Raw genomic sequence first — 278,435 nt, 5'->3', positions numbered from 1 at the left:
TGGGCCCTATATGATAGTAAATAATAACTAACATACCGGTTGGATCTTTCCTCACCATTCTCAAGTAGTTAAATTATACCATTGTCTCTTTAATTCCTAAGGTCCCTGAGCCGACAAACATGACCCAACTATGCCCTATCGCTTTGCAATGTTCTCTACAAGAGGCCAAAGTCATTGTGAATTGCCTAAAGGGTCTGATGGATGCTATTATTTCGACTCAACAAGGGACTTTTGTTCCAGGCAGATTGATTTCTAACAATTCCCTTGTAGCCTCTGAATTATAGGTCACTATCTTCATAATCTTCGACAAGGTAAACGGGGGTATTTAGCCTTGAAGCTTGATATGAGTAAGGTGTACGATCGTGTGGAGTGGAGCTTTTTCAAGAGAATTATGTTGCAACTTACCTTTGACCCTCACTGGACTGAGTTAATTATGAGCTGTTTTAGTTCGGTCACTTACTCTTTTTTGGTTAATGGTGAAGTTACAGGTTATATGTGATATCCCACATCGCCCAGGGGTGTGATCCTTATATGTATATTCCCATCTCTACCTAGCACAAGGCCTTTTGGGAGCTCACTAGCTTCGGGTTTCGTAGGAACTCCGAAGTTAAGCGAGAAGGGGGCTAGAGCAATCCCATGATGGGTGACCCACTGGGAAGTTGCTCGTGAGTTCCTATAAATAAAACCGTGAGGGAATGGTAAGCCCAAAGCGAACAATATCGTGCTATGGTGGTGGAGCGGGCCCGGGAAGTGATCCGCCCTGGGCTAGGATATGACATTATATAGCTCCCATTTGTGGTATTAGGCAGGGGGATCCCATTCGCCCTTATTTATTCATCCTTTGTGCGGAAAGCCTTACAAGTTTGTTTGCTCGTTACGAACGGCTTGGCTGTATTCATGGGGTTTTTATCTGTCGTGGGGCGCCTAGCATTTCTCATCTTCTATTTGCCGACGGCAACTTCCTGTTTATGAAAGCCTATTTTAAAGCGTGTTGGTTCTTGAAGCAAATTTTGCGTCTCTATGAGTAGGCTTCAGGACAGTGTATAAACTTTCAAAAGTGTGCAGTGTCGTTTTCGCCCAATATTAGGCGGCAAATCCAAGATCAATTAGCTGCGTATATTGGGGTTATGCGTGTGGATATGCATGATCGTTATCTTGGTTTGCCTATTGTGCTTGGGATAAATCGCTTTGAACGGTTTTCTTATATTAAGGATCGTCTTTGGAAAAAGTTGAAAAGATGGAAAGAGAAATTACTAAGCGCTGCAGGCAAGGACATTTTTATTAAGATTGTAGGGCAATCTTTGCCTATTTACTTGATGAACTGCTTTCTCCTTCCGAAGACATTCTGTGAGGATCTCCAACGCATACTTAGCCAGTTCTGGTGGAAGGGATGGTGAAGACTCTTATTGCATCCATTGGATATCATGGGAGAATATGTGCCGGCCCAAGGAGGAGGGTGGTCTTAGCTTCCGTTCGTTATATGATTTCAACCTTCCTCTCCTTGCTAAACAAGGGTGAAAGTTGATTCAAAACCCAGATTCTTTGGCGTCTCGGTTATTAAAGGCTAGGTACTTCCCTCATAACTCTTTCTGGCAGTCATCTCTTAGGTCATCTCGTTCTATGTGTTGGCGGGGCATCTTCAAAACTAGATCGATCCTTGAAAGATGGATTGGGAGTGGCACCTCGGTTCGAATTTGGCATGATCGATGGTTAGATCGTCCCCATTGGTTTATACCTATCATGCCTTCCTCACCAGTTCCTGGAGTAGAGTTCACTGCAAATATAATTGTCACGAAATCGACATCTTGGAACTATGATTTGGTGAATAAGTTATTTCTTCCATCAGATGCAGCTTTGATTCTTGCTACTCCACTAAGTTGGAGTTTGCCCCCGGATAAGCTAATATGGCATTACGATGCGAAATGTGTGTTTTCAGTAAAGAGCGCTTACAAGATTGCTTTTACTTGTCGTTTTGAGGCCTCTTCTTCGCATTCAGTTTCGAGGGGAGTTCTAGTTTGGAAAGCTTTGTGGAAGGCTACTGTCCCGGGCAAAGTTCAAATGTGCGTTTGGAGGGCGTGCAGAGACATTTTGCCCACTCATGCTAATCTGGTAACCAATGGAGTTGTGGTGGATAATTTATGTCTTTTTTTTTAGTTCTTCTTCGGAGTTGGCGCTACACGTTTTCACTGTTTGTCCATTTGCTTATGCGGTGTATGATGCCTCTCAACTAAATCTGGGTTTGAGACTTCCCACGAATGCTTCTTTGTGTGATTGGTAGTCATTATGTGTGGATCAGGTTTCTTCAAGTCAGTTTGCGCTACTGCTTATGATTATACATGGCATTTGGCGTGCTAAAAATGCCTTGCTTTGGGAAAATAAAGTGGCGAACCCGGCCTTAGTCTCTTATCTTTCCAAGTTGCAGCTGTCGGAGTTTATTAAAGCTAGGCCTGGTCCTATTTCACGTCCTCTGCAGGTGCTGACGCGTTGGAGTCCCCTTCTAGCTGGATGGGTGAAAGTCAATGTTGATGGTTCTTTCCTTTCTGGGTCAAATGTGGGCGGTGTATGAGGGGTATTTCATGACGAAGCCAGTAGCTATGTTGGAGGTTTTGTTCTCCAAATACCTTATGCATCGTGCTCCACTATGGTAAAGTTTCTGGCAGTCTGTAAGGGAATTCGCTGGGCAGTGGAAAGGAATTTGGATCATATTATTGTGGACTGTGACTCGTTGCAGGTGGTTCAAGCTGTTGGCAGCCAATTCCAAAGGTCTTCTCCTATGGATCTTCTAGTGGATGACATTCGTGCTAGTTTGCGAACCTTTGTGGATTCTCAGGTTTGTTATGTGCGCCGTTCAGCAAATGCTGCGGCACATGGTATGGCCAAATTGGCTATGTCTTTTCCTATTGAGTTTTGTTGGTTTGAGGAGCCTCCGAATCCGATTGTGGAGGCCCTCGTTGATGTTTTTTGAATTATGTTGATTCAATAAAAGCTATCGTCTCTCTTCAAAAAAAAAAAAAAAAAAAAAAACCCGGTTGGAATATAAAGAAATTTAACATCATGCTTCAAAATGCCACATCAGTCATTAATTAAGAATTTGATAGAAAAATTTGACATATCCATTGAAGATGCTCTTAATCAGGTATTTGGTGCAGCCCTACCATTTAACCTCATAGTTTACGCTTAGCGTTAATTACTATACCATATTACAATGATGGTAAGTTATCATGATAAACATGTATTTATATAGTAATTATGAGATAAAATCTGCTAAAAGTGGTTGACAAGCCATCTTCTCCTAAACAATTGTCTGGATAACTTCCTATGCGCTATGAAAAGGACTAAATGATTAGGACAATTTGCACTGAAAACCATTAATTTTGCAAATTAATTAACTACATATCTCATCGAACTAACAAGAGATCCAAGAAAAGGCACCAGGTGGACCATGTTAACTATATCATCGAGATATACATAATTATATATGTTATATCAATTTCTCCCTCACTTCGCAGGTCTTTGTCTTGTCTGTGGAACTCTCTTTCTCCTCACGGATTGGTCTCCCTTCCCCATATTCTTCTAGTCTCCTTACGGATTGGTCTCCTTACTGCAAATGTATGGCTCTTATCCTACATATTCTTCTAGTCTCAAAATTAAATGGTTCCCATAGAGCCATCATGCTCTTCTTCTTTTTCCTTTCTTTTTCAAAGAATAATAAATCCCAATTGGTTGATGGGTACAAAGTATAAACTTGGAGTGAAATTTCATTTCTATATTAATAGTTTCATAGTTTTATTTGATCGAAGAATATTTATGGCATGGATACAATGTCATGTGTAAATATCTCTATAACATTGTGTCGTTAACATGAACTGTCATGATGTAGGAAGCTGCTATCTCAATCCAAATTAATTTGGTGCATGTCTAGCTACCTATAGGTGGCTTGCATATAGCTTAGGCATTTCATTTCGATCATTATTTGCGAACATTTCTATTGTTTTCCTCTTTATACATATCAGTTATCAATTATCGACAGTGTCTTCATGGTGTTTTCATGCATGTGGATCAAAGAAAGTGCATGACAGTTGCTCCTAACTAATTGGGACCCTCTATAAATTCCCAAGATTATACTAGAAACAAGGACCGTGGTAGCAAAAGAGCTAAAAACCAAAAGAGTAGCTTCATTGCTAGAGCCAAAATAGAGGAAATTAGGAAACGCACGGCGTAAAGCTAATACCAAGACCCTTTCAGCTGACCTCTTTCTCTTACTCATATATTCTCGAGTTCCCACCATCATCGTCTTTACAAATCAGACAAAAATGAGAGAGAGGGGAGATTCAAACTATGATCTTCGGTGCGAAGGTAACGCTGGTCTATCATATTAAAGCTTTATTGCCCATATTGTACTATTTAAATTTATAAAATTATTGCTCTCGATCACTTAAAGTTATAAGTTTGGTTCACGGATCAGAATTGATTATTTAAGTTATTCTCCCTTAGTTATATATTTCACCTCATGGTCTCATATATACCTCTACTTTAGTCTTATAAGGCTCTCTCTCTCTCTCTCTCTCTCTCTCTCTCCCTCCCTCTCTCTTGCTCTTTTTGGTGGGTATCTGTTGTGGATGGAACAAGTTCAGTGCTGGGGGTGGCTAAACAGCAGGAAAGAGAAGATCTTCAACTCACCATCATCATCATCAATGAACTCTTCAGCACTCATGAGTGGTAGCTCATCAACATGGGAAGAGAAGGCTTTTGCTGAAGATACGGCAGGGCATGGTCCTCTTGGTGGTTGCATATGGCCTCCAAGATCTTACTCCTGCAGTTTTTGTATGAGAGAGTTCAGGTCAGCTCAAGCCCTAGGCGGTCACATGAATGTCCACAGGAGAGACAGAGCTCGACTTAAGCAATGCCTTAACCATAATACTATTGCCACTACACATGATCCTCATAATGTCCCACACCATCATCATATCCATGATGCACATGATCGTCATCATGTTCCACATCAACATCATATCCCTGATGCACATGACCATCATCATCATCAACATCATCAGCCAATAGCCTCCACAGTTCACAATCTTGGCCCTAATAACATCTCATCAATATCATATCCTTTTTCTTCACCTTCTTCTTCTAGGGTTCCCTCGTCTGCAGCTAATTTACTAGCTATTCAAAAGGAGAATTCAGGTACTGAAGAACCAGCTTTTTTTCTCTCTCGTCCTTTTTCATCTACTGCTGCTGCTACTGTAGCTCCATCTTGGTCATCAGATAATTCAAAACCCGATGACCAATTGGAAAAGGAGAATATGATCTGGGAAGATGACTCCGTATCACTTCTAGGTGATTATGATCATGGTGATCACTATAATGTCGAAACCGATTTGTCGATGGGCTTGAATATCTCGGTTGTTAGCAGAAGTAGATCACAAGGAGGGTCTTGTGGGGAAGAAGCAAGCATAAGTTGTAAGAGGCCTAAGACTACTACTAATACAGCTATTTCTTCATCATTTCCATTTTGTCTCCAATCAGAAATAGAGGTAACTGAAGCACTTATTGTGGCTAGCTCCATGGAAGATTTGGATCTCGAGCTCAGGCTTGGTGACCCTCCCAAGGTGAAATGAAAGTACAGTTGGCCTGGCCAATCGGCATGCAGTTGTATTATTGGCTAGCTAATCATCTTGATCATATTAATTAATTGTTGCAATGCTTTTTATTAATTTTTAGGAGAGAATTAGAAGAAACTAATCACTTTCAATTTCTTTTTTTCCCTTCATCTTTTTCCATCTGTTTCTTGGAACCCGTAATTGAAGATTCAAAGGGTAAGAAAACATGCCAGATTGAGGTTTTATGTGCACATATTGAATTCAAGATTAATTGATTGCACTTTATTTTCTTAATTATCTGCCTTGTCAATCAAATAGTCATTTTCCAGTTCTGATCCATGGAGGGTTTTCAGCATATTAGTTACTATATATTGCTATATATTGATGTGACGATAACATGTTATGCTTGAAACTGGAAGTTAAATGGCAGAGAGCATACTGAAAAAGCTACGGTAGAAGTTAAAATTTTATCTTTTGATGTGGCTGGGAAGATATGATGATTAAGTAGTGTTGCATTAGGGTTTATGAGAGGTGGGATATATATTCCATTCCACCTGATAGATAGCTATATAGATGGAGGTCCAAGGACATATAAAACTCCCATCAATTTTTTCAGATCTACTAGGTACCTGTTCAGGTTGTAAGCAGAAATTCAAACAAATACACAGTAGTTACCATTAGTTGAATGCCAGTTCTCAGACTAATTGAATCATGAGAGAGAGAGAGGAGGTTTCTTTGTGCTTGTTTTTATGTTTATTCATTTGTTTCTTACCTTTCTGCCAAAGAGAGGTAGAAACTAGGGAACTTAACTGTATCTGTGAAGTTGTAAATTGTTGAAAGGACTGACTAGTAACTGACATCAAAAGTCATTTCAGCTACAATATCCCAAAGTACTGAAAGAATTAAGATTAATTAATAATAATTATAGTATATAATCAACGTGAAATCAAATCAAATCCCTTCTTAAATTCTAAGATTTAAGAAGCACTTCTATGGAATATGGATCTGTTGATCTCTTATGTAATTCTATGCTACGTCATTCTCTCTAATCCTCCAAATAGTCCACCAACCGAGGGGAATCAAATTCGATTAAATAATGTAATCCACAAATTAAGAGCAACCATTAATTAATCCGGGCACAGAGAGAAACAAATAATCCTTTGTTTTTACTTTTGGAACCATTCTAGCTACATGTTGAAACCCTCAACGACCGATCACCAAACCAAGATAGAAAGGGAAAAAAAAAAAAAAAAAAAAAAAAAAACCTAAGAATGGAGAGCAACTTTCATGACACGGTTACACTACTATAAAAAAAAAAACCTTATACATGACCAGTGGTGGATCCATGATTTGAACATTGAGGGATCCCGTGTTAAATACAAGTTTTTTAGATAGGAACAGAGCGCGAAATGTGCAAAACAAAAATCAGTTTATCACTTGATGGGCTTGTTGTGCACATGTCAACAGATATCGGCATATGCTGAAACAATCTGATGAATGATGTAGGGAGAATTTGTTGAGTATTGTCGATGCAATACATTACATCAAACATTTAATAGGCACAAAAGGAGCTCGTACCAACCATTCGGAGGGTTTCGAAAGACTTCACATGTATATTTTCCGGACTCGCTCGTCCTGGGACCACCATGGTCTCTATTTCCATCTGCTCCTTACATGACACTGTATATCATTAGCACAAAACGTTACAATGGCAGTGTAATTGTGCCATAAAAGTCTTCTCCTAATAAGTTCTCAAAATTAATGTCAAAATTTCAAAACCCTATATAGACGAGACCCCTATCTGGTTATAGTAGTGCAGCAACCCTAGAATATATATATATATACAATGGTCTCTTCCTGCAGAATACACGGAGATTCCTTCTAAGGTTTAATGTGTGTTTTTTCCAACGTTTTCTTTATAAGGTAAAACGATGATGAAACATCGCTTTTGACTTAATGCACTTTCAGATGATCTCTTCTCTCTGGAGGGAATTTATGTTACCCCAACAATTCTTTTTACCACTTTTGGGTGATGGACGTGTGAAAAATGAGAAAGACTTTTTACTTTTACATATATGTGCATGCTTTCATCACACACACATGAACATTTACATGAGCAGGAATTTGGAGGTGGGTAAAAAGGGTAAATAGATATGGAGTTTTCCTTTGGTTTGGATGAGGAACCTGTTTCTGTGTAAGGAGGGAGTATGGAGGATGGAGGGAGGGAAGGAGGGTTTGAAAAGGTAACGCTATTATTTGGGGCAGTGTCTGGTCCGGCAGTTCAAGTAGTTTCGTTGGTCTGGTTCTACTTTTTACCAGTTATCGAGGTCTGCAAATGCTATTGAGAGTGAGGTTAATTTAAGGTGCAGTTGTAGAGCCAGAAAAGCACATGGATATGAACTGTCTCTCTCTCTCTCTCTCTGTTTGTTTCTTTCACTGAAGAGGAAATTTTTACAAGGGAATGAGGAGATATTGTAGTACTCCTCAGCTTTAAGTGAGCTTTTGACGAATTGGATGGTTATCTTCATAAATGGCTTGTTGCTTTTGGTGGGTTACTTGGTTTTGGGAGTATGCGATGCGTATCCGTATTTGAATGATTAAACTGAGACTGTTCAAACCCTAATCATGCAATACCTATCCGTCCAATAAATTGGTGAAGCTTATGCACCAAAGTATTGTAGTATTTTCGCTTATGCATTTAAAAAAAAAAAAGCGTGTAAAATGAGCTTCTTTATTGGAATGCATTAGTGTTTGGACAGTTAATTTTTATTTTTTTTTATTTTTTTTAACAAACAATATTATCTACTTTAAGGATGATGGGGTGAGCTTAGTCTCACAATGATTAAACTGAGACTGTTCAACCCTAATCATGCAATACCCATCCGTCCAATATATTGGTGCAGCTTATGCACCAAAGTATTGTAGTATTTTCGCTTTTGCATTTAAAAAAAAAAGCGTTTAAAATGAGCTTCTTTATTGGAATGCATTAGTGTTTGGATGGTTAATTTTTATTTATTTATTTATTTTTAAACAAACAAACAATATTATCTACTTTAAGGTGGATGAGGTGGGTTTACCCTCACAATGAGCTAGCAATAATGTAATTCAAATTCGTCTTTGGCGAGAATCAAACATAAATCATCTAACTTACAAGTAAAAAATGATACCATTAGACCACAAAGCTTTGTAGCATTTTAGCTTTTGCACGTAAATTAACAAGCATGCAAAAAGGGCCTCTGTATGAAGGCATCTGAACCAACGGCAGTTAGTGAAGGAAAATTTTGTTTGGGCCAACTTGAATTGTGTACTGGGCTGGCCAGAATAGTACAAAGATTGGAAGATAGGGAAATCGAACACCCGCACTTCGTGTATGGGAAATGTTTATAACTACTTAAAAAGAAAAAGTGGCACAAAATAGAACATTTAAATAGGGGTGGGTGCGGTTTTATTCGGTTTGGTTTTTATTTTTTGCTGAAAACCAAACTCAATTTACTGTTTGGTTCGACTTTTTTGGTTTCTTTTTTCTTTTTCTTTTTTCAATTTTTTCTTTTTAACTTATAAATTGGAGAGAAAATGAAGAGAAAAATAAAATCTAGGGTAAAGCTTTCTACATATTTGGGCCCACAGTTAAATTTATCTTTGGATTGAAATTAGACTAATAGTTGATTTGAAATTGAGCTTGAAAAACAAATACTTAACATAAATAAATAAATAAATAAAATATTAATTTATATGTCATTCAATTCGATTCGGTTCAATTTGATTTTTGAACCAACAAAATTGAAACCGAACCGATAGTTTCAATTGGATTTGATTTTATTAGCATTAATTCCCTTTTCAACTGGTTCGGTATTCGGTTTTCTGAGCCCATCCCTAAATTTAAATGCTAAATTTATTAACAGTAAATTTTCTCGAAAAAAAAAAAAAAAAGAGGCCAATAGAAACGTTAGTTTGGTACGTCTCTTCTGTATATTGGAGGAGTTGCTTGGCCTCTTTGGCAACTTGCGATCAGTTTACAGTTCACTGAAGTTTGCTTGCAAACCGCGAAAATGGCCAAGGCAGAGAGCAATTACCCAAACGCCAGATGGTCTCTCCACGGCGGGGCTGCCCTCGTCACCGGCGGAACTCGTGGAATTGGGTCTCTCTCTCTTTCACGCACACTTTATCTTACAAAGTTCTTCAATTGGTCTCATGGGTTTCTTAATATCTCAAAGAACATTAATAAAAACTGAATTTTTCGTTGAAATTAATTGTTTGGGATTTTATTTTTCGGTCCTGTTTGAATTCAGGTACGCCGTGGTGGAGGAGCTAGCTGGGTTCGGCGCGGCGGTGCACACCTGTTCTCGAAACGAAGCAGAACTCTCCAAGTGCTTGGAGCAATGGAAGGCTAAGGGCTTTTCAGTCACTGGGTCAGTCTGCGACACTTCTTCTACAACCGAGAGAGAAAAGCTCATGGACCAAGTCGCTTCCACTTTCAATGGCAAGCTCAACATACTTGTAAGCTTCCCTTTCACCCTGTGTCTGTGTGTTTTGCTCTCTAGCTGTTTGTATAAATGCCCCAAAGAAGAAATTAAAACTTTTTGATGTTTCATAGGATGAGTAGAAATGGGTTGTGGTTGTGACTTCGATTCCAGTCTCGAATTAAATAGGCGTCTTTTTGTAGAATTTCTTTGAATTTTGTTATCGGATTTAGGTAAACAATGTTGGGACTAACATCAGGAAGCCAACCACTGAGTACGCTTCTGAAGAATATTCATTACTCATGGCTACCAACTTAGAATCTACGTACCATCTTTCCCAACTGGCACATCCTCTTTTGAAATCATCTGGGCGAGGAAGCATTGTGTTTATATCCTCTGTTGCCGGGGTGGCCAGTATAGCTTCCGGGTCCATTTATGGAGCAAGTAAAGGTGAGTCATTGCTCTGTTTTGGTGTCTTTCTTTGCCGCATATTATGGATTATATTCGATTGGGAGCGAAGGAGAAAGCTAAGTCTTGTTGGTTTGTCACCAATTTTCTATTTTCAGCTGCAATCAATCAGCTTACGAAAAATCTGGCTTGTGAGTGGGCGAAAGACAATATCAGGAGCAATGCTGTCTGCCCTTGGTACACTAGAACCTCACTTGTGGAACATGTAATTCTCTTTCCTTGCTATGGCCATTTAGGTGCTAGACATATAATCCAATATTTATTTATTACAACTTTTCGTGTATGCGCTTTAAAGAAGTATTACCATTTTCATACCATGTCTGTTCACCTTGAAATGCACTGGGAATCCTTAGACTTATTTTTTCACCCTATAATGCAAATTACATTGATTGAGAGTAAGTTAGTTCTATTTTCTCGGGTTATTATGTATTAGGATAGGGAGTTGTATGAGTTCCATGGTTACAAATGTTCATATATAATGGATAATGTCCAAATGTTTTCTGAAAATATAGATACAAGAGATATCGACGTGCATGTACGTGATGTTCAACTTAGAATAGTGGCAAGTGATTATCAGATAGAATGTATGAGGTTTCAATTCAACGTATAAGACTTTGAACAATATCTCAGGATGTATAAAGGAATGATTTTGTAGACCCTTCTGTGGGGCTTCAACCCATATCCCACTCACCCCTCTCTTTCAAAACCTACCATGCTTTTCTAGCAAATGATATTTGATAAGTACTAAATTTAGTGGGACAAGTTTCTGAGGGATTTATGCAGGCATGTGCCAAAGGTTTTAAACTTCTGATGAATCGAGTCTTTTTGGTCTGACTGATGAATTTGTAGTTAATCACGGATACGCCAGGTCCCCTGGATACTACTAATTCAGAAATACTAGTCTGCATTATACGCGTGATTACGAAGTAAACAAATCTTTAGGGTATGAATGCAAAAACCTTTGTTCGTAACCATGTAACGCCTTTAAGCAGTCATTGATGTTGATTGATATTATAGTATTTCTTTCGACAGCATCTTTTAATCTTCCTGTATGCTCAACTTGTTTGAGAATAGTTTTTACGGCATATCCTTAAAACTGACTCGCAATTTCCTTGTCTCACGGAGAATAACGCTTTTCCTTTTCATACGTATGCGTTTACTTTGCAAGGGAATGAGTATTTTTAACACCATGGATTCTCCTCTCAATGGTTGTGTTGCATTCCTGGTGGTCTTTTATCATCATACTGAAGCATCGTCATCTTGTTTGCCTTTACCTTTTACACCTCATATTCGCAGGAATCAAGTACTGAAACCTTAATTAGTTTTGTGTCCCACCATACAAGTGAAAACGAATGATCATTTCACTGGATCAAGCTAAGGTTTTTATTCTCAAGTTTAGTACACATCCAACATTACGAATCTCTTACTGTGATATATTAGATATTGCACGATAAGAACGGGTCGGGCGAATGAGTTAGGATTAGGACACGTCCAAGATTCGATTTTCTGGAATGTAACTGAAGAAAGAGAACTTTAGTCATTGCATTGAGGTTGACTGAGTACATTTTATGCTTATGTAAAAGATTGGATCTGCTGTGCAATTGGAATGTATCATGAGTTGGCTTTTGTTTTAAGTTTTCAAATTTAGGGTTTAACAAAGTTTCGTGGTTTCAGTTGCTGGATAACAAGGAGTTTTTGGAAGAGATAACGTCGCGAACTCCGCTTGAGCGCGTTGCAGAGCCGGAGGAGGTGTCATCTCTGGTGGCGTTCCTTTGCCTGCCGGCCGCATCATACATCACCGGGCAGGTTATTTCTGTTGATGGAGGAATGACTGTAAACAGTTTCAACCCTACTAGGCGGCCATTTTGATCCGCTTGTCTCTCACATTCTTACCATGCTTCCTTTGGTTTTGCACATTTTTTAGATGAACGGATTTGTACCGCTCACTCGTACTGTTGTAGTGACATCCCTGGGAAAAACAATTTATAATTATGGACAAACATTGGAATAAAATTGGTGCAATTTTGAGGATACACTTTAAAATAAAGGAAAATTAATGAAAATGGCTTGAAAACTTTGAGTTTTATCGATATGATAAAATAAACGGTAAAGTGAATAGTACAATGATTGATTTTTTAGTGTAAAAATGTGGTTTTTCATTAAAGTGAACAATACTGGAAGTTTTTCGTTAAAATTTGTTTAAAATAAGCATCATGCACTTCTTCTTTTTTTTTTCTTTTCTAATTTCATTATTAACAAGGAGTGCATAATGATTATGATGAAATGTAAATAACAACACTCTGCTAGTATATTTGTGATTAGCAAAACCTAGACCTTCTAAAATGACAAGATATTAACACTTTCAAAGCTGTCCATTTGTTTCTTTCTACGCTGACAAAATTTAAATATGACCCTTCTTGCATTTGGTTTAAAACGAATCTAGCGAGTTATATAATCCTTCAAATGCTCTAGTGAAATGCGAACGTCCTTCAATTTGAGTTATCTGTTGTGTCACGTTTTTCTTGCACCCTTTGTCTGGCGCTTTCTTGCGTTCGATCTACAAGTTAAAGTAGCTTATAATTTCTTCGGACCTTAGTGTTTGTACGATACTCATCAATTTCGAAACCACCGAGTACTCCAACTTCATACCTTCAGCAACTATTGCGGCGTTCACTCTAAGCCACCCTGCTGAAGTCCTTGAGTTCCCCTCTAATCAAGAAATTAATCACCACATAATATAGGTTAACACCAGAATAAAGTCCCGCATTATCAAGAGACCAATCAACAAATGACAAATGTTAATAAAGCACTTAGAGGTCCCACATCCATCATGTACACAAGCTGGAAAATCTCCTCATCTATAAAACAGATTATACAATTAATCTCTAAGGGCATTATTGTACGTAAGTCATTATTAGAATTCTATTATGCTTAAATCTATGTATCATGTACACTCTGTTTTATTAATGAAAATTTCTCTATCGTCGTGAACGTGAATGAGAATCCTTTTTTGTGAGGATTTCGTTCATTGTCCATTGTGTGGTCAGTTTTCGTTAAATATTGTTTGTGTTCAATTTTAAATAATTTATGACTACACGATGTACGACAAACAAACATGATTAAATAATCCTCAAGATCCTCACAAAGAGAATCCTATTAGCTTGAACATGACCTAACTTAAAACGAACTATCCATCTCGTGTTTACCTTCCTATCTATGAACACTCTAGCATTGAAATTGGCCCCTATGATCTGTTTGTTTGGTGAGAAAATGTTGAGAAAATAAAGGGTAGTAATAATGGCACCACATGGAAAACGAAAATATCTTAGGGTCTGCACAGACAACTGTAGAGAAAGATGACGACGTCGCGAGATATTTTCTGGTGAAAGGAAACCTACCTTACCAGGAAAGCAGCGCATCTTTTCCATGTTCCCCATCTGAATTTCAAACCAGAAGCAGTGACGTGGGGGGCTGGATCTGCGGGTTTGTACGTGTCAACCGAGATCAACGGTTCAACGTTGAAGCTGCAACGCAAGCCTCCACGTCTCAGAAACCATCGAAGCTTTTCGATGCCTTCTGTTCTCTTCCTTCCACCTTCTGCAATGTCGTGTGTGTGTTGGGAATTACCAATTTCCAATACGTGTTGCCTTCTGGATGCATGTTGGGTTTTCTGTGGGGATATATATATATATTTTGCTCTTTGTCCGATTGCTGAATAAAGAGTTATTAGTAAAGATATTTTTTTAGTCAAAATTGAATTAGCATGACTCTTTACTTTGATGTATAAGATTTAAAATTTTATATAAGTAGTTTTTAATTTTAGATTTGGATTCTATTCAGATTCAAATTGTAGAGATTTTAGGGATCCTTACATCTTAGTCATTTATCGTACATCATGTGATCAGAAATCATTTATTTTTTATATTTAAAACTAAACACAAATAGCATCTGACGAAAACTGATCGCATGATATCAGATGAACGGCTAGGATGTGAGGATCCCTAGGATCTCCACAAAGTGGATCCAGAGAGGATCCTCTTCCCTTAACTTTGTCCACATCAATCATTTTAGTAATTTCCCAAAAAAGTATTTACGAAGTAAATATCAGTTTTATCGATTTCAAATAGTTATACTTATCTCGAACACCATTTTAGCTTAAAATATTGCACGAACCATTCCAACCTAACTATCTTTCATGGAGCAGTAGGCTAAGTATTACAATGAACAAGAAATAATGTGATTCAGAATTGCCTATGACAAGAATCAAACATAAAATTTTACACTTACACGTTACAAGTAAAAAGAAATACTCCTAAATTGATGTAGTATTAAGTAACAACGTTAATTTCTTTTTATTCTATTTTGAATGATTAATAAATGTTTTTCCGTATTTTTATGATTATTTTTGTTTTAAAAATATTTATTATAACAATCAAAAGATAAATAATAGTTCAAACGAGACATGCTGAATAAAAGAATTTAAAATAAAAATTAAAGCAAAATATAAGCCTTCAAATTTAAATTTAAATTTATTGAACTCTCAAAAAGAATGGTCTTATATGTTCAAAACTTATCCCTCGCCGACTGATTAGTTGATTGAAGATATTCAAGTTAGTTTGAGAGGCTTTGATTCTTCCAAGGTCTGCCACATCCGTTGATCCGTCAATGTTGCGGCACACCGAATAATCAATCTATCTTTAGCTTCAGATTTTAATTTTTGTTAGTTTGAAACTCTTTCGGATTTAATTTAGGTTGTCCTTGCTGAGAATTGTACGTTTGATTGAATTATTGAAAAATCACTATCGTGTTTCTTAAAAAAATAATAATAATTAAAAAAATAAGGATTTAAGAGGAAGCAGCGACCAAGATGGGTGAAGTGAACCGTGGTCAGAGGAGGACGTTGAGGTTGAGTCGAGTCTGCGTCAGTTAGGGACAGCGACTGACCTTTTATGAGCATTGACGTGGCACTTCATACCACTGGTAGGTCACCACATGTGGGGACCGGGGACTTGTTGCTTGACAGCCCATACCCTTTACGTGGCGGGTGTTCACCGGTTGTTCCACTTTCCATGAATGCCAATGCTATCATGCTATCCTTGCCTTTTTTATACGGGCACTTCCATTTTTTTATTCTCTCTATAAACGCATGTAAATGAAATTCCCAAAAAGCTGTTTGGTCTTTCGTTCGTAGGGCTGGTTTAATAATGTTGTGTTTTAAAAAAAAAATTGTTTCTGCTATACTGTAAAAATAAGCTCATTTTTGCTGCTTCACGTTTTTAACTTTTTTTTCACAAAAAACTGTGAAAATAAGTTATTTTTAAGTGTTTATCAAATACTTTTTTAAGTTCAGCATTTTTAAGTGTTTATCAAACCAGTACGTAAACTCATGAAAATACAAGCAAATAAGATATCAAATTCTAAAACATGTAATTTAAATTTGACAGGAAACGAAGTAAAACAAATAAAAATATTTATGCATTGCATTCATAACGAAAGGAAATGAAAAAGGAATGCTTTAAAATAACAAAACATTTAATAGTTAATTAAAAATTATTTGAAGCTAATGAAATTATCTTTGCTACCATTCCACATCATGATACATATTAGTATTTCGGTTGGAAAACATTAATGTTGTTTTTTTTTTTTTTTACTATTACAGTTGATGTGTTTTGACATCTCCTTTGGAGAAGCTCCAAAAAGCCTCCCTCAAAGTGAATTTTTTTATGAACTCTCTAACACCTAACAATTTAACGTTAATTTTCATCAAATATTATAAAATATTATGCCAAAACATGAGGTGTCACCACTTTAACACTCTCAAACATAGACGGTAAATGTATATATCATAGAATAATACTACATTTCAATTCTTTTTATAGACTCTTTTCACAAAAATTGCGTAGACATCCCATTATTGGGAAGGTTAATCTTGATAAGGGTTTTCACAAATAAACTTCTAGCATGAAATAGAAAACAGAACATAAAGTGTATGATTTATGCAACGTGATTACAACAAGTTCGATCAATTATCGTTTGTGTTTTTTTGTGATTTGTCGTAAAATTATCATTTGTAACGAAGGCAGAAATTATAGAGATTGTAGCTTCCCTATGATTTCGCTGTTTGGTGTTTTATGTGTCCCGAGTAAAGTTGATTTTGGGCTCTTTTGTGTTTTATAGTCAATTTTCTTGTTGTGCTTATTTGGTATTGTACCTTAATGTAATGCTTGTTTTATTTTTGTTGGTAATATATTCACCTTTGTAAAAAAAAAAAAAAATAATAAATAAATTATATTTTTATAAATTAATAAATAGAAAAATCTTTTAACCAAAGCTTAGCTGTTGGTGTTACTCGCGTGTGGGATAGAAAACCAAACACGCGAATGTCGTATTCTCCCAAGGCCGCCACGTGGTGGCATATAGAAGCAGCCATTAAAATAAAGAATTTTCTCTTTTCCAACTGTAGACTGTAATGCTATTGTACAAAAAGAACATACTTTTTTATGTTTTTTATTTTTTGAAACAAACAAGTACTAAATGGCAACTAAAGAACATATATTTTTATTTTTTTTCATTTTTGTTAAAACAAACAATATTTAAATTTTTTCAGCAATTCACAATGAATTAATAATAATTTGATTTAATTTTTTTTTCTAAAATTAAATTTAAAACATTTTACTTACAAATAACGAAAAATACAATCAGATTATAATACTAAACGATAAGAAACAAATATTTAAATTAAAAAAAAAAAAAAAAAAAAAAAAGGGGTCGGTCGTCCAAGGACCACATGCGTGTCAAAAAAAAAGGACACCGCTTATACCTACCGTGTCACCACAAAAGTAGGCCACGTATAATATGGAAAAGGCCAGAGCACGTGTCCAAATCGAGGGATGGTGGAGATGAGATGGACGGTAGATGGGCTCTCTAGTGTTCAGTAGTTCGACGTCATTCCAACTGGACAGTGTCCGAACCTGCCCGAGATAGTGATGGGCAAGCTGCCCGTGATTAGGCGTGGTGGCCCCTAGGTGAAATTGTTGCGGGTTGATGAGGTGGCGCCCTCCTCTCTCGTTTAGAAAAAGCTCCCCTCCGAACTCATTTTATTGAAATCCATTCTCTCTCAAACCATCAACTCTGAACTCTTCTCTCTCCATTTACGTTTGGAGAACTCCAAGCATCCTCTGAGGCGTTGTTCTGGATCGATTTTGGTTTTGTTCGGCTTGATTTTGATTCGCGATGGCTGGAATTTGCTGCGGTGTTGTTGGAGAAAGCGAGGCGTCGACGACGACGACCATGGACGCGAGACCGAGGAGTTCGCGGCGAAGGAGATTGGACATGTTGCCGCTTAAGTACATAGCGGAAATGGCCGTGCAACCGACGGCGGATAACGGGCGGAAGCGGCAGAAGGTCGATCTGTACCGGTCATTATCGTCTGTACCACAGAAAGCTGCCGAAGTCTCCAAAGACGGACTCGAAGAGTCGCAGCCTAACGCAACGGTGCGTTTTATGGAAGGTCATGTTGGTGCAAAGACTACACGCGGAGATGTGTCTAAGTCTGTCCATTTGGAAAACGCAGCGGTTCAGATGCCGGTTCACGACAGTCCCCGGTTCGGTATGACTTCGGTGTGTGGGAGAAGACGAGATATGGAAGACGCCGTTTCGATTCACCCTTGTTTTTTGCAAAAGGAGAATCCGGAATCTAACGGAACTCACTTCTACGGGGTTTTCGACGGCCATGGCTGCTCTCATGTAAATCCACCAATCCTACTCAATTATCCTAATTAATTTTCGTTGTTTACTTAACCGATTCGCTTTGGATTTAATTATTCGGAGTATAATCTTAATTTATTTTCTTCCCTATAGGTGGCCTTGAAGTGTAAGGATCAATTGCACGAGATCGTAAAGCAAGAGCTCGAAACCGAAGGAGAATCGGTACAGTGGAAGGACGCCTTGGAGCGAAGCTTCTTGAAGATGAACGAGGAGGTCCAGCAAGGGAATCACGAGGCGGAGAGGCCGAACTGCCGGTGCGAGCTCCAGACTCCGCAGTGCGATGCCGTTGGATCTACGGCCGTCGTGGCCGTTGTCACCCAGGAGAAGATCGTTGTCTCCAATTGCGGTGATTCCCGCGCTGTGCTTTGCCGAAGCGGCGCTGCGGTCCCTCTTTCCTCCGATCATAAGGTGAGCCTTCAGCTTCTCGCTTTTTCCCGAGAAATAAACATAAACCGCGGAAGAAAATTAAAATTTATGGAGATCTAAATCTCATACAAATTCAATGAACAGAATTAATTTTTTTTGGCGCGTGAAGTAATTTGAAACGTTCAATGATTGCGCGTAGAAACACGTTAGCTAACGTGCGATTATTTTAATTGTATTTTGCAGCCAGATCGACCCGACGAGCTCGTTCGGATCGAAGCAGCGGGCGGGCGCGTGATCTACTGGGATGGCGCGAGGGTCCTCGGAGTTCTCGCCATGTCGAGGGCCATCGGCGACAACTACCTGAAGCCGTACGTGACATCGGAGCCGGAGGTGACGGTCACGGATCGTACGGCGGAGGACGAGTGTCTTATCCTTGCCAGCGACGGCCTCTGGGACGTGGTATCGAACGAAACCGCCTGCCGCGTCGCCAGCATGTGCTTGCTCGCGCAGAAGGCGGCGGCTTCACGGTCGGCGTCGTCCTGCTGTGACGCGGCGACGAGGTCAGACAAGGCGTGCTCGGACGCATCCATTTTGTTGACGAAATTGGCCTTGGCTAGGCACAGCGGCGACAATATCAGCGTCGTTGTCGTGGATTTGAGAAGACCGGGGAGGTCCTAAATCCTAAATCCTAAATCCTAAATACGAGGTGGTTTCATTTCGGTCTGACGATATAATTACTAATGTAGCCACCGTATGAGTGGGAAATTACAAGACTAGCTTTCGTTTGTAGGGCTGCTCTTAATTTTCTTTTAATTAACTAGTTTAAGGAAAAGAAAATTTAAATTTTCTTTGTAGGTATGGTTTGGAGTTTTTTTTTTTATATTATTTTATTTAGAAGGTTTTGCAATATTCACATGACCGCAGAAGGTTGCGGAAGTGTGTTATTATACGAACTAAATAGAGAATGTAAATGTATAATATTTTCTTCTTTTACCTTTTAATGTTTTGTTGTTTCTCAAATGCTCAAATGCAATGAGTTTTGCTTATATGTGTTTTTATTGAACTTGGGTATGAATGGTTTCATTAAACAAGGAAACCAAGGCTTGTTAATTGAGATTCAGATGTTCGATGTTAAACGTCAAGATTATTCATTGTGACGATATTTTTCAGTGTATTGGGGATCATGATTTGGTATTTATGTACTTGAAGAAAAATTAATTAATTGCATTACGATACTAGATTGGAATTTCTCCCTCGTAACATAGGAAGGAAGTGTTGCGCTTGACATCGAACATTTGGCCCCTCCGTGCGTCGGAAAGATCTTAACATTTTCTCAATTTTCCCAATTATTGACATTGCATTTTTGTTTTCTTACCATAATTGAAGAACAAGTCTTAAGTATGTTGTATACAAACAGGGAAGCCATGTGTTGTTACCCCGCGTGGACCTGGCATACAAGTCTTTTACATGTATCATTTTCTTAACAAATTGAAACAAACGTAATCCGTTAAGCTAACGAAATTCTATAATTGTTTCCGAGGTGTTAAATCTCGAACGAGATTGGTCTTTCATTCGGATGTGCTAGTAAAATTGATGGAAGGAACATTTGAGTCCGCTGCAATGACGATAAGACTAATGAGTTGTTTCGGGACCCCATCTACGATTCTCTCTCTCCCCGCCGCCGTGTGCGGATAACAGTGAGCTCCCTTTCCGCCATCTGGGTGGCCGCGGCTGTATAAACGTAGGCCTCCCTTTCAGCCTTTGAGGTGGCCGAGTGCGCAGATCTTGGGGGCTCCACCACCCGATTTTTATTCCTCGACAACAAGTGAAAGCACTCTCGCACAAAAACACTCACATTGTCCTGCTCAATGGGACTCCGACACGTAGCGTTTGGCATGTGTTGCTGGCCTCGTGGCGTCAACATCTCGTAGCTGGCCTAGATTTGTTTAGATTTTGATGGCGACGGCCACGGACCCAAATGTTACCTGAAAATTAAGGAACAAGAAAAAGGGGAAGAAAGTGAAAGGGGTGTGAATTGTTAGGGCATCCTTTCTTAATTAAGAGAAATCGGAAGAAAATAAAAACGTTAAATCGTGGTCCGTTTTGATATACGTTGGGAGAAATTTGCACGCAATTGGAAATATATGTTTGTATCGTATTGATTGCGTGACAGTTTTGTGTTTGAAAACACGCACGTGAATATCTTTCTTACCGACCATCAACACATTCTCCTCGTATCATAATAAGTAATTATGGGTATGATATTTCTTGAGTTTCAAATGCATGCATTCTATGTCGATACACATCTGATCGTCAAATTTTAATCCCAACGATTTGAGTCACTTGAAAGGGTCGCAGATAAAGTCTAATGGTCGAAAATAATTGATGCAACTAATAAACGTTCTATCTCTATTTTTTTTTTGTAGAAAGTAATCGTAAATTCAAATTTTATGCATAATAATTATTGAATAATTGATCATGTGACCGAAAGCGTCAAACTAATAAAGTAAAAGTTGTGCGATGCTCGTATATATATTTGATCACTAATATTTGATAAGGTGACCAATCTTCTGGATTTGTATCATTTGCGATTCTAAATTCTGATAATATGATTCTAATTGGTTGGTGTTGCCAACTGCAAAATTATAAAATTCCACTTTCAATTGGTTGGTCTAATGAAAATTTAAATACTACTCAATTTTTATGAAACTATGTTCCTTCTTGCTTCCTTGCAATTGTTGGGTCCAATTTTCTAAGGGCTTGGATTTAGTTTTGTTCCCCTTCTCAATCTCTGACGTAATTGCATTCTTTTGAAGGGAGGGGTGAAAATTCGTTGGGTGAGTTCATTCTTTGGTTTCTATCTTTAACATATTTACCATCACATGGGGTTTCAATGTAGTAATGCATTGTCATGTATAAGTGTTTGTAGTTACATTACTAAAATAGAACATCAAATGACGAAAAACTCGTTATATATAAGTTGCCGTTTACAAACACACACAAACTTTTATGCTTTTTGATTAATCATGTTTTTCTCAAATCACTATGACAAACATCTTAGAGCTTATTTGGATGTGCTTTTAAAATGACTGAAAACGTTTTTGGTGAAAATGTTTTTAGAACTAATCCTTAGTAAAAATACAAGTAAATCTTCTAAACATTTTAAATGCTTCATGAAAGAAGTACATAATTAGTGCTTTTTGCAAAAAACAATTCAAGTGTTTTTGGAATCCAAAAACATTTTCTCTAAAAGCGCTTTCAGTCATTTAAAAAGCACATCCAAACAAACCCTTATTAGTTTGCCCAAAGTTCTAAAAGACAGTAGACGCTAATCGGACTATGGACCGGGGCCTAGCGCCTAAGCGGATAGGCATGGCCTAGGCGAACTAGACGAATTTAATTAAACTATTATATATCGTATAAATAAGTATTTGTTTATATTAAAAAAATACATAATTGTATTGTGATACTTAGATTGAAAAATCGAATGATAAACAGATTAGAAAATATTGACAACATGAAGAACCATAATACAATGAGTGTTCATCCATGTATTCAACAAGTCTCTTACAATTTATTAAAAAAAATTTAAATGCAACATGAAAGTTGTCTATTTTATTTCTAAGTGAGTCATGACCTAAGTGGGTGCTAATGTGGTTCTAGGTGTCAAGTCTCTTACAATTTATTAAAAAATAAATAAAATGCAACATGAAAGTTGTCTATTTTATTTCTAAGTGAGTTGTGACCTAAGTGGGTGCTTATGTGGTTCTAGGTGTGCTAGGCGAGCGCCTCAACAGACTAGGTGGGTGATTAAGCATGTCTAGATGTCCTATCTTAATTTTCAAACACCTAGAGATTAAAGAGGACGGTTTCAAATGCTTAAAAATTAATTAGGATGGTAATCAACCATCTAGATTCTAAGCGGGAATTTTAGAACAGTTTGCCAAACATATCATTGCATATTATGGAAGAGGATTTTCTACCCTCTTAATATCTTTACCCTTCCATACCTTTCTATTTAAACGATCATGGTTAAGTCACGTCAACATCTTATATTGATTTTTTTATAGAGATAATAAAATAAAAAGTAATATGTGAGAGGAAATAATGAAACGGGATGTGAATACGAGGGTAGATAATCCTCCACTGCATATTATACTATGAGGAGCAGCACCAATCAAATGATAAAAACGCATTAGGGATTTTGGCTCAAACCATATTAAATTAAACCAATAGTCTGATTACGGTAGAAGACCACATCACTGCTTGGGATGCAAAGTCAGAAGATCGATGATTCAGAGACTTGAAAACTTCCATTCAACCTGGTATTGCGAAACCATGGACGGATTATTATATGATTACTTTTATTATTATTAATTATTAATATTTTCTGTATAATATTTCAATGCGGATCGTGGGGATTGTTTTGTTATGCAAAATTGCAAAGGGGGATGTACATTTGTAGCCATCAACGCAGTGCAGAGGGGTCTTGACTCAAATGTCACATGCAATATTTCCTATAAGTCATTTTGGTTCAAAGTCGTGGATATGCGTTGGAGGCTGACGTTGGTTATGAGAGTGACCAATTTTCCTTAAACTTTTTAGTCATCAAAGAGTAAAGGAACCCAAAATAATGTATTTTTTTTGGGCAAAAAAGTATTCGGATTAGATTAGATCAAGAGTTCGATTCTTTTTGTTAAATCGAGAAGATGTGTTGTATTTTGCAAAGGTATAATTAAGCACATTCTCTGGTTTCTCTATGACGATTAAGAATTTGAGACAAAAAGAATTTAGGTTTGATTCCGAAATTATTAGACAAAGCATAATGTTCCATTTTATTAGAAACACAAGTCAGACAACTGCATGCTTTCAAGGGGAAGCTTTCTGATCTCCATTTTAATTGGAAATGGAATTTTAGCAGGAAAATATATTTGGAATAAGATGTTGACAAATGAATAGAGCCAATAACCACATAAACAACGGGCTCGATGGGAATGCGGCCCATTGAGCTCTGGCCAACTCATTTCGGCCCATATTGCGTATAAAATGATGACGCTCAACTAATCCACACTAGCGCCTTGAGAGTTGGCCTTTTTAGAATTGGGTGAAATCGAATTTGGGTTGCTATTATTGTAGCACTTTCAAGTAAGCCTAACAAACGGGTCATGTTTCTCATTTTCTTGTTATACTCTTTATTTAACGGGTCGTGTCGTGTGTAAACTCGTTAGGTAACATATTTTTATCAAGTGATTTGATAACGATCGATTTGTTCACACGTCGTTTAGTTTCGTGTTGAATTAACGGTTATGCAAAAACGTGACATGCTAATATCTAGATCTGGAAAACGGTATCTTACAGGGTCTTAACGGGAAAAGAAAAAAATTCACATAAAGAAAGTAACAAAATTCAAAAATGGGAAAATAAAAATCCAGCTTTCGACTCAAAAGGAAGAAATCAGGTCCGGTTTAATATGAGGCGAGCCTGATCATGCCAAATAGGGCTAGACCGAAATTGACCCATTGGGCCTGCAACTCTTAATAAGCAAGTGGTCCTCCTCAGCTATCAATATCATCGGTGGAAATAAATTACCCCCTTTTTTTAGCAGAAATTTTTGAAATGTAACATGAACTTTACGTTTTTTTAATTTGTCATATGAGCTTTTGATTTTTCAAGCAATTTTTCATATCAATTTTTCATCTCACTCGAACTAAGTCTTTTATTTAAAATAAGCAATATGCCTTGCGCAATTTATCTATGCAGTCTCGATAATTTTTGTCCACAGAATTTATTATTCTTGCTCAATATTTTCTATATACTTGGGTAAAAATTTATTTAATTTTGTAGTATACTACGGTGTTTGCCATTTTTATTATATAAGTGTATAATTAAATATGTCACTTAATATTATGATTTAGTAGTATTCATCTTCATTTGTAAGTGAGAGATTTTAGATTCAATTATCATCAAATATGAGTTTAAATCATTATTGCTAACCATTGTAAAATTTGGCCAACTTCCTTACTCTCGTAATATAGGTATTGTTAGTTAAGAAAAAACCTAATAATAAGGGAGTAGAGAAATTGAAAAGTGAAAAAGTAAGGCCTGTAACCACTATTTCAAAGAACCAATAGGATTGGAGAATGCCTAATCTCCATGTCTTGCTTTTTCCCTACCCATCTTCTCAGCAAAAACCAAACATTAAATGGGTTAATGAGAAAGGGCATCTCTCCTTGTATATAGACTATATAGTATATACCCCTTCAATCACAAACTAACTAAATAATAATATTAAGGAATTACAATATAAAAAACAAAAACTTTTATTTTTAGATTTTAGAAACTGTGCTTAATTTAATTTGAAACCAGTAATTTTAACTTTCGTTTGGACGAACTTCTTAAATTTGTGTCATGTTACTGAGTTAAATAGTACAACTATGCATCGCGTAGAAAAAACTAGATGACAATATTAAGTCAACTAACAATCCAAAAAAATGAAAAAGAAGAAAACGTATTACTTTTGTGTATTATAAATGGTACTTGTTTTAATTTGAAAATAGTAATTTTAACATTAGTTTAGACAATTTTTATGAGTTTGTGTTATGTCATATGAGTTAAATAATATAATAATGCATCATTTGAACAAACTAGATAATAGTATTAAGTCAAATAACATTCTAAAAAAGCCACTTAGTACTACGTCTAGTGGTATTCCTCTTCACTTATAAGTGAGAGGTCTTAGATTTGATTCTCATCTAAGGCGAATTTGAATCACATTATTGCTAGCCCATTGTGAGACTTAGCCTATTCCCTCCCCCTTAGTGTAGATAATATCGTTTGTTAAAAAAAAATTAACAGTCCAAAAGAAAAATCTTTGCATTAAATAATATAACCATGCATCATTTGGTCTAAAATACTACTAAAAACTTAGAGGAAATAATTTGATAGTAATTGTAGGTGGATTCGGGCGCGACTCTGAAACGAAATCAATTGAGATGGGATCAGATGCATGCTGCAGTGGGCAGTGAAACCCCGTTTTTGGGAGCTGCGGCAACGTTTAGTGGTGGAGTTGAGGTAGCGACTCGGACTCCCATTTGAATAATCTCTGAGACGGAGTAATTCAGTTTGCAAATGACTTATGAAGAACTAGATGCTCATTTTGTGGAAGAAAAAGGTATGAAGAAAAAACTTGGCTAACGTCTGTTAGAGGCAAGAGGGCAAGCATTAATATAACGTAAATGTTGCTCTTTTGTGATTAAAAGGTCACGAGTTCGAGTCATGAAAATAATTTATTTACAAAACAAGAGTAAGGTAGTGTACGATAGACATTTCCCTTTGACCCTCACAAAGCGAGAAGCCTTGTTGGCTTAGGATTGCCTTATAACGTGCACTAGGGGCAAGAGCTGGAAAAAAAAAATTGAGGGCTAGGTGTTAGGTAAAGTCTATAGAAATCATGTTCATTAAAGCTTTTTTTTAAATATATCCGAAAGTTAAAATTCAACGGGACAACAATACAAAAATTAATTTGTAGTAAATAACTATAAAATAATTGAAATATTTCAAAGTTTTATGATGAGAATAAGTTTGAAATATTTTTTGACAAAAAAAAAAAAAGTTTGAAACATTTTAGAAAATTTTGGATCAGAAATTTTAAAGTTTTTAAATCTTGATAGGCATTTTCAATATTCATCCAAATGTTTTCAAATATATTAGGATGGGAGCATTTTTGCTCACTACTATTTAGTGTGGTGTATGCTTACTATCCTATTTATCAGTATTAGATAGTTTTGAATTTTGAGATTCTTGTAGTGTATAAGTACAAATCTCAAAATTCAAATTCATCTAACGGTAATAAATAGAATGGTAAGCAAAAATGCAATTGTGATAAAAAAAAAATTAATGACGGAATGAAATTCTAATCCATCATGCACCCATAAATTCATGGTAAACCAATTTAATTAGGAATTCTGAAATCCAAAATTAATTCATGCGACTCTTGTTTGAGTTTGACCAAAAATTGATTTATCATGTCCCCGCATAGACAAACAAATAAACAAATGAGGATATTTTTGCTCACAATTTTTAAATGATGATGATATTTATTACTTTATTTATAAATTTATATTTAAAATCCATTTAGTAGATAAACACAATCAATTTAAATTCATTTAACGATAATATGTAAAATCCTTCTAACATGAAGAGCAAAAATGCACTCAAATAAAAATAGAAGGGAAAATCCTTGTCAATTTCCGGGGGCTTTGGTTTTGACTAGACATTTCATATTTTTTCACGGTCTACTAAACCTACTTTCTCGTTTTCCCACCACTCCCAAAACCGTCACCATTAATCAGAGGAAGAACCCACCACTCCACTCACCGGGTTCAAACCCAAAACCCATGACCCTGCATTGACCCCTTTTCTTTCCCGCCATCCAATCAGAAAAGCCGCATCACAAAAAGGTCAACAAAACCCTTGTCGCTAAGCAAAGCAGTACACTTCTACTGTTAATCGCTCTGCGTGTATATATGTGTGTATTATGTTTTGTTTGTACAAAGTTTTGTGCTTTCTGGAAGAACGGAAGGCAATGTAGGCGATCAGAGATCGGGAGTCTTCGAAACCCTAGATAACATTGCAGTCAATTGCTTCTGTTGATTTTGACTGCTGGGAAATCGGTATTTAAGGTAAATTATTTCAGTCTTTGATGTTTCCCATCAGTGAAAGTTTTGATCTTTGGATGTTTGTGCGTCTGGTAGAAGTGTTTTCAATTGTTTCCTCCTTTTTTTTTTTGTTGATACTGGGAGGAGGAGAATTGAATTCGGACCTCGGATGCTGGGTTGAATGCTCTTAACCAACTGGGTTACGATCCCCTTGCCAACTGTTTAACTTTTAAATTATTGATTTTTGGGGGTTTATTGCTTATTTTCCAATTGGGTTTATGCTTATTTATTATTTAGTGATTTGTATTGTATGTACTTTTAGTAGATTGCTTGGATACTCAGGGCTGTGTAGGTTTAGCAAATGTAGAGAGAAATTAGCAAACAATTCTTAAAATTCAGATTATGTTGGTTTCCAGAAGGGTATTTACGATTTGTTTGATTGATTGAATCTTGCCGGAAATTTAGTATTCGGACCTTGTACTCTGCTTATGTTACTAGTGCTGGAAGCCATTTTGCTCTACAGATTTGACATTCTCTTATGTGAAACAGTAGTGAATAATGAGTGCCCAAAGTGCGTTGGATAACACCCTCAGGGAAATACTACGTGTTGTCCAACCCTCGCCCAAGGATTGGACAACACGGTTGCAAATCATTCATCAGTTACGAGAAGCCATTGAATCCATGGAAAGTTTAAGAGGTGATTTGTGTAACAGTTTCATGGTTCTACATTTCTACTGTTAGTCGTTGATTCATTATAAGTGCTCATTCAGCCTACCTTTTTTTTTAACGAGCTGCAGTTTGTAATGAGGAAAAGATAACACAATTTTGGTTTTGACATAATTGGCATATTAACAGGTGCAACTGTGGAGCCATTTGGGTCATTTGTGTCTAATCTTTTCACAATATGGGGGGACCTGGATGTTTCAATTGAGTTTACCAATGGTTCATTTGTTTCATCTAACGGAAAAAAGCAGAAACAGCGTTTACTAGGAGATGTTATGAATGCTTTGAGACAGAAAGGTAGGATCATTGTTTTATCTTTATTAATTGTTTATATTTTTATTTTCAGGCCTCCTTACTTAAGCATATATCCTAATCATCTCTGGGAAACTTAATGCGTTAATTAAAAGAATATGTTGGCACAATTGATAAATATTTCTTGGTAATGGCAACAAATTATGCATAGGGGTTGGTCTTGGACTGTCATTTATGTATGGGTTTCCTGAGTATGAAAAAGAAACAAGGAGTGTGTGTATATGTCCGTATATCTGTATTTGGGGAGTTTTGTTTGTTTAATTACAGCCTCTCCAATTTAATTTCGAACGAATATTCATATTCAGGTGGATGGAGGAGGTACCAATTGATACCCAATGCAAGAGTTCCCATTTTAAAGGTTGAAAGTAATATCCAAAACGTCTCTTGTGATATTTCTATCGATAATCTGAAATGTCAAGTGAAGTCCAAACTCTTGCTCTGGATCAGTGAGATAGATACACGCTTCCGCGACATGGTTTTACTGGTATAGTGATACTACAGATTAGAGTTCGCTTTCTAAAGGAGAAGTGTATGTATCTGACATAATCTTCTAGCTTTTGTAGGTAAAGGAATGGGCAAAAGCACACAAAATAAATAATCCAAGAGCCGGGACTTTCAATTCATACTCTCTCACGTTGCTTGTGCTATTCCATTTTCAGGTAATCTTAAATCCTCATTTCTGCCTTCTGGTGTTGACTTGAAAGTAATTTAAATTGTGAGGGATTATTTAGACTGTTTTCACTGCACTTTAGTATATCTATGATTGCCTTCTGGTGTTGACTTGAAAGTAATTTAAATTGTGAGGGATTATTTAGACTGTTTTCACTGCACTTTAGTATATCTATGATGGTTGATATCAACCTAAATTGCTGGAAGTAGATTAGCAGCAAATTCTGTAATCTTTGAGATGGTTCAGTCTCTTGTTACTTCCATCATCTGTTATCAATATATATGATTAAGTTGTGTCTTGTGTGTAATATATGCTCCTAATTTTAGCTTATTATATTTCTCATTTGTAAATTTTCTTTTTCAGACATGTTCACCTGCAATTTTGCCACCTCTTAAAGATATATATCCTGGAAATATCATTGATAATCTTAGAGGTACTTTTCATCTCTCAACCGGTGACCTCATTTTCTATATTAATTGGCCGCTCGTTGTTGGTGAAATTTGAATAGAAGTTGATCTGTTAGACAGTTGTGTGTACAATATGAGAGTAGTCTTCTCCCTTTGATGTCGTCGTTGAAGAAGTACTGGTTTGTTAGTTGAATTATTGTAGTTTCAGATTGCTCTCCTATGCAGCAAACCAAAACAACCAAAAGAAGTTCTTAGTTGTAGACAAACCAAATCATAATTTCAATCTTTTAATTGCTCTGTTTCTTAAGTTGCACCGACATAGTCCTTCTACTCAGAGTAGGGACGATTTGGGTAAGAAGTAGAGCCAGTGTATGTTCTTTTATTAGTAAGTTTGCATATGCTTCAGATAATCCACTGCGGTGAGATTGTCGAGTTAACTCTTATCTACTTTTCTCTAGTGATCTCTAGTGTATACTGTTAGTTCATACATTTTTTACAATATTGTTCGAGACATATTATTGAGGGTCTTTTAACCACGTTGATTAAGTGTTTGGTAGTATTTTAATAAGAATTTGTTTGAGTATACATAATGGTACCTAAAATGCGTCGGACAGAGAATTTGTTGATCTGATTAGAACAAATATCTTATTACTTATGATATATGCAGGCTTGAGGGTTGATGCAGAGAGACACATCGCAGAAACATGTGTTGCAAATATAGAAAGGATAAAAAGAGCATACAGCATGAGACCAAAAAACAGGAGTTCTTTGTCTGAGCTTTTTGTCTCATTCCTTGGGAAGGTATTTTCTACATTCACAAATAACTTGAATCGTAGTTTGTCGTGTTTTTAATAGAGATTGGTATGCTCAAGAATTCCACTCCTCCCTTTCCTCTGGAACGTTTGGTTAGACATTTTTCAATTTGATGATGGTTATTTCATAAATTTGCAGTTTTCTGACATTAGTACGAGGGCTTCAGAGTTTGGAATTTGCACTTATACCGGACAATGGCACGCCATAGAAAGCAATACGAGATGGTTGCCGAAAACTTCTTATTCCCTATTTGTAAGTCCATCCCTCTTTCTCTTTATCTTTTTTAGGACTTTTGATGATGGCCTTTTTGTTAATGATATTCATTGCTGTAACCACTGCTGATTTTGCTACTGGAATTGGTGCATGGACAGATTGAAGATCCTTTTGAGCAGCCAGAAAACAGTGCCAGGGCTGTTAGGACCGGTGAACTGACAAGGATATCGGGAGCATTTGCGATGAGCCACCACAGACTTATCTCAACCGATCACAGTTCATTTTCTAACATGCCTGATCAGAGGTCTCTTCTTGCCACCCTAGTCCGACCGCAAACTTCACGTCTTATTGTTGGACCACCTGTTAGGAATCCGGTGTACAATCCTGAGCACCGCCAACCAACTCATCCTCAACGGTTCAGGGCTGAGAGCTCACGTGGGCGAACACCAACCAGCAATAATGGTGCTCGAAAACTAACTCATCCTCAGGTGAACCCACCGGTGCCCTCACCTTCACAAGTGCAACCTCTTCTGGTGCCCATGCTAGTGCACCCACGCTCACAAGTGCAACCTCCTCAGGCGCACAAGCTAGTGTACTCACCCTCACAAGGGCAACCTCCTCAGGTGCACAAGCTAGTGCACTCACCCTCACAAGTGCAACCTCAATTGCAGACGACGGAGCCAAAACGGTATGACAACAGGTCAACCACGGGGCCAAAACAGCTTCGCAACAGGTCAACCACCATAAAACCTCCTCCGCAAACACACCAAGACCGACCGCAGCAAATGTGGAGACCAAGATGTGATACAAGCTGAATGTGTGATGTGAGTTTTTCCATTCAAGCATGCATTGCCTGGCTTTTGATTGATAAGTAAGAAACATTTCAAGTATGCAAGTTGGATCGTCACAGCTGGTTCGATGCAACCTAGAATTCAAGTGAGAAACAAGTGATCGAGTCTTTGTTCTTTTGTTTTATCGACTGAAAGATTACGCTGGTCCGAAGATTCCCTCGGATTGGTTTAGGGTTCATCAGTCACTCTCCTGCACAAATGGAATGTGCATGATATGTGTGTATAAGAGAATATTGATGGTTGGTGTGCAGTATGACTTAAAGAAGCAAACGGGTTGCTTCTACCCAAGTTCTCTACCTACCATTTTCAAAGATGTCAATTTGGACCCAAGAAATGACTTTGCCGCACCTATTTCTGTCTTTCTGCACACCTTTATTCATACGTCTATTGATTTTCGTCTGACATAAACAAAAGCGCGTCTATTGAAATTCTTGAATAAATAAATCATAATCTAAACTCACGACTATGACGAATCTGTGTGTCATGTACCAACTCCAATCCTCATTATCCGCCCCGGACGGAGTTTCGACACTGATCTGAGGGTGCCCTACCCAATCTCTGCTACTCCAATCTACAACACAATGAAAAGAATTCTATCAATCTCTCTCATTACATTTGCACCGAGTCTGTCCGATCCATGGCATCGTCAAATGATGGTTTTAGACAATCTGGTTTGCTCGTTTTCCCCTCCAGAAAATTAGTAGGATACAATCTGGTATCATTTCCCAATGCTTCAACTATGCAAGAGGCGTTTTTCGCCAATAAAGAGTCTATAACTTGCATGAGGCCCCTCAGATGTGTCTCGCAAATTGACGCCCCAACCCATGGCATTTCCGATTGCTTGAAGTTCATACATGACAGAAATAGAGTCACGGATGTATGCATGACCACCAGGTCTTAGCATCCGGTCCATCTCAAGCATGATTGTGGAGATATCGCATCTGTTATAATGGTATGAATCAAATCAGGCTTTACAGAAAGAAACAAAAAAGGTGTAAAACCGCCACTTTTCACCCAATGCATCTTACTCCCACCCCAAGAACAAACATCAAATTAATGGAATGAAAACTTCAAATCAAACAATCAAGCATCATCATGGTGTTAAAACTCAACCTCAAGCCAATGGAACAAAAAGAAAGAATGTATGCAGGATGATCCTGACAAACCAAATGTAATTCTGCATTTCATTTCTTTTCCGGTCATGATTAACTATTACTGAACAAGAGAGAGCCTTTCCATTTTCCCAACCTTTATATTAACAACTTATCAGAAGTTAAATCCAACACTGTTCTAGAGTAGCTCTGTTTCAAATTAATCATACCTACTAATATTTTGAATATTAGTTCTCGGTAAAATGTAACTCGCCTAATTAAGCAAATATTCTTGTGCAGTACCATCTAAAGCACACAAGGACAAGATAGTGATGGGAAATATATAAAACTCATTAAATAATGAAAATTTTCAGATTGGAGGGTAAGAGAAAGAAGAGAAGGGGAGAGATCACCTTTTTTTCTCAATAGAGAAAAGGCCGGCTGCATGCAATAAATCGTATGTCCGTGGGTATGTATCAAATGGTTCACACCTGATACATATAATGCCAATGAGTAACTTTTAAACCAACTGAACTTATTATAAGCAGCAAATAAAGAAAAACAGTTGGTAATGTACCAGTCATGCATTACTCCAATGAGTCCACGGTCATATATAACAGGTAATGTGTTGGGGCCGCTAACAGGAACCACATTCATAACCCAGCAATTTAAATCATGTTCAATTAGTGCAGCTGCAAATCTGTCAACCAATTAAGAGACCAGAAGCAATAAGAAAAATTTAGCAAAAAAAATAGAAAAGGAAGACCAGTAGAGCACAAGATAAATACATTACCCTCCAAAGCCAGCTCTCATGTCCATTACGTTTCTTAATCTAAACTTCTTCCATTGTAAACCACGAACATAACCTCCAACTAACTCATGGAAATATCTGGACTCTGCTTTAAATAGCTCCTTTCTGGATATAAAGGCATCAATTTGTATGCTCTGAAGCCTATCAGGGGGAGTTTGCAAACGGTCCGGCCATGCTGTGACATTTGCTCCATAGCCATTTTCAGGAAGTCTTGTGATGCATGCCTTCAGATCAACATACCTGACTCATCATACAATAAATAACGTAACCTTATAGAACAAGAGGCAAGTCCTCTACATGCACATGAAAGCTCTTTTGAACTAAAACAATACAATTATCTGCAGAAATAAACTTAAACTATGAAACTAGACCTCAAAGAAATGGTCTTACATTCAGAACTAAAAACAAAATACAAAAGGGAGTCCAACATTTTCATAGAGTTCCTTACAGGTTTATTCCAAATTTATCTCCAATTACAAGTATGTATGGCTTTAATGCAAAGTAAGGTGGTAGGAGGGAAAACAGTTGTATGCATTTAATTAATATCTGAGTTTGATGAACAACCTATCTTACTTTAGAAAATTATCAAACATTGTTAAGAGAGGAATCACGGACATACCAAACTTTGTCTGGGTCATCACTTGGATCACATAATAGAGGTTTGGTTCCTTCATCCCGATTCAGATAGCAGCTGTTGTTAACCGGCTTTTTCCATATTGCAACATAGCCCTGCTTTGACACCAATTCCCAGCAAAGCCGCGTGGTGAGGTTAAGCATCTCTGGAAAAGGAAAAAAAGAAAAATAGATTTTTATTTTTCCCAGGCCCAGACATGATTACTAAACCAACATAGAGGATATATTCTTGTCAGGTCATGGACCAAAAATTAGGTTGCTTCTATTAAACCAGTGATGTTATCAAAAAAGAAGTTAGTACACAAGGTTTAATTGTTTCCCAGGCCCAGATATGATTACTAAACCCCTTCTCCCACTTCTCTTCTCGATCCTTCCACATTCTTGAAACTGGGGATAGAGTCATATATTATGCCTAAATGACAGCCAGACTGGAAATTTTTGTGTGCACCAAACAGCATTGTTTAACGAAGATGGTGCTTTGCTGCAGTGGCAGAAAGCAATTGTGTGCACCAAACAGCGTTGTTGTTACAGTCAAACAGAAATTATAGGTTATAGTTTTTTGTGGGATAGAGAATTGATTAAGTGGAGGCACAAAATGTTGTTTTGCTCTCGATTCATCTGGGTCAGGAAATGCTAATACAAAAACTGCACAACTTTCAAACACTAACCAGCAATCAATACACTACTAAAAAGTTTCACCAAACAAATCTTTCGCAGTAATACCTTGCCACTGCCCCTCTAGAACTTCTTTGTGCTTATAAACTGGCTGTGCTGCCCAAGCGAAGTATCCTCCTGCCCTGAGCATCCTATTAACCTCAAGCAACAATATGCCATCTACAAAACAAAGAAGTGAACGAGGTAAAGAAAACGCAATCAGAAGATATCCCCCTACCCAAGTGACCATCACGTAACTAAGGCAATTCACTGGAAAATAAAAGGTTAAATATAAGTTTTGCATACCGTCACGAGTCCAGCTAATCCTACATCGTGAACAATGTATCAGGTCAAATGCCTGACTTGGGTACAATAAACGGTGAGTTGCAAATGCTGCTACCATTGCAGGCACACCGCGCTCAAGAGCAAATTGAATCTGGTTCTCATGGACGTCTTTAGGTGCAACTGACATAGTAAGGACATCTCGCGACAGCAGATACGCACCAAAACTTGCAACACCACATCCGACATCCAAAACAACACGGACATGCTGACCGAAGGTGATGTCTGGGACCGCCTGCACGATTTATACTATGACCATCAGAAAAAACAAGATATAAAAGTAATCGAAAGCTCAAATTACACATTTCCCAATCACGTCGAATTTAAACAGTATTAACCTTAGAAATATCAGTCAAGTAACCATCTGCTCCATGTATAAACTGTGTACCACCTCCCGGAAACTTAAACTTGTTCTTCTGTCTGGTAATCCAATTCTGACCCCCTTTATCTTCCACTAATTTTGTATGAGGTACATTGAAGAACCAAACCTGCAAAGAAGTGAGATTTCATCAACAAAGTTCGAAAAGATTAATGCTTTAATCTTAAAAACAAACACACACATAAAAGAAACTTTAAAATCTCCGAAAATACCTCATCCCGGCTTTTAGGCCACGGAATTGGGGTCTTGTAGCTCTTGGGCGGCGGAACCAAGCAATTCAAACCCCGACCAGCCTCCGGGCAATGCCGCTCGAACCGCTCGCCTTTCGCCGTCGATTTCAGCCTCTTAATCACCTCCACATTATCCAAACAAGGTATGTACTCGCTCATACTCTTCGGGCAGAGCTCGAACCTCTTCACACTCACCCGACCCTCCCCGCTCCGCTCACTCTCCGCCACACTCCCGTTCTGGCTGCCCCAATTCTCCACCACCTTATCGGGATCGAAATCCCCGACCTCGAACTCGTCAGACATGGTGCCGTTCTCGTCGACGATCCCGAACCTCTGGACCACATCGGGCGGCGGCGGAGGCGGCGAAGACGGAAGCAACGGGGGTGGAGCTAGGGTTTCGTTTATGAGGGCGGAGAGATTGAAAGGCTTGTCTAGGTTGGGCGAGACGGAGACGGCGGAGGGTGCTCGGCTCGTGGTGGTGGTGAAGAAGAGTAGCTGCTGGGACCCATCGGACCAGTGCTTCCCGAAGTAGAAGAAGGTGACTGCCATCATCACAAATCCGCAAACTTTCAGGATCAACGGGATTCGCAGCCAATCGCCATTGCCCAAAATTGTCATGATTTAATCTTTGGGATAATTAGTTTAATTCAATTGGGCGGAATCGGAAACGAAGAACGCCGTCGAAGCGAAACGAGACGCTGCGTTTTGGTGGGTTGAGGAATCGGAATTGGGGTGGTCTGAGAGTGAGAGCAGCGAGGATCTGAAGGTTGAGTGTCGGTGCGGTGTGGCCGAGGAAGAAGACGGACACTGTTTGACGGCTTTGCTATTGTCACCGTCACCGACGGAGGTGTAAAATTATTTTGTGGAGGGAGTGTGAGATGGTGACACGTGTGCATTTGAGAGGAGGAAATTGCAGTTGTCAGGGATGAATGTTCCGCGTTAAAGGGCGGGTAAAAAAATCCAAACAAACTGTAAACACAGATTAGTTTGCACTGTTCATGTTTATTCATCTTACTAATGTTAAATTTAAATAAGCAAGATGATGAACGCCACCTTCACTTAAGGACGGTGAGAAAAATTTTCTCAAATAAATAAACAAATTTAAGATTTTGAGCAAATAAATAATCATCTAAAAATTCATCACGTTGAAGAAATGTTAAGGGGATTATCTCAAAGTGTGATTCTCGTTAGACTATCTACCACCTTATGCTTTGGGTACAATGTTATAAAATGTTGGCACGGAAATTAACGTTAAACTATGAAGTGGCAGAGAGTTCATAGAAAGTACCATTTTGAGAAAGTCCCCTTGGTATTCCTCTTGTTTCGAATGTTATGTACTTAATTTTTTATTTTGTGTGTGTTGTTCCAACTCTTGCCATCCAGTCCTTCGAAACTGATCCACTTCCGTTTCTACTTTACGTAAGTGGGTTCGAGCTTTTTCCAACTGGTTCAAGCCCCCCTCTGGCAGCCGTCAGATTTGACGACAATCTGCTATTTATATTGTGAATCTTTTAGATAAACCTCTTAAAGAATTAGAAGGCCTAGGATCTTGCGATGTGTGATTTGTTCGAGTCCAAATAACATGCATATGAAATGACATTTTGATTCATTATTCGTAAATCAAAACTCAAAAGATGGTTGCCCAGAAAGTATCTTTCTTTGAATTCATCTCTCTCGCGCCCAATCCTAAACTGGAACAGAAACGAATCTTACAATTGCACACATGTTGGTTCGTAGAATTATTTGTGTCCATGATAAACGTGATTAGTGAAGAGAATTGGGCCTAATTTCGTGTAATTAGGTTGCTAATTAACCAAATTAATACACTTTCAATCTATCTTCTTCAAGTCCATTCCGACACGTCAACAGAACCGAAAGATCTATAAATTCGAATCGAGCCCCAACCCATTTGGCCCCGTCAGATGGTAAAACGACCCCCCCAACCCCAGAAACGACGCCACCAACTTCCCCCTTAGTCTTCTCGAGTCTTCGTCTCTTCCGGCGACGCATCGTTTCTCCTCCCAATTCGCCCCCCAAAACCCAAAATTAGGGTTTTCCTTGCCGAATTCTTCCTCCCAATTCGCCCAATTTACATGCTATGCCGAGGCCGCGCCTTGTCCGATCGTACTTGTAGGGTTTCAGCTCGGACCGGGCTGTCCGATGCCGCCGATTCGCAAACATTCTAGAGGAGCGAAATCGGGTGAATCCATGGGGAATTCGAAGCCTGGGTCCGACCAAGAGTCGTGCTCGAGATCGATCAGCGAGACCGTGAACGGTTCGCACCGGTTCACGATAAAGGGGTATTCGTTGTCCAAAGGTATGGGCGCTGGGAAGTACCTGACGAGCGATACGTTCGCAGTGGGCGGATACGATTGGGCAATTTACTTTTACCCCGACGGTAAAAACCCCGAGGATAGCAACGCCTACGTCTCGGTTTTCATTGCTTTGGTTAGTGAGGGTACGGATGTGAGGGCTTTGTTCGAGCTGACGTTGGTGGACCAGACGGATAGTCGGAAGGACAAGGTGCACAGTCACTTTGATCGCGCGCTCGAGGGCGGACCGTACACGCTGAAGTACAGAGGCAGTATGTGGTATGTATTTTAATGGGTTAATTGGCGGGTTTTTTTGCTGTAAAGTTTTGATTTTTATGATAAAATTGAGTGCATTCCTGGTGAATTGTGGGTTAGGGATAGGTTTTAATGTGTTTTATGTGAACGAATGGTAATTTAGCAGCTTGGTGATCAATTGGGTAATTCAGATTTTAATGTGACCCGTATGGGTGTTGAATTGGGGAATGTAAAGATGAATATTGTGTTTTTTCAGTGGATCTGCATGTGATTACGCTAGATAAGCATGTTGTTATGTTGGGGGCTTTTCGCTTTAGTGGCAGTGAGCTCTGCAGCATAGGTGTCCAGTCCTTAGGCTTGCTTTGAATAAATGAGAGAGTTAAAAATTAAAATGCATAAAACTGTAGGAAAAAACTTCAATGGATACTAATTTTGTGAAGTATATCATTGTTTAGACTGATGTATGAATTTGTATGTTCATCCAAATCTTAAAATGAATCATTCTACTTCGGTTTTCTTTTCACATTGTTATTAGTAAAACTTTGAATTGTACATTTGTTTAATAAATCACTTGGAAAATCAGCACAGCTAAAGAACAAGGGCTGATTTAGATTGGTATTTTTTTCTCCGTATTAAATGTAAAACAGAACCAAAAGATTGAAGGTCTGATCGAGACCTGAGCGACACACCTCTTTAGAGATGTTATTTATAGATAAATTATTTTGTCCGATGATTGTTATTCATATTAAGATTATATTTTGGAAAAACCGAACATTTCATTTTCTGTGTCTACACTATTGTTTAACAGAAGGCTACCTGTCAACTGTTTTTGCAAGGTTCTAATTTGAGAAGTTCATCATTTATCGTTTATCAGACTGTTTATAGATTCCTTGTGGTTTCTGTAACCTCTTTTCCAATTTTGGTTAAGCTTACTGATTTGCGAATATTGGGAGTTTATGTTCAGGTAGGAACCTTCTGCATGTTTCCGTAATTAGATTTATTCTTGTAATTTCAGGGGTTACAAGAAATTCTTCAGAAGATCACTCCTAGAAACTTCTGAGTTCCTTAAGGATGATTGCCTTGTATTGAACTGCACTGTTGGAGTTGTAAGAACTCGCCTTGAGCAACCAAAGCAATTTACAATCACTGTTCCATCGTCAGACATGGGACGAGACCTGAAGAACTTTCTAGATTCTGAAGCTGGTTGTGACATAGTTTTTCAGGTTGGTGATGAACAGTTTAAAGCTCACAAGTTAATTCTTGCTGCTAGGTCTCGTGTATTCAGAGCACAGTTTTATGGACTTGTCGGGGATTGTAACGTAGATAAAGTAGTTGTGGAGGATGTTGAGCCCTTCATCTTTAAGGTAATGCTTCATGATCTTGTTGCTTCCACTTGTTACCATCTGAAACTAATAGAAAACAATTCTAGTGCATGATATGTGCGTTAACATTTGTGCACTTCTATGTCTCTCCATAATTGACATTCACCTTTTACACTGTTATTAGTAGTCAAAAGTTTCTTCTTGAATTCAGTTATCAAATGAACAAATAAGAAATCTTGGGATGATGAATAAGTGTGGCAGATGCTAGTTTTATTTTGTAGATTGGTAGCTATCAAGACCAAGTAATAATTATAATAATTACAAGTTCTCATATGATGTATAGAATTGTTAAATTCACGTAAATATAAACACTTATTTATAGGTTAAAAAGATCATCTGGGAAAGTGATCTATGTTTCTTTCATGTTCCCTTTAGCACTTAAACTACAGTGCTTGTTGGGGTCTGCTTGTTTGGCGGTATAATTATTACAAGAAGCCCCTAATATGAATTACAAAGAGTCATCTTAAGGTTTGAGTTTATTACTGTCGATGTTTGAGCGATTACAGATATAATTAAATGTGATAAATCAAAAGGAGCTGACGGCTTGTCTGGATTCAGATTCAATAAGTAATTAAGGGTACATGTGGGAGTTGATTCCTTAGAACTGAGCTCTAATAAGTGAATACCAGTTTGAGCTTGTTTCAGTAACATGTAACTGTGAATATTACACTGGTTCATCTGTCTTTGTTTCATTAGTTGAGATTTAGACTAGAAGTTCAGCTCCAATATTCACAGTGATTCCTGGCAGATGATGCTTTTTTACAGTAGTGGCGGAAAGCAATGATGCCTATGCACCTTGGTGCGGGTCTGATCCTACCGATCCCCCTCTCCCTACTAAAAATTTAACCCACTAATGCAATCGTTTGTAAAAAAAAAAAAAATGACCTTTCCTGACAAGTTTTATCCGTATGGTTTTATTTATGTATGCTCTTATTTTGAACATGTTTAATGAATTTAATAGAGATCTTGTCCTTTTTTTTTTCCAGGCAATGCTTCTCTTTATTTACACAGACAAACTTCCTGATATACATGAAGTTATGGGCTCATCACCTTTGTGCACATTCACTGTCATGGTGCAGCATCTGTTGGCAACTGCAGACCTGTATAATCTAGATCGACTGAAATTGTTGTGTGAATCAAAGTTGTGTAAAGAAATCACTACTGAAACAGTGGCGACTACACTTGCTCTTGCCGAACAGCATCAATGTCGACAGCTCAAGGATGTCTGTCTTAAATTTGCAGCAAATCCGTCAAACTTGGGAGGTGGGTGTTACCCATAGATTCTGATGCTGCAAGGTTTCAGGTTATATCAGTTTTGAATTTTCTGTTTCTTAGTAGTCTCAAGTATCCTTGATGCAGTACCATGCATGCCTGCCTCATCATACATGTTGCAGATGTCCTTATCAATCTCTATGGTTTCAGGATGTCAATAAGGATGTTCCCTTAAAATTTATGATAATTCCATTTGGGACGGTGGGACCTCTGGTCAGCCTATGGTGACAACTTGATATCTGGCTGATCGAGGGGCAGCATTCTGAGAATGGTATAGTAGGATTTCTATTTTGGCTGATTGTATATAGGTTCTTCCCCTATACGTTCTTTCTCCATTAAGTTAAAGAAAGGAAAGAAATACAAGGAATTTCACTGTTTCTCTCTCTAATGGTAGAAGAGTGATTCAAAGAGTTGGACCTGCACGAGATTGTCACAATTTACCATATTTTAGACCCTGGAAACCGGTTTTTAAGTTTAAACCAGAAGTGCTGTTAATCGGTCTTAACAAGGCACAGACCTTTCTCCCCACCCACCTTTTACCATATTCATTTATATAAATATCGAATACAGTTATTTTGTTCTTAGTTTTTAGGAATTAAGCGATGAATGCCATATCGGTTGGTTAATGATTGAATGACCATTTTGAATGGTCTGAAACATGAGTTCCCATAATGCCATTAGTGTACTGATTTAAGTTTAACCGTAGTTCCTTATCCTCACATGGTTGAATGGCATGGTGTTCTGCTGAAAATATTGATTGACATTATCTACCTGTGAACATATCCTAATTTTCACGCGTTCTTTCTCAAAGCTTGTATTTTCCACATCCGTCCGGCTGCAACAATTACTCTCATCCTTTCATAGAGGAACTACTTTTTATTTGCTTTGCATGTAACTGTTTTCATTTTGTAGTTTATGTTGTAAAACTGAATACTGGACTACATGAATCCTCGTGTGTTTTGCAGCCGTAATGCAATCAGATGGGTACAAGCATCTCGAAGAGAGCTGCCCATCAATGTTGGTAGAGCTGCTGGAGACATTTGCATCGGTGGATGACAATTCTAGTCTTCTGTCAAGCCGGAAGAGGAGTGGTAGCAGCATATACGGGCTAGATTTGCCAGCAGATGGGGGTGGGACCATAACAGAATCCGCAAATCCCAATGGTAGGCGCGTGAGGCGGCGGTATTAGTGTATGTAGTTTCCTTTAGGTGCCACAAGCCTGGAAGGAGTGGTAGTCATGAATGGCGATCGTGTATTTGTCACTTATCGTCTCTCATTGTGGTAGGCACTCCTTGTATAAAGGTTAATTGTAATTTCTTATCAGAATATCAGGTCCTGTGGCCGGCACTGTTGTTGGATGTGAAATTGAAATTTGTATGGTTACGTTGTGCGTTATGTAGGATTTGTAGGTAGACTCTCCTTTTCAATGGAATGTGAAATTTATTAGAGAAAAGCATAGTGTCTTGAGTGTCGAATTTTACTTATTCAGTTTTTGCCTATAATTTGTTGAAGTAATGAGCAACTCCGCGGTCCTTTGGTGATACGGAGATTGCTGCCCCGCGGTTGAAGATCTTCGCTTGTTTTTGAAGGAGAACATTTTTGAGATGAAAAGTTAAAATTCTGTGATGTTGTGCACGGTTTTGGTACCAACAATGATGTACGTGTATGAGCTCCTCTAAAGTTCATGTTAGACACTGACACGGTAATGACTTCAACAAATTGAGTTCATTTGGGTAGCTCATGCTGCTGTATCTCGGGTAGTGAAGAGGCATCTTGAAGTAGCTCATGCTGCTGCTTGTTTTTCCGCTTTCCATCTGATCTTTTCTCTCATATGAGCTAATTGCTATGCTCGAACAAGATTTTCTTTTGTGCTTTAGTTGGTGTTTATTAGCTTAGTTTGTAGAGTTTATGAGAGTTAATCCTCGAGGCAGGCTCCAGAGGCATGATTAGGGTTCACAAGAATTGGTTGGCATACCTTCTCACAGCATGGTATTTACGTGCATGTGTGCATCTGCATGTCGAGAGAGAGACTCTGAACGCTAACAGCATGACACTACCCCAATGAATTAGCTTGCTAGAAATTATAAGAAGGCTAAACCAAGCATTGGCGACAAGCTACACATACAACATGCCTCAACACACACTTTATGTTATTACGAGTCGGTTCTTTTTCCGATTATGCTGGATGGATTCAAACCTCGGATCTCTCCCAAATTTCATGAACTTTATAAATGAACAAGTCATATTAGTATTGTGTACGTTTATAAGGATTGATTATGCTTCGTAAGTTAGGAATGATTGGTCAAGATTCAACACAACACTACATTTTCTTCGTTTTTCGTTGATTTAGCCCTTGAGTTAATCGGGCATGTAGCACAATTGCTCGATGCGACCGTCTTGGCATGGCCCTTCGCTTCCCCTTTCTGTTTAAAATTGCGTTCATGGCCCTTCCTAATTGTAGTCACACTAAAATGGAACCAAGAAAACTAACCGCTCTGATGCATCATATAGCTTTTTTATCATCCTTCACTTCATCCTAGGACAACATATAGCTTTTTTATCAAAGAAGTGAACAGACAATGAAATCTTTGAAACTTGATTGTTTGTGTTGCAACTTCATAATTATTGGAACTTAGGATTGCTTTATTTTGACTACTGGTGTATGTGAAGATTATGGTAATGAAAAAACTTGCTTTTAAACTGACGGGGCTAATTGCCTAGCCTGGAGTTGCCAACTAATAGGTTTGCAAGCCACTTTCAAGAGCATACAAGTTACCTATAGAGGTCTGAGCTTGATACGTATGAACACAATTTTGCTCGATGCGACCGTCTTAGCATGGCCTGAGCTCTCGGAATTTTGACACGATTTGACTCACGAACGTCCTTCAACTGGAATTACTCCAAAATTCATCCATTTGATAACGTTTTGCTCAAGAGGAAGTCGAAAGTCCTATATTGAAAATACAATTCAATGTATCAAAATTCTTCCAAAATAATAACCAAAATATACTAAGAATAGGGTTAAATATATAATATAAAATCTACTCATCACTACTCTAACCAAAGTCCGAGCTCTCGGAATTTTGACACGATTTGACTTACGAATGTCCTTCAACTGGAATTACTCAAAAATTCATCCATTTGATAAAGTTTTGCTCCAGAGAAAATCGAAAGTCCTATATTGAAAATACAATTCAAAGTATCAAAATTCTTCCAAAATAATAACCAAAATATACTAAGAATAGAGTTAAATATATAATATAAAATCTACTCATCACTACTCTAACCAAAGTCCGAGCTCTGGGGATGTTTTTGTTGTTCATAAAACGAAAAGATGTTGGAGATCAATTTAGAAACAAAAATAGCAGAAATACAAAACTTAAAATACTTATACTTTGTTACTCAAAAATACTTGTAATATAGAATGAAATCACACAATAAATACAGAAATTAAAAATGATACTAACTTGAATAATTCAAAGGTAGAGGCTAGTGCAAAAACTATGTCATTCGAACAATATTTCCATCCCACTCTTGTACTTGTGGTTCTACAACGTCTGCTCGACCAAGATACAACTACCTAATTTTACAACATGCACTGGATTATAGAATTCTGGCGAATTACTTTGTGTGTTTACTCTCTGTAAGGTTTTGTATGGGAGAGATGGGAAAATAAAAGATGATGTATGATGGAACTGATACTCCGGTTATATAGGCTCTTTCATACCTCTTCAAATACCTTTTGGGTTTATCTTAAGCTACACCACTCTTTCCAAAGAGTTGTGTCTATTAATCAAAACGTTTTTAATTCAAAACTTAATTCAAAATTAAAATTAATGATCTGATTAATTTTAATTCTTAAGCCCCAAGACCCATCTTGTCTTGATTAATTAATATTAATATTAATATTATGATATAATCATCAAGTCTAATCCACACCGTTAATGACTCAAACCTTAATTTTCATTCCAAATAATCCAACATCTAATCACTAATAAAGATGAATAACTTAATATAACGACCTCAATTTCTCTTTGAGTTCCCGATGTGACTAAAGGGGCTCAAAACTCCAACAAAAGATTCACCAAAACAAAAACCCTGACAACCTGAGGAGGACATACCTACAGGGCCTAGCAACGGCATTTGGCCCCTACGATGCAGCTTCCCCAACACAATTTCAACTTCCAAGTGACCCCATAAAATAATTTCAATCCAAAACTAAATTAGAGGGTGTGAATCTGCAACCTGTACGTGTTGCCAAATGGTGCCCGTAAACCAAACAGTACGAGTCCGCACGACTATGTGTTTCGATAAGAGTCTCTAATTCTGTAGGGCCGCTGCAGGGGATCAGATGAACCTCCATCGTAGCCACACGATCAGGTATTGCATGATTAAGTGAGAGGCATATAATTGGAGGGCCCGGATTTGGTGCATTTGGGATAGCATGTCGTATGGTACATGAGGCTCAGACATGAAACATGTGCAATATCTGTATGCATGATCACTTGAAAAATAGTGGGAACTTTGGGACTCTTAGACTCAATCATCAAACTATATTCCTAGCCTCATGATTTGCTTCAACTAAATTGTGTCACTAAGTTAACCATACGATTCAGGGTGAGGTTCTACTCGTAATTACTAGGGACAGTGGTAGAGTCAGGATGAGAAAGTAAGAGGTTGGAGAGTAGATTAATGGAGAAAATTCGGACTAAATTGAGGTTGAAATAGGTAAATCAATGTACGAGCCTTTTCATTAGATAATGGAATTCGAGCTAGACTAGAGCTTAATCTAACCCTTCACGAAGATCTGCCTCTGTTTGGACATCGCTTACAACAAAATTATGTAAAAGTTTAAGCTTGTGTGTGGTGTAAAGTGCTCTTTCAATAAAGACATACTCAAATTAGTGAGGCAACAACTTTATAACTTATGATAAAGTCGAGCAAATCTTATCAGAAATTTCGAATCTTCGAATCTTGATGTGTAAGATCTCTCACTTCCAAGTGTAATGCTGAGTGACCCTGTGCCACTTGTACCAAGCAGAAATTGGTCAATGTCCGAGGGAAGGGACAGTACTAGGGCACACTTGTTCGGATTCCAAGTTAGGTTTTATGGTGGACTCTCTCTCTCTCTCTCTCTCTCTCTCTCTTGTGTGGATTGCATGATTCGGGAACACAATAATAGAAGGTTATCCATACACATTTATACCAATAGTACTATAGCATTATTTTTTTTGGGTAACAAAATATTTAGAGGGAGGGAAGGCTACCCATCGAGAGCTAAATATACTACAAACCTTTTTGAGGATTTACAGAGGGAATCTTACTTTAAAAATTAGGAGATTTGAGTTAAGATGCTGCTACGATGAGTATTCCATAGTAACAAAAAATTAAAAGTGAAGTGCAGAATAATAGTTCCTATAGTTGTCAAGCCAATGGCAAAATTCATACCGGGTGGGTGGTCCTTATAATAGCTTATGAAAAACTTGTCATTTTACTGAAAATTATTTGTAGCATGATGTGTAAGTACTAAGTAGCCATCTTTACCAAACAAATAAGGAAACATGACTTATATAGTTATATTCCAAAAGTGAATGTGTTAAAGTTTTGGACATATCATGCCAAGTTTTTAGGATATTTCTAAAAATAGAATAAAATAAACCTTAAATAACATATAGTTCTAATAAATTATTAAAAATAATCAAATTATTCTTATACGATTTAACGTAAATAGAATTATATCACAAAAATGTGGCTATTAACACGACATTTTAATCATTTTTTTTAAAAAAAATAGAACGTCTCAAATTTAAATTATTAATAATGAGTGCGATACGTATATATAACAAGTCAACTGGGACTTGTAGCAAGTCCTGCTACATTTTTTGGAATATAAATACCAAAAACGGAAATCCCTTTTTTCTTTTGAACAATACTAAGAGAGATGGAGGTGTGCTTAGTTTCATAATAAATTAATAATAATGTGATTCAAATTCACTTTTGGCAATAATCGAATTTAAAACTCTTCATTTACAAATAAAAAGAAATTTCACTGTATTATAGAAATAGATGGCACCAAAAACGAAAATCATGGAAAGAAGCATTTTCGAAAGGTCCCCTTTGAAGGATGCGGACGCGTGGCACCACATAATCATTAGTGATCGCATCAGATTCTACCACGTGGTGTGATAGCAAGGCGGCCACGCCAGCCCCGAACATGCTCTCTGGAGTTTAGGGAGCCGACCTTCGGAAGCTTCCGGGAACTACTGGCTCGCAGCTGCCGAGTCATCTAGGGGTCCAAAACGTGCCACGTGTTCAAAAAACCACGCGGCATCCGACGTGGCGTCCCCATTTTCTTGAATTTGATACGGCCCCATTTTTTCGCGCGACCCAGCAGGAACTAGGGCACTGTCGAAATCGTATATAAAAAGTCCATCGAAGCTCAAAAAACTTCAAGAAATTTCTGAAACTTCCGAAAACGAGAAACGAAAACTCGAATTTGGAAACGGTTTCCTGTTTTTCGGATATTTTCGAGCGATGAATGCGGAGGGGAATACGGAAGAGGAAGTGAAGATGGAAGAGGGGAAAGAGAATGTGGTGTTCATGTGGGGGTATCTGCCCGGAGCTCTGCCGCACAGGTCGCCGCTTCTGTCGCCGACGGTCGTGCGGGCGGCCGGAGCTGAGTACGCGTGGAAGGATGTGTGCGGTGGCGGCTGCGGCTTCGCCATGGCCATTTCAGGTGCTTTCTTCGAACTCTGCCTTGGTTTCCTACTCTTTCTGACTGCAATTTATATCTTGTTTGGTTGCCGAGAAAACGTGGGAAAGTAAACGGAAGTAAAGCTTGAAACTTTATTTTTTATGCTATTTTCTTGCTATATAAGAAAACACACAGCCTTAGTAAAGTTAGTGAATTTAGTTACAGGGTTGTTTTTTTAGTCGATATATATTCTTAACTGCTCTAATTTACTGCGAGGTGGAATTTCAAACTGGTTGCATCGGGGATGCAAGAACCAGCTTGCTCTGGGTTCGAGTGGCATTTCACCCCTAACCGCAACTCATTCGCTGATTGGGCACACTGTCTTGGCAAACCGGCTTTAACCCGCAATTGCTTTAATTTGTGGCAGTTGATACACTCTATTATTTTTCTCCCGAATGCTGTTTTACCATATCTGTTTGTGTACGTTTTCTCTTCAAATTGCATTTCTTTTTGCTCTTTTATGATTCTTTACTGTTGCATTTTGCCTCAGAACCTGGAAAGCTTATTACATGGGGATCAACAGATGATCTGGGCCAAAGCTATGTGACATCTGGGAAGCATGGGGTACGGTAGCGCTACGTGATACGTAGTTCATTTCATTGATTTTTTTTTTGTTTCTTGCTGGAAGTATTTGACATTGTTCTCAATTTCACATGTTTAAGGAAAATCCGGAACCTTTTCCTCTTCCAAATGATGCTTCTATAGTAAAGGCGGCTGCGGGTTGGGCCCATTGTGTTGCAGTCACAGGTAATGCTGATTTCCCAACTGCATTTTTCTCAAAAGAGTGGATTTTTCGCAATTAAGCGCATAAAACTAAAGCGACTGAAACAATTAGTTGGTAACTAATTGAATTGTGGAAAGAACTTCAGTTTCTGTGTTCCAACTTTATTAAGCTATTAAGAGTTGGAGCCAGTCAATAAATTTTGGGTTTAATGCAGATAATGGACGAGTTTACACATGGGGATGGAAAGAGTGTGTTCCATCTGGGAAGGTCTTTGGGGAGCAATCTATGGGGTCAGACGGTGAAAAGGATGCATTTGAAAGGCAGAATTCCTTTATGACCGAGCAAGGTAGTTTATGTTTGGCCTCTTTTTCATGACAATGGCAAAAGCTTGTTCTTCATTCACTGCTGACTTATTTATGTTTATGATATAGTTAGCCCTCGCTGTCATGGCTCACGATCCACTGCCGCGGCAGTTTCTGCTAGTGAAGAAAGTACAAAGCGAAGAAAATTATCTTCAGCAAAACAAGCGGCTGAATGTTCATCATCTGGTGATGAACCTCCGTCAGCATTGCCCTGTCTTGTGGCATTGAATCCGGGAGTTAGAATATCCAGTGTAGCTGCTGGAGGACGCCATACTCTGGCATTATCAGGTAATTTTACCCTGTTCTGATTTATATTTATATGCGATGCATAGTGTCTTTGCATTGGTGGTCATGAAATGAGGTGCGGAATGGAGTATCAAGTTAGAAACTAGAATATTTAATTAATTATTATTTAAAGGAAGACATGATGTATCCTGTTTTCCCAAAATTTCAGATAGAGGACAAGTGTGGGGATGGGGCTATGGAGGTGAAGGGCAGCTTGGTCTGGGCTCCCGCATACGTATGGTGTCCTCTCCTCATCCTGTACCTTGCATCGAGTCCTCTTATGGAAAAGATGGATCTGCAGGACTGTCTAGAGGAACCATGGGTTCAGACGGATATGGTCTTGGGGTTCCTGGGAATTATGTGAAGGGGATTGCCTGTGGAGGGCGACATAGTGTGGTAATCACAGGTACAAATTTTAAATTCTTTCTCCAATTATGTATAAGCATGGGCATCCAAGGTGGATAGTACTGTTACTGCCAAGGTTTTTAATTATTCTTAGATACTCAATTGCTACTTCTTGTCTTTAATATGTTATATGTAAGAAATATTCGACTAAATACTGAAGAATCAGTCACCACAGACATAGCACATTTGAATGATAGAAGCCGTTTTCAAAACTTCATATTGATTTGTCACAGGAATGTCATTCCTGTGGTTAGTGTAGCATGTGGTACAACTGAGATGTTAAACGATCGTATGCCTAAATTGTAGCATTTTAGCTTTTATGCTTTGTATGCAGTTTATCTTTACATGTCTGTTTTTTATTTTTTTCTCGCACTTCAGATGCTGGAGCTGTACTTGCTTTTGGTTGGGGGCTGTATGGACAGGTGAGTTTTCTGTATTGTACTCTTTGCCTCATGCTTTATCTTCTTGAAACCATATGCGCTGATATGCGTTAATTCTTTTTCATCCTTATGCACAACAGACTTCTTGGCTTGTTGATGGTAAAACTGCTATTAATCACAAATATAAAAAATCAGCAACTACAGTACCTTAACAAGATGGAACTGGTGTTCCAATCAAGCTGGAATGTCTAAAATTTTAATCCTTGTATCCATCCATGCACAAACAACTAGCGGGAGTTCCCCAAATTTAACCATTCTACTGTACAACATGTAGGTAATGTAGGAACGGCGGAGAAAAAATATTGTAGATGCTTAAGATGAGGTTCACTCAAAAGGGATTAATCTATTCTATTTCTTCTTAACATTACCTATAATGTACTGTTTCTGCACTATTTCTATTATTCAAATGGTGTAAAACTGATTTCCTTGTCATTTTTGTTTTGTTCAAGTGTGGGCAAGGAAGCACAAATGATGAATTAAGGCCGACTTGTGTATCTTCATTACTGGGTATCCGGATAGAGGGTGTTGCTGCAGGACTGTGGCACACTGTCTGCATTTCAGCTGATGGTGATGTTTATGCATTTGGCAGGAATCAGTTTGGACAGCTGGGTACCGGAGCTGATGAAGCGGAGGTAAGCCTTGAAGTTGACTGAAATTTATCCATTATTTCGCTAGAGCCATGGCATTCTCATCAACTGAGAAGTTATCTACTTACTAGAATGTTATATGATTTTTGTATTCATAAATTTTGTCGTTCAAGCAATGATAAAATGGGACGATAACCATAAATTTCGCCCTTACTTTGTCATATAATGTTGCTAGCATATTGGTAGGGTTACATAAATTAGTTAATCAAATCAATAACATTGTCGCTACTTTTGTAATATTTTCATATCATCATTGCCAATATAATTGATATCAGAGAAACTGTTGAACTGAATTTTCTTAAATTGTGAACCAGATTATACCAAGACTTTTGGATGCTCCAGTTCTGGAAAATGTGAATGCAAAGATTGTTTCCTGTGGGGCGCGTCATAGTACCATAATCACCGGTATGCTACTGTCCATTTTTACAAGCTTCCGTACTCTTTTATGACAAGCGACTTTATCTTCTTTACCCTAAAGAAGAAATGGTATCCAATCTTAATGTGGTTATGCAAATATGAATATCTCGATGCATTTGGTTGCTTGTGAGCATCTCCATTGGTCCAGGAAACAGGAAACGACAGATGGAGAAAGAAATACGGAAATTTGGTCAGCTCATAAGAGCCTTCACAAGTCCTTATAAAATTCCAGAGTCTGTGTATGGAATCTATGGATCGACTAGGTAAACAAAAAATAGTGAAAGTGTATGAATTTGTAGGTATTAAGGACAAAAATATCTATTCGGGTGGAAATATCAGTTGCTTGGGTTTACAGGAATATCAAGTGATATCATAATTTTAGTTTAGAACATGTTGAAGTTAAACTTATGAGAATTTTCACCTAAAGAGATTCTTAATTTTTTGTGTTTCATGTAGAGGATGGGAAAGTCTTCGCCTGGGGATGGAACAAGTATGGTCAGGTATTCAGCTGTCATCAACAGTTCATGTCGATGTCGCGTTATGAAATGTATTTTGCTCTGCAATGTTCCCGTTTCTCGTATTGCCTTGCAAGTCTAATACTGTGGTTTTCTGTTGCATTTTCCAGCTTGGCCTGGACGATGTGATCGACCGCAACATTCCGGCTCAAGTCACAATCGATGGATGTGTGCCGAAAAATGTGGTGTGCGGCTGGTGGCATACCTTACTGCTTGCTGAACCTACTTGAGTTCTCCCAGTCCAAGAGCAATGGTACAGTTTTGTTAGGTAGCCGTGTTCAATGTTCATTGAAGTCAGTAACTTATTGGTTCCATGTACACACAGTAGTTTGGAACTGTATATACATATGTATTTATGTATGTATATGCATGTACTCATTCTTTCACGGCGGACGTCCTCCACGATTGGTGTAATCTCGGGCACGGTTACGATATCGTAATACGTATCAGTGCCCAAATGTACAACCAAGGCTGTGTGAATTCTGTTTTATCCAATTGGAAGTGGCTGTGATGTAATCAAACGCCTTGAAATGTTATGTAATCGTTCTGTATTGTCTTAGGAAACTTGCAACTATGTGGGGAATGCTATGGAAATTTCCTCGATTCATTTTTTAGGAGAGAGACTTACATGCAACCATAACGCTGGTGATGATGTTTCAAACTTATTATGCACTGCTGTGTGTTTTACTCATATGACATTGATTGATTAGTTTGAAATACCACAACTTGACAGGTTGCGGCCTAGTCTGAATATTCTAATGGAAAAGCTGTTAGAAGTTGCGGATTTGCCATTAATCCAGGATAGAGAGACTTTGTTAGGTCTTCTAGATGAAACCTCAACCTCACCACGTTCTCATGTCTCTTTCCCTGCAATTTCCTCTTTTTCTTTGTGATTTCTATAAATTATAAGATTTCTTATCGTTGACTCACCGAAATTTACGTTGTGAGGATGTAACACAAAGTGGAAAAATGCCTAAGAGATAATATTGTTGACTTATATAATACAATGTTTCTAATTTTTTTATTCATGTGTTATAGTCCAACTTGATGTAAATTATTAGATTTTTTTTGAGATTCCTTATCTCAAAGAAAAATCTATTCTCCTGTCATTGTCCTTTTTTGTTTTTTTTTTTCTAAGACTTTGGATGTAGAGACCTCGAGCATTTGACTATAAGAATTCGACGGCCGAGATGAATGAGATGAATGACAAGTCGATTAGTTGAATTCAGATATAAAAGTGAACGTAAAACAACTGAACTATACTGAGGTCAACTTCAATTCTTGAGTTAAAACCTCAAATTTAAGTTCCCAAACTTTTAGATCTAAAATCAGTTTTGGATTAAAACTAGTTTTTGGAGCAAATTCCAGCCAAGATTTCAGCACGAGTTAAAAATTCTAGCCCTGTGTGTGTAGACGTGCCGAGAAATGGGACATCTTGCAGGATTGACGCACTAAAGGGAAGAAGAAGCATTGAGCAGAAGGCAAAGGGGACAACGCTGAGCAAAGAGTGGGGCCTAGCCTGATGGGGTTATCGGCCACTCATATGCAATTCCAACGGCTCTATTCAATCGGACATCATGGGTTATTAGAGAGTTAGTTGATCCAACGTTCCAAATAATTTTGGGCTAAAAGGTTAATCAAACATCATTGAAGTAGAAAACAATTTCTGATTAAAATATGAATTTTTTTGGGTTAAAATTTTTAAATTTTAACCTAAAGTTTGAAAATAATATGAAATAGCTTTTCGCAAATCTTTATTTTCCTTTTGCATGCCCGTATTTATCTGTTTTAATTCTTTTATAATTTATTCAATTCAAGTGAAATAAACTAAATAGAATTGTGTGAAATCACTTGCCAAACTAATTGACCCTTGATTTCTCTCATGGTAGTTTTCTTTTTATAAGAAGATATTCTACTATACGAGCAAGAGAGATTAAACTGGTCATTTAATAAGCTAATCATATATCGACATGAAATAAAATGACGAACATCACAGCGAAGGGTGATGAACAAAAATATTTTCTCGCACAGTGGTTAGAGAAGTAGGAAGTCAAAAAGCAAAAACGTGTCACAACCCAACTTGCATTTTGTCAAAATGTCAGAAAACGACAAAAATTTAACCCACCAAAAAATAATTCAAAACAAGGAATCTTTTCCATTTCCTACCAAAATCCACCCGCTCACCTTATTACAAAACCCCCATCACTTCCCCAACCGGATTTTCCATCGCAATCACTTCTCAAAAAATGGCCTCTCCGCCCACCCTCCTCCTCTCCGCCGTGCTCCTACTAACCTCCGCCTGGTGCGTACTATCCCTCCCGCGCTGCCCAGACTGCGGCAACACCACCGTCCCCTACCCCCTCAGCACATCCTCCACGTGCGGCGACCAGTCGTACAAGATCCGCTGTTCCGCGGGCTCCCTCCTCTTCGACACCCTCAACAACTCCTACCCAATCGAATCCGTCTCCCCTGCCTCCCAGCGACTGGTCCTCCGCCCCTCCGCCTTCCTCCCCAACACCTGCATCGCAACCGATATAATCCACGAGGGCCTCCAGCTCAGCAACTCCCTCCCCTTCAACGTCACCAGCAGCAACACCATCCTCTACCTCAACTGCACCGACACCCTCCTCCGATCGCCGCTCAACTGCACGGCGTCGAGCCTCTGCCACACGTACATCAACGGCACCGGATCGGTGGGCTCTTGCAAGGAATCGCTGTGCTGCACGTTTCGGGCGGGCGGGTCGTCGACGTCGTACATGATCCGGGTCAGAGACTCGGGTTGCAGCGCGTACACCAGTTTCGTGAACTTGGATCCGGGTTTGCCCGTTGACCGGTGGCCCGAACCGGGAGTGGAGCTACAGTGGGCATCGCCAAGGGAGCCCGAGTGTGGGACGCAGGCGGATTGTGAGGGGATGTCCACTTGTGGGTCCGACCCTGCTGTCGCTGGGGTCAGAAGGTGCTTTTGCTACTCTGGCTTTACGTGGGACCCGGTTCAAGGCTTATGCGTTGATGGTGAGTTGCGGTGCCGTTTTGATGTATTGCGTGGCTGCTCAGCCTTTGACTTTGAGGGTCACTCAGATTTTTGAGCTTTGACTTTTTTGTGTTGGCAGATAGCATTGGTTCAAAGGACCGCACCGGACTAATAGCAGGTAAAGAATACCGATCCTCCATAATCTAATTAGTCATTAAAACTGAAGTTTTGAATTTGAAAGGAATTATCTTTTATAATCTTATTTCGAATAGGACACGTTACACAACTTGAAATTATAAGACTTTATGTATGTGTTATAAGTTTTTATTTCTCTGACGCATAGTAATCAAAAGGACATCCGGTAGGCGGATCTTAGTGCTATTTTTATTTTATTTTTAAACGCTTGGAGATTAATCACGGTAGTGATTAACTACTTAGCGTTTAGACATGACCTTTTAGAACTCTGATAAAAACAAAACGAATTATAGTAAAAGCAAAGTTATTTTTCTTCTTTTGTTACAAACGATACTGGAGGAGAGAGAACTGAACTTAGGATCTGGGACACAAGTGTGAATATTTTTAACTAAGTGAGCTACAAGCCCTTGCGAAATCAAATTCATTATATGCAAGAGAAGTTGTGACAAACCATACCTGAGGTTTATTTTGGATCAGACATTAAAACCTACAGCACATTTTACAAACTCTATATTTGCATCACTAACAAGAAGGAAATCGAAACTTATGCAGGTTTAACTTGTGGGATTGGTGCAACACTAATCGCAGCCACCATAGCCTTTCTACTGTACAAGCGCCACAGGCGCATCAAAGAAGCACAAGCGCGCCTGACGAAAGAGCGCGAGGATATCCTAAATGCCAACGGAGGCAGAGCCGCTAAAGTCTTCACCGGGAATGAGATCAAAAGAGCAACAAACAGCTTCTCCAAAGATCGGCTCCTAGGCGCTGGTGGATATGGCGAAGTCTACCAAGGAACTCTTGTAGACGGCACTGTCGTGGCTGTCAAGATTGCTAAGATTGGAAACACCAAAGGCATTGACCAAGTTCTCAACGAGGTCCGAATTCTGTGCCAAGTTAACCACAAGAGCCTTGTCCACCTACTCGGCTGCTGCGTCGAGTTAGAGCAGCCTATTCTGGTCTACGAGTACATCGAGAATGGAACCCTTCTCGAACATCTGCAGGCTCGAAAACCTGGTGGCTGGAAACATCTTTCGTGGATGCAACGTCTCCAGATTGCGCTTGACACGGCCGAGGGTCTTGCTTATCTCCATTTCTCAGCTGTCCCTCCAATATATCACCGCGACGTGAAGTCTAGTAACATTCTACTTGATGAGAGGCTGAATGCCAAGGTTGCGGATTTCGGGTTATCGCGGTTGGCTCACACGGACTTAAGTCACATATCAACGTGTGCTCAGGGAACCCTCGGATATCTTGATCCCGAATATTATAGGAACTATCAATTGACAGACAAGAGTGATGTTTATAGCTTCGGTGTTGTGCTTTTGGAGCTGCTGACATCTCAGAAAGCTATAGACTTCAACAGGGAAGCGGATGACGTGAACCTGGCAGTTTATGCGCAGAGGATGATGTTGGAGGAGAGGTTGATGGACGTGATTGATCCGTTGCTGAAAGAGGGAGCGAATGCTTTGGAGCTGGACACGATGAAGGCGTTGGGGCTCCTGGCGTTGGGTTGCTTGGAGGAGCGTAGACAGAACCGGCCTTCGATGAAAGAAGTCACCGAGGAGATTGAGTACATTGCAAGCATTGCCACAGCTAAGGCTGTAGATACCTAGTTTTTGTTTACCAGAGTTCTGCTCTGTACAGCTTGAGGAGAAGGTTTTTTAACCCAAATAAAGAGGCAGTTTTGCTCGCTGAAATATGATGTTTTTTTTTTTTTTTATGATTTCAAGGTTTAGGGTTTAGTTACGTGTCTTAAAGAAAACTTTTGAAAGTTTTGAACATGCTAGTAGTGGGCATACCCAAAAAGAGGAGAAAGTATGGTATTCGTCTACATCACTCGTCATCTATGTATCAATAGTTTACAACACAGTCAGTTACATGATAAGTGTCGCTTGTTGAAATAAAGAGGAGGGTTTGCTTGTTGAAATATGAGTACATTTGTTTATGATTTCAAGGTTTAGGATTTAGGATTTAGGGACGTGTCTTAAAGAAAACTTTTGAAAGTACTGACATGCTAGTAGTGACTAGTGGGCATACCCAAAAAGAGGAGAAAGTATATTATTCATCTACAACACTCGTCATTCATGTATCATTAAATTATAAACAGTCAATCACGTGATGAATGTTGTAGACATAATAGAATAATAGAGCATATTCTCTCATAGGGTCAATCATATGGGGTGGCAGCATGGCAATTATGTAGCTGGGCTTTTTGGGTGGACTTATGCCCTTAAAGAAAGATTAGCACTAATAATGATGGGCCTTTATGGCCGAAGGATTTTTTTTTATTTTTAATTGTTTTGTTTTTATTCTGAAAGCTAGCATTGATCAATCATTGGTTTAGTTTCTAATGAGTGATTAGCTCGAGCAGTGCTGTTGTCAACTCTTTCAAATGATTTCTGTAATCAGTGGCAGTGAGGCCTAAAATAGGCTTTGAACTACCTTTTCCTCAATTTTGTCACTGTTTCACACTAGACTTACTATGAATTCGAGTCATATGGTTTCAGAAAAATCGTATGATTTTTCTAATCTAAATAAAATAGGTTTTACACGAAAAAGATTTGGTTCAACATGTTATATTCTATACGGTAGGGGAAGAGTCTGACTTAGTATCCTTAAAATAAATAGAAAAATTAGAACCAAGTCAAGAAGCTATGGTCAACTCCTTCTTGCGCAATGACAGAGCTAGGATTTTTTCACTAGGTGGGCTAGCTTAAAGATTTGAATTTTTATAAAAAAAGAAGGAAAGTGTTATTGGCACTCCAAAAATCTTATTCTACAATCCTCACAAGTGTAATTTTCTTTCCTAATGTAGAAAGTTTGGAGTGTATAATGAGATTTTTGGAGTGCTAATAACAATTCCCAAAAGTAAACTTGATATTACAATTTTTCACGGTATCAGCTCACTTAAGAAAATTTTCATAAGGTGAGCCAATAATTTTCATTATTAAACAAATATATGAAATTCAAACAAATCCAAACTTGTACATGTACTAGAAGCGATGAGAAAAATGATGTAAAAAAAAGAGATGTTTTGTAAACTATATTATATAATTTTATATAATTAAATCGAGAAAATTCAAATCAATGACTAAAAATATGGTGGGATACATTCGAAAATCAATAAAAATTACATGTAAAATTTATTTGCTACTGGGGATATAGCCCATGGTAGGCCCTTAACGTGACTCTGTCAGTGTTCTTGTGCCAAAGATCTTGGCGCGCAAACGGCCACCGAAAACACATTTAGACTGCTCATCCACACTTTGACTTGTGCCTGTAACTAATTCACTCATGTTATAGTATAAACATATGACAAATTTATATTTTAGCGTATGATATTAATATTCAATACACTCGTTGTTACGAGTGAGTTGGTCATGCTACGAGGCGGAGTTCGAAGACCACATTATAATTTCTCAATTATTTCTTGGCATTCTAAAACTAGTAGCTTAATTGTCCTACCTATAATTTTCATATACTCAACAAAGTTTGTGACGATATGAAGTAAAGCCTAAAGATCTTAGGGAACTTTAACGAAAAGCTCTCGGTACTGTTTATTTTAACGAAAAACCACAATTTTACACTAAAAAGTCAATCATGATACTATTCACTTTACCCTTTATTTTGTCCTTATCATTAAAACTCAAAGTTTTCAAATCATTTTTATTGATCTTGACCCATAAAAATAAGATCAAATTCACATGTGATTTATGCTTTCTTCCAGAAGACACGTGTTGGCCTGACTTGTCCTTTACTAATTTAACTAGCATTCCACTGAAAGGTTGCATGAAGTAAGAATGACACACCCTAAAAGGTTTCATTACTAACGTTATTAAAAGGGTAATCGAACATATGACTTCAAGTGTATAAATAAATCTTCTTAATTAACCGCTTTCGTTATAACTCCGTTGCAAATGCTGATGACTTGCCATTTGATCCAAGCCATATCTTTTTGAAAAGACACCAAAAAAGCCAAATTGTTACTTGAATTGGAGACTTCACATCACATTCACACGTTCATACCGCTTTGTTGGACAATGCGCACCAACAAAGATAGGGGTCTGTCGACTTGGGTGTAAACGCTCGTCTCCGAGAACTTAATCCACGCCACCTTTGGTTTGTTTGGTTTAATAACACTAAAAGGTTAAAGGTTCGAACCTGAGGCCGGCCACAGGCCACAAGGCCAATTACTTAGAAATGGAGCATAACCAACATATGCATGCATGACTTGCTATTTTGTCAAAGGGATCTAACACCAAAAGGTCAACGAATCTTTTAGGTCATTTGTGTGAAGAAGGCAAATTTAGAACATGCTTATGTTGACCAACGTAAGTAAGCCTTAGTTTTTGCACAAGACGACCGACTTTCTTAATTGTATGATTTGGGCGCATATATAAACGCTCATAACTGTTTGAGTTATAAATTTCTTGTTATGACGTATTCAATGTAAAATCTATATAAAACTTGCTTGTATTTTGTTAAAGTTTGAACTTTGCTTTGTGGTTGAATTTCTCATAGTTGTACGTAATAGTATTAGAAGAGAGATATTATTTGAACCATATTGACTAATTGGAGGAGGATTCGTGGCACCACTTTTTTATACAATTTTTGACACATTTTTTGTGGGACCCACTCTGTGATGTATTTTAATGATCAGTACCGTCTACCTTTTAGAACATCATTTATAGACCATATTTGCAAAAAATTAGACAAATTCAAAATCACTAAGACATTCATTTGTAGTGAAGAAAATGGACGAATACGATTTTGCAAAGAAAACCTAAACCATTAATCCAACAGTCATATGGTTTCAGATTTGTGTGATTTTCGGTAAACATATGATCTTGGGGGGAAGACCTAAAAGATAGACAGTGCGAATTGTTAAAATACATTACGGAGTGGGCCGCATAAAAATGTGTCAAAAGTTGTGTAAAAAAAATGGTGCCACGGATTCGTCACCTTACTAATTACCTTGTCAATAGCCTCTCAAATCTATGTGAGTCTCACATGCATAGATGAGTTCCACCTTTGTTATAAAACTGATAAGATAGACAGTAAATGTGGTACAAATAACATTATTCGTAATTAAGACAGACATTTGTTTTGGTGAATATCAATGACCCTTTTTTCAATAGCCAAGCAAAAGTTTAAGGCTGAAATTAACTGGACTTTGTACTTATATACTTTGGCTTTGATTTGTGGTTGATTTAAACCTTTATGTGGATCTTGCGTTAGAAGCAAGTAAAATGCATGTGGCTTGGCATAATGCATTGAGGGTGCATCTTTATCCGGAATATGCTTTTTTTGCTGCCTTTTTGGCAAATCTGGCCGCAATTTGCAAGTTGATTTAAATTAATAGGGATTGGTGGATCTCAAATTAAATACGTCAGACATCCTCTAGGACCTCTTCCGCAATCAAATCTTCTCCATTTAAAATAGATGTGAGTTTTTTGTGCTTCTAATTATTAACTGATATATATTAAGTTTTTAACAATAAAATTAAGAAAAGTTAAATTTATAATTATGTGTCAGTCAACGATTGAAGTCATAGAAATGCCACAACTATTTTAGATGCATAAAATTTGATTTGGCTCATCCCTAGTTTGAGAAAATAAATTATGCTTAGCATAAAATTTATGAATAATAAGTTAATTAGAATTTATTTATTTAATAACAAAAAAATAAATTTTCATCTACAAAACCCTATTTATGTAGAGAGAGAGTATTCTTTTCAATAAACGATTACTCTATATTAAAATTATTTAAATTACAATGAGAGAGATTTGAACTTGCGTGAAAAGGCGAGGTGACACACCCCAACCGAAATCAAGGCATGCTGGCCGTCACATGAAGGTGACATAGCCATGTGCACAATGCAAAAGCAATATTAATATAAGAAATGCGAATAATTAAAAACCAAACTAACTAGAACACTAGATATGTTAAGGTGCAAGACGAAATAAGTGTGAATTCATAACCAGAGCATAAGTAGCCTAAATGCAGTCCAGCAGGACAAATACTAATTATACAACACCCAAAGATGACCATACAATGGTGATAATCTGTTAGAGCCAACATGGATTCCTTGCAAGCCACCACAAAGCACTCATAATTAGAACTTGGAGAGGGTGCAAAACAGGAAGTGTGAGTGGGCAAAAACAAAGCTTTTCAAAACCATTTCAATTACCAAAGATAGTAACCCCTTGCTGTAAAACCTGTATAATTTCCCAAAAAATAGAATATATATATATATAGCTATACCACAACCATGCTCAGAATAACAGAATTCACAAATATGCCATGCCTATTGATTTGTTCTTAGACTATGAATTTGTATGATATGTGCATATTTTGATTTGACGCGGTAGACGCTCAGTTAAGTACTAGGTGAGTTGTAGATTGTTTATGTGAATTGATGATTATGTGAGATGTGTTGAGAGCTCATAAACCTGCACCCCAGTGTTAGTGCTCCTACCCGTGGTTAGGGCACAGTCCTTTACGTGATGTTCACCTCCCGCACCATACGCTCACCTTGCCCCGTCCGAAATCAAGGCATGCTATGGTGGAGTCGAGCCCGAGATGTGGTGGGAGCCCAGACGGGGATGTGACACGAAGAGTGTAGCACTCGGCTCTGACCTTGGCTAAGCCCAAAATTCGTAGAGAGTTAATCACATCCATTATTAACTCTTAAAAAAAAAAAAATGGTAGCTTCATCACGGCAGTTTATGCTTTAGGATGTCGGAAATACTTACAACAGTTCAATCTCCTTTTGACGATCATTGTGTGATTTCCCAACGCTAAGAATTGACCATAAAAGGTGCCGTGTGAAATGGTTTAGTACCAATTAGAAACTGATTACTAGTCATAAAAAATGAAATAAATCACCTTAAATTACGATTACTATAACTATTCACACCCAAATCCCCTTTTTATCCTTTCCCAATAGAACTCCCTCCCTTTCTAGAATCCATAATTTTCGCCAAAAACAAAGGAATCACACTTTCATACTTTACAGTACAAATTTAACCACAACATAAACAGACGAAAGTACGAAACTACCCCGAAAGTGCGCGTAAAAAAGCCTTTGCTTAGGGCCAGGAAGACTTGGGCCGGATCCATTTCCTCTAATCCACTTAATTTGGAATTCGAGCTGTTGAAATTTGATCAAACGGTTACAAATAGAAGGTCATTTAAAGGTGATAAAAACTGTAACTGTTGAAACAAATTTCAACAATCCTAATTCCGAATTAGGTGAATTAGATGAAAAGAGAGCCGAAGAGCATCCCTTTCCGAGGACGTGGTCCAAAATTTAATAGAAAAATAGAATTAATATTTTAATTTGAGATCAGCCAGAAATCCACGTTCGTTAATATCCCCCCTCCGCGCGTATAAATACAAATCCGACGCGGCTGGAAAAACAATACCACTAGAGCCAACTCGCTCTCGACGACCCGGTTCCCCACTCGTCCGAGTCCGTACTCGATTTGCCGTGGCGGACTCCGTTCGGGTTCTGATCTGCTGAGTTCCGAGGTAATTCAGTGTTCATTGGGCGTCGATTTTGATCGGACGTTTTTGGCAATGTGTTCGCAATTTTGGATTGAATTGTTCAAAAAGTTGATTAATTTGATTGCTTCGATTCCCAATTATGTGAATTTCTTAGGTATTTTGAGCTTTGAATTCGTCGTCGAAGTATTTTTTGGATTAATTTCATTTGTAATGTCAGATCTGGTGAAGTTTCTGTGATTAATTGCGGTGGTAATGTCAGCACATAGAGTTTCTATGATTTTTGTTGGAATTTTCCCGATTAAAGTTGCTCAAGCCATGCAAAAGTCGCGTATTATATTTGGTTAATGGGGAATTATTTAGCTAGAAAGTAGCTTCTTTGGTAGCTGAAATCTTGAGCTTTTCGGTTTTTCGGATGTCGGTGAACCGGGAATGTGAATTTTTGTGATGATTAATGTGTTTGAGAGGATAAAGAAATGACCTGAATGTTGAACTTAGAGTGTATTATTACCTGAGTTGAAGTTGCCTGTAAGATTTTCTGACTGTGTTAATATTACCAGGGAAGGCAGAGGGCATATCAAAATGAAGGCACTTATTCTTGTTGGAGGTTTCGGGACGCGTCTGCGGCCATTGACACTCAGTTTCCCCAAGCCACTTGTTGAGTTTGCTAACAAACCCATGATACTGCATCAGGTACAATTTCTCTAGCATTTGGGAAATGTTTTCTTTTTTCGTTTGATCGAGTGGATTTCCTTTTGTGGAATTATCAAAAACCTCAAAATATAGTGCTTACATCAAATCCCCACTCTTTGTGTTGTATGTATGCGTGCTTTTGTGATCGTATAAATCATGAAATTTTACAATTTTTTGTTTTTGTTTTTGTTTTTTTACTTTCAGATAGAGGCTCTTAAGGCAATTGGTGTGACCGAAGTGGTTCTGGCTATCAATTACCAACCAGAGGTAGGCGAGGTCACCATTTTGTGAAGAGATTCATGCTACCGAAGGTTTCTTTGAATGCTTATGCTCGGTATCATTTCTGCAGGTGATGATGACTTTCTTGAAGGAGTTTGAGGAAAAGGTTGGCATCAATATCACATGCTCACAAGAGACCGAGCCCCTTGGCACTGCTGGGCCTCTGGCTCTTGCTAGGGACAAACTGATTGATGATTCTGGCAAGCCCTTCTTTGTCCTTAACAGTGATGTTATCAGCGAGTACCCGTTTAAGCAAATGATTGAATTCCATAAAGGCCATGGAGGAGAAGCTTCCATAATGGTGACCAAGGTAACACTAAGTTGTAATTCTACCTGATACTTTGCACCCACCTTCCTTGGAGCCTTGGAGGCATTTTTGAGACCTTAAGACAAATGTCACTGAAAATAATTTCTTCTTTTCATATAGGTGGATGAGCCATCGAAATATGGTGTGGTTGTTATGGAAGAGTCTACAGGGAAAGTTCAGAAATTTGTGGAGAAACCAAAGCTGTTTGTTGGTAACAAGATCAATGCTGGAATTTACCTGTTGAACCCCTCCGTTCTTGATAAAATTGAACTCAGACCAACCTCAATTGAGAAAGAAGTATTCCCGAAAATCGCAGCAGAGAATAAGCTCTTTGCAATGGTCCTTCCAGGGTTTTGGATGGACATTGGGCAACCAAGGGATTATATTACCGGCCTGAGGCTATACTTGGATTCGTTGAGGAAGAACTCTTCATCCAAGTTGGCCGTAGGCGCTCACATTGTGGGAAACGTTCTGGTGGATGAGACTGCCAAAATTGGCGAGGGGTGCCTGATTGGACCAGATGTTGCAATTGGTCCAGGCTGCGTTATCGAGTCAGGAGTCAGGCTCTCTCGCTGCACGGTAATGCGTGGAGTCCGCATCAAGAACCACGCTTGCATTTCCAGCAGTATCATCGGATGGCACTCCACCGTTGGACAATGGGCTCGCGTAGAGAACATGACCATCCTTGGAGAAGATGTGCACGTGAGCGATGAGATTTACAGCAACGGAGGTGTGGTATTGCCACACAAAGAAATCAAGTCGAGCATTTTGAAGCCGGAAATTGTAATGTAGGGTCGGTGAGAGGTGGTACGCTACGTTGTTCGATATGTTTTTGTTATTTTTATCCTTCCTGTTTCCTTTTTATACAGCGCAAAGGCTCTGCTGCTCCTTCTTTGTGTTTTTTTTTTTTTTGAAGTTTTGGGGTCGTTGTTGTCCTCTGTGACTTGAATTGCTGTGAATTGTGTACGTTTTAGTGTATAAAGGAATAAATTTATGAGTGCCTCTCTGGCTGTGTAACTTATTAGTTTGCCTTTCTTTTTAATTATTAATATATGATTTTTTTTATTTTTTGCGCTATTAAATCAAGTGGGTACTTACTTTGTTTCCAGTGTTGAAATTTGATCCAACGGTTATAAAGAGGGGTTCACTTTAAAAGTTATAACTTTAACTGTTGAATCAAATTTCAACGGTTTAGATCCTCAGACTTGGTGGACTAGGAAGAAGGGATCGAGAAAGCCTTTCCCTGTGCTTTGATCCGGGAAGATTCCATGATCAAAGTGTCGGCGGCATATATTATGTGAATTATTTCATTGGTGGACCCAAAACTTGTTCTGTCAAACTCCTTCTTATATGGGGTTTATATCAGTTGATCAAAGCAATATGCCGTGCGGTTGTGCCTTCCTGCCCTAGTTTGAATCTCTTAACCGCTGATTAGAGTAGTTTTGTACGAAGCCTTGCTTGGTGTGTTTTCTTTCTCTTCTCATATAGATGATACAAGAAAAGAGGAGAGCTAAAGACAATTTCGTGTGCAAGGGTCAGTGCTCTTGGTCGCTCGATCCTCTGCGGATTTGGATATTCTTCTTTTTCTGGTCCAATCAAAGGAGAAAGAGATGTTATGGACCACTAGTCCTCCACTTCCTCATACACAAGGCAAATCCTATGACTCATTGACTTGGTCCAAAACTGCAATCATACCGAGTGAGACTGAGAGATGGGACATAAGTGGAAGTTTAGGCCTTTTTTAGAACCTAATGAAAAAGGGCGTTAGGTGTTGAAATTATTGTCTCACATTTATCTATGACGTGGATGAGCAGCTCACCCATCTTAATCTCCCATCTTAATCTCCCAGATTTTGACAGACAATGAAGCCCTTGATTATGTGTCACTAATTAAAAGAAAATGAACCAATCAGGGGCAAAATGGGAAATTAAAAATAGAAAAATACAATAGAAAGAGCAAGTGTGGTAAAAAACCATGTGAAATTCCACCACACTTTTCCAATCTTCAACCAAATAAAATAAAGCAAAGCAAGGATAAACAATAATACAACGATATGGTTACACTCATGAGACCTACTTCCATTACAAAAATTAACACACATGATCATTTTCAAGTCATGGACCCCACACCTGAAGACGGAGAAGAACTTCCATGCAACGGAAATGTCATGCAGTATCTCAAGGCTACATGCGCAGTTGACTCAAGATACTGCCCAGTGGCATCCCCTTTGTACTGGATTTCCCCCCATATAGAGACCATGGTTCTCAGATATATTTACAGGGGAAGATTGAAGAATATGTAGAGTTTTGTCAAAACTCATACTGCGCCTAACAACCGAAACATGACAATGGACGAAACAGCAAGAAGGAACCATGAGATGAAGGCGAAGGCAACGGCGATTTGGAACTTGCTGCACGGAAGATGCATTGGCCTGCAGTAATTCAAATCTTTTGAGTACAGAACTGTCACCCCCGCTGATGAGCATGCAGCTGCCAATGACAGAATAGACGTCACCTGCATTTTTCATTTTTGTTAAACATGAATTAATTGATACAGAAATCGCTTCGGTATTTGTACACTGAACCATAAACAGAATCAGAACTCAAAAGTAAACAATCTGTTTAGTAGTGGTAGTGCAATAGCTACAAGAAACGATTAAAGCATAATGAATCTTTATCAATGGCTCCGTACTTGCTGAATGGAAAATTTGACATTCATGCATCAGACCCCAAGTATTAGGATTTAGGAATTAAAATTATGCCCTCTTAATTTCCAAATATCAAGACATTTTACTGTGAAGGTGATACTTTTTCCCGAAAATGTCAGTAAATATTATGTATTGTAGTAGTTTAAGTGTACCAAAGGATCCCCAAAAGCTTTACTCATTTCTAAGTTAATCAGTATTCTGAAGATCGCACATCGGAAGTGAAGTTTTCAGCTGACCATGTTTTCCCAAACATTTTTAAGCTACTTAGTTGTCCCCAATGATCCAACATTTGTTCCACGTGATCAGGATAAGTTTCAGTTTATAAGTACATAAATTTTCTGAAAACTTCTCCAAATCATTGGTCCAACATCTCCAGTACATAAAAAAATAATGCATAACCCTTAAAATTAAGGATGCCACACATACTTGTTCCTGAAAACCAAATGCCAAAAATGAATGACTAAATAAGTGCAGAAACTTACCCAATCCCCGACAACAAATAGGCTCACTAAAATAGGATTCTGCAAGCTTCTCTTTGACCTCAAAGCATGTAAATCAAGGCAAGCAAGTCCAAAACTCCAAACAACTTGAAGCCCCATTGATGCAATCAAATAACTGCATCCAACAAATGCAGGTAAGAATTTTACAACTATTCATACATCGGTAAAAGAGAAGCTCGTAAACTTCAAACTGTTTATGGGAAAGGACAAAAAGAAGAATCTTATGCATTGCAGGGACAGCAACCAATAAATTAGCAGATTATAAGTCCTAACACAAGTATGCGCCAACGGCCACATAATGGATCGTATTCAAATAGGCAAAGATATTTGACTCTATGCACCTTAGAAGTTAGACTCACAAATAACACTCTCCAAGTTCAAGAACACAATTGATCAAGCAATTGAGTTGGGAAGAATCATATTACTTATCAGAGCACACAGAAAATAAGGTATTGCTTTATGAAGAGAAAATCAAGTGAACCACACATGTTAACAGATGAAAGCTAGAAGAAAATTTCCCCGGTTACAATATCTCAAGAAAACCTCTCTAGAAGCGTGAGAATTGAAATCATTTGTTCATAGGGGAAGAAAATCATTCACTGTCCAGAACGATAGGAATGACTTCATTGACTTGTTGTTAAGTGAGAGAGTGAGAGAGAGAGGTGTTATTGGGATGACTTTGAAGGAATGCTGCAAACATAATTATAACTTAAATTCGCCATTGTCACCGTACAAAGATGCCTAAGCATGTTCAGGTTTCTGCAAACAAAATAAGTGGAGCAGTGTACGATTTTAGACTCCTATGTGGAAGGCATAAGTTCAATAGGAGGAGATTGTCCGGAATCTCTTATCTTATCCTTAAAACTGTACAGATTTAAGCTCAGAGGTCAACAAACGAGGGTAGATGAATTAAACAAATGCCAAGATTAACCATAGAAGAACTCAAGAACCAAGCATACATTGGGAATATTTTTGCTCACCATCCTCAAGCGATGGTGATGCTCATCACCCTATTTATCACTGTCAGACGAATCTAAATTTCGAGATCTGTGTAATGGATAGACATAAATCTTAACATTTAAACTCATCCAACGGTGATAAATAGGATGGCGAGCATTTCCATTATTTGAGGGTGGTGAGCAAAAATGCACCCTTTATTCATCCCCATTAATTTCTATGTAGTTGGTAAAACTGAACAAGGGAATCCAACCCACACCAGTGCACCATTTTGCTTTCTAACTAAACCCTTTTTTTTTCCATCAATGGAGAATTCCAGCTTAGTGAAATTTTGCTACAAATTGAACCAATCCGAAATCGATCAATAAAAACATAAACTATTTCCACATACCCACCAGAGGAGAACAAATTCCATAAAATTTTTAATTAAAAATGTAAAACAGAAAGAAGGGGGCAAATAATATTTACCAAAATGCAGTGGCATTGAAGAAACCATGAGCAGAGAGCATCACCCCAATAGCAGCAGCAGCAAAACAGCACTGCCCAATTCTCAGTGCCAGCCCACTCACCTTCCCTGGGCTCCCAAACAGCTTCTTCATCCCTTCCCTACCCTTCCCCTCTCTCTCTAGATCTCTCTCTCTCTCTCCAAACTCAAAAGGACCCTTTTCTGAGTCCTACAAAGGAAACCTAACTTTCATATTACTCCACCATTGATGCAATAAGAGCTAAAGAACTCAACTTTTGGAGGGGAGGCTTAAAATGTGGGACCTTCAGAGATAAAGTTGAGATTTTTTTTTTTTTCTTTTGTCTTTTCGATCAGAGATGGAGTTGAGATTTTTAGCAGCAGAAGAAAAAGAAGTTTGACATGGGTCGGGAAGAATGGAATGCTGTCATCATCTATCTCAAGAGTCAAAGTTTGAGAGACTGCTCTCTCTCTCTCTCTCTCTCTCTCTCTCTCTCTCTCTCTATCAAATATAAAATATAGTTTTTGCTGGTTTTCTTTTTGATTTGGGCCCTCAATGTGAAGAAAAAAGAAGAAAAGAATTGTATTTTCAGAGGAGCCCATTAGGTAGATTGCATTTTGCATGAGCCCACACAAAATTTATCTTTTTGTCCCTTTACTTTGGTGGAGAAGAAGGAATAAAATTTGGGACATTCTTTTTCTTTTTTTCTTTTTTTAATCCAAATAATAAATTAATATAACCCAAAGATTAGGAGGATTACATGTGGATGGAATTCTGTTGGCTGGAAATGAAGAGGTTGTTGCTAATTTTACTCACATATAATATTTAGTAGGTTATAGTTTGAAGAATCTAAAGTTTGTCACAGTACCACACCCTTTCTTTTATCTTGAAATTTTATTTCTCTTTTCGTAGTTGATTAGATTGAAATATCACTTGAATTAAATAAAGGTATTTTAGCTAAAATGGTAACTGAGATTGATATAACTCTTCACTTTGGTCCATGAGATTTTGAAATCGATAGAAGTGGTCCCTGAATTTATTCGTCATCAGTCATTTTGGACCAAAATGACAAAAATACTCACAATTTAACAAACAGTGGGCCAAAATGATTTGACAAAAAAATTAAGGGTATGTTTTTCATTTTATCCTTAATTAATAAAGATTTTTTCACAGAATGACCAAAATGATGGTAGACAAACTCATGTACCACTTATATTGATTTAAAATCTCAAAATCAAAATGAAGAGTTATGACAATCTCAGAGATCATTAACTAAAAAGCTCTAAATAAATATATTTAAAATAATATTATAAATAGATCAACAACTATTTTGTTTTTAGTTTTCAACTTTCGTCAAAGTATTTTCTGTAACATTTCATTTTGTTGTGTTCCGACTCTCATTCCTTATCCTACTTTTCCCGTTCTTTCGCCATAAATTTGTATTATGCTAGAGAAAAGAACGTATAGGTATACTATAATTTTGTTTTAGGATGAAATCTTTAATGGCCATATTTATTTATGTTTTTTGGTTAAGGGCGATTAGTAAATGGTCGACTCTTGGTATGTAAGAAGTTATTTCTCTTAATCACAATCCGACATATATACAAAAGTAATTAATTTAATCATATAAAAAAAAGCAAGTGACCCTTTATTATGGTGATGGAAAGATGCCGAGTCATTGCTCGCGTAAGTTCAAACTCTATCGTTAATTAATCTAATATCTAATTTAACAAAATTTATCGTTTGACAAAAAAAAAAAAAAAATCAAATACCCCGCAATTTATCTACTAATAGAAACACCTTGCATGCCAAGTATTTTTCTTTAAAAAAGGTAATTATTGAAACAAAAACCCTGCTCAAATGCTGACATGTCCACAAAACATTGGTCGCAAAAGTCCATACAATAGATGACACCCCAGAGAACCATCACCCACCTCAGTATAAAACCGGCGGTCTTCAACCCTAAACCCCTAGAGAGAGAAAGCCCTGTTCCTAAAACCCTAGCTAAACCCTCACCTCTCTTCTCCTCCAAACCAAATGGCTTTCACTTCAATTCTCCGCCGTTCGGCCTCCTCCCTGGCCCCACTCGCCAGCCGCCTCGCTCGCGGCCAACGATCTTACCACGGCGCTGTTGCCATCGCCGCGAACCACTTCAGTTTCTCCCGCAAGCCCACTCAACCGACCCCTTTCGTTCCCACCCCTCGATACTACTCGAGCCACAGTTCGGACCAGTCTCTGATCAGGGTCATCGAGTCGGAGATCAAGTGCGCTGAAGAGACGGATGATCTCGATAAGGTGAGGTTTTTTTAGTTAATTTTCTCTTGCTTTGTAGACTCTTGAGAAATTTTGGGAAATGGGCAAGAAAATGAGGTTATGGTGGCTCTGTTGTGTTTAGTTTCGTGGATTATGAAAAAACCATCTCAATTAAATTGAATAATTGTGTTTGGGAACTGCTAATTTGAAGTGAATTGCAGAAATTGAAGGATTTCTTGAGTTAGATTTCAGATTTTCCTAATTGAGTTCAACTTTTAAATTAATTTTCCAATAAATCCCAGACAAATGATGATATGATTGTTCATAATTTTTATCATCTGTGGCACTATGTTATTTTACTTGGTTTTGATTTGCCTGTTGAGCTGTATATTTTTCGAAAAAATTGTTTCTTGTTAAAGAACTACATTATCATCAAATGCTAGTAATAGATGTTTGCGTGTATGATGTTGGAATTAGAAAAAAGAATATGAACAATGGATTATGTGACTGTTTTTCACTTGTGATTCGATTCCCGATAGATGTTTATGTGGTTCCTTTTCGAGCAGTCGGGAAGTAATTTATTACTTGTACTTGATCCATGTGGTTCCTTAATGATAAGGTATCACCATGATTACCGCTACTCAAATGCTGGTTTTGTAGGTTGAGGAGATTCCATCAGCCTTCCCTTTTAAAATTGAAGATACTCCCGGAATCCAAACAGTGACACTGAAAAGAACATATCAAGGGGAAGACATACAGGTTGAAGTTCACATGCCTGATCTAGTTACTGGTGAGGATGACGATGATGATAACCAAGATGATGACAACGATGAACACGCCAACAAATCCAGCATCCCATTGGTCGTAACTGTCTCCAAGACTAATGGACCAGTTCTCGAGTTTAGCGTCACTGCTTACCCTGATGAGTTTCAAATTGACGGCTTGGCTGTGAAAAATCCAGGGGATTCTGAGGATCAAATCGCCTACGAGGGGCCTGACTTCCAGTAAGCATCCATCAATTACTAATACTTTTGTAGCATTAATCAAAGATTATTGTTCCGTAATCTTCTGTAATTCACGCAAACGTCTGTTGTATTGCAGCGATTTGGATGAGAACCTTCAGAAGGCATTCCACAAGTACTTGGAGGTGAGAGGGATCAAGCCCAGCACAACCAATTTCTTGCATGAGTACATGCTCAACAAGGACAGCAAAGAATATGCAAATTGGTTGCAGCAACTTAAGAGCTTCGTCGAAGCGTAAAACTTTTACCCAAAGACATTATCTGGTAGAAGAGATCGGGAGCACGGTTTAGCCTGCCCTTTTGAAACTCCAATTGTTTTTAAGTTAACAGATCATATCAGTAGTTGTACGGTTATTACGTAGTTCATTGAAACTTTGAGGATGTGGTCTTTTGTTGGGAGGCTTTTGTGCAACACTAGTTGCTTTTCATATGAAAATTTCATGCTCGACATTTGGATTAAAAATATTTGTGACTTGATGGACGAAAAGACTGCTTTCAAATTGACATTTTTCAAGCTGCGTGATAACTAGAGAAATATATCGTCAAAAATTACTTCTTTGAAGTGCCGATAACAATTTTAGTAATCCGGAAAGATCGCCAAAACCTTGGAAAATAGCGTTAGGTGTATTCAAGACGAGACGAAGGAGCAAGCAAAGAAATTATTTTATTATTTTTCTAGAAGAAAAAAAAGAGAGATTTTATGAATTTGCGCTGATGTGAGTGGGGATAAAATACACATTATACCTAATACATGGTAATTTATTCTCTCCCCCCCCCCTTCTCTCACAAAAGTAGGAGATGCGAGATGGACGGTTGCGATTGATGGCAAATTTAGGGCTCAATTGGGAGGTCCTTGTGGGTGTAAGTAACCCCCTTATCACCGTCCACAATTTGTCCATTTCCTCTCAGAATCCTGCACGTCCAATAAAACACCAACATCAATATTTGTCTTAGGCAAAGAGTTCCTTCTTCAATGTGCTATGGTACTTCCAAGTGAAAATGTAGTGACAAAAACCGAGGTTTCTTACCATCGAGTTGTTAACAGTCCTTCGACTCCAACCGGACCCCGAGCATGAATTCGACTCGTGCTTATCCCGACCTGTAGAGCAAGGGAAGAGAATTAAGTACAAGACTCAAAGCCTTGACATATAGCTGTCTTTCACAGTCGCTGCAAGATCATGTTTTACCTCTGCACCAAGTCCAAATCGAGCCCCATCGCAGAATCTTGGGCTTGCATTGTGGAAAACAGCAGCACTGCCAACATATATAACAAGCAGCGTCACTTGCCAACGTTAAAGAATGAACAATTAGGACCATTTTTCTGTTCAACCATTTTAGTCGGCCTAAGTCTCTGTAATTTCCTTTGATTACAGAATATTCTGATTGACATGGAAAGCATGGAGCCTCCGGTGAAATGACGGGAATCATTCATACCTGTCAACTTTACCTAAAAACGCATCCACAACTTCTTGGTCTTCTGCAATGATGCAATCAGTGTGTGCACTGGAAAACGAGGAAAGAAAAGATAAATGACAGCTTCATACAAGTGATTGACATGTAATCCATCAAAGAAAGGAAATTTTTACGTGCCTTCCATGTTCATGTATATGATCAATTGCTGCATGCACATCGTCAACAAACTCAACAGTGCAAGCCATTGAACTGTACTCATGGTGGAACGAATGTGCCTCAGGAATCCTGAGCAAGACGCTTGCCCTTGGTCCACCATATAAAGTAACACCTGCAAATGATACCCGAGTTTAATGTCTTTAATCCTTCTGATGGCATGTTTCACTAAAACAATTTTTCTTGGTCTCTTTAAAACTGCTTCCCAAGCTTGAGTGGGGTGTAACAGAATATTGTTCTGTTGCATGCCCGTGATTGGAAATTTCAGTTATTCTAGTTCTCAACCCGCAAAAGGCAATATGAACAGTATCAAGTATCACCAGGAACTCTGATTGAAAAATTTAGTTACTCTCATCCACCTCAATGCCCATGTTTAAAAGAAAATAAGTTTTCTTCATGAAAATTTTACCTGCAGTGCGAAGCTCAACAACAAGATCATTAACTGCGGCTGTACTCTTCAAATCATTATGGACTAGAAGTGTTTCCTGAGAATAACACACACAACAACAAACTGTTACAAATGATAAACGTGCAACTACAAATGGAAGTGCATAACTGCAGTAGAAAGATTCTAAGATGCCATAAAAAGATATCATCCAGAAATTGTAAATTACAGACAAATTACCATTGCATTACACGCTGCTGGATAATCTATTTTTGCATCCAAAACAATTCTCTTTGCCATATCCATATTAGCAGACTTATCAATATACACATGGCATATTCCATCTGCATAGAAAACATGCAGTTGTCCATACACATGGCATATTCCATCACAAGTTTTCTCACAAAACAAGAATACAGGAAAAATCAGATTATATATAAATGAAGAATAAAATAAGTATATCTAACCAGCATGACCGAGAACTGGAATCTTGGTCGAATTCTTGACTTGAGAAACCAGTTTATTGCTGCCTCTTGGGATCACAAGATCAATCACGTCATCATGCTGGAAATTACTTTTTTAGTTAGTCCTAGTTATCATCTGAAATTGATCGAGGAATTGGTTATCAGTCTATGCTTTACTCACCTTAAGCAAGTCCGGAATCTCTTCTCTTGAAGTCACAAGTCCAATTAGTTTTCCACCAACACTCTCTGGGATGGCTTCGGTGATAATCTACATATTTTTTTTTATGAAAAAATACTTTCAGTATATTGATTCTTTCACTGACAATGAAAAAGGGAATGCAAACATTATTTGTCTATATATTTTGTACAAATCATTAAAGTGAAAGAAAACAGACCTTGTGCAAAATTGCATTTGATCTCTTAGCCTCCTTTCCCCCCTTCAAGAGAAGCCCATTCCCACTTCGGATTGCTAACGAAGCTATCTATTCAAATCATAAAAAAAAAATACAAAAACCCTTAGGTGTATGATGAGGAAGAAATGCAAGTCTTCCCCAGAACATAAAAGTAATGACAGAGACTCAATATGAACTTCGTGAAATATTTAATATAAAGAACCAATAAATTCTTTCTCAAGGTTCTCGTATAAGGTTCTTAGATGAGATCTGATTTCGAAGCTGTTAGATTACAGATGGTATTGAGCTGCATCTCTCCTGCGATGCATCTCAGTTGTCCACATTTATTTTACACTTTCCACAGAAGACAAACAAAATTCATATGACATAAGATAACATACAGTTTGATATTCCAAAGTTTCACTGTTTACCTGTACTAGCGCTTCGGGACGAGACTCAAATACAATCAGGAGAACACCCAGTGGGCTTGATGTTTTCTCCAAGACAAGACCATCTGCAAGCTGGAAGGCAAGTGTAACCAACAGAAACATCACTTACTCGTCAGCACAACAACAGCAGATTACGGTGCTCCATTTGACAAAAGATAAATGATTTCGGTTACAGATTCTAGACTATGTATTACAGATATGTCAATGATCACAAATATCTCTAAGTTAGAAATTGATTGTGGAGTTAATACTTTGAATTTATTCTCTGTCTCTCTGTCTCTCTATTGTTTTATTTGTTTGTTTTAGATCGTTGTCCACTCTTGAGCCCTGAGCAATGTTGTGTAAGAATATCATAAGCTAGACATAATGATCCTTATACCGCATTCCCTTACCTCAGTTTTTTTCAAAACACGACCAATTGGATCTTCCATGTTTGCAAGCACACGAATAGACTTTGCAAGGCTTGTAATCTACAGTACGAGCACATGACAGAAAAAAAGTTGAAGGGAACGCCAGTTTTGAGAAATAAATACAAAAATTCTAGTGAGCACATTGTACAGAAAGGTAGTGACCAGCGACAATAATAAAAAAACGAATGTAACTAAAAATTTATCTAAAATAGCAAAAGAACTCGGCTCTCTTGCCTTCCCAGGCTTCAGAGCCAGCCGAGATATCAATGATTTTTCATATCCTGCTTGTTGTGCCTCAGAAACATCAGCTTCATTTTCAATGTTGATCAATTTTACATTTGCTTCAAGGGCATCAGCTACATCCAGAAGAATTTTTTTCCTGTCTTCTGAAGTCATGGCCTGTAGAGAAAGCGTCACCAAGTTACTTGTTCTGCTGAACTTAGAGAATATCCATTGCTAAACAATTATGTGAATAAAGAGGGCCAACGACTGGAACAGTATTTATAAGCAGCAGTAAACATATTTAAACTTTGTAACGGAAGCAAACAAAACTACCTGAAGCCTTCTGGAACTCTCCCTGGCTGCAACTGCCATCCCTCTTGCATCAATTTCTTTAACTGGTGCCCATAAATGAGCATCTTGGTGAAAGAGGGTACCAATACGTTGCCCTTGAAGGACTTTAGAGATGTTTCCAGCAGCAAACCCACTTAACAGATGAAGAGATTAGTACACGGTCAGCGGCAACATATTGGATTCAGATTGCAACGACCATTAAAAACATAAATAAAAACTACAAGTCCAATTTGATTTAATTTGAAATTTGGAGTATGTGGGACTCTAACTTCTAAGAAAGATGTGGTTTCAACAACCCTCTCTAATCTCATTATCATAAAGTTAAAATAATGATTTTTCTTCTAAACTAACGGAATCTTAAAAATATAACATAAAATTATATAGTTAAACTGACACAACAGAATAACATAGTTTAGCAGTCCTGACACAACCAAGTATTAAAACACACCTTGTGATAACAACAGGGATGCCAGCATAAGCTGCATTAACAGCAGCTTTTACTTTAGCAGTCATACCCCCTCTTCCCACTCTAGATTTGTCTCCGAAAGTAATTTCAGTCTGATGCTTCTCCTTTACGTATGTATGGATAAGCTTCGAACGGGGGTCACTTGGAGGCCCGCTGTATAGACCATCAACGTCGCTCAAAAGAATAAGAAGATCAGCCTTTAGCTCCAAAGCCAGCAGAGCGGCCAAACTGTCATTATCCCAAAATATACCAGAAGAATCCTGCAATGAGTGGAACACATACCGTGCAAAAACATTTGAGTTCCTTGGTGTTTCGAAAAGGAAAATAAGTATGAGATAGTGTATGAAACATATTGTGTTCATAAGTAGTCCCAATATTTCTTTTCTTTCTTCGTAATCCATAGTGGCAAGGCTAAGATTGTGACAGTCCTGCCCATAGAATACCATTACCACAACCAAGTGATATTGCACACCAATCATAGAAGAGTATTATACCTCATATGGAGCTTTCCTCGTACTGACTGCGTCGTTTTCATTAAATATAGGAACAACCTTCAGAGATAACAACGATTTCATAGTTTCACCTAGTTGCTTTCTAAAATCTCTATCCCTAAAATCGTTATCTGTTACAAGAAGCTGAGCTGACGACACGTCCAACTGCAAGGGAGAACAAATGAGGGTTAGGAAAATGCAAAAGAAAAACTGAATTGAATGGGGAATTAATTAGAAAACTCATATATCTTAAGATCCAGCATTGCTTGTAAGAACTTAAATAACCAAACGTCAAGTCCAAATCAAGGGTTCGATAAAGCTTGAGAACAGATTTAAGAGAGGATCTTTGCATTCACCTGACTAAACAACGTATCATAGAGAGCCATCAGACAGTTCTGTCCAACAGCTGCACACGCCTTCCCATCAAGTTCAACTTGTGGTTTCTGGAGATCAGCAAAGCTGCAGCAATTGAATAACTATCAATTAGAATCGAAATTTTTTCGGACATAAGAGCCTCTAAAGAACATGTCTTTAAAGTTATCCAAACAAATGGCAGCAATGTCAGTAGCTAAGGACACGATAGGAACCTGCTGTTAACTAATTTCCGGTATCTGAGCCGCTGACGGCCGAGGCCCACAGCACCAGATGACACCAGTATAATCTCATATCCTTGAGAGTTCAACTCCTTAAGCTGCATTTCGTATCAATTTAACAAATTCCAACCCGCAAAACGCCCAATCGCATAAGCAATCAATAAAATGGTAAACAAAATAATAAAAAGGTAAATCAAAGTGCACTGCTGCTCGATTATCATACCTGCTCACAAAGCGCGCCTAATCTTCCAAGAGCTATTCTTCCGTCGTTTCGAGTCACAACAGCAGTCCCAACCTTCATTAATCCAACCAAAACATCAAGAAACATTTATCACATTACTAATCACATTACCAAAACTCTGAAGATATCAAATTTTCTGCTCCAAATGTTTGGGGGAACTAAAATTTCAATAAATATCTACCAAAAAGACTTCAAATTTGCCAAAAACAAGTTCATTTGAAGCTCCATTTTAGTTGAAATGGAAATAAAATTACCAATTTTTTGAAAAGGACAAAAAAAATTAATTCAGAAATGGAGGAGTTTAGAGAGAGAGAGAGAGAGAGATTAATGCGGGAAAATATGTACCTTGAGAACGAGGCGCTTAACGTCTTTGAGGAAACCTCGAGAGCTATCCACTTCCTCCATTTCTGACTCGTGAAGGTCGGCGGCGGCGAGTCAAAACTCAGTCCTGAGAACGAGGCGGCTCGGAAGCGCGCGGTTCCCCCTTTTTTTCGGTTATCTGAAAGAGTTATTTTGGGATGCAGACGTTGCCGGGAGGATATTTATAGAGGAAGGAAACTAATTAAAATGATTTGGAAATTTTAAGGTTTAATGATAAAAATAAAATAAAGGATAAAATGAATAGTATTGGATTAATTTTTAGTGTAAAAATCAAAGTTCTAAAAGACGTTAAGCGCTAGTTAAGCAGAGAGTTGGGGCCTAGAGCCTAGGCAGCTAGGCGGGGTCTATTATATTTCGTATAAATAAGTGCCTATTTATACTTAAAATATATATAATTTTATTATAAACTACAAAATATAATGACATATATATTATGAGCTATTAGAATATAATGAAAACATAAAAAACAAGCGTATAATGTGTGTTCATTTAAGTATTTTACAAGTCTCTTACAATTTATTTAAAAAAAATAAAATGCAAAATGAAAGTTGTTTATTTTCTGTCTAAGCGAATCACAATCTAGACGGGTCTTGGTGGGCTAGGCTAGTGACTCAGTAGGTCTAGGCGCCCTTTCTTAAGTTTCAAACGCTTAGACATTAATTGGGACGGTGACCAACTACCTAGCGTCTAGACAATGCTAAGTGGGGAACAGTGATAAAACTATAATTTTTTTGTTAAAATAAACAGTACTGTAAATTTATTTTTTTTTTGTTAAAATTCCTTCTACAGTGAGCAGGTAGAGTTGGGGAGGAAGTCAAATAGTCAACCCTCAGCCCCTAACAGCTTTCGCTGCCGCCAAAGAGACGACGTTGTGGGATGGTGGATGAAGGGTGGTATGGGAAGTTCGACTAGAACAGAGAGATGTGTCGGTTTCTGAGTGGTGAGGTGCAGGGTCTAGGGTTTGTGAGCGTAAAAAATTAAGCGGCGTATGGACGCATGGAGAGGCGGGCAGGAGGCGTGGACAAGACGACAAAAGATGACGAGTACGCCAAAGATGGCACTGTGATTAGATCCACATTTCGTGCGGTTCTCGGTGTTGCAGGCAAAAGTGTATTACTAAAGGTGATTAATATTGTTCTATTTCCAGAATGACGATGCTTTTTGAATTCTCTTTGTGAGAATTTTATAGATTCTTAAATCGTGTTCGTTTATTATATATCGTGTAATCAATTTTCGTTAAGTACTATTTATATTTAATTTTAAATAAAATATTTAAAAAGATTTCTATGATGAATTGACACAATTTGAGGATCCCAAAGATCCTCATTCCTATTTCAAAGCATTCCAGTTAATATTCTAATGTAATAATATTTCTCTTTATTTGTAAAAACTTTCAAGTTTGGTATGTCCCATATTAATTTATATGGAATGAGTTTACTGTTATGTGCTGTTTGATTTCAATAATTGTTACGTGGAGTAAGACTGTCTCTAAGATTTCAAGAATCTTGCAAAAATTATAAACTAGACTCTTTTGCTTCAACACACTAAATAGGTCGTTATTACTTAATTGCATAGAAGCGCACATTCATAAAGTTTCATTTCTTTTAAATCAAACACTACGTAGATGACGCTTTATTGCAGTAGCGAAAAAAATCATGTTTATGCATTTTAACGTCGTTTAATCTCCACCGATGCTTCTTTTCTCTAACAATTAACTATAACGATGAAAAATATCAAAATGATTAAGTTGACATGTGGCTGGTCAGATTGTCCTTCTAAAATTTCTCTCCTTATCCCGAACAATTAACAGTTTCTCTTCTGGCAGATACAGAATGAATTAAATATCAACCGTTCTAAAAAAACACTTCCTAATTCACATCTAAAACATCTATCACCCACAAAACACTTCCCTCGTTTTACTCATTAAAACAAAGTCATGAAAAGTGGGTTCTCTCATTGACACTAGAGAAAAGTTGTCTCCACCAAAATCAGAACAAATACCGAGTTCGTGATCTCAACGAAACTGACACCAACCATGTGTAAGTAACTGTGTACCAATCAAACCAATATCTTTAAATTACATCCGTTCATCGTATATTGTGTGGTTATAAATTATTGTAATTTTTTTATTTAAAATTAAATATAAACAATATTTGACGAAAATTGATCGCATGAGGCACGATAAACGAATGTGATTGAAGGATTCCTGAGATCCTCACAAAAAGAATCCTCTCTCAAATCCATACAAACATGTAACAGTTTTAAAAGGGGTTTAATATCTTTGCAGTGCAGAGACGACAGGGAAAGGCAAACAGCAGTTGGAGCTGCATCTGTTGCGAACCTGTCTGCTTCGATTCACCAAAGGTTGCTCAGTCCTCATGACTTTTGTTTATGTGTCGTGTAATTAGCCGTAAAGGTCATGCGTTAGATGGTGGCACGTCTCAAAGATTCAAGGACAGCAAAGTTTACCAACCATTTAACGAACTGTATTGTGGGTTCATGATCGTCTGGCGGAGTGGCAATGTGGATGTGTTTGTGTATGTGTGACGTATATTCGTCCGGTTTTCTCGAAAGAAAGATAAGTACTTGAAGAAAGTGATTTCCGTATTTCATTTCTTTCAAATGCACTCCGTTCTTTTTCTATCATCATTGAATTTAATAAATCAAAAGAGAATCAATAGATGTAAACAAAAGGGAAGGGTTAAAGGAGAAAAACAAGTGTGTAAATCATTTTACAGTGTTACTAAGTAAGATAGTACTATTCATAGACCGATTTTTACCTTCCACGCATCCTTGTTATTTTTTTTTTTATTATTGATATTTTTCAATTCATTCGATACGTCCAAAAATTTGGAGAACGACGGGGCTTACTTTGTGAGGAGCCAAATAAAAACAACGAAAAATTGGCTGAAATGATAAGGTTACAAATCTTATTGCTGAAATGATTACTTTTCAATCGATATATCATGATAAGTAATTCAATATCTCGTCTATATTTAATCAATATGTCGTCATTTCAGTAATTAAGATTTGTAAATTAATCATTTCAACCAATTTCCCAATAATAAATCAGGGTTATTTTCTAAGAGCATTCCACCCCTAAGACTTTGCACCAGCACCCAGTGCATTTATCCACTCAAGTGAATAGTAATATACTATAGTGAATAGTAATAGGCTAAAGCATCTTCACCCCTAAAAAAAATAGCCTAGTTAATTTATTAAAATATTATTTTTATTATTATAAAATAATAAAAAATAATATTTTTATTTTTATTTTCTGACTTTATAAAAAAAAATTATTATTATTATTAAAAAATTATTATTTTCCCATCTTCCACATTTCCCTTCCCCTCCATTCCTGCACGCCATCCACCCAGCACAGATAATCCATTCCCACCGCCGCCTCCGAACCTCCTCTGACGCCGTTGCCCTCCTGTCCTTCAAATCCCAAGCCAACCTCAACAAGAAGCTCATCTACACCTTCTGTCCTTCAACGCCGTCGCTTCATCCTCCTGCATCTCCACACCTCCGATGCCGTCGCTTCGTCCTCCCGTCCTTCTCACCTCCACAACGCCCTCTCTGGCGCAAGAAAAAAAAAAAAAGCCTGACATCATATGCCGTCCGATGCCACACTGACGTCAGATCGACCGGTCTCAAGGTCTGTCAATTTTAGGCTGGCCTGGAGACCGGCTTGGGCTGGGTGCCAGGCAATGGAACGGGCTGGAGTGGATTGGCTAAGTGCCAGTCTTGTTTTTTGGCTGAGTGCCGGCTTAACCACCTCCCGCCGGCCTAACCACCTCCCGGTGGAACTGCTCTAAAGAACGGATAAGATATCAAGTTAAAGTGTAAATACCATAATAACCTCTCCGAAGACATTTATTTACAAACTCAGGTTTGAAGGGGAAAATTATAAGATCAAGGAAAAAACGTGAAACACAAACAGCGATTTATGATCTTACTTAAGCCAATACAAAAGCAGATAATACAAGCTTAGTCCTACTCATCAGGGCCAAAGTTTCTCTCTTCCAAAGAATTTAATCGGCGCAGCGGCACTCACTCTTCATTCGACTCCAATACAACCAAGTGAGTAATTAGCGGAATATGAACACAGAGGAAAATCCCAACTCTAGAGAAGTACTACTCCGGCCAACGTCAAAAATAAATACCCCAAATCAAGTAAACACAGTTGGTTGAGGTTCATAATTCGGAGACTGACCGCACTTAGTAACGCTTATGGAAAGAAGTAGACCTTAAAGAAGATTGCCAGACCCAGTTGCAAGAGAAATGCAGCGATCACCACAACTGAAAGTTCATTCCCCTCCATATTGGACCTGAGATTAAAGGCAACAAAGCAAGCAGAGTACCCGCCAACGAGAAGTATAATGATCCACCGAAGAGCCTCAACTGGGATAAGCAACAGAAACTGAAAATGTTCCAGTGAAATAGTATCAGATGACAGAATAATAGATTGTATGATATTAATTAGTATCAGATGACAGAATAATAAATTGTATGATATTAGCTAATAACGTTCCAGCTAAAACACAGTGTTCTGCTTGAAAATGAATACACGTGCCTGGCAGGAAGAAATTCCCCTGCCGAACATCATTTCCCAAAATGTCAATTAATCAGCGCTCAATATCCCCAAGAACCAGGAAGTTGAAACGTTTTAGCCTACAGATCAATTTGAGCTTAAAAGAACTTTGGACTAGTCCAGTTCAGCACAAATATTTGAATATTATCGAGAGAGCATTTGCAACTCATCCCAAGGAAGATTACTTATTTCTGCTTTTGGCCCTTCAATGATTATCAATATTCCAACGGAGAGTCAAAAAAGGAGGGGAAAAAGCAATACACAAAAACTAACAAAAGGCAGGGGAGGCAGGTACTTACAGAGGCTGCAACGAAAATGAAGAGAGAGTATCCCCACATACACCAAAACCGAACTAGGCTGGCATTTGAGGTGCCCATATACTGTATCAAGAAATAGAATGCCAATGGCACCAAAATTGCATAACCGTAGACTGAAAAGGCTGCCATATTCATATAACTGACATTAAAATCCCAAGCAGTACTGCTATCAGTGCGCTTGTCCATGAGGTAGGTGGCACAGTTTCCAAGTGCAGCAAGCACAAACACTAACGTAGTGGAAATCCAGACTAGCCCATATCTACACATTACAGAAACTCACACGAAGAAAGCGAAATGTTAGATGTTCACGTTCACTCATTTCTGTACCAATACAAAAACATATTGCCTTGAGATTAGCCTTTGCACAATTTCCTTCATGTGATTACATAACTTTTTCTGATGAGACAATGCAAACTTAAAACTCAAAATCCAAGCTTGCGATGTTACAGAAGAGGACGTTGTGTATGTATTTCTCAATTTGTACAAGACACAGTCTGACATAATGTTACCAGATTTTAAAACTGAATAAAGCATAAGAGTGACAGCAAACTCCATTCAAAAGCCTACATGAGAATATCAAACTCTTCAAAGAAACTGAGGCTCATGGTTCTTTCTTTTTTAATATAGAAGTGAAAAAACATGAACAAGAAACAAAAGATAAAGAAATATTGGAAGTAAAGACCAGAAACTCACAGATCAGGGTTGGCATCAATTTTGCTGAAAAAATCTCCATTATGGGGATATAGAGAACTAAGCATTCTGTTTAAGACAACGTCTGTATCCACATTGAAATATTGTGTGTATGATGCGATATTAAATACTCCCCTCCAGTTGTTGGCTGGTTGTTGCTCAAATGTTTCTGCGTGGATAGACAGAAGAAGAGATAATTAGATACAAAGTAAATAAAGTAGCCAGCATTGCAATTTGCAAATGAAATCTATAAAGAGAATTTACAGAGTCAAGAGAAACAAAAAAGGCAGATTAAATAAACATAGAAAGAGAAGAACATATCTTGGGGAAAATAACATGCCAGAACTGTTTCAATCAGTCATAAGAAAGCATAATAACTTTGATCATGTACATAAAAAATCATGTGCAGTGTCACAAAGACACAAACATTAACATCAATCTGCAATGAAAAACTCAACTAGGGGTGGAAGGAGGTTCAAATCCTCCCGCACTCCCCACAAACGGGGTGCAGTTTATGAAATAGAAAATAACTCCAGATTTTGTTCCGCTGAAAATTAATTAGGTTTCATGCTTTTATAGCACTCAAATTGACACTCTAGTCTATTCTAGTATGTTACACATTTGTTCTAGCGTCCCTAAAAATCAACCAAAATACGAAATTCACCAGAAAATAAATGAGGATGATTGGTTGACTAAGTTTTGCTGTTTTCTTAAAAACTAAATCTACATATAAAGCACTTGAATGTAAATTGCCATTTGAATGCCATACCACTTGTACTTCCAACAGTTTGATAACCGCCCCCTTTCTCTCCTCGATTATTATTTGGGGGGAAGATTTGCAAATTCGCTTCAGGTGCTGCACGGGTTAAAAGAAAATTCTTTAAAGTAGGAAATAAATAATGATTCTGGTGAACCTTTACTTTGAAGAAGAAAATAGAAAATAATTTAAAACACGGCGAGCAAGTATAATACCTTCATAACTTGTGGTACCCTTTTCTTTATCTTCAGTAACAGCCTATCAAACCCAAAAGGCAAAAAAAAAAAAAAGGTAATGCAAAGATATGTGATTTATTCAACATTTCGAGGGAAAACAACTACTACTTAGAGCACATATCTAGCAAGTTTGTAGAAAGTGGATAGTTAAATAAGCTAGTTCAAAAGGACATGATCCTGAATCGCTTCGAGGGATTCCGCACAGAAATAGTTCCACAGAAAAAAGCTTACCAAACAAATTTCAGCTTCTTTCACAAATGTAAGAAACTAGCTTTATGGGATATGTCCTAATTTCCTAAAATAATTCATGATAATTATAATTAAAAATAACTACTAGTTAGAGAATGGTTGCTTAAATTGGAAATTAGTTATATTTATAAATGGAAATGCATCAAGAAATCATAACTAATTGTAAGAAATTCCTCAAATTCCTCAAATTAGAACCATTGGCAGCTCAGAAAAGGGGCAAAAATTTAATCAAAAAAATGTCGAAACCACTGATTATCCGGACCTCCAAAATTTTCTTTTCCTTCACTTCTCATTTACTCAGGAAACAAACGGGCTCCAAGATCACTTGGCTTACAAATTACACTCATGCAAAACGAATCTAGATACACCCAATCAGCCATGTACAACCCTACAAGTCCGATTCGACGATTCGCGAATTGGGGAAAAAAATTACACAAAAATCAAAAGTAAAATCGATCAGAGAACTTACAGGGACGGAGCCGAGCAAGTGGCTGGTGGGGAGGCCAGCGTAGGACTCATCCATTTGAGACGGAAACCAAAACGCTGCGTTTTGAGGCTCAGAGAGTCGCTGGGCTTGAGATTCCGAGTTCGAGGGATTCGAGTCGGGAGCTGAAACTGAGTCGGAGAGGCGAGTCCCAGAAAAGACGTTGCTTTTCGTAATTTGGAAGGAACACAGACTACAAGACGACTGGCCGGTATTAACGCGTTTCTCTGCGCGCGTTTGCTTTGCTTTCCACCTGTTGCACGTGACTGGATCATCGATACCACGTGAGCTGCTTTGCGGATGGGCTTGTGTTTGATTGGGCCAAGTTTAGGCCCATATACGAGGAATTGGAAAAATTATTATAAAATAAATTTAAAAAAAGTGTCTGAGCCCGGGTTCGAACCGGGGACCTCTAGTGTGTGAGACTAGCGTGATAACCGACTACACCACCCAGACAGATGCCTTTTAATCATCAAAATAACTTATATGTAGTCATGGAAGTCATGCATCAAAATCTTGGGCCCTTTTGGTACCTTATTTGGATTCAACTTTTTATACTAGAAAAAGATTTTTGAATCACAAACTAATAATTCTTGTTAAAAAGCGAGAGAGCTTCTCTCCTTATGTGAGAGTTCTTCCCTCCTTGGTGAGGGTTTCCATCTCTGTTCTTCTCCTCGCTACCATCGATCATAGCTATGGCTAGGGTTGGTGGTAGCCCCTTGCTCCTTTTGTATTTCTTTTCTTTCATTTTGTTCATGCTTGTTTTCCTTTACTTTTTTGTTGGTTGAACCATCGCCACTTTTCTCTGGTGCCTTTGGTTTCACTTCACCAACTCCCTCTCCTTCACATACGTTTACATCCACCTTTATTTCCAACGCTCCACACCCTACCCTTTCCACTTGGATCATTCCTCCATTGATCTCACACTCTAGATCAGGTTCCACTAATCACCACCGTGAACGCGAATCGTCGCGATTCTCGTTTAGGATGAAGATGTGTAGAGCTTTGGATTTTATTGATGCTTGGGTGTTCTCACCACCTTCTTTCCTCAACTTGGCCTTCTTGCCCTTGTCGTTTGGGGGTTGTTTCCTACAAGCTTCCTTCAATTCGTGGTGCCGATCTTCGATGTGCTCTTTGGAGGTTGTTGAAGTCTTCTTTTTATTCCTTTTCAGGGCTTGATTTGGATTGATTTCAGGCCACCGTTTTGAGTTTGGTGGTGGTCCTGATGGTAGCAACGGCAGAGGATGCAATAGTAGAGGATGCAGGCTCTTACGGTTTTTTTCTATATTTTTGTTGGGCTTGGTTTTGTGGTACTTTGGAGGTCCATACTTTGTTGTTGTGTTTGTTTTGTATGTGGGTCTCTCTTTTATAAATGTATGTTGGTAATAAAACTCGCAGCCCAATGTCCAAAAAATAAAAAATAATTCTTGATTGATTGCTGATTTAAAAAACTGATCTCAAAAGTAACAAAAGAAAAATTGCCTACAGCTCATTAGCTTTGTTTTTGGGTCAATATATACCTCATTAGCTTAGAAACACAAAAAGTCAGGTTTTAAAGGTTTTTAAACTCTGGAGAACGCAGTTTTCAAAACAAACTCGGTAGTTTGATTCCCACTATGCCTTTCTCGCTCAACCTCTCGTCTCTCTCTTCGCCGTGAGTGGGGGGTTCAACTCCGGCGCTAGCGCTACTACGTTGTTGTGCCGTCCCGAGTTGATGTGATAGGAGTGAGATGCTGGGCTCTGTTAGATATGGTGGTGAAGTAAAGAATCTGATTGGCTGTGGATTAGAGCTTAGAGGAATTGGGGAGATCAATGGAAGGGGAAGGGTTTTTCTGGCGTGGAAGGTGTTAACGCCGGCGTAGAGAAGGTGGGGAAGGGAGCCGCGAATGGAGGTCACTTAGAGACCATGAAGCTTATAGGTCTAGGTTTTGCATCCCAGTCTATTGCAATTTGAGATCGACATGCGTGTCTATGATTGTTTTTAATGTCAATTTTGTAGTTGTCAAGGTTTAAAATCATTTCATACCAAACAAGTTTTTGAGTCATCTCAAAAAATATTCTCAAGACATGCTTTTAAGAAATAGTTCTTGAGAATAATTTTAGAAATGATGAAAATTTTCAGTAGGATACCAAACGAACCTTTAGTTATCTACGCTCTTGTTAATTAGTTTTAGAGTTAAGTATATATCATTCCCTTCATGTTTGATGGAAGTTGTAATTTTCTCTTTTTGCACTATAAACTATTGAAAATATATCAATTATGCTTTTGATTTAGATTGATTGTTTAATCCATCGTTATGACATAATGAACATGAGATCCTTATATGAACTAATATATAAACCATATTTGTATAGTTGTACCGCTTTGACATAGTAAGCATGAGATCCTTATGGAGGGTTCGATGTTCTAATAGACAAAATGTACAAATTGATACAATTTCAAAATCTCAAAGTGTAATGTGAGAAGATTAAACCTGATGGTCTATTTTAAAAACAATCTCAAATTAGGTACAAAATATAATTGGCCCTTAATTTTTCACCAATGCTGAGCAGTTGTGGTCCTATGGAAGAAGAAGAAAAAATAATGGAAGGGCCCGTAATTTTTCTTTATATTAATTCAGAATGAAATTATATTATTTAAAGATATTTATGGTCTCGTTAGGATTTCACATCATGATTTTATGGTGGTTATTACGTGGTGTTTTTTAATTGGATAAATTACATTTTATTCCTTCAAGTTTGGATGCAATTGAAACATCATACAACATCTTTAAAATATTTCAATTACATACACAAACTTATATTTTGTTGCAATTTCATATATTCATTAGTTAGATTAACGGTTTGACTAACGAATGTATGAAATTGTAACAAAATACAAGTTTGTGTATGAAATTGAAATGTTTTAAAGATGTATAAGGTTGCAATTGCACCCAAACTTGAAGGGGTAAAATATAATTTACCCTTGATTGGACACATTGCTCCCATGCTTATGCAATGTCGCTATACTAAAAGAGTAGTTAACGAAAAAAGTACGAAATAACGACATTGATTTGGAGCATTTATATTCACAAATTAGTTATGAGGTTTAGTCCACTAATATGTCATTTTAGTATAATTAATATCGTTTATTAAAAAAAAAAAAAAAACCCTCTTTTATTTAAGTTACATGCTTACATTCTTATATAATACTAGCAATTTTTATTCATTAACCGATCTAATGACTCCATAAACTACAACGCCACCAAATAAGAATTGTTTATGCATGAGCAAAAACATGCCATGCGTAAAAGTTGATGCTGTGAGAGGTCCACATTAGAGATAAAAGTTTAGGTTAAAAAATAAGCACCTTAATTAATATTGGAGTGATAATTCAATCATTAACCTCTATCTTATTTAATTTACCAAAAACCTACAAATTTAGTTCTCTCAATTAACAATTAACACTAAAAAGTACATTCTTATAAAATCGCTAATCTAGTTTTATATTAGCACAATGATTATCTCAGCATTGTATTAATTAGAAAATGATCATTTTTGTGGGAATTCGGGAGATCAATCAATCATGTCTGTTTATCGTATATTGTGCGGTTAGTTTTCGTTACATACTATTTATATTTAATTTTAAATAATTTATAATCGCAAGATATACGATGAATTGATGTCTCGTATCCCCACCAAGAAGATCCGAAGAGGATCCTTTTCGGTATTAAACAAATGGACCACGCCTTGCTTCCTGGTGGGAAGCAACCTTGCAACCACTTTACAGTTTAAACCGTTTCGTGGCCCTTTAACAATTGAAATCTTCTCCTCTTCGTCTTCAACCTCACGCATTACCAGTGAGAGAGAGTGAAGTTTCACAGTCTAAGGGCCCCCATTTGGCCGTTTCAAAATGTCCACCGCCTCCATATTCCGGCTCCTCCTCCTCCACTTCTCTCTCTCCACCGTCCTCGCCGCCCATTCCCAACCCCTCACTCCCCCCTACCTCCCACCCAACACAATTCACCCAAATTACCAAAACATGTTCAATTCCTTCAAAATCTTCATCTACAACTCAAACAGCACCTTCCCCTTTATCTCCCCATCCCAATCGCTCTTCTACACGCGCCTCCAGGACAGCCACTTCCCCACCGAAAACCCCGAAAAAGCCCATCTCTTCTTCGTCCCCTTCCCCTCGGACCTCCGCCCGCGCTCCGTCTCGCGCCTCGTCAGATCGCTCTGCACCGAGCTTCCTTACTGGAACCGCACCCTCGGCGCCGACCATTTCTACCTCTCATGCACCGGCATCGGGTTCGAATCGGACCGTAATCTCGTCGAGTTGAAGAAAAACTCGGTCCAGATCTCGTGCTTCCCGACGCCGGCCGGGAAGTTCATCCCTCACAAGGACATTTCGCTTCCGCCGGTCCCGAGCACTCCCGCGCCGACGATCAACACCGCGAGTTTCTTGGGCTACGCCAAGTTCGATTGGGTCAAAGAGTCAACGTTAGTCAAGGAACTGAGCAGCGACCCCGATTTTCTGATCGAATCCAAGCCGTCGGATCTGAATACTTTCGCGGACAGACTCGGTGGGAGCAAATTCTGTCTGTTCGAGTACGGAGGAGGCGACGTGTCGGGGATCGGGGAGGCGCTGCGTTTCGGGTGCGTGCCGGTTGTGATTACCGACCGTCCGATCCACGACCTGCCGTTCTCGGACGTGCTGAGGTGGCAGGAGATCGCGTTGTTCGTGGGACGTCGTGGCGGGGTAGTGAGGGACCTGAAGCGCGTGTTGGGTCGCACGTGTTGGGAGCGGCACGAAAAGATGAGACAATTAGGCGTGGCTGCAAGTCGGCACTTTATGTGGAACGAGACACCGGAGCCGTTCGATTCGTTTTATACGTTGATGTATCAGCTGTGGCTGAGACGGCACACCGTCAGATACGTCCGAAGAGAATCACCGTTTGTCGTTTGATATGGTTGTACGGTCTTACCTTGGGCCTAAAGCTGGTAATTGTGTTAATATTGTATTTGGATTTGCTATGGATTTTATACAAACGGAATTTGGGGTCTGCATCGGTTGTTACGCTAAAATTGCGGCCTAATCAAGATATTATATTATTTGGATCGATTTATTTTTTCATCATAATCATATTTTCTTTTGTTTTTTTTATCTCGGACGATTTGATTTTTTTATTTTATTTTTAAGAAACGATATTATTTACACTAAAATGATAAAATATGGACTAAGGCTAAACCTTACACCTGACTAGCAATAATGTAGTTCAATTCGCATTTGACGAGAATCGAACCTCAAACTTTATTTTATCACCACAATCATATTTTCTTTTGTTTTTTTTTTTTTTAACTCGGACAATTTTCACCCAAAAAAACTCGGATGATTTGATTATTTTTTTAACAAATGATCTTATTTACACTAAAGAGGTCGGGGATGAGCTAAGTCTCACAATGAATTAGCAATAATTTAGTTTAATTCGTCTTTGGCGAGAATCGAACCTGAGACTTCTTGCTCCTAGTTTTACAACTAAAGAAAAATACAACTAGATCGTAGTACTAAGTGACACGAAACTAGCTTAGGAGGTTTGGCGTGGCCTCCAGCATGGGTGTCCAAGTTCCCAGGAGCGGAGTCCCTAGCCCGAGTCACGGGCGGTTAGGTCTTTAACTAACTATGACAGGCTTGGCAGAGGGTATTTGCGCCCAGCAGAAAATTGTTTGGTTTGTTCGTTTGCTAATCCATCACGTCACCATGTCTTTGTTCCTTATATTTTCAACCTTTCAACTCCAATCCCTTAATCTTTTAGCGCTTAAATACTCACCTTCTATACATATTACTCTCCCTTCGATTCAGATCTAAACCAACCACTCCGCTCGCCATGGTGGAAGCAGGTAAATACGAAATTATACGACCCCCTCTTCCTCCTCCTCCTCCTCGTCCTATCTATTCACTCGTTATTTTGCATGCAGGCGGCAATGGCTCCTCGGCGCCGCCTCCGGCAACTCCCTACGAGAAGGCATTGGCCGCTCTATCCTCCTTGATCACCAAACGCAGTCGTGCCGACAAGAGCAACAAGGGCGACCGCTTCGACCTCCTCTTCGACTATCTCAAAGTAAATTTTCTTTCGCTTCTGAAAAATACTGAGCTTTATTCACTGGTTAAGCGACGTCGTATTTGAGCTCATGTGTTTGCAAATTCGAGTAATTAATGGCGTTTATGTAATAAAACATGCAGATTCTGGAGTTGGAGGAGCCAATTGCACAGATGAAGATTATTCACGTTGCTGGCACCAAAGGCAAGGTATATACACAATTTTGGAGTTTAGTAATTTTCACACTTCTCTTGTGACTTGTGAGTGCGGAAAAAATTGTAATATATTCAGTTTAGAGCGCAGATGGTTCAAGGGAAGCGTTAAAAATCACTACCCTTTATTGTATAATATGTGGTTTAGGGTGAAGATACAAGCTTTTTTTTAGCAGTGTGACACTGTATATATACACTGGCTTTAGTTACTTGTTTATGTATGATGTGGGACTGATTGCTGTTTTCTTGTTTTGGGGATTGGAAAGGGATCCACCTGCACCTTCACAGAGTCGATATTACGCCATTGCGGTTTTCGCACTGGACTTTTCACGTCTCCTCATCTCATTGATGTTCGAGAAAGATTTCGGTTGGATGGGTGAGTTTAGGGTAAGCGTAGGCCTAGTTGTTTTCATATAACTGCCATGTTACCAAGTAAGTTTTGTAAGTTTTTATGCAATGTGTTTGCCTTCAAAAAATTAAATTTTCTTGTTTTGGTTGATTGCTACAGTGTGGACATCAATGAAGAGAGATTTTTAGCATATTTCTGGTGGTGTTTCGAGAGACTTGAGGTAATCCGTGCTTGGTTTTCCTTTTATCTTTGCTGGGCGTCTTTCTAATATTTCGATGCCTGTGTTTGTAATTGTGAATTAGCACTTTTTCGTTCTGCGATGTATTGATCAATGTAAAACTTTGTATTTCAAATGCAGGAAAAAGCTACTGACGATATACCAATGCCTACCTACTTTCGCTTCCTTGCCTTGCTTGCCTTCAAAATATTTGCAGAAGAACAGGTTTGGAGCGTATCTTCTTAGTTGCTTCCATGTAACATCCTTCCTCTCCAGAAATGTTACTGATATCGATGATGTGAATCAGAAATGTTGCTTTTAATTTAATCTTCTATGCAGGTAGACGTCGCTATCTTGGAGGTTGGGTTAGGCGGTAGGTTTGATGCAACAAATGTGGTATGTGAAATGGTATTTGAGTACGAAATTCATTAATTCGCTTACTTTGACAATAACCGAGTACGGATGCATTAACGTTTCAGGTTCAGGCACCTGTTGTCTGTGGTATATCTTCCCTCGGATATGACCACATGGAGATTCTTGGTTAGTGTTTTCTCAAACCTATGTATTTACATGTGAGTAATTGAAACATTTTAATTGAAAATATAAATACAAAGAACATATGCAAATGTTTTCTGTATTTGCAATGCGATACAATAACTAGCTGGCATGTTCTGGTGTCGAACTGTCATTTTGGGCCATTGATCAAGTGGAGGCTTGAATGTGTGGTCCAGATTGTCTAGCAACACGATATACAAAGATTAATACATGTCCACAGATGTCTAATGCGCATAATTGATTCTGTTTTCTTTGTTGAATGCTATAAATAGGAAATACTCTGGGAGCAATTGCGGGGGAGAAGGCTGGAATCTTCAAGGTTTTCGTTAAAATTACACTTTTCATATGCATATGATGACTGGTAATATGTCTCACAGAACTTACACTCACTTCTTTTACTGTGCCCATTGCTTTTGCTTTCAATTCAGTCTAGGGTTCCTGCCTTGACTGTGCCTCAACCTGATGAAGCAATGCGTGTACTGGAAGAGAAGGCTTCTCGGTTGGATGTAGGTTGCATGACATTACCCTTCACTGATTTTTGTTTCCCCCAGAATTGAAAATGCATGATACAGAATGTAAGAAATTTGATGTCTCTTCTAGAAAAACTGTAATATACAAGCGGTCATCTAATAAGTAGATGAACTCCTAACGAACAGATAATTATATCAAAGTTTTGAGATACGTTCTGTGCACATTGTTGTTTTAAGAACCCCTTTAAATACTGACATGCTCTTAAACCTTCACTGGCACCCTTTGCTGCTTAAGTCTCAACTTGCATTCTTCTGCAATCCTAGGATACGTTTGTTTTATCGGAAGCCGTAGGATTCTGAATTTAGGTTCTTTAAGGACTACAAAGTTGTTGAGTCATAAGTACTATGTTGGAAGGAACATGAGCTAAATAGATAACTCACAGAATACGTCTTCGATGAACTGAGAGATTATGCTGGTTCCAGGTACCCCTTCAACTCGTACGACCGTTGGATCCTAATATGCTGAATGGCTTAAAACTTGGGCTTGAAGGCGAGCACCAGTTTGTTAATGCTGGTCTTGCTATTGCACTGTCCTCTACATGGCTCCAGAGGACCGGTCACCTTGAATACCCTGAACATAGTGTAAGTTCTATGAGCAATCAGTTCTCCGCTTTGTTCTTGATATCTATGTTGATGGATCTATATGCATATCCAAATGGAACAGACTTCTCTGCCGGAGCAATACATAAAAGGACTAACTGCTAAAGTCAGTTTACAAGGACGGGCTCAAATAGTCCCTGATCGCTTTATTAACAGCGAAAGCCCTGAAGATCTCGTGTTTTATTTGGACGGTGCACATAGCCCAGAAAGCATGGAAATATGCGCAAGATGGTTTTCTCATTCTGTTCAGCCACCCGGTACTTCTAGATCATCACATGATTGGGTACAGAGGCACCCTATTGAAACAGTCAGGAAGAATTCAGAACAGGTAGACGCTTTATTTTACAAGCCTTGGAGATATTCATTTTCCTCTTACTGTTACCAAGAAAAATATGTTGATAAAAACTTGCAGATATTGCTGTTTAATTGTATGTCAGTGAGGGATCCTCAGTTGCTTCTTCCGAACCTGATGAAAACATGTGCTAGTCACGGTGAGCATAAGCATCACTTGATGTAATACCCTGAATTTTTGTCTAGTAAGTTTTGAAGATCTAAGGGGAATTTATAGGTTCAGATTCGTTCTTTATATTTTGATCTGCAATGAATTTTGTGAGGATCCGTGATTGGAAAGTTTAGACGGGTTTACAAGGAATTAGGCCACTCCCCTATTGCCAATTGGTTTTATGGCGGTACCTCAACTTCCTTCAACTATCTTGAACTATTTTTCGAGGGAACTTATGAGATATGGTTTTAGGTGTCTACTTCAAGAAGGCTCTGTTTGTACCAAACACATCAGTGAATCACAAGGTCGGATCGCATTCCTTGCCTCCGACTGATTCTCAGGTGGATTTGTCGTGGCAGTTCGCTCTTCAAAAAGTGTGGGAAAATTTAATGATGTGTAACAAAGGTACGTGGCTTATAACATAAAATGTCAATTAAGTTAACTTGGTCTTCAAACAACATTTGTACACACACACACATACCATATAATTCAGGAGTGCACTGTATTTCCCAGTTGGAAGTGTTTGTATTTTTTACTTTAATAGGAGGCGATGACAATAGCGCAGGCACTGTTCGTGAAGAACTGACAGATGATAAGGAAATCGCTGTCAAAAGTTGCGAAAACAGTGCCGTTTTTCCGTCTCTCCCGTCAGCTATACAATGGCTCAGGGACAGTGTCCGGCAAAGTAAATCTGTTCGTTTTCAGGTAATGCTGGTTTTTTAGGAGATTAATGTACTTTTTTATTTTTCGTTTTCATGGAACCAAAGTTTATATAGCAGGTCCTTGTAACTGGTTCATTACATCTTGTTGGCGATGTGTTGAGATTCATCAAGAAATGAGGCGTAGTACAAAGCTGAAGCCTCCCATTTGCAAGTCTGTCGAACTTCAAGATTTTCTGTATTCGCGTGGGAAAAGCCATGAACGGTTCTAATATCCCATGGACTCCGAAGTGGTTAAGTGCCGACTGCCTCAACGTGCTTCTGCTACATGTTGTACGTTATATTTCGCGTCGGTGTTTCTTAGCGGCCACAATTTAAACAAGATACCGGCTTAAAATTTATGCCGGCGTTTTGTTTGAGGGTGGGGCTATTTTCCTCACCCCTGTATCGCTATAACGACACGACCTTGTTGAGACGTTTCAATTCTTTGTCGACGGATTTGTTTGTATGAAAGACAATAATATCTGCAATTTCAGTCATGCTTTTCAGAAAATCAAATCATTTTAGTTAACATCCCTTGAAGATCTCTCATAAGTTCGCTGACTTAGTGCTCGTTTGGAAGTGCATCAATACTCTATGCGAGTCGGGATCTTCTACCCTGAAAGCACGTCCAAGAGAATTGAAGACGAGCTCGATTGTGTAACAGTAGGAGTGGAGCAGTAGGAGCTGAAACATCACAATGCTTATAATTTTCACCCGAATCAAAGCCTTCATTCTAGCAGGGAATGATCATTCTGTACATGCTCACAAACTCTACTTCCTATAGCACTTGCATTTCTACCTGTTCCTTAAACCTCGCCCCACCGGCCGAGAGAAGCAATTCTAGTCTACCTATAGAACAAACGACCACTGATGGAGAGCAAATTACAACACTGAAACAACAGACGTATCCCAAATCCACAAAAAATAATCGAAACAATTAACAATTGTCACCGATGCTCAGAGCAATTGCCGGAGCTGCTGGTTTTCTTTCCGGAGAGACTTAACTTCTTTCATCAGCTCAGCTTGGTTTTCCAGCAATGCAGTCATCACATTTGACATTTCTGTCTGTGAAATGATTCCAGAAAATGCATTAGGAACTACATGAAAATGAAAAGGGAACAACAACATAGCAGATGCGTACCTCTTGCATATGAAATTGCCTTAAAATTTCTATATGAAGGTTCCTCATATCTTCGTGTATGGATTTCTGAAAAGAATCGAGAGTTTCTTCTAGAGTACGTTGAAAAATCTGAAATGTAAAGGAACTTCCCTGCTGTGCATCTTGTTGGGATGCATTTTGGAGATGTGAACTTCCACCCTGTCACAATCATCATCATCGAGTTAACAATAATATTCTAGCACAACAGTAAAGGGCAACATGATAAACATCGGTGGTGGCTTCTCCTAACAAATTCCATCACTGGTTTCCAATTTGAATGACAGCATAAAATCAAGAGGTGAAAGCATGTAATATGAGCAAAATCAAAGGCGATGACAGATCCAATAAATCTGTTACCCATACATTCACTGCTGGAAGAATCCCTGATTCTGTGGCAGTTGATGTATCTGACTTTGACAGGAAGCTATTCAACAGTTCTTCTCTGCTTTCGGCTCCTGTTTTCTTTGTTTTTGGCGAACTCACTGCTGGGGACGTTCGATCATTGAAGTTAGATGTAGTGCTTATCCTCTCTGCATAAGTTGAGAATCTCCTAGGCAAGGTCAAAGATGTTAGTGAATCAAGGTTAGCCTGTCCCAGGAGGGCTTTGTTACCAGGGGACATAGGCATGGCACTTGAAGAAATGTGTTCTGGAAATCCTAATGAAGTCTCCTGAATGGAAGACAAATCTTTGGTGCGCAAATTTGCAAACTTTGTTGTTAAAGACATATCTGGCAGTCCAGATAAAGTTGATCCTGATGTCTGAGCCGACATCCCAATGCGAGATGTAAAAGCGATTGGCTGGCGGAACTTATCAGAAAATCTCTCACCACCCCAAGCTTCTGGAGGGGTGATGGATGGGTCTTCGCTCTTGGAAGACGGTGCAGGAGTTGATTCTAATAGTGCAAATGACGATTTTATGTCATCCTGCACCAAGGAATAACGCAAATTATCATTCAGGACAATGCATATGCAACAAAGGCATCATGAAATTTAACACCCCCACCCCAAAAATAGCAAATGAATTTACTAATTAGGAGTAACTACACTCTAGCTGCCTAGCATACATGGTTACGTTTAATCTTCTAACATTTCATTTGGTTTACCATTTACAGAACAATAAAGACATGCTAGTCCAGAAATCATAATGGTAAGAACTGAACTTGTTAGTCGAAAAAACAATTGTAAAGAAGATTAAAATAGTTATACTTAGTGTAGATAATATCGTTTGTTCAAAAAAAAAAAAAAAATTGGAACATTTCACATTAAGCATTCATCCAAGAAAATTAAAGATATGGATAACTGAGACCTGTTTAGATGTTGAACTGGGTTTCCAATCAAATATTGGATGATCACTGGCCCCATCTTCTGCAAAAGGGAATCTCCTACCGGACAAATTATCCTTCTTTGATTTGTCATCATCCCAAAGTTTGTCAAGAGAAGGTGTGATTGGATGAACGTCCACAAGAGGGGAGAACACCTCCATATCATCCTTGAAGTTATAAGTAGATCGAGGAGGATGCAATCTATGCAATGTTCCACCAGGCCATAAACGGCCTCGTTGTGGTGTATCCTCTCCAGTAGATACACAAAGTATGCTTGATGTTAGTCCACTGCCAGCCGCTGTAACTGAAGATGTCTCTGCAGATAAACTTGAACGGCCTGAATTTCGAGAACTAGATACTGCCATAGATAGAGGAAGACTTGATGAAGTCACAGAAGGAAGTTGGTCTGGCATAAGGATTGAATCTTCAACAGCATTTCCTAAAAGAGCAGTCTCAACAGTACAATTGCTTTCATTTACAACGACAGGTTTTGACCTTTGCCAGCATAGACTTGTAACAGCCTGATGAATACTATAAACGATTAGTACAAACAAAGTGAAACACCCTACTGAATCATACATGTAGACTACTTGTTAAAAACTAAACACCCTATTGTGTGTCCCCATGAGAACATCCTTGTGATATATCTACCTAACCAGGGATGCTCGAAAGTTTGAGCCCGACCCTTAATACTCATGATGAGGTACCTTGATCCTTGCTAATGAAAACGACACCTAGTGTTAAATAATTTGGAATTTATAAAGGATAGGAAAATAAAAAATACTAGAGACAACACAAGTTTTTCCAAAATTCAATGTTTCAAGGAACAGTGCAGAGAGAGAGAGAGAGAGAGACCTCTGAACTACTATAAGCACGAATACCAGTGAAAGGCTCTGGTTTACCACGGACATCGTAGAACACCACATCACCACTGCTTGTCCCAGCTGCCAATACCCAACCATCATCTCTAAATGCCAATGAAGAGAAAGGTGCTTTATAGGAAATACAATGTGAAGGTTGTCTCGACCCTGTGTCGTAAGTATACAACTTCTTATCAAGCCCGACTGTAGCAAACATCTATTAAGAGGAAAATATTTTGAACATCAGAAGGCCTAGTTAATACCTCTCTACATATTGACTCTAAGAAAAATCTTCACAATTTAGTAGCACATGATAAATAGCCTTCTTGTCTTATAAAAAATAATGGACTACAAAATGTAAAGTTATATGTATTTATGAGACCTTGTCATTAGATGGAGAGAAACTGATACCAGCAGTTGGTGCAGAATGCTGCTTCAGCCAAGAAACCTGCATAAAAGATTTGAAAAAGGGAAGATCAGAAGAAAGAAACAAACCAATTCAATTATAAGTAAAACATAAACTAAGAGAAACAAGAGTCAATGGGGGAAGTGAGTATTTTTCAACTTAACAACAATGCCTAGATTTAATACAGCGGAAGTGATAAACAAGAAAGTTAACAAAGGGATAATACTTGACCATTACTGCTATCAAAGATCAATGCTCTCTTTGGGTTTGGGGAGTTGGAAAGTTGTCAAAAAAAAAATGGAAACGTAACTAATCTCTATTTCAAATATGCCTGTTTTCCATGACCGGGAACAAAATTTAATTTCCATCTCCCAACGGGAATGCAAACACAAAAGACCAAGACAACCCAGCACAGCATCAATATTTGATTAAACCTACTACAAACCTTTGGGCTACGAGCGGTTGTGTCCCACAAATGTACAGACCCGCCATCACCTGCTGTCACAAGAAGGTGTCGGCTAATCCGGGAATAGTCAAGCACTCTTAGTACCTGGTCTTAAAAACCAGCAAACAACCAATTAGGTTGGAAACTAAGGACTCAAAGCCGCAAAGACCACGGTAATATTCAGCGGAAAGATTCAACGAGAAGACAACCTGTTGATTGGGGTCCTTGAGTTCAGTAGTCCTTGCACCAGATGCAAGGTTGTGAAGTATGAGGTCCCCATTAAGACTGATGGAAGCCAAGTGCTCATCTTTGCAATTGTACATTGCACCCGTAATCGTACTAGAGTGACCCCTCAACCATTTGATACATCGCTTTCTCTGCAAATCCCATATTCTTACAACCTGACCGGTTCCACCGGAACAGATGTATCTAGAAACCTTGTTACCGAAGCTGAGAGCCAATATTGACTCCTGCATAAATAGTTCCACCAGCAGAATATCAACTACCAACCCAACACATTCTCTCAAGCATTTATTTTTTCACATTACTGTCACACCAAATCTACTTCAATTATATAATTGTAACTGAATTACCTCAATGCCGTCTCCGCTTTCGGTTCCGGCCAGCGGAATGGTGCCCATGCTCTTCCCATTCTTATTCCACAACGATATCTTCTTGTCATCTCCAGCACTAGCCACCACCATATCTGCAAAACACAACCCACATCGAATAAACTAACCCCACTGTTTGGCAGCTAAGAAAATGCAGCAAAAATTGACCAAAATTTTCTCGTTTACAAAGATCAAATTTTTTTTTCAAAGCCTACAAACACAGACAGCAGAAAGCAAAACCCATCATCCAATTGAGGGGGGAGAGTAAGAGAGAGAGAGAGAGAGAGAGACTGACTGGTGTGATTCCACTTGAGCGAGTTGACGTGGGAACCAGGAGAAGGAGTGTAGCTCAAAACGAGGGGATCGGCGGACTTGTCCGACACATCGAAGAGCTTCACGGTGTCACCGCCGCTTGCTGCCAGCAAAGTCATCGACGGATCCAACCCAGTACTCATTGTCCCCCTCTTTCTTCCCAACTTTTCCGATTTGTGTTTTCTTTCCTTCTTTCTTCGAATCTACCAAGCTCCAATTCCCCGGAAAATTCAGTTGTAAGTATTTCTCGGATTGTTTTTGAAAATGAGGTCGAAGAAATTGTGAAATAAAATCACGAAAAGGAAGTGGTGGTTTTTAAAAATTTTTGATTTATTTGTTTGAATTTAAAAAAAAAAGGGTTTTTGTCGAATGGGAAAAACCCTACTGAGAAATTGAAAAAAGGAGGGCGAAAATTTTAAATCTGGCAGAGAGGTAAAATAAGTGAGCCCTTTTACTAATTTAATATCTAATTTAATTAAATAAAATTTATCGTTTGATAGAAAAAAATTAAAAAAAAGTAATCAATACTTATTTTTTATATTCGATATACTACAGACTTCATTCATTCAAAATAAATAAACATATCTTAAACAAAACTGGCCACAGCCGTTTGATTCTGTAAGTTCTAAAGCGCTGCCCCGTACACCAAGTTCATAATAAAAATGGTTGAAATTAAAAATGGTTGAAATGATTTTTTTTTTAAGTATTCAATCATTTGTATTCAAACACTTCATGTACCGGATTGTATTTCCTGTATACTGAAAAATTTATCTTTCCATTAAAGGATTTGGGTGTTTGGCTCCTTAATGCAATGCAAATCACAATCTAACGCGTGCAAAAGTAATTCGTTACACCCCCAAAAAGAAACGTTTAGATGCACGTGTCAAACTGTGATCCATATATTTTCTTCACATTAACGGCCATATATAAATCAGCAAGATTGGAAAAAACAAAATTCATGATGCCTTGACCAAAATAATAAGATGCAACACAAACAGAGCCACCAGTAGCAATTGACCATTTCTTAACACCAAAAGTAAGCTTAAAGCGTCGTTAACAAACCGTTCAATCAATGAGTTATATTGCTAATACTCTAAGAAAACTGGAGACTTCTTTGGGGAGTGAAATGACGCCATTGCTGTTGGTCTCCATGGAAAGCACAGCATTGCGTCGACAGACCAAATTATATGTACACAAACGTTGCGGAATACGCATTACAGAGAAAGGGGAACGAGGAAATATAAAATGCTTCTGCCTCAGGCGACTCCAGAGTATTTCTCCCAACAACCAACTTCCATAGCTTCTCCCCAGCTTAAGTACTTGGATTCTACTAGAGATGAAGGAAAGTTCTGAGGTGGGCCAACCTTCATTTTCCGCCAAGTTGCCCCACAAAAGAAGGGAAAAACTGCCTGCAAGAGGACAAACAAGTAAATAAAGAGGGAAATGGCAGAAAGTTACAGACTGATGTGTTGCAATTAGCACATAGACTAGCATTGCAATCGGTCAACACACGATAAACAAGTCAAAGTTAACAAGAATCTGCATAATCACAAGGCTAGCGCCGGAACTACAGGATCTTTTCTACGAGCACTGTTCAGAATAGTAAAAAATCAAAGGGGTTGAAATTGGGCTCATTAAGATAGGGCCAAAATGACTTGCATCAATAAATTACAAACCAAGTACACTATGCAATACCTCAGTTTGCTCGACCCAAAATGTGCATCTTAACTGTAAAAAACAACCCACTCATACCATACTACTGCTTAGTAATGGACAATACTTGGGACCTGACTAACCAGGATCAATGATATCATAAAACATGTCTTCTTGTTTTTAAACCAATGATTGTCGAGTGAGTTCATTTATTGTGAAAGTGTGAAAAGTTCATTAAATTTTAAAACTCAATAGGAAATGTGTGGCAGTATTACTGGTCCATATGATTGAGAAAGGAAATTTGGTCCTGACTAGTAAGACCTAAGTATAGTAATGACTTCTACCAGATCATGAGGCAAGCATGTAGCTAGCAATACAACGAAGTCTGAAACAATTTGTTGTAGCAGGGGAACATCCGTCCATTGATCCATGCAAAACAATGTCTTCAAACTGATAACTAGCAACTGTAAGGTTATTCAAACCACATAGTTTGACACTAGACGACCAATGATGAAGACATGATCCAATGATATTGCCAAGCAAAAAGTGCCTTAAAGAAATCCAAATTATATTCATTGAAAGGCCAGTGTTTTGCTTCTGTTCTTAAAGAAAGACAACAATTCAAGTCACACTAGAAAATGTATCTCCTAAAGTTGAGAGGAGGGGGAGAGGGGAGAGAAAGAACCCTTACCGAAAAAATATTAGGTTCCAGTGAAATGGCATAAAAACTGCTGAGATATGTTAATTCCTAAAGATTAAATAAACCTACCTTTTCAAAGTAAAACCTCAAACGTGCATCTTCACGGTTTTCATGTTTAAAGAAATGTGGTCCCAAATGTTTGAAGACAAATAGGAAAAATAAACAACATAACTAATTGATGACCATATAAGAAATCAATGGAGCTTGAATTTATAGATTAATAAATAAATTAACAGAGTTTGTAAACTACACAAGCCTTCCAAGGATAAGAAGAATAACAAATAATTAATAACATTCACATATAGGTGCACATGAACCTTCACACATCTGGAAAATTAAAAAAAGTAAAGCAATAACATAGATGGCATATGGCATGGCACACTCACACCCAGCTAGTGTAATAAGTAATAATTCCCATATAGCTGCACATTCACTTACACAAATGCAACAGAACTAAACCAATAACATAGATAACATGACACGGACACACACACACACACAGAGCTAGTGAATGCAACAATAATCAGCTGACCTAGTTCAAGACTGGAGCAGTGGTATTGCAACATCACATTTTTGTTGACATCATGAACTTGGATTTTTTCTCAGCTGGCTTAAGAATCTGGAAAGAGCACATTAAGTTTTCATCTACACTCATCATTGCACCAGCATTGTCAAACTCACCACAGTAGTTGGGAGCTGAAAAAATTGTAACAAGTTGCCTGTCCGCAAAGAACTCATAACCATCTTCCACAACCTACAGAAAAAGAACTTGTTTCAGTTCCAAACGAAGTTAGCTTGAGTAGAACGAAAGGGAAGAAGAATAGTCACTAACCTGATGAGCACGACAAACAAGGTCCAAATCGTGTTTCATTAAGAATTCTGCCACCTTATCAGCGCCGAATGTATACGAGACACCTCTGTCATTCATTCCCCATCCCTTAACATCTCTACCAGGATCTGACCATAGCAAATCGCAAAGCAATCCAGTATCAGGAACAGCAGTTGGACGAGTCAAGTTTCTGATCTGATCCAAGTTTGTCAAATCAGGGGAAAGACCACCATGCATGCATAAAATTTTGTCATCTATAAGAGCTGCCACAGGAAGGCAGTTAAAGCTGTCTGTGAAGGATTTCCAAAGTCTCACGTTAAATCGTCGCTTGCACTCGTCATAGAATCCATAGATACGATTAATAGAAGCACATTCATGATTTCCTCTCAGCAGAAAGAAGTTCTCCGGATACTTAATTTTATAGGCAAGCAAGAGGCATATTGTTTCTAAACTCTGCTTGCCACGATCCACATAGTCACCTAGGAACAGATAATTTGCACTGGGAGGAAAACCACCATATTCAAATAGCCTTAAAAGGTCACTGTATTGTCCATGAATGTCACCTGTAGATAAAATGGAAAACTCAGGTCAGAAACGTAAAGCCTGGGACAAAAGGACAAGTATAACAGTGAACTTAAAAGAATAGTCGAAACAACCACAAACCTATGGGCTACAGTGAGCAAACTAGCGACTTTATCTGGAGATACAATCTGGAAATTTTTTTATATAATTAACTACCAAACCCTTGACTGATCTACTCACTCACTAATCACAGTCATAGTATGATGCATAATTTTTTAATCTTCAACCCTTATACTGTTGTCATACAAAACCTAAGTTCAGATTGCACCGAGTCACCTGTGTCAATGTTTTATCATGGTTACATGATAACCTTATTTCCCCAAATGAAGGTAAAAAAACACCAATAGTTTCAATGCACACAATATTGAACAATGCACACCAAGGATTTCAATTAAATTGGACAAACAGTTATGAAAAGAAACACACATGATAGCTCGGCAACTTAAAATTCCAAGCTCTTACTTCTACGAATGCAGTATTAGCAATTAAACACTAGAGTCGGATATCCAGATTTTTGCAGGAAATGGGAATAAACTAACACGAAATGGGTTATTGACCCCAACTTAAACAGCACATAACATCATCAAAAAGCCAAAATCTAGTCATAACTACATTAAATACAAGACAACTATCAACCCATTGTACAAGAAAAACGAGCACTTGTTTAGTAGAACATCAATAACCAGCAAATGAACACGCATATTCACCGTATGTATATAATTTACTAATGTAGCTTGCCACTGATAAAGCTAAGCTGAGCTACTTCTGCAACATATTTTATGTTTTCCCTTTCAAAGTAAAACTTTGATAATCGACAGAAAAATAAATATGGGTAAGCCATAAACTACAATATCAACCGCAAATAACTTCAAATCTAATCTGCCACAGTATTTCCCACAAGTAATTTCATATCAGACAAGTAATAAAAGAAAACCAATCAGAAAATCACACACAAAAAACCCATCAAAACATGCAAAATCACAAAAGAGGGAAAATTTTCAAATAGAATTTAGTGCCAGTAAAAATTTCAGGAAAATAAATTATATACTATATCGAAATGTATGTGGGTATCTAAAAACCCTACCGCAAATTTTGATTGGGGCTTCGAGCTCGAGCAAATTGGGCTGCTGAAGAAAGATTTCCCTGGAAGCGCCACAGAGCTGTTTGATCTCCGCCTCCGAGAGCTGAACCTGCTTACCCGGCCTGGCCAATCGGACCTCCGTGAGCCGCTTGATTATGTCGTCGACCACGGCAGGGTCCATCCCTCCCTGGCCCTGCGATGCCATTCGGTTGGGTTCTCAGATCGTCCCTCGAACGGCTCAGATTTCTCCTCGAAAGAAACCCTAGAAATCCCAACTGCGAAAAAGGTCGCTCCTTTTCTACCTTTGGACTGAGCTGTTTTGTTATGGAGGTTTCTTTTCGAATTTTGGCCTTTTGGGTTTGGTTGGTGGTTTTTTCTTTTTGGGAAATATAATTTTGTATTAAAAAAAAAAGCGAAAAAGTGAATTTTCTCGGAATTAAGAGTGGGAAAATGGGAAGAGAAAGAAGAGAGGTATTTCAGTGTGTCGGAAATACTGCTCGGTACTAGAAGTGTAATCATATAATGAGTTGAATTTTTCATTTTTAATTTTTCAACCAAATGTATATAACATTTTCTATTTACGTTGTGTTCTCGACGCACTGAAATATCTTTTAGAAAAAGAAAGATGGGGATCAAAATGGAAATAAAAAATTAGGGTTTTTGATTGGGGAGAAGAAAGCGTCAAAAGATTTGAGGATGCGGACGGCTGCAACCCTACGTGACGGAGGTGCCTATAATAATCTGAGAGATGAAATGGAATGCGTAGAGCTGGGGACGACGTCGTTGTCTTGTACCCCACACAGTTGTCAACAATTTGGTAGGAAAGAACATGGCCTCAAGTTGCAAAGCCCATACAAAAGTTTAATCAGTTTGGTGGAGGTAACGACTTAAGGCCCAAAAACATTGTCGAAATATTAATTTTGGTAAAAATATTTTCAGAATCAGTTCTTATTAAAAATAAAAGTGAATTATGAAAAAACACTTAAAATGCTTCCTGCAATAAGCATTAAGTACTTCATGCACTTTTGGAATCTAAAAGTATTTTTTTCTAAATGTCTTTCAGTTATTTTAAAAGTTTTCAAACAAGTCTTTAGTCATAAGTATTGAACTCGTCATACATTAATTAAACTAAAAGGATGACAAGTTTTCATTCCAAGCATTGTTAGATTCCTTCATTAAAAGCACCGATGCTACTTAGTACTACGGTCTTGTGGTATTTGTTTTCACTTGGTAATGAAAGGTATTAGGTTTGAATCTCGTTGATGGCGAATTCGATATCAAATTAGGTTGTTCATTGGGTGGTTTAACCGAACTCCCCCTCTTCCTAATGTAAAAATATCGATTTACTAAAAAAAAGAAAGAAAAAAAAACACGGATGCCTTTGTTACCTCCACTGAAGAATTTACAATGACAAATTCAAATCTTAAATACGATAGTTGTTTACCAATAAGTATGACAAATTCACATCTTAAAGACGATAGTTGTTTATCAGCAAGTATGAGCACACAAGATACAATACGTAATCCTTTGACAATTTATATATCCGTGACAGGCAGTTACTCATACTCTATCAGGCTGTTGTAGACACCGCCAAGCTAGTACATTTCTTTGTTACCCAAGAAGCCGGAATGCACAATACGATTTCGTTTATATTCATCATCGCACCACCATTGTTACATTCATATATTGACTGCAGAAATTGGGGGCACGGTAACAAGTTGCTTGTTGGAGAAGAATTCATAACCGTCCTCCACGACCTAAACAACATTAAATCATTTGTTTGACGAGTCTCCAAAACGAGTGAGCTAATATGATATAATGAATGGTTCAATTTTAATTGTACCGAGGTCTTCTGTGATATAATCCAAAATCCGATAGCCGGTGTAATAAATATTAATATTCCCATATACCTGCACATGCACTTACACAAATGCAAACAGAACTACAACAATAAGGTAGACAACATGACTAGTTTGCGCAACAAACAATAATCTGCTGACCTGGTTCAAGACTGGAGCACTGGTTGTCACATCCCGGTCCGGGGCCCTATCGCATTCCTGGCTTGACTCCACCGTAGCACGATATTGTCCGCTTTGGGCCCCGACCACACCCTCACGGTTTTGTTTTTGGGAACTCATGAGCAACTTCTCAATGGATCACCTATCCTGGGAGTGTTCTAGCCCAAACTCGCTTAACTTCAGAGTTCCTACGAAACCCGAAGCCAGTGAGCTCCCAAAAGGCCTCGTGCTAGGTAGAGATGAGAATATACATATAAGGATCACTCCCCTGAGCAATGTGGGATGTCATAATCCACCCCACTTAGGGCCCCGACGTCCCCGTTGGCACACACGCGGCCAGGGTTAGGCTCTGATACCAAATTGTCACATCCCGGCCCGGGCCCCCATTACATCCCGTGCTCGACTCCACCGTAGCACGATATTGTCCGCTTTGGGCCCCAACCACGCCCTCATGGTTTTGTTTATGGGAACTCATGAGCAACTTCCCAATGGCTCACCCATCCTGGGAGTGCTCCAACCCAAACTCGCTTAACTTCAGAGTTCCTATGAAACCCGAAGTCAGTGAGCTCCCAAAAGGCCTCGTGCTAGGTAGAGATGAGAATATACATATAAGGATCACTCCCCTGAGCAATGTGGGATGTCATAATCCACCCCACTTAGGGCCCCGACGTCCCCGTTGGCACACACGCGGCCAGGGTTAGGCTCTGATACCAAATTGTCACATCCCGGCCCGGGCCCCCATTACATCCCGTGCTCGACTCCACCATATCACGATATTGTCCGCTTTGGGCCCCAACCACGCCCTCATGGTTTTGTTTATGGGAACTCATGAGCAACTTCCCAATGGGTCACCCATCCTGGGAGTGCTCCAACCCAAACTCGCTTAACTTCAAAGTTCCTACGAAACCCGAAGCCAGTGAGCTCCCAAAAGGCCTCGTGCTAGGTAGAGATAAGAATATACATATAAGGATCAATCCTCTGAGCAATGTGGGATGTCATAATCCACCCCACTTAGGGCCCTGACGTCCCCGTTGGCACACACGCGGCCAGGGTTAGGCTCTGATACCAAATTGTCACATCCCGGCCCGGGCCCCCATTACATCCTGTGCTCGACTCCACCGTAGCACGATATTGTCCGCTTTGGGCCCCAACCACGCCCTCATGGTTTTGTTTATGGGAACTCATGAGCAACTTCCCAATGGGTCACCCATCCTGGGAGTGCTCCAACCCAAACTCGCTTAACTTCAGAGTTCCTATGAAACCTGAAGTCAGTGAGCTCCCAAAAAGCTTCGTGCTAGGTAGAGATGAAAATATACATATAAGAATCACTCCCCTAGGCGATGTGAGATGTCACACTGGTACTGCAATCATTACATTTTTGTTGACATCATTAACTTGGTTTTTTTCTCGGCTGGTTTAAGAATCTGGAAAGAGCGCATTAAGTTCTCATCAGTTCTGATCCAAGTTTTTCAAATCGGAGGTGTTATCATCCATAATTGCCACCTGCACTCATCATAAAGTAGTTGTCTGGACTTAGGCTTATTTTTTCCAAGGGTAATGTCTCTTGAAACTCGACCAATCTCACATTCTCCCTTAAAACTCAAATTTCGTTACTTAACACTCTGATCTCGATATTCCCTTTACTTTGGCGCTATCTGTTTACTCTGTTAAATTTGCTGACGTGGCTGCTTATGTGGCGTTCATGTGGCATTAATAGAAAAGGTTATTGGTCAATTCACCCTTTATTTACCTAATGGTAACAAACTTAAAAGGGAGAAAGGTAAAGCCAAAATTCTCCTCTTCCCCTCCCCCTTCCCCAGCGTCACCTCCATTTCAGCTTCTTCAAATAACGTCAGAGCAACTCCAATAGAGGCTTCAAATGAGGTGTCGCAGGGCTCCAAGATATCGAGCCAAAGGCTCTCGAAAACTTCTAAATTTGTTTCCCAGGCAAAATCAAATGAACCCAAAACTTCATCAAAATTCATAATTCGACCGTACATATTGAATATTAAGAAGAAGGCGGCAATGATTGTCCATCAAAATTCAACAGAAATTTCACCTTGTTGATTAAGAACAATCAGAAGATGAACTATAATATCGTGGTTGGTAAAATAACGAATGGAATGCAGAATCAGTATCCTCACTCCTAAACTTACTTGTCCTGACGAAAAGCTGCCTTTTTCTTCATAAACAATTCCGTAATCCTGCTTGAGTTAATATTCTTTTTCACATTAATCGCCGATTTTTTCTTCTCACCCTCGAATGATGCCCTTGAAACCTGCACGCTTAGTTTCGGATTCTTGAGTGCGAAGGCCTCAAATTGAACAGAAAAAACTACGTCACTCATGTTTATGGCAATGTAGTCCAGCACACTGTCCTTCAGTGCTTGGTACGAGCAAGCATCCGCAACCTCCAGAGCATCAAGAGCATTGGCTGAACTCAGGGAGTTGAGCATATGACGCACACAAAATCTGCCCAAGTATGGTATTCCGTACTTAGTCGCTGCGACTGACAAGGAGAAGACATGCTTGTTCATTTGATAAGCAGGTCCGCATTATAGAGGAAATCCACGAGAGACTTGAGCTCTTCGTGATTCAACTCAGGCAGTGTTATGTTGTCCACCTGGTTTGTTGGAGCTTTGGAGCATCCCTCCGTGTTTGGATTGTTCAAGATTTTCGATCTTGTTGCCTACAGTCAGAACTCAGAATAACAATGATTAATTGACCTAGTACAAGTTACGGATCATAGTCCAGACACCAAAGTTAAACACACTCGGTAAGTACTAGTAGAAGATACATGATCGGATACATATTCCGAGCCTCTACATTTAGACGATTTGCAATCAATACCGATCCAATGCAATTCATTGTCGATCTTGTGAAATACGCAAAAACCGCATAACTTGTAAATGCAGAGGATCGGGATTCGATTCTGAGAGTGAGATGGAGTGTATACCAATAAGAGTTTATGTGCAGGTAAAGGAGGCCCATTGTCACCCGGATGAAGTAGTATGTCAGTGGGAGTATGATCTCTGTATGCAGGGGCAAATCCATTTATGTATTCAATCTTTTCATTGAGTTCTTCCAAATCTAATGTTTCAAATTTCCTTTTTTGGAGTAAACCTTCTGATGTTTGTTTAGCATTACTTGCCTCCCTGAGATCCTGAGGAGCAAAGGAAATTAAAAGGATATCACAAAATGATAAAATGAGAAGCCAATCAACGAGGTCCAGACATCGATCATCATAAATGATTTTTTTAGGACTCGGAGAAGTGATTTCTACAGGTTTATCTTGTTCATATTCTTATTTATTTCTCGTTTTTGAATGAGTCAAAGGAGATTTAAGAAACAAAAACAAACATGGATGTACAAAGGGGAAACAAGTGTGTTGATATTATTTTCCTTTCTTAATCTTGTGAACACAACATGGAAATTGATGCGTGGGATTTGATGCTATTGTGTGCGTGAAATTGAACTTTTTTTTTACAAATATTAAAAAAGAACAATGCTTTGGCTTCGCAAAATTGTGATGGAATTCTCAAAATACTTGGTGGCCAATTTGTAAAATTTCGCATTTATGATCGGAAACGTTCATGTTATAATTCATTCTGTAAAGATCATCAATCAATTAAAACTATTGTCGTTTAATCAACCAACAATAATAGATAGACTGTTTGTAATGATTTTACCGATTCCAACCATCATATTTATACCAATCCGTCCAGATGATCTCACATTTTATTGAATTTTTTTATAGTAAAAGTCTTGATGTAATCTCTATAATATTTAATGTTTCGATTATAAGTACAAAGGTCCGTTAATAGAAGTGTTTATGAGGGGGAATTCATTTCCCAAATTTTGAGGAACCAAGTATTATTGTATAAAAAAGGAACCATAAAGCCATCCTGAGTTTTTAATAGAAGTGAAACGGATGTAAAGAGATAAATCAGTTAACATTGGCAAGCATTTATATTTTGTGGTTTACTGGACTAGCGTACCTTTTCAGCAGAGGTCAATATTGGCAAGCAAGGAACTTTACCGTCGCCAAGGCTCGTCTCCGGAAGCGAAGATCCATCCCACGGTTTCTTATCCGCACTATCGGCATCTCGGGGCTCACTCAAACTGCTACTTTTTGTCTCAGGCACGGTGGCTCCGCCCAAATTGAGGCGTTTCACGGTGTACCCCTTGACGCTTGATCGAAAACCACCAGTCATAGTGTCAGGCACTGATACCAACAACATAATCAACGTTTGAATTAATCGCTAATGAGTAGTTAATTAAAAGCAGTTTAATCAGATACTTGTAACAAATATGCATAAACTTACCAGGTTTCCAACTTGGGATCACTCCAGCTCTTCAAGTAATTAAACGCAGAGGATGAGAGGTGAAGAGAGAGCTATTGGACAGAGGTAGAGTCAAGAGTGGGTGCGGCAACGACCAACGACTCGCCTACTGATCAATGAGTCAATGTATAATCAATTTTAAAATGTTTTTGTTACAATTAGATGAAACATACGAGAAATTTTTAGTTGTAACGGGAACACAAATCATACACCATGTGTTTTAATATGAGCGGTGGAAAATTTTATTTTTTAAGTTATTAACTTTTTAGCATACATATCTCATTTCTCAATTTAGATGATGTTTTTGTAAAAGTCTCACTTCTTAATTTCTGCGTGTTAACCTTGCGCAGGCCATGCTAATGTTAATTGATGATGCTGGTGTATGGTCTCGTTTCTCAATTTAAATTATATCATGTTAATCTTTTCTGTATCGTTCCAATTATATAGGATGTCTCCAAGAGGACAAGCTGTAATATAAAGAGTTTAAAGCCACTGCCGATGTGGGACTCGCGCTTTCTTAAGTAATCGGTTTTAGGGGCGGGGAGTTCCACGGACTTGCGGGATCTAAGAAATTTGGTTTTTTCTTCGAGACAATGGAAGGGAAAGTGATCTGTTACCGCTGAAGCAACTAAGATCCCACAAATTCATGCAGCACTCCTCAGCCTTGAGACCTTTCTTATGTGTAAAACTATGAAATGGTACTTTTAAGAGACAGATTATCAACGGTTATTTTTCGCCTAAAGAAGTCTTGGAACTCCTATACCATAACCCTTTGAGGTCAAAATCTTGAATCTGTTGCTATTCATGAACGTCCAAATTAAATGAGTAGCTTGCTGTACAGGGGAGAAAGGAAAGTCGATAAACCAAGAGTTCGGTTACCTTATCATGTCATCTAACATACAGTTGTAGCCAAAGGAGTATGAGATTTTCATGTCATCTAACATACATTTGTAGCCAAGTGGTATATTTCTTTAATTACCTCTTCAAACTAGATAAGTGAGAACAAATTAGGTCACAAATGACAATAATATATAAGGTTTCCGAGACAAACAAATTTCTTCAATTTCCAGCCGTTGGATCAGTGAATTGAAGAAGATCAATGAATAAAAATAACAAGAGTGTGCATGAGGTAAAAATAGGAAGGTAAATAGCATTACCCTATGAATGTATAAGCTTCAGCCCTGTAGGGATTTTTATGAAGAATGAAATGAAAAGCTGCCTCTTCCCTTTTAAACTCCCAGCACAGTTTCAATTTATTTTACATTTTCACTCCTTTGAACTGATCGGAACATTGAAGTAGCCAAACATCTTCAAGCCATTGACAAATATGTTGCAGCATGGCAATTTCTCATGGACCACTGACTCCATAGTTGTTTTCTGAAAGCTTAAAAGACGCTTTGGCTTCCACACCAGTTCTTGCACTTCCCGATTTCATAAGCAATTTGTGATTTTTCTATTTTCCATTCTCTAATTTAACGCAATGTTTTGTGCTCTGGGCTTTCCTTCCAGATTCAATTATAAGCCAAATGCAATGACTAAAAGGTAGAGAAGTTTTCGTTCCAACATATGTAGGTTTCTTAATTAATCATTCATTCAGCAAATCCCCATCCTTAAATACAGGTCTAGTCCCTATATCAAACCAGCCCCTTGTCACTTATAGGAAAATGATAAATATACATCATTTTTAGCTTTTCATGCACTTTGGTGGCCAGAAATAGAGAGGAGAGTGAGATGAAAACCTAAATTGTATCTAGTACATTAAGGTACTAATTAATTGTGGGTTTTGGGATGAACCAGCCGTCTACAATAGCTGCCACAGGAATGCAGTTAAAACAGTCGTTGAAGAGTTCCCAAAGCCTGTCATCACGTTCGGTTCTCAAACTTCTTGCATATCTCTTATTTGTAGCACATTCATTATCTTCCCTAAGAAGAAAAACGTTGTTCGGATACTTAACCTTATAAGCAAGCAAACTTAACCTTATAAGCAAGCAAGAGACATATACTCCCATTCGCAAATCCATTAAGTCACCCAAGAACACGTAACCTAAACATTTGGCACTGCCAGGAAACCCTCGATTAGCTTCCGTGATGGTACACTCCCAGGCTTTAAACTGCGTTGATATTTCTGTAGTAATTTCTTCGCCTGGAAAATTTCTTAGTAAATTTTACTAATTAATTAAGGCAAAATATAAACTGTAAAACAACATGCAGGATGTAGCTAGGTAGGGTTTAGGGTTTTTAGCAAGCTGACGTACCGATAATTCTGATAGGTGATTTAAGATCAAGTATATATTGGGCTGGCCAAGGATAATTTCTGTGGAACAATGACAGAGCTGCATCATCTCAGACTCAGAGACCAGACTTAAGTACGGCCATGCAGCTGTATAAAATCGTCTGATTATATATATCGTCCAGTAGGGCAGGATCCATTCCTCCGATCCATTTATGAGGAGTTTCTACGCATTCTAACTGCAGGCACAGACAATATATACATAAAATTCTAACTCCAACCATAAATGCGTACGTGCATAGGTACAGAATATAAGATGTTGGAGGAAATATTTACTTCAAAATTAGAGGCCGCAGAGCTCAGCCATGGTAGGTCATGAGGAACTTCAGCTGGCTTCTTATCTAAGCAACCACCAACAGCAGCTAATTGGGTCTCACTCCTCAAATGTCTAGTTATGGTCTCATTCTCTTTGTTCTCATCTATCGGCTCCAACGTCAAAGTGACGCGTTTCACATTAATGCATCCTTTCACGCTTGTGCGAATCCCACCACTCATGGCGCTATATGCCAGGCAACTGAAAACAACCGCAAGTAGGAATTGGTCTATTTAGAATACGGACATCCTGATAAACTTTCTAGGTCCAACATGGTCCACCATTGATGTAACCGATATTGTTTTAACTTAATGATCTATTATTAGGTGTTGAGTTTTATCACAAAAGATATTAGTAATATTAGGAGTGGAAACTCCTATAAATTAATTATATATTATCTTGTCATGTGATTGTAGTAGAATGTAGTAGTATCACGAAGTTCTACGAATAAAGCTCTAGATTGATCGTCTATTTATTCAAAAGCCATAAATACATGCATCCATTCAAATCAATCACATACTAGTATGCTCCCATTCAATTATTTGACAGCATAAACAACATTATTACGAAGTTACTCGCTTCTGAGATCACTATTGAACTTAAGGCACAAACCAAGAAACACCAAAATGGGGAACTTTAAATCAAACATGATAGGAAAAGATTTTCATTTTTTCCAAAAAATGAGGATTAGTTGTTGGACCTACTCCACATCGAGCTTAACGATCCGAACCGTTTATTTTGTAAGTCTCGATTCATAGATCATTCTTGCAAAAATTCAATACAATCCGAAACTATTTGCCCATTTAATTATCATGATAAAATTTCATTATTTCTTACAAAACAAAGTTTTCGTCAATTTCTTTTAACTCAATTAGATGTCTCAAATATTTATGATTTGGCTAATATTTTGCAAGGATGATCTATGAGGTGCAACTTGAAACATAGACAGCTTGGTCATTGAAATTCAATGTGGTGTGGGCCCCACAACTAATCCCTATTTTTTAATGAAAATAAAGATCTCTTCCCATGTAGGATAAATATACATACATACATACATGCATGCATACATATATATATTATGAGATCACAACAAATTAAGAAAAACATATATATATATATATGTGTGTGTGTGTGTGTGTGTGTGTGTGTGTTATGAGATCACAACAAATTAAGGAAACCCAACTTAAGAAATTAAAGATATATATGCAAGAACAAAATTCTAACTGTACGATCTTATATAATATAACAAAGAACCAGTAACAAAGCTCAAGAATCATTATCTACCTCAAAACCATGAATTAGAGAAAGTTAATTCAATGAAATACGAAATGATGTAAAATCAAAAGAATAATTAGGACAAAACTAACAAAGCCCAGACACTAAAAATGTAAAAATATGCATGATTTATAAAAGAAAGAGATTATATGAACAAGTAAAGGCTATTGAACTGAATTAAAAAAGAAAACTGACAAGCTTTGATCTTTTGTTGGTCAACTCACAAGCTTTGATCAAGAGTAAGAAATGCAGCAAACAATGAGAGAGCAAGAAGAAAGAGAAAGCCATTGGATTTGGATCGAGAGAACGAGAGACCGTAGACTTGCCGCGTCAAGAAGTCTCGCCCGTTGACCAATTGACAAATTTTTATCACGTTTTGTAATTGCATGGTTGTATATTAAGGACGTAGGGTAAAAAATTATGTACGATGAAATAGATTCAGGCTATAATAATACATATCACTTAGTGACACAAATTGTATCAAAACTATTACAACTTATATTCCAACATATGTGAAATCTAACGTTGATTTTCTTTATGACTTAGTGGTGCATACTATAAAATTAATAAAAATTGGTTATAATAAATAATTAGTAATATCAAATCACAGTATGCTGGTGACACTTCAAAATTTGTCACTAAAACATGTCCTCATATATGAACTTCTATGCATTTGGAATTTGGAGGGCTGAACCCGGCAACCAAAACATCTATTGAGGGATCACCCTAGGCAAGTGGCTCTTTATTAAAGTGGTGAAAAAGTATTGAGTCTTTGCATGACAATGTGGGTTCAAACTATGTCAATGACTAATCTAACATCTAATCTAACAAAACCTATTCTTTAACAAAAAAAAAGAAAAGAAAAAAAGAGATCACCCTACTTCAAGCAATAACTGAACCACACACTCCTTGCAACCCCCAACTCTAAAAAAGCCCTTATGTATATTCAGCCTAAACCACGAGCAAAATGGAGTCATTTGTTCCATAATGTGGTCTGACTTCTGATCGCTTCCTCTTTTCACGTCAGCAACAAATTCTAAGTTAACTTTACTTTAAAGAAAGGCATCTGCAACTGCACGGTTTTCAATTTCCATATGCATGCAGGCATGGCATCTACAACTGCAACCCTAAACCCGAAAATAAATATATTGCATGCTCTTTACCAGAATCTTAATTAGCATCTAACATCAACTGCTTCTTACTCACAATTTCTCCTTTAACACACAAAAGAAATGATTAAATATTTGTAGATCTCAAGCTGAGAATAAAATTCAAATGCGTACAACTGCCATAGCAATTCAGATTTCTCAAAGTAAAAAAGCTCCTAGCTATAGGCTGCCAAAAGTTCTGTGAATATGGTTCAAGTCACAACCTATTGGCTAGAGATTATATTCCTAGGAAGATTTATTTCTAGTGTGATTGTCAAACCGTTATGTGATTTAACCAAATTATGTACACAATAAAACATTTTTCTTTAGTATATTATACCCTAAAATATCAATAGATCGTCAATTCGTATATATATTGCAATACATATTTAGTAATATCACGTGACATTGTAAGATTAATTGTATCAGTAACATGATATATAAACACTTTTTCTTTACGAGGAAAAGGGAGGTCCAGCTCCAAACCTAACCTTCAGGCTTTAGCCAAGATCAATAAAGAAGTGAAAAAATAAGAATATGGACGGCTAGCAAAAGGCCTCTTTTATCCTGAAAGGAGCCATCATATAGTATTCAATTGTGTAGCATGGGAATATTATAGGACAGTTGCCATGCAAAAACCGACTTTGCCTCAGTTGCTTGTTGCAGACAATTACATAAAAGTATCAGCCACTCTGTCTCTGTGCCTTACCAAAACCGCTACGAATACAGATTTTCTACATACAAGAATCTCTTGCATTTTAGAAATTGCAGAAGACATGAAAATCCCATTATATAGTCTGCAAAAATCACGGCGTTTTGGTTACCATAGGCCAAAAAGAAGGTCAATAAACTACCAAAGGTACCAGCATTTTAAGCTGTAAAGACTACACATGCTCAAAGTTATAAATTATCCATGACAGGCATGAAACAGGAGAAATGACTCACATATAGAACAAGTTTACTTTTACTTTGGTGTCTCGGTCTAGTAATATTACATCATATGTACTGAAACACCACATGACGAATGACAATAAATCTGTTACATATAAGTTGCTCTCCAAAATTCTCTCCCAAATCCCAAGCTAGCTAGTTAGATGGTTCATCCACCTCAGTTTTGGTGGCTACGTCCGTGCGGCACCAAAGATACATGAAATCATAATACTTTGCTTTTGCCAGTGTCAATTACAATTATATATATATAAGTCAATGAAAGTTACAACATTTTGATAGGATTATATAAAGTTCCCTGCAAATGGCTCACTTATGATGTTGATGAGAATGGAATCTTGTGTTGTCTACGTAAGAAGGGGGATTTTTTTTTTTTTTTGAGGGAATATTGTTGCCATGTGAAAATCCAGGAAAAGAAAAGAGAATTAATATAAAAAAATAAGTATCTAATTCCATAGGAAGCAAAGAGAATTTAATATATAGACAAACCAAATGGAAAAAAAAGTGGGAAAAGAGAGCAAAGAGAATAAAATCTGCTATTTTAAATGGACCACCATTAGGAAGACTTTTTAATCTTAATAGACTTTAAAGGTGGTGTTTAGCTGTTTTTAAACAGGCTGATTATTGGTTATAATCATAAAAGGCGAGAAATCTTTAAGTGTAACGATCATATTATTGTGTAATGATATAATTCATGAGTTATAATATGAACAAGAAACAATATTAATATGTCATGTACTTAAACTATAATGTTAATAAATAAATGAACTTTTAAAGAAATCAGATTGAATCACGTTGTGGTGAGACAACTATAATAATAGACTTCTCGGCCATAATCGCCATGCAAGGGGTGAAATCTCATGACCGACTAGCCATATACAAATAAGGGAAAATCGAGTTAGACCATGTTGAGGATGAGAGAATGCAACATATAAAAGGAAAGTATTATTGACACTCTAAAAATCTTATTCTATATTTGTATTTTTCTTTCTTAATATAGAAAGTATTTTTCTTTCCTAATATAGAAAGTTTGGAATGTAAAATAAGATTTTTAAAATGCTAATAACAATTCTCTATATAAAATTCTCTTTTTGTATGTGTAGCCGCACAATGACGTGGCCAGATGAACCTACTGTTCCTAATATTTGCCCATATGGTGGGGGATGGAGGTCCATGGTAATCTAGTAAATAAAGAGAATATTCTGACCACTTTCTAAATAGTAAAAACCCGGGAGAACATAAAGTCCTAAAATTCAAAATAAGAAAGCAAGGAGAAAAGAGAAAAGAGAAAAGTACATTCTTCAATCCAACTCCAATCCACGACGATGCTTACGCACACCACACTTTTTTCATCTTTTCGTTCGATTCATCCGGCTGTCCTCCACCCTTACTTTTGTATTCTCCGCTTCACCAGATTCCATATTTTTCTCTACCGCATACATATACATATAAAAATTTTCGACAATGCGTTTAAATGCACTTTTCTAAAAGAAGAACCTGTCGATATTGATGAGACTTTGACATTGCAGTTGTTAATAAGTCGTCGATAAACTTAACTACTGTTAACCCTTAGTGTAGGAGGACTAATACGTACATTTGTATGTGCACGTACAAATATCTGAGTTTGAGTTTTTCTTTTAGTTGGAGTTTTGAGCGAAATGAATTGAACTCCATTGCTGTGGAAGCCAAGAATCTGCGGCTCTCTGCGTCTCTCTGTCTACATTCTAAAACCGCTTTCTTTTTCTCTCAGAGATTCTCTTGCTTGCTTTCTCTCTCGGCCCTTTAATTTTGACGATGCCTGGTGCCTTGTTCTCCTCCCTCTTTTCTTTCGAGCCGTCCGTCGCGTAATCTCTCTCTCTCTCTCTGTGACCGTCCCTTTCAAGGTTCTTTGTGATTCCGGCGAAGCCCTCGTTCTATATATAAGGAGCTTAATCTTCAATGGTTGCTTCAGGTGTCAACCAGCTTTCTCACCCTCGTATTTCTGGTATAACACATATATCTATATATTCAACTTTTTTTATTCAGCTTTAATTTATTTCCAAACTCTGTGCCTTATGTTGTTTGGACAGAGGACTTTTTTTTTTTTTAAGTTGGGAGATGACGTTGAAATGTTTGTGGTAAGCAGGGGAGTTTGTTTCTTCATACGTAGAGAGGAAGTCACGCTTTATGAAATGGCTCAGTAAACTTTTCAGGAGTAGGCCTAGTCGTGGAGAAGCCGCTGCTGGTAGTAACCGGAATCCGCAGCTTATTGGTGACGAAAACATGCTTTCGCGGGCGCCACCTCGATCATTGGTTTGAAAACCAACCCCTCTTATTTTTTTATGATCACGTCTTCTTAACTTCAGATTGTTAATACATGTTAGTATTGTTCTTTTTGTTTTGATTACAAAATTATACCATATTTTGGTTTGATTTCGGCTGCAAAATATTATGGGATTTTTATAATTCCCAGTTGATTTTGAGTGCTTGTATCTTTACTCGGATTTTTACTTTCATCCATGTAGATCATTTTTGTAACATTTTGTTATGTTCTACCCGTCAACTGAGTTGATTTTTCCATTAAATTTTTATGGAAGTAACTTTGCCTTATTTGATGAATTGGACCAAATGGTGCTAACGGAATGAAACTATAAGAACGAAAGTGCAACAAAGAAAGCTACAACGAAGAAGGTGAGAATCCGAGTAAACTACTGGAATTTCTAAATTAGTTTCTTTTTCTTGTGTGATCAGGATGACCGCTCTAGAGCGCAGAAGGAGAAGGAGGAGTTAGACCATGCAATTGCACTGTCTCTGGCCGAAGATTTGAAAAAACCAAGCAGTAAGTTTCCATTCTTCAAGATCCGACCTCCGAATACTACACTATGTGAGCGCCGTGTGTTTTCACAATGTCGTTATTCAGGCATATTTTCTTTTGCAATATTCAGGATATAGACGGCAGACAGAAAATGATGAAGAGCTTGCTAGGTCACCTCAGGAAGGTCCAATTCCACCTTTCTATCGTCCATATGCCTCAGCCCCTCCACCGTATTATCCCTATGGACAACAAAGGTAACATTTTTTTGGGTGTACTTTTTAGTTTCACGTAGCTTAGGATCTTCGGTTTGATCAATTTTTTTTATTTACATACCAAATTGCTCAGTGTTAATGAAGCTTTGAAAGTTGCTGCTACTAATCCTGTGCACTTTGTGTCTGATTAGCAGAATATGTGGCGGTTGTAAACACGAGATACAGTTTGGCAACTACCTGGGGTGCATGGGGATCTTTTTTCATCCCCAGTGCTTCTGTTGCCGTTCTTGTGGCCACCCGATTGTTGAGAATGAGGTAGTTTCTCTTCCTTGGACTCGTTCGGCCATGTTTTTTTTTCCTTGGCCATGGTCTGGTTCTTACCGGCGTTTTCTCTTGATCCTAGTTTTCTTTGTCGGGGAGGGATCCGTATCACAAGTCCTGCTTTAAAGAGCTGTCTCATCCCAAGTGTGAAGTTTGCCATCAATTTGTAAGAAAAGGCTATTTCTCTTAATATGTAGAAACGTTATGGTAACCTACTTCGACATTAATAATTCTTCGCTTTGAAAATTTTCAGATTCCTACGAATCGAGCTGGTTTGATCGAGTATAGATGCCATCCTTTTTGGTCACAGAAGTACTGTCCAGCACATGAACATGATAACACAGCTCGTTGCTGCAGTTGCGAACGCTTAGAGGTACTAATCTACACTAGCACCTCCTCGAAGTATTTCTTGAAATTGAAACTTTACGAACGCTAAATCAAATTGTTCTGCCTTCTTCGTCTTCTTTTTCTTCGTTTGGAAGTCTTGGGATGCAAGGTACGTTTCACTGGGGGACGGGCGGAGTCTATGCTACGAGTGCATGGAATCTGCTATCATGGACACCGGTGACTGTCAGCCATTGTATCATGCCATACGAGACTATTACGAAGGGATGTACATGAAATTGGAGCAGGAAATACCCATGCTTCTGGTCGAAAGACAAGCACTTAACGAAGCTATTGTAGGCGAAAGGAGTGTAATGTCGAAATCCCTGCTCTGTGCTTTGAGTTTTTTCGGTTTGAGGAATTCCTCTAATTCATCACTGGTTCTTTGCAGGGCCTCCATCACATGCCCGAGACGAGGGGTTTATGCCTTTCGGAAGAGCAGACTGTCACCAGTGTACGAATCTAGACAATTCTACTAGTTCTCTTTTCGTTCTTTCTTAAAATTGAAATGATTCAAGAAGCTGACCTCAACGAAATTTTCTCATTTGTTTCTCTTGATTCCTTCACGTGTTACTAATCAGATCCTCAGAAGGCCGAGAATCGGAGGGTATCAATTTATCGGAATGAGAACCCAACCTCAGAAATTGAAACGAAGTTGCGAAGTTACTGCCATTCTTGTTCTCTATGGTCTCCCAAGGTAATGCTAGTTGGCTCTTTCAACTAAAACGAAATGGTTATCAAACTGGCAGCACACAAGGTTCATCTGACTGTTTTCAATATTCATGTTGGATGCAGGTTACTAACTGGTGCCATTCTTGCCCATGAGTTGATGCACGGCTGGTTACGCCTCAATGGCTACCGGAATCTTAATCCTGAGGTAGAGGAAGGCATCTGCCAGGTGCTTTCATACATGTGGCTTGAGTCAGAAGTAATGCCGAGATTCCAAAGCATGCCATCTTCATCTACATTTTCACCTGCAGCTTCCTCTTCCTCTTTCACATTTTCCTCGAAAAAAGGTAGAAAATCGGAAGTTGAACACAAACTAGGGGAGTTTTTCAAGCACCAAATCTCCCACGATTCTTCACCTGCATACGGAGGAGGGTTTCGAGCAGCCAATGCAGCTGTGAATAAATATGGTTTGCGTCGCACATTGGATCACATTCACCACACCGGAAACTTCCCTGTGTAACGAGGAAAAAATAATGTTGCTATTTCTCTGTTCTCTCTGCTCTATACGGCCATTGAAGTCTGAAGATATTATTTTGCTCAACCCTAACAACGGATTGAGCTCATCACAGAAGCTCTAGGTCGCTGGGAGAAGATACAAGCTCAAATTGTCACTCTTCCAATCAATAATATTAATAATAAACAATTATATCCATGTATTTTTATTTTATTTGAGATTGGGCTGGTTTGATATTGTTGTACTTTGAAAAAAAAAACTGCTTCTGCTGTGCTGTGAGAAGAAGCTCATTTTGCTACTTTACGTTTTCAGCTTTTTTTTCACCCAAAACTGTGAAAATAGGCTGTTTTTAAGTGTTCACCAAACAACTTTTTGAGCTTAGCTTTTTTTTGTACCCACTTCTTATAAAAGCATCTCAGTACCAAACCAGTATTAAGTGATTCTTATGTTCTTATAAATTTTAATGGAGTTTGTGTTATGGATTCTTCTGTTCTTACAAATTTTAATGGAGTTTGTGTTATGGAATTTTCTAAGAGAAGTTTTGTGAAAGATTTCTTCGCATGAGAGCCAGTAATGTGTAGAACAATTCTTGTGAAAGAGAAGCGTGCTTTTGGAAAACGGCAAGTTTTTCAGTCTGACAGTAGATATCTCGTGCACCAACGGTGTAGAACCGTAAAATTAAAACATGTTTTAGAGAACAAGTAGATTGATAACATCATGCGCCAGAGGGGCAATCACGGCGAGAAATTAGTAAATAGATAGATTAGTACAACGCATAATGCTAGATTGCTTTGTTAATTCGAAGACAAGTACGAATTACAGCTGCAGGAAACGTCCCGTAAATTGAAGATTTCTCAGAGGAGAAGATTTAATATTTCTGATTACTGTAAGAGACACTTGCGTCGCATACAAATTCAAAATGTGAGAGATGTAGGATCGTCAATCTATACACGGAAAAATCTATTCCCCACAGCAGCATCGCAAAACTACCTGCCACGAGATTTTGTTCCGACAGCCTCTTTCGCGCCCCTCCTACGGTATAGCTTTCGGGAAAGATGAGTATCTAGTGAAACTATATAGCAGCACTGACATCCGCTAAAAGCATCTTCAACGTCTCGTACGTCATGAAACAGATACCTACACCGGGTACCACCTTGTAGTATTCTGGGAGGATCCCTCTATATAAGCCACGCAACCCTTCTGTTTTGAAGATGTGCTTAAATGTGCCAAAAAGACCTGTTGTGTAGACACGAGCTCGGCCACCAGCGCCTTCCAACTGCTTCCGTCGCCTCACAAGATCCAATGGGAAGGTTGCTGCACAATATAATGAGAATAAAATGAAAAGAGCTGGACACCGTTGGCAAATGCCCATCATACTACAATACTGTTTGAAGACTACATTCTCCGAGGTCATGAAATCAGGTCTCGAACAGTTAACAAATCAAACAATGCAAAGACAGTGGCACATGACAAGTCAAGACGAGAAAATGATTTAAAAGCAACAAAAATAAAACTAAACCTATGATCAGACTACAAGCACTATGCAACCACTCTCAAATAAATTGAGTAATATTGGCTATTCGACCACTACCACTATGCAGCTTGAAAATATAGTGCAAGTACGAATGAAATTTAGTTTTTTCGGGAGTAATAATGAGGTGTTCAAATACCTTACTGGTCAGTCAGCAGATGATTTAAAAAGCTAACACTCACACTTTTATGACAAAATGAAGGAAGATAGTCTGCCTTAAATAAAGGAAAGAATATTTAGAGATTAAGATCCAAGTGAAGGCAACACCAGCCCAAGAGTATCCCCGCATGCACTCGCGAGGGCTTGAAGGAATACAATACCCATGAAGCCATTGGAATAAGGAAACCTAAGTGAGAAGCATACCTCAAAGAGGACACCTCTCACATTTGGTAACTGAAGACATAGTTTCACCTGAGAGCAGTTCCACCCTACAATAGAACCGACTGCAAACCTTTGGGAGACAAGTCACCGAAGAAATGTTGGACAGTGGATGTTAATCAAAACAAGGTCTTTATCATAAAAACAACAATAAGTTAGATGAGTGATGATGCATAAGAAATTTCTTGTCAGCTTCCTTACTAAGATTCTCAAATACCGCATTAAAAACCCACTCCGGCCTGGTTTCTGGCTCTAAGGGTCAGTCTGTTTAGAGACTTGGTGCAGAGCCTGCACCACAACCTGTTTTCTCTGCATCAAAAGCATAGAAAACAGCTATGTACATTAACTTTTATTTATTATTGACATTTCTAATTAAACAAACCAAATTATTCAACCACATTGTTAAGTGTAACAAGACTGCTCTAATCAGATTTCAATGCAATAGTTTAGGTTAGGGGTATTTCACCAAATGTAACCCTTAAAAGTAATCCAACAGAAACTATTATTGAAGTAGCAAATAGTGAAAAGAAATGTGCGTTAAAGCTACATGGGTAAAGGAAGCATTACATCCACGCATCAAGCTTGACACCGATATCTATACAATACAAACTATGACTTCCATTAAGAACAACCATCCAGACTATCTGACTCGAGAAACTATATAGAATCACTTTTCAAGAGATCTAAGGAAATAGGAAGGGTAAGATCACTCACCTGTTGATGATGCAATTCCTGAAAGGCTCCCACAAGCAAGACTAACCAACACAGTAGAATCCTCAGGCCTGATGTGAAGATAACAAAATTAGCATTATAGTGTTAGGCCTAAAGAAAGCATGCATGCAAAGGTGATTGTAACATATAAACCATTTAACTGCAGACTCAATTGATAAAGTAACCCACCTATGTGACTGCCAATAAGCTCTCAAGGTCTCATACACTGAAAAACTGATAGCTATACTGGGCCCAACACCCTGCATTATAGACAGTAGAGAAGTCAGATAAAACACCAAGAGAGGATTCTAGGCATAAATGAAGTTACAAAAAAATAATTTGAGAATACCAAGAGGGTTGCTCCGAGTCCCTTATAGAGGCCAAAAATACCCTCATCCTGGGTAATAGTTCGCAGTGTATGCCAAATTCCTTTGTAGTACATCACGTTTGTCTGCAAATTTCCAACAAGTCAATAGGCGAGCAAAATACATATGAAAACTTTTCAGTCGAGGCAGAGCTTTTAAATTCGATCAGAGACTAACATACAGTAATTCAAAAAGGATGAAATGGTTCAGAATACAGTTGAACATATGCCCCTGTAGGTATGATTCAAATATACAACTAGACTGTAACTTCTGGGGAAGTGTTTAAAAAAGAAAACATATGCCAACTACCAATGATTGACGCGACATGCATTCCCAAACATGGCAATCAATGGTTCAACAACTTAACCAATCTCATTTGGGAAGTGCTTTTAAATGACTGAAAGCACTTTTAGAGAAACTGTTTTTGGGTTCCAAAAGCACTTGAAGTTCTTCCTGCTTCCTGAAGGAAGCACTTCTAGGATTAACTTAATTTTACTAAGTATTGGTTTCAAAAACATTTTCTCTAACGGTTGTTTCAGTTGTTTAAAAGCACTTCCCAAATAAGTACAAAATCTAGTAAAAGAAAGCATTTCTTTCCAAATTACCTGAGCTGCAAGGCGTGTCCTTACAAGATCCAAAGGATATGTAACTGATGCAGCTGTTATTCCGGCCAATCCTCCACCCACAAAATGCACACCAAGGTCTGTACTCAAGTTGTCCCTATGATTTTCCAGTCCAGGAACTTTTTTTAGGAACTGTACCACATAAAACCCAATGAATTAAACATAAAACAATGGTAAAATAACTTAATTGACCAGTTGAACTGCATGAAGGTAACATGAACCAAGTGTTTTTACCAACCTTTTTATACTGCTCATATGAGTAGAAATTGACGGAAGAATATGGAAGACGATGAGCAATTGTCACCAAATTTCCTTTCCAGAAAGCTCTAAATCCTTCTTCACCAGCAATTCTGGAGGCCTCATGCCATATGCTAGCTTTTCGCATCGTTGCAACATCTGAGTGCATACCTTGCACCTAAAATGATAGCGTGATATCAGTAAAGCAGCTCCATTGTTCGATAATCATAACAAAACCCTATCTTTACTTGTTCAGTAACCCGAAAACTCGGGTTTAATTCAAAGTTCAAAATTTTAACCAAATTTTCATTAAAACTAAAACCAAGCATGACCCTTTGTTCAGTAAAGCATAACAAAACCCAATCTTCACTTGATCAGTAACTCGAACACTCCGACATTTAATTCAAAGTTCTTTTTTTTTTTTAACCAAGTTTCATTGAAAAGAACACACCAAACACCAAAATAATATATTACAAGTCTATAAATTAAACAAAAACTCATTAATCAGCCTGCAAAAACAAACATTAAAAATGAAGGAAAAACAGGGAGAAGACCCACCTGAAAGAGAATAGTGAGCCGAGCAAGAGGCGCCGTGCAAGTCTTACTGAGAGCGCCGGCGACTCCTCCGGCAAGAAGCTGTGACACCGTACCGATCTGAGACTGCTGTTGGTGCAGCGGCTTCGTCTGTTTCTGCGGCAGCGACTGCGCGAGCGACCTCACGCCACCTTCGACGGCCACGCCTCCATGGCCGGTATTCAGAGCAATCTGCCCTCCTTCCACCACCACCCCAACTCTCGCCTCCGTCTGCATTTCTGGGTTGCCGCTAGAATCCCCTAACTTCGCCACGAAGCAACCTCACCCCAAACTCCCAAAACCTGATAGAAATTGAATGCCGGAAAAAAAACCCTAGAGATTAGAAATTGCACGAACCCAGTTTTCTGCTTCTGCTGTGGAACTTCTTCATTACTCTTGTCTGCTCTCCCTGCCTAATTTGAACGCAGGAAGAGGTAGAAAAATGTACCAAGCGACGCCGTTTGACCGCTTTCACCTAGACGGTGCGTTTAAGGAAAGATTAGGGTTTTCCGTCATCGTCAACTAAACAAGTCGCGCGGGGGGCCCCAGGGGGGCCAATCAAGTGCATTGCGTCCTATTCTAGCACAGACAAATGGCGGTTTTCTATTAGTGAATAAAAAGAGACCGTTGGTACGTAAACACGACAGTGAATATTTTTTTGATGTGGGTGGTGTTATAATACAACTGGATGCAGGCAATTTTTGCGGCCGTGGAATATCTTATTTACCGATTATTTTCGCTTTCGAATATGCTTTTTGCGCAAGCGGCTTCACGTTCGCATGCGGACTTTCACAAATAAATAAAAAATAAAAAAGCTTTGGAGTGGGCGTATTGCTGCCAGCTGGCGAGGTTAACGTTGTTGTAATAGGAACATAAGTCGGTTAATTGTGTTCTCCACTACTTGTCTGCCACGTAGCATTCCCGAAGGGCTAAGTATTCAAAATTTCGAACTTTTTGTCTCTCTTTTTATCTTTTATTTTGTACTTTTCTCCCACCGACCAACAATTTTTCCGCAAAGTATTTTACTCCTATCCACCATTCACTTTGGGAATATTTTATTTAGGTTTGTGCTTATTACAAAAACAATAACAAGGCATTTTATTATTAAATGAGATCGGCTGTATGAATCGTAGAACATCATCGCGCTTGGTTCTGTGTCACGTCTTCATAGATCTTCCTTTACCCCTTCGACCATGAACCTCTGTTCCATAATCGCATCTTTTGACCGGAGCATCAGTAGACTTTCATTTTACATGTCCAAACCACCCTAACCAATTTTCTCTCATTTTTCCTTCAATTTCAGCTATTCCTACTATACCTCAGATATCTGCATTCCTAATCTTGTCCTTTCTCATGTGCCCACGCATCCAATGAAGTATTCTCATCTTTGCTACACCCATTTTATGTATGTGTTGATGTTTCACCGCCCAACATTCCATGCCATAAAGTATTGCCGGCCTTATTGTCGTCCTATAAAATTTTCCCTTGAGTTTTAGTGGCATACGATAGTCACACAACTCTCATATAGATCTTGAAATTTTTCCTTGAGTTTATCCATTATACAAATCTTGAAATTTATATTTATAAAACAATGATAAATTGGGTAATGAACATAACCCTCATTTTAGCAAAACCATATCCATTCACTTTTATTGTTCCTAATTTTCTTTTTTTTTTTTAGAAGTCAATAATGCAAAGCTACGATTGTATGAAACATAATTTCGTTCTAATTTATTAGCAAAATTTAGTTGTGACCTTCAAGCTCTTATGTGATATTACAAATTAGAATGTTATTGTTTGTACCAATTCAATTTTCAACTAATAAATGTGATTTTCGCTTAGAAAAGTGAGACATAATATTTATGATACTTAAGTTATGAAATATCGATGTTATTGTTGATCTTTACAGTAACGTTTAAATTATAGCATTACAAGATTGTGCGACCGTCACATTTAAAAAAATTTCCTAATTTATAACCAACTTGTATTTCAGTGACCATAATGTGAATTTGTTCATGGTGGTATAACTTTCACAAATAAATATATAAAAAAATGTATAGCATAATAGGAGTATGGATCATCTTGGTTCCCTTTAGTGGTAGGTTCAAATGCATGAGTACGTAAAAGAAAAGTGGAACTTGGATGGCTTCGAGTCCAAGCAAGATAGTATCTTTCTCTTTTCACGAGAGTATCTTCCTTTAGCCCCTAGGCAGGGTTGAGTAATTGAAATTACGTTAGACTAGCACAGATTAATTTATCATTATTAAGAATCTTTTATGGTCATTTAATAGTGTAATTTAAGGAAAACGTGAAAAGTTCAAAAAAAAAAATTTAGTTTTAACGAAAAATGACAAATAAAGGTGTAGTGAATAGTACAAATGAAAGGTAAAAATATGGTTTTTCGTTAAAAGTGAACAGTACTGGAAGTGTTTCGTTAAAACTCCATGGTATTTTTCTTTATTGTAAATGAGATCTTAAATTCGATTCTCGTTAAATACGAATTTGAACCACATTATTATTCTCTCATCTCTTAATATAAATAATATTATTTATTAACAAGAAACGCTTTATTTACTAACAATATAGAATTAATGGCGGTTAGTGCAAAGACCATGATCTCATTACTTTTTATCTTGTTATTCCCCATTTGTATAGCGTTGACATCTATCCCATCATGGGTTGTGACTAGGTGTCACGACATTGCCAAAAAAATTCAGAAATATTTGGAATGTAACACATAAATTAAAAATAAATAAATAAAATCAATTCCGTTATCCTACCAGCTCTTGGCCTCTAATTGAACCATGTTATAACTTATGTTGGGGGATTGGTTAGGCGGTATTTCAATATTATACATAATAATTTCTACAGTTTTTTTTGCTCCGCAGACTCATCAGTGTTTAAAATTTCGATAGACGTGGAAATAATAATATGCAAATTTATGAGAATATTAGAATCAATATCAATTGTCTTCAACGGAAATTATGAAAATTTGCAATATGATGGGTATACCAACTCTTTCAAATTGAGTCAAAATTAGATAAATATTTTCTCCAAAAAAAAAAAAAAAAAAAGTCCAAACTCTGCATGGGTTCTGATAAAATATATATACTAAATTGGTAAATATCATTGATATTCATTATTTTTCATATATCTTACCAATATAAGGGGAAATGTACCCTCCTCCCCACTAAAAAAAAAAAAAAAAAAACTTCCGTGACTTCGAATATTTTGATTAAAATATCAACAATTTCGTGAATATTTTAAACATTCAAACTAGCAACTAATTAACAAAAGCTTTGCCCCGTGGAATCATGCCGCATGGGTCTTTTCTTTTATACCCTAATTCTTTCCGATCGACATGCTCACTTTTTCGCTTGAAGAGTTAAAGACAAGGAAGTTTCGGCTGTTGTACTAATTCTACAACCAGTACTCTTCTGTAGACCACTGCTCGTTAATTAAGCTTCCATCTTAGTTGGATGTCTTGAGAATATTCAACTCCTTGAGCATTTCGATTCACTTAACTGTGTACACCCCGATCGAAATCAAAGCATGCTGACCGTCACGTGAGAGTGATGTAACCATATGCACAGTGCGGAAGCAATAATGATATAGAAAAATATGAGTGAATCAAAACCAAACTACTAAAAGTACTAGCTAATAACTTCTCATACAATGCTCAAATGGGGTGTTTGAATATAACAACGTGATCTACTCAACACCATGAACATCCCCATATTTTTAGAAAAATTTTCCGATCACCCATGCCCCCTCACGCACCGGCCACGCGTAGGCACGTGCCTGACACACATACGGAAACCTTACACAATATTGCTATTAAGATAAATAGATTGTTAGTTTGTTATTTTGGTGTAACGCTGAATATTGTTACTGTGCTAAAAACAGGGAAATTTATTTTGAATATTGTTGAATAATTAGAATAGTGGATATGTTATTTGTTTTAATACTGGATATAATACAAAGACTTGAAACAAAACCAAATCCAATACACTTTAGGATTCAATAGTGGGATAAGGATGGTTTGTTGTATCGTAATTGAAAAAATTGACAATGAAGAAGTTTTTAATTTTAAAAACATTAAACAAATTTGTTCAGCATTCAACAAGACAAACGTTATGAACCATCAAGCTCAATTTCCTCATATACACATAATAATTATAAAGGCATAAGTTGATCACTGCTGCTACACTCAGAAACATTATCAGGCACTACCCTCCTCCTCTCCACAGTTTTGTACGTATATCGAATAGATACCCACACATGAGCGAAGAAATTCACCGCATTCACTGCTGCCAAAAGCCAATAGAAATTGTCCAAACGGCTTGAACGTAAGTCCTTTCCAAACCAGCTTTTCCCTGCCTTTCCGGTGATACTATCCACAGCCATAATCAGAAAGCTACTTACGAAGCTCCCAGTTCCTATCACACTCAGATACAAAGCAATCCCTATGCTTCTCATGTTGTCGGGAACTTCGTCGTAGAAGTACTCTTGTAGCCCTACCAGAGTGAACCCATCTCCAAACCCTAGAATTATGTACTGGGGAGCTAGCCACAACACACTCAGAGATTTTGGATTATGAACTCCTAGTCTTTTTGTTTCGGCTAATGCTGCAGCTGTCATTGCTGCTGTTGAAAAAACCATGCCAACTCCAATCCTTTGGAGGATGGTCATCCCCCGTTCGTTGCCGTTGATTTTCCTTAGAACCGGAACAAGAACCTTGTCATAGACTGCGACAGATATCAACATTGCAATGGCCGCAAGAGAGTTGATTGTGGCTGGGGGGATTTTGAAGTTGCCAGTGATATTAAGGTTCATTGTTGCAGCTTGTTTGACAAAGAATGTTGGGGCTTGTGCGACACATAATCCAAATGGTATTGAGGTTATCCATATAGGGATCATGTTGAAAAGAAGCTTCACCTCCTCCACTCTTGTCAGTGTTGTCAATCTCCAAGGATTGTGTTTCTGTTGCAAACAAGATGTACTCTCATTCTCTTCTATGATCGCTGCCTTGTCTAGAAACCTAAGAAAACAAAGCTAAATACGTACTGAGTCTTGCTATTTCAACCATATTTACTGAACGATTTTTTACACAGACGAAACACACTTACAAAAACAGGTCGTACCTCTATATTTGGGAAGTGGTCAACAATATGGTAACAAAGTTTTATGCATAAAAAATTTGTCTAAAAACCTACGAATTAGAGCAAATGACATGGAACTAACAAAAATCTACGATTCTGTCTCTATTTGAGATGTGGTCAACAATTAATACGGTCTATATTGTCGAAATGGTTGCATTCAATAATAAATTGTAATTATATAATGAAGGCGTATGTTTGCTTACCTAAGCCTATTTGTATGCAGTAGTTGCCTTCCATGGGCTTGAGACTTGGGAACTTCGAATAGCAAAGCAGGATTTGAAGGATAGGCCAACTTTCTTTTTCTTATGGCTGCAACAAATACCTGCAACAAAGGGATCAAGGGGCTTCCTTCTGGGAGCCTATACCTATAGCAAGACTTCCCCATAAAGAAGGTGACAACTGTAATAGCCATGAAGATTGTGAGACCAAGAACAGCAACACCCCAACCCAAAAAGTCTTGAACATAGACAACTGCAGTCACCCCAAGAAGCAGCCCACAGCAGGTTGCAAAGTTCCACCAATTGAAGTAGGACATTTTCTTGATTCGTTCTACCGGGTGATCGTCATCGAATTGATCTGCTCCAAAGCTCTGAAGACATGGTTTATGCCCTCCAGTTCCAAGAGAGATGCAATACAGGGCAACAAAAAGCACCACTTCATGAAGCCTTCGAGGCGGCAGTCGGCAGGGGGTTGTATCACAGGGCTTTAGACTAGGGACGAACTGCGACATTGTCAGCAGACTTAGACCCTGATGATTTAAGGATTTTGTAAAAGGTGTTAGTCCAATATTTATGAGTAGTACGATTGAATATAAATTTGGGAGAAAAACTTCCTTGCGACAGGGGACTTTGGTAGTAACCTTAGCGAAAAATACATGACAATACGTCACTTACTAAAGATACCACCATAGTGTCATCCCTTGTGCAGGTAACTTTCTCTGGTAAGTTAGGGCTTAATATATTCACCGTTAGATAAATGAAGGATGAAACCATAACCATGCCGAATCGGCCAGTGTAGGCATCTGCTAAAAATCCTCCAATTAAAGGTATTAATGTTGTCACTCCTGACCAAAAGTTCACAGTTTTGGCTGCTGTTTTGATTTCTTGATGAAGTACTCCGGTGAGGTAGGAGATGAGATTTGTTGATAGTCCAAACCAGCTTAACCTTTCACTAAATTCAATAGCTACAACAAAAATAAATATATCAATCACTTTGATGAGAGAGATAGACAAACAAATATATAAAACCAGAAACAGCTTTACACAGCTGATCGTGTATATGACAAACAAATATATACGATCGAAGATGGCCGATTATATACTCAGAAATTACCGGGTAAAGAGAGTTCAAGAAATTAATGAAATGCTTTGACGAAAAGAAAAAAAGAATCAAAATGCTGGCTTTCAAAGGTGATTTGAAAAATATAAAGAGACCCACAAACACGCAGAGGCACTTACTGATGATAAACAGTGAAGCTTTCCAAACACCAGTAGAAGCACGGCGAGGAACTCGTCCTCTATGATCTATGGATGAATCATAAACCCAAGTCTCGTCGTCCCTAAATATATCCGAAGCATGACTGCCTGATTTTCTTTTCTCCAATCTATCATGCTTCATCTTTAAGGTTTTTTAAAAAACTTAATAGAAGATGAGGCGAGATTAGTTCCTCAGCAACAGTTGAAGTAGGGCGCAAAGCACCCACCCTCCTCGAAGAGAAGGGACTATTACTTCTAGGAACCCCCCGCTCGACGCATTCTTTTATTCAACAAAGGAAGCTGAGAAATGTTACGAAAAACAGTTTAGTTTGTAATGATACAAATTTCAAACCAAGAGTGCCTGCTTTTATAGGAAGAACCAGTTTGTTGTTTTTTGATTCAAGTCTGTGCTTGTTTCTCACTGTTTTTTTAACAGCTAAGGGACTCTGTCATTCGATCCTTTGGTTAAAAGGTTAATTAATTTGTTCGATATGAAAGCGATCTCACAACAAATTTTCTAGATTAAGAAATCAGAACCGTTTGGCATTAATGTTTAAGAGTAAATTTGCAAGCCTGCAGATCTATTTTTCGACTTTCAAGCATCTAGATGCTATGAACATGGTTCATATTACCGATAATTATTAACGACATTTCAAGTGTGATGACTTTCTGCATCCTAAAAGGCTAAATCCTCGTCTAGTCTCTACGCACCCAAAACCGTTTTTAAAAATATATTGCGATGATCCTTGTGATTTGTCTAACTCCTTACTTTGGTCTTGGAGATTTGAAATCAATAGAAGTAGTTCATGAAATTATCCACCATCAATCATTTTGGTCAATCGGTGAAAAATTTATGTTAAATAAGGATCCAAGTGACAAAATTACCCTCAATATAATAAACAATAGGCCAAAATGATTTGACAAAAATTGAGGGTATTTTGTCATTTTATCCTTATTTTGTTGAGATTTTTTTAAGAAATGACCAAAATAATTGATTGTGGAAAAACTCAAGGACCAATTTTATCAATTTCAAATCTCAAGGACCAAAGTGAGGAGTTATGCAAATTTCATGGACCATTTTGATTAAAAAGTTTATTGTTAATGAAATAAATGTATATAAATGTGCTCTCATTTCTTGGAGACATTTTTCAACCGGAAACACTACCTAATACACTTAGTATTATAATACAATTAGTTGATTTTTTTTTCTTTCAAATTTTAAACCAACACGGCCCTGTACATTGAAAAAATCTCTCTATTTCTTGCTTCATCTTTCGCTTGGTGTTGTTATTGAAATAATGGATAAAAATGGTACTGAAACAAACTAGAAATATGGAGAGTACCCTGCTTTTGTAGGAAGAGAGAGTTTCTTTGTTTATTAGTGGAGTGCTTGCTTAAAAATCATCTCTACAAAGAAAAAATAACTAAATACGAGATCATTTAATCATTTAATAGTTCAATAAATATATGTAATATTTTTTTTCAGTTAAACATTTAAATTACGACGATATTAATTGAATGGTTTAACGATTTCTGGTTTGATTGACTTATTACTGAGTTGATCTCTGAGGAATAGTCTAGAGAAAGAAAAAAAAAAACGATTTCGTCAGTAAGCAACATTGCAAGATTGCAACTACTTAAGTATCTACGGCGGAACTTGTTCCACTTTTCAATTGGTTACTCGATCTAGACTGAATTATTTGAATTAAATTAGACTACTATTAAGTTGTGTTTGCTTAACTCTAAACGTTGGAACTGAATTTAATAAATTGGACAATATTTTATTTTTTTTAAAGGGAACAACCGGTGGCAAGCCATGGTTATCCACCTTTTCTGGGAACCGAGAAGACTTACAGAGATATTTCAACCTATCATGTCTTACAAGTCTCATCCAAATGAGTGAGACTGTACAAACTTCGACTCAACGCATGTATTTTTCCGAAATCAAGCAACTGTTTCTGAGCTATCTACAATGTACAGATTGTCATTTTTAAAAAAGTAATAACATCATAATACATGGAAAGATTTATTGCAGCATCAAGTACAGAGATCCACAAGATCAGAGATAAATTTTGGAGAACAAGAAGAAGAAAAGAATAATATGAACACATACAACGCTTTTTTAACCTAATCCTTGCCTATAACAAGACCCCGGTTACCTCAGTTACCAGTCCAAAAATCAACAGAAACAGCGGACGCTGTCACGTTCATCTTCAACTACAGTTCACTAAAACCCTGTGCTTTTCACTTTAGCGTCTAGAGGTTAAAATACATGACAAGTAGCTAGAAACTTAGCCACATTTTTCTGTAAACAAAAACAAAAATTGTATACGCTTGCCTACTTCTTTCCGTCTTATAGATCGATAGTTGATACTTTCTTAGTTAGAGCAACAAGTTCTCTTGTTCATGTCACCGGAAATATTTGCAACATTGATGGTAGTTCCTTGAGGGAGTCCAGTAGAAACTGCCTCCTGTGCTGCTAGTGCCTTCTTGCTTATTATGTGATAAATGTCCAACAAAATGGTCTGAAACGCATTCTCGACATTGAAAGCCTCCAATGCTGAAGTTTCAAGGAACGAGAGACCTTCCTTCTCAGCCAAGATTTGAGCATCATCTGCCGGAACTGCTCTCAGGTGATTCAAGTCAGATTTGTTCCCGGCCATCATTATGACAATGTTAGAGTCTGCATGGTCTCTTAGTTCGCGGAGCCACCTCTGCGCATTGTCAAATGTTTGCCTCTTGGTTATGTCATACACCAATAAGGCACCAACAGCCCCTCTGTAGTAAGCACTCGTAATGGCTCGGTACCTCTCTTGACCTGCCGTGTCCCATATTTGTGCTTTCACTGTCTTCCCCTCTACCTGCATCAGAATAAAAGGATATATCTTGACGTAGAAGCAAGCAACTATTCCTTAAACTTAGATGACTAAACAATCAAAACCAAGTGATGAATCGCTTCGATTTTAACAGCTGTTTGTCAGTAAAAGACGCGTCGTTTAGACATGTGAGATTGAGAGGGGTTTTTATAGTATAAAAAATGATAATCCCTTTCTGAAGTTCTCTACTATACATAACAAGAGAAGCCCTACAAGCCCTGCACAGAACCCTGCCACTAAACAATTTAATTACATCTGTACTAAAATGGTAGTTTTGACATAGATTGACATTGGTACCAAACAATATTCTGCAGAATGGCAGTATTCTACCTAGATTGTCCATGGCAGTCATGGACGTAAACCGGATGATACGCAAGGCAACATTGGTACTATACCTTAAACTGTATAAGTAAAGTTATATAATAACTTCTCATCCTTAGAGCCTCACAGGCTATAAACAAATAGTTAAAGTCGATATGCACGAAGGCTTACTAAAACTCAATCCATTGTTTTGGTAAGAAGAACCGCAACGATATGGTTACCAGACGGGCGCTAAAGTTTTTGTACTTCATAAAACTTTGCCTAAGGAGATCGAAATAAACCATCAGAAGACAATTATAAGGATTTCCCACAATTCTATAAACGATAATTTATTCCTTCACCATTGTTTCAATGCAAATAAAAATTAAAGAACAAAACAATATAAAACCAAGAAAATTGCAAACGATCAATATTTTCCAAAAAAAAACAAAACCAACCTGCAATGTCCTAGTTGCAAATTCAACTCCAATGGTGGACTTAGACTCCAAACAAAACTCATTCCTCGTAAACCTCGAAAGAATGTTCGATTTTCCGACACCCGAATCTCCAATCAATACAATCTTGAAGAGGTAATCGTATTCGTGATCAACCTTGTACGCCATACGTTCTACTCCTCACACACACACACACACCACCCACACCTGGCCAGATCCAAAATTCACCAAACAAAAAGCCATTAGCAATCACAATACCAAGCAAATTAACCCATTCTCTCAGAAAGCGGTTTCATTTACCTACGTTTTCTTTCCAGTCTGATTTTCCCGAGAAACAAACGGAAAGTGGGTAATCATAAAACAATGGCGCGGAGAATGGTGATCAACACGATAGAAGATTTTTTGAACGTTAAGTTTCGTTGGGAATGTTTTTGCATTGAAGTTTTTGGAAACAGAGAAGAAGAAAAACAGAGAACGGATGAAAATGCACTTAAAACGGCCCTTCACGTGGGAAAGGACGCGCGGAATTCGGAGAGTCTCTGTAAAGTAAACGGACCCTTCGCACGACATGCCGCATAAAATTTAAGCCCGTTCTCAATGTTGGCTTGTTGACCAAAAAAAGGCTCTCAATATGGGCTTAGGGCATATTTAAGGCCCACTGAAAAACTCCATTAGGGTTGCTTATTTTTATTCTTAAAAAAAAACCAAATAATCACACATACAGACTATTTTATCTTTTTAAACACTCTTCTTTGAATTTATCGCATTGTTTTTTTTTTTTTAACAAACGATAAATCGAACCTAAGGGGGTGAAGGGGTGTGCTAGACCTCACAATGAGCTAGATTCAAATTCGTCTTTGGCGATAATCAAACCTAAGACCTCTCGATCACTTACAAGTAAAAAAGGAATATTTATTACATTGTTTAACATATATCTTATTTGTGTTTCAGTACTACTATCTGGTGGTATTCCTCTTCACTTGGAAATGAGAGGTCTTATGTTCAAATCTCGTGGATGGTGAATTTGATACCAAACTAGGTTGCCCATTGTGTGACTTAGCCGAACTCCCCATCTCTTTAGTATAAAAATATAGATGTACTAAAAAAAAACATATATTTTATCTAATTTGATGACCAAAAAAAAAATAGTGCAATTATCGTTTCTCTTGAAGAAGCTTAGCAATGCTTCATGAACTCTCACCATATTTTCAATTATTGTTACGAACTTACAAGCACCTATTATTTTTAAACGTCAATTAAACGAATTTACAAAATTAATTTGGATAAGTAAATATCATGTTAAAAATCATTGTTAGAACTCATAACCAATTTGAAAGTGCAAAGGATAAATCGAAATAAAGATTAAGCCATTAATAAAGTTTCGGGTGTTTTATCAATGAGTATTAATAAAGATTTGGGTGTTTGGTTACAAATATATCAAATTACTAAAATAAAATTTAAATAACCGGCGTTCTAGAATAATTGATCCCCATACGAGGTGAGTAAAATTAGGATACTGACTGGTCCATGATTATTTCGTTTTAGATCAAAATTCAAACATGATAAGCTTAGCAAAAGAGTAATGACCAAAGTTTAGACTAAATTTGCAAACCATATAACGTGTCATAAATAGAAATAAGTATTTAAGCAATAATTCAATCATCAACAACCACATCATATGATTTACAAAATTTGGTTTAAAACTTTGATCTCCTTAACATTAGCTTTAGCAAAATAAGTGAGTAATCTGACAACAATATCAAAACGGAAAGACATGGCAAAATTCAGGATTAGGGTATTGACTTTAATCCGAAATATGGCCAAATGCAAATATCGATTCACAAAATCAAAGACGGATAAAATACAATGTGTGAAATTATTGGTTTACAAACTCAGTGCCCATCTGATTTACGAACTCAGTCGCTACAGAATGATACGTTCTCGTTCCACAAATAAGTACCTACAACATGATCTTGTTGCACATCTTTGGGCCAAAAGAAGCATGGAGTAGGAGTTTAAATTTTATATTGTTAAATGTTTTTTAAAATGTTGTTTAAGTTTCATGTTGTTAAATGTTTTTTTTTTATGTTGTATAATTTGTATGTTGATTAATGTTATTTAATGTTATTTCATATTGTTTAACGTTGTTTCATGTTACTTAATTTAATTTAATGTTGTATAATGACTTAGGAACTTATAGGAAAAAAAATATAATTTAAAAAATATATATGAAACAAATTTTGTGAAATAGAAGTTATAGGATAAAAATAGAATTTAAAATAAAATAAAGCAACTATGTGAAATAGAAGTTATAGGAAAAAATGGAATTTAAAAAAAAAATGAAACAAATTTTGTAAAATAAAAGTTATAGGAAAAAATAGAATTTAAAAAAAAATTAAAAATATAAGTTATAGGAAAAATTTTGTAAATAAAAAATAATAATAAAACTATAAAAAAAAAATTCAAATGCAACGGCTAGCTTACGTCAGCTAGTCGTTGCATTTGAATTTTTTTCTTCAGCATTCATGTCGGCTATAACCAACAGGAAAACTAAATTTTCTGGCCAGCCCCGGGCTGGCTAGCTGGCTGCTTGCAGCTAACCCTCCAGCCTTCTAGCCTTCTCCGATTCCATGGGGCCCTCTCGGATTCTAGAGTCATCTGGCCTAGCCCTCGGTTGGAGACGGTTTTCGAGCTATTTTCTGCCTTCTGTACCCTTCGGGTCATCTCCAATCGAGGGCTGGCCAGAGGGCTCGTTTTAGCCCTCTGGCCCTCCAAGATTCTCCAAGATATTAATATTTTAATGAACAGTACATGGCCATATTTGCCTCCGTCTCCAACCTAGGGCCAAATGACCATTGGGCCAAACATAATTTATTATTTAAAAACTACAACTTAAATGTTATTTAAGTTTCATGTTGTTAAATGTTTTTTTTTTATGTTGTATAATTTTTATGTTGGTTAATGTTATTAATATTGTTTAATGTTGTTTCATATTACTTAATTTAATTTAATGTTGTATAATGGCTTAGGAGGTTATAGAAAAAAATAGAATTAAAAAAAATATGAAACAAATTTTGTGAAATAGAAGTTATAGGAAAAATAAAATAGAATTTAAAATAAAATGAAACAAATTTTGTGAAATAAAAGTTATAGGAAAAAATGAAATTTAAAAAAAAAATATGAAACAAATTTGTAAAATAAAAGTTATAGGAAAAAAATAAAATTAAAAAAAATATATGAAAAATAGAAGTTATAGGAAAATTTTTGTAAATAAAAAATAATAATAAAACTGTTAAAAAAAATATTCAAAGAATTCCTGTCGGTTATAATTGACAGGAATACATTTGTATTATTTAATATAAATGTATTACTGTCGGTTATAACCGACATGAAATCCAACATAAGAAAAAAAAAATGGCTAGCCTTCTAACCCTTTCTGATTTCGTGGGGCCCTTTCAGATTTCAGAGCCCTCTGGCCTAACCCTCGGTTGGAGACGGTTTTCGGGCTATTTTCGGCCATCTGGCCCTCTGGACCCTTCAGTTGGAGATGACCTAATATTTTAATGAACAGCACAGGGCCATATTTGCCTTCATCTCCAACCGAGGGTTAAAAGGCCATAGGGCTCGTTTTAGCCCTGTCACGAAAAACCGTCTCCAACCGAGGGTCATAATTTCACATCCCGGCCCGGGACAGATCACTTCCCGGACCCGCTCCACCACCGTAACACGATATTGTCGGCTTTGGGTTTACCATTCCCTTACGGTTTTGTTTTTGGGAACTCACGAGCAACTTATCAGTGGGTCACCCATCATGGAATTGCTCTAGCCCCCTTCTCGCTTAACTTCGGAGTTCCTACGGAACCCGAAGCCAGTGAGCTCCCAAAAGGCCTCATGCTAGGTAGATATAAGAATATACATATAAGGATCACTCCCCTGGGTGATGTGGGATATCACAATCCACCCCCCTTAGGGGCCCGACGTCCTCGTCGGCACACCACGACCAGGGTTAGGCTCTGATACCAAATTGTCACATCCCAGCCCGGGGCGGATCACTTCCCAGGCCCGCTCCACCACCGCAACACGATATTGTCCGTTTTGGGCTTACCATTCCCTCATGGTTTTGTTTTTGGGAACTCACGAGCAACTTCACAGTGGGTCACCCATCATAGGATTGCTCTAGCCCCCTTCTCACTTAACTTCGGAGTTCCTATGGAACCCGAAGCCAGTGAGCTCCCAAAAGGCCTCGCTAGGTAAATATAAGAATATGCATATAAGGATCACTCCCCTAGGCGATGTGGGATGTCACATATAGGGCCAAACATAATTTATTATTTAAATTTAAAAATTACAACAACTTAAATTTAAAAACTACAACAATAATTGGCCCAAAAAACCCAAAAAATAGAATTTTTAAGAATTTAAAAAAAAATTGGCCCAAAAAAAAAAAAATTTGAATACAACGACTAGTCAGCAATCCTGTCGATTATAACCGACAGGAATACATTAATTTTTAATATAAATATATTCCTGTCAGTTATAACTGACAGGAATGCTATATTTTCTGGCCAACCCTCCAACCCTCTAGCCCTCTCCGATTCCGTGGGGTCCTCCCAAATTCCACAGCCCTCTGGCCTAACCCTCGGTTGGAGACAGTTTTCAGGCTATTTTCGGCCATCTGACCCTCTAGACCCTTCGGTTGGAGATGGATATTTGGTTGTTCATTTTTGGTCTGCATGGGAAAGATCGATTTTCTCCCATATGTGTTGATTGATAGTTATAGATAGACAAAGCCCTATCCCTCGTTGCCTATTTATACAGGTTTAGCTAGCACTACAGCAACGAGAAAAACTTCAGTACAAACTTTCTTGATTAAACAATAAGAAGCTAGGAAATTTCTATTCATGTTCTATATCACATAGCAACATTCGCAAACAACTCACATGAAAAATATTAGAGTAGCTCAGTCATGTTGGTAATACAAGATCATGCATCGATCAATATACGTACTTACAGTGCGTGCCCTACCATGCAAATTATGCCAAGTACAATAGTCGATCGAGTGATGTCGTTTAGGAATATTCGCAAGCTGCCTTTTCTCACTTCCAACTCTGTCACTTGTTTGAGCATATATCATCAAGGTAATGCTAGGGAGACAAGTTTTTAAACTAAATTTTTTAAATCAAATGATGTGGTGTTGTTGACCCTAAAAACTACCAAGCCTACGTGATGCACAGGCCGAGTAATTAATAAGCTAACTATATCCTTCGGTTGTGTGCGGGGTGTGCCAATTCGTCGACCGAGCTCTGCCAAGGAGTAGAATATGTTGATGTAGTGTTGGGCACGTTACTGACTTCTTGATCTTGCAATTGCAGCTGAGGAAGGAACACGTCTTGACTTTCAAGTTCTAGAGCCTGAAGATAAGGCTGCTAGTTCTGCGAAGTTCAGTATCAAATTCAGCTTTTAATGTGCCGAATGTAGTAACCTAGTAACACCTCATTTCGCCGAGAAGACTGATGAGATGACCTCTACCAACAAGGACTCGGAAATCCTTGTTTACCGAGACTTGGATAAATAACTAGTCGATCTCGAAACAGTGCTGTTTATCCAAACTGAAGATGCTCCTCGGTCAGCTGATTCTACGGCTCCAGTATTGTTTATCCAAACTAAAGATGTCGCCAGTTGCCTTCACAGTGCTGTTTATCAAAACTAAAGATGTGTTGGTGGGAAGAAAGGGGAGAATGATAAAATCTTAGGTTGTTAAGAAGCTTTGCACAGGGCAATTTGTGTGTTGATTTGGAAGGGGTTTGAAATGTTGCCTGCGACTCTGTATTTTTAGCATCCATACTTTTTGCTCGGCATGGCCAGATAATTTTGTAGAGCCTAACTGCAACTCTAACTCACATAATTCAAATTGATCCGTGTCAAAGGCCAAGGCATATCCTTCAGATTACTGTTCGTGACTTTTCAAACAAAATAAAAGCCTATCTAGGCTTATCACATCTCATCAAAAGCCTAGCCCACCTAGGATTCTTATCTCATCATTAAAACTATATCAGTAGCCTTTAAACTCATCTCACAAATCCATCACCATGCAAAAAGGCATAGCCTACATAGGTTCCTTATCTCATCATTATCGTGACTTCATCATTCTCCCAAAACCATGCATCCTGACTATTCAAACCTCATCTTAATGTACCATGCTGCTCCAGACCGATAACAAGGATCCCAAGTCCATTTGAACTGTACCGCTTGCTTGGAAATTGTTGCATCTCATCCATCTCACTTAAGAATATGTCAAAATAATTTATATTAAAAGATAATTATTATGATAAAAATCATAATATTATCCTTTAACAAAATTATGTTCACTTTCCATCCGATGATTGGAAGCTATGCTCACTCAACGGTCTTGATTGCACGAGTCGATGATGTAAATTTGGGTCCAAACAGGTGTTGATGATTGAATTATTACTTAAGTGTTAATTAACATGTTTATTTCTTACTTGTAATACATTATTGTAACGTGTTTATTTCTTACTTATGATACAACATTTAATTTATAAATTTAATTTAAATTTTTTTTTATCTAGCTAACATTATCCATATAATAACATGCGACCGACCATGATCAAATAAGCACGTGTCTTGGCATTCAGATGTATCTAAAGGTCAAATCGTGCATGGCATGTGGTGTAGATCAAGTTTTTTTTCTTTTCAAAAGCAAATATCTATAGGAAAAGCTAGACATGGGAATGACACCACAAATTAATATGCTTTAGTACCTTATTCCCCTACATTGAATGAAGTAAAAATGACCTTCTTTCGAAACTTTTCTTCAAACTGGCTCCTGGCTTTCTAGTTTTTCAACAGCCATGATCAAGTACGTTGGATAATTTTCTCCTTTTGGCAGATTTGATTCGGGACGATAACCCTCTTGATACTACTTGCATCGACTTTTATAGACGCGCCACTTTATCCACTAACTTATCACCGACGAAGGGCTATTGCACACGTTAATTGCAAGTCTATGAATAAGGTAATTCACTCATGAGGTGGATCCTAATTAAATATTCTCATGAGGATGGGAATAATGTGATCACCAATATATACCCAAGTTTGATTACCCCTCCCCCGTAGTTTAGTAGAATTAGTTGATTACTCCAAAATAGCGAGTCACATTTAACCATTCTGGAACTCCAAGTAGACAAAATGCTAACTAATTAAAATCTATGTTAAACATGTAACATTGACCTCAAATGAATAACTCATTTTTCTTTGTCCTTGAAATATTGGTTGGACATCAACTCTGGCCCAAGTCAACCTTTCTAATACAAGAATTGGGTTGAACTGGAACTGTCAAATGTCCAACCTAAACCCACTAATATCAAAACCACTGTTCTAAAAAGCGGGCTAGGCTGCCGCCTAGGCACTGGGCGTTGGGCTGCCGCCGCGATTATTCCAAAAGCATTCAACAAATCGGCAAGGATATTAGGTGGCCGACAAAGCGGGCTAGGCGACCTCGGCGGCCTCAGCGGCGGACTAGGCGGTTATGTTAAAAAAATATATACATATTGTTGTTTCACAGCATCGCCTAAAAGAGGAGGCGTTCACATAATATTGAAGAGAGAGAGAGAGCCATGTAGAATTAGAATAACAAATCTGCAACTGTAAGGATAAACAAGAAATTGACCTCGACAGTTGGGATTTCTTCGACCGAGCATGCAACGTTTTAGAAGATTTCTTTGATGCGCTTGAGGTTTTGGGTAATTTTACAAAGGAAAAGGAAGATTGGTGGAGCAGGGAAATTTTACAAAAGAAGAAGAAGATGGGCAGAGCAATCGAAGGCAAGGAAGAGGAAACGGAAAAGATAAAGGCCTTTGCAATTTCCAAGGCATCAATAACCCATCCCTTCTCTTTGACGGTGTCCACTACTTTCCACTATTAATTACCCATCTTCAGTCTCCAATTTATTACCCACTACCAACTTATAATTATAATAAAATAAAATAAAAATAGTTACCCTCTCCGCTAGTAAATATGTTCTATACGGGTAATGTTAGTTTTGTTAGAGAGACTAAATCTTATTTATGGATTTCATACAAGTATAATTTTTTGTAAGTATCAATATGCACTAATGTACAAGATATACAAGAAATTTACCTAAATCCGTCTAAACCCCATCTAGCCGCCTAGAAACTCGGCGCCAACCCACCGCCTGACTAGCACCTAACGATTTTTAGAATCTTGATCAAAACTAGGATCCATCCAGTGGACAAGCCACTACTGCCGACACGTTCTAAATTAGCAAGATGCCATGTGCAATGGATCGGTTAGGAGAGGGAAAATCTGCATTTTCTTCTTCAGATAAGGATGCAGTGCATCGATATGACAGGAAATGGAGTTATCCAACATCATATACATCCACAAATGGAAAAACTTTTCTGGATTTTAGAAAAATGTGATCAACTTTTCCAGGCAAATATACTGATGCATGTAATGGAAGATGCAGTGCTTATCCTAAGCTATCCAAAAGGAACCTAAAGGCATGATGATATCAAACTTCAAAGATTGAAATTCTTTAACTACCGTATCTTCAAGATAATGTGATTTAAATATAGTATCCTAACAGTGCTTACGCGTCTAAACATCATTACTTGTAATCCCTTCATTGGTTGATTACAATCATCCAAATAAAGTTTCCAGTTGGTAGTACAGAAAGGAAGGGATTAGTCAGCACTATAACTTGATGCCACCTTTATCCAAATCATTAACTAAACGAATTAGCATATGTTGTAAGCACATATGAGAAGCCTGAGGAATCCATGGGTTTGATATTTTTCTAAGCAACGCCACACCATTTGACCACGTGGAATATCTTTTGTTAGCAGCCATGCTGATCATGAGATTCTTTCGGTCCTATATTCTTTCGATATCCTAGAATTATGTTTTAAAAAGACAAATTAGTCACCTTTAGCACACCTAATTAGAACATTATCTTTCAATCAATAACTTTAAATAATGACATATATATGTTTTGAAGAAAGTGGTCTAGTTTTTATAAGAGACTAAGCTGAACTGCATTTAGATTAGATGTAATGTCGGACTAAGAAGAAGCATCATTAACAAATTCTGATATTAATATTATGACTTATTCTATTAACACCTCACGTATCATTGATTAAACCCCACATACTTAATACATCTCATATTTGCTTTTTCAATTAAAAATTATTTTAATACACTACACATACTTCCTCATAATACCCTTACACCTCACATTCTCATACACCTAATATTTTCCACATACACCCCACATTTTCTATACACCCCACATTCTTCAAATCTTATAATACCCATTTTCAATTTTAATAAATTAAATTGACTTAGGTTTAAAAGCCTAACATTCTCTAAAAAGAGAAGTCTACAATTCAGTTTATTGAGCTTGAATTTCATTGGGTCATCACAGCCAATCTCCTTATCTCTGTCTCTTAAGCCTTTTGCTAAAAAAAAATGATTTCTGCTAAATAATGGTACCTAGGAGGAACCTAACAGAGCAAAAGTAAACCCCAGAAGACGAATAAGAACGGAAAAGACATTGTTGGGTTGGCCTCCTATGAAATTGGGTAGTATGGAAAGCAAAAGCAAGCTTAAATAATTACCGATGTCGTTGAATAGTTAAAACAATGACAAATATGAAATTTTACCTCATGTGAAGCTTCCAAAATATTGATATTGTATTTTTTTTCTCAATCAACGTGTTTATAGTTTCAATAGTTAGAATTTTATTCAACAATGGAGTGGAGGGTGAGAAGGTTTTTGATAATTGAAGAAGATAAATAATACGTTAAAAGTAATTATGGTGTATTTAGAAATTTCTTTTTTTCTTTAAACCTCATAAGGTTGAAATTGTCATTGCTTAGTAAGCTACATAAGCTACTTAATATTAAATTTTAATGTGGGATGCATTCAACATTACGTGGGATGCTAATAAAAAAAAGCCTAATTTTATTTAATCCATATCTATTAATATTTTATTATTAATTCTCTCTTTTTCTTTTTTCTCAAAACTTCCTCTCTCGCAAAAACCAATTCTACGAGAGATTTTTCAATATGACGGAAATACGAAATGGTACATCATATGTCACCATACAAATTGTTGGATATGTTTCTTAAAAGTTAATAACTTAAAAAATAAATTTCCCACCACTTATATAAAAATACGTGATGTACCACTCGTATTTCGATCACAATGAAAAATTTTCTCCAATTCCACAATTGCATACCAAATCAAAAGCTAACTCCCAATTCCACAATTGCATATCAAATCAAAAGCCAATTCCATATCAAATAAAAAATCAATTCAAAATCAAAACAAAGATCAAAACACAGGTGGCAACAAGGAGGCAACCTCGTCGTCCAACGTCTCAGGCTACTGTGGCGGAGAACATGCCTTTGATCGGCGGCCCTAAAAAGTTGTCGTACCAATCCAAGACCTTCACCAACGTCTTCATCGCCATAAGCATTGGCGTTCTTGGCCTCCCATATTCCTTCAAGCGCACTGGGTGGCTCATAAGCCTCCTCACCCTCCTCCTTGTTATGTTCCTCACTGGAAAGGGATCCTCTTTAGATCCCTTCCACCATATCCACATAATCACCTAATTCGAACCCTTGAAATTTGATCAATGGTTAAAGATATTATAATTTTTAAAGGGGCCTTTTGTTTGTAGTCGTTGGATCAAATTTCAAGGACCCGAATTGATTGATTAGGTGGATTTAGTGGAAGGGATCAGATGAGGATCACTTTCCTTCCTCACCCACCAATGGGGTCACAAAGATCCCGTCTATTGGGGATTTGGGTTTTGACAGAGACCATAGGCGGTGATGCAGGTCAAACAAACCCATCCTAAATGTATAAGTTATTTCTATTTACATGTTTTTTAAGGAATTTCAACGATTGTGATATTTTTTTCAATTGGAAAAAAAAAAAAAAAAAAAAAAAAAAGCTGCACTTAATCAGAAAAGATATAAATCTTACTCCTAAGCCGTGTTTATCATCCTATTAGGCTAAAAAATACTTCAGTTAATCCTCTCTCGCGAGCAAAATACATTGTTCTCTTGCACATAAAGAGTTTAATGTTCTTTATTAACACATTTCAGTTATATCTAATATTAATAAAGAAAAATAATGGTTCAAAAGTTCTATATATCTTATTGCATTCGATACCGATTCCTTGAAAGATTTCAAGGTAGACAGGCACACATGCAATATGGCCTTGTTCTAGACTTTTAAGGAGTCAAACTAGTTTATGTACGGGCATATCCTCCTATCAAAGCCCCAGTTGAACCAAAAGAAAACACCTTATCCGTTTATCCTCTCCTCACCTATGAAACCACGAGACTCTCCCTCTCTCTCAGAACAATATCTGAGACTACCACTCATGCAAAGCAAAGCAAAGCACATTAATGGAACAAAATTTATACAGGTCAAAGACTGATGTAGGATGGGGCACGTGGCAGTACGGGCTTAGAGTTGGCAGGATGTCCACTTGGGAACGAACTGATGCACCCATCTGTCACCTAGACAATGAACTTAATGAAAGGCACATGGGAACCAGAGACAAAATGATGGGTTTATCATCTATGCATGCAAATCATTTGAAATCGTTACACCGACATGTGGTGTTATTAATTAATTTATACATTATAATACACTCAACCACTTAATTAATGTATTATGTAGCTATGATATAAAGTAAATAATTGTATACACGTGTTATACTAAGAATACAATAATAAAACTCGGTAAAAGAGTATTATGGATACGAAAAAATAAATCGAACCAGTCCAACCTCAGAGCTAACTCTAGTTTATTTTTTCTCTCTCTTTTTGGGTTTATAAATAGCCAGTGACACCTTCACACTCTCCACATCTGCAAAACTTCACGTGCTCCTTCCTGCTTCCTATCTGCCCTCCCTCCAATTTTATCTCTTTAAGTTGTTGGTTTCTGAATTCTGATTCTGCAAACCTTATCCAATTTCTGCTTCCGAGTCTTTGACCATTAAGAGATAACTATCAACAACTATCAAAAAGCAGTAGTTATAATCTGTTCGTTAGTTGACAAGGCTGAAAGCAGCTTTTGTAACATACCAGCTTTAGCTTCAGTTCACTAATTAACTACTATGGAAAACAAGAAGAAAGTGGGAAGCGGTGCAAGCCATGGCTGCTCTTCTTCTTCGTCATCATCAAGGAGTCTGGATCATCTCTTTGGTCCCAAGGACTCGTCGTCATCTTCTTCATCATCCCCTTCCGGATTCTTTGGCTCCATTTTCCCACCCGTCCCCTCAACGGTATATAAATGCTTATCACTTATTTAGGTTTATCATTTGATAATCATTTCATTTTCTATTTTCTATTTTTTCTTGAAAGTTGAAAACTTGTTCAGTGATTGTTTTCAAAACTGAAACTATTTCTTGTGTTTTCAAAAGTTGACTTAGATTTTTGCTTTATTTTTTTTTTTGAACTAAAATGATTATCAAACAAGTTCTCGGTCAGGTTTTCGATGCGAGACATATACATCCGTCAACAAATTACATTTTTTTGTGTGTTAACCTGTGGGTTTAAATTTTGATTCAGGGAGTTGGGAAGGAGAGAAGGCAGGACTTTGGAGATCAAGCTGGTAAGTACGGAAGTCCAAGTTTTTTGGATAATAAGGGTGAAAACAAAACCAGCAAAGCTTCCAATATGTATCAAAACGAAGCTGCGGATCCATGCAATCTCAGTTCATCAATCTACTATGGCGGCCAAGAAAATTATAGTCCAAGAACTGGGACACCTGAATCCCATCAGCAGCATACTGTAAGTACAAAAATTGGGGTCGTGTTTAGGTTGTTTATTCGATTTTTATGAAATAAACACTAATCATATTGTTGTAATCCAATTTTAGTCTAAGAAAGATGGCGGTGAGGACGATGCAAATGGGAATAATGCAAACAGTGCTTCGAGAGGAAACTGGTGGCAGGGTATGATATATTTGTGGGCTTAGTACTTAATGAAGATTATTAGTGTTTATTCTGCATAATTAATCGAGAATTTTAACGAAAAATCTACCGGACTATTCACTTTAACGAAAAATCACATTTTACATTAAAAAGTCAATCATGGTACTATTCACTTTATTCTTTATTTTATCCTTATCATTAAAACTCAAAATTTTAAAGTATATTTCATTAATTTTTCTTAATTAATATGTACGTTTGATGTCTCATTTCTGCAGGTTCACTTTATTACTAACTGTTTGCTCCGGCCACCTATTAGCAGGTTACACTACTTTTCCTACCCCTAAATGGTTAATGAAACTTATGTCTTATTTGCCACATTAACATGTCTTAATTATAACCATCAAATAGTGTTATTGGTATGCTCACGTTATAATACGTGTATTTATTTATTCATTATTCTATGCTAGGTGTTCATAAAATACCAAATATCAAAACTATGAGACGGTGTCATGTCACATTAAAAGTTCACCATTTATCGCTTCCTTTAATAAGTACGAATGATGCTATTCAAAGTGATAAAAGCAATATAACTATTTGAAGAATTGTTCTTAGATATTCATCTGACGCAGAAAAATGCTTGTTATGCTGCAGGTAAAACACTAATATCTTCTATGTAAGATAAAACAAATAAAGATGGTGTTATACATAGTACGTATATAGCATGGCAGATATAGCTAGCAGAGCAGCCAGTACTAATCCAGAAACTTGGCTTGTTGGGTTCTTTTTATCCCAGTTAGTCAAGCAGGCCAAGTTTAACTATTTACGGATATGAGCTTATGAATCTCATCTTTGATGTACTTTGTTTTGTAAGAACTTTCCATGTACTAATTAACTAGCCCCTTGTGCTTTTTTGAATTTCAATCCTTATCTAATTAATTCTAGTGATCAAATCCATATACGATGAAGACATAGCAACTTTTTCTGTGATATTCTAAATGCAAATTTGCTTGGCTCCTTCCCTATTATTTCTAAAAGTAGGAATCCCTACAATATTTTTGCCAAACATATGACGTGCAGTAAAATAACTTGTCGAAAACACAAAAAGAAATTTACATGTATCAAACTATGATCGGCTGGAATGTAAGAATTCTTATTTTCAAGTATATAAAGCAAGGATGACAACATTATATTAGTGAATAGTAAGTTTCTTCAAGTTTATAGCCAGCAAACTTGTAATTAAGCTGAATTATAGTATCACTAAGAGTTCTACTAATCAAGTTTACTTGAGAACCATAGCTGGCAGCATCACTAATGATCTTCTGTATGCCTTCATGCTGGCACGACAAAAGCTGCAAATCACGAAAATGAAAAGTCTCTTACGAGCTAGCAAATCAAGATTTAGGCAATTTGAATTAACGTCCGTCTCTTCTATTGCAAAATTGTGAATCTAAATCGTTAATAATCATGTTGATGAATACATAACCCAACAATATAACTTTGACAAGAGAACGTTTCGCTAAAAAGACAGATGTATGTACCTCCGCACTTGTAGCCCCTAGTACGTCTGGCAACTTTGCAACGTTTAGGAATGGTGGCTGCAACATCAGGCCTGATTCCAAGGCTCTTGGCTTCTTTCGAAAGTAAGATGGAGCAAAGGCAGTTTGCGCGTACCTTGCTAACCACAGCACAGCACTTGTTAGGAACCGCCACGTTCTTGTCCTGTGCAGACGCCGCACACGATGCTAGCTTGTACACCAGAACGTCCGGGTCCATCTCCCCACATTCACCGCCGGCAGCCCCATCAACCCCTTCAATTAATCCCCAATTCTTGCCTGAAATTACAAACAAAGCCACCACCAAGCACCAGAACTTCCTCAATATCGCACCTCCTTCCATGTCTATTTTCTACGATTCTGTTAATGCATTATTTGCACATATATATATACATATAAGTTCTCGGAAGACCACGATAAGAATAATTAATAGTTAATTATCAATTAATTAGTTTAATTAATACTTGATTACCTGGTTTTAAGAGTTTTTTAAAAGAATGATCGAGTCCTCCAAAAGGTTAAGTTCCAAGAAGTCAATAGGTTGGGACAGAGACTCAAAGTCTTGGCTCTAATTTTGATCATATTATTTGAATTTTATGGAGAAAATACGAGGCAATGTCCTACTCAGTTGATTGAGTGGAATTGAAAGTGGTTGGCGTACCGACGCTTTCTTAGACTTCTTATTAATCGACAGAATTCAGTGGACCTAGTATTGGAATACAGCAGGTTTCTAGATATTGTTTCCATACTTTTTCTAATCTTACAAACGTTAGCGGAGGAATCGAACACAGGATATTAAGTGCATAAATAACTCGCAATAGTATATTAGCTTGGATCTCTCAATGATGCTTAATAAATTCAAGACACTAGTTTGCGCAGTGTTAATTTGCTAACTAATCAGTACGAATTTGTAAGGTTCAATCAGCCGGTACTTAGGAACTCTACCTTCGGGGCTAGCGCAACAGAATGTGTTTTTTTTGACATAACGATATTTGGGAATGGGAATTTGGACTCGCCCCATTCATGGAAGTTGAACCTGAAACCTAAACCCTGTACTCCTTCACAGTCCTTGTACCAGGCACCGTCAGCGGCTTCAACGTCTTCAGGGCATGTATAAGATGAAAATATGAACAGGATGTGGCCTATCCTTTTTACTTGGCTGCAGCAATTAGCGGAAACTGCAGCATTTCGGTCCTGTGCTGCTGATGCACAGGTAACCAGCTTCCAAGCCTCATTAACAGGGCTGGATTTACGACATTTACCAGCCCCATATGCCCCTTCAAAGTTTTAAACTGACTTGTGCCGAGAATTGCAAGAAACGCTACAAGTCATTGGAGCTTCCATTTCTTCAATGCTGTGCAGAAAACACTTCTCGACGTGCTGCTTTTATACAGCAATAAGCAGCTCAAAAGATACTTGATTAGTTACCGAAAGATGAAACCCCCAAGGCATGGTGGAGGCAGCACTTGGAAGGAGGCATGCTTTGTTTATTGCAGCATCTACTCCTTCAGAAATGGATTTCGATTGCCTGGCGACTTTAGGCCACTGAAAGTCATCACCTCTAACTAATGTGCTTCCCACCGTTCCACTACTTTCGTCCTTTCAGAAAAGAGGCACACAAGGGCATCTCTTGAGCAACAGATAACACAGCATCGACCAATCTCACAGACATCCACGGCATCATCCTATTCCTACCTCAATCTGTTCCTCTAGACCATTTAGACCTATAATCAATAGACCGATACCCTGTAAGTCATCGGTTTTCCCTTGGTGCTTCATTGCGCGCTATGTTCGGTCAGTGGTTAACCAGTCCAGAGATCCAAGCTACCACTTCTAAAGAGCAAAGCAATGCAGAGGTGGAACGATGTGAAAAACTGAAACCGCATTTGCACCAAGTGCAGCACTGCACTGAAGAAAAACCGCTAAACCACGGTTAAACTATTGAACTACCCAACCATAGTCACCAACTTAGCACTTACCAGAGATCATCAAGCAACTAATACTCCTCTATGATGACAGCCTCCCCACCCTGCTGAGAACGAAAACGGACATACCCATCCCTACACATGAGATCCTACTGCGACGGTATTCCAAGCTAATATCGCAGTTAAACACAAGTGATTAGCTCAAGATACCGCCAAAATGACATCCCGTGCGGAGGTGCTTGGTGGGCCACTCCACACTCATGGAATCATGATAGAAATAGCATCAGTAATCCAAAACAGAGCAAATGCAATAATTGCTAACATGAACAAATTCACTAGAATATTAGCACTTCCTACAGCCACTTGTACTACCACTCATCCCCAAATTCCCATCACACCCTAACTGCGGAGCACTAATCAATTTGATTGCCCACTTGTGCCACCACTAATGTGAACAAAATCAAACAAATCACGATAAAAAAAATAAATAAATAAATAAACCATGCTTTATATGTTTTAATCGAATTTAAGAACTTAAATCTCAGGATTAATCCAAATCAGGCATTAAAATTCATCAAATTACAACTAATATACAATAATTTAGCGCGTAAAAGCGTACAAAACGGTGCAAACATAGATGAGCAGCGCGACGGGGACGAGGATGACGAGCGGGACGACGGCGGCGAGAGTGTTGAAGCTGCCGCAGGCCAAAGTCCCGAGCTTGATCTGCACCACGTTAACGAGAGCCAGCATCAGGAACACGCAACCGGCCGCCGAACCGACACCCGAGACGAGCATCCCGATCCGGAGGAGGGTGCTGTTGACCCGGACGAGAATCTCGGCGGGCCGGTGGTAGGACGGGCTGCGGGTGATCCGGATGGCCTGCTTGAGGCCGAGGGCGACGAGGCTGGAGAAGAGGAAGGAGCTGAAGGAGTAGACGTGGAAGGAGACGAGATCCTCGGCGACGGAGGAACCGGGGCGGCAGGCCGCTGGGTCGTCGTTCTCGATGAGGGTGTTTTCCGGGTCGGAGGGGTTCCAGGTGAGGCCGACGAAGACGGCCAAGGTGAAGAGGGAGTTGACGTTGACGATGCCGTCGAGGGCCGTCAGGTGGATGGCGGTGCCGCCGGGCATTTTCGTAAGGAATCGGAGCAGTGGTGGCTGAGCTGACTAGCTGGTAAAGTTGCAGACTTGGGTTGATGGATTTGTTCTTTCGTTCTCTTTCGAGGAAAAACGAGGAAAAGGAAAGGAAAATAAAAAGACGGCCGTTGAGGAGCTACACGTGTCACGATCGTGATGAGTTTAATAAAACAAAATATCGCCGTTGCCGGGGATCGAACCCGGGTCACCCGCGTGACAGGCGGGAATACTTACCACTATACTACAACGACCTTGTTGGTAGGTTGGTTGTTTTACAATATTTACAAGAAAGTGTTTTACTCTTTAATTGTTTTTGTTGTGCATTAAAATTTATTAGGTGGTGGGTACCCAAATTTATTTTTAATTCAAGTTCTCTTCACCTTTTCAAATTTATTTTAACTTTTTCATTGTTTTTAAATATAAAGTATAACCACAGGTGAGATCTTCATTAGTTATTTAGTTGTTTAGTTGTTTATTTGAAAGTCGATCTGCATATCAACTATTTATATATGTCACTATATTTGGAAGTCCTAAGTTCAAAAAAACTTTACCTTGGAGTCTTTTAGCCGTTCTTGTTTGCGTGTGTGTGTGCGCGCGTGTGTGAGAGAGAGAGAGGGTAAAAAGAGGTCATTAATTTGAAAATTTGAACAAGCAATCTCATGTCTATATTCTATCTGCAGAAGTTTAAACAACCAATCTAATGTGTCTCTATTTTTTATCCTTTTAGCTACATTTCAAATCCAAACCAACATCTAAATAACCAGGAACTTTAACAAATACATTAAACTCCCCCAACTCTTATAAGGCATGATCAATACTTGGTTCCGGCAAGAGATTTTCTGTCTATTCTATCTTTTCTTTCCACTTCTTGCCTCAACCACTTCAAGAGAAGACCATGATTTAATACGCCAAACCTCAGCGATCTGCTTAGTATGATTTTCTCCCATTTTGGTGGGACGAGGAGTCCATAAGATGATCCGAAGTCTCTGTGCCGTGTAAGTTTGGTATCGAAACCGACCCTTCCATTGTGTCGCTGCAGATTCTTGCTTTTGTTTCACCACCAAGGTAATTTGTCAAGACTCTCCTCACTCCAAAGCCGTGGCGGGGAGGCTTGTCCTTGTTGGTATTGGTGTGGAGAAAGGGAGTCCTTTCTCCCCTTGCAGGGCTAATTAAAGGTGCAGGTGATAAGTTGCCTATGGCAGAAGCTCTTTTGCGAGGAGTGCTTGAGGGAGGCACTGGATATGAAACCGGGACCTTCTTGCGAGAAATTACACTGACCGCGGTTACTGATGACAGTTTATCTGTCTGTTTTGCCAAGTCGTCCACATATAGTAAATCATCAATACGAGCCACAATGTTAAATGCCAGGCTCTCCAAAACTCTTGAATAGCTTTCAAGAATGGACTTTCCAACATCCTGAAATTTTGAATCCAAGGAGTGTTATTGTTATGACAAAAATACAAGGAAATAAACAGAATCGGAGGAATTTTTTTCAAAGGAAGCAAAATTAACCTTATTGCACTGAATCTTGCTCGTGTCCAAGATAGTTTGAGTAAGACAAGGAAACCGCTGCTTCAAAGAAAGCAGGAGGCTTTCAGCTCTTTCTGCCAGTAATTCTCGCTTTTCCACATCGATTACTAGGTCCTTGACCATCTCCCAAGATGACTTTGCGGAGGAGCGGTTTGGATAAGGTGGGGGCTTTGAGTGAGTTCTTCTACGCCAGACAAATATTGATGCTTCAACACGGTTTGCAATCTCTAGAGCAACATGTTCGCTGGACAGGTCAAGGCAGTCGAGCAAAATCTCTGGGGAGAATTTGTCTGATGTAATATATCGGTAAATTATGTCCCCAAGACAGGCCTTTCCATTCTGTTGATTACACATCATAAAAACTTCAACATCAGATTATAAAACTACAGTCTAGATTTATTAACCATAATAATGTAACTTCTATAGATGTTTAGAAAAAGCATGATTGAGAAATAAATTTTAAAAGATTTGACGAAAGAAATTAATATAACAGCGTCACTCAGCTTCGCATAAAAGTATCATGCAATGTTCAGTTTGCGAACCTTGGGAAGAGTTTCCATGTATGACTCTGGAACTTCCATTTCTGTAAGAGTAATGCTGTTGATAGCCATTGCAGCTTTTAGTATTTGATTTGTGCATTCCCGCGTGTGATGCAACTGCTTTCTTGAATTTTCACTTAGACCATCAGCTGCCACGCGAGGTACAGGTAGCCACCACTTCTCCTCTTGCCGCTGGACTGTTTTGCGAAAAGAGGCTGAGCCATCTGCTTCCGGGGCTATAACTCCTTGATCAACATACCAGAACTCCGTATTGGTGAAGCTATCTAATATTTCCTGGATAGAGAAACAAGGAACACTCCTAAACTCATAATGACTTGTAAAAATGAAAACTGTACATTATGAAACAATCAAGGTTCGGACTCACAAGAAGCATATTGTCTAGCTTACGCAGCGCTGGAAGATTCATAAACAGATCTGACCGGGGCCTGCAAGTCATGACCTACAGAATGCACCAGCAATAAGAAACAACAAACATTAGACGATTGCTCATGCTTGCCACGGGTTCTCCATTCGAGATTTTGCACATTTATTTACCATGTCATAAAGAGTTATAAACATATAATCTGCATAACCATCATAGCAGGGGACCCTAAAAAGTAAGGCTATGGCATTTGAAAGAAAAAGCAAGCGAAGAATTACGTTTAGGTCGGGTGAGCTAGTGTTGTGAAATCTAAGCTTCAAAATATCATTTTTCATTTTTCCATCTTCCGAAAAGAAGGATAGAGAAAGCAAAATATGATCACTGAACAGACTTAACACTACATCAAGGATTACCTCAAGCTTTTTCCCATCAGGAAATGTTTGCCAAGAGGGTATCAATTCGACTATGTGATCGCTAACGCAAATGAGCCACTCCATCTCTCTTTTCCACATTGATTTCCTTTCAGCAGGCAAGGGTTCCAGTCTCCATAGTTGCCCAAAAATGGTAGCTTCACGTTGTATAAAATTTGATTAATTAAAAACGAAAAATGCAATATGGAATGATTGAACTATATGGTACTATAAATCGATTCGATTAATCACAAATTTAAAAGAAGCTGGGAGGATGAACATACCACAGAGATTGGTAATGGCATTCGAAATTGCCATCGCTGTGCAAACGCCTTTGCCACAACCTGACATGTCTTCTCCAAGCAACAACTTTGAAAATCTCTCTCTCATCATATCCATTTCTGTTTGAATTTCCAACGTAACAAAAGGATTACAAAAAGGGAAATAAATAAGCAGAATTCCTATTTTTTAAAATAAATTTAAAATTTTTGCAATGTTTTCTGGAAAAATTTAGGATTTTCAAAACCCCCTTTTGGTTTTCTGAAGCAGCTCAGCTAAAAGTGAGCTGAAAACACAGTAAAGTTTCAAAATTTTGAATTCTGAGCATCTTTTTTATTTTTTTTATTTTTTTATTTTTTAACTTATACGACTTTTCAGCAACCAAATGAAGCAAAAGATGGGAGTAATTCAAAATCTGACCTGCAACTTTGGAAGCCAAATCCTTGTATTTACATTCATCAACAGGGGATTTTCGTTCAGCTTCCTCCAAATCAGCAGCCGAGTTTTTACACAGCTCAGCTTTCCTGATCGGCCAGCCCAGCAGCGGCGGCGAAGACGGCCCTTTTCTCTTCAGTTCCTCACCGGAAGTCTCGGAGCTCGATCGGCTCGTACTGCTAGTCTCTCTCGAGTCACCGCCGCTCGAATCGGTGAGAGACTCGCTTCCTCCACCGCCATTGTCAGCTGAAGACTTGACGGATCCAGTTCTTTTCTTCTGCAAATTCTCCCTTTTTCTCGTTAAAGACTCCATCTTTTGAACTTCTGAAAACGCTTGAGCTGCTGCTGCACAAGGAAAGCAAGGTAAATCGGCCAGCATTTAACTCAGGCGCTTTGTTCTGCCATGGATTTGGACTGCAAAGCTTGGTGCATTTGAAGTTTTCAGAGGATGTGGGAGGTGGGTTTTGAAATTAATTGAGGACTGATTCAGAAAATGGTGAAGTTCGGCATGGTTTGGTAGGCAAAGTTGCAAACAGTGAAGCACTCACTCGTGGTAGAAGAGGATTGATTATATTCTTCTCAACTTCTCTCTTTCATAAAATTTGATTTTTGAGTTTGAAGAGAGAAGGTGGAGTCATGACTCTTGCGGGTAACCGCCAATTGTCACATGACAAGCCAACGTCTCTTTTCTTTTCATTTCCTATCCCTCTCTCTCTCTCTCTCTCTCTCTCTCTCTCTCTGTGTAGAGAATAAGTTCAAAAAATTAATAAATTACAGGACCATGTAGATGGAGGAGTACGGAGTTTTCAACTTGTAATTACAATTTTGCCCTCAAACTTCTATATGGTCACATTTCTTTCTATCATTTTAAGAATGGAGGACAAATCTAGCCAGGTAGTGACTAACAATGCTTGGCTACTCAACAATGAAGAGGAATTTCTCTTTGAAATGTTTTGTGGTTAATATATGAAATTTTATGCTTGTGATTGGATCCATTAATAATGTAAGTTTAGTCTGTAAAGATCATCTCTGTAAAAATTCGATTAAGACAATAATCATTTAGTCAACCAACTATAATTAATAGACAGTCGATTTGTAAGTATCGACTATGACCGCATGTAGAAATCCATTGCTTTTATTGAGAACATACATTGCTTTTAGGTTAACCCTGGATAATTCCTAATTTGTAGAAATTCATTGAGGTCAAATGTAAATTTTTCAATGTGAGACAAATTCATTGAGGTATTGTTGTAACTATGTCACATAACTCATCCCACATTGCAGAAAATTCCATTGAGAAGGTACATTGTTTTTTATGGTGGAGTGTTCTCTTGTGGTCCCGCCCTTCCTCTCAAACACACACAAACACCTTATTTGTTAGTTAATTCGACTTTACTCGTGACGACATGCCAACTTCTAATCAAATAGTCCTGCAAGTTCGGCACATGACCCTTACCGAAGATTCACATCAATTTCTAATTGAAAGGTCTTACAATTCTCTAACACATTACAAATCTACCGAGATAGATCGAATTGACCAATCTACATGCTACTCACATTAAGTAACTTATTGGGACTAAAATCCATTGACACTTTACATTGTTTTTCTCTTCATCAAAGAAATGGAAAATTGAAAAATCATGAGCATAAATACATGAACTTAAATGGAAGAGGTAAGTTAGGTCAAAGCTTGAAATGTTGATGCTCTTGAATGCATGAATTTGCAACTCTTCTTCCACCCTCATCAAATCAACAAGTTGCATCTTGATTTAGCCTATGAATCCCTCAGAAAATGGTTATCAATTGGACTACCCAAAATGCAAATTTAAATGCCATTTATGCCCACTAAAATTGAGTAATTAGGTGAGGGTAGTTTGGTAATTTAATATGATTGAAATTTGAATGGGGTTTGAGATTGGATAAGTAGCCGTTTAAGGTGGTAGGTCAGCAGGTCGTGGAGAAGGACATGGTCCATGAGCTACAAGAAAAGCACCTCGTAGAATGGCTAAAGTCCATAATAGTATTCACCTTCGAATCTTCTTTTTGGACGTTTTGCTTGAATTTTAGTAAAAAGTGAAAATCCCACGGTTTTATGAGACATTATTTTACTTTTACCTACAAATTCACCTTTGTGTTTGAACAAAGTCGCCCCATGTTAATGTTTCATTTTTAGTTTGTATGATATTCTCGATAATGTATTGGTAACATGTTGAAGCATTTTATAATTAGTATATTATTAATAATATATTAGTGTATTTTTGTTATTGGCATGTTATCGATAGTGGTGAATACATGAAGTTTTATTTGGATGGACGAGGTATAAAAACTTGGTGTAGTGCCTAAGCTTCTTATTGGTGGATTGGCATTAGCAATGGTAGCTGCGGAGAAATTAAGGAAAGTAAGGAAAGAAGTTGAGTAAGGGGAATAAATTTGGGTGAAATTGTGTGAATGGAGGAGGAAAGCTAAAAATGGTTGCTGATTTTGGGCAGGAAAGGGAATTTGTAAGAGCAATTCCATCCCTAAAGACTTTGTGCCAGCACCCAGCCCATTTATCCACTCAGTGAACAGTAACAGACGTCAATGAACAATAATAGGCTAAAACATCTCCACCCCGTTGCCTTGCCTAGTTGTTGGGTGGGCAAAATTTGATACAATAGAGAGATTTTCCAAAATATGGGTGCGTAATTGCCCAACCTTGCCAAATCCATTGTTAGTTACTAATAATAACATTGACACTTTATCGATACCATTATACAAGAAGGATTAAAAGGGGCTTGATGTGCTTGATTTTCCCAAGTATTTGATGAATTCCAACTCCCAACTTCCAACATAAAAGGTTGAAGAGGGCCTCAAGACAAAAGCCCCACCAAGTGTTTATGAACACTTCTGCATATCCCTCTCCAATCTCAACCGCAAAATAAAGCATTAAATAAATAAAATAAAAACATGTCTTTTGGATTGTTAATAGCCGTTAGGGACAGTGACTGCGAAAGCAGAAACAAGAAGCTAAAATCTTTGACTTTTTTGTATAATCACTTTATATCACTGTATGGTTCTCAACATCTGATGGCGGTACAAGCTGCTTTTTGCAAACGCAAAAGCATCATTTTCTTTCGGCATGCATCCCATTTTCCCTCCTTTTCGGTTCAACGTTGAGCATCGATTTTAAACCTATTGTCCTCAGTGTCACAAAAAAAAAAATTTAACAAACAAATCTAAATATAATTACACAAACTTATGACTATAAAGCTGAAACCCAGTAGTTTGAAAATGCCAGGAAAAAACTTTTTTTTTTTTTTTAAATCCAAAAGACTCTTTCTTTTTTAAGGCCATAAAATTCAAGACTCTAAATTTGAAACCAACTGTGTTCAGCTACAGCCTCTACAACTTGTGGCAGGCTTTGTAGGCTGGGGAAGTTAGTGTTGGTTGGCCTATCCCATTCAAACAAATTGAATTCTCTGGTTGCAAATAGTATCTACTTACCCACAAATCCTATGTAACTATGTATTATATTAGGCAACAATAAGTCCAGTCCGTTGATAAATATTTTGTTTTTAATTTTAGTTGATTTTGTGTTGGATAGAAAAATAAATAAGAGAACTGAGAGATATAGAAGAGTTAAGATTGAAGAAAGAAAGTTGGAAAGATGTAGAAAAAAATGTATAAAGAAAGGTGCGCCAAATGTAAACTAAAAAGTAAATACTTTATTTGGAAAAAAATGAAAAATGAAAACTAAAAAGGTAACTTGGGTCCAGCGGCATGTGAGGAGGTTTTCCGAGATTCTGCAGTTATTTTCTTGGTGGTTTTTTCCTGAGCTTGGGGCATCGCACCTCTTGTTATGCAGAGCTTCATGCTGTCTTTCTTGCTGTGGAATTGGCTCACCCGCAAGGTTGGCAAAATTTATTACTTGAAAGTGACTCCTCTAGCGTGATATCTTGTTTTGCTTTTGGTTCTTTTTCTCCTCCTTGGTCGCTCCTAACACATTGGAAGAATTGTATCTTCCGTTTGAAGAATATGGTATTCCATTGCTCTCATATGTTTCGAGAAGGGAATGCAATTGCTAACAAATTAGCCAATTTAAGGCTTCTCTCGTCTTCACTTGTTTGGCATGCTACTCCTCCTATAGACATTCTTCCTTTTCTACACTTAGATTTCTTGAGCATGCCGGCGTATAGGTTTGACTCCCCTTCTTGATATGTGATTTTCTTTTTTATCTAATTCTTTTGGATTTTCCTTTTCGCTTTGTAGCTTGTCCTACAGGTGCTTACCTTTTAGGTTTTATAGGGAGTTTGGTCCTATGTCCACCCAATATTTTTTTCATGTATTTTCTTTTTTAAGAGAGGTAAAGTCTATGTCTCCTCTTTTTCAAGAGGAGTAAGGTGCATGCCCCTCACTCTTTTCTTATATTTTGTTTTTCTTGTTTTATGAGGAGTAAGGTTTATGTCCCTCCTAACTAAGTGTAACTTCTTTTTTTAATATTAATAAATTTCACTCGTACCGTCGAGATTTTCTACAAAAAAAAATAAAAAAAATAAAAACTATCTCTCTCCCACCGGCTTTCTTCATCCATTCATTCCTCCGTACACTTTCTCTATATCTAAAGCACAAAAAAATTAAAAACTAAAAACAACAAAATGGTTTGACCATGCTCTAAATAACACAATTATTTCTCACAAGAATTCATGGCGAGTAACTGTTGTGTAGTATTATTGAAATACTATCATGCGATATTACAAGTTAACAATTAAACCATGTAGAAAATGCCAATCATACCAGTGTATGAACACTTTTAGCCTTTTAAGAACAACTCCAGCCTACCTAATTGTCAAGCGAATCGAGGAATTCAATCCCAAAACCCAAAAAACCCTTTCCACACATCTAAAAATTCAGATAGCTTGTGGGGCCAAGGATTCCTCACCAAGCAATCAAGTAATCCCTTCATGTGTGTACACTTGAGTCGATGTGCCATAAGGCTAACGTCAGTCAAGTTATTAATTTTTTTTCTTGTGTTAGGCATGTGCATTTCACGAGTGAGTCAGGTGTGTTAGCCGACCAAAATCATTTGGTGGGCCTGCATTGCAAGCACTCTAAGCCCATATGAACATGGGCGACGTGGACATTTCTTGTCTGTTGGATTTCCAATGACTAATTTTTTGCGCCGTTGGATTTCTAATTGTTTAAAATTTTTGAATCAAACCCAATGGTTAGTAGATATAGCACAATGTGGTTCATTAGATTTGTAACGGCTATGACATGCCCTGACCCCGATATTCCCCGAATAACAGGATAGGCACGTGCTGGCTGATACTCGAGGGTGACGAAAGTCATTTATTAAGTGTAAATACTGAAAACAAAGGATAAATAAGGCTTATAAATATAAAAGAATAATGAATATGTAAATACGGACCGTGTTCATAGCACACCTCTAATCTAGAACACGGTCCGTATTTGCATATTCATTATTCTTTTATATTTATAAGCCTTATTTATCCTTTGTTTTCAGTATTTACACTCAATAAATGGCTTTCGTCACCCTTGGGTGTCGGCCAGCACGTGCCTATCCTGGTATTCGGGGAATATTGGGGTCGGGGCGTGTTAGATTGGTATCAGAGCCTAACCCTGGCCGTGGTCTGCCGACGAGGACGTCGGGCCCCTAAGGGGGGTGGATTGTGACATCCTACATCGCTCAGGGGAGTGATCCTTATATGTATATTCCCATCACTACCTAGCACGAGGCATTTTGGGAGCTCACTAGCTTCGGGTTCCATCAGAACTCCGAAGTTAAGTGAGTAGCGTACGAGAGCATTCCCAAGATGGGTGACCCATCGGGAAGTTCTTGTGTGAGTTCCCAAAAATAAAACCGTGAGGGCATGGTTGGGGCCCAAAGCGAACAATATCGTGCTACGGTGGAGTCGGGCCTAGGAAGTGGTCCCGCCTGGACCGGGATGTGACAGGCTATCTATCATACAGTCCATATTTTTATGCCTAAATAAATATAAATAAAAGGAAACATCTGAAGAAGAAAAATCCCTTATTGGTGTTGGGACCATGTGGCACAATATGGGCTGTTGGACTAAAAAAAAAAAAAAATGTAATCTAATTGTCCATATTAATTAGGTTAAAAAAATTCAAAAAACATAAACAAATTCAAAAAATGCAAAAAATAAAAATAAAAAAATTTCTATAAATATAGATACCCCACCACCCTCTTCCGCATAATACCACATTTCAATATTTCTAAATACTTTCAAGCAATCTTTCTCTCAAACCTTCCAAATACTTTTATCTGCAAAAAATGGCTAATGATGCAGGTTGGAATTTGTCAATTATTGAAGTTGTTACGTTGTGTGAATGCTTACAGGTAATGAGCAAAAGCTGCATCAACTTTATCATTTCAGATAATGACACGTAGAGTGATGAAATTGATTAAAAATCTTATCTAAAATTAAACATAATATTATCTTTTTATTAATATAAAAAAATATAAAAAAAAACTTATTTTTTGATACCAATTGTCCTAACAATTCATGCAAGGAGTGGAGATACCGTCGGAAAATTACTGTTTACTAAAGTAATAATTGCTCAGGCAATTATTGTCCTAACTTCCTTCCTCCTCTCCCCCCCTTCTCTCTCTCTCTCACCTGCAACCCATTTGCCAATTTGCGATTAAACCCAACATTTCTCATCCCCAAAACAAGAAATATTTTGTGTGGCGAGTCCGACAACCGTAAATTTCTGTCAATTTGAGCAAACAAATCAAAGCACAAAAATATTTAAGAGCTGAAAAACGGAAGACATGGAATTCAGAATCTGAATGTTTTTCCAGGCAGGATCCAGTCGAACAAGGACATAGCCAGCAGACACGGATTCCTTGGAACTCTGCCATCCTTTCCTCTTCTGTCGTCTTTTCCCTCAAAGGTTATGTCTTTTTTTTGTTCATCATTCGCTTTTCGATTTGTTTTATGAAATAATTGGATTTTGATCTAAAATTTGTAGCTGGGTTTCTTTGCCTCCGACCGTTGCGTTGGTTTTGATAGCTCGGATTGCAAAGTATTGAGCTTTATTGTCCTGTTTTCGATGAATTATTCAGCTCAATTATTGGTGGTCCTCTTTCTTTTTTTTTATATTTTTTATTTTTATTATGGTTCAATTGATTGATTTAGATGTAAATGTTGCGCTATTTGTCGAATAATTGAGCCATTTTGATTGCGGAAAATGGAAGTTTTATCAAATTTATGGAAATTGATTGGTTATATTTTATGGTTTTGGCATCCGATTCGTCAGAATGCTTAAAGCTACGTTCTTGTGGGCATCCATTAGCTTCATTCCAAGTCGGAAACCCTGGTTTTCCATTTGAATTGAATAATTGAATGCAAACGGCGTCGCGGCTAAAATTTCCGGTAATGCTGACGGCTCGGTTTGATTCATGGATGAGACTGTCCAAACTCGGCTTGATTCTGTCTCAGTTTCCGTAGAATTAAGGGATTGTTTGGGACTGCTTCTGGAAGGGCAAAAGGCGCTTTCTGAATACGTTTTACCGAAAAACTTAAGAAGCACTTGGACTTTAATAAAAGTTTCCATGTGTGTTCTGATAAAAATACTTATAGAAAAAGCGCTTATGAGCACAAGTGCTTCCCACAGAAGCAGCCCTAAATAGCCTAACTAAATCTCTAATAGTCGTTCGTGCATCATGCCCTGGCAAGGGGCAAATGCACATTGTCTGATTACATCATTTTTTTTCGTGGTTGGAGAAATCAATCTCTCGTTCCTCTTTGTTGTTTAGTTTGTAAACCTGATATATGCCTATGTTCAAAATGCAACAGGTTGCAGAGATATATACCCTTTAAAGATTTTACAGGGATAACCAAGTGAAATAACCACTTTGATTATCTAAATATCTGAGATTTAGCGTGGCAGTGGCAGTGAAAACCCTTATTGAATTGGGTCACACATGTGGCCTTCGTATTTTTTATTCAACAAGATTGTTAAGACAGAAGATAAAGATGTATCAGATGGAGAACTTTCATGCATGGTAGAACCCTACCCATGTGAACAGCCGTTGCCCTGCTCGCACTTTGTTGAAGTGAGTGCATTGAGACTCTGTCACTACCTTTCTTATTGATTGTCTACATTGAGATTACAACATTTTTCAGTCTGTACTTTGATAACACTATATGGATTCCAAGTGGACACATCAAATCGTTTTGTTAGTTTTAATTTGTTTAGGTGTTTGGTGCTTATAGGTCCCACACATAAACCAGCAAGATTCTTGGGATTGCGGCCTTGCCTGCGTTCTGATGGTCTTTCGGACCATTGGCATAGACAACTGCGATATTCAGACATTGGCACAGCTATGTGGCACAACTAGGTGTTCCCTTCTTTACAGAGTTAGAGCTTCATTGCCTCTTTTGTTAGTCCGTTATGTACTTTCTTTTAGTATTGTTCTTTAGAAATTTATCGTTTTTATAGGAGTATGGGTTTTGAGATTGGTGAAGATAGAAAGTGTAGACGAATGAAATCCCTTCCTCGATTCAGTGTTGAAGCTTTTAATTTTTGTTGCTATATTAATGTATTCTTTCCTAGAAGGTCTTATTTACAGAAGGACATGCCGTATGTTACAGAAATGGGTACTATAGGTATGGGGTGTCATATGAATGCTTGATACCTTCTTTGGTTCTAAAAGTTTCAGTTAGAGTTATACTTGATACATCAGTCACATATGCAATGCAAACTTATATGAAAATTTTGCAATATAACTGAATGCTGACATATCGTTTGCAGCATTTGGACCGTTGATCTAGATTATTTATTACAGAAGGTCTGTTATGTACTTTCCTTTGAGTATTGTTCTTTATCAATTGTTTGATGTGTATAGGGTTCTGAGTTTGACGATTGGTGAAAAGTCGCAGACGAATAAAAGTCCTCGATCTAGTGTTGAAGCCACTAGAGTTTAACCTGTATTACTATATCGGTTTATTTTTTCCCTAAACGTCTTATTTACAGAAGTGAGCAACATGAAACGCTAGTCGTTTTTTCTCACTCATTTGTCCACCAACATATGACTTTATTTACTTCTCGTATTGTTCATACAAACAAATATTATTTTTGTGGAGTTGGAATAGCTATGGTCCTATGGAGCATTATGGGTATGTTTGTGTGAAGTTGGAATAGTTATGGAGTATCGTGGGTTTGAAGTTAGACTTATACTTGATTCATCAGTGACATATTCAATAAGAGCTTACATGAAAAGTTTCTGATGTAACTGAGTGCTGACATCTTGTTTGCAGCATTTGGACTGTTGATCTAGCATTTTTATTACAGAAGTTCTCTATTAGTTTTTGCTACTACACAGTGACAGTTGGAGCAAACCCAAGTTATTCTGGGGAGAAATTTTACAAGGTGATTTCATACTATTAACATGGATAAGTGTTAACTGAGAGTATTTTCATGCTGGTTAGTATGAACTAGACCATATTGGTTGTTTGCTAGATCCAGATGCACATCTTAGCCTAATTGTCTATCAATTATAGATGCATATATCATATGACAGCGAGGACCCAAACTGCGTATAATCAAGAACATTGTCTGTCACAATTTCCTGGCTCTGTAAAAGATATGAGAAGTTGGTCATTTTATTTTATTTTGAAAAGAAATCTTGTTTTGGATATAAAGATTGTAGTTTCACTTTTCTTAGTTCATGTACTTGTGAGCTTGTCTTTTCACATCCGGATGCACATAAAAATTTCAATTAATTAGATTTATTCTGCAGGAGCAATTACCTAATGATCTGGAGCGGGTCAATAATCTATTTCAAAAAGCACTGGAAGGTGGAATGAGTATACAGGTATAATTGCTAGCTGCTAATTTCAGTTCTTGGTTCTCTCTTCCCAAATTAAGAGCCAGACATCCTTTTTACGTATAATTTTCTTTGGACAAGGCAATAAACCTTCCTTCTTTTGTTTACAGCGCAGATCAATCAGTCGAGAAGAAATTTGTTTCTCAATTTTGTCCAGGAAATACATTGCCATTGTTTTGGTTGATCAGTATAAGTTGAGGTTCAAATTTCTCGCTTACCCTTCTTTCTTTCTTCCCCCTTGATTGAGAACAGTCCTTTACTGCTTGCAGTAATATATGACATACATGTTCAATTGTAAATACTGGGCTAATGGTAAATATTTCTGTCAAAATTGTGTCACAGTAGGTCTCGTCTGGACGATGTTTTTGTCTCAGACTTTTGTGGAAGCAACTCTGGTTACACAGGTAGGACTGTTACTTTGGTTGTGCAGAACTGTTACTTTTAGTTAACTAAAAGTTTTCTGCCACTCAGTATTGAGTATGACAGATTGTGCTTTCTGGGGGGAGATATCTATGCTGTATATGTATTAGTTCAGCAAAAGAAATAAAAAAGGACATAGATACACATAAAAGGACAAGCTTATGCTTGTTTTAGCTTAACTCCTAGTCAAAATTTACTTTAGCACCTATATTATCCTGGAGATTGTAAGCATCTTTCTGCACATTTTATTTATTGGTTAGCAAGACAGGTTGGCTGACCTCTTCTGTTCAGAACCGTGATAACATAGGCCTGTAATTCATGTTAATGTCATTCCATTTCCAAAAGTGAGAACGGTGGTTACCTATGAGTTAATTCCTCATAAGATATTTCTTTAACATGATTTCCCCAGTTCTTCTGATTAACAATTTATGGAATCGTATTAAATAAACTTAAAGGCTTGCTCTATGGTGGAATGAAGTATCTTTATGCTCGTCCTGTTTATTCGCTTCTGCTCCCAGTCACATCCTTGACAAGTTTGCCTGTTTATGCACGTCCCGAATTGATTACTGATTATTGCTATTGTTTTTGGTTTTTTGTAGGTCACTATGTTGTCATATGTGGGTATGACACTACCACGGATGAGTTTGAAATTAGAGATCCAGCCTGTTCAAGGTATTATCTTCATTTCAAGTTTTTTTTTTTTTCCTTCCCTTCTTTGTCGGGAAAGAAGAAGAAAAGCTGTTACCTTATCTTCTATTGATACCTTTGGGTCATCTACATTCGTGTTTAACTTTCCCGCTGGGTATAAAGCATGATGACAGACACAGCAATTTGGAGATTACCCGGCTCCAACAATTTCTTGAAATTTGTGGAGTATCATGAGTATGACATGCTAACAAATTCCAATGAAATAAGAGAGATGTCAAAAGTAGACACTTCCCGCCTTGACTAATAAGTTAGACTGACTAGAAAGATTTGAGTGATGAGTTATGAAAACCCATCATGTGATAAGTTTAAGTTTGTCAAAACTCTTAGAGAGGCATCCTATGATAATCTGGCTTTCATGATTTTTTAAGTCTTAAGTTCATCATGATTTCCAATCCAACATCACATAAACCTATGTTAATTAATTTTATTATTTACACCAAGTTCATGATCATATCACATTCCTGCTATTGGGTTTAAAGTCTAGCAACTTGAGTGAGTGGTACTGCACCATAAGAATAGTTAAGAAGATCCGATATACATTAAGACTGCAAATGTTACTCGGAAAGGCTGCATTATGCTTGCATATAGCTGATAGTGCTGAAGAAGTCAAACCAGATGGTCATTATCATCCATCACATGTTTCCTTACTTAGAGTGGGGAAAGACATGGTTGTTCAGGTAAAGGATAAACCACCCCTCCTTGACGATATGATACCTGGTTGATTAGGCACGGGAAAAATGATTTTAGTGTGGGGCCACTCATTTCTTATTCATTGTGTGATAGTAAACGCAGGATATGTTAGGAATGGGAATGAGACCCATACCATCCATACCCATTCCTGGTGAGTAAGCATGCCCCTCAATGAGTTTTGATTTTTTATGTCAATAGTCTTCGATTTGAAATTTACACATGCATCTGTGCTACACTTTTGATTGTGTTTCCAAGTTCTTTTAGCTTATAGAAGTGTACACTCTGATAAAATGTGTAGGAAAAATGAGAGGATCTCATCAACATGCTTAGAAGAAGCCCGCAAATCCTTTGGTACTGACGAGGATCTTCTCTTGGTAATCCAAACTGAGCCTTCACCTTGTTGTGCGCTTCGGTTGCTATATAAGTATTATTTAGTTGCTAGGGTGTTAGTAACTAGTCCCGAATCCTTTCCATGGCACTAATCCAAGTAAATTCACCTGTCACAAACCTCTAATGGTCGTAACTTCTAATTTCGTGTGGGACGTCGATGCAGATATCTCTGAAGAAGAGCGGGAAGCAAAATCGCCCGGCAATACAACAGTGATAGTATTGATTCCTGACTTCAATTGTCGGTCCGTATGAAAACGAAGAAGCATATATATTACAAGTTTTCGTGTATAGCATTAGCATGTACCATATAGGGAAAATTTGTTTCTCTATTGGTTTCTTTGAGCTCCTGAACTGGTTGGATGGACGTGCAAACCAACACCAACACGCATCGAGTAATTGTACATCATGTAACATGTATTTTGTATTACTATCCCCGTTTCCAGATGGATTCTTCTGTCTCAATAAAGTAGAATCACATGACCCTTCTTCGAGTTCATCTGTATTCATTCTTCGGTAATTTAAATTTCCATTTGTCATATTGTTATTGTAATTGCAGTTTTCACCTTTTCTCCACCGTGTGATGAGATGTGTATATTTATCTATCTCCTGGCTCAAAATTAATCTAAATTGAAAAAAAAAAAGGACCATGAGGTTTTCTATAACGAACGATAAATCGTGCTGGATAATGGCAAGATATGAACCACCAGTTGAGTAGCTGCATTCTGTTGATCGATCGAGTATTCACATTCTACAACTATCTTGCATGATTCTATATAATATATCCCATCGCGGTAGGGGACCAGAGGTACTTAAATTTTCAGTGTGTACTTGTGATTCAACTGGTAATTTCTTCAATACAAGCATGCAATTAGTGATGTAAGCCATCGTTTTCGAGTCAACTTCATCATAGTTCTGAGTTCATGCGCTCCTCGTCGGAGCTGTAAATATGGAGAGCTAGCCCTACAAATTATCAAAACTTAGCCATAAACGGACTTCGTGTGACCAAGTATTGTAACATACCTACGTACATGCTTGTGGGCCTATATCAAAATGCATGCATGTCCGACCTTGGAAGACACACGCATGCGCGGGTGCACGCAGAGAGATTATTCAAGCTATGGTTTAATGAGCTCCATTTTCTTAGACTATAATCTAAAAATACTGTGGTCACCCATCGTTTGCTTTTATTCTAATGATCGTAGAGAAAGAATAACAAAAAAATTAAATAATTACCTGCCATTGAATTAGGATTGAATTATGAATGGTCACAATTTCTTTAAACCGAAAACATGACTGAGGGTTTAATTTAGCCCTCGATTTGGGGTATTTTCCTTCTTTTTTTTCTCGGCATTTAAGACACTAACTAAGAACTGTGTGATTATTAAATATATTTAATTTTGGCATTATTAAGATGATGGTGGAGGAATTGGTGGAAATGGAATATGCATGGAAGATCGAGTTAGGTCAAAAGAAGGTGATGAATATTAGGGCAAAGTGCACTGGCACACCAGGCAACATCTACACGGTATATAATATATAGTTCCAAGAATCTTAGAAAACAAAGATTCCGACAGCTGAAGCCTCTTCCCGGAGAACAATGAAACATGTCTCTCCATACACACACCCCATAACTTGGTGTATTGTTCCACTCTGTCATTTTGTATGCCAACTATATGTTGTTCTTCTATTATTATATGCTGCTCTTCTCCTTTTTGTTTTTAGGGTTTTGGAAGAAGAATGGTATGCCATACCCTCGTCTGTGCCACTATGTGATTCAAACTTAGAAAGTAGAATATCGCGTCATAGTCACAAAATCTCTTTCAATAACTCCAGAATGCGTGCCCCATTTTAGCTGGAATCCTGATTTGTTGTATAAAAACAAGATGACGGAGCTTCCGTACGAACTATGTATTTATCGTATAAGACTCTCGTATTATAGAGCAAAAGAATGGGGAAAAAGAGTGATATATAAAAGAGATCATATATGGTGACAGTGTTCCTACATTGGCCTATATGTATGCTGGTTGCATTAAAATGGGATACTTGCTTTGAAGCTAATCCCTTTAATATTGAATCAACAAAATTTCGGTCCGGTGCTATTTTTCTTTTGGGGATAAAAAACTTAACATCAAGCAATGTAGTTTGACATGGCTAGCGCCAATCATGTTGGTTCAAAGATGTGTAGCCAAAGAAATGGAGAAAAATGCTCGTTTGGGACTAGAGTATATCTTCGAGTGAGTATATCGCTCATCGCGTAACTCCGAAGATATGCAAGAATCTCTTTGGAAGAATGTGCTTAAACCAAAAAAGGGAACTGCATGTGCATTCTCTTCTTGTCCTGGTTGGAACGTGGAAACACCCTCTATGCGGGCTTTGCGAAAATTGTACTTAGTTGGAAGCACGTATATATGCCCTGTATCAAAATGTGAGACACACACACATATCTAGCCTCTGTTACTGATACTATTCCATGCATGCATTTCTGTCATAGATCGATCCAATAACTTAGGGTCCAAATTCATTGTCAATCCTGCGCAATATTCGGTTGCATATGCATTTCTGTCCTAAACCCTAAATTCAAAATTCAATTTGTAGGGTAGAGATTCTTGGGGTTTTCGGTTGCAGTGGTGGGTGCAGAAAATATGATTTGGAGGTCAGTAAAAAGGAGGGTGAGCAGGGCGTAAAGTTTTTTTGGACGAAATATAGCATGTAAATTGACATTTCGTTGAGCTTTTTTGGCATGCAGCTAGCAACTACCCTGGCCAATTCTCATAAAGGCAATTTGTCAAAACAGTTGGAGGACAGCTTTCAAGAGCATCTCAGATTGTCAAGAGGTAGGACTTCGCTTTTCCATGGAGTTTTTCTAAGCTTTGGGGTTTTTTTTGGGCGGGAGGGGGGTGTCAACTGACCCAATTTGCCCGAAGCTGGATCTACCCAAGGGCGGAGCCATGAAGGGACAAGAATGGTCCTAGGCCTACCTTGATAATTTTTTATAGAGAAAAAAATTATAATTATCCTTCTGATTTCCAAAGATTTTTCAAGGGATTGGGGCCTCAACCAGAGGGAGAGAGAGAGAGGACGTAGGCGAGAGAGCTGTTTCTTTTAATCTTTTTCACATGGTTTTGGTAGTTGTTGACATATTTGAATTATGCTTCCATACATGTGCAATTTTCAATGTCTCGTTATTTATTTCTATTAGGTTGTTTTCTTTGCTTAATTAACATGGCTCCCAATTGGTCGGAACATACTGATGAAATGGAGTGGAATTGAAAAATCAACATCATTGTCACCGAGCAAACAAACATCAAAATGAGCATCAAAGTAGTGGTTGAGAGGATGACCAGATGGTGGATGCATGAGACAATGGCTTCGCAAGCATGAGAAAGGGATTCGCAAGCATGTTGCAGCGTTGTTTCAGCTACCATTGTCGGTGGTGTTGCAGCGTTTTTTTTTAACAGATCTGAGAGGCCCCTTCTAACCTAAAATTTTGGCTCCACCAGTCTACCCCTGTGTACTCGTGAGTCCATTCTTCTGATTGCGTGAATGAGGCATAGTAGTTATATACAACCGATGAAAGGACAAATATGTTGTAGCAAATCACGTGATGAGATAAATAAGCACATAGTTATATACAAATCGATGATGACTGTAGGGGCATCGGTGACACGATATTTGTACAGAATTACAAAGCCAAATTCGTTGAATCAAGAGTTGGCATCAAACTGAACTATATGTGGCTTAACCAATGCAATGTTCTTCCAACTATGCATGCATGTCGTATTAATTAGGCGTGCATGATTAGGCTCACATACACAATAATGCAGTTCTTGTATGACTCAAAGGGATGTCAGAATCTTTGTTTGTAAGGTTCGATCGTGCACAATAATGCAATGCTTATCTGCTTAAACGAAGGGCGTGAGCACATGTGATCAGATGAGTCCTACGAAAATGTAACAACTTTTGCATGTGACCCTCCCCCTCAAGCAACATGCTTGGAATAGTTTTTTTTTTCTTTCTATTTTATTCTGAGAAAAGGTTTAGAAAACGATTTAATGCTTGATTGGTAAGATTAAAGTTCTAAAAAGCGCTATGCGCTAGTCGGACGGTGAGCAGTAGCTCTATGAAAATGTACTAGAACCTTTTTTTTGGTTTCTGCATAACATATGCATAGACATAATATTTTTTGTTCGGAGGGTAAATTAAGAGAGAAATTTCTTGTAATCAAAGATATCATGTGAAAAATTTATTATCGGATAAATAGTGTACTTTACTGGTGATGTCAATAAGTCTAAATCTTATTTAGAAGAGAAAAATCTCCTATAAATTAGGTGCCACCACCACTTTTAGTAATATTCATATCATGCTATCAAGTATGAGTTGGAGTTGTTCCAGAAAATCTCAGATGTCATCATACTGATCACGCTAACATGGCCATTAGAGACATAATCAAGGCGTGGGTTGGGGTTTGCTGAAAACCACCCCAAATTCGAAGGGAAAAATGTCACATAAGAGAGTAATATTTTTTTAATAAACAATATATTTTATATTTAAAAAAATAAAAATTAAATCTCACAATTTACTATCAATAATACGTTCAAACGTCGTCCAATTTATTTACATAAGAAAGTAATTCAAATATTAATAAAAATAAATAAATTTCTATCACTTAATTTGATTAAGACAACTCTGACACATACTACGACCATTAGTGAAATGAGTCATACCAAAACAACGTGTCGTACATTTTTGTAAGAGATTTCCATAATAAACATTTCCATCACCCTTCCTAAGACTTTGACCGACCAAAGCTATTGCGTGTTTGCTTGGTCATGTGAAGTCTCTGCCTTGTTTGAGTGAAACGGTTGCAACTTCTACGGCATAATTTCGAATTTCTGAATATTTGAATAGGCAGCATCTTTTGGAGGCAATTGAGGAAACAAACTTATTTTGATTGAGTTACGTAAATAAAATCTAATTTCAATAGCATAGGTAATTGAGTGTAAATTTTGTTACTCTCTGCCCTACAATATCATGAGCAGATAAATCGGGCTACTTATATCTTTTTATAATAAAATATTTAAGTGTATTTGAAACAAGAGGTAACGTGTCATATATTATTATATAATTGGGATTTTTTTTTTTTTCAAGTGTTTTTTCAATTATACAATGTCATGTGATTTTCCGCACCATGTTTCAAATACACTCAAAAAAATTTCATGAAAGTAAATGTTGTAGATAAATAAACAATGAAATAATAATCTGCCAAATTCATTTTCTCATTAGAAATGCTCTAAATCATAGTAGTATCATGCATGCAAGAGAGTGGAGGCAGGCAAGTTCGATTGTTCGAATTTTGAAAAATTAGGTAACAAAATATAATGAAGGAGGACAGCATTATACGGGCTACCTAAAATTGGTTGTCACAGTGTCACTTGTCACCATCACATAAGCATCATGATGCAGTACAACATGAACATATATGAACAGCTAAAATTGGGAGGAGGAGATTTTTTAAAGTCATCCGGACTCACGAGCATGAGGGTGTTTTTGGAATATGAGATATTCTGAATGTTAAATTGTAGAATAAAGAGTTGAATTGTCGAACATCGATATTGTCCTCAACTTAATTATATATAAATCAAGATGTGTGATTTTATCCAAAAGAATCTCGATATAATTAGAAGTAAAACTATATATATAAATCGTAATTTGAATCATTAGACCTCTATGATTTCCCACACCGAATTGATATAGATATGAAAATTGACAAGGACGTAGAGAGGACACGTGGGTGAGGGAATGAGAAGGGAGCTACATAATTGAACTTTAAAGAAAGCTTGACATTTACTCAAATTGTGAGGTAGGTGCCCTTAATTATATACGCCACCAACATTCACCTTCTCCATCTTATCCCCCATCATATAGGACCTAACAACATTCATCTGTACAGGAATGAAGATGTCTTGGTTTTATTCGTATAACGCTGCTGTTGTAGTGTTATGAACGATTTTGTCAAGTTTTTTATGTCGAATAATTCACATTCCTCAATAAGGCTAGTATATTACACTTGATGTATGAACTCAAATATTCTTCCTTATTGTGCGAATTTGATTCTTTACAAGAAATAATAGGAAAATGTTTGAACGCGGAAGGCCTTTCTATCAATGGCGATGTTGACATCTTGCTACAAGCCTACATCCACTTGCTGATCTCAATCTTCCTCAGCTACGACTTATGCTTAGATTTACAGAAGAAACTTTCTCGCAACTACCGTAATCACATCAGGCATCTAATACACGTTTGCCATATATGAAAAGGTAAATCATTCATTCAATAAATGCTTGTCGCGTGATGAATTGATCAAATAATTAGTGTGGTTTATAATAACTAAGTCAAACAAATCGAATTATTAACAAAAACAAACGAGTCTATCAATCATAATGCTAAAGGTTGACGAATTTGTCATCATTTGTGTGGAGTTGTTTGCCAACTTCGCCAAACTGAAGTTGACCCAGTAATTCATCCAATCCAACGTAAAGAATTCGTCCAGACAAGAAAACAGAACTTGGGTTTTGGATCTTAGCAGGAAAATAGAATTTGAAAGAGAAATATGGTCGTTGAGTGCAAATAAAATATATGCAGTAACAATTAATTCGTTCGAATATTAAATATCGATTTGTCTCATATACTCTTTCTTTCACATTTGAAAGGGACGCTTCAGTTCGAAAATATTGGCGGGTATACCTTGCTGAGCTGGCACATGCATATTTTTTTTTAACAAACGATATTATCTACATTAAAATAAGGCTTAGCCTCACAATAGATTAGCAATAATGTGGTTTAAATTCATCTTTGACGATAATCAAACCTAAAACCTCTCATTTATAAGTGAAGAGAGATATTATTAGGTCGTAGTATTAAATGGCACATGCAGTTTTTAAATACGCACTTTGGAACGATGTGCGAAAATTATTTTTCTAATTTAAATCTTTATAGTAATGTTACGATATCAATTGTGTAGAATTTCTAACTTACTGTGAAATATGCGTCGAATAGTTAATTAAAGTGTTCAACACATACAAATTGTTTTTAACTTAAGTGATTAAGAATGGTTAGACGAATTAATAAATCTTAACTCATCAATAAAATGATGTATGCACTTTGTTGTTTTGTACATGCACTTCCCTCTTAGTTCGTAACGGTTAGATTGAATAAATAAGAAAAATTAAGAAATGTGAACAAACGGAACAACGTAAAAATAAGAGTACGAAAATCATTTTTTGTTTATATTATGTAATTAACAATTTATTTATATGTTACTTCGTGACACTCACGGTGGATTAGCGAGGGTGGGCCCTGAACTTATCCTCACGTCCGAAATCACCACCTCGGTTCCAACTCAACGCCTCCGGCTGCTCAGTGGATGACCTTATTCCGAAAAGACACTACTTCCCAAAGAAATTTCAATTTTTAGACGAAATTGCCCTCCCATTTTGAAGATAATGACTAACAATATCAAACGTCCAATCAAATAATTTCAATTTTTCCTTCAAGAAAAAAAAAAAGGAGTTTAATTTTCAAAAAAGCATTCCCGCGGTTTTGACCAACGGTGCTCTATTCTACCACTTTTGGCAGGTAATGACTGTCCCCCACTCCCCACCATTCCTCCTTTTTTTTTTTTAAATTATTTTTCCAAAATTAGAAAAACACGTATTTTCCACTTTTGCCCATTAAGGTAAAAATATGGCGGGAAATTTATCAAATCCAGTTGAGAGTTGGCTTTGGGGTCCGGGGACCCTTTACTCTTTGTCCTCTGGGTCCGGGGACCCTTTACTCTTTGTCCTCTGGGAAAGCAAACGTCGTGATAACCGCGTTGGTGTGTTCGATTGTGAAACGCCGCCGTAACGGCGACGGTTTGTGGGGAAAAACTTGGTAATAGACGGAGACGTGCGGTTCTGTTAGTTATTATTTGTGTATCTAAAATTACATTAATGAAATTCTATTTGTCAATTAAAATAAGGTGAAAAGATATTTTATCTTTTATTATAAAAAAAAAATTAAGGACAGTAACGTAATTTCATAAAATAAAATTTTACCGTTTTTTTTAAACATCACCTACGTGTAAATTTATCATCTCTATTTTAAAAAAATAAATAAAAAACAATATCTCACCCTCTCTCCTCACCCCCACAATTCTCTCTCTTCATGTCTCCTTCAATTTTAACAACAAAGTAAAAAATTTCACGTTTTGTGTACGAGCATATACTAGTTATATATGATCATTATACAAGAGTATGACGGATTGACAATTAAGGTTGCCGAATCAGTACTATTGCCACGTCACGAGATTCAGATTCAAATCGTGTTTTTATGAATGAGGATCCTCTTTGTGAGGATCCAAGGAATCCTTTAATAGTGTCCGTTTGTCATAAATCATACCGTCAGTTTTTGTCAGGTACTGTTTGTATTCAATTTTAAATATAAAATTTAAAATAATTTATGACTGCATAATATACGATAAATGAACATGATTAGAGAATCATTAAGTCCTCACAAAGAGAATCTGGAGAGGATCCTCATTCCATTTCTATGTATTTACGTGGGTCCCTGCCGATGTGGGTTGTATTTTTTACTGGACATCTCACGGGATCCATGTTCTTTGGGGTTAATTGTATTGTTGTGTTTGATTTAGGGTTAACATATTTAAGAAAAATGATTTTGAGTATATATATGATTCTAACTTTTAAAGAAAATATTAAGAAATGCATCATCATAATTATATTGAGTGTCACTCCAAAAGCGTTTTCCATACTATTTTTAATGAAATTGTCGTTCTTAATGGTTGTGTTGACAGTACAAAATTATTTTTGTATATTATGTTAATTATAAAAAACAAAAAAATAAAGGCTTTGGTAACAAGTTTTTGTTTTTGTTTTATTTTTATTTTTATAGAATGTGCTTTACAACTACAACAACTATTTATTTGTTGGGAAATACTAAGGAGACTCTCAAAAGTAATACTTTCTATAGATTTTTTGACACCTCAAATTTTTAATGCAGTGTTTTATATTATTGACACGAGAATTGAGAGTAAATTGTGAAGTGGGAGAAAGTTTATAAAAAGTTCTATTGTGAGAATTTGTTGATGATAGACTCAAAATAGTTAAATGGAAGGGAATTGTTATTGGCATTCCAAATTTCTCGTTCTACACTCCAAACTTTCTATATTTAGAAAGAAAAATACATTTGTGAGGAATGTAGAATTAGTTTTTTAAAGTGCCAATAACACTTCCCAAATGAAAGTAGAACCTTAATTTGTAAATGTATCTCATATGATTGACAGAGGCGGATTGTCTGCCCTCCTGTTTGGGTGCCCTTCCCATCCTTCTTAATTATGCAGTCACAGTTAAGCCACGTCAATATTTTATATTCATATTACTTTTTGTCTTATTATCTCTATAAAAATAAAATTTGTTTGGATGCCCTTCTCATCTTCTTCTATTTGTGCGGTCACGGTTAAGCTATGTCAACATTTTATATTCTTATTATTTTTTGTCTTATTATCTCTATAAAAAAATAATATAAAATATTGACGTAATTTAACCATGATCGCATAAAATAATAAGGAATGAGAATGATATTTAAACAGGAAGACAGACAACATGCCTCAATGATTGACTTGTGTTGGACGTGCAAAAAGCAAATGTGAGATCAGCCGCACTCTACTGGACTAAACCCTGAATCCCTGGCCGTACATCTTGATCATAACAAATCATGCACATTTAGAAGACTAATGAATGATTACGCTACTACTTTAATTAACGACAACAAAGTGGGACTAATTAAATCAGCAGTACTAACCAAACGACATGAAATGTAGTGCTGTCAACAAAAACTTGGGCAGAATGGGAAGTCTCATAATTACTAATAGATCCGGATTCTCTTCTTTTTCATTTTCTTCTTTTCTCGCTTTTTTTTTATTTAAATGCTTAATATTAAGTCACATTATCATTTTGTTTTACCTTTTGTATAGAGAGAAAGAAGAAGACGAAGCAGAGAGAGAAGATGAGCGAGGGAAGGAGAAAAGGGAGAGAAGAGAATCCAGTTCCATTACTAATTAGTGCGGATAAACAATGAAAAGTGATTTTGTCCGACCGTAAACTCAAAAGAAAAACTAGTATAGGGTGTCCGTACTGTATGAAACCTGTTACAAAAAGTACGAGGCTTTTGTGTACTGTGATTATTTTGTGTTATGATCCACTAAAATCCATGCATTTCCACTCAATATGAGAATTGTTAATCATATAATAGTATTGAATATTTTGTAAATTTGTGTAATGTCGGATTATTTATGCAACAGACTCCACACCCACTCAACATGGGGTCCAACCTCACTTACAAAAGCATGAGATCATCATGTATTATGATCCACCATATTTCACTCAGTATAAGAATTACCGTAACCAAACAACCCATATGGTGGCAGATCACTTGGCATTGCGACGGTGTGTGGAGATGTGTGACTTTACTTGAGTTGATAGGCCCCATCTTTATTGGTTCATGTATTAAATAATGATGAACTACCATGCTCTCCTTAATTTAGTTGTGGTAGTGAGAGGGGTGACGCTTTTGCCTCTGATTGCAGCGTCTGGTTCCTTTTCATCCCCTTGCATTACCGGGTCTAATATTATGTTGCTTGCCTCTATGTAGGCTTCGTTATATACTTTTGGTATGTTTTCCCTGGTTATGATATATTTCCAGTTCACCAAAAAAAAAAAAAAAAAACAACCCATTTCTTGTAAACTAGCAATCATAGTATAATATGAGATCAGTGAATTATGTCACTTTTTTTCTAGATTGCAAAGGAATTTTGAATTCTTTATGGCCTTGGTTTGAATTTAAACTTGGGAGTAGCTAGTTTGCGTAGGTGATAATCGATCAATGGTGTCATTTCGTGAAGAATTGTCAAATGTAGCGGTTGAAATTAGGAGAAGACATTTGCATGACCTATTAAGTTTCTATATCAATCTCTAGGCAGTCGTGCAGAAGTGGCAAGTGACTTGCTCTGAAATTGACATTAACGGACCTCGTTACTGGATCTAATTGAGCATACATAGCGCGAATGTTTTTCGAAACAGCCTTAGTTGACTTGATTTTCATGAATTGCATTGGTTTTCAATCACCACCAAATACTAAAAGCATATAGTAGCAGTGGCGGAGCCAACATTTCATATGTGGAAATGCCTCTTGCATATAGGTAATTTAAACCAAGAATTTCAAAGATTGGAGTACTATGCAGAAAAATTGAAAGACCCTAAATTCAACAGAGAGAACTAAAAACATTGCACAAATCCAGAAATCCGAATATGAAAAATTTTAGTTAAAGCCAAAGAAATATTGTTAGAATAAGGGGGGGGGGGGGGGAATGAAGACTACACTGCAATAAGAAGAATAGAGAGAAAAATGAGGCCTGATCTGAAACGAAAAAGAATTTTGATTAAGAACATACTTGAATTTACATGCAGTATCAACATCTGTTACAGTAGTAAAGGAGATAAAAAAGACAAGATGGGAGAAAGACGATTCTGGTGCCCCTATACTAGTCCAACATAAGAAGACTAGAATTCATTTGGTTCGTGGATTAGAGCATGTTTTGTGAAGTCGTTGTTGGAATCCAATAGTTGACTCGTGATTCTATTAAGTACTTATGAGCGAAGGAATTTTAGATTATTGACGTCTATTCTCAAGTTCTTTTATCCAACACATTTGAAGTGCTAATTTAATGCATTTAGTGCAAGAGTACCTACTGAAAATTTAACAAATTTAATTTCTACTAGTTAGTTGGTGAGCCAAACACGAAAATATGATAAATAGTATATTGTTCTGGTCACTGTTTGTCGGCCTTTTCAAATAGTGGTGGTAGATCTCTTCTGTTTAAATTTTCAAACATGAGCACAAGAGTTTAGTTCATAATATAAGTACAAGAGCTTTGTTTTTAACATGAGTACGAGAGTTGCGTTCTTAACATAAACACGATAATGTTATTCCTATTAGGAACACGAGAGTAACACGAGAGTTTCATTCCTTATATAAACACGAGAGTTTCGTTTCTGATACAAACACGAGAGTTTCATTCCTTATATAAACACGAGAGTTTCGTTTCTAACATGAGCATAACAGTTTTGTTCAGGACGTGAACGCGATAGTTGCGTTCCTAACATAAGCACGATAATTTTATTCCTAACTTGAGCACGAGAGTTGCGTTCCTAAGATAAGCACGAGAGTTGTTTTCCTAACATAAGCACGAGAGTGATGTTACTGACATAAACACTAGAGTTTCGTTCTTAAGTAGCATGAGAGTTTTGTTTCTAACATAAGCACGAGAGTTGCTTTCCTAACATAAGCACGAGAGTTGCGTTACTAACATAAACAAGAGAGTTTTGTTCTTAACATAAACACAAGAGTTTCAGTTTTAACATGAACACGAGAGTTGCGTTCCTAACATAAGCACGAAGTTTCATTCCTGACATAAACACGAGAATTTCGATCCTAACTAAGTACGAGAGTTTCATTCCTAACATAACACGTGTAACTTAGATACATGATGTTATATTAATTGTGGAGCAAGTAGGGGGGAGGAGACTTAGTTAACCTACGCAATGAAGCTAATTTTAACTTGTCCAATTAATGTAGAGATCTCACATTCGTAGTGGTTGCTAGCTAGTAGCAATCATCACAAAAATAGTAACAAATTATGTGTAATAATATGTACTAATCGAATCAATATAATTAAGTAGCAAAACGACTCCAATCATTCCACATGCTAACTTGCCACCTTTGTTGTTGTTCTGTTTTGTTTTTCTTCCTGTCAAATGCTTATGTCTTGATTAAACCTCAAAACAAAGTATAAATCCAAAGCTACGTTCGACCGAATCAAAAAATACAACAATATGCTTAGGGCTAGTTTGATATTACTGTGCTGTCAGAATAAGCTCAGTTGTACTGCTTCATATTTTCAGTTTTTTTCACCCAAAACTGTGAAAATAAGCTGTTTTTAAGTATTTGCCAAATACCTTTTTGAGCTCACCTTTTTTTTTATACCACTTTTTATAAAAACACCCCAGCACCAAACCAGCCCTTAGTTAAGTGACTTGAAGTAGGCAAAGTGACAAAAAGGAATGAGGATCCTCTTCGGATTCTTTTTGTGATGATCCCTGGGAACTTTCAATCATGTTTGTTCATTGTAAATCGTGCGACTAATTTTCGTTAGGTACTGTTTATATTTAATTTTAAGTATAAAAAATTATAATAAATTTTTATTGCACAATGTACGATAAACAAAAATGATTGTTTATATTCAATTTTAAATATAAAAAATTACAATAATTTTTTAAATATAAAAAATCACAATGAGGATCCTTCGACAAAAAGTGAGGCGAATTGGAACAAGACAATGCCAATTGGACAAAATTTGAAAACGCAGTCGCTTAATTGCAAAGAATAAGAATCTCGACGGTGGGAATGCTTGAGAACATAAGCACAGTAAAAGACACCCACAAATCTCTGCGGACTCTCCTCCGTTCCAACAAACAACCCATTATATAAGGACAACCTTATCCAGTCTCACTGGCACTTTGTATTACTATTATGTGTGAACTTGACATGCCATGAACGTAGAGCTTTGAATTAGTTATAAACAAATATAATCTAATTAAACAACTAACGTTACGTAAGTGTGTGATGTTCATACGAAAATTAAGAATCATTGTTAATTATGGTACAAATAACGAATTTGAATACAGTACATATATGTATTTAATATAATCATCGTCTCGACGGTTAGACGGTAATTGCATTTTTAGATTTCATTTTCAATTTACATCCCTAAATCAATCACCAAAGTTGAGTGTCTCCGAAGAGACATATAATGATTGCATTGAAGACATGTAAACTGTTAGTAGCACTGAAAAAATCTCATTATACATTCCAAACTTTTTATATTAGGAAAAAAAATACATTTATGAGGAGTGTAAAATGAGATTTTTGGAATGCCAATAACATTTCACAAAGACATATATCAAAATGAATTAAATATGACTGTTAGATGATTGTTATATTAAATACATGTAAGTGTTTTTACTGGTTCCACAATAACATCACTCAAGTCAAAATAGTTTTTGCACTCTTTTTTCTTCCTCCTGGTTTTTCTAATCACTCAATTAATTAAATTGCAAAAATTATGACAGATTCAAGAAAAAAATAGTACAAAAAAAAAAAAAAAAAAAAACGAAAGTTCAAAAATCACTATACGTATAGCTCGTGAGTTATTATTATTTTTTTTTTTTGAAAACTTAGTGCGCGAGTTTGCATAGAAGGACAAACGTCTCCAACCAATGGCCCAGCCTTCCTGTTGTTTGCACAATCCCAGCCTGCCCCAACCTTCCCTCTCTCAATTTTCATAATTTCAAATTTATATAATTGTTTTGAATTTTTTGAATTGTCCCAAATAGACCCTGAAACCTTAATAAAGGCAGCTTGTCTTCCACATCGCCCTCAACCCCCCATCCCATTCCCTTCCCTTTACTCTCTCTCTCTCTCTCTCTCTCTTGTTTCTCTCTCTACACTTGTGTTTTTGGGGGTCCCAGACCCTCCCAGCCTGCAAACCCCAGCAAACTCAACTGGCCTCTCATTATTAAATCTTCTCCAAGCAGCAACACTCTCTCACTCCCAACTCAATCCATCTCCTCTCTCTCTTCATCCCTCTCTCTCTCTCTCTCTCTCTCTCTCTTCATCCTTTTCTCTCTAGCCTCATCCATTTATACGCTCCAGTCCGTATGACTCAGTCCCAGGACGATCCCGGGTTCTATCTCCCCTCCCACTTCCTCACGGACGACGTCGTGCTCCACAACAACATGGACGACAGCAACAGCTTCCGCGGAAACTGTCTCGAACCCCGCGCCAGATTCCCCACCGAGTTCCCGTACGAGTCCGACTCGTCCGACTCCAACTGGGCCCTGAGTTCCCCTGTCGAGTCCGTGGTGGGCTCCTCCGAGACCGAGGGCGGCAGCAGCAGCGACGAGGAGGACTTCCTCGCCGGCCTGACTCGCCGCCTTGGCCAGTCCTCGCTGCAGCCGGCTCACCAGACCCAGAAGCTATCCGTCCCCGAAGAGAAACCCGAGGTAACGATTTCAGCTTGCAACATCAGATTTATTTTCTGTTATACTGTTACTGTTCCTGTTTAAGATATGGGAATTTCGAAACGCTGACCGAGTTTTACTGTATTGACTCAGTGGGTCATGTCCGGGTCTCCCCAGTCAATTCTGAGCGGAGTCGGGAGCTGGTCGAGCAACGGAAGCCCGACGGGCCCGTCTTCCCAGGTGCCGTCGCCACCGACGACGCCGTTTGGAGCTCAGGACGACACCTGGGAGCTGATTTACGCTGCAGCGGGGCAGGTTGCGCGGTTGAAGATGACTAACAGCCTTGGTGGAGCAACTGAGTTCAGCGGCAACCACGGCCGCCGCGGACTTATGGGTCCACCTCGGATCCCCAGTCCTCCCCAACACTCTGCTCCCGGTCTCTGCTCCAACCGGAGCTTCCCTCAGGTAGAAGTCGTAAAGCCCATTTCATGTCGAGCAAAACAGAGCTTTTTGATATGCTTGTGTTGTGGTCTGACAAGGGTGTTTTCGGTATTTTTCAGTTTCACCATGTGAGGCAGGAGAACCAAGTAAATCATCTTCCTTGGTCAGCTCAGCCACAGCAGCAACCTCAGCAGCAGCACCAGCAGATCCAAACCAGAGGAAGAAACACTGCAGGTTACGAGAGATGCGGGCATGGTGTTAATTTGCCCCAATCAGCATGGCCGCCGCTGCAAGTCCAACACCACCACCAGCACCACCATCAAAATCAACAGGGACAGCACCACAATAACGCCGCCGTGCGTCCCGTTTTGCCTAACGGTTCCAACATCAAGAGGGAATGCGCTGGCACCGGCGTTTTCTTGCCTCGCAGATATACAAACCCTGCCCCTCCTGAACCTCGCAAGAAACCAGGTACTAATTTGTAATTTTGGATTTCGACCATTTTGGTCTTTTTTTTTTTTTTTTTTTTTTTTTTAAATTAAAATTACTTCGGGTCTTTATTTTGACATATTATGTTTGATTTTGCTATCAAATAGGCAGTCCAACTGTTCTACTGCCGGCCAAGGTTGTTCACGCACTGAACCTGAGCTTCAAGGACATGAACCGCCACGCTCCGCCGCGTTTCAACGCCGCTTTGACGCCAGACCACGGTAATTAAGTTCACAGTTCAATCCTTCTACTTCTGAAAACTTTGTGTTTCAGATCTATAACTCTGTTTATGTTGGTTCCTTAAAATAACAATTTCTGCAATTGGATTCTGCAGAGGCACTGGCGGCACGAAGATACGCACTCCTGGCTCAGCAAAGACTTGAATTAAGGGCAGCGGCCGAGGGGCCGGTAAATCTTGAACTGCGCCTCCCCCAGGAGTGGACCTACTGATTTAGTTTCAACTCCAAAGGGGCAAAAAGGGAATAAAAAAGAAGAAGATTATATAGAAATTAGGGTTTTCCGATTAGGGTTTTATGAAGGTGGTATTTTGGGTTTTTAATTATTTAATTAAGGAGATTGAAGAATGTGAGATTAGATTAGGAGCAATAAGAAAGATATCCAGGTTTTATTTGGAAGGGTGCTGCTGCGGCTTCTTTGGGGAGCTAGCTTTTAGGTCAAGGAAGATGATAAATTACTAGGAAAGATGTGTTCTTTTGTGTTGTAATAATTTGGGTTTAATTAATTTAATTTGTTCCAAATCCAAAGTTTGATTAGGGGAGAATCAGTGTTTAATTCTGCATTAGGGTAATTTAATTTCTGGTTTGTAAGTGAAATTTCACTACCCCTTTCTCTTGGGATGTAAGATTCTACTAATAAGTAATAAAAATTAGTAGTTTTCTGTCAAGTTCTGTTTATTCTTCTGGATTCTGTAATGATTTGTTTAATTGTGTTTAAGGGATTTGTTTAGTGGTGTATTAGGTTAATTAATTTAGTCAAATCTAAAAGACTGTTCTTAACCGGATTCTTTTTACCAAGTTATTCTTATCAAATAATTCGGTTATTTGAAATTTAATTTAACGATAAAAATTATTATATTTTTAAAATTAGGCTCAAATTTTAGAAGTTCGGACTAATTGATGAGAAGAACTTGACGGAAGGATCCTTTCCGAAAACCACTTCACAGATTGCAGTTGTTTTCCGAAAAGCAACACTCAGCTGAACATGGTTGGGGCCCTCCTAGAGCTGTACTATATGGTTGGTTACAGTTGGTAGCACATTACAATACTAATTCTTTACAACTCTATTTCAGTAAAAAAAAACTGCTCGGCGGGAAGTGATTTTTGCACGTTCATTCTTTTTTCAACATTAAGAACTGAAATGAATTTAAGTGTTTGTTTGAAATATCCATGAGCCTGTATAAAGAGAAAAACAAACGATGAAAAAAAGTGTTCGGAAAATATCTACCATATTTTCTCTCCTCGTTTCGATGATGCAGACTCATCGATCTAATTGTTATTGTTCGATTGTTATGGTAACCGACTATTATTCAATTTAATGGCAAAATGTAAATATAAAATAGATCAAGTGTTTTTCACTAACATTATCGGTTGTCGGGCGACTAAATCTGTGCGCGTTGGAGCTAAAGGTTGCACACTTTGGCATTGCCAAAATTTTTAAATAATGGAGTCATGATTTCGAAAAAACATAAATTCAGGGACCATTTCGTCGAGCACTTGACGTTCACTTGTCGATTCCTACCGACAAAAGCTTACACCAACGTATGTCGACAATTACTATGATCAATAGAGCCTTGTTAAAGACGGTTGTAGGAAACTGCCAACTAATGTTGAAGACTAACAAGCTTGTTAACTGAAGCATTTCATCAAGCACTCGGTTCACACAATAAAGGTAGTCGCACACAAGAAGAGAGAAACGGAAAATAAAGATGTTAAAATAAAACAGAATTAGGAGGAAGAAGTTATGACTTAATTCGCCGTAACCATTTACAGGGGTCAAAATATAAATACACAGTCAATTATACATGATAATTTTGGAGTTGTTGAGATCATAGACAACCAATGACTCTATATTGACTCCATTACAGTTGCACGCACGAGTGAAGGCCTAATGCGTGCCGGCCATTGGGAAGACACAATGGACGATATGTGCCTACCATTCTGCCATAAATATCTTTGGAATTTAAATCGCTATACACCAAGTCAAATATATTCACGGAGCTGTGTTTTTAGCTTCAGCGTGAAGGTTTGAACTTTTTGCCGTACGTTGCTATCCTCATTTTTTGATTTCCTTGGACCCACACGATTTCCCTGCGTCTCTCTCACTCTCCTCCTCCATCCTCCACCATTTTCCCCTCCATGTTTGTTGGTAAATTAACACAAGCCATGCCTTCACAAAGAAGAAAAACTAACATGTATTCGGGAAGTTCAGCGGCATTTCAAGCTTATCACGTATTATTTAGTGTTTTAATTAGTCTATATAGTGATCATATAATTTGTTCAGAAATCATCTTGGTGCATGTGTTGCATGCTAATTCTTTATTTTATTTATTTTTATTTATGAAGATTTAAATGGAGTAGATATTATTTCCTTGTCATATTTATGTTTTCGGACTTAAATTAGTGCCATACATTATGTCATATTCAACCAATAATAAAACCTGATCAATGATTTAAATTTTTGGTCTAACAACATAAATGTCTTATACTGCTATAGTTCATGATAAAACTAAACATAACAAATTGTACGACGAGATAACATTTTGCAGTACCATGAATTATGGAACATTATGGTTATATGTTTTCTTTAGTGAAAAGTGAAAGGTAAAGCCTGCCTCCAGGCGGTTCAAATTTAGACCCACTAGCTTCATATCATAAAGTGAATTAGCAGCTTGATTGGTTCATAAAATTTCACCCTTGCGTTTGCACAGTTTTGAACTGAAATGTCTCTGTGAATCTTTCCGGTCTCCGGAAAGGTGGACTGTCATGGCGAAGCCACCAGTTGGTCTTTTTTTTGAAAAAACAAAAAAATTTATAAACAAACTATTGTCATGCCCATACCTTGTATGACAAGATCCAATGCTCCCTTTTTCCTCTTAAACCTAATTTTGTTGATTAAAACAGTGAAAGGGCTTGGCTGTTTTTACTTTACCTTAACCTAACCTATCATTAAACAAAAACAAAAATATATAATTAACTTAACTAACCAACTCTTTTACATGTCACGACTGTCGTTAATGTAAGCAAATCAAAGGAGTCGCCAAGCTGGCTCAACTACTCACAAATCTCTACTTTTTTTTCTCCCTTTTTTAGCCCCCTCTTACTTGGTCGAATAGTTTTGTCGGCTCAAGTTTTCGGTAGTTAGGCGAGCGTGACAACAACATTTTCCAAAATACCTGATCTTTGAGACATATCTATCCCAACTCCGTGCCTTCCCAGTAGAGGTAGAGAATCTAGAGATGAATGTGTAAAAGAAGGCAATATAATGATAATGATTTTATTTTATTTTATTTTTTTTCAAATCAAAAGAGCGATTGAATTAATAAAAAATGAAGAACTTCTAACCATCTAGTTATCCTAGAATAAACATAAACCAATTAGATGGAAAAAAAGAGGCTAGAGAGTTATTTGATGAGTCAACTATTCCCTTGTATTATGATTTCATCTAATTTTATGAGCGTCTCACTCAGTGTGAAAGTTTATCTAATTAGACAACTTTATCAAATATTTTATATGGAGTAAGACAGTTTGTATTTGCATACTCAACCTTTGTGTTTCTACACAACCAAATGAAAATTAAGAAATTGTGAAACTTAAAAGAATTTTTTAAGTGTAACTGTAACACCGACTTACTCCGGCACATATTATAATGAGTTATATAGTAGCAATTATCAAATAAATGACTTAGGTTATCATAAGTAGGGGGAGGTCATAAGTCAGAGAGCACAATTGGACCTTGGTGTGCTTTAATTTAGTAGAGTCTTTTGATGAGAAAGCCTTGTTTGCTCTCTAAGAAAAAATAAAAATAAAAAGAAATTAATTTCGTGACTTTGCCCAGCAACCAACCAAGCCTATCAAGCGTCATGCGATTAGAAGGGACTGTCATGTCAGCACATGGTCTGGCCCATATCCAGCCGTCAATCACGTTGTGATGGGTCCAACTTTGGGCCCGATCAGCGCCCTGGATTTGTTTATACTTTAATTTCCGTTGATGACAGTTATTATTAACGGTTGCTTCAAAGACACACATACCTTGCTTTATCACAATCATTATAATTTTTTAAAGTGTGTGCTATCCGCACATCCCAAATTACTTCTCATATACCCCTTGTTAATTTTTGTCCGTTGATATTCTTCAACTTATCCGATCCGACGACCGAAAATTGAAAAGGTGTGTGAGAAGTAAAATTGAGTGTATGGATATCAAACCTTTTTTAATACATACGTTTCTCTAATTCAATGATCGTTAAATCGAGAAATTTTTTAGTATGACAGTCTCATCGTCACGACGTAGACACTAAATTATCAAACAATGGCACGAGCGATGAGTGGCGCGTTACTTGCTAATCATGTTTGTCGATATTTGCTTTATCTTGAATAATGAACGTTTGGCATAAATATCCAAGGGTTTTTTTATTTTGGGGTAATTTGGGCACATAAAGATGATAACAAAGATACTTTTGGGTTTTATTGCATAGGCCCAATGGGCTATGACTTTGGGTTTGTTTTGTTGATCATAGGGCTTTTGAAAAAAAAAAAAAAAAAAAGGAAAAACTTGATATAAGTTCAATTTTTTTAGCCCATAGTAGGAATAGTCCAATTTATTAAAATAATTCTAATTCTTTAAATTTAATTATTTAATTATCAATAATTATCTATTCAATGATAAGATTTATTATAAAAATCAAATTTCTTCCTAATTATCTCTTTGATTATTTCTTTTTCTTTTTTATTATTTCTTGTTCTTCCCCCTGCTTTAAACCCCATTTATAGATTTTATTTTTAATTTTTATAATCAACCTATATCACAGGTTAATTATTTTTATGTATCTATATGACAAATTTTTTTTTATAATCAACGTGTCACAAATTAATGTGTCTTGCTTGTAGGTATATTATGTTTTTTTCCTACTTTTTAGTTAGGTTTCATATCTCGCTTACATGTATAATATATATTCATATATTTGTTACTTGAGTTAAGGTAGAATGTTTTGTAGATAATTTATATTAGTATATTAGTTTTTGTTGTTGTAAGATATTAATTAGATTTTTTGGAATTGAAAAATGCATAATATTAGAAGATTTTTAATATTTAAAAAAAATATAAAATGAGTATAAAAGAAATAAAAACATGGAATTAGATAATTGAACTCACTCTTAAAACCATCTATGTTTTTAGACCCAGATCTAAAAGCCCCCATAAAAAAACTAGCAAGCGTCTGTTTGAACTTGAAAAACCATCCTGCTCATAAGCACTTGCTATAAGCGTTCTACGTGATCAAACAATTATAAAATTTGGATGACCAATTTTACGTGGATGATCTTTCAATGTGAACCTAAAATGTGTGAACAAGTTCTGATCGTTGAAATGCATTATAAACAATAAGGACCCAAAATGGATAACAGAAACAAAGCCAGAATTCCTAAGACAAAGCCGAATGTGTAAAACTCAGACATAAACAATCACATTTCTACAAGAAGAAATAATAACAATGCGGGTCAAATGGCCAAGGAGGCAACATATATAGAATCAAAGTCATAAGGAAAAAACAGATGGTTCAAATTCTGCAGAATTAAACACATAACGGACTTCCATCGAACCACATATCGTAATTGACAGCTTATTTATTTATCCATAAGATCAGTATGATACGCATCACTTCCATTTCTTGAACTTGCCTCCACCGTGCTTGCCGAACTTGCCTTTCTTATGCTTCCCGAATTTCCCCTGCTTGAACTTGCCATGCTTCCCGCCATGTGATGCAAAGCCGTGACCAACATTGTGAGCACCATAACCGCCAGGAAGCATACCATGAGAACCATAAGAACCGTGAGAACCTTGGCCATGCTGACCACCTTGAGTGAGATGGTGAACACCTGCAGCAGCTGCAGCAGCGGCTGCACCACCAGCCAGCAACGTCCCTACGCCATGGTGTCCTGCAGAGATAAAATAGCACAAACACTCAGAATCAAACTGACACATGAAGACATGTAGAGAAATAAACTACGAAACTTTGAGAGTACAGAGAACAGCTCCACAAGCTAAGAAAACTTTAAATCCAAGTACAATTACAACCCTAATCAGCTGATAATCACAAGGCCTAAGTAATCGTAAGAGGAGACTAGACATACGACTGTGAGCACTTCATATGACTAGATGGACATTTATGCACTAAGATCATTCCGACATTATAGTTCCAAGGAACTTAAGACTCGATTGTTAAAAATGCACTATAAAAACGCTGCCAATGAACTAGTTAAGCACTGTAAAGCTACCAATCAAAGACACTAAACGAATCACTTTCAAATGACACATTTCAAATTCTCATCTCAAAGTCTCTCCAACGTACTGCATATTTTTGTAGCGCATTCAACAAATTTAGCCCGAGTTCCATCGAAATTTAAAGTCCTTCGTCCAATCACACCATACAACAACAACAACAACAAAACCTTTCCTACTAAGTAGGGTCCGCTGTATGAATCCTAAAACGCTATTGTGCTTAGTTCCACCATAAAGATGAAAATTCTTTGATAACAAAAAATAGGGTGTTGTGTTTCTACTCGTGCCTCCCGGGTTGGGGTAATTTGAAACTTGATTCTCTTTTGCAGATCATAACATATTAAATTACAAATTAATAAAACATGCATACTAGGGTAACAAAATCATGTGTTATACGTCTCGCAATATATAAAGCACATCAGATCCAAAACTGTGGTAATTAAGTTCCACCAATATTTCACCGATTAATCCATCAATTCACATAAAAATTCATACGAGATCGGGAAAAAAATAGAATTACCAGATGAGCCCTGATGGCCAGGCTGAGGATACCCAGACGGTGGGTACCCCTGTTGAGGCGGGTATCCTTGGGGAGGATATCCCTGCTGCGGCGGGTACCCTTGCGGTGGATATCCACCCTGCTGGGGCGGGTAACCTTGTGGAGGGTAGCCGCCCTGCTGGGGAGGATAGCCGCCGTGCTGGGGCGGGTAGCCGCCTTGCTGGGGAGGGTAGCCGCCTTGCTGGGAAGGGTACCCATGCTGAGGCGGGTAAGAACCTCCTCCGAGTCCGTGTGCAAGTTGACTAAAAAGCCCCTTGTCTGCTGCTTCGTCTTCGTGCTGCTTGTCCTTCCCACCGCCCATTTTTTTGTTCAGTAGAAAACCAAATGAAGAGGAAGAAATAAAGATCTGAGATGCTGGGGAGATGGAGTAGCGTCCCCTCCAATTTTATATGGGTTATCGTTTTTGCTATATTGATGGGACGCGGTCTCTCCGCGCCTTCCTAAACTGGTCGTGATCGGACGCGGCAAATATCTTCTCCACGCGTCGGCTCCCTTTTACTTGGGCCATGCGGTCCATTATCCATACATACCCATCATCTTTTTGTCTTTCTCTACATAAGAATTGAGCTAAAAATTCAGGTGCTTGAAATTTCTCAAACAGCTAAAGTTATTAAAACTTTTAATAGTCTTATATTTTTAATTGTTGGATTAAATTTCAAAGGTTTGGATTTCATGCTCAGTTAGCTCAGGTAAAAGGGATCCGAAGAGGATGCCCTTCCCTCTACATACGCAATAATTTTGTCAAGTCACCCACTTACAAAAATCACAATGAACTTGATTTTTACTAATTTTTATAGGTACTAAAACTGAAACGCAAATCACGTGATGTATTATTTTATGTATTGATATGTTAATTTTTAAATTTATTAATAAAATATTTATTATAATTTGAATGAAATAATAACTTCACGTGAACGTATTTCAAGTACACTAACAAATTAGTTACTTTCTTACCTTAAAGATTGAATCAAGAGAGAATCAAGAGAAAAAAGAAATAAGAAAATTAAAAAACGTGCAAAAAGAGAATATCGTTATCCAAAACACATATATCTCTCCACTTTTTTCTTATATATTTACTCATCAAACCTATAATTTGTCGGAAAAATGACTTCAATGCATAAGTGAGGAGAGTTGACAAATGACTCCAATCCACTTGTTCGGGAACGTTTTTCACTATTATTAACAGCTGTCAACAAATTATAATAAAAATGTATTTATATTATTTTTCTTGTAGATTTTTAATGGACTAATGAATTGATGCTTGAATTTGGATTAACATACTGATTTTCTTTTTATGTTGATACCAAATTCAACCCAAACAATTAGAACACAACAAAATGAACTCATATATTTAAGAAATGATGAAACTCAGGCAGCTCTTTAGTAATGAATTACAGTAAAAAAAATTCAGTGGCATGGAATTTATTCATAATTTCGTGTTTTATTCAAATTCTTAAAAACTCAGTAAATATACTTTTTTGTTGTGAAAATACGAGAGCTGGATGATCACTTCCACTTCTCGAACTTGCCACCCCCTGCCGTGGTGCTTTCCATGGTGCTGCACCCCCATGTACTGATAATGACCCCCATGACCATGAGCCACATGGTGAGCTCCGTAAGCAGCCGCCGGACTCCCACCCACCATCGCCGGCCCTACGATGTAGTGCCCTGAACGAATAGAGAAACACCACGTACAATTGAATAAACACTTATTACATATAAATCCTCTCCACTAATTAACTCAAATCTTTTGAAATGATGGACTGCTGTGGCGAAACCACTAACTGGTCCAATTTTTTAAAGAAAAGAATAATTAACTCAAATCTGTTAGTCATGCTACATTTTTCTGTAATACATGAAAATAAAAATATGACTTTAACCTCTGAAACTCTTTTCTTTTTTTTTTTACTTAAAACTCCACTTAATTTAATTTTCTAACTGAACTTAGTGATTAGGCTCCAACTAAACAAATTTCTTAATTAAGTTTTTTTTATATATTTTTTTAATCAAATTTCTTAATTAAGTTTGACTTTACACAATTTGTATTTCTAGATGCCTAAATACACCCCCAATTACTTATTTGTTATCTACATTAATTATATGGATATTATGTAAATTAATGTCATGAAATATTTTTCAAACTAAACAAACTGAAATGGAGAATTAATGATTCTAAAAAATAAAAAATAAATGTATATAATACTGGTGTGACATCCCACATCGTCCAGGGGAGTGATCCTTATATGTATATTCTCATCTCTACCTAGCACGAGGCCTTTTGGGAGCTCACTGGCTTCGGGTTCTATGGGAACTCCGAAGTTAAGCGAGTAGCGCGCAAGAGCATTTTTTGGATGGGTGACCCATCGGGAAGTTCTCGTGTGAGTTCCCAAAAACAAAACCGTGAGGGCGTGGTTGGGGCCCAAAGTGGACAATATTGTGCTACGGTGGAGTCGGGCTCGAAAAGTGGTCTCGCCCGGGCCGGGATGTGACAATTTGGTATTAGAGCCTAACCCTGGTCACGTGTGTGCCGACGAGGACGTCGGGCCCCTAAGGGGGGTGGATTGTGACATCCCACATCGTCCAGGGGAGTGATCCTTATATGTATATTCCCATCTCTACCTAGCATGAGGCCTTTTGGGAGTTCACTGGCTTCGGGTTCCATGGGAACTCCGAAGTTAAGCGAGTAGCGCGCGAGAGCATTCTCAGGATGGGTGACCCATCGGAAAGTTTTCGTGTGAGTTCCCAAAAACAAAACCGTGAGGGCGTGGTTGGGGCCCAAAGCGGACAATATTGTGCTACGGTGGAGTCGGGCCCGGGAAGTGGTCTCGCCCGGACCGGGATGTGACAACTGACCAGCGGATAAAACTTAAGCTGGTATTAGGAAGACTAATTTACCTGAGTTACCCACGATACTTTTGGTCTTCCACATCTATTTATATATTATGAAAATAATACATTATTATTTTCTTCGATAATCATAGGTAAATAAAAAAAAATTATAGTATTTCATTGATATTTTCCATGAAATATTGTAATAATTTTGTATTGAAAAGATATCTAAGTAACAATTCCAAATATAAGTGAATTAATTTATATTTTAGTTTACCTACTTAGAATATTGTAAAACAATTTTCACACTTACATATATAATAAGGAGTAGGTACGTTAATAGTTTACCTATTTACATATATAATAAGGAGTAGGTAAATTAATTTATATGTAAAACGATTCCATTGAACAATACTAAATGATATAGTTATTATATATGGAAATGCATTAGATATTTGAAAATTTTAAAAACAAATACTAAAAAAACGTAGGCATCGTTAGTTTGTTTTTTAATGATTTGATTAGCCAAAATTCAAGTGTGGGTGAGAAACAGTTTAGAAGGGATGTGGCATATGTTGTATATAAATTGTAATAGTAGGTTACTTGTATTCTTACATCGTAGTTTATTTGAATTTTTGGTTTTTGTTGGATTATATATAGGTAGGTTTTTGTCCAGAAAATATGAGTTGAATGTGTCTATCTGTAATGAACTCTACATGATATGACAAGTAATATAAAACTTCATGCCAATTATATTTCATTAAATATTAATTGAATACATTACATTACATAACGCATGTGACATTAAGATATGATACAATTATGTTGTAAGTCTAACATTACTCATATGCAGATCTAAAATGAAAAGTAAAAGATTCAATTTAATCATGATTTCCGTGAGAATAATACCTTGTACTTATTTTTTCACATTAGGGAGGCATACGTAATCATAATTTTAGAGTACCAATAAGTTCATCTTTCTTTTGGGGAGGATTTTATTTTTTAAATTGATGAAGTATCCAAACCAAATGTTTATTTGATTGTAAGGAGGCCTCTCCAAATAGTATGTGATGTTATCTTTCTGGATTAAACTTGATCGTAGTAAAATTAAATGAGCAAATTGATTCATGACATTATCTTTTTGCAAAGCAGTAAAAATATTTGCATTCAAAATGTTGGAACCAAATTTGCGGACATCCGCAGATGGAGGCGAGAACTAAATTGGAATTGTCCATGATCACCAGCTGAGGGGAGAATGAGGTTGATTGGGGGTGTGGTTGAATCCGGAAAGAATAGCATGAACCATTCTTGATGAATGACCTATGACAGGGTGAGGAGATGAGTTCTCCATGAATGTGTCTATGCCTAGACGGCAGTATGAGGATCTCTATTAGGGATAAACAGAACACGTGTATTGTGGTTTTGTAGAAGGAAATATGTGAATGTATGTGGATATCTATGATAGTCTTGTAGAGAATAAAGTGATCATCCCATATAAATACCCAAGCTAGTGTATTTATAGGGATCTTGAGTCCTTGTAGGAGAGTAATCTTCATCCAAGGGAGACTATCTAGGAGAAAATCTAGGATAAGATACCTAATCTTACTAGAATATTGATGCTGCCTAATCCCTAAGATATCCTAATTTGACTTTAATTAGGGTTTCCTTACTTGAAAGACAAGTAATATCTTTAATGAGCTTAAGCCTAGTTGAAAGACAAGTAATATATTTAATGAGCTTAAGCCTAGTCTGTCTGACTTTGCTTGGTATTCTGACTTTGTTTAACTAATGCTAGTCCGATATGACTAAGGCTAGTCCGATCTGACTAAGGCTAGTCCAAACTGACTAAGATGTCTATAAAAGTAACCTGTTCCGATCCACTTCAGGCCTCTCAACTTGTTTGCCTAAACATCACGCACTATAGCCATTCTGGTCTTTCTTGCCACCTAAGGTGCCACATGTCTTGGGTCCAGAAAATTATGGTCCTCCAAAAGCTAACTGATCTAAGAGTTACAAAATTGAATGAGGCGATGCATTGAAGGAGTAGGAGTCTCTCCCCACCTATTCCCATCCCCTTCCCTCCCTTCCTCTCATGTATTGTTTTTTGTCTTATTGTCTCTATAAAAAAAATCAATATAAGATGTTGACGTGGCTAAACTATAACTGTTCAAATAGGAGGGGAGGGAAAGGGAGAGAGATTAGGATGAGAGATAATCCTCTTCCTGCATTGAAAGAGGGGATGCGCTGGGGGTTCCTGGAAGTGATGCTCTCTTTCACCGTCGCAATTAAGTTTTGTGGGTGTTTTGGGCACCCTTTAAACGAGAAATGATGAGTTAATCTCGCCTAATCTATCATTTACTTGCAGAAAAAAGTGGATATTTACATACCTCAACTAAACTGAATTTTTTTTTTATATAATTTCAGCTACATTCTCAGTTTTGATGTCTTGCCCACCCCACTTCCGAACGCGATTTGTTGCTTGCTCCACCTGCAATTTGATTTCAATATGAATAAACTATGAAATGCGGAAACGAAAGTTGGAGAGATTCGCAATAAGCTATTGACTAACTACCTCTGTGTTCCAGTTGGTTTTGTAAAGTATAATTAGCAGAAGTATGGTTTGGAGAGCGGTTCCACATATCATGCCTCCCCAAAGGCCCTACAATATCAGTCAACTAACTCATCAAATACTTGGAAATTAAACTATTTACAGTCGTGGTTGGAGTTGCCAAATTAACTTGGGCATCATTGAAAGAAAAAATATATATAAATTTACCATGACTCCCAAATTTGCAACATGGCAAAGAAGGTATCCAAGAGGAAGTCCAAAAATGTAGTAACAACCCAAGTTTATATAAGCTACCATTGCCTGCCATCCACCTCCAACTGCAACACCTTCACAAAAAAGAAAGCATGACGTCATAATACGCGCGCACAACACTTTTGAATATGCATAAAACATAGTGACTTTTCAAATTAATACCTGATATTACTGGTTGGACACTGTTAAGCAACATAGTTATACCAAGAAGGTATGCTAGTTTAGCGACTGCTTGTTGCAGCTCCTTGTCACTTGTATAAAGTACGGCGAAATCGTCTCTAGTTATTAAAATAAGAACCATGAAAAGAATCCCAAGTACAAGAGATTGAAATATTGTAACATAGACAGAGTATTTGGCTGCTCTGGGACGTCCTAATCCAAGCTCATTAGAGACACGAACACTGCAGAATAAAAAAAACAAATTATTATTGTCACTTCAAAATAATTTCAAGGAAGGATCACCAAAAAATGTTTTAAAGAAGCGTGTGGTAATATTCAGAGAACTATTAGTCCAATGTTTCACCTTATTGCGGCGTTTATTCCAACGAACAAGATTCCTTCCCATCCATTGATGCTCATGCTAAGGAAATCCAAAAGAGGGAAAAAAAGAGAGGAGGGAATACTGTTAGAAATAATCACAAGCTAAATTATAGTGTACCATAAAAAGGCGAAAGACTTAATCAGTAAATACGTCACTATGTCATATGTTTTAGTTCTCCAACATAACAACGCGTTATTAAACTGGAATGTAGTCACAGTAATGTACTTGGTATAGAAAAGTCTTCTCCCTAAAAGGTTGAGTTTTAAGATCCAAATTACCAGATAGAAAGAGAGCCAACGGCTATAACTGCATTAGAAAGATGTCCTGTGAGAATGATAATACTCATCATGTACCAAATTTCCAGGCAGAGCATCACAGCAGAGGCAAGGGAAAGTCTTACAAATGCCCAAATCTCCTTGAATGCCAGCCATGAAAATCCAGTCCAACCTTCCTTACACCAACCCATAACATACACAACTTGAGTAATTGCCATCCCCCATCTCGTGACGGTAAATGACACAGCTGCCCCCGTTGTGCCCCAATCGAACACATAGATGAAGAGCCCTAGCATTCCTATCTCTACGATCAAACCCAAAACAGCAATCCATGCCAGCACCTTCACCTTCCTCTGAGACTGGAGGAACTTCTGAGTTGGGAAAATTACAGCAAGTGAGAACAGATGGGGGATTATTTGGAGTGTGAATTTTCCGGCTAGATTAGCTATGTCGTCTTCTTGGCCCAACCACTTTAGAATCGGCGTGGCAAAGATGTAGGTCGGCAAGATGAAGATGCTGGTTACAAATAGGATTATACATGAGCGCTGCATGTAGATTCCAAGCATATGAACTTGTCCAGCACCAAATGCTTGTCCACATAGGGTCTCCAGAGCACTCCCCATCCCAAGCTGCAATTCATCATAATCAGGACATTGATCGTCTCACAACATAACATATATATCATATCCTAGTATAAAATTTTAAATGTATCAGAATATTTGACAACGTTTGGCCTCTAGAGCACTCTCTATTCCAAACAATATGTACAATATGTTTCAACAAACGTACCTGATTAGTACAATAATTTTGATGGACAATTTGACAATGTAATATGTTAGATACGAAGGAAGTTGAGGTTCTACTATGATAAAATCAATTGACAATATGAAAAGTGACTATAGACGGTGCCATCATAGGCTCACAGTGGTCACCTGACCACTATGGACTTCACATGTTTTTTTTTCCATTTAGTTAGATTATATTTCATAAAAATTGTATTAATAATGTACAATATGTTGTAAAAACTATATGGTGTATGCTAACATCCCACATGCATTAGTATACCAACATGCATTTGGAAAAACGTGAAAAGAATAGTGATATATTTGTTGTTATGTAATATTGTCAAAAGTAGTCATCATATCATTTATGGATGTTCTCATGAGAGTAGCTCTATAAATAGAGTGATCCGTGTGTTATCAAAATACACACTGCGAAAGAAAGAATCAAATAAATAATATTAGTATATTTCCCTCTCTCTCTTTATCTGCCATCCTTTGTGTTATAGCTACTAAAGTTATAGTGTGATATTTTGCACCCGTTTCGCTCCTGTCTTTAGCAAAGGTTATTTCTCTAACTTTTGCCTATTTATAACATGTTATCAGCAAGATTCTCTAACCCTAAACAATTATCATCTCCATCCGCCGAAAATGTTTCCTCCTAGGATTTTATTGTTTTTCTTCTTCCTTTGCCTCACCTGCTAGATATACCCTTGTGAAGAACTATTTGCACCATGCTTGCTTCTCGTTCTTGATTTAACAATTACTTATATATTTGATTTCTTGTTTGGTGTAGTTCTTGATTACTAACTCAATATTTATTTATGTTAATTTTACTGCGATCAAAGATGGTGCGGTATCATCGCCCATCTTGGACTACATATTTAATTTTACTGCAATTTTAGGTGGTGCGGTATAATCGTCCACCCTGCATATTTAAATTTGCCTGCTATTTAATTTTACTACAATTTTAGATGGTATGGTATAATCGTCCACCATTCTCTGCATATTTAAATTTGCCTGCTATTTAATTTTACAGCAATTTTAGATGGTGCGGTATAATCGTCCACCTTGCATATTTAAATTTGCCTGCTATTTAATTTTACTACAATTTTAGATGGTATGGTATAATCGTCCACCCTTCTTTGCATATTTAAATTTTCTTACAGTTTGAGTGGTGTGAAATAATCACTCATCCTATACTTACTTCAATGAGAATGGTGCGGTACAATCGCCATTCTCATTAATTATGTAAATCTCGAGCTTGAAGTTTCAAGTGCTTATCATTTTGGATTCCTCCAGGAATACATATTATTGCAAGTTCTTAAACATATCATTTTTCTTTCAGAAAAGAAAATGACTAACTTGGAAAAACTTGATTTTGTTGCCTTGGACCATTACTAGGAAGAACTACCTTACCTAGGTAGTGTCCAAGATCCATCTGGAGGCAGGAAATCTTGGAGAAACCATTAGGGAGGAAAATAGTGCATCCTCTCAAGATTGGGCGAAGGCCATGATCTTTATTCGTCACCACCTTGATGAAGGACTAAAGAGCGAGTATCTAACGGTTGAAGATCCATTAACTCTCTGGAAGGCATTGAGAAACAGATACAATCACCATAAAACGGTGATTCTTCCAAGAGCTCGTTATGAGTGGACTCACCTAAGTATCTAGGATTTTAAGTCAGTGACTGAGTACAATTCTGTGATATTCAGAATTAGATCCCAGATGAAGCTTTGTGGGGAAACCATTACTGATGATGATATGCTGGAAAAGATTATCAGCACCTTTGATGCCTCCAACATGCTATTGCAACACCAATATAGAGAGCAAGGCTTCACTGAATACAACAAGTTGATATCTGTGCTCTTAGTAGCTGAACAAAACAATGAGCTACTGATGAAGAGTTATCAGTCCCGACCTACTGGATCGACACCATTCGTAGAAGTGAATGCTGCTTCCCTTGAAAGGAACACCACATCATCTCGTGGCAATAATTACAAACGAGGATGTGGCCACAAGTGAGGCTGGTGGAACGGGAAGGGTAAGAATCGTGGTGTCTAGTTTCACAACCAGGTTCTAAGGCATAATTCAGGTCCGAGCTTCAAGAATGCAAACTGCCACAAAGGCAAAGCTTATATGAACAACGTTCATAGAAACTCTGAAGGAGCTTGCCATAAGTGTGGTGGTAATGAGCACTGGGCGCGTACCTATCGTACCTCAAAACAGCTAGTGGATTTATATCAAGCCTCCCTCAAAGAAAAGGGTGTCGAGATTAATTTCCTCAACCAGGCTGGACCAATGGATATACCTGATCCAGTGCTCAACTTATCAGGGTAGTTGAACACAACCCACTTAGATGTTTCAGACTTCATTATGGAAAAAGGGAATGAAGTGTACCGGTCCGATTGAATCATTTATGTTTGATGTATCTTTTATTCTGAACTTGTAGTTTAAAACTTGCATTTCAATTCAATAAAAGTGGCATTTCAATTTCCCTTTTATTATGAATAAGTTGTTTTTAACTATGATCCCCTTTACTCAGAAAGCTTGGATAAAAACTGTGGTTATTCTGAAAACATGAGAAATGGCGGAGATATTTATCTTGCAGACAACGCAACCACGCATACAATACTTCATGATCGAAAGTATTTCTAAAGCTTAATGCTTACAAAAGTAAAGGTAACAACAATATCAGGCCAATCAGATGTAATTGAAGGATCAGGGAAAACCCAGATTATGTTACCAAATGGAACAATATTGTTCATACAAAATACGTTGTATACTACTCAATGTATTGGAAATTTGTTGAGTTTCAAAGACATATGTTTAAATGGATACCACATTGAAACGAAAAATGCAGAAAATGTGGAGTATCTATGCATGATACCCAGAAGAGTATATTGGAGAAGTTGCGTGGTTTGTCGAGTGGATTATATTATACATACCTAAAAACAGTTGAATCATATACTGTCATGAACCAGAAGTTCATTGATTCAAAAATTTACATGCTTTGACATGATCGTCTGGGCCATCTGGGATCCACCATGATACGTATGATCATTACCAACTCTAATGGACATCCATTATTGAGCAGACACATTGCTATCTCAAATGATAACCCTTGCCAGGCTTGTTCTTAAGGAAAGCTGGTAATTAGGCCATCACAACTAAAGGTTGATGCTGAATCCCTATCATTTTTGCAAAGAATTGAAGGAGATATTTGTGGGCTTATTCAACCATCTTGTAGACCATTTCAATATTTTATGGTTTTGGTTGATGCATCTACTTGATGGTCACATGTTTGTCTGTTGTCTACTCGAAATGTAGCTTTTGTGAGACTTCTTACTCATATAATTAAGTTACGAGCATAGTTCTCAAATTACCCCATTAAGTCAATCCGACTTGATAACTCTGGTGAATTTACGTCCCAAACCTTTGATGATTACTGCATGACATTGGGCATTGATGTTGAAAACCATGTTCTTCATGTCTATACTCACAATGGTTTAGCAGAAGCGTTGATCAAGCAGCTTCAGTTAATAACCCACATTCTGCTCATGAAAGAAAAATTGCCAAGTTCTACATGGGGACATGCCATTTTACATGCTGCATTATTGGTTTGATTGACCACCAATACTTATCAGTACAACTCATGTTTGGGCATTAGCCAAACATTTCACATTTACGAGTTTTTGGTTGTGCTGTTTATGTACTTATTGCACCGCCACAACGCACTAAAATGAGACCTCAACGCAGATTGAGAATTTATGTGGGTTTTGATTCACCATTTATCATTAGATATTTGGAACCCTTGACAGGTGATATATTTACAGATAGTTTTGCAGATTGTTATTTTGATGAGACAGTCTTTCTGTCATTAGGAGGAGAAAAGACCGTTCTAGAAGAACGGCAAGAGCTGACATGGGTTGTTCCCACCTTATTTCATTTTGATCCACGAAGCACTCAATGTGAAAATGAGGTGAAAAGGATCGTTCACCTTCAAAGTATTGCTAATCAAATGCCAGATGCATTTAATGATGCTTCAAAAGTGACAAAGTCATATATACCAGCTGCAAATGCACTTGTAAGAATGGATGTCCTTGTTTGACAAGATAAAGTGGCAGCGAATGAATTATCTGGTGCACACTTGAAGTGTGGCAGACCCCCAAGTTCAAGAGATTCAGCCCATCGGAAGAGAAAGACGAAGGCACAACTGAATCCAAATGAAATCACTCAAGAAAAGAAAATGAATGATAAATCCCCAGTTCATGATTCTGAAAAAGAAAATGTCCTTAATGAGACACATGTCCCTGAAGAGATAGAAGTGCATGAAAGCAAAGAAATCTTCATAAATTATGCATGTAGTAACGAATTGTGGGATTGAAATGAAATAATCATCGACGACATGTTCACATTCTTAGTAGCCAATGAAATCATATTAAGCGATGATATTGAACCCCTATGTTGATGAATGTAAATAGAGACAAGATTGACCTAAATGGAAAGATGCAATCCAGGCATAATTAAATTCCTTGGAAATGCGAAATATTTTTGGACTGATAGTCCAAACCCTGCCTGATGTAAATCCCGTGGGTTACAAATGGGTATTCATAAGAAAGCGCAATGAGAAAACAAGATTGCAGGATATAAAGCATGACTCGTTGCACAAGGTTTTTCACAAAGACCTGGAATTGATTATGAGGATACATGCTCTCATATAATGGACACAATTACGTTCTGTTACTTAATAAGTTTAGTGGTTTCAGAAAAACTTGACATGCGACTTGTGGATGTCATCAATGCGTATCTATATGGAGAATTAGATACTGACATAAATATGAAAGTTCCAGAAGGACTTAAGTTACCTGAAACGATTGACAAACCACGAGGTATGCTCTCAATCAAATTGAGGCGATCATTGTATGGGCTAAAACAATCTGGACGAATGTGGTATAATCGTCTCAGTGAGTATTTGATCAAAAAGGATATATCAACAATGTCATTTGCCTTTGTGTGTTCAATAAGAAATCCAATTTTAGATTTGCTATAATGGCAATATATGTCGATGATATAAACCTAGTTGGAACTCCTGAATAACTCAATAAACCTGTTAAATATCTGAAAAGCGAATTTGAAATGAAAGACTTTGGGAAAATAAAATATTGTCTCGACCTGCAGATCGAGCATTGTGGTAGTGGAATTTTGGTCCGCCAATCAGCTTATATTGAAAAAATCCTGAAGCGATTTGGAATGGACAAAGCTTATCCACTTAGCACACCAATGGTCGTTCATTCTTTGGACATTAAGAAAGATCCATTCCGTCCAAAAGACGATGATGAAATGGTCCTTGGTCCAGAAGTACCATATCCGAGTGTAATAGGTGTTTTATTGTATTTAGCACATTGTACTTGACCAGATATAGCTTTTTCAGTTAACCTGTTTGCAAGGTATAGCTCTGCTCTAACAATTCGCCATTAGAAATGAATCAAAGATGTTTTGCAATACCTTTGTGAGACAACAGACATGGGTCTCTTCTACTTAAAGAAATCCACAAATGACCAGATCCTTATGGTACTTTTGGACCAAGGACCAAAGACCATTTCATCATCTTCTTTTGGACATAATGGATTTTTCTTAATGTCCAAATAACGAACAACCATTGATGTGCTAAGTGGATAAGCCTTGTCCATTCCAAATCGCTTTAGAATTTTTTCAATATAAGCTGATTGGTGGATCAAAATTCCACTAGCACAATGCTCGATCTGCAGGTCGAGATAATATTTTATTTTTCCAAGGTCTTTCATTTCAAATTTACTTTTCAGATATTCAACAATTTTATTGAGCTCTTCAGGAGTTCCAACTAGGTTCATATCATCGACATATACTGCCACTATAGCAAATCTAAAATTAGATTTCTTAATGAACACATAAGGCCAAATGACATCACTAAGATGATTATACCACATTCGTCCAGATTGTTTTAGCCCGTACAATGATCGCCTCAATTTGATTGAGAGCATACCTCGTGGTTTGTTAGTCATTTCGGGCAACTTAAGTCATTCTGGAACTTTCATATTTATGTCAGTATCTAATTCTCCATATAGATACGTGGTGATGACATCCATAAGTCGTTTGTCAAGTTTTTCTGAAACCACTAAACTTATTAAGTAACGGAAAGTAATTGTGCCCATTACAAGAGAGTATGTATCCTCATAATCAATTCCAGGTCTTTGTGAAAAACCTTGTGCAATGAGTCATGCTTTATATCTTGCAATCTCGTTTTTCTCATTGCGCTTTCTTGTGAATACCCATTTGTAACCCACGGGATTTATATCAGGCAAGGTTTGGACTATCAGTCCAAAAACACTTCGCCTTTCCAAGGAATTTAATTCTGCCTGGATTGCATCTTTCCATTTAGGCCAATCTTGTCTCTATTTGCATTCATGAACATAGCGGGGCTCAATATCATCGCTTAATATGATTTCACTGGCTACTAAGAATGCGAACATGTCGTCTATGATTATTTCATTTCAATCCCACAATTCGTTAGTGCATGCATAATTTGTGGAGATTTCTTTGCTTTCATGCACTTTTGTCTCTTCAGGGACACGTGTCTCATCAAGGACATTTTCTTTTCCATAATCGTGAATTGGGGATTTAGCATTCATTTCTTTTCTTGAATGATTTCATTTGGATTCAGCTGTGCCCTCGTCTTTCTCTTTCGAGGGGCTGGATCTCTTGAAGTTGGGGGTCTACCACACTTCAGGCGTGCACCAGATGATTCATTCGCTGTCACTTTATTTTGTCAAACAGGGACATCCATTCTTACAAGTGCATTTGCAGCTGGTATATGTGACTTTGTCACTTTTGAAGCATCATTAAATGCATCTGGCATTTGATTAGCAATACTTTGAAGGTGAACGATCCCTTTCACCTCATTTTCACATTGAGTGCTTTGTGGATCAAAATGAGATAAGGTGGGAACAACCCATGTCATCTCTTGCCATTCTTCTGGAGCGGTCTTTTCTCTCCCTAACGACTGGAAGACTGTCTCATCAAAATGACAATCCGCAAAACGATTTGTAAATATATCACCTGTCAAGGGTTCCAAATATCTAATGATAAATATATCACATGTTATTTGTGGTTTAAGTTTTGTTTGATATGTTCATTGCACATTGCAATAGTGCTACTATTTTGGAGGTTTTTGTGTGCAAGTCCATTGTTTGGCTTATGTGTGGTTTTATTAAACTAAAGTAGGTGCAGGTCCAATGTTCTTTCGAAAGATTTCTAATAGCTTGGTTTGACAAGTGCAAGTCTATATTAACTTAGTCTTTTCTTTATCGAAATTATAATAATAATACTATTAAATTAGTCTTGTTATTTTTATTCCAGCTGCTTGTGCTTGAAGTTGATGTAGTTGCACTTGCTTATGAAGCTGGTAATGGTGAATTTTATCTCAAGTATATCGTATAAATTATCCCTCTGTTATGTTTTCTCATGGGTTCCTAACTTGTGTTACTCTACCATTCAGCTAATGACAAGAATATATTGTATATTTTGTCCCTCTATTGTGCACAACACATTGAGCAAGGAGCTTTGCATTGGTAAGTTTGATTGTACATGGACGAATAGTTTGATTATGTCTATGCTAGACATGAGCAAGGAGCATTGTGTAAGCAATTTTGATTCCCCAATAAGTTGCAACTGTCGTCATTAATACAATTTGATCAAGTTGTGAGAAATTTTTTATGTTTGAGGATTTTCTTTGTATTCTTGAGGACAACTAATTAATCCCAGAGTTGAATATCTTTTAATTATTATTGCGTAACTTATTGTACCTTCTTTCATTCATTTTGATTTGCATTTTATTAAGGGATTAAAGAGTAGCTTTCAAATGGCAGGTGGTCTGAGATGTTGATTGCAAGGTTTGGAATATCTTTTACTATATGCTTGATTACATGAATACATGCTTTATCATCCAACATGCAAGTGAAATTCAAGTCTGACCATATGCTTGATTACGTGATTACATGCTTTCTTGTTGACAAATGGTTAAGTTTTCATTGTTTAGTGTAACTATGGTGTTAATTGCAGCCCATCCCCATTTTCTAACAGATTGTTGTGTTAAAGTATCTTCAATTGAATGTATCTTTTTCATGATGTAGTGTGAATCAGTGCAGCTCCATAATGTTATTACTTATAGAAAGATTCCTAGCTACAATTTGATTGTTTCGGTTTTAAGGATGCTTTTTCTTATGTTGTCATACATAATAATTACCATTTGTATTATTTTTGATAGATATTATTGCAAAACTATTGCTAAACTGATACTGAGGAATGGGAGTATGATATGATTATTGTATAATATAATACTTTGTATAACCATTGTACATATACATATCACTAATCAAAGCAGCATTATTAGAAATTATTTTGTGTGTTTTCAAGCATTTATTTTTTTTATAAATTAAAATTCTTTCCCGACAAAGCTAATTTTGTCGGTAAACTAAGGTAGTGCCGACAAAATATCTTTTCTGACGAACACATCTTGTTGGTAAAACGGTGCATTTTGTAGGCTTAAAAATCCTTTTCCGACAGAATTTTTTTGTTGGGGTTTAAGAATGCCGATGAAATATGTTTTGTCGGGAAAGAACCACTTCATAGCCGACGAAATGTTGAATTTTGTCGGCTAGAGTCTTGCACGACATGCTTTGCGCGACAAAATGGCCGACAAATTTTTTCATCGTGAAGGAGTCTTTACCGACAAATTTTGACTTTTGCCGATAAATTTATTTTGTCTGTAAAGTCAAAATTTCTAGTAGTGATGCGTGTGCCAATGAAAGGAGTTAAGGAAAAGAATGTTAAGAAAGGAAAAGAATGCGAAGAAAGGAAAAGAGTTAAGTACCATGACTCCAAAAGAGAATATGGAGATGACGGTGAGCGAAATGGAGATGGCAGAGAGCTCAATAGTTCCGAGATGACCAGCAAAGAGCACAACAACTGCGGTATTTCCATACATACACATCATAGTGATCACAGTCGAACCGGCTATTTGCCACAGCTTCACTGTCTCTATCCAAAACATACGCCGGAATGCATCAAAGCTCCTCACCGGTGCATAATCTTCATTGGTGCCTTCATAAAGAAGTGGCTTATTGCTCAACTCAACGTCACCGTCACCGGCTGTGTGGAGCAGCGGCTTCTCCATTAAGTTAAGAGCAAGCTATAATTAAATATGAGAGTTTGGGACCTTGACCTTAATATATGTTATCGAAAAGAAATGCCCTTAATATTTTATAGACTTCCGTGTGCAGCATGGGCTTCTCCATTAAGTTTGGTAGTACAAGATTTTGTTTGAAAGGTAGTTAGGGACCAATGCCCTTAATCGTTAAATTGTTGTTAGATGGAGCTTCTCCATTAAGTTGGGTTTGAAAGTTTGGTACCTTCTTATAAACTTCTTTTCGAAATGCATTTAAAATGACTGAAATCGTTTTTAGTAAAAATGTTTTTGAAACTGATCCTTAAAAATTCAAGTGGATTCTGGAAAAACACTTGAAGTGTCTTATACAAGAAGTACATAACCGGTGTTTTTTCAAAAAGCATTTGAAGTGATTTTGGGCCCAAAATCAATTTCATAAAAAACGCTCTCAATCATTTAAAAAACACTTCAAAACAAGCCATAAATATGATTTATAGTATCCCAATGGTTTTCTTTACTGGTCTCATGGTGTTCAAAGTCACACACATGCATATGCACGGATCATGATCAAATTATTAAATTATATAATGCGGCAGGAGAAAAACTAAATTTGATTTGGGATAGAGAGACTACTATTGAGACCACATTCTGTAAACCATGTGACGTCGTTATTAATAATTGAATTATTATTAAGTGTTGATTAACGTGCTTATTTTTTATTGGTGACACGTCACATAGTTTACAAATTTAGTCTAAAAAATTAGTTTACTTAGCATTACTCATTGGAGAGATTTTTCAGTGTGCAAAAAGCATTAGATGGAACACCACATGTTATTCTAAAATTGAAGATTTTTTTTTTTCAAATGTCTCTCCAATTATATTATGATATGTGGCGTCTCGTCCTGTATTCCAGGCACACTGAGAAATCTCTCTACTCATTAATTTATGAGAAATGCTAAAAAGAATCTCTCAAAAGTGAGACTCTCCATATAGGTAAGAAAAAGAAAAAGGTATACATATTATAGGATCAAAGAGGTAAGTTAAAACGGAATGATTTTCAGGTGGATGGTATAACGGTAGAGAGGGATAGTAGGTGGTTTTTTCTTTTCTTTTATTTTTCTTTATTTTTTTTTGAACATATGATATTATCTACACTAAAAGGGAAGGAGTAAGCTTAGCCTTGAGTAGAATGAAATAACAGAATGATCTTCAGGTGGGTGGTATAACGGTAGAGAGGGATAGTTGGTGGTTTTTTTTTTTGTTTTTTTGTTTTTTTTTAACATATGATATTATATACACTAAAAGGGAGAGAGTAAGTTTAGCCTCACATATGAGTGGAATGAAATAAGAAGCATAAGTGCATCTATCTACGGTGTGAGCAAGAAAATAGGCAAAATTGTACTGTACTAGCTTATGTGGCATGTTATCCACTCATTTATCTTATGGAAAAAATTTGTTACTTCAACGGATTAAGCAAACTAAGTAGACAAAACAGTGTTATATTATTTTCTTTCACATATTTGTTTGTTATTCATCAAAAAGATAAATAATATATAAACCCAGTTTGGGGACCACATAGAATAGTTTACAATAAAAGAGGTTGTGGGCCCGCTTTGCCTACTTATGTTGAAGTAGGTAATATTGCCTAATTTGGAAAGAGAAATGGTAAGCGGACTTTTAAAAATATAACTCTCTAATGATTTTTCAGCATGTTATGTCTTTGACGTAATTTTTGTTCTAATATTATAAAATATTATGCTAAAAATGTGAGGTGGCGGAGAGTTTATGAAAAATCCACTTAGAGATAATCTCCTTAACATTTCTTGTTTGAAAGAGTATGAAAATTTTGCTTTATCGATTTTACTTGACTATTCACCATCTTCATTGTTGCTTTATCGATTTACAACAAACTAGATATAAAATTGGGATTGCATATCATATTTATTTACTTATTTCAACTACGTTTTTAATTATTAGAATTAAATTAATCCAAATTATATGCTCAAAAATCCAACCACTAGTTACTCTACAAAAACAACTTTACATCGTGAAAAGGTGTAAAGCTTGTGACAAAACCTAGTAAGCTGCAAAGCTCGTATAAGTGAAAATATATGATTAAAAATCAAACAATCTCAGTTTAAAAACATCATTTCATAAATTATTTGTACATATACGAAAATATCACTGGAAATCTCAAATGAATCCACACTAGCATTCAACTGACTTTTCATGATTGACCCACACAAGTACTCAATCATTTCTGTCATACATGTAACAAAAGAATGGACCTAGAGTGACACAGTTTGCATCCTCAACCCACTCAAGTAACCAAGCAGGTAGTAGTCGCCCATGGCGGCTTAACCAAGTACAAATCCTTAGAGCTTACTGATGAGGCAATGATCGCGCATATATCGGCTTAACCAAGCACAATCATCCCTTAGAACTGGTATGGCCATCCAGCACCACACTCATGCTAAAAAGTAATGAATGCCCGGTGCTGATTCTACCAAGCACAATCACTAAATAGTAATGGTCGACAATACAGATTAACAAAGCACGACCACCATATACCATATTGTTATAGGTGCAGGCTCGATGTCTTTTAACCCCGTAATACTATGACAGCAGTCCTTTATTAGCCCTTTCAGTTTGCACTTACTTCAAATATTCATAGATATATCATTTCATAAAATCTTATGATTACAAGATAACAAACACATTTATAAATTCATGTTATATCCACAAAGTATAAAATCACGCTTTATCGCCTTCACTCCATGATGATTGGGTAACAAAAAATTGAAAAATCGTTAGCCATAATATTAGTTAATTTCACTCACCTACAGTCCTAAGCACTTCTAAAATAACCACAATAGATGCGTCACGGAAAAGGCAGGAGAGCTAAGAAAACGCTAACATTCTCGATACAATAATGGAGCACAGCAAAGGCAGGAGAGTGATCCTCTTCCCACTGCCGTTTCAAGGCCACATCACTTCTATCTTACACTGGCCAACGTTCTACACTCCAAAAGCTTCTCCATAACTATTATTCATTATTCACACCCGCTTCAGCCACCTCAACCCTTCAACCCTAAACCCACACTTCACTTACCATTCAATCCCTGTCGACCTATCTCAAGTACACTTTATTTAAACTTGAAAATAAAACTTAGAATAGTAAATAACAATTAAAGGAAGAGCCAACTTTCAAGGGAGGTGCAGTTGGAGCATGGGATTGAGGGAGAGGGGTGAGGTTGAAAGAACAATTAGAAGACTGATGGTTGAGAATGAAGGGGAAGAGATCAAAGAGAGAGCCTTAAAAGTTGATGGAGAAGGCAAATCATTGCCTCAAATAAGGTGGCTCTTCGTAACAATCTAATCATTATAATTTTTTTTTTTTGAACAAATGTTATCATCTACATTAAGAGTAAAAGGGAGAGCTTAGCCTCATAATGTGTTAGCAATAATGTGGTTCAAATCATTTTTTGCGAGAATCAAATCTAAGATCTCTCACTTATAAGTGAAAAAAGAATATCATTAAACTGTAGTACTATGTGACTATTGATCATTTTAATCTCATTCCTAATTTCAGTTTTACTGGAAATCAAAACTGATGCATTATAACGTTGGTTTTATATTACATAGTCTAATATTGTTAGTCTATCGATCATGTGCACCATACCATGTCCTAATATCAGTTTTCCTTCTTAAACAGAAACTGATATTTTCCTTATATCCTAACGTTGGGGGTAATATGTTTAGAAATTTATTGTATAATATGCTCTCCGAGTTCTCATTCATTGGCCAATGTCTCTTTGTGATAGTTTCATATATGAGTAATGTTAGTGAGACTAAACTCTTAAATAAAATTTTGTAAACTAAATGATGTGGTTGTTGATAAGTGGATTATTACTTCAGTGTTGTTTAATGTGCTTATTTCTTATTGGTGACACATCATTTAGTTTCAAAATTTAATCTTCCTATCATTACCCTTTATATATATATAGGAAATTTTTAAGGAAATGGATCCCTATTGTTTTTTTAATAAAAATGAGGATTAGTTATGGGATCCACACTACATCGAACTTTAACGATCCAAATTGTTTATTTTTCAAGTTGCACCTCATAGATCATCCTTGTAAAATATTAGCCAAATCGGAAATGTTTAAGACATTTAATTGGGTTAAATTAACGAATACTTTGTTATATAAGAAATAATAAAATTTTATCTTGATAATTAAATGGGCAAATGATTTTCGATTGAATTCAATTTTTCCAAGGATGATCTATGAATCGAGACTTACAAAATAGACGGTTCAGATCGTTGAAGTTCGATATGGAGTAAGCCCTAGACCTAATACCCATTTTTTGAAAAAAATGGGGATCCCTTTGCATACACACACACACACACACACACTGTTATTGGACTCCAAAAATTTCATTATGCACTTTTGACAAGTGTATCTTTCTTTCTAGATATAGAAAGTTTCAAGTGCAAAATGAGAATTTTGGAGTACCAAAACAATTCCATATACATATATATGTTTAGAAATTTACACTAAAAGGAAAAATGAAGATGTTCACCTGACCTGAATATTGCAAGTAAACACTTATAAGGGTGCTATAATCTGCTATACCAAGACATTGTCTTCGATGAGAGAAATCAACTCTTAAAGGCAATGTCTAACACGTTGATATGATTTTTACCACTTGTATAAATAGGGATAAAAACACTTAAAAATACTTGTAAGAGAACAAGGTAGTTGTAGTATAAACGACTCAAGCAACGTCGTTTTCCACATGGATTGAATGAATAATTTGTTTTTAAAACCAATTTTTAATTAATTATTTAAAACAAAGTTTGAAAAATGTTGATTTTAGAATTTAAAATAATAAAAACGAATTTAATAAATAATAATAATAAAGAGAAATCAACTAGAAACCAATTTAAAGAAAATTAATTTAAAGAAACATTAGGGTTCCGCTGTCACCTTAACAATCATACATAATTTTTCCAATTGCTTATGAATTACCGCCTGCATATTTCGAAGGTTAGGTTTTCCTAATATGTATCCTACTTGGAACCTCCAACATAGAACGTATATCTAACATACAACTCGTCCGGACGTTCGGATCAAATGTGAACATAAAAGACTCATTAAGTTTTATGAAAACCCTTTGAAAAACCATGCAACCCTTAAGACGTAGTGCTCATCCTAAGTGAAATTACAATTATTAAACACAAGAAGCCAACAACAATTTTAGGGAACCTTCCGACCAAAATTGCATCGAATTACTTTTCTAAATATCCTAATGGTCGCGAATCACTAAGACACTTAGATAGTTTAAAACGGTGATTAATAATTCAAAACATGTATGCATAATATCATAAGTAAATTGAAAAAAAATTACATATTCTTGTTAAGGCTTAAGGCTTCGCCCTAGCAAAAGAAATTACTTATGAACAATCATAAAGCAAAATATTATTAAAAACAATGATAGAAAACACCTTGAAAATAAACTTGAATCGTCAAAAGCTAAGTAATGTGTCTCCTCCTCTCTCTCTCCAAAACCCTAATGGCTAAATATCTTTATTAACCTACTACAAAATAAAGCCCTAAAAGGTCTTAGAGTAAAACTAGGAAACATAATAAAATAATAAACCAGAAAATAAAAGGTTTCCTATTTGAATTAAAATTTGGACTTCTAAGAAAATCAGACTTTTGACTTACCAAATCAGCTCGATCCCAAAAGGTCTCTTTTGAAAGCTGAAGACGTCCCCTATAAATCCTCAGAATAAATGTTCCTCAAAATATGCCACCTTGACCTCCAAAATACCTAAAATGTCCAGAAACGTCAATCTAGGAAAGCTGCGCACTGAGCCTTTATTTCATTGCCACGGTCAAACAGCTAAATAGAAAAAGCTGAAACTTTGATAAATCATCTTGAAAGACTCACAAACCTCTTCCAATTTGAATCACTCCAAAATAACCAATAAATTAATAAGATTAAGGTAAAATATATAGTATAATATCTACTTATCACACGCCTAAAACTACAATGTTGTAATGAAGCATCAGCGAAGAGCGGTTTCTACACTCTAAAAGATAAGTATTTTCTATAATTTTGTAAGTTTTTTTTTTTGGGTCTAATTATAGCAATGAAAATTATCATATACTAATACATTAATTGTTATAAGAGAAGTAGCATCCGTATCTCTAAAATTTCCAACAAGTTCTTGGAGCCCCAAGTGGTCACCCTAGTTGCCCTTGGTTAGGGCCGGCAATGTCCTACACCCAACATTTGGAGAAATTATAAGGTCCAACTACCAGACCAGCCCATCCCTACGGACCCAAATCGAACATTAGAAGTCAAATCTGCAAAGCCTTGTTCTTACCATCCAGACCGCACGTTTCAATTTAATCTTCAACCCACTCCACCATTTGATCCAAGTTAGAAAACCAAAAAAAGAAAAGAAAAAAAAAAAACGATGTCATTTTTTCTTTCTTTCTTTTTTTGGAATAATACATGGGAGAAAGGTGTCTTGGAGCCTCTAATAGGGCATGAAATCAATCTCCATAACAACAACAAAATGAGGGTTTCTTCGTCACATCGAATGCATCCAATCAATAAATATACACATAACAGTCATCATACTTAAATTGTCTACTTTTAATTGATTCAAAATACTGGTATATTGTCATTTAGTATTACGATTTAGTGGTATTCTTTTTCACTTGTAAGTGATAGGTCTTAGGTTTAATTTTCGGTAAAGGCGAATTTAAGCTACCTTATTGCTAGACTATTATGAGACTAAGTATACCCGTCCCCCTTGGCGTATTGTTTGTTAAAAAAAAAAATACTGGCATATTGTTCCTTTGGATACTCCTACTCGTTATGTGCTTTTCCACTAGCTTTACCCTAGCTCTCCATCAGCAGAAACTCCTCTGAATATTTTCTGATGCTTTGTCTGAGAAGTAAACTGACACACCCCGTCCCGAAGGAGGGCATGCTGGCCGTCACGTGAGAGTGACGTAACCATTTGCACAGTTCGGAAGCTTTAAAATATACAACTTCTAAAATGAAACACCCGAAGGTGAATCCTTATTTGGTCCATTCTGTCAGAACACCGTTGAATTTCCTCGTAGTCACCACACCTTTGCAATTCTTGAACCTGGAGGGGCGCAAAACAAAGTTGAGTGGGTCAGCAAAACAATTCTTTTCCAAATCCAAACACTTCTCAAAACTTTGTAACCCCTCGCCGTAAAACAAGTATAATTTCCCAGAAAATAAACATATATACGTATGTACAAATATGCCAAACATGCTCCAAAATATGTCATTCATGCTCGAGAATATGCCACATCAGAATCTCATAATAAATGTAAGTGCTCAAGCATAACTCATAACAATAACATATAATCTGGCAGCCGGGAGTCACCTAACGTGACCTGTACGGCTGCATATAGAGCTCCAATCTCAACTCAATAACTGAATCTGCACACGAGTCGGAACCACCTAACGTGGTCTGTACGACAGGCTGGGTGTAATATATATATGCTCTAGTGCTACGATCACGTGAAGCTGTGCGATAAATCGCGGGTCACCTACAAGTCGGAACCACCTAATGTGGTATGTACGACAAGCTTGCACCTAACTTGGATCCAAGGCGAGCATGCGGTGCTGGTGAACATACACGTGAAGGCTGTGCCCTGGCCTCGGGCGGGAGCACTAACACCGGGGGTGCAGATTATGAGCTCTCTAAACATCTCAAACTACTATTGAAATACAAACATGAATACCACTTATCTGGCACTTACCTGTGCGTCCACAGCACCAAATACACATATATAAATGTATACCGCTACTAATGCATATGATGATAGTATTTCAATCGTATTCCAAACGTATTTCATACGTATATCAAATGTATTTCAAATGTAGCTTACCTGGGCCTCCTCAGCACCATGCAACAGTATGCATAATTATGGTAATGCACATATTAAAATGTGATGCATATATGACAGGATATTTAATTCGTATTTCTTTTAAAATACGTTTTCTGGGAAATACGTCAAGCATACGTATACATATATATATATATATATATATATATATATATATATACTGAAAAATAACTGCCCACTCACTGATCACATCGACGTCTCATAGGTTCCTGAACCTCCCCTAGCTTGGTTACATTCTTCCTCTGTATAATTTTCACCTATACAAAAAGTAACCAAATTGACGTTATTTAACGCACATACACCAAACATTCGTCCATAACTTTCTCATACGTTGCTCCATTTGGGTGTATGAATATACCACGGTGATCTACACGACGTCACGAACGCGTGACAATTTTCAGAACTCAATTTGGAGCTCTCACGCGCCCCCACGCGCCCTGTTCACGCGCTGCCCACGCGTGCGTCTTCTTCCTCGCGTCGCCGGACTGGTTTCGCCGGCGGTGGGTGTTTTGCCGGAATTTCTGGGTAAACTTCAAAGTGTCATAACTTCTTCATTTCTTAACCATTTTCGACGTACTATATATCAAAATGAAGGTATTGACGAGACGAACACATCCATACCTGCCTTGACCTCTAACTCGCCGTGGATTCGTCGGAAAAAGCCCCGAAAGCTCCGGCCAAACTTTGAACTTGTCATTCTCCTTGTTCTTACGTCCATTTTTCATGTAATCTATACCAAAATGAAGCCCTAATCATAATCTACCACGTTGGACTAGTTTTAGGGCCTAAAAACAACGAAATCAAACTTTTCCAAAAATACGAAAATTCGGCCGGACTTACAGTTCGTGATCCCGACGTCTAAATCCTCCAAACGAAGCACTCCGAGCTTCCTTAGGACCTCACCAAGCTTCCTACAAGCTTCAAAATCCCAGAAAACATCAAGTTTTACGTGTGCATGAACAGTGCACACGCACAGTGAAATTGAAATCCATGTTTTCCGAAGTGAAACTCACCTGAAAGTGGTACCATCGTGTTCGTGTGGTCCTCAGGAGAACGATGGTGGTCTTAGATCCTTCGTTGGTATAGTTTTAGGGTGGTTTTGTGGGTGGTCCGTGTGAGTTCGAAGGAGAGAGAGAGAACTGACAGAGAATGAGAGATTTGTGAGGGAGGAGAGAGAGAGACAAGATGCAGAAATGGGGGAGAGATTTGAGGGAGGTGGGATCCTACCCAATCCCCAAATCATCAAGTTACAACATATTTTACGCCCCTTAGTCCCGTTTAAGGGCATTTTCATAACTTCACGTCCTCGGAATTAAAATTCCTGGACGGGTTGTGACATAAACCACGATTGGTTTTCAAGTGTTCCAATGCAAAGATCCATATTTGCAGTAAAGGAAAAAGGAATTCTTAATCAAAACTTAGTAATAGAGTTTCCCCATTTACCATAACAAGAAAATGGTCACTCAACGTGAGAAAGTAAGTTTGTACCATTTTTCACGCAATTTTATTTTATGAATTAGCAAACTCAAAAGAGAAGTAAAGGAATGACAATATCTTGATAGGTTGCCTTGTAAAAATATGGTCAATAGACCTAAGCTGACACACCCCGACCGAGATCAGGGCGTGCTGGCCGTCACGCGAAGGTGACGTAGCCATGTGCGCGTGCGGAAGCTAATGAGAAGGTAATATAAAAGTACTAATAATTAAAATTCCTACTAGCATACAAAGTACTAGTGTATGTGAGACACAATTTAGAGCAAGTCTACAACAGTCCAAAAGGAAAAGATACGACATATTTACACCCGAAGGTGACCCTACAATGGTGAGTGTCTGTCAGAAATGCCGGGACGCCCTCTGGGATAAACCACCGAACTTGCTAGACCACTAGAACCTGGAGGGGCGCAAAAACAAAAGCGTGAGTGGGCAAAAACAAAGTTCTTTGAAAACTCTTTAGCAAAATACATTCTAACCCTTCGCCGTAAAACCTGTATACTTCCCAGAAAGTGAACATATATACGTATGTATAGATATGTCAATCATGCTCCACCATATGCCATTCATGCTCACAATATGCCATTCATGCTTGAGAATATGCCACAACAGAATATCATAATCAAATATAAATGCTCAAGCGTAAATCACATCAATAACATATAATCTGACAGCCGGGAGTCACTTAACGTGACCTGTACGGCTGAATCTAGAGCTCCACTCTCAACTCAATAACTGAATCTGCACACGAGTCGGAACCACCTAACGTGGTCTGTACGACAAGCTGGGTGTAATATATATATGTATGCTCTAGTGCTACGATCACGTGAAGCTGTGCGATAATCGCGGGTCACCTACAAGTCGGAACCACCTAATGTGGTCTGTACGACAGGCTTGCACCTATCTTGGATCCAAGGCGAGCATGCGGTGCTGGTGAACATACACGTGAAGGCTGTGCCCTGGCCTCGGGCGGGAGCACTAACACCGGGGGTGCAGATTATGAGCTCTCTAAACATCTCAAACTACCATTGCATAACAACATGAATACCGCTTACCTGGCACTTACCTGTGCGTCCACAGCACCAATTACACATATATATATGTATGCCACTACTAATACATGCAATGATGCGTAAACAACATTTATATGATGCATGGCATAAAACAAATAACCTTTTCTATTTAATTTCTGGGAATTAATATGTATATAGGTATATACGGAAAACAAAAGCCCACTCACTGATAATTAGAAAGGTCGTAGCCCCCCTGCCTCGAGTGTGAACGCTCGTCTTTGGAAAACGAATCACCTATACGAGACAAAGTTACGAAAACATTAATTTAAAAGCACCTAAGCAACTTCTCGTAATAACTTCTCATACATTGCTCAAATTGGACATATGAATATACCAACGTGATCTACACAACCTCAGGATCACACCCATATTTTTAGAATAATTTTTGGACCACGCACGCGCCCCCACGCCCCTGAACAGGCACGGACCTACGCGCCCCCCACGCGCGGCCACGTGACCTGCACACTGACGGCATCAACTGACGCCGTCAGGAATATTCCGTTAAACTGACGGAATATTCCGTTAAATCCAACTGTTACCGTTAACTGCCGTTAGGAATATTCCGTTAAACTTAACGGAATATTCCTCTTTCTTCTCCGGCGACGGCGCCGGAAAACTGGGTAATTTTCAAACTAAGTTTTCTCCTTCGTTTTTCAACCAAATTTCACGTTCTTTATACCAAAATGAAGCTTAGGACTAGTAGAATCACGTTAGACTAGTTTTAAGGTCTAAAAACTACTAGATCATACCTGTCTTCAACTTCAAGAATCGGCCAACTTCGTACAGGACGATCCCGACGTCCAAACTCACCCAACGAACCACTCCGAGGCTCCTTGGGACCTCACAAACACAACTACAAGCTTAAAAATTCCCAAAACACACTAGTTTAGGTTTGCATGAACAGTGCATAATTCGGCCATTGTTGAAACGACGTGAAAACAACTATATCCTTACCTGAAAATGGCACCTCTTAACTCCTCTCAGCTCCACGAACACGATGGTGGTCTTAGTTTCTCGATTGGTGAAGGTTTGATTATGTTTGTATGTGTGGTCCGTGTGTTGAAGGAAGAAGAAGAAGAACTCGGGGAGAGTGAGAGAGAGAGAGAGAGACAGAGAAGAGACAGGAATGAGGGAAAAGAGGGAGGGAATCCCGGGAGAGTGAAACGAGGTGTATGAGTGTGTGTGTGGTCCTACTACACCACACAACACAAAACTACACGTAGAAACAACTAGGGGGTAAAATTGTAAATTCACACGTACGTTTTAATAATCCCGGGATGAGATGTTACAACCTACCCACCTTAATAGGATTTCGTCCCGAAATTCAAAACAACCACAATTAACCCCTAGTGATCGAAAAACAATCTAGGATACAGATCCCTCATCCTATTTTCTGTCTCCCATGTCGCTTCTTCAACCGAGTGATTCCTCCACAGAACTTTCACCAAATTCACCGTTTTGTTCCTCAGAACCTTCTCTTTCCAATCCAAGATCGTTAACGGTTCCTCGTCATACGTCAAATCTGGATTTATCTCTAACGGTTGAGGAGGTATCACATGCGACGAATCCGCAACATAATGTCGGAGCATAGACACGTGAAAAACGTTATGCACTTTAGCCAACTCCAGAGGCAACTCCAACCTGTAAGCTACCTCACCAACTCTTTCTGTGACTATGTACGGTCCGATATACCTGGGACTCAACTTCATCTTCTTTCCAAACCGCACAACACCTCTCCACGGTGAAAGCTTCAGAAATACCCAATCTCCGACCTCATACTTTCTGTCCGTAGCATGTCGATCTGCTAAACTTTTCTGCCTGTCCTGAGCTGCTTTCAAGTTAGACCTAATTACCTGAACATTTTGAGTCGTCTCCTCGACAATCTCCGGACCCACTAAGACTCTTTCGCCAACCTCTGACCAACATAACGGAGTGCGACAAGATCTACCATACAAAGCCTCAAATGGCGCCATGCCAATGCTCGAATGGAAACTGTTGTTGTAAGCAAATTCCATCAAATCTAACCGCTGGTGCCAAGCATCACTGAACTGTAACACTGATGCTCGCAGCATATCTTCCAAGGTCTGAATAGTTCTCTCGGATTGTCCGTCCGTCTGTGGATGATATGCCGTACTGTAAAGTAGTCTCGTACCCAAAGCTTCTTGAAAAGCTACCCAAAACTTCGATGTGAATCGTGGATCACGATCCGAGACAATACTTACAGGGACACCATGGTACTTCACAACCTTTGAAATAAACAACTCTGCTAACCGGCTCAAAGAGTACTTCTCTCTCACTGGAATGAAATGTGCCGACTTAGTGAGCCGATCAACGATCACCCAAATGCCATCAAAGCCATTATGTGTACGTGGAAACTTGTACACAAAATCCATAGTGATATTTTCCCATTTCCACTCTGGAACGGGAAGCGGCTGCAACAATCCAAACGGCTTCTTTCTTTCTGCTTTAACCTGCTGACAAACAGCACAACTGCTCACATACTCAGCTAACTCCCTTTTTATACCCGGCCAATAGTAAAATGGTCGAATGGTATGATACATTTTAGTTGCCCCTGGGTGCATGGCATAAGCCGAGATATGTGCTTCATCGAGAATTTCCTTCTTCAAATCCGCATTACTAGGCACAAACATTCTACCCTCTAACATCAACATGCCATCAGAATCACGAACTCTGAGATCTCGCCTCCTTCCTTGATCTCGAGCTCGAATTAGTTCTTGAATCTGTTCATCAGCTACCTGAGCTTCAAGCACCCGATCAACCAAGACTGGCCTAACTTGAAAATTAGCAAGTAACGCCACTTCTCGATCTTCTGCTTCTAACCTTACTCCCGTAGCACGCAAGTCCACCAAAAGAGGAATACGACTAGCGTACAACGCATTGATACGGCCATGTGACTTTCTGCTAAGTGCATCGGCTACTACGTTCGCACGACCAGGATGATAGTCAATCGTGCAATCGTAATCGCTGAGCAACTCCAACCACCTCCGTTGACGAAGATTAAGTTCCTTCTGGGTGAAGAGATACTGAAGACTCTTGTGATCTGTGAAGATCCTACACTTCTCTGCGTAAAGATAATGTCTCCACAACTTCAACGCAAAGATGATAGCAGCCAACTCCAAATCATGTGTAGGGTAATTCATCTCATGGGTTTTCAACTGCCGCGAAGCATAAGCAATCACCCTACCATGCTGCATCAATACACATCCCAGACCATTCAAGGAAGCATCGCTATAAACCTCGAAATCACCGCTATCGTCCGGGAGTGCCAAAACAGGTGCATTAGTAAGACAATGCTTCAACTGCTGGAAACTCTGCTCACATTTATCATTCCACTCAAACTTAGCATCTTTCCTTGTTAACCTCGTCAGTGGCAAGGCAATCACCGAAAAATCCTTAACAAATCTCCGATAATATCCCGCCAAACCAATGAAACTTCTCACCTCAGTGACGGTTCGTGGTTGCTCCCAACTCTCCACAGCTGCAACCTTTTAAGGATCAACAAGAATACCTTGAGCAGAAATGACGTGCCCCAAAAATGCAACTTGATCTAACCAGAACTGGCACTTGCTAAACTTAGCATACAATTGGTGTTCCCTCAGCCTCTTCAACACCAAAGTAAGATGTCGAACATGCTCTGCTTTGGACTTAGAATACACCAGAATATCGTCAATGAAGACAATAACAAATCTATCCAAGTAAGGCTGGAATACCCGGTTCATTAAATCCATAAAAGCTGCTGGTGCATTTGTCAACCCAAATGGCATAACCAGAAACTCGTAATGACCATAACGAGTCCTGAACGCCGTCCTAGGAACATCATCCCTACTAATCTTCAGCTGATAGTACCCAGACCTCAAGTCTATTTTAGAAAATACACAAGCACCTCTCAGCTGATCAAACAAATCGTCAATACGAGGCAATGGATAACGGTTTTTAATCGTCACTCGATTCAATTGTCTGTAGTCGATACATAGCCTCAAAGTCCCATCTTTCTTTTTCACAAACAACACTGGAGCGCCCCAAGGTGAAGTACTAGGCTGAATGAACCCTTTGTCCACTAATTCCTATAACTGCACTTTCAATTCCCTTAACTCAGCAGGAGCCATACGATAAGGAGTTAAAGAAATAGGATTGGTACCTGGAAGCAACTCAACATTGAACTCCACATCTCGATCTGGGGGTAAACCAGGTAAATCCTCAGGAAAAACATTAGGGAAGTGTCTGACCACTCTCACATCCTCAATTCTGCTAGGAACAGTCTCCTCTAGTACAACATGAGCTAGATACCCTTGACAACCTTTAGTCAACAACTTCTTCGCTCGCAAAGCCGAAATAACGCCGTGTCTTACTCCACTCTGCTCACCCACAAAAGTAACCTCAGGTAATCCAGGACGGTGAAACGTAACTACTTTCCCGTAACAATCGATGTTGGCACGATAGAAGTGCAACCAATCGTTGCCCAAAATCACATCAAAATCGACAATATCTAACGGAATAAGATCCGCGGGCATAACAACACCCTCTACTATCACTGGACATCCTGGGTACATACAATCTACAACACATCTCTCTCCTCTAGGCATAGCGAATTCTAAATCGTACCCTAGAGGTGTGGGGCGAGGTTGCGTTACTTGAGCAAATGTATGAGAAATAACGGAATGTGTAGCTCCACAATCAATTAAGACTCTAGCAAAATAACCAATAATGTTTAACGTACCCATAATCAAGTCCGGGTTGTTCTGAGCATCCTGCAGGGAAATATTGTGAATACGCCCCTGGCCCTGCTGTCGTCCGCCACAACCTCTGCTCGCTTGAACACCGCGACCTTGAGCTCCACGCCCCTGACTGGGCTGACCCATCTGTCTCGAAGACCCTGCACTACTAGTGGCAATCTCACCCTATTGATACTGTCCTCCTTGGTACCACTGAGAACCACCCGTCGGAGCTGGAGGATACGGCATGTAGTTGCTGGGATACGGGGGATAACCACCTTGTAAATACGGGTCCTGGGGGTATTGATACGGTCCCGGGGCATAGGGAACAACATCACCCTGATAGTGATAGGCACCACCTCTACCTGCTTGACCATAATTACTCGAACCTTGGATTTGCCGAATCGGTGCAGGTGGCGGCATAAAGGTCTGCTGCGGCTTCTGCTGCTGACTCTGGGGACAATTCACCGCTCTATGTCCCACCTGTCCACATGTGAAACAACTACCGCTAATCTGCCTGCACTCGCCGAAGTGTCGGTTATTACACCTACGGCAAAATGGAACTCGGTTTCGGCCACCATCACCTTGTCTCTGACCTCGACCACCTCCATAAAACCTACCTCCACGTCCCTGTCCAGAGGCACTGAAACCACCACTAGACAAACTCGAACTGGCACCACCCCTTTTGAAGTTCTAAGTTTGGCGAGGTCCAAGCGACACTTGACTTTTTCCTTTGTCATCTTTCTTTTCATCACTGTCACTCGACATATTCTCTGAGTCCTCTATCCTCAATAGTATCTCATAGAACTCCTGGTAGGACTCACAGTGAGTAGTAGTGGCCATAGAACGCCATCTCTTTCTAGTGCCCAAGCGAAAACGACGAAGCATCTCCGCCGGATTACCAGCGACATCAGGATAGTAACGAGACAAATCAGTGAACTTACGATAATACTCGTTAGCCGTCATCTTTCGCTGTTTCAACTCAGTGAATTCCTGTTTCTTACGGTCAATATACTCAGGGGGTACAAATCTCCTTTGAAACACATCCTTGAAAACATTCCAATCGGTCCTCTGAGCTGGAGTCAACCTACGAAGTTCTTGCTCCCACCAAGCTGCAGACTCCATCTCCAGAAACCAAGAGGTTGTCTCAACCCACCTTTCCATCGGAAGGTTCCCCTAGTTATGCAACACACGGAAAGTCTTTTCTATGTGTTCCAACCAACGTTCTGCGCCTTCGTGACCCTCATTACCTTTAAACTTCTCCAACTTCAGGTTATACATCGTCTCCAGAGGAGTCCTCTGGGGAGGGCGCATCACTGTTTGAAGAGCTGTAGCAATCACTTCCCCCAACTGAGTAAGATCAGGGAAACTAGACTCATCTGAGCGACGTGGTTCCCGACGAGGCGACATGATTCTGACAGAAGACACCAACTATTAGAATACTCACAAAGACACAGGACTGCCAAAACTAGGCTCTGATACCAAGCTGACACACCCCGACCGAGATCAGGGCGTGCTGGCCGTCACGCGAAGGTGACGTAGCCATGTGCGCGTGCGGAAGCTAATGAGAAGGTAATATAAAAGTACTAATAATTAAAATTCCTACTAGCATACAAAGTACTAGTGTATGTGAGACACAATTTAGAGCAAGTCTACAACAGTCCAAAAGGAAAAGATACGACATATTTACACCCGAAGGTGACCCTACAATGGTGAGTGTCTGTCAGAAATGCCGGGACGCCCTCTGGGATAAACCACCGAACTTGCTAGACCACTAGAACCTGGAGGGGCGCAAAAACAAAAGCGTGAGTGGGCAAAAACAAAGTTCTTTGAAAACTCTTTAGCAAAATACATTCTAACCCCTCGCCGTAAAACCTGTATACTTCCCAGAAAGTGAACATATATACGTATGTATAGATATGTCAATCATGCTCCACCATATGCCATTCATGCTCACAATATGCCATTCATGCTTGAGAATATGCCACAACAGAATATCATAATCAAATATAAATGCTCAAGCGTAAATCACATCAATAACATATAATCTGACAGCCGGGAGTCACTTAACGTGACCTGTACGGTCGAATCTAGAGCTCCACTCTCAACTCAATGACTGAATCTGTACACGAGTCGGAACCACCTAACGTGGTCTGTACGACAAGCTGGGTGTAATATATATATGTATGCTCTAGTGCTACGATCACGTGAAGCTGTGCGATAATCGCGGGTCACCTACAAGTCGGAACCACCTAATGTGGTCTGTACGACAGGCTTGCACCTATCTTGGATCCAAGGCGAGCATGCGGTGCTGGTGAACATACACGTGAAGGCTGTGCCCTGGCCTCGGGCGGGAGCACTAACACCGGGGGTGCAGATTATGAGCTCTCTAAACATCTCAAACTACCATTGCATAACAACATGAATACCGCTTACCTGGCACTTACCTGTGCGTCCACAGCACCAATTACACATATATATATGTATGCCACTACTAATACATGCAATGATGCGTAAACAACATTTATATGATGCATGGCATAAAACAAATAACCTTTTCTATTTAATTTCTGGGAATTAATATGTATATAGGTATATACGGAAAACAAAAGCCCACTCACTGATAATTAGAAGGGTCGTAGCCCCCCTGCCTCGAGTGTGAACGCTCGTCTTTGGAAAACGAATCACCTATACGCGACAAAGTTACGAAAACATTAATTTAAAAGCACCTAAGCAACTTCTCGTAATAACTTCTCATACATTGCTCAAATTGGACATATGAATATACCAACGTGATCTACACAACCTCAGGATCACACCCATATTTTTAGAATAATTTTTGGACCACGCACGCGCCCCCACGCGCCTGAACAGGCACGGACCTACGCGCCCCCCACGCGCGGCCACGTGACCTGCACACTGACGGCATCAACTGACGCCGTCAGGAATATTCCGTTAAACTGACGGAATATTCCGTTAAATCCAACTGTTACCGTTAACTGCCGTTAGGAATATTCCGTTAAACTTAACGGAATATTCCTCTTTCTTCTCCGGCGACGGCGCTGGAAAACTGGGTAATTTTCAAACTAAGTTTTCTCCTTCGTTTTTCAACCAAATTTCACGTTCTTTATACCAAAATGAAGCTTAGGACTAGTAGAATCACGTTAGACTAGTTTTAAGGTCTAAAAACTACTAGATCATACCTGTCTTCAACTTCAAGAATCGGCCAACTTCGTACAGGACGATCCCGACGTCCAAACTCACCCAACGAACCACTCCGAGGCTCCTTGGGACCTCACAAACACAACTACAAGCTTAAAAATTCCCAAAACACACTAGTTTAGGTTTGCATGAACAGTGCATAATTCGGCCATTGTTGAAACGACGTGAAAACAACTATATCCTTACCTGAAAATGGCACCTCTGAACTCCTCTCAGCTCCACGAACACGATGGTGGTCTTAGTTTCTCGATTGGTGAAGGTTTGATTATGTTTGTATGTGGGGTCCGTGTGTTGAAGGAAGAAGAAGAAGAACTCGGGGAGAGTGAGAGAGAGAGAGAGAGAGACAGAGAAGAGACAGGAATGAGGGAAAAGAGGGAGGGAATCCCGGGAGAGTGAAATGAGGTGTATGAGTGTGTGTGTGGTCCTACTACACCACACAACACAAAACTACACGTAGAAACAACTAGGGGGTAAAATTGTAAATTCACACGTACGTTTTAATAATCCCGGGACGGGATGTTACATAAACTGATAAGAAAAACACATTGGAAAAATCTTAACAATCGATGAGAAAAACACATTGGATTAATCTAATTAAAACTTAATTCGGATTTTTTTTGTGTGTGTTCAAATTGTTCCCAGTAGAAAAATAAGCCCAAAACCCAATTGGTAAATAGAGACAATGATATTCCTTGTGTATCTTTGTAAGCAATAACACAAAAGAGGTAACGACAAAAGGAGCAGGTGGTGGGCACGCGGGATTTAGGGAAAAAACAGCATCTACAGAGCGATCAATAAGATAAGATTCCAGCCTGCAGTTTCCGGGGTTGCGTCATGCGTGAGCAAAATTCCCATATTTTATATTTTCCCAATCTCACGCTCAGCCGCCTCAGCATTCACCAATAAGTTCACAAGTCACAAGCTAAATGATTGTCGATTCAAAAATGGAGCAAAGCAAAGGCAGGAGAGTCATCCTCTTCCCACTGCCCTTCCAAGGGCACATAAACCCTATGCTAGAACTGGCCAACATTCTGCATTCCAAAGGCCTCTCCATAGCCATCCTCCACACCAGCTTCAACTCCCTCAGTCCTTCAACCCGAAACCCATACTTCACCTACCATTCAATCCCTGTTGACTTGACAGAAACCGAGGTCTCATCCAAGGATTTCACCGTTCTTCTTTCTATTCTAAATGCTAAATGTGTTGAGCCTTTCAGAGAATGCTTGTCCGGGTTGTTATCCGACGACGTTAATTCGGAGGACCCCATTGCATGCTTGATCTCGGATCCTCTCTTCAACTTCACTCGATCGGTTGCAGAAAGCTTTAAGCTGCCGAGGATCGTGTTAAGAACAGGGGGTGCAGCTTCCTTCGCTGTTTATGCTGCATTTCCACTTCTCAAGGAAAAGGGTTACCTACCAATATCAGGTACAATCTCAAGCCAACAAATGAGTAGATTGAAAACCCCACAGCGAAACTAATGACTCGTTTTAAATTCTTTCTATACGTAGCACTTTTTTTCTTTGTCCGTAAGAGATTATGCAATATGTACTTTTATTATAAACATGTCAAAACATTATTAAAAACTCAGGTGCTTCTTAGGAAAAAAAAACTTCAAAGTGATTCTTCTTCATAGCCAGGTTAGCATTTTTATTCCTTGCTCCACCTCCTCATAAATTAGCATTTTAGGATATGCATTAAAAGGAAAAATATATATACTTACTAGGAACCTTATATTTGGCTTTTTATTTTGACAATTAGATTCTCGACTAGAAGAGCCAGTGACGGAGTTTTCACCTATCAAAGTTAAGGATCTACCAATGATGCCCAATTGCGACCCTGAAGATTTCTATCAACTGATAACCAACATGACAAATGAACCCAAGTCTTCTCATGGACTCATCTTCAATACGTTTGAAGAGCTTGAGGGACAAGCACTTGCCACAATTCGCCAAGAATATTACCCCAATATTCCAATTTTCTCACTAGGTCCATTTCACAAGTGCGGCCCTACAACCTCTTCTTCTTCAACTAGCTTACAATCACAAGACCAAAGTTGCATTTCATGGCTAAACACTCAAGCGCCAAAATCTGTTGCTTATGTTAGCTTTGGGAGCGCTGCAAGGATTGATCACGCTCAATTTTTGGAGATTGCTTGGGGGTTAGCCAACAGTGGCCAACCCTTTTTGTGGGTGGTTCGACCCGGATTAGTTCAACAGTCAGAGTTGCATGATCAAGCCTTGCCGAATGGATTTTTAGAAGCGTTGAACGAAAGAGCTCATGTCGTGAAATGGGCTCCACAAAAAGAAGTGTTGGCCCACCCAGCAGTCGGAGCCTTTTGGACTCATTGTGGTTGGAATTCTACATTGGAGAGCATTTGTGAAGGCGTACCTATGATTTGTACGCCATATTTCAGTGATCAAATGGTGGATGCAAGATTTGTGAGCGATGTTTGGAAGGTAGGGTTACAGTTGGAGCATGGGATTGAGAGAGGTGAGGCTGAAAGAACAATTAGAAGACTGATGGTTGAGAAAGAAGGGGAAGAGATCAAAGAGAGAGCCTTAAAGTTGATGGAAAAGGCAAATCTTTCCCTCAAAGAAGGTGGCTCTTCATACCAATCTTTAGATGACTTGGTTAATCATATTTTATCCTTATAAATCGTTTGTTTTTGAAAATGGTAATCCATCATCTTTATCATGTTCTTCAGAATTCTTCCATTTTTTTTTCCTCTTGCCCGCTTACAAATGGTTGATTATCTTTTTCTCTATACAAAACACGATTCATGATCAAATACATAACCTCCAGTAAAAAATTTATGCATACTAATAAGCATGCTCACGAGTAATGTACATACTGGTAAACTACTGGGCTTAGCAATCGAATCCGCCACCTTTGCAAACAAACTGTTGGAAATTTTTGAGTAGAAATCTTCATTCTACTTTGCTCCACATTGGTCATCAAAGGTTTTCTTACTTTATAAGACTTTGTTCCTATTAGAAAGTGATTGAAATGATGAACATTAGAGAGTAATATTGGGCTCAAACCTTGGGTTCAGTGGTAGAGCCAGAATTTTTCACAAAATTGAAAGATCCATTAAATTTAATAAAGAGAATAAAAAGAATTGTTTGACAGAAAAAGTACAGAGGGGAGGGCCGCAAATAATAGTTGATTAGGTTGCTTTAGAAATAAAGTCGATTTTAAAACCTCATCTTCAACTCAACTTCTTCACGAGGACAATTCATTTTCTTCCTTATGTCTCATGTTTCTACAACTGCAAGCTTAAGATCGTTAGAAATTTCTTACACAATGGTCAAGATGGGCCCGGGACTAGATGGCTCTGGCCATGCTTGAGTTTTGAGCTTTGGCGTATGCTAATTAATTGATAAATTAATATATAATTAATTATCAAAAGATGAAGTCTGAAATGATGAAAAAACGCCAGAGAGTAAAGCACCCATCTGAGAAGATGTCTCCCAACAAACGCATCTCATTCTCTTATCTCTTGCGAACTGGCATAAACCTATTATATATACATCCATCTTTCATAGTTGAATTTAGATCACGATCTCTTATTATTTTTAATTATATAAATGTTTAAATCTATGATCTAAGTCTCCAATTGTCATAAAATAATGAATGTCTATTATTTTTAAGTAAGCTGACATTAGCAATATAAATCATAATCGTGTGACGTGGTTGTCAGTATTAATATTGGATAATCAAACGTGCTAACAACATAATGGTTTTTTAATCAAATTGGTACCATATATTGGCATAACTCCTTTATTTTGTTCTCTGATATTTAAAATTGATAGAACTAGTTATTGAGTTTGTTTATCGTTAATTATTTTGGTCATTCTGTGAAAAATCTTCTTTCAATAAGGTAAAATGACAAAAGTGTCCTCAAATTTTGTCAAATCACTTTGGTCAATTATTTATTTAATTGAGAGTATTTTTGTCATTTTAATCTTTCTTTGATTGAGATTTTTTTTATAGAATGACCAGAATGATCGACGGTGTACAAACTCAAAAACATGTTATATCGATTTTAAATTTCAAGGTACAAAATGAAAAGTAATGTGAATCACAAAACTACTTTATCTAAAATGCCTAACTTAATTAAATTGCACTCCTTATTACAAAGTCAACGGTCGTGGAACGGGAGTCTTTTTTTCTTTTTCTTACTTTTCGTGAAACATGTGTCCTGAGCGTGAAAAACAGAGTTTCCACTGACCCTCTAATAATAGTGCATATATGAAATTCATAAGCTGACAAGTCAAACATTCTCGATCAAAAATGGAGCAAAGCAAAGGCAGGAGAGTGATCCTCTTCCCGCTGCAGTTTCAAAGCCGCATAAATTCTATGCTAGAATTGGCCGACGTTCTACACTCCAAAGGCTTCTCAATAACCATTATTTACACCCACTTCAACTCCCTCGACCCTTCAACCCTAAACCCAAACTTTACTCACCATTCAATCCCTGTTGACTCATCCGAAACCGAGGTGACCACGAAGGATGTCAACGTTATTCTTTCTTGTCTCAATGCTAAACGTGTCGAGCCTTTCAAAGAATGCCTGGCCGGATTGTTATCGGATGATGTTAATTCAGAGGACCAGGTTGCTTGCTTGCTTGATCTCCGATACTTAACTTTCACTTCACTCGATCCCTTGCGGAAAGCTTTAAGCTTCCGAGGATCATGTTAGAGACCGTGTGCGCCACTACCTTGGTTGTTTATGCTGCGTTTCCTCTTCTCAAAGAAAAAAGATACTTTCCAATACAAGGTACATCAGATATATGCTTCTTTCTTTCTATGTTGGTTACAAGAAAATAGCTCTATACTGATATCAGTGGCACATAATGAGGTTGGTAAAAGTTGAAGGCATTGATACTTGTTCCTACTGATTATTCCACACAGATAGTGCATTTAGTTTTACCGGAATAATTAATCCGACAAAGCCTAATATTACAAAATGCCTTTTTACTCACCATTGTTACATAATGTTACTTATTCACGTGTTATAAATATGAGTGAATGTACAAATACTTGAACAACTTACATTTGGCTTTCTATTATCTTGGCAATGATTAGATTCTCGACTAGAAGAGCTAGTGACAGAATTGTCACCTATCAAAGTTAAAGACCTGCCAACGAGTCCCAATTGCGATTCTGAGAAACTTTATCAACTGGTCGTCGACGTGGCAAATGAACCAAAGTCTTCTTATGGACTCATCTTAAATACACTTGAAGATCTTGAAGGACATGCTCTAGACACGATCCGCCAAGCACACCTGCCCATTGTTTCCATTTTCCCAATAGGTCCATTTCACAAGTGTTGCCGTACAGTATCCTCTTCAAGTAGTTCATTGAAACAAGACCAGAGTTGCATTTCATGGCTGAACACTCAAGCGCCAAAATCTGTTGCTTATGTTAGCTTTGGCAGCGTTGCCCAGATAGATCGAGCTCAATTTTTGGAGATTGCTTGGGGGTGGGCCAACAGTGGCTAACCCTTTTTTTCGGTGGTTCGACCCGAATTAATTCAATAGTCGGACTGGTTTAAAGTATTGCCTAACAAGTTTTTAGAATCGTTGAACGGAAGAGCTTACATTGTGAAATGGGCTCTACAAAAAACAAGTGCTGGCCCACCCAGCAGTCAGAGCCTTTTGGACTCACAATGGTTGGAATTCTACAATAGATAGCATCAGTGAGAGGATCCCTACGATTTGCAATTTTGCACGCCATTCTTTAGTCAACAAATGGTGAATGCAAGAAATGTAAGTGATGTTTAGAAGGTAGGGCTGCAGTTGGAGCATGGAATTGAGAGAGGTGAGGTTGAAAGAACTAGTAGAAGACTGATGGTTGAGAAAGAAGGGGAAGAGATCAAAGAGAGAGCCTTAAGGTTAATGGAAAAGGCAAATCTTTGCCTCAAAGAAGATGGCTCTTCGTACCAATCTTTGGATAGCTTGGTTAATCACATTTTATCATTATAAATCGTTTGTTTTTAAACTAAAACCCATATGTTGTTTTTAAACTGCTTTCATGGATCATGTATTATAGCATGAACTATCATGATGCATCTGTCTCATTGTGTTTAAAGAAAGTGGTGGTCCATCATCTGTGATGTAGGACACATATGAAGAATTGACTTCTATATCCTATATGTTCCTAGGAATTAATTTTGCTCGTTAATGAATGAGGAGGAGTCTCTCTTCAATTTATTATAGGGACTGGTTTACAGAAATTCATACTTATAATTAAAATGATTCATATTATAATGCACTTTGTAAAATTATCTCTGCGAAAAGTCATCAAAATATGAGTTTGTTGAGTCATAGAACTGTGTGAAAATAAATAGACGAATTCGGTAGAAATATTAAAAACTCTCTATTTAATACAATTAATTGACTAAACAATTTTAATTGGGAAGTGTTATTGGCACTCCAAAAATCTCATTCTACACTCCTCACAAATTTATTTTTATTTCCAAATATAGAAAGTTTGGAGTGTAGAATAAGATTTTTAGAGTGCCAATAACAATTCCCTTTTAATTTTAATTGACTTTTTTTTAAAAATAGCATTTATAGAGAGATTTATAGTATAACAATTTTGACTATAAACATAAATTTAATTTATAAATCAGCTATTAAGTGAATTTGAGGATGAGTTCCTCCTCAACCTTGAAAGAACCAAGCATTCCTCATATTTCTAGAGGAGTGTTTATCATATAAGTTGCTGAGTTGTACTTTTGCAATTCAATGTTCTCAGAAGTTCGGCCCCTTTCGTCATCTATTTTCAGCTTGCCATTAGGTGACCATTATCAAGTGCGTTTAATACTCAATTGTTTCATTTATTTTTATTAAATAAATTTAAATTTTGAGCTTTGTATCTATTTATAATACAAAAATTAAAATTTTGAATGCTTCTAAAAATGATAAATAAAGTGATGAACATTATCAGTAGTTAGGGCTTTGAGCAAAATATTTCATCACAGGCATAATTGGTAATTGAAAATGACAAACATTCATACAAAAATAGGTTGACTTATCAACCAGAAATGGAAATAAGCTGAGCTGGAAATATGATCAATAGACCTAAACTGATAAGAAAAATACCTTGGATAATCCTAATAACTGATAAGAAAAACACCTTGGATTAATCTTATTGTCTCTTAACTAAATTCGGATTTTGTGAGTGTTCAAATTGTTGGTAATTGCTTGCCATGGCTGCTAATTGATTCTGATTTTGGTGCGGTGGGTATATTGAGAATACGGTGGCAGTTCTGTAATTGTGGTGGTGTTTTGTGGTTCCGGATGTTATAGGAGGAGGACGGAGGAGAAGGAAGTGTTCAACTAATTATATTATGACACTTGGTAATCTTGGTAATCTTTGCTTCGATGAGAGGATTTTCAAAGAGAAAAAAAGTAGAGACCATTGTGCAATATGACACGTGGCGGAAGATCAACGGGGGAGTATATATCATGCTGGTTGTGGTTGTACGTTTGGGGTAGTTGAATCATTTTAGTTATTGGACTGCGAAGGAATACCAGGAGGGTATGCCCATAGACAGTGAAGGGCTCAATAGAAAATAAGCCTAAAACCCAAGTTGTAAATATTGACAATGATATTCCTGGCGTATCTCTGTAAGCAACCACGTAAAGGACGTAACGACGAGCTGGTGGTGGAAAAAACGAACTTCAACAAAGCCAGCAATATTGATTAATAAGATAAGATTCCAGGGTTGCGTCATGCGTGAGCGAATTTTCCAAGCTCAACCGCCTCAGTATTCACCAATAAGTTCACAAGTCACACAAAGCTAAGCAAACGTAAACATTGTCAATTGAAAATGGAGCAAAGCAAAGGCAGGAGAGTGATCCTCTTCCCAATGCCCTTGCAAGGGCACATAAACCCTACGCTGGAACTGGCCAACATTCTGCATTCCAAAGGCTTCTCCATAGCCATCATCTACACCAACCTCAACTCCCTCAATCCTTCAACCCTAAACCCAAACTTCACCTACCATTCAATCCCTGTTGACTTGACAGAAAACGAGGCCTCCATCAAGGATCCCACCCTTCGTCTTTCTATTCTAAATGCTAAATGTGTTGAGCCTTTCAGAGAATGCTTGTCCGGGTTGTTATCCGACGACGTTAATTCGGAGGACCCCGTTGCATGCTTGATCTCGGATCCTCTCTTCGATTTCACTCGATCGGTTGCGGAGAGCTTTAAGCTGCCGAGGATCGTGTTAAGAACAGGGGGTGCCGCTTCCTTGGCTGTTTTTGCTGCATTTCCACTTCTCAAGGAAAAAGGTTACCTACCAATAACAGGTACAATCTCAAGCCAACAAAACCCTTTTGTCAAATGTCTTTTTATCTCATCATTTTTAGTGACCCACGTAGACTGAAAACACCACATCAAGACTAATGACTCTTTTGAAATTCTTTTTTATAAGTAGCACTTTTGTTCTTCGTTCGTAAGAGATTATGCAATATGTGCTTTTATTACAAACATGTAAACTTTCTTATTAAAAACTCGAGCACAGGGAAAAAAACTTTAAAGTGATTCTTCTTCTGAAATCACTTCATTAATCCAAAAATGTTTTTGGATACAAAAAACACTTCAGCACTTCTAGAAGCGATTCCGAATTAACATTTTGACAATTTGTGCGGATTTAAGTTAGGTTAGCATTTTTATTTCTTGCTCTGCCTCCTCATAAATTAGCATTTTAGAATATGCATTAAACGGAAAAATATAAATACTTATTAGGAACCTTAAATTTGGTTTTCTATTTTGACAATAATTAGATTCTCGACTAGAAGAGCCGGTGACGGAGCTTTCACCTATCAAACTTAAAGACCTACGTGCAGCGATGCCCAATTGCGACCCTGAAGATTTCTATCAAGTGATAACCAACATGGTAAATGAAACCAAGGCTTCTCATGGACTCATCTTCAATACTTTTGAAGATCTTGAAGGACAAGCACTTGCCACAATTCGCCAAGAATATTACCCCAATATTCCAATTTTCTCACTAGGTCCATTTCACAAGTGCGGCCCAACAACCTCTTCTTCTTCAACTAGCTTACTATCACCAGACCAAAGTTGCATTTCATGGCTAAACACTCAAGCGCAAAAATCTGTTGCTTATGTTAGCTTTGGGAGCGTTGCCAAGATAGATCACGCTCAATTTTTGGAGATTGCTTGGGGGTTGGCCAATAGTGGCCAACCTTTTTTGTGGGTGGTTCGACCCGGGTTAGTTCAAGAGTCAGACTGGCATGAAATATTGCCTAACGGATTTCTAGACGCGTTGTATGAAAGAGCCCATATCGTGAAATGGGCTCCTCAAAAAGAAGTGTTGGCCCACCCTGCAATTGGAGCCTTTTGGACTCACTGTGGTTGGAATTCTACATTGGAGAGCATTTGTGAAGGGGTCCCCATGATTTGCACGCCATGTTTCGGTGATCAAATGGTGAATGCAAGATTTGTGAGTGATGTTTGGAAGGTAGGGCTGCAATTGGAGCATGGGATTGAGAGAGGTGAGGTTGAAAGAACAATTAGAAGACTAATGGTTGAGAAAGAAGGGGTAGAGATCAAAGAGAGAGCCTTAAATTTGATGGAAAAGGCAAATCATTGCCTGAAAGAAGGTGGCTCTTCGTACCTATCTTTGGATGGCTTGGTTAAGCACATTTTATCGTTATAAATCGTTTGTTTAAGAGAGTCAGTATTAGCTATTCAATAAAATAAAAAAATAAAGGCTTTTAGTACTGTATTAACTACATATTTTAGAGAGTTTTAGGGTCTTATAAAATAAAATCTTAACTAAAACACTCTTTATTGGTTACTTTAATATAATTCCTAATATCAGTTTTTGTTGGAAATCAGAACTGATGCATTATAAGTTTATAACGTTGGTTTTATACTAAGTCTAATATTATTAGTTAGCCAATTGATCATGTGCAGCACACCATGTCCTAATATCAGTTTTCCTTCTTAAACAAAAACTGATATATTTTCTTTGTATCCTAACGTTGGGGGTAATAATGCTTCTGCTACCCGATTTGCAAGGCTTTGTTCTTGCTACCTGATTCGCACATTTCAACTTAATTTCCAATCCATTCGACCATTTGATATACTTTAGAAAACCAACAAATCAAAACAATAATGGTTTTAATAAGATGGGAGTAAGTTGTCTTGGAGCCTCATATACCGCATCCAATCAATCTACATAACAACCAAAAAATTAGTTGTCTTGGAGCCTCATATACCGCATCCATTCAATCAATATACATACTTACATTGTCTACTTTTAATTGATCCAAAATACTGGCATATTGTTCCTTGGATGCTTGTACTTGCTATTAAATGCTTCTCCAATAGCTTTACCCCAGCTCTCCATCAGCAGATACTCCTCTGTTTCTGATGCCCTGTGATGCGTGAACATGATGGTATCCCCTCGTATTTTCGTATCGTGTTATGTTTTATTTCTGTGCTGTGTCCTGTCGTATCCTTGTGTCTATGTCCATATATCCTTATAGGCTGCCTTGCAAAAAGATATGACATAAACAAAAAGACATTTGTAGTTAATGAGCACGATTTAATTTTTGGGTTAGAAGAATTTGTTAGAATAACTGGGTTTTCAGTAGTTGGCTAACCATCCATAGATGATTTGTGTCCTAATCTTTTAGGGAAACGCCCTGAGGGGAACAAGAGTTTCATCATCGTGAATGGCTGGAGCCAGAATTTATTTGACATGTTAATCTCTGGTTAGACGAGGGGATTTTCAGGGGGAAGAAGAGACCATTGTGGAATATGGCACGTGCCGGAAGATCAACGGGGAGCATATATCGTACTGTGTGAAAATAAATAGACGAATTCGGTAGAAATATTAAAAACTATCTATTTAATACAATTAATTGACTAAACAATTTTAATTGGGAAGTGTTATTGGCACTCTAAAAATCTCATTCTACACTCCTTTGTATTTTTAATTCCAAATATAGAAAGTTTGGAGTGTAGAATGAGATTTTTAGAGTGCCAATAACAATTCCCTTTTAATTTTAATTGACTTTTTTTTATAAATAGCATTTATAGAGAGATTAATAGTATAACAATTTTGACTATAAACATAAATTTAATTTATAAATCAGCTATTAAGTGAATTTGAGGATGAGTTCCTCCTCAACCTTGAAAGAACCAAGCATTCCTCATATTTCTAGAGGAGTGTTTATCATATAAGTTGCTGAGTTGTACTTTTGCAATTCAATGTTCTCAGAAGTTCGGCCCCTTTCGTCATCTATTTTCAGCTTGCCATTAGGTGACCATTATCAAGTGCGGGTAATACTCAATTGTTTCATTTATTTTTATTAAATAAATTTAAATTTTGAGCATTGTGTCTATTTATAATACAAAAATTAAAATTTTGAATGCTTCTAAAAATGATAAATAAAGTGATGAACATTATCAGTAGTTAAGGCTTTGAGCAAAATATTTCATCACAGGCATAATTGGTAATTGAAAATGACAAACATTCATACAAAAATAGGTTGACTTATCAACCAGAAATGGAAATAAGCTGAGCTGGAAATATGATCAATAGACCTAAACTGAGAAAAATACCTTGGATAATCCTAATAACTGATAAGAAAAACACCGTGGATTAATCTTATTGTCTCTTAACTAAATTCGGATTTTGTGAGTGTTCAAATTGTTGGTAATTGCTTGCCATGGCTGCTAATTGATTCTGATTTTGGTGCGGTGGGTATATTGAGAATACGGTGGCAGTTCTGTAATTGTGGTGGTGTTTTGTGGTTCCGGATGTTATAGGAGGAGGACGGAGGAGAAGGAAGTGTTCAACTAATTATATTATGACACTTGGTAATCTCGGTAATCTTTGGTTCGATGAGAGGATTTTCAAAGAGAAAAAAAGTAGAGACCATTGTGAAATATGACACGTGGCGGAAGATCAACGGGGGAGTATATATCATGCTGGTTGTGGTTGTACGTTTGGGGTAGTTGAATCATTTTAGTTATTGGACAGCGAAGGAATACCAGGAGGGTATGCCCATAGACAAAGTGAAGGGCTCAATAGAAAATAAGCCTAAAACCCAAGTTGTAAATATTGACAATGATATTCCTGGCGTATCTCTGTAAGCAACCACGTAAAGGACGTAACGACAGAAGGAGCTGGTGGTGGAAAAAACGAACTTCAACAAAGCCAGCAATATTGATTAATAAGATAAGATTCCAGGGTTGCGTCATGCGTGAGCGAATTTTCCAAGCTCAGCCACCTCAGTATTCACCAATAAGTTCACAAGTCACACAAAGCTAAGCAAACGTAAACATTGTCAATTGAAAATGGAGCAAAGCAAAGGCAGGAGAGTGATCCTCTTCCCGATGCCCTTCCAAGGGCACATAAACCCTATGCTGGAACTGGCCAACGTTCTGCATTCCAAAGGCTTCTCCATAGCCATCATCTACACCAACTTCAACTCCCTCAATCCTTCAACCCTAAACCCAAACTTCACCTACCATTCAATCCCTGTTGACTTGACAGAAAACGAGGCCTCCATCAAGGATCCCACCCTTCTTCTTTCTATTCTAAATGCTAAATGTGTTGAGCCTTTCAGAGAATGCTTGTCCGGGTTGTTATCCGACGACGTTAATTCGGAGGACCCCGTTGCATGCTTGATCTCGGATCCTCTCTTCGATTTCAGTCGATCGGTTGCGGAGAGCTTTAAGCTGCCGAGGATCGTGTTAAGAACAGGGGGTGCCGCTTCCTTGGCTGTTTTGGCTGCATTTCCACTTCTCAAGGAAAAAGGTTACCTACCAATACCAGGTACAATCTCAAGCCAACAAAACCCTATTATCAAATGTCTTTTTATCTCATCATTGTTAGTGACCCACGTAGACTGAAAACACCATATCAAGACTAATGACTCTTTTGGAATTCTTTTTTATAAGTAGCACTTTTGTTCTTCGTTCGTAAGAGATTATGCAATATGTGCTTTTATTACAAACATGTAAACTTTCTTATTAAAAACTCGAGCACATGGAAAAAAACTTCAAAGTGATTCTTCTTCTGAAATCACTTCATTGATCCAAAAATGTTTTTGGTTACAAAATAACACTTCAGCACTTCTAGAAGTGATCCCAAATTAGCATTTTGACAATTTGTGCGGATTTGAGTTAGGTTAGCATTTTTATTTCTTGCTTTGCCTCCTCATAAATTAGCATTTTAGAATATGCATTAACTAAAAGGAAAAATATAAATACTTATTAGGAACCTTAAATTTGGTTTTCTATTTTGACAATAATTAGGTTCTCGACTAGAAGAGCTGGTGACGGAGCTTTCACCTATCAAAGTTAAAGACCTACCTGCAGCGATGCCCAATTGCGACCCTGAAGATTTCTATCAAGTGATAACCAACGTGGTAAATGAAACCAAGGCTTCTCATGGACTCATCCTCAATACTTTTGAAGATCTTGAAGGACAAGCACTTGCCACAATTCGCCAAGAATATTACCCCAATATTCCAATTTTCTCACTAGGTCCATTTCACAAGTGCGGCCCAACAACCTCTTCTTCTTCAACTAGCTTACTATCACCAGACCAAAGTTGCATTTCATGGCTAAACACTCAAGCACAAAAATCTGTTGCTTATGTTAGCTTTGGGAGCGCTGCCAAGATAGATCACGCTCAATTTTTGGAGATTGCTTGGGGGTTGGCCAATAGTGGCCAACCCTTTTTGTGGGTGGTTCGACCCGGATTAGTTCAAGAGTCGGATTGGCATGAAGCATTGCCTAACGGATTTCTAGAAGCGTTGTATGAAAGAGCCCATATCGTGAAATGGGCTCCGCAAAAAGAAGTGTTGGCCCACCCTGCAGTTGGAGCCTTTTGGACTCACTGTGGTTGGAATTCTACATAGGGGTGGAAAAAATTCCCAAAAATTCCGATCCCAAACCAAAAATTTCCCAAACCGAAATTCCCGAAATTTTCGAGATGCTATCCCGAACCGATCCCAAAATTTCGGTATGGGATTCGGGATTGGCTTCTCAATATTTTGGGAATCCCATACCGAACCAAAAATATATAATGTTAATTATTATATATATATTTATACATGTATATATTATTCTTTTATAATTGATGCTAGTAGTTTCTAATTCATGCTCTGCAACCTGGAATGCCCTACACCTTGCATATTTTTCATGTTCTATTTGATATTCATGTGGATTTTATTATTGCTGCTGCCATGGTTGATGATTTCAGAAGACTTGATTCTTTTGTCTCTCAACAGATTGCAAAAAGTGTTTAATTAATTTGAATTTTGACTATGATAAAAATAGTCAGGCATGCCAGTGTTCAATTAAATGGTAGTGTGAATGAAATGAAATTCCTAGTTCATGAATGTGTTCTTGAATTATATATTTGAAGAACAATTCATAATTTCATATTTCCATTTGGGATTCCCGATTTGTCCCAAAATCCCAAAAATATTTCGGGATTCACGAAATTTGGGATTCCAAAAATTTGGTTTGGGATTGGTCTTCAAATTCTCGTCCCAAAAAATTTTGGTTTGGGATTCGGGATACTAATTTCGGTATGGTATCCCATACCGAACCACCCCTAATTCTACATTAGAGAGCATTTGTGAAGGGGTCCCCATGATTTGCACGCCATGTTTCGGTGATCAAATGGTGAATGCAAGATTTGTGAGTGATGTTTGGAAGGTAGGGCTGCAATTGGAGCATGGGATTGAGAGAGGTGAGGTTGAAAGAACAATTAGAAGACTAATGGTTGAGAAAGAAGGGGTAGAGATCAAAGAGAGAGCCTTAAATTTGATGGAAAAGGCAAATCATTGCCTGAAAGAAGGTGGCTCTTCGTACCTATCTTGGGATGGCTTGGTTAAGCACATTTTATAGTTATAAATCGTTTGTTTAAGAGAGTCAGTATTAGCTATTCAATAAAATAAAAAAATACAGGCTTTTAGTAATGTATTAACTACATATTTTAGAGAGTTCTAATAACAAGGGTCGTATAAAATAAAATCTTAACTAAAACACTCTTTACTGGTTACTTTAATATAATTCCTAATATCAGTTTTTGTTGGAAATCAGAACTGATGCATTATAAGTTTATAACGTTGGTTTTATACTAAGTCTAATATTATTAGTTAGCCAATTGATCATGTGCAGCACACCATGTCCTAATATCAGTTTTCCTTCTTAAACAAAAACTGATATATTTTCTTTGTATCCTAACGTTGGGGCTTGGGGGTAATAATGCTTCTGCTACCCGATTTGCAAAGCTTTGTCGTTCTTGCTACCCGATTCGCACATTTCAACTTAATCTCCAATCCATTCGACCATTTGATATACTTTAGAAAACCAACAAAACAAAACAATAATGGTTTTAATAAGATGGGAGTAAGTTGTCTTGGAGCCTCATATACCGCATCCATTCAATCAATAGACATACATACCAGTCATCATACTTACATTGTCTGCTTTTAATTGATTAAAAATACTGGCATATTGTTCATTGGATGCTTCTACTTGCTATCAAATGCTTTTCCAATAGCTTTACCCCAGCTCTTCATCAGCATATACTCCTCTGTCTCTGATGCCCTGTGATGCATTAACATGGTGGTATCCCCTCGTATCTCCGTATCGTGTTGTGTTGTATTTCTATGTCGTGTCGTGTTGTATCCTCGTGTCTATGTCCATATATCCTTATAGGCTGCCTTGCAGAAAGATGCGACATAAACAAAAAGACATTTGTAGTTAATGAACACGATTTAAATTTTGGGTTAGAAGAATTTGTTAGAATAACTGGGTTTTCAGTAGTTGGCTAACCATCCATAGATGATTTGTGTCTTAATCTTTTAGGGAAACGCCCTGAGGGGAACAAGAGTTTCATCATCGTGAATGGCTGGAGCCAGAATTTATTTGACATGTTAATCTCTGGTTAGACGAGGGGATTTTCAGGGGGAAGAAGAGACCATTGTGAAATATGGCACGTGCCGGAAGATTAACGGGGAGCATATATCGTGCTGGTTGTGGTTGTACGTTTTGGGCTAGTTGAAAATTTTTACTTATTGGACTACGAAGGAGTACGAGGGTATATTCCCATATACAAAATGAATGGCTCAATAAAAAATAAGCTCAAAACTCAATTGGGTGTAGTACCTGACTAGCTAGGACTAATTTTTTTTTTTTTTAATTACAAAAACTCCCAATTTTTGTTGTCTGACTCTCTCTTCCATCTGTTGCTGCCGTTCCTTTCCTCTGCTTTCTTGCAGATTCAAAATTTCCAGGATTTCCAGTTAGCAACCCAGAAACCAAAACAGCCACGTCCCTCATAAATTTCAAAAAAGCCATGTCCCTGATTAATTTCGGATTATCAAAAAAGCCATAGCCTTTGGATCGGACGGTGTTCTTATCGGTGATGACCACGACTAGCGCCGGTCCAAACATTCTGGAGGCCCTGGGCACAAATAAAAAAGGGGCCCACAAAACTACAACTGTGAAAAAAAAGAAAATTACGTTTTTCATGTGATTTTTCCCTCCTTTTCGACTAGGTATTTAAAGGATTATAAAATATTTGAAAGTATTTTTCTTTGTCGGACAACAAGTTCGTCATACACCAAAACAAAGTTACATCGTAATACTTGATCAATTGGTCATAAAGAAAAGAAGATTGTCATATGGTAAAAAAAATACTAGTCTATCTGTTAGTTTGTGTGAGTGGCAATTTTCTTATATCGTCGTCATGCGCTTCTAAAATTAAGGTATAAATAAAATTACATTCTTCATCCTTAATATTAAAGTATAAGGAATAAGAGAATAAGTAAACAAAAATTATTTCCAAAAATCATTTTATGTGACTGCAATATCGATGAGTAACTTTTTCTTTCTCTTCCTTCACACAAAAAGGAAAAGCAAACCAGCAACTCAAGCAGGCAAAACACACTGCAGCGAAACATAAACAAGCTATCTAATAGACGAGCATCGGCATTGTTCTCTTATTTTTCTACTTCTTATTTTTCCATTGCATCTTCGTCTTCTTCCCCTGCCTCTGTTAATTGTGGTATTTTAGGTTCTGAATCACTTAGGAGTAATCCATATGGATAAATCCTAACCTCAATCGAGCAATACTTGATGCCTAAAGTGTAAGTGCGGGACTTTGGCAATGCAATTTTATGACTAAATTCCTTATAGATTTGGTGTAAGAGAAAGCTCCAAATCGAAAATTAGAAGTCAAATCTGCAAAGCCTTGTTCTTGCTACCCAGACCGCACATTTCAATTTAATCTTCAAACCACTACACCATTTGATCTACGTCAGAAAAGCAAAAAATAAAAAAATAAAAATAAAAACAATGATGGCTTTAATAACATGCGAGAAAGTTGTCTTGGAGCCTCGTATAGGGCATCCAATCAATCTCCATAACAACAACAAAATTAGAGTTACTTCGTCACATCCAATGCATCCGATCAATATATATACATAACAGTCATCATACTTACATTGTCTACTTTTAATTGATCCAAAATACTAGCATATTATCACTTAGTGCTACGGTCTAGTGGTATTCATTTTCACTTGTAAGTGAGAGGTCTTAGATTTGATTTTCGCCAAAGGCGAATTTGAACCACCCTATTGCTATCCCATTATGAGGCTAAACCCATCCCCTCCCCTTTAGTATAGAAAATATCGTTTGTTAAAAAGAAAAACATATTGTTCCCTTGGATGCTTCTATTCACTATCAAGTGTTTTTCCAAGCTTTACCCTAGCTCTCCATAAGCAGAAACTCCTCTGAATATTTTTTGATGCCTTGTTCGAGAAGTAAACTGCGAAGGATTTTCAAGTTTTCCAATGTAAAGATCCATTTTTGCAGCAAAAGAAAACGAAATTCTTAATCATAACTTAGTAATAATAGAGTTTTCCCATTTACCATAACAAAAAATAGTGACTCTACGTGAGAAAGAAAGTTTGTGCAATTTTTCACGCAATTTTATTTTTGAATTAGCAAACTCAAAAGAGTATAGGAATAACAATATCTTGATAGGTTGCCTTGTAAAAATATGGTCAATAGACCTAAATAAGAAAAACACATTGGAAAAATCTTAACAATCGATGAGAAAAACACCTTGGATTAATCTAATTAAAACTTAATTCGGATTTTTTGTTTGTTCAAATTGTTCCCAGTAGAAAAATAAGCCCCAAGCCCAATTGGTAAATATAGACAATGATATTCCTTGTGTATCTTTGTAAGCAATAACATAAATAAGGTAACGACAAAAGGAGCTGGCGGTCGACATGCCGGATTTAGGGAAAAAAACAGAATCAACAGAGTCATCAATAAGATAAGATTCCAGCCTGGAATTTCCAGGGTTGCGTCATGCGTGAGCAAAATTCCCATATGGTATACTTTTCCAAGCTCAAGCTCAGCCGCCCCATTGACCCAAAAAAAAAAAAAAAACTCGGCCGCCTCAGCATTCACCATAAGTTCACAAGTCACAAGCTAAACGATTGTGGATCCAAAAATGGAGCAAAAAAAAGGCAGGAGAGTCATCCTCTTCCCATTGCCCTTCCAAGGGCACATAAACCCTACGCTAGAACTGGCCAACATTCTGCATTCCAAAGGCTTCTCCATAGCCATCATCTACACCAACTTCAACTCCCTCAATCCTTCAACCCTAAACCCACACTTCACCTACCATTCAATCCCTGTTGACTTCACAGAAAACGAAGCCTCCATCAAGGATCCCACCCTTCAACTTTCCGTTCTAAATGCTAAATGTGTTGAGCCTTTCAGAGAATGCTTGGCTGGGTTGTTATCCGACGATGTTAATTCGGAGGACCCCATTGCATGCTTGATCTCGGATCCTATCTTCGACTTCACTCGATCGGTTGCAGAGAGCTTTAAGCTGCCGAGGATCGTGTTAAGGACCGGGGGTGCCGCTTCCTTCGCTGTTTATGCTGCATTTCCACTTCTCAAGGATAAGGGTTACCTACCAATACCAGGTACAATCTCAAGCCAACAAAACCCTATCATCAAATGTCTTTTTATCTCATCGTTGTTACTAATAAATGCAATATAAGTAGATTGAAAACACCACACCGAGACTAATAACTCGTTTCAAATGTTTTTGTTACCAGAAAACACTTTTTAACACTTCTAGAAGCGATACTAGATTGGCACTTAGACAACTTATGCATATTTGAGTTAGGCTAATTAGTCAGGTTAGCATTTTTATTCCTTGCTCTACCTCCTCGTAAATTAGCATTTTAGGACATGCATTAAAGGGCAAAATATATATACTTACTAGGAACCTTATATTTGGCTTTTTATTTTGACTATTAGATTCTCGACTAGAAGAACCAGTGACGGAGCATTCACCTATCAAAGTTAAAGATCTACCAATGATGCCCGATTGCGACCCTGAAGATTTCTATCGACTGATAACCAACATGGCAAATGAACCCAAGGCTTCTCATGGACTCATCTTCAATACTTTTGAAGATCTTGAAGGACAAGCACTTGCCACACTTCGCCAAGAATATTACCCCAATATTCCAATTTTCTCACTAGGTCCATTTCACAAGTGCGGCCCCACAACCTCTTCTTCTTCAACTAGCTTACAATCACAAGACCAAAGTTGCATTTCATGGCTAAACACTCAAGCGCCAAAATCTGTTGCTTATGTCAGCTTTGGGAGCCTTGCCGAGATAAATCAAGCTCAATTTTTGGAGGTTGCTTGGGGGTTGGCCAACAGTGGCCAACCCTTTTTGTGGGTGATTCGACCCGGATTAGTTCAAGAGTCGGACTGGCTTAAAATGTTGCCTAATGGGTTTCTAGAAGCGTTGAAAGAGAGGGCCCATGTCGTGAAATGGGCTCCACAAAAAGAAGTGTTGGCCCACCCAGCAGTCGGAGCCTTTTGGACTCACTGTGGTTGGAATTCTACATTGGAGAGCATTTGTGAAGGCGTACCTATGATTTGTACGCCATGTTTCAGTGATCAAATGGTGGATGCAAGATTTGTGAGCGATGTTTGGAAGGTAGGGTTGCAGTTGGAGCATGGGATTGAGAGAGGTGAGGTTGAACGAACAATTAGAAGACTGATGGTTGAGAAAGAAGGGGAAGAGATCAAAGAGAGAGCCTTAAAGTTGATGGAAAAGGCAAATCTTTCCCTCAAAGAAGGTGGCTCTTCGTACCAATCTTTAGATGGCTTGGTTAATCATATTTTATCCTTATAAATCGCTTAAAAATGGCTGATTATCTTTTTCCTTATACAAGCACTATTGATGAAATAAGAATCAAATACATAACCTCGAGTAAAAGATTTATGCATACTAATAAACATGCTCAAGAGTAATAAACATGGTCAAGATTTATACATACTAATAAACAGTAAACCACTGGGCTTAGCAATCCAATCCGCCACCTTACTAAACAATCCAAATCATATTGACATATGGCATCTTCTATTTCAGATATAGATGGAAATACTTGGTATCCCAGTAGGACTCTTTGTAATTCAATGTATTTATACGTCGTCAATAAATGAATATGAGCTACGCATGCATAAATCACATTCTAGCAATATCTTTCCTAGTTGGATTAGATCTCGATCTCTTATTATTTTTAATTATAAAAATGTTTAAATCTACGATCTAAATCTCCAATTATGTCATAAAATAATGAATGTCTATTATTTTTAAGTAAGCTGACATATAGCAATATAAATCATAATCGTGAGACGTAGTTGTCAGTATTAATATTGGATAATCAAACGTGCTAACAACATAATCAGGGGCGGAGCCACATGCAAGCTAGCCTAGGCCTAGCCTTATCCTGGAATTGATAAATACTAGGAATATGCCCACGTCATTCTGCGGGACTTTAATGCACGAGTCTTAACTACATGAATAAGACATATTTAATCTGAAAAACATTCAACATAATCATGAACGAACAAAACTGATAGATCTAGGAAATTATAAAAAGCATTGTAACCGTAGATCTAGGAAATTATAATAATCCATCCAATCGAGAGACAATATAATAGTTGTGGGAAGGTGAGTATGCAACCAAGAATCTAAGATACAAAAAAAAAAAAAAAAAAAAAAAAGATCAAATTTTGATTGAAACATCAAACAAAACAATCTCATATGTTACAGATTGGACCAACTAAATAAAGAATATATCGATATGATTTTCAACCTAACTATAAAAAAGAGCTTTATAACAGCGCAATCAACATTATTTGAACTCAACTAAAAAGAAACTGATTGCATGTTATAAATTCCATTAATTGAATGGCTTTCAATTGATTTAGTAGTTAACACTGGCCAAATGCACAATACAAATCTTAGAAACTATTCCAAAGAAGTTAGAGCAAAAATTACCTCTAATCTTTGTTTCTCTTGTACTTTGGTATTGCGGGGTTGACTTGCAAATGGTAAATGAAGTCCTGAAAACCAAAGAATAAAAAGCCTTTTATTTCAGTTAACTAAAAAAAGCACACCGTAAATGGAGTGAGATATCTGGTAACCAAAAAATGAATCTTGGAAAGCAGACATAAACAAACTTCAATCAAGATTACTTTAATACATTTGGATATCAAGGAAAATTAAATTTATTCAATTTCAATATAAAGAAAATTAATTAATGCAGGAACAACATTTGTGCCTCAATGACGTGAGAGTACTCAAAACAAACATTGTTTTCTTTAAGTCTTTAGTCTATCTCTGCAAATCGCAATAACTCATATCCATTGAGAATCAAATTAACTAATTAACTTACCAACCCGCCCTGTAAATTTCACATCTATGCTCTAAACAGATTTTGTAACTAATATCCCAAAAAAGGGGCAAAGGGGAAGAAAAAAAACTTTTGCATGTTATACTGCAGTGTTTTTTTCCCAAGTGAATACACATGCAAAGTATCAAAGAGAGAAAGGAGAAAAAATTATCAAAATAAGAATTACACCTGTCCTATAATATAAACAAAAGGTAATTACAGAAAAATAGTTGGAAAACACAAAATAAGTAGAAGAGAAAACAGACAATCAGCATAATCTAAAATTATTTAAACAATTAATCCACATTGAAAAGCATACTTTACAAATCCAAACCAAATTACATCATCCAATAGATTTTTTATTTTTTATTTTTTATTTTTATATTATACCTTTGTTATTGTGCCTTTAAATTGATTTAAGCAAAACACGTTTCTTTTTCCACAGTTTGTGAAGCTCAAAATTTTCAAAAACCTAAATCATTACACAACGTTGTCACATCATAAGTGTAGAAGAAATCACCGCTACCAAAATTTATAAAGACCAAAACAGTTAGCACCCAAAAATAACATTGATTGGCAACGACCAAGTTGCCAACAAAAGTTGAACAGGACATACCCAGAAAATTTCCTTAGTTCTTACCATTCTTAAAAATATGACCTAACTTTAACTAAGACCCAAATTTTATTCAAGGATCGTGTTAAGCTAAGCAGCAAATTAAAAATTCACTAATCTTGTTCTTAATTATAGTAATTTAGAAATCAACCGATACAAAAAAAAAAAAAAAAAAAAAAAACTCACAAAGCTTAATAAAAAGTTAAAAACTCATGAAAAAACGAAGTTTTAAACACAACACCTGCACATGACCCTATAATTTGGCTAATTTACAAACGCTCAACTTTCTCAGCAGATGTTAAACTTTTCAGTAGCATATAATTTGAAACTAATAAAACCATCTCTAACTTTTCAGAAATATTTGAACTGAAATGAATTGATATTCTTTTCTATAAACAGATAAATCAAGGTTTGCTACAGAAAAGGAATCTATAATTTAAGCTTCAAAATGCATTATAACATCAATTAATCCAAAGAAAGCAAGCTGACGATAACAATTTGATTAGCTTTGGAAATCTCTTTGCTTTATCACTTCAAGATACTAAATTAGGTAAGCTGCTGTGAGGGTAAAGAGGCTCAAGAAGCTCATATGAATGAAGGGATTTTGCTTGCTGCACCCATAGACCTGTAAACTCAAGCAAACCCAACGTCAATCAGACCATAGGCCGAAAATCTCAACAAACAAAAAACCGAGCACAAATTCAAAAATCAGAAGTCAGAGAAATTTGTGACCCTAATTTGTGAAACTGCTTTAAACCAACCTACCATGAAATTATAGCCGCTTGAGAAATCTTCAAATCAGAACGGAACAGGCAGCAAGGGGAAGAGTTTGCAAATCCCTAAAATCCCTCCCTCTCTCGCTCTGTCTCCGTCTCTCTCCCTGTCTCTCTCTATCTCTATCTCAGAGGCGGCATGGCCTCCTGTCTGCCCTACAATCCCCTCACCATCAATCCCAATTTTTGGCAGACCTCCCTCTCCCTGACATTCCACATCCTCATCCCCTACTCTGTCTGTAACTAATTAGACAAATAAGACCCAATTCGATTACGCAAAAACTGACAGAAAACCCAGTTTCCCAACACCCATTGAGCAATCTAACCATCAACTTTCAAAAACTTTCCCCAAAATCCAATCTAAAACTTGAATTTGTTTATTCGTGCCGAATGTTAATGGGGAAGCAAGATGATGACTTTATTATTCAAAATCAAAAGAAAATAAGAGAGAAAACAAAATAACAAGTTATAGTGTAAAAGCTGAGAAAGTAAATAAACACGCAGGGAAAAAAATTGAAGATTCAAAGTAGGTGCATCGTGAAACACTTACTCCAATTAGACACAAAAAGTGATGGTGATGAGAAGAGAGAGAGAAAAGGCAGTCGCTTTGACTTTTCTGGCTTTTAAAGGGAGTAGTTTTCTTCGACCACCAAAAAGAGGAAGCTGCTTTTCGCTTGGCTGTGATTTTCCGAGGGAGATGGATTGTCTGCCTCCAGCCTTTCTTGCGCTTCTGTTTTGTGTGATCACGTTCAGTTATGTTAATATTTATTTTTTATTTTATTATTTTTATAAAAAAATTAATATAAAATATTGACGTAATTTAACCATGATCGCACAAAACAGAAGGACATGTGAAGGGGAGGGTAGACAATCCATCTCCTTTCCCGAGTGTATGTGACTAGGTATATGGCACTTGCAATTTTTGTGTCGATTATGGTAAGCGAGTGAGATGGACATGACGACGTGGGACTGAATTCGAAAACCTGAGAAAAATTAAAAACACAAAATGAAGGTGTTCATCTTGTCACATTCTTATTACTAAAAAATTCAATACATTCATTAGTATGGCAACTTAACTATTTAATTCCATCTCATTAAACTAAAAAAAAACAATTACCAAAAATAAGGGAAAACTATTTGGAAACCTTGTCTAGAGAGACCTGAGAGAAAGTGACGACTTCTCTTCTCATTCCACCCCTTACTTGATCTCTAAAGTTCATTTAGCATGTAATTGATGTTCAATTTCAAATTTAGTGGTAGCAATTAGCAAAGCTAATGTAAGAATCAAAATGAAAGAAAAAGCATCATGAAAGAAATCAAGATGAAGAATGAAATTTTGGCAACTCACCATTTTCTTCTTTTATATAAAAGATACATCCTATTTGTAGTGAAAACAGGTCTCGGCAACCCCAGATATCCTCAAGAAGTATTTTGTATGACCTTAAAAACATAATCCGTGAAATTATGGGCTGGTTTGGTATTGATGTGCTTTGAAAGAAAACTGTTTATGCTGTGCTTTGAGAATAAGCTCATTTTTGCTAATTCACGTTTTCAGCTTTTTTCACCCAAAACTGTGAAAATAAGCTGTTAAGCTGTTTTTAAGTGTTTACCAAACACTTTTTTGAGTTCAGCTTTTTTTTATACCCACTTTTTATAAAATCACCTTAGTATCAAACCAGTATTATATCTATTAGTTGAGAACAACACCAAATCTTCATGCATAGTTTGTAGAGAAAGACATCATGCATACAAAAGAACACGCAAGCGTAAAATAAACGAAGCAGGGAAAACCAAAAATACAATTGAATACACTGTCAAAAGAACATGAATAAATGAAAATTAAAAAACAAAGAAATGATGAGAAACCAAAGTACCCATTTCATAATCTAATTGCTTTTTAGTTTGCTTGCCATTTTTAGTTCTTCAATTTAGAGAGAAACCATAATTCAGCACATGAATAAAGTGAAAACATAAAAGATACGTGGGATAAGCTGACAGCCATTCCTCCCTGCGTAATGCATTCACTTCTGAACCCCAAACACAACGAAACAAAAATTCACACACATGAACTACTGCTCCCCTATGTAATAAGAATTAAAAGCATCTCAAAACAAAATGGCAAACGATAAGAGCACTGTAAAAGTAAAATTGCAAGAAATCTAATACTTGGAGGGCAAGTACTCATCAGACGAAAATGAAAGATTGAACTACCTTGCGTGGAACTGTGCCTTGGTTTTTTCCCATGCTTACAGGAAGCTTTGCACTAAGCTCTTATAGCCCAAATTTTCTCTGAGGGGAAAAAACACAATTTTGAAATAAGATTTTCATATTATACCTTAAAGAGAAGAATTAGAAAATGAATAAGAGAACAATGAGTACTTTTCATCATATATTGTTAGAGTATGTGGTCCTCTGGTCCAATGGTCCTGCAGCCATATTTACTTTATAACTCTTTCTTTTAGTCTAAAAAACATCTTGGATCTCAAATTAACATGAATATGGATTCATACTTTATAACTAAAGATTTTACTGCTCCTGATAAGATGAACAATATGCCATTTATCGCATGCATTGCATTACAATCACAATGAAACATCTCATTAGACATCCCCCCACAAAAAGTTTTTATTGCTACTTTGATTTTTGCTTATCCTTTTCCTGAAGCATGAGGGATCTAATTTTTTTTTTTATATTCCAATAACGTTGTAGGGTTGCAAGGATATTATCAATTTAATTGCTTGTATTGATTGGTGGAACTTCTACCTCTATATTTCAGGTTTTCAATTTTAGCGCTGGGAGAGTCATTCATAAAATGTTCGACAGTGAGATTACCTCCATGGATTATGCTCACAATGGACAGCTCATTTTCCGCAGTGATGGGACAGTATTTTTCAGTCATTCACCATTCAATCAATTCAAACCAAGGAACAGGCAACATCAAGAAGAGGATCTGCCATGTCAGGATCACAGTCGTCCAATTAATACAAAAAATCAAGATAAAAACGATCAATTTACATAACAGCCTTTAATTTTCTCAACAACCAAGCAAAAGAAAATACCCATCCGTTAAACACTTGATTTGGGAGTAAATGTTGCGAAACTGGGCTTCAGAGCCTAACCCTGGTCGTGGTGTGCCGACGAGGACGTCGGGCCCCTAAGGGGGGTGGATTGTGACATCCCACATCACCCAGGGGAGTGATCCTTAAATGTATATTCCAATTCCTACCTAGCACGAGGCCTTTTAGGAGCTCACTGGCTTCGGGTTCCGTAGGAACTCCGAAGTTAAGCGAGAAGGGGGCTAGAGCAATCCCATGATGGGTGACCCACTGGGAAGTTGCTCGTGAGTTCCCAAAAACAAAACCGTGAGGGAATGATAAGCCCAAAGCGGACAATATCGTGCTACGGTGGTGGAGCGGGCCCGGGAAGTGATCCGCCCCGGGCCGGGATGTGACAATTTGGTATCAGAGCCAATCCCTGGCCGGAAGTGTGCCGACGAGGACGTCGGGCCCCTGAGGGGGGTGGATTGTAGCATCCCACATCGTCCAGGGGAGCGATCCTTAAATGTATATTCACATCCTTACCTAGCACGAGGCTTTTTGGGAACTCACTGGCTTCGGGTTCCGTAGGAACTCCGAAGTTAAGCGAGAAGGAGGCTAGAGCAATCCCATGATGGGTGACCCATTGGGAAGTTGCTCGTGAGTTCCCAAAAACAAAACCGTGAGGAAATAGTAAGCCCAAAGCGGACAATATCGTGCTACGGTGGTGGAGCGGGCCCAGGAAGTGATCCGTCCCGGGCCGGGATGTGACAAATCCCCTCAACCGCAACAACTGAATCGAGGTGTGCAAGTCATTGAAAAACTCACCCAAGATTTCAAAGCTGCATAAAGAAATAAATAAGCACATAAATTGGCCAACCCAGAAATCAAAGAAATCAAAATCCACCCATAATCAAAGAAATCAAAACCCATCCAGAACCATCCATGATTTTGATCATTCCATTAAAAACAATTTTGGACAATTTTCAAAGCTTTGTAACTCAATCGTTTCTTAATCAAATTCGACCCATAATATATCAAAATGAAGATAGGAAAGTATCGAATAAGATTATATCTATTTGGAAGCCCAATGGTTGCCAGAGATGGCTAGAAAATAGCCTGAAAGGTGACTGGTCCGTGGGAAAATTCGAAAACTCGCTGGAAACTAAGTAAACTTTAAACGTTCATAACTTCTTCAATACTCAACGAAATCGAGTGATTCAGAAATGAAAATAATACTTCTTGATGAAACGAAGAGAATGATACCTTTTTTGAAGGCTAACTTGCCGTGGTTCGGTCGGACAACGGCTCGAAAGTGGCTAACCATTTTCTAGTTAGCCACTTTCGAGCAGTTTTCCGGCCAAACCATGTCGAGTTATCTTTAAAGAGAGATACCATTATCTTCCTCTCATCGAGAAGTATGATTTTCATTTTTAAATCACTCGATTTCGTTGAGTATTGAAGAAGTTATGAACGTTTAAAGTTTACCCAATTTCCGACGAGTTTTCCAGTTTTCCCTCGGACCAGTCACTTTTCAAGCTATTTTCCGGCCATCTCCGGCAATCATTGGGCTTCCAAATATGTATAATCTTGTTCTACACTTTCTTATCTTCATTTTGATATATTATGGGTCGAATTTAGTTAAGAATCGATTGAGTTACGAAGCTTTGAAATTGTTCAAAGAGTTTTTAGCGGAATGACCAAAATCATGGATGGTGGACAATCTCAGAGACCATTTATATTGATTTTCAATCTCATGGACCATTTCTATTAATCATGCAAATCTCAGAAACCATTTTGTATAATAACCCTTTATTTTATCCTTGGTTTTGGGCTCTTGGTTGGGCTCGGTTTGGTTAGCTTAGGAGGGTACAACTTTGCTTTTTTTACATTTGCATGTGGGCCTTTGATGTGTAAATTACATAATGGAATAACAAATGTTTTCCTTTGTGCGGAAAGGATTTATCACAAAAGTTACCCCAGGTCTCATCAGCAGAAACTCCTTTGAATATTTTCTGATGCCTTGTCCAAGAAGTAAACTGTGAAGGGTTTTCAAGTGTTCCAATGCAAAGATACATAACTTAGTAATTTTAGTTTTTCCGTTTACCATAATAACAAAATGGTCACGTGTAGAAATATGGTCAATAGACCTAAACTGATAAGAAAAACACATTGGATTGATTCTGATTTTGGTGCGTTGGGGGAGAGGGGTTTGTATAGTGAGAATACGGGGGCACTTTTGTAATTGTGTGGCGGTGTTTTATGGTTCCGGTTGTTTCAAGAGGAGGACGGAGGAGGAGGGAAGTGTTCGGTAGTCTCTGGTTCCACAAGGGGATTTTGAGAGAGAAGAAGAGAAGAGACCATCGTGGAATATGGCATGTTGCAGAAGATCAACGGGGGTATATTATTACTAATGGGACTATGAAGGAATACAAGGGTACCGCCCATAGGCAAAATGGGATTTAGATCCTCTCTTGAGCTAATGGAGATGATCCTCCTGACCCAAATAGAATGACTACAAATAGAAGAGTCCCTTTAAATAAGCGCAAAACCCAATTGGTAAATATAGACAAAGATTTTTCTTGTATATCTTTGTCAGCAACCACAGAAAAATAGGAACGACAGAAGGAGTTGGTGGTGGACATGTGGGGTGAGGAAAAAATCAACTTCAACAGAGCCATCAATAAGATAAGGTTCCAGGGTTGCGTCATGCGTGAGCAAATTTCCCATATTATATATTTTCCTAAGGTAGGTTATATGTTACTATATAAGTGAGAGTAGAATACTTTCATTTGTTTCTTCACTTGTATAATAAAATATCTGTGTATAATCATGTTTCGAACACATTAAAAAATATTTTTTCTCGAGCTCCGCCGCCTCATCAGTCAGCATTCACAATAAGTTCACAGTCACAAGCTAAACAAACGTAAACACTGTCGATTGGAAAATGGAACAAAGCAAAGGCAGGAGACTGGTCCTCTTCCCATTTCCCTTCCAAGGGCACATAAACCCTATGCTGGAACTGGCCAATATTCTGCATTCCAAAGGCTTCTCCATAGCCATCATCTACACCAACTTCAACTCCCTCAATCCTTCAACCCTAAATCCACACTTCACCTACCATTCAATCCCTGTTGACTTGACAGAAAACGAGGTATCCATTAAGGATTTAATCGTTTTTGTTTCTATTCTAAATGCTAAATGTGTTGAGCCTTTCAGAGAATGCTTGGCCGGGCTGTTATCCGATGACGTTAATTTGGAGGGCACCATTGCATGCTTGATCACCGACCTTCTCTTCGACTTCACTCGATCTGTTGCGGAGAGCTTTAAGCTGCCGAGGATGATGTTAAGGACCGGGGGTGCCGCTTCCTTTGTTGTTTATTCTGCAATTCCACTTCTCAAGGAAAAGGGTTACCTACCAATATCAAGTACAATCTCAAGCCAACAAAACTCTATTATCGATTGTCTTTTTTTTTTTTTTTTTTTTTTTTTTTTTTATATCTCATATTTGGCTTCCTATTTTGACAATAATTAGACTCTCGACTAGAAAACTTACAATTGACCTTCTATTTTGACAATAATTAGATTCTCGACTAGAAGAGCCAGTAACGGAGCTTTCACCTATCAAAGTTAAAGACCTACCCACGATGCCCAATTGCGACCCTGAGGATTTCTATCAACTGATAACCAACACGACAAATGAATCCAAGGCTTCTTATGGACTCATTTTCAATACTTTTGAAGATCTTGAAGGACATGGACTTGCCACAATTCGCCAAGAATATTACCCCAATATTCCAATTTTCCCAATAGGTCCATTTCACAAGTGTAGCCTTGCAACCTCTTCTTCTTCAAGTAGTTTGTTAGCACAAGACCAAAGTTGCATTTCATGGCTAAACACTCAAGCGCCAAAATCTGTTGCTTATGTTAGCTTTGGGAGCCTTGCCAAGATAGATCAAGCTCAATTTTTGGAGATTGCTTGGGGGTTGGCCAATAGTGGCCAATCCTTTTTGTGGGTGGTTCGACCCGGATTAGTTCAAGAGTCAGATTGGCTTGAAGTGTTGCCCAATGGATTTCGCTGAAACATTGAACATTGAACAAGAGGGCTTGAAGTGTTGCCCAATGGATTTGTATGCCATGTTTCAGCGATCAAATGGTGGATGCAAGATTTGTGAGTGATGTTTGGAAGATAGGGCTGCAATTGGAGCACGGGATTGAGAGAGGTGAGGTTGAAAGAATAATTAGAAGACTAATGGTTGAGAAAGAAGGGGAAGAGTTCAAAGAGAGAGCCCTAAAATTGAAGGAAAAGGCAAATCTTTGCCTCAAAGAAGGTGGCTCTTCGTACAAATCTTTGGATGGCTTGGTTAAACACATTTTATCGTTATAAATCGTTTGTTTTTTAAACTAACATCTAGATATTGTTTTTAAAATTCCTTTTATGTATGATGTATTATATCAATAATTATCATGATTCGTCTGTCTCATTATGTTTAAAGAAAATGGTTGTCCATCATCTTTATCATATCTTTCATAATTGTCGTATCTTTTTCCCTTGTGCCATTACAAGTGTTCAACTACCTTTTTCTTTATACAAAAGATTAATTGAAAAAATGAGAATTGAATACATAATCTCAAGTGTTCAACTACCTTTGGCCTCGTTTGACACGTCAGATAACATACTGGATATGATTCATAATACAGAAGCAGTTGTTTGGTGCACTCTTGTACTAAATAAGCACCCGCTTAATTATCCGGTCCATCAAATTTTAGGAGGATGTAGTCAATTTGGATTTCATAGGATTTTAAAAGACTTTTTTGAGTGATAGATTTCAAAGAATTGTAGAATCCTTACAACTTTCAAATGGATTTTCAAGGATTCTTATGGATTTTGATTAAAGATTTGAATGGATTTGGAGAGATTTCTTGTCATTTAAAATGCCTTGCCATCCAATGTAAAATGCCTAGTTCTCCCAATCCTCCATGTTTTTCGGATGCCCAATTCTCCTAAACCTTAATTTAAAATGCCCAGTTCTCCCAACACTGTAAATAGGTTCACTCCTATTAAATAGGAAAACAATCTCAGTATTAGCAATGAATGCGTAGATTACCTCGTCAGGGAGGGATGCAGTGGATAATTAGCTTGATTTGCCTTTGCGTGTTATACACCTCCAAAAAGAGAGAAAGAATCTCGGTTGCAAAGTGGAGAAAGAAAGAAAGCTCGGTTGCAGAGTGGAAATTATTTGATTTACCTTTGTCCATTTCATTGAAAAAGAGAGAAAGAATCTCGGTTGAAGAGTGGATAATTAGCAGGTAAGATAAAATATTTTCAATGAAATGGGAAGAGAGAAGGAAAGAAAGTTCGGTTGCAGAGTGGAGAGAGAGAGAGAGAGAGAGAGAAAGAAAGAATTCGAAGGGGGTTAGAAAGAAACCCTAAGGGTGGAGGTAGGATTCTTTATAGTCTTTTTGAGCTTCTCTTCTCAAATCCTACAAAATCACTCATTCAATGGAATCCATCAAAATTTATAAATTTTTGAATACATATAGATTTGTATAGACTCAATAAAAATCCGTTAAAATCCTAGCTGACTACATCAGGATTCTAAAATTATGTCCGTTGATCTTCTTCAATTCATCCGATCTGACGGTTGAAAATTAAAAAGGTATGTGAGAAGTAAAATGAGGTGTGTGGATTTCACATCCCTAGTTAGATAAGGGTATTGTTGTACAAAAGCCAATGGCTATATATGCTCTTAAGTGTAATAACATTACCAAGTAATAAGAATCAGTTCATTACAATCATTTCTCTCTCTACATTTTCTCCTCTTCTCTCTAACTTCTTTCGTGCTCGAGTAGTTCTGGGCTTCTACATGAAGATCTTGAATGACGTGAAAACTTGCCAATTCGCCAAGCATATTACCACATTATTCTAATTTTTCCAATAGGTCCATTTCACAAGTGGGGCCCAACAACCTCTTCTTCTTCAAATAGTTTATTAGCACAAGACCAAAGTTGCATTTCATGGCTAAACACTCAAGCGCCAAAATATGTTGCTTATGTAGCTTTGGGAGCAATGCCAAGATAGATCAAGCTCACTTTTTGGAGATTCCTTGGGGCTTGGCCAACAGTGGCCAACCTTTTTTGTGGGACACTCGACCCAGATTAGGTCAAGAGGTAGAAGTGTTGCCTAACGGATTTCTAGAAGCGTTGAATGAGAGGGATCATGTTGTAAATGGGCTTCACAAAAAGAAGTGTTAGCCCACCAAGCAGTCGGAGATTTTTGAACTCATTGAGGTTGGAATTCTACATTAGAGAGCATTTGTGAAGAGGTCCCTATGATTTGTACGTCATTTTTAAGTGGTCAAATGGTGGATACAAGATTTATAAGTAATGTTTGGAAGGTAGGGCTATTGGTGCATGGGATTGAGAGAGGCGAGGTTGAAAGAACAATTAGAAGATTGATGGTTGAGAAAGAAGGGGAAGAGATCAAAGAGAGAGCCTTAAAGTTGACGGAACAGGCAAATCTTTGCCTCAAAGAAGGTGGCTCTTCGTCCAATCTTTGAATGGCTTTGTTAATCATATTTTATCATTATAAATTGTTTTTGAAACTAAAATCCAGTTGTTTTTTAAACTCCGTTCACGTATCATGTATTATATCATGAATTATCATGATGCTTATGTGTCGTCGTGTTTTAAAAAAAATATGGTCCATTATCTTTATCTTATTCTTCAGAATTATTCTGTTTTTTTCTCTTGCTCCATCACAATTATCCAATTATCTTTTTCTTTATGTAAAGCACTATTAAAGAAATATGATTTGATACAGAACTTCGAGTTAAAGATATATGCATAAACATGAGCAAGGGTATGTGCATGAATAGTAAACCATTGGGCTTAGTCAATAATTTCAATTAAGTAATGAATCCTTTTATCTGTGGATTATCAGCATGATTTATCGTGTGTAAACACTTCGTCACTTCCCCTCCAATCGAAAGTATAGTTGTTGGATTGCCCCACCCTGCAATGGTCGGTTATGCAAACGAAGAAGGCTCCAAACTACGACTAATAGAGTTAACGAAAGAAAGATATCTCGGTGAATACCATTTAGAAGAAATAAAATTACAAAGTGGATAACAAGTACCTCTGAAAGGATTGGTTGCGGAAGACAAAGATTGGTGTGGTGGTAAAATCAGGTGAGCAAATTTAGTCCTTTAAGTAAGAGTGTGCCCCTTTGGTACGGGTAGAAAAACGTGTAGGTGGTGGTGGTGAAGTAGATGAAGTTGGGGTTGAAGAAGTAGAGGATGTGAGACTTACTGGTAAAAGATCACTTGTAAGTAACCACAAAAAGTAGTAACGACAAAAGGAGCTCGTGGTGGACATGTGAGATTTAGGAAATAAAATAAACTTCAACAGAGCCATCAAATAAGATAATGCTTAAAAAAAAATAAGCCATATAATATTTTCCAAGCTCAGCATTCAGCAATAAATTTAAGCTCATAAGTCACGACTCACAAGCTAAACAAACATAAACATTGTCGATTCAAAAATGGAGCAAAGCGAAGTCAGGAAACTGATACTCTTCCCACTGCCCTTCCAAGGGCACATAAACCCTATGCTGGAACTGGCCAACATTCTGCATTCCAAAGGCTTCTCCATAGCCATCATCCACACCAACTTCAACTCCCTCAATCCTTCAACCCGAAACCCATACTTCACCTACCATTCAATCCCTGTTGACCTGACAGAAACCGAGGTCTCCCTCAAGGATTTCACCGTTCTTCTTTCTATTCTAAATGCTAAATGTGTTGAGCCTTTCAGAGAATGCTTGGCCGGATTGTTATCCGATAAGGACCCCATTGCATGCTTGATCTCCGACCCTTTCTTTGACTTCACTGGATCGGTTGCGGAGAGCTTTAAGCTGCCGAGGATCATGTTAAGTACCGGGAGTGCCGCTTCCTTCGCTGTTTATGCTGCATTTCCACTTCTCAAAGAAAAGGGTTACCTACCAATACAAGGTACAATCTCAAGTCAACAAAACCCTATTGTCAAATATATTTTTGTCTCATCATTTTTACTAATTAATCCACGCAATATGAATAATAGACTGATAACACCATACCAAGACTAATGACTCGTTTCAGATTCTTTTTGTAAGTAGCATTTTGTTTTTACTCCTAAGCGATTATGCAATATGTGCTTTTATTATAAACCTGTCAAAAAAATTATTAAAAACTCAAATGTTTCTTGGAAAAAAAACTTCAAAGTGATTCTTCTTCTTCTTCTTCTTCTTCTTCTTCTTCTTCTTCAGAAATCACTCTATAGATCCAAAAATGCTTTTGGTTACCCAAAAAAAGTTTTAGTACTTCTAGAAGCGATCCCAAGTTGGCACTTAGGCAACTTATGCATATTTGAGTTAGGTTAGTTAGCTAGGTTAGCATTTATATTCCTTACTCTCCCTCCTTGTAAATTAGGATTTTAGAATATGCAATAAAAGGCAAAATATGTATACTTACTAGAAACCTTATATTTGGCTTTCTATTTGAAAATAATTAGATTCTCGACTAGAAGAGCCGGTGATGGAGCTTTCACCTATCAAATTTAAAGACCTACCAATGATGCCCAATTGCGATCCTGAAGATTACTATCAACTGATAACCAACGTCGCAAATGAGCCCAAGGCTTCTCATGGTTTCATCTGCAATACTTTTGAAGATCTTGAGGGACATGCACTTGCCACAATTCACCAAGAATATTACCCTAATATTCCAATTTTCTCACTAGGTCCATTTCACAAGTGTGGCCCTACAACCTCTTCTTCTTCAACTAGTTTATTAGCACAAGACCAAAGATGCATTTCATGGCTAAACACTCAAGCGCCAAAATCTGTTGCTTATGTTAGCTTTGGGAGCGTTGCCAAGATAGACCAAGCTAAATTTTTGGAGATTGCTTGGGGCTTGGCCAACAGTGGCCAACCTTTTTTGTGGGGGATTCGACCTGGATTAGTTGAAGAGTTGGATTGGCTTAAAGTATTGCCTAATGGGTTTTTAGAAGCGTTGAACGAGAAGGCCCATATTGTGAAATGGTCTCCACAAAAAGAAGTGTTGGCCCATCCAGCAGTTGGAGTCTTTTGGACTCACTGTGGTTGGAATTCTATACTGGAGAGCATTTGTGAAGGGGTCCCTATGATTTGCACGCCATGTTTTAGTGAACAAATGTTGAATGCAAGATATGTGAGCGATGTTTGGAAGGTAGGGCTGCAGTTGGAGCACGGGATTGGGAGAGGTGAGGTTGAAAGAACAATTAGAAGACTGATGGTTGAAAAAGAAGGGGAAGAGATAAAAAAGAGAGCCTTAAAGTTGATGGAAAAGGCAAATCTTTGCCTCAAAGAAGGTGCCTCTTCATGCCAGTCTTTGGATGGCTTGGTTAAGCACATATTATCATTATAAATCTTTTGTTTTCTGAAACTAAAGTCCAGTTGTTGTTTACTGAAACTCCTTTGATGTATTATGTAATTATATCATGAATTATAATGATTCGTTTGTCTCATTATGTTTAAAGAAAATGGTGGTCCATCATCATTATCATATTTTTCAGAATTATTCTATGTTTTTTCCCGTGCCCCCTTACAATTTCGAATTACCTTTTTCTTTAAGCAAAGCACTATTTAAAAAATAAGAATAGAATACAGAATCTCGAGTGAAAGATTTATGATTTATGCATATTAATAAACATGTGCAAGGGTAATGTACATTATCTATATACTAAAACCCGGTGGAAAGCACTGTTCATGAGCAGTGTTTTGGCAGAACTGTCCTTGAGCTGCTGCCCATTCACAGCTATTTTTTTTCATTTTGCACAGTGAATTTACAATTTTACCCTTTGCATACACGTGTTGGTCATTGTGGAAAAGAAACCTGCTTCTACGGGATCTCGACGCGTTGATATGGTTCTAGAAATTCTGGTCCTTCTGGACTCTTCGTTCCATTTCGAAGCCAAGCTCTCAGACGTCTGATTCTTTCTAAAAAACTCTAGCCCTCTCCTTCCCGAACACACTTCCCACAAACGTCTATGCTGCGTCTTCTTCGATTAACACTTTTGAAACAAGAAATTAAATCGATCTCCAAAAGTTCAACCCCTAAACTGGATCAGGATCCATCACCATCTCGTGGTGCCTTGCTTAGATCGGCTCTACACTCATCATCGATGACTCTGCCTCCACGGAGGACTCCACAAATCCCATCACCGATAAAGGTAAAGCACGACCACCTCTCCATTTTGTAGAAAAATAATATATGGCTGAATTGTTTTTTCATTGATACGTGAAAGTGTATATATATACAAATACATTCCTTGAGTAGCAAGGATTCCTTCTACAAGTTAGAAGTACAATTACAATTTAAGTCTAACTACTTTCCTATTTGTCTAACACTCCCCCTCAAGTTGGAGAGTGAATGTCAAGAACGCCCAACTTGCGTAACATGGTTGAAAATTTCTCCTTCCCAAGAGGCTTCATAAATAAGTCTGCCAACTGATGTGTCGTACCAACATACTTGGTAGTTATAGTGCCATCAACAATCTTATTACGTATAAAATGACAATCCATCTCAATGTGGCGAGTACACTCATGAAAAACAGGGTTGGCAGCAATATGCAATGCTGCTTGATTGTCACAAAATAGATCAGATGGACCGGTTAAGGGAATGTTCAAATCCTTCAATAGGAAGCGCAACCAAATTATCTCACAACAAGCACCTGACATAGCTCTATATTCCGCTTCAGTAGAAGAAAGTGACACAGTTTTCTGTCGCTTTGTCCGCCATGAAATCAAAGAATTTCCCAAGAAAACACAGTAGCCAATAGTCAATCTACGAGTAATAGGACAACCCGCCCAGTCAGAATCATAAAAAGCAGTCAACTTGATTATTGTCAGAACGGAATAGTAAGCCTTGACCCGGAGTAGACTTCAAATAACGAACAACTCAAAATGCAACATCCATATGAGAAGTACGTGGCTCATGCATAAACCGACTCAGAACATGTACAGGGTAGGTGATATCTTGCCAAGTTATTGTGAGATAAATTAACCGTCTTACTAGACGCCGATACTTTTAGGATCCTTGAGAAGTTCCCCTTTGTCAGATAGTTTTGTATCATCCATAGGAAAGGCAATGGGTCATGCTCCCAAAAAGCCATAATCTTTGAGAATTTCTAATGCATATTTACGCTGAGAAATATAAATGCCACGTTTGGACCGAGAAACCTCGATACCTAGAAAGTACTTTAAATTACCAAGATCCTTAATCCGAAAGTGATTGTGGAGAAAAAGTTTCAGAGAATCAATTACACATACATCATTGCCTGTTATCACAATATCATCCACATAAATGAGCAAGGTTGTAAAAGAAGTACCTGACTTTTTCGTAAACAATGAATAGTCAGCTTTGAATTGTTGAAATCCAGCAGAAAGAATGACACTAGTGAACTTGGCAAACCATTGACAAGAAGCCTGCTTGAAACCATAAAGAGATTTGTGGAGGCGACACACAAGATTCTCCCCTTGTCGCCGAAGACCAGGAATGGGAGACATATAGATTTCCTCATCTAAATCACCATGCAAGAAAGCATTATTGATGTCAAGCTGATGAAGAGACCAAGATTGACTAGCAGCAAGGGCAAGAAGACAGCGCACAGTGATTATTTTAGCAGTAGGAGAGAAGGTGTCATGATAATCGATACCTTCGGCCTGTGTGAAACCTTTGGCAACCAAACGGGCTTTGTAACGCTCAATAGAACCATCAGAATTATGCTTAAGTTTGTATACCCATTTACAATCAATGGGAACTTTGCCGGAGGGCAGGGTAGTTATGGTCCAAGTGCGGTTGGCATGTAGGGCATTTAGTTCCTCGCTCATAGCACGACGCCAGCTAGGATCACCAGCAGCCTCTACAAAAGAAGATGGTTCGACACCTCGACTCACAGAATAGATATATGAAAGATGATGTGGAGATAAACGATGGTAAGAAACATAATTACAGAGGGGATGCCGCATACCTTTGACAGAACTTGGTGGCGAAGACAAGGACGGGTGTGGAGGCAGAATCACCTGCGAGCAAACGTAGTCCTTTAAATAAGGTGGGGGTGCATGGGAGCGGGAAGACACACGGAGAGATGGAGAGGGTGCAGGAGAGGGCACGGGTGGTAAGTGGGGCCGTGGGTGGGGGAAGGGATCATGCAGTGCGGTGCTGGGAATTGGGTCAGGAGGCGGGGAAATAAGAAGTAATGAGGGAGGGGGCGGTGGTGTAAGGCCTGGGGAGGTGGGAAAATGGACGTCCATTAAAGGAGGAATGGGTAGGGAGATGTTTTGGGATGGGGGGTCCGTGATAGATGTAGTGGGAGGGGAAGCAAAAGGAAAAAAATCCTCATGGAAGATGACATCCGGACTAGTGAAGGTGCGATGTGTGGCAAGGTCATAGAGTTTATAAGCCTTTTGACCAACAGGGTAGCCAATGAAGATACAACGATGAGCTCTAGGAGAGAACTTAGCGGGCGGAAAGACGGATATGGCATAGGCTAAACAACCGAAAACACGGAAGTGATCATAGAGCGAAGGTTTATTGTGGAGGACTGCAAAAGGTGTTTTGTTATTGAGAAGGCAGGTAGGAAGACGATTGATGGTATAGGCGACAGTGAGGATACACTCACCCCAAAACTTGAGGGGAAGGTGTGATTGAAACTGAACTGCTCCAACAGTTTCAAGGAAGTGCCTGTGTTTGCGTTCAACAACGCCATTTTGCTGGGGCGTGTAAACGCAAGAAGTTTGAAAAACAACCCTATGTTTCGCCAAAGGACAAACATCACAAGCATGACTAGAATCCAAAGAACATGGGAAAAAACTAGAGGCTAAAACTTGTAAACGAGCAGAAAAGGGATGGCCGAGGCACTTATGCCAGAGAGAGGAGGGTATGGTGATGACGTTGCATAGAGGTTGGCCAGTGGGGAGAGAGGCAAGGGCCACAAGGTAGTAAAGGTCGTCACGTCGCTTACCCACACCAATCGTCGCTTTCGAAACCAAGTCTTGCAAAATACACCAAGATGGGAAAAAGGTCACGGAATAAGATAAACCATCTGTAAGCTTACCAACGGATAAAAAGTCCACTTTAAAAGTAGGAACACATAAAACATCATTCAAATCAATCGAGGAATTTAAGTGAAGAGTGCCAGTTAAAGTGATGGGAGTTGTAGCACCACTAGGCAAGGATACGGTCGACAAAAGTGAAGCAGAAGTGTGAACCAAATTGGAAGGTGAGGAAGTAATATGGTCTGTGGAGCCACTGTCAAGGATCCAGGGACCATGACATGGGCCAACAAGTAATAAAACTTTGGCGAAGTCAGCACTAGAGAAGGCATGAACTTGAGGAGAAGACGACGAGGCTGCAGAATCGTCAAGGGCAGCAAGGAGACGAATGTATTGATCAGCGGACAGATTGGGCATGGCTAACTGTAGGTCGTGAAGGCTAGGAGAGTTGTGCACCTGATGGGTAGATGGTGAAGAGCGCGATGTGAAGGCCCTGGAGTTGTTGCCTGTGAAGAGCCGGGGGCTGCTGGAAGACCGTGAAGGCGCTGGGGCACTACGGGTAGAAGAAGCAGCAGTGTTGCTGCGAGAGGAGCCGCCAGAGGTGGACGCACGGCGTGGCGGGCGTCAGGGTTGCCCATGAAGAGGATGGCCAACGGGATAGCCATGCAGCTTATGGCAGGTCTCACGAGTATGAAAATCGTAGTCGCAGTAGGTACAATGGAGCGGAGGTGTCTGAGGAGAGGCGGAAAGAATCGCAGACAGCCATGGCAGCGAGAGAGTCGATGGGATGGACAGAGCCTAAGGATCGTTGTTTCTCAGCCTGAGAAACAGAAGAACATGCTTGACGAACAGTAAGTAAAGGATTCATCAAGAGGATTTGGTCACGAATAGCAGAGAAAGAGTCGTGAATACCCATGAGGAACTGCATAAGGTGTTGCCGTTCACACTTGGTGCCATAAGAGCACGTGCAGCCGTCACTATAAGAGGCAAGCTCATCCTAAATAACTTTGAGGCGAGTAAAATAAGCGGAGACAGAAGAGGATCCTTGAGAAATTGTAGCAAGCTCACAGTTGAGTTGGAAGATGTGAGGCGCGTTGCTCTGCAAGAACCGTTCGTGAAGGTCGTCCAACACATCCTGAGCAGTGGTGGTAAAGAGAACGGATTCTTGAAGATCAGGTTCCAAGGAATGAAGAAGCCAAGAAAGAATCATGTCATTGCAACGACGCCAAGCTGCGTGAGCATCAGGATCGTCAGAGGAAGAAGCTTCCTGAACATCGCCAGTGATAAAACCAAGCTTGTTCTTGGCACTCAAGGAAATCTGCATGCCACGAGCCAGGAGGTGTAATTATCACCATTTAATTTTTTGGAGACAAGAACAAGGTTTGGGTGGTCTGAATGATGAATGTAAAAGGGGCCATCGGAGGAAGAAGAGTTGGCCATAAGGAACGGCAGAGATGTCTGCCAAAAAAAATAGAGCTAGGGTTAGGGTTTTGAACCTGCTCTGTATACCATGTAGAAAAATAATATATGGCTGAATTGTTTTTTCATTGATACGTGAAAGTGTATATATATACAAATACATTCCTTGAGTAGCAAGGATTCCTCCTACAAATTAGGAGTACAATTACAATTTAAGTCTAACTACTTTCCTATTTGTCTAACACATTTCTTCATTTTCATGGCCGAATGTCAAATCAAGCGACTCTGACTCATGCATGTGTGTATTCTGTAAAGAGGCTTCTCAATCTGTTGTCTGGACTAAAGAAAACGAGGATGGGGCTCTCGAAAATTTCAAATCCCAAAAAAGAGAAAGGTATATATTTTGTTTAGTTTCTTTGTATCTATAAGAATAATTTTTATTTTAGGTTTCTTCAAAGCTGCTGGAGTTTGGATTTCATATGTTTTTTCAGGTGATTTATTTGTTAGATCTTATGGATATTTAGGTATGAATTGGCAGAAGATTGTGCAGATGATGAAGCAAAGCAGGTGATTTATAATAAGTGACTTTTTCTTTGTTCTTTATTGTACTATAGATTCAAATTTATCATTAAATTTATTCGCAAAATCCAGGCAATGTTGCTCTACATGATACAAGAGATCGACACTTCATCCATATGTAAGTTTCTCTAATAAATACTTTGAACAAATGCAGAGGTGGTATTAATTTCCTTTGACTAGAAATTTAGAGGTTTCTTAAGGTACAATGTTATCAAACTCAATTTTTCTAATTTTCTGATTTTGGGGTATTGCAGGGAGTGCTAATATGCAGATTTTCTGGGATTTTTTGTTTTTGAATGGGTATGTGCTGTTTTTAACGTTTCAGTTCTCACATGTTTCGTTCTTTTATTCTGTTGTTTGCCTGCTTTCATGGTGCTTCTTAATTTTCATTTTTCAATGTTGGGTGATGGAAATTTGTAAAAATAGTTGTAGTTTTTTGAGAAAGTTGGGGATTTTAATTATATTTTCTGTGTAATCCCACTGTAACACTGAAAAATAATTGAAAATTGATGGTTTTTTTTTTCACTTTCTCTCAAATGTTTTTTCTTGAATTTAAAAGCATCTTTCCCGATTGGTTACTATGGTTTTGCTCTCTCTAATTAGTTATTTCATATTCTCTCCAACCTTTTTGTCTAATTTTATTTTTCATTTATTTGGTGGCTTTATGCAAAGTTAGCATGAGATTTTCACATGACATGGTTGATGAGTAGAGAAACTCATCTGGAGAATGAACCCACCAAGGTATAAACAAAAATCGTTCTTTGGGTTCATACAGAAGTATGAATTTTCTTTTAGCGTATAACTTTGACGCAATAATTTTTCTCATGGATTATAAGATATCTTAGGGATTTTACCTACTTGGCAGACAACGATGTTACTTTAAAGGAGCTGAGATCAGCATGTCACAATAGTCTCACAAGCAGATGCCCATACATCACATTAAGCAAGTTTCAATCTTTTTAGCTTTCAATTAATATTTCGTGCTGATATTTGATTGAATTTTGTTTGGGTGTTTGGTTTCGGGATTTCTCAAGTTGAATTGCAACGTGGGTAATGAGAAAAAAAAAAAAAGGATTTGGTCTCTGGTTACAAGGTGACTTCACCTCTCACCCTCTCTGAAACTCAATTTTGAAGTTGTCATCCCTATATATATTTTTTTGGATCAGTATCACCATGGGTCATCTGAATATCAGCCTTTTATTTTGTCTTATAGTTTTATCATCCTACATCGTTGGTTGATTGTCTTTGTTTTCTTCTGCAGTTGCATAGAGAGCTGTGTAAGGTACTCTCTGCAATTGATTGCAAAATCATGTCAATTTTTCCTTCTTTGGAAACAACTAGGAGTAAGTCTGGTATCCAAACTTTATGTTCGCTGCATGTAGCACTTGAAAAGATTAAGAATCTTCTTTAGCATTGCTCAGAATGCAGTCAACTTTATTTGATAGGTATTCCCTCAATTTGCATTTGTAATTTATGTAGTAGTGCTACTCCAACTTTTCAAGTAAAAAATTATTTCCCAAATCTACTCTGGAGGAATAAATTTATGTTTTGGTGTTTAAATTTGTTTCATTCATGATGAGTTTGTATATAAATTGTACTGTGTCTATAATGGGCAAATTATTTGTTATCAATTAGGCTACAATGGAATCGCAAATTTATCGAGTATATCTTAGATTCTTGGTTGCATATTCACCTACTCACAACTATTGTATTTTGTCTATTGACTGGATGGATTTTTATAATTTCCAGACCTACGGTTGCAATGACTTTGACATGTTAAATTGGAGTTGCATCTTTTTTTTTTTTTTTTTTTTCACGAAATTCATTATCTTACTAGCTTGGGAATTAATTGATATACTTTATTCGCTTGCGTGATGCCAATGGGTTTTGATGTTGTTGCTGCAAGCTTTAATTCATCAGTGTTTGGATCATTGTACCTATCTGTTGGTCGAATGCTGACGTGAGTAATAATTTTAAATTTTACATCTTGAAGATTAATCATAAGTTGTGTTTAATTTGTGATGTTTATCATGCCCTTTAGATTTCCACATTTGTTGGTTTCATTTATGTAGTTTCATGGATGATACGATTACAGAGGTACTATAGGAAGTTGCTGAATTTCATGCGCACTATTAAGGTTGGACTCTTTCTCAAACACACTCCCATTTTCTTGAATGTTGACCGGGTACAATTTATTGTTATTTCTATATCAGTTTGTTGAAATTGGCAAACGCAGCAAGGTTAAGTATGAGCTCGACAAGAAAAGTGGCCTTATAGTAGTGAGAATCTTCTTTTTCTTCACTTACAGGTTGCACGTCTAATTTTTGTTGAAATGCAACTTAATTGATGATTATCCTGCTAAAATAAATCACCATCACCTATGCATAAATCATGTTTTTAGCAATTCATACAATGACTAAAATAACAACACTTTCAAAGCCGGACAAACAGACAATGACGTCAAAAAAATGTATAGTATTATGAAATATGAGATACCCTGGATGCTTCAATCGTTAGATTTTAATTAAATTTTAATTTTTATCGGTGAAATATAATCTGACTTGGAGATATCTTGAACAGCATCGGAAACCTCCAATCCAACAAGTCGAATGCAAAACCAAATGGGCTTTTTTTTACTGCCAATTAATTATTTGGGCTGGAAAGGAACTAACCCAATTTAGTGTACTGGGCTGTCGTTCTTGAAATTGCTATTATTTTGTTTTTCCAAAAAACTGAAGTTTCAAGAAGTTCATGGAAGCTCATGGAACTCTCTGTTTTCTCTCTTTTTTTTTTTTTTCTTTTTTTTTTTTCCTGCACCGTACACCTGTCTGTAATTCTCAAAGAACCATGAAAACACCTGAACCTTCTTTGGCAACCTATAAATACAACCACTCTCACACTCACCTTTGTCAGATAAGATCGTCGAAAGCAATCTAAGCAAAAATCACTCATTCAAATTTTTTGGATTCACGCCCAGCAAAAACCCAACTCAAACCCAGCATCCAATGGCTCTCAGTCTCTTTGGCAACGGCCGACAAAGCAACTTCTTCGACCCCTTCTCTCTGGAAATCTGGGATCCATTCGAGGGCTTCGGCACTCTGGCCAACATCCCCACCTCCGCCCGTGAAACCACCGCCATTGCCAACACCCGCATCGACTGGAAGGAGACACCGGAGGCCCACATCTTCAAGGCGGACCTCCCGGGGATAAAAAAGGAGGAGGTGAAAGTGGAGGTGGAGGACGGGAGGGTCCTGCAGATCAGCGGCGAGAGGAGCCGGGAGCAGGAGGAGAAGAACGACAAGTGGCACAGGGTGGAGAGGAGCAGTGGCAAGTTTATGAGGAGGTTCAGGCTGCCGGAGAACGCGAAGATTGATCAGGTGAAGGCATCGATGGAGAATGGAGTCCTGACTGTGACTGTGCCGAAAGAGGAGGAGAAGAAGCCTGCTGTCAAGGCCATTGACATCTCCGGCTAAGCTCTTGTTGTGTTAATTTCTGCTTCTGTGTATTTCCGAGTATACGTATGTGAGATGAGTGATATGCTGTGTCAATTTTCATGTATGGTTTCTTGTTCTAAATATTATAATAAATCTTTATAAAAGTTGAGTGCATTTTATTTTTTAAGAAGTGTCTCTTAGAGAAGATCTATTTAATTTTTTTACTACGAATATGGAGATCTACTTAATTTTCTTACTACAAGTAAGAGTCCTTTGGTGGTCGAAATTCCTAGCTGCTATTTTTGGTTTGATTTGTGAACAAGGTTATAATTTCAAATTTTGAATTGGTGATTGTTTCCCTTAGTTTTTAGTTTTGAGTCTTCAATCAATTGATGTTTTTCTTGAACATGTGATTGATTCAATATTAAAGTTTTAATTTTTTTTGTTCATGCGATTGATTTAATTAATTTAATTTTAGATATATTTTAAGAAAAAATTAGTTGTCTGGTTAATAGGTTACGATGCATGTGTGATCGGCCTGACCCTGTGGTTCTGAGTCTTTACTCTTTCATATGACCATTTGGAACATTCAGGCCAAGGTATGATTCGATGTATACTTGTTCTTCACACGGGCATCCCTTTATTTCGAATAATGATCTTGTGCTTTCGCACACCATGCTAAACTTGTACTTTGGTGAAATTGGATTCTATACCTTTCCTGCAAAGATGTTACCGATTTGTGGACAATCCAACCACAGTCAAGACGATATAGATATTTTATGATTTTGTTTGTTGTATCGACAAGATAGTCGCATGTTTGCTTGTTATCTGCAAGAAACACTGCATTTGCGAAGCTTCTGTTGCAAATTATCAAGCTGCGGGCTCATCGCCCGGGTTATCAAGCTTAAGGCTCGCGGCATACATGTGTAGTGTAGGATTAAAACTGTAATTATAATAGCTTGAAATTTTTTTATGGGAGACTTTAGATCTGGTCTCTAGTCACTAACATTTTTTGACTAAATGCTTAATAGTATACAATTTGTGATCAAAGTTCTTTGATTTTGTACACCTCATTATTGCTATTAATATGTATTCTCATATGTTTGATATTAATTACTTAACATGTTATGGGATTTAAAATCCTATATTATATGGCATATAAATTAAAAACGATTACAATAAAAAAAATACTCCAAAATTTTGATTAAATAAATAGATAAAAATAGGTAACAATATACCTCTGAAATAATAAATGTCAAACGAAAGTCATTATGTTCAAAAAATTTGAATAAGGGTACACTTTATTATAAATATGTACACATTCTAACAAAAAAAATAAATAGATTTTACATTAAAAAAATGAGTACATTTTACATAAAAAAAATGGTACATTTACCAAAAAAAAAAAATTTACATATAACAAAGTGGTACATTTATAAAAAAAAAAAAAAATGGATACATTATAAATAAATTATGAGTATAAATAAAAATTTTAAAAAATATGGGTACAAAATGAAATTAATATATGGGTACAAATTAAAATTTTAAAAAAAGGTACAAATTAAAAAAGGGTTGCCAATTAAAAATGGTACAAACTAAAACTAGAAATATATGATACAAAGTTTAACCATAAATATAAATGCACCAAATGTAATGTTTTAATACTAATTGAATATATTTTAAAAATAAAATTTAATTATGTTGATATATAAATAATTTATAATTGAAATAATGATGTTCATTAAAAGTTAGGGACCTTGATAAAAAATTAAAAAGAAATAAGATTTTAATCAATGCAATAGAAGAAAGAGGGATGAGAACCTAATTTTCCCTTTTTTTATATATAAGTCTAAGGCGTCTAAGATCTAGTGTAGATTTTACGAATTGTGAAATAAAGAAAGTAGTGAGAAGGGAATTTGGTTTTCTAATTTGAGAAATTGAAAAATAAAACACTGCACTTAAATACCCTTGTCGTTACACACAACTAGAGGAGAAGGTCGTAGCAGATTGTCGTTTTTCTGCTTCACCAATCAGAGATTCATAGTAGAGAACTAACACTTGGCAACGTCAACAAATTTAAATTTTTCCGCATATGAAATCTAAAAGTTGGAGTTTTGAACTTAATATAAGTTTATGCATATGTCTATAGTTGATTTTTCATGAAGACAAGCATCACAATTAATCACGATCACCTAGTTTAATTTCATATAATTCAACGAAATCAAAGTTCTGTAAATTGGATTATTTATGCTTACTTCTCTTGCCACTCTTTTGCACACGTGTACTAAAGTAGTTTACAACCCAACAAAATCAAACTACACCCTTGCATCGCTTTAATGAGGATAAGATGAAGCCTTTGAGTACTCCCATGATCATTCTAACTTTGGATGCAAACGAGATTAATTCCTCCTAAAGATGAGGATAAAGAGGTCTTGGAGCTTGAAGTTCTTTACCTAAGTGCAATCAATTGGCTCAGTGCACTAGACCTGGCATATCTTTACTATGAATCTTTAAACAAGATACAACAATGAGCCTACTACACGTAGACACTAGAGATGCATCGAAATCATCTTGCATTACCTTAAAGGAACAATGGATATGGACTTATTATTACACACCTTTGAGCGGATCCAACTCTCGATCCTCATAATGATGTTCTCTTTTTGGTTATGCTGACAATGGTTATTTATCTGATCCGCACAATGCATGTTCCTAATCATATTATGTCTTTACTGTTAGAGATATTACAATATTGTGGAGATCAATCAAATAGGGTTAAATTTGAGATTAAGTGGTTGGACACATGTTGATAAATAATCAAAGAGACACAAAGAAAACATCACATTGGGGACATCAAGTGGGCAAACGGGTATAGAAACCATGGGTTGGGGTGGGTATTCAAGGTTCGGGTTGGGTACGGGCCGGTTCCAATTTTTTTCAAAAGAGAGATGGGGCGGGGCTTTGAAATTTTAGGGGCAAGCAGGGTCCAAATGTATAGAAAAACGGGATTCCAAACCGACCCGTTTGTAATTGCAATGGACAGGGAGATTGAAGAGTAAGCTACCATCCAATTTGAACCGTTAGTACCTGGGTCTCCTCCTCAAGCAGTCAAGCGCGACTCTTTCACAGACTCACAGTGTCATTGGATTGTCCTCGAACTCGATTCTCTCTCAACGTCAGTTATCTCTTCCAGCACCCTGACATCACCGCCTTCGCGAGTCTGTGCACTAGAGACCACCACGATAGGCCAGCAACCTTGATTGTCCTCTCGAGTCCTCAACGACATCCCAGACTTAGAAAACCCAGGCACCCGTACCATCCATCTTCTCGATTCTCCTTATCTCCTCCTTGACGACATCATCGCTGTCGTGACCACCAACACTCTTTCGCCGCTGCAAGTTCATGTGAATTCTTTAACCTCTGATGTTAATTGATGCTTAAACCTGCCAAATCTCAACCTAGTCCTTCCCATATTTTGCATAATTTCTTGTGTGTTTGTAGTTCTTCCCTTCAATTGCATAATTTCTAGATTTCAATTGCATAATTTCATAATTTCTGGATTACATAATTTCATAATTTCTGGATTTCAATGTGGGTTTTCAATTTGAATTGGACTATAGTTCTTCTCTTCAATTGCATAATTTCTGGATGCCAACTTTTTTCGATTCCGAAGTTGCACGTGCACTCGCACTCTCACTGTCGGAATAAGAGAAAGATGCTAGACATCAATCTGTTTAGAAAGGATAAGGGCCACAACCCGGAAATAATGCGGGAATCTTAACGATGACGTTACAAAGGCATCGAGATCGTTGACGAGGTCATCCAGCTCGACAAAGAATGGCGTCAGCGTAATCCCCATCTCTTTCAATCCATTTCTCTATTTAAAGCCTTGAGATTTTCATGAGCTTTGAGATTTATTTTGAATTAATTAATTAGGATTAAAGTATTGATTTTCGTGGTGAAATGATGAATTTTTAGGTCAATTCGAGCTTGAGAGCCTTCGGAAAGTGTTCAACAAGATCAACAAGCGAGTAGCTTCACTAAGGATTGTGAGTTTTTTTAATTTTTTTAATTTTTAATTTTACCTATTTGAATGTAATCTTGATGATCGGTTGTTTTCCAGAAATACATCCTTAAGGTTATTAAATCCTGAAATTTTGGATTGTACATGTATTTAGAAACTCATAACAACTTGTAAAACTCGTATTTGTGAAACAATTATCAAATGATAATAATTATCTTGGCACCATAAGTTGGGTTATAATTTATTCTCAGATCACTAACTTTGAAAAATAAGTTCAATTGGTTTTGTAATGGATGAGGAAGTTGGTTAACGAGGGTCGTTGTGGTTGCATGGAATTACGGTGGTGATTTTGATTTTGATGCTTGCTTGAGTGTTTATATTATTGTGTCTACTACTGAACTTGCAAGCATATGGTTGTAAAGCAAGCCCCTTTGCATATACAGATATTAGAATATGTGTGGAAATTTGATTGAGAATGTTATCCCGATTCTAGAAACCTAGATCATTAAAACATTGAATGAGATTTTTTATTCCCTCTTTCTCTTAAAAATAAGAACAAATTCTTAGAGGGCCATCAAGTGCATTTTGATTGAATTTGTTTTCTTTAAGTATGTATGTTTCTATTGAAGATTAAAAAAGTATAAATGTCATCTCGAGCATATAGCTTTAATCAGTTTGATTGAATTATGCAATTATGCAATTCAAATCCAGGAATTATGCAATTGCGGCCCTTGCCCAGTTGTCTTGCACTCTTGCTCAAAGTTCTTCAGATAAATTCCTTTAAGTTCTGATTCTTCTCAATTCCTAAGTTTTGGATTTTGTTTTGTGTTGCTTAATTGTAATAGCTATATATTTTGTCTTACTTTCTTATATATTTTGAGTTGCTTTCTTATATATTTTGATGTCATTGTAGATGTTAATGTGGATGTTATTTCGGTTATAATGATTATGTCTTTTTTATTTTTTTTGGATTTGGAATAGCTCCTATAATTTGTCTGTGCAAAAGCTTGAAGCAACTCTTGTAATTTTTGAAAACGTATGTGCTGCTACAGTGCTAGTGTGCACTGTAGCGCAGTTTTATAAAAATGTATTTTGAAAAACAAGAAAAATAGAGTTGGATCTGTGGATCCGTAACGAACAAGGTTAAGTCTAGTTTCAAAACTCAAAATCTCTCAACCCGACCCGGCCCATTCCATTACAATTTATAATAGGTAGGGTCAGATTCCTCCAAATTTGAGCTCGCCCCCCCCCCCCCCCCCCCCCCAAAAACATCAAACCCTCAGTCCTCTCTTACCTACTTGTAAAATTAGTTTCCCAACATAATTTAGTTTTTTTTCCCTTAAATATGTTTTTATTAAAAAAAAAAAAAATCTATGTCCAATTTAAACAGATACATAATTTTATAAGTACCAATTTGAAAGGAAAAAAAATAATAATAAGTGCCGACTATGTTTTGGGCCGAAAAGGAACTAGCCCAAAAAAAGGCACTTTCCAGAAGTCGGTGGAAGCTGATGGAACTCTCTGTTTTTATTGCTTTATCCCTTCTGGATAGCTGCAGAACTTTCTGTAGTTCTCAGAGAAACCTTCTGTGTCATCCTCCATATATACAACTTACTCTACAACCCCACCCCATGACATAGAATCATCCAAAGCAATCTAAACAAAAATCTGTCGGTCGAATCCTTTGAATTCACGCCCAGCAAAAACAAAACTCAAACCCACCATCTCATGGCTCTCAGTCTCTTTGGCGGACGACGAGGCAACGTCTTCGACCCCTTCTCTCTGGACACCTGGGACCCATTCGAGGGCTTCGGCGCTCTGGCCAACATCCCCTCCTCCGCCCGTGAAACCACCGCCATCGCC

The 278,435-nt window shown here is 37.8% G+C and overlaps 39 protein-coding genes, 1 long non-coding RNA gene, 2 other non-coding genes and 3 pseudogenes across 59 annotated transcripts in view; 25 read left to right on the top strand and 20 right to left on the bottom strand.

Annotated features, from left to right (window-relative positions):
• The first annotated feature begins 1,740 nt into the window (after positions 1-1,740).
• Positions 1,741-2,965, top strand: LOC137719690 (uncharacterized). The gene is made up of 3 exons (XM_068458734.1): positions 1,741-2,109; positions 2,297-2,473; positions 2,732-2,965. Exons 1-3 carry the CDS (start codon positions 1,741-1,743, stop codon positions 2,963-2,965), a joined length of 780 nt encoding a protein of 259 aa, XP_068314835.1.
• Positions 2,966-4,561: 1,596 nt separating this feature from the next.
• LOC137719591 (zinc finger protein 10-like) lies at positions 4,562-5,628 on the top strand. Its single transcript, XM_068458628.1, has one exon. The coding sequence runs from the start codon at positions 4,620-4,622 to the stop codon at positions 5,619-5,621; it is 1,002 nt and encodes a 333-aa protein (XP_068314729.1). The 5' UTR covers positions 4,562-4,619; the 3' UTR covers positions 5,622-5,628.
• A 3,954-nt stretch (positions 5,629-9,582) lies between these two features.
• Positions 9,583-12,562, top strand: LOC137720189 (tropinone reductase homolog At5g06060-like). Its single transcript, XM_068459207.1, has 5 exons — positions 9,583-9,741; positions 9,893-10,100; positions 10,297-10,513; positions 10,630-10,736; positions 12,206-12,562. Exons 1-5 carry the CDS (start codon positions 9,653-9,655, stop codon positions 12,398-12,400), a joined length of 816 nt encoding a protein of 271 aa, XP_068315308.1. The 5' UTR covers positions 9,583-9,652; the 3' UTR covers positions 12,401-12,562.
• Positions 12,563-17,625: 5,063 nt separating this feature from the next.
• Positions 17,626-19,778, top strand: LOC137719680 (protein phosphatase 2C 37-like). The gene is made up of 3 exons (XM_068458724.1): positions 17,626-18,277; positions 18,392-18,706; positions 18,908-19,778. The coding sequence occupies exons 1-3, from the start codon at positions 17,765-17,767 to the stop codon at positions 19,340-19,342; spliced, it is 1,263 nt and encodes a 420-aa protein (XP_068314825.1). The 5' UTR covers positions 17,626-17,764; the 3' UTR covers positions 19,343-19,778.
• A 7,260-nt stretch (positions 19,779-27,038) lies between these two features.
• LOC137720258 (protein HESO1) lies at positions 27,039-31,654 on the top strand. 3 transcript variants are annotated; one of them, XM_068459301.1, is made up of 9 exons: positions 27,039-27,345; positions 27,874-28,018; positions 28,177-28,341; positions 28,662-28,840; positions 28,920-29,015; positions 29,390-29,459; positions 30,101-30,234; positions 30,385-30,498; positions 30,618-31,654. In XM_068459301.1, the coding sequence occupies exons 2-9, from the start codon at positions 27,880-27,882 to the stop codon at positions 31,272-31,274; spliced, it is 1,554 nt and encodes a 517-aa protein (XP_068315402.1). In that variant the 5' UTR covers positions 27,039-27,345; positions 27,874-27,879; the 3' UTR covers positions 31,275-31,654. The 3 variants fall into 3 exon arrangements, with proteins under 3 accessions (XP_068315402.1, XP_068315400.1, XP_068315401.1); XM_068459299.1 differs by having other exon boundaries at positions 27,043-27,345; positions 27,871-28,018; positions 30,618-31,652; XM_068459300.1 differs by lacking the exon at positions 27,039-27,345 and adding an exon at positions 27,379-27,520 and having other exon boundaries at positions 27,871-28,018.
• Positions 31,655-31,851: 197 nt separating this feature from the next.
• On the bottom strand, positions 31,852-36,409 carry LOC137720256 (probable methyltransferase PMT11). The gene is made up of 9 exons (XM_068459298.1): positions 35,433-36,409; positions 35,180-35,329; positions 34,806-35,076; positions 34,569-34,679; positions 33,832-33,991; positions 33,195-33,452; positions 32,979-33,101; positions 32,815-32,892; positions 31,852-32,251 (listed from the first exon to the last, which is right to left on the bottom strand). Exons 1-9 carry the CDS (start codon positions 36,066-36,068, stop codon positions 32,044-32,046), a joined length of 1,995 nt encoding a protein of 664 aa, XP_068315399.1. The 5' UTR covers positions 36,069-36,409; the 3' UTR covers positions 31,852-32,043.
• Positions 36,410-37,351: 942 nt separating this feature from the next.
• Positions 37,352-42,142, top strand: LOC137720771 (BTB/POZ and MATH domain-containing protein 3-like). Of its 3 annotated transcripts, none has more exons than XR_011066581.1 (5): positions 37,352-38,041; positions 39,033-39,381; positions 40,386-40,702; positions 40,822-40,942; positions 41,637-41,776. XR_011066581.1 is itself a non-coding variant. In XM_068459886.1 (4 exons), exons 1-4 carry the CDS (start codon positions 37,611-37,613, stop codon positions 41,858-41,860), a joined length of 1,281 nt encoding a protein of 426 aa, XP_068315987.1. In that variant the 5' UTR covers positions 37,355-37,610; the 3' UTR covers positions 41,861-42,142. The 3 variants fall into 3 exon arrangements, 1 of the variants encoding a protein (XP_068315987.1); XR_011066582.1 differs by having other exon boundaries at positions 37,353-38,041; positions 40,386-40,662; XM_068459886.1 differs by lacking the exon at positions 40,822-40,942 and having other exon boundaries at positions 37,355-38,041; positions 40,386-40,662; positions 41,637-42,142.
• A 4,964-nt stretch (positions 42,143-47,106) lies between these two features.
• LOC137721252 (ultraviolet-B receptor UVR8-like) lies at positions 47,107-52,186 on the top strand. The gene is made up of 11 exons (XM_068460354.1): positions 47,107-47,407; positions 47,916-47,989; positions 48,088-48,172; positions 48,364-48,495; positions 48,581-48,799; positions 48,966-49,202; positions 49,580-49,623; positions 50,091-50,273; positions 50,603-50,693; positions 51,162-51,205; positions 51,331-52,186. The coding sequence occupies exons 1-11, from the start codon at positions 47,206-47,208 to the stop codon at positions 51,448-51,450; spliced, it is 1,431 nt and encodes a 476-aa protein (XP_068316455.1). The 5' UTR covers positions 47,107-47,205; the 3' UTR covers positions 51,451-52,186.
• A 1,219-nt stretch (positions 52,187-53,405) lies between these two features.
• On the top strand, positions 53,406-56,476 carry LOC137720912 (wall-associated receptor kinase-like 20). Its single transcript, XM_068460032.1, has 3 exons — positions 53,406-54,232; positions 54,331-54,369; positions 54,939-56,476. The coding sequence occupies exons 1-3, from the start codon at positions 53,467-53,469 to the stop codon at positions 55,997-55,999; spliced, it is 1,866 nt and encodes a 621-aa protein (XP_068316133.1). The 5' UTR covers positions 53,406-53,466; the 3' UTR covers positions 56,000-56,476.
• A 5,288-nt stretch (positions 56,477-61,764) lies between these two features.
• Positions 61,765-64,238, top strand: LOC137720120 (mannose-1-phosphate guanylyltransferase 1-like). The gene is made up of 5 exons (XM_068459131.1): positions 61,765-61,919; positions 62,453-62,585; positions 62,790-62,852; positions 62,935-63,174; positions 63,292-64,238. Exons 2-5 carry the CDS (start codon positions 62,475-62,477, stop codon positions 63,961-63,963), a joined length of 1,086 nt encoding a protein of 361 aa, XP_068315232.1. The 5' UTR covers positions 61,765-61,919; positions 62,453-62,474; the 3' UTR covers positions 63,964-64,238.
• Positions 64,239-65,063: 825 nt separating this feature from the next.
• On the bottom strand, positions 65,064-68,257 carry LOC137720285 (CASP-like protein 5B2). The gene is made up of 3 exons (XM_068459334.1): positions 67,804-68,257; positions 66,361-66,493; positions 65,064-65,685 (listed from the first exon to the last, which is right to left on the bottom strand). Exons 1-3 carry the CDS (start codon positions 67,932-67,934, stop codon positions 65,488-65,490), a joined length of 462 nt encoding a protein of 153 aa, XP_068315435.1. The 5' UTR covers positions 67,935-68,257; the 3' UTR covers positions 65,064-65,487.
• Positions 68,258-69,764: 1,507 nt separating this feature from the next.
• Positions 69,765-71,524, top strand: LOC137720284 (uncharacterized protein At2g39795, mitochondrial-like). The gene is made up of 3 exons (XM_068459333.1): positions 69,765-70,094; positions 70,713-71,056; positions 71,154-71,524. Exons 1-3 carry the CDS (start codon positions 69,837-69,839, stop codon positions 71,311-71,313), a joined length of 762 nt encoding a protein of 253 aa, XP_068315434.1. The 5' UTR covers positions 69,765-69,836; the 3' UTR covers positions 71,314-71,524.
• A 194-nt stretch (positions 71,525-71,718) lies between these two features.
• On the bottom strand, positions 71,719-77,684 carry LOC137720300 (delta-1-pyrroline-5-carboxylate synthase-like). Its single transcript, XM_068459349.1, has 20 exons — positions 77,510-77,684; positions 77,147-77,218; positions 76,918-77,021; positions 76,687-76,789; positions 76,334-76,495; positions 75,822-76,099; positions 75,356-75,506; positions 75,035-75,199; positions 74,783-74,860; positions 74,373-74,462; positions 73,945-74,031; positions 73,731-73,817; positions 73,553-73,649; positions 73,326-73,429; positions 73,110-73,185; positions 72,665-72,815; positions 72,509-72,577; positions 72,262-72,328; positions 72,103-72,173; positions 71,719-71,987 (listed from the first exon to the last, which is right to left on the bottom strand). The coding sequence occupies exons 1-20, from the start codon at positions 77,567-77,569 to the stop codon at positions 71,906-71,908; spliced, it is 2,154 nt and encodes a 717-aa protein (XP_068315450.1). The 5' UTR covers positions 77,570-77,684; the 3' UTR covers positions 71,719-71,905.
• A 3,711-nt stretch (positions 77,685-81,395) lies between these two features.
• LOC137720597 (uncharacterized) lies at positions 81,396-85,064 on the bottom strand. Its single transcript, XM_068459688.1, has 6 exons — positions 84,858-85,064; positions 84,119-84,161; positions 83,916-84,002; positions 83,150-83,315; positions 82,439-82,715; positions 81,396-81,968 (listed from the first exon to the last, which is right to left on the bottom strand). The coding sequence occupies exons 1-6, from the start codon at positions 84,909-84,911 to the stop codon at positions 81,777-81,779; spliced, it is 819 nt and encodes a 272-aa protein (XP_068315789.1). The 5' UTR covers positions 84,912-85,064; the 3' UTR covers positions 81,396-81,776.
• Positions 85,065-85,254: 190 nt separating this feature from the next.
• Positions 85,255-85,328, bottom strand: TRNAV-CAC (transfer RNA valine (anticodon CAC)). Its single transcript has one exon. It is a non-coding gene; the product is annotated as a tRNA-Val (tRNA).
• Positions 85,329-88,764: 3,436 nt separating this feature from the next.
• Positions 88,765-89,820, top strand: LOC137719689 (probable glycosyltransferase At5g03795). The gene has a single exon (XM_068458733.1). The coding sequence runs from the start codon at positions 88,765-88,767 to the stop codon at positions 89,818-89,820; it is 1,056 nt and encodes a 351-aa protein (XP_068314834.1).
• A 781-nt stretch (positions 89,821-90,601) lies between these two features.
• On the top strand, positions 90,602-94,949 carry LOC137720576 (folylpolyglutamate synthase-like). Of its 7 annotated transcripts, none has more exons than XM_068459667.1 (16): positions 90,602-90,752; positions 90,831-90,973; positions 91,096-91,161; positions 91,431-91,540; positions 91,673-91,733; positions 91,872-91,955; positions 92,070-92,126; positions 92,210-92,270; positions 92,558-92,604; positions 92,714-92,791; positions 93,239-93,397; positions 93,480-93,743; positions 93,828-93,906; positions 94,170-94,322; positions 94,483-94,622; positions 94,694-94,949. In XM_068459667.1, the coding sequence occupies exons 1-16, from the start codon at positions 90,740-90,742 to the stop codon at positions 94,754-94,756; spliced, it is 1,578 nt and encodes a 525-aa protein (XP_068315768.1). In that variant the 5' UTR covers positions 90,602-90,739; the 3' UTR covers positions 94,757-94,949. The 7 variants fall into 7 exon arrangements, with proteins under 7 accessions (XP_068315768.1, XP_068315767.1, XP_068315766.1 ...); XM_068459666.1 differs by having other exon boundaries at positions 94,462-94,622; positions 94,697-94,949; XM_068459665.1 differs by having other exon boundaries at positions 94,462-94,622.
• Positions 94,950-95,103: 154 nt separating this feature from the next.
• Positions 95,104-100,096, bottom strand: LOC137720575 (protein NEDD1-like). Its single transcript, XM_068459660.1, has 10 exons — positions 99,717-100,096; positions 99,404-99,516; positions 99,020-99,280; positions 98,811-98,915; positions 98,342-98,407; positions 97,955-98,176; positions 97,084-97,620; positions 96,141-96,701; positions 95,760-95,936; positions 95,104-95,683 (listed from the first exon to the last, which is right to left on the bottom strand). The coding sequence occupies exons 1-10, from the start codon at positions 99,874-99,876 to the stop codon at positions 95,576-95,578; spliced, it is 2,310 nt and encodes a 769-aa protein (XP_068315761.1). The 5' UTR covers positions 99,877-100,096; the 3' UTR covers positions 95,104-95,575.
• Positions 100,097-100,738: 642 nt separating this feature from the next.
• LOC137720352 (serine/threonine-protein phosphatase PP1 isozyme 4-like) lies at positions 100,739-104,929 on the bottom strand. The gene is made up of 4 exons (XM_068459412.1): positions 104,582-104,929; positions 102,919-103,478; positions 102,619-102,840; positions 100,739-101,142 (listed from the first exon to the last, which is right to left on the bottom strand). The coding sequence occupies exons 1-3, from the start codon at positions 104,781-104,783 to the stop codon at positions 102,652-102,654; spliced, it is 951 nt and encodes a 316-aa protein (XP_068315513.1). The 5' UTR covers positions 104,784-104,929; the 3' UTR covers positions 100,739-101,142; positions 102,619-102,651.
• Positions 104,930-108,352: 3,423 nt separating this feature from the next.
• Positions 108,353-110,969, bottom strand: LOC137721499 (BTB/POZ domain-containing protein At1g01640-like; annotated as a pseudogene).
• Positions 110,970-111,246: 277 nt separating this feature from the next.
• Positions 111,247-111,402, bottom strand: LOC137721591 (U6 spliceosomal RNA; annotated as a pseudogene).
• A 7,073-nt stretch (positions 111,403-118,475) lies between these two features.
• LOC137720616 (protein DA1-related 2-like) lies at positions 118,476-122,432 on the top strand. Of its 2 annotated transcripts, none has more exons than XM_068459705.1 (11): positions 118,476-118,896; positions 119,038-119,204; positions 119,643-119,730; positions 119,837-119,960; positions 120,113-120,233; positions 120,322-120,405; positions 120,493-120,612; positions 120,722-120,934; positions 121,015-121,077; positions 121,205-121,320; positions 121,419-122,432. In XM_068459705.1, the coding sequence occupies exons 1-11, from the start codon at positions 118,851-118,853 to the stop codon at positions 121,810-121,812; spliced, it is 1,536 nt and encodes a 511-aa protein (XP_068315806.1). In that variant the 5' UTR covers positions 118,476-118,850; the 3' UTR covers positions 121,813-122,432. The 2 variants fall into 2 exon arrangements, with proteins under 2 accessions (XP_068315806.1, XP_068315805.1); XM_068459704.1 differs by having other exon boundaries at positions 119,035-119,204.
• Positions 122,433-122,565: 133 nt separating this feature from the next.
• LOC137720617 (uncharacterized) lies at positions 122,566-126,687 on the bottom strand. Of its 3 annotated transcripts, XR_011066561.1 has the most exons (9): positions 126,210-126,687; positions 125,653-125,829; positions 125,397-125,546; positions 124,776-124,877; positions 124,616-124,686; positions 124,430-124,497; positions 123,917-124,024; positions 123,701-123,788; positions 122,983-123,120 (listed from the first exon to the last, which is right to left on the bottom strand). XR_011066561.1 is itself a non-coding variant. In XM_068459706.1 (7 exons), the coding sequence occupies exons 1-7, from the start codon at positions 126,459-126,461 to the stop codon at positions 122,879-122,881; spliced, it is 1,062 nt and encodes a 353-aa protein (XP_068315807.1). In that variant the 5' UTR covers positions 126,462-126,686; the 3' UTR covers positions 122,566-122,878. The 3 variants fall into 3 exon arrangements, 1 of the variants encoding a protein (XP_068315807.1); XR_011066560.1 differs by having other exon boundaries at positions 123,701-124,024; XM_068459706.1 differs by lacking the exons at positions 123,701-123,788; positions 123,917-124,024 and having other exon boundaries at positions 122,566-123,120; positions 126,210-126,686.
• Positions 126,688-130,400: 3,713 nt separating this feature from the next.
• LOC137719688 (protein NRT1/ PTR FAMILY 5.6-like) lies at positions 130,401-142,945 on the bottom strand (the record flags this gene model as incomplete). The annotated part of the gene is made up of 5 exons (XM_068458732.1): positions 130,401-131,265; positions 131,590-132,134; positions 132,352-132,569; positions 132,844-132,944; positions 142,893-142,945. Coding segments are annotated over 5 exons (1,782 nt in total), but the record flags the coding sequence as incomplete, so codon positions are not given.
• On the bottom strand, positions 134,898-136,660 carry LOC137721150 (ras-related protein Rab2BV-like). Its single transcript, XM_068460259.1, has 2 exons — positions 136,496-136,660; positions 134,898-135,722 (listed from the first exon to the last, which is right to left on the bottom strand). The coding sequence occupies exons 1-2, from the start codon at positions 136,658-136,660 to the stop codon at positions 135,240-135,242; spliced, it is 648 nt and encodes a 215-aa protein (XP_068316360.1). The 3' UTR covers positions 134,898-135,239.
• A 5,415-nt stretch (positions 142,946-148,360) lies between the features above and the next one.
• Positions 148,361-150,411, top strand: LOC137720562 (uncharacterized). The gene is made up of 5 exons (XM_068459644.1): positions 148,361-148,839; positions 149,126-149,347; positions 149,436-149,511; positions 149,766-149,809; positions 150,142-150,411. The coding sequence occupies exons 1-4, from the start codon at positions 148,672-148,674 to the stop codon at positions 149,780-149,782; spliced, it is 483 nt and encodes a 160-aa protein (XP_068315745.1). The 5' UTR covers positions 148,361-148,671; the 3' UTR covers positions 149,783-149,809; positions 150,142-150,411.
• Positions 150,412-150,525: 114 nt separating this feature from the next.
• LOC137720563 (uncharacterized) lies at positions 150,526-151,423 on the bottom strand. The gene is made up of 2 exons (XM_068459645.1): positions 151,029-151,423; positions 150,526-150,839 (listed from the first exon to the last, which is right to left on the bottom strand). Exons 1-2 carry the CDS (start codon positions 151,384-151,386, stop codon positions 150,820-150,822), a joined length of 378 nt encoding a protein of 125 aa, XP_068315746.1. The 5' UTR covers positions 151,387-151,423; the 3' UTR covers positions 150,526-150,819.
• A 2,029-nt stretch (positions 151,424-153,452) lies between these two features.
• LOC137720561 (uncharacterized) lies at positions 153,453-154,100 on the bottom strand. The gene has a single exon (XM_068459643.1). The coding sequence runs from the start codon at positions 154,097-154,099 to the stop codon at positions 153,569-153,571; it is 531 nt and encodes a 176-aa protein (XP_068315744.1). The 5' UTR covers position 154,100; the 3' UTR covers positions 153,453-153,568.
• Positions 154,101-154,284: 184 nt separating this feature from the next.
• TRNAD-GUC (transfer RNA aspartic acid (anticodon GUC)) lies at positions 154,285-154,356 on the bottom strand. Its single transcript has one exon. It is a non-coding gene; the product is annotated as a tRNA-Asp (tRNA).
• A 432-nt stretch (positions 154,357-154,788) lies between these two features.
• On the bottom strand, positions 154,789-158,383 carry LOC137720560 (rop guanine nucleotide exchange factor 7-like). Its single transcript, XM_068459642.1, has 7 exons — positions 157,666-158,383; positions 157,251-157,367; positions 156,970-157,124; positions 156,560-156,634; positions 156,178-156,468; positions 155,618-155,974; positions 154,789-155,521 (listed from the first exon to the last, which is right to left on the bottom strand). The coding sequence occupies exons 1-7, from the start codon at positions 158,057-158,059 to the stop codon at positions 155,033-155,035; spliced, it is 1,878 nt and encodes a 625-aa protein (XP_068315743.1). The 5' UTR covers positions 158,060-158,383; the 3' UTR covers positions 154,789-155,032.
• Positions 158,384-164,260: 5,877 nt separating this feature from the next.
• On the top strand, positions 164,261-170,235 carry LOC137720661 (guanylyl cyclase 1-like). Of its 5 annotated transcripts, none has more exons than XR_011066574.1 (11): positions 164,261-164,598; positions 165,504-165,763; positions 165,924-166,048; positions 166,968-167,079; positions 167,450-167,524; positions 167,647-167,735; positions 167,882-167,940; positions 168,556-168,628; positions 169,448-169,505; positions 169,653-169,728; positions 169,908-169,964. XR_011066574.1 is itself a non-coding variant. In XM_068459752.1 (10 exons), exons 2-10 carry the CDS (start codon positions 165,632-165,634, stop codon positions 169,956-169,958), a joined length of 792 nt encoding a protein of 263 aa, XP_068315853.1. In that variant the 5' UTR covers positions 164,265-164,598; positions 165,504-165,631; the 3' UTR covers positions 169,959-170,235. The 5 variants fall into 5 exon arrangements, 3 of the variants coding, with proteins under 3 accessions (XP_068315854.1, XP_068315853.1, XP_068315852.1); XR_011066573.1 differs by having other exon boundaries at positions 164,263-164,598; positions 167,879-167,940; XM_068459752.1 differs by lacking the exon at positions 169,448-169,505 and having other exon boundaries at positions 164,265-164,598; positions 169,908-170,235.
• A 14,085-nt stretch (positions 170,236-184,320) lies between these two features.
• LOC137720414 (uncharacterized) lies at positions 184,321-186,715 on the top strand. Its single transcript, XM_068459484.1, has 5 exons — positions 184,321-184,923; positions 185,035-185,346; positions 185,442-185,793; positions 185,919-186,032; positions 186,146-186,715. The coding sequence occupies exons 1-5, from the start codon at positions 184,579-184,581 to the stop codon at positions 186,259-186,261; spliced, it is 1,239 nt and encodes a 412-aa protein (XP_068315585.1). The 5' UTR covers positions 184,321-184,578; the 3' UTR covers positions 186,262-186,715.
• A 4,771-nt stretch (positions 186,716-191,486) lies between these two features.
• On the bottom strand, positions 191,487-193,314 carry LOC137720480 (glycine-rich protein A3-like). The gene is made up of 2 exons (XM_068459554.1): positions 192,848-193,314; positions 191,487-191,984 (listed from the first exon to the last, which is right to left on the bottom strand). The coding sequence occupies exons 1-2, from the start codon at positions 193,185-193,187 to the stop codon at positions 191,704-191,706; spliced, it is 621 nt and encodes a 206-aa protein (XP_068315655.1). The 5' UTR covers positions 193,188-193,314; the 3' UTR covers positions 191,487-191,703.
• A 1,063-nt stretch (positions 193,315-194,377) lies between these two features.
• LOC137721497 (protein DETOXIFICATION 35-like) lies at positions 194,378-209,355 on the bottom strand. The gene is made up of 8 exons (XM_068460593.1): positions 209,044-209,355; positions 199,356-199,981; positions 199,060-199,116; positions 198,699-198,937; positions 198,492-198,610; positions 198,288-198,374; positions 198,103-198,203; positions 194,378-194,554 (listed from the first exon to the last, which is right to left on the bottom strand). Exons 1-7 carry the CDS (start codon positions 209,344-209,346, stop codon positions 198,126-198,128), a joined length of 1,509 nt encoding a protein of 502 aa, XP_068316694.1. The 5' UTR covers positions 209,347-209,355; the 3' UTR covers positions 194,378-194,554; positions 198,103-198,125.
• Positions 209,356-228,686: 19,331 nt separating this feature from the next.
• LOC137721370 (UDP-glycosyltransferase 76F1-like) lies at positions 228,687-230,537 on the top strand. Its single transcript, XM_068460463.1, has 2 exons — positions 228,687-229,248; positions 229,582-230,537. The coding sequence occupies exons 1-2, from the start codon at positions 228,750-228,752 to the stop codon at positions 230,475-230,477; spliced, it is 1,395 nt and encodes a 464-aa protein (XP_068316564.1). The 5' UTR covers positions 228,687-228,749; the 3' UTR covers positions 230,478-230,537.
• A 1,579-nt stretch (positions 230,538-232,116) lies between these two features.
• Positions 232,117-233,809, top strand: LOC137719624 (UDP-glycosyltransferase 76F1-like; annotated as a pseudogene).
• A 1,791-nt stretch (positions 233,810-235,600) lies between these two features.
• LOC137720654 (UDP-glycosyltransferase 76B1-like) lies at positions 235,601-238,490 on the top strand. The gene is made up of 2 exons (XM_068459742.1): positions 235,601-236,143; positions 236,621-238,490. Exons 1-2 carry the CDS (start codon positions 235,663-235,665, stop codon positions 237,514-237,516), a joined length of 1,377 nt encoding a protein of 458 aa, XP_068315843.1. The 5' UTR covers positions 235,601-235,662; the 3' UTR covers positions 237,517-238,490.
• A 1,597-nt stretch (positions 238,491-240,087) lies between these two features.
• Positions 240,088-245,142, top strand: LOC137720655 (UDP-glycosyltransferase 76F1-like). The gene is made up of 3 exons (XM_068459743.1): positions 240,088-240,651; positions 241,134-241,737; positions 242,453-245,142. The coding sequence occupies exons 1-3, from the start codon at positions 240,171-240,173 to the stop codon at positions 242,736-242,738; spliced, it is 1,371 nt and encodes a 456-aa protein (XP_068315844.1). The 5' UTR covers positions 240,088-240,170; the 3' UTR covers positions 242,739-245,142.
• Positions 245,143-246,002: 860 nt separating this feature from the next.
• Positions 246,003-248,161, top strand: LOC137720681 (UDP-glycosyltransferase 76F1-like). The gene is made up of 2 exons (XM_068459777.1): positions 246,003-246,844; positions 247,185-248,161. The coding sequence occupies exons 1-2, from the start codon at positions 246,364-246,366 to the stop codon at positions 248,075-248,077; spliced, it is 1,374 nt and encodes a 457-aa protein (XP_068315878.1). The 5' UTR covers positions 246,003-246,363; the 3' UTR covers positions 248,078-248,161.
• LOC137720682 (uncharacterized) lies at positions 246,693-251,686 on the bottom strand. Its single transcript, XR_011066575.1, has 4 exons — positions 251,002-251,686; positions 250,014-250,861; positions 249,230-249,294; positions 246,693-246,831 (listed from the first exon to the last, which is right to left on the bottom strand). It is a non-coding gene; the product is annotated as an uncharacterized lncRNA (long non-coding RNA).
• A 5,296-nt stretch (positions 251,687-256,982) lies between these two features.
• On the top strand, positions 256,983-258,310 carry LOC137719407 (UDP-glycosyltransferase 76F1-like). The gene is made up of 2 exons (XM_068458447.1): positions 256,983-257,472; positions 257,630-258,310. The coding sequence occupies exons 1-2, from the start codon at positions 256,992-256,994 to the stop codon at positions 258,124-258,126; spliced, it is 978 nt and encodes a 325-aa protein (XP_068314548.1). The 5' UTR covers positions 256,983-256,991; the 3' UTR covers positions 258,127-258,310.
• A 3,277-nt stretch (positions 258,311-261,587) lies between these two features.
• LOC137719472 (UDP-glycosyltransferase 76F1-like) lies at positions 261,588-263,487 on the top strand. The gene is made up of 2 exons (XM_068458507.1): positions 261,588-262,056; positions 262,595-263,487. Exons 1-2 carry the CDS (start codon positions 261,588-261,590, stop codon positions 263,485-263,487), a joined length of 1,362 nt encoding a protein of 453 aa, XP_068314608.1.
• A 4,311-nt stretch (positions 263,488-267,798) lies between these two features.
• LOC137719687 (uncharacterized) lies at positions 267,799-268,440 on the bottom strand. The gene is made up of 2 exons (XM_068458730.1): positions 268,123-268,440; positions 267,799-268,038 (listed from the first exon to the last, which is right to left on the bottom strand). The coding sequence occupies exons 1-2, from the start codon at positions 268,438-268,440 to the stop codon at positions 267,799-267,801; spliced, it is 558 nt and encodes a 185-aa protein (XP_068314831.1).
• Positions 268,441-272,008: 3,568 nt separating this feature from the next.
• On the top strand, positions 272,009-272,734 carry LOC137720388 (16.9 kDa class I heat shock protein 2-like). Its single transcript, XM_068459453.1, has one exon. The coding sequence runs from the start codon at positions 272,120-272,122 to the stop codon at positions 272,585-272,587; it is 468 nt and encodes a 155-aa protein (XP_068315554.1). The 5' UTR covers positions 272,009-272,119; the 3' UTR covers positions 272,588-272,734.
• Positions 272,735-278,127: 5,393 nt separating this feature from the next.
• The window catches only part of LOC137720387 (18.1 kDa class I heat shock protein-like), an 822-nt gene continuing 514 nt past the window's right edge, over positions 278,128-278,435 (top strand). Inside the window, exon 1 of the mRNA XM_068459452.1 lies at positions 278,128-278,435. This exon is cut by the window's right edge and continues 514 nt beyond it. Within this exon, the coding sequence (XP_068315553.1) occupies positions 278,301-278,435 (135 nt within the window). The 5' untranslated portion in view covers positions 278,128-278,300.

The sequence above is a fragment of the Pyrus communis genome, chromosome 16 (assembly GCF_963583255.1).
Source record: "Pyrus communis chromosome 16, drPyrComm1.1, whole genome shotgun sequence".
Lineage (NCBI taxonomy): Eukaryota > Viridiplantae > Streptophyta > Magnoliopsida > Rosales > Rosaceae > Pyrus > Pyrus communis.
This window is presented reverse-complemented; position numbering and strand designations above follow the sequence as displayed.

Coding starts and splice junctions, on each gene's coding strand:
- LOC137719407 (XM_068458447.1), top strand. CDS start 256,992: ATGGAACAAAGCAAAGGCAGGAGACTGGTCCTCTTCCCATTTCCCTTC. Junction 257,473..257,629: donor GGGTTACCTACCAATATCAA/GTACAATCTCAA, acceptor GACAATAATTAG/ATTCTCGACTAGAAGAGCCA.
- LOC137721497 (XM_068460593.1), bottom strand. CDS start 209,346: ATGGAGAAGCCGCTGCTCCACACAGCCGGTGACGGTGACGTTGAGTTG. Junction 199,117..199,355: donor GTTGGCTCTCTTTCTATCTG/GTAATTTGGATC, acceptor GGATTTCCTTAG/CATGAGCATCAATGGATGGG. Junction 198,204..198,287: donor AAACCAACTGGAACACAGAG/GTAGTTAGTCAA, acceptor ATCAAATTGCAG/GTGGAGCAAGCAACAAATCG.
- LOC137719591 (XM_068458628.1), top strand. CDS start 4,620: ATGGAACAAGTTCAGTGCTGGGGGTGGCTAAACAGCAGGAAAGAGAAG.
- LOC137720560 (XM_068459642.1), bottom strand. CDS start 158,059: ATGCTGGCCGATTTACCTTGCTTTCCTTGTGCAGCAGCAGCTCAAGCG. Junction 157,368..157,665: donor TTTGGCTTCCAAAGTTGCAG/GTCAGATTTTGA, acceptor AAATTCAAACAG/AAATGGATATGATGAGAGAG. Junction 157,125..157,250: donor TGCCATTACCAATCTCTGTG/GTATGTTCATCC, acceptor TACAACGTGAAG/CTACCATTTTTGGGCAACTA.
- LOC137720256 (XM_068459298.1), bottom strand. CDS start 36,068: ATGACAATTTTGGGCAATGGCGATTGGCTGCGAATCCCGTTGATCCTG. Junction 33,992..34,568: donor TCTAGAGGGGCAGTGGCAAG/GTATTACTGCGA, acceptor TTCCTTTTCCAG/AGATGCTTAACCTCACCACG. Junction 33,453..33,831: donor GATGACCCAGACAAAGTTTG/GTATGTCCGTGA, acceptor ATGATGAGTCAG/GTATGTTGATCTGAAGGCAT.
- LOC137720661 (XM_068459751.1), top strand. CDS start 165,632: ATGTGGCCTTCGTATTTTTTATTCAACAAGATTGTTAAGACAGAAGAT. Junction 167,525..167,646: donor AAGGTGGAATGAGTATACAG/GTATAATTGCTA, acceptor TTTTGTTTACAG/CGCAGATCAATCAGTCGAGA. Junction 169,729..169,907: donor CTGACGAGGATCTTCTCTTG/GTAATCCAAACT, acceptor ACGTCGATGCAG/ATATCTCTGAAGAAGAGCGG.
- LOC137720352 (XM_068459412.1), bottom strand. CDS start 104,783: ATGGCATCGCAGGGCCAGGGAGGGATGGACCCTGCCGTGGTCGACGAC. Junction 103,479..104,581: donor AGCCCCAATCAAAATTTGCG/GTAGGGTTTTTA, acceptor TTTTATCTACAG/GTGACATTCATGGACAATAC. Junction 102,841..102,918: donor TTGTTTGTCGTGCTCATCAG/GTTAGTGACTAT, acceptor CTTTTTCTGTAG/GTTGTGGAAGATGGTTATGA.
- LOC137720300 (XM_068459349.1), bottom strand. CDS start 77,569: ATGGAGGAAGTGGATAGCTCTCGAGGTTTCCTCAAAGACGTTAAGCGC. Junction 76,496..76,686: donor ATGATACGTTGTTTAGTCAG/GTGAATGCAAAG, acceptor TCTCCCTTGCAG/TTGGACGTGTCGTCAGCTCA. Junction 71,988..72,102: donor GGACTGTTAACAACTCGATG/GTAAGAAACCTC, acceptor TTGGACGTGCAG/GATTCTGAGAGGAAATGGAC.
- LOC137719687 (XM_068458730.1), bottom strand. CDS start 268,440: ATGCAGATTTCCTTGAGTGCCAAGAACAAGCTTGGTTTTATCACTGGC. Junction 268,039..268,122: donor CTTATTTTACTCGCCTCAAA/GTTATTTAGGAT, acceptor CACCTTATGCAG/TTCCTCATGGGTATTCACGA.
- LOC137720388 (XM_068459453.1), top strand. CDS start 272,120: ATGGCTCTCAGTCTCTTTGGCAACGGCCGACAAAGCAACTTCTTCGAC.
- LOC137720681 (XM_068459777.1), top strand. CDS start 246,364: ATGGAGCAAAAAAAAGGCAGGAGAGTCATCCTCTTCCCATTGCCCTTC. Junction 246,845..247,184: donor GGGTTACCTACCAATACCAG/GTACAATCTCAA, acceptor TTTGACTATTAG/ATTCTCGACTAGAAGAACCA.
- LOC137720575 (XM_068459660.1), bottom strand. CDS start 99,876: ATGAGTACTGGGTTGGATCCGTCGATGACTTTGCTGGCAGCAAGCGGC. Junction 98,408..98,810: donor CAACCGCTCGTAGCCCAAAG/GTTTGTAGTAGG, acceptor TCTTTTATGCAG/GTTTCTTGGCTGAAGCAGCA. Junction 95,684..95,759: donor GGCAATTTCATATGCAAGAG/GTACGCATCTGC, acceptor ATCATTTCACAG/ACAGAAATGTCAAATGTGAT.
- LOC137719680 (XM_068458724.1), top strand. CDS start 17,765: ATGGCTGGAATTTGCTGCGGTGTTGTTGGAGAAAGCGAGGCGTCGACG. Junction 18,278..18,391: donor ACGGCCATGGCTGCTCTCAT/GTAAATCCACCA, acceptor TCTTCCCTATAG/GTGGCCTTGAAGTGTAAGGA. Junction 18,707..18,907: donor CTCTTTCCTCCGATCATAAG/GTGAGCCTTCAG, acceptor TGTATTTTGCAG/CCAGATCGACCCGACGAGCT.
- LOC137720284 (XM_068459333.1), top strand. CDS start 69,837: ATGGCTTTCACTTCAATTCTCCGCCGTTCGGCCTCCTCCCTGGCCCCA. Junction 70,095..70,712: donor AGACGGATGATCTCGATAAG/GTGAGGTTTTTT, acceptor CTGGTTTTGTAG/GTTGAGGAGATTCCATCAGC. Junction 71,057..71,153: donor TACGAGGGGCCTGACTTCCA/GTAAGCATCCAT, acceptor GTTGTATTGCAG/CGATTTGGATGAGAACCTTC.
- LOC137719472 (XM_068458507.1), top strand. CDS start 261,588: ATGGAGCAAAGCGAAGTCAGGAAACTGATACTCTTCCCACTGCCCTTC. Junction 262,057..262,594: donor GGGTTACCTACCAATACAAG/GTACAATCTCAA, acceptor GAAAATAATTAG/ATTCTCGACTAGAAGAGCCG.
- LOC137719690 (XM_068458734.1), top strand. CDS start 1,741: ATGCCTTCCTCACCAGTTCCTGGAGTAGAGTTCACTGCAAATATAATT. Junction 2,110..2,296: donor TGCCCACTCATGCTAATCTG/GTAACCAATGGA, acceptor TGTGTGGATCAG/GTTTCTTCAAGTCAGTTTGC. Junction 2,474..2,731: donor CTATTTCACGTCCTCTGCAG/GTGCTGACGCGT, acceptor GACTCGTTGCAG/GTGGTTCAAGCTGTTGGCAG.
- LOC137720189 (XM_068459207.1), top strand. CDS start 9,653: ATGGCCAAGGCAGAGAGCAATTACCCAAACGCCAGATGGTCTCTCCAC. Junction 9,742..9,892: donor GGCGGAACTCGTGGAATTGG/GTCTCTCTCTCT, acceptor GTTTGAATTCAG/GTACGCCGTGGTGGAGGAGC. Junction 10,514..10,629: donor CATTTATGGAGCAAGTAAAG/GTGAGTCATTGC, acceptor TTCTATTTTCAG/CTGCAATCAATCAGCTTACG.
- LOC137720617 (XM_068459706.1), bottom strand. CDS start 126,461: ATGCAGACGGAGGCGAGAGTTGGGGTGGTGGTGGAAGGAGGGCAGATT. Junction 125,547..125,652: donor CATATGAGCAGTATAAAAAG/GTTGGTAAAAAC, acceptor TATGTGGTACAG/TTCCTAAAAAAAGTTCCTGG. Junction 124,687..124,775: donor GACTCGGAGCAACCCTCTTG/GTATTCTCAAAT, acceptor TCTATAATGCAG/GGTGTTGGGCCCAGTATAGC.
- LOC137720616 (XM_068459704.1), top strand. CDS start 118,851: ATGGTTGCTTCAGGTGTCAACCAGCTTTCTCACCCTCGTATTTCTG. Junction 120,234..120,321: donor ACCCGATTGTTGAGAATGAG/GTAGTTTCTCTT, acceptor TCTTGATCCTAG/TTTTCTTTGTCGGGGAGGGA. Junction 121,321..121,418: donor GTTCTCTATGGTCTCCCAAG/GTAATGCTAGTT, acceptor TGTTGGATGCAG/GTTACTAACTGGTGCCATTC.
- LOC137720597 (XM_068459688.1), bottom strand. CDS start 84,911: ATGGATGAGTCCTACGCTGGCCTCCCCACCAGCCACTTGCTCGGCTCC. Junction 84,162..84,857: donor ACTTGCTCGGCTCCGTCCCT/GTAAGTTCTCTG, acceptor TGGGTTTGATAG/GCTGTTACTGAAGATAAAGA. Junction 81,969..82,438: donor TCATTTTCGTTGCAGCCTCT/GTAAGTACCTGC, acceptor GAACATTTTCAG/TTTCTGTTGCTTATCCCAGT.
- LOC137720414 (XM_068459484.1), top strand. CDS start 184,579: ATGACTCAGTCCCAGGACGATCCCGGGTTCTATCTCCCCTCCCACTTC. Junction 184,924..185,034: donor TCCCCGAAGAGAAACCCGAG/GTAACGATTTCA, acceptor GTATTGACTCAG/TGGGTCATGTCCGGGTCTCC. Junction 185,347..185,441: donor CCAACCGGAGCTTCCCTCAG/GTAGAAGTCGTA, acceptor GGTATTTTTCAG/TTTCACCATGTGAGGCAGGA.
- LOC137720912 (XM_068460032.1), top strand. CDS start 53,467: ATGGCCTCTCCGCCCACCCTCCTCCTCTCCGCCGTGCTCCTACTAACC. Junction 54,233..54,330: donor TCAAGGCTTATGCGTTGATG/GTGAGTTGCGGT, acceptor TTGTGTTGGCAG/ATAGCATTGGTTCAAAGGAC. Junction 54,370..54,938: donor CCGCACCGGACTAATAGCAG/GTAAAGAATACC, acceptor AAACTTATGCAG/GTTTAACTTGTGGGATTGGT.
- LOC137720120 (XM_068459131.1), top strand. CDS start 62,475: ATGAAGGCACTTATTCTTGTTGGAGGTTTCGGGACGCGTCTGCGGCCA. Junction 62,586..62,789: donor AACCCATGATACTGCATCAG/GTACAATTTCTC, acceptor TTTTACTTTCAG/ATAGAGGCTCTTAAGGCAAT. Junction 63,175..63,291: donor CTTCCATAATGGTGACCAAG/GTAACACTAAGT, acceptor CTTTTCATATAG/GTGGATGAGCCATCGAAATA.
- LOC137720480 (XM_068459554.1), bottom strand. CDS start 193,187: ATGGGCGGTGGGAAGGACAAGCAGCACGAAGACGAAGCAGCAGACAAG. Junction 191,985..192,847: donor TGGCCATCAGGGCTCATCTG/GTAATTCTATTT, acceptor TTATCTCTGCAG/GACACCATGGCGTAGGGACG.
- LOC137720654 (XM_068459742.1), top strand. CDS start 235,663: ATGGAGCAAAGCAAAGGCAGGAGAGTGATCCTCTTCCCAATGCCCTTG. Junction 236,144..236,620: donor AGGTTACCTACCAATAACAG/GTACAATCTCAA, acceptor GACAATAATTAG/ATTCTCGACTAGAAGAGCCG.
- LOC137720285 (XM_068459334.1), bottom strand. CDS start 67,934: ATGAAGAAGCTGTTTGGGAGCCCAGGGAAGGTGAGTGGGCTGGCACTG. Junction 66,494..67,803: donor TTCAATGCCACTGCATTTTG/GTAAATATTATT, acceptor TGTTGGATGCAG/TTATTTGATTGCATCAATGG. Junction 65,686..66,360: donor TATTTGTTGTCGGGGATTGG/GTAAGTTTCTGC, acceptor TGAAAAATGCAG/GTGACGTCTATTCTGTCATT.
- LOC137721150 (XM_068460259.1), bottom strand. CDS start 136,660: ATGGCGTACAAGGTTGATCACGAATACGATTACCTCTTCAAGATTGTA. Junction 135,723..136,495: donor TTGCAACTAGGACATTGCAG/GTTGGTTTTGTT, acceptor ATTCTGATGCAG/GTAGAGGGGAAGACAGTGAA.
- LOC137721370 (XM_068460463.1), top strand. CDS start 228,750: ATGATTGTCGATTCAAAAATGGAGCAAAGCAAAGGCAGGAGAGTCATC. Junction 229,249..229,581: donor GGGTTACCTACCAATATCAG/GTACAATCTCAA, acceptor TTTGACAATTAG/ATTCTCGACTAGAAGAGCCA.
- LOC137720655 (XM_068459743.1), top strand. CDS start 240,171: ATGGAGCAAAGCAAAGGCAGGAGAGTGATCCTCTTCCCGATGCCCTTC. Junction 240,652..241,133: donor AGGTTACCTACCAATACCAG/GTACAATCTCAA, acceptor GACAATAATTAG/GTTCTCGACTAGAAGAGCTG. Junction 241,738..242,452: donor CACTGTGGTTGGAATTCTAC/ATAGGGGTGGAA, acceptor CCCTAATTCTAC/ATTAGAGAGCATTTGTGAAG.
- LOC137720562 (XM_068459644.1), top strand. CDS start 148,672: ATGGAAAACAAGAAGAAAGTGGGAAGCGGTGCAAGCCATGGCTGCTCT. Junction 148,840..149,125: donor TCCCACCCGTCCCCTCAACG/GTATATAAATGC, acceptor ATTTTGATTCAG/GGAGTTGGGAAGGAGAGAAG. Junction 149,348..149,435: donor AATCCCATCAGCAGCATACT/GTAAGTACAAAA, acceptor ATCCAATTTTAG/TCTAAGAAAGATGGCGGTGA.
- LOC137720771 (XM_068459886.1), top strand. CDS start 37,611: ATGCCGCCGATTCGCAAACATTCTAGAGGAGCGAAATCGGGTGAATCC. Junction 39,382..40,385: donor TTGAGCCCTTCATCTTTAAG/GTAATGCTTCAT, acceptor TTTTTTTTCCAG/GCAATGCTTCTCTTTATTTA. Junction 40,663..41,636: donor AAATCCGTCAAACTTGGGAG/GTGGGTGTTACC, acceptor TGTGTTTTGCAG/CCGTAATGCAATCAGATGGG.
- LOC137721252 (XM_068460354.1), top strand. CDS start 47,206: ATGAATGCGGAGGGGAATACGGAAGAGGAAGTGAAGATGGAAGAGGGG. Junction 48,173..48,363: donor CCATTGTGTTGCAGTCACAG/GTAATGCTGATT, acceptor GGTTTAATGCAG/ATAATGGACGAGTTTACACA. Junction 48,496..48,580: donor TTCCTTTATGACCGAGCAAG/GTAGTTTATGTT, acceptor TTTATGATATAG/TTAGCCCTCGCTGTCATGGC.
- LOC137720576 (XM_068459661.1), top strand. Junction 91,734..91,871: donor GGTGTTTCGAGAGACTTGAG/GTAATCCGTGCT, acceptor TTTCAAATGCAG/GAAAAAGCTACTGACGATAT. Junction 92,605..92,713: donor AGAAGGCTGGAATCTTCAAG/GTTTTCGTTAAA, acceptor CTTTCAATTCAG/TCTAGGGTTCCTGCCTTGAC.
- LOC137720563 (XM_068459645.1), bottom strand. CDS start 151,386: ATGGAAGGAGGTGCGATATTGAGGAAGTTCTGGTGCTTGGTGGTGGCT. Junction 150,840..151,028: donor TAGGGGCTACAAGTGCGGAG/GTACATACATCT, acceptor CGTGATTTGCAG/CTTTTGTCGTGCCAGCATGA.
- LOC137719689 (XM_068458733.1), top strand. CDS start 88,765: ATGTCCACCGCCTCCATATTCCGGCTCCTCCTCCTCCACTTCTCTCTC.
- LOC137720561 (XM_068459643.1), bottom strand. CDS start 154,099: ATGCCCGGCGGCACCGCCATCCACCTGACGGCCCTCGACGGCATCGTC.
- LOC137720258 (XM_068459301.1), top strand. CDS start 27,880: ATGAGTGCCCAAAGTGCGTTGGATAACACCCTCAGGGAAATACTACGT. Junction 29,016..29,389: donor TTGTGCTATTCCATTTTCAG/GTAATCTTAAAT, acceptor TTTCTTTTTCAG/ACATGTTCACCTGCAATTTT. Junction 30,235..30,384: donor TTGTCTCATTCCTTGGGAAG/GTATTTTCTACA, acceptor ATAAATTTGCAG/TTTTCTGACATTAGTACGAG.